This window comes from Sorex fumeus, unplaced genomic scaffold, assembly GCF_029834395.1.
Source record: "Sorex fumeus unplaced genomic scaffold, SorFum_2.1 ptg000058l, whole genome shotgun sequence".
In the NCBI taxonomy this organism is placed as follows: Eukaryota; Metazoa; Chordata; class Mammalia; order Eulipotyphla; family Soricidae; genus Sorex; species Sorex fumeus.
The window spans coordinates 8,281,795-8,561,888 of NW_026606115.1; the positions used below are offsets into that span (position 1 = coordinate 8,281,795).

Here is a 280,094-nt window from a genome sequence, read left to right on the forward strand (position 1 = left end):
CATCCACAAGAACAAAAGCAACCGGTGCTGGCGCGGATGTGGCGAGAAAGGGACCCTCCTTCACTGCTGGTGGGAATGCCGGCTGGTCCAACCCTTTTGGAAAACAGTATGGACGACTCTCAAAAAATTAGAATTTGATCTGCCATTTGACCCAGCTATAGCACTCCTGGGAATATATCCCAGAGAGGCAAAAAGGTATAGTCGAAGTGACATCTGCAATTGTTTGTTCATTGCAGCACTCTTTACAATAGCCAGAATCTGGAAAAAACCTGAGTGCCCAAGAACAGATGACTGGTTAAAGAAACTTTGGTACATTTACACAATGGAGTACTATGTAGCTGTTAGAAAAGATGAAGTTATGAAATTTACATACAAGTGATACTACATGGAAAGTATCATGTTAAGCGAAATGAGTCAGAAAGAGCGGGATAGACACAGAAAGATTGCATTCATCTGGGGAACATAAAGCAACAAAAAGGGAGAGTGACACACAGGAATGGCTGAGATTAGTACCAGGAATTTTGCTCCATGAATGAAGGCCAGCCACAGACTCTAGGTGAAAAGGAAGCTCAGATAGAGAAGAGAGTACCAAATGAAGGGTGTTGTGAGGGCCCTCCCAGGGTGGGAGAAGCATGCTGAAGGTAGTCGATAGACCAAACATGATTGCCACTCAAAGCCTCTCTTGCAAAACACAGTACCCAAAAGAAGAGAGAGAGAACAGGGGGGAATACCCTGCCACAGAGGCAGGATGGGACGGGGCGGGGGGAATGAGGGTGGGGGGGATGCTGGGACCCATGGGGATGGATGACGGGCACTGGTGGAGGGATGGGGACTTGATCATTGTATAACTGAAACCCAAGCACAAAATTTGTAAGCCTATAACTGTACCTCATGGTTTTTCACTAATAAAAAAAGAAAAAAAAATTAAAAAAAAAAACCTCCAAATCTGTTTTACTTCACTGCTCTTCCACTCCTAAAATTCTTTCCTGTGGGACAAGAACCTCGAGGCCCTGGGTAAGTCCTGTGACTGGATTCTCCTTTCCTGCGAAGAACAAATTTTTGCTCCAACCTGATTCCATGACTCCCTGAGAAATCGGGTGGTGGGGATCAACTCCTGTGCCCAGAAGACCAAGTGGATGTCAGGTGTAGCTTGATGGCTACCTGGTGGAGCTGGTGGGGCTCAGACCGTGCCAGCTGGGTCTTATGGCTGACACTATCAGTCTTGGTCTTCTCAGCGGCTCCTGGAGTGGCAGAGGGGGATTGGGGAGAAAGTGACTGTCTCTTTCTCCTCCCCACCTCACATAACTCACCCTTGGGGCCCATTGACATCAGTTATATGCCACAACTTCTTGATCCATTCATTCATATTTGGGCATTTGTTTTGTTTTTATATATTCTCTATTGTACTGAGCTAAGGGTTCCTGACATAAGGGACTCCATCTTTATTCCTCTCTTAGCCTGTCAGCAGGAAGGGACTGCGTCTGCACTATTTCAAAGGGTCAAGTGTAACCTGTACAGCCCATAAACAAACTGTTCACCTCCCATAATCACAAGTTAATCACCCCATAGAGATTGTCCCCCATAATTGTTCTCTGTGACTGAAAACCTGCTTAACCACTAACTAGTTTATTTTGCTTCTGTAGCTTGGTTTGCTGATCATAGCTCTTGTTGCCCTTACCCGTTATATCCATTGTCTGACTAGGTTGTGAATTTTGCCTTTATAAACTCATCCCTGAATGTCCTTGGGGGCAGTATTCTTTGGGATGGTAGTATACACGTGGTCACCACCTCTGCAATAAAGACTCCTAATTTGGCATCTCTAAGTGGCAGCATTCATCTGTGCCCTGTGAATCTCCCTTACTCAGTGTGGCAATGAACATAGGTGTGGATTGCAATTTTTAGTTGCACTGTAACACATTCTTGTTACAGTAACACATTCTTGTTACAGTGCTTGCCAGGAAATCACTGTCCACACAGGTGCTTTCCAAGGGTTCCACTGCCTGGCCATGGTGTTCCGTGGAGGGAGGTCACATCCTTTTAACTATTGTGCTCCATTTGAAAACAGCCGGTGGCACCGAGGATCACAAATAGCAGCGTTGTCTAGACTCAAACACCAGGATTACATTCAGTGTTTATGGTAGAACAGTAGCACTGTCGTCCCGTTGTTCATCGATTTGCTCAAGCGGGCACGTAACGTTTCCATTGTGAGACTTGTTGTTACTGTTTTTGGCGTATCAAATACGCCACGGGGAGCTTGCCAGGCTCTGCTGTGCAGGCGAGATACTTTCGGTAGTTTGCCAGTCTCTCCTAGAGGGACCAAGGAATCAAACTTTGGTAGGCCGCGTGCAAGGCAAATGCCCTACCTGCTGTGTTATCACTCCAGTCCAGTGTATATGGTACTGTGAGAAGGTCACGGTCATGGTCCTCCCATTATTCATCGATTTGCTCGAGTGGGCCCAGTAACATCTCCATCATGAGACTTGTTACTGTGTTTGGCATATTGAACACATCACGGGGAGCTTGCCAGGCTTTGCCATGTGGGCGAGATACTCTCGGTAGCTTGTAGAACTTTTAAATTTACACTAGTGAAAAAGCGTTCCAAGAAACTAAGCTATCCCCTTGGTCACCATTTTAACATTTTTTTAGAAGAATAATTGTCATAATAAACACATCTCTATTGGAAGTGTACAGTTTGATGCTTTTACATATGTGAACTCCCATGTAAACATCACCATGATTAAGATAGTGAACTTACCTGCTTTATTGACATCATAAAAGTTTCCTTGTCTTTCGGAGTGTCTCCCAAGCTGTGTTCAGGGGGCCCAGGGGCCACTCCCTGGGCAGTTTCAAAGCAAGGGCCTAAGTATGTGATACTGTTCTGGCCCTACAATGCCAGGGCTTAACTGGGCCATCCCAAGGATATTTGGAGGTACTCCAGGGTCACCTCTAGAAATGCTCCAGTGATCATGCAGTGCCATAGATAAAACTGAGGTTGACTATATAAGAGTGCATACTCTCACCCATGTGTTATCTCTCTGTCCCACCTTATCTGCATTTATTGTTTCTTCTCTACATTAACATCCCCTCAATTCACTCTCCCTTGAAATTTATTTTCGTCTTTATAGTTTGAAGTGTTTTGAATGTATGGAGAGACAGAGAGATAGTATAGGGGTCAAGGCATTTGCTTTGCATATGGATGATCCCATTCCCTTTCTTGGCACATTATAATATCTTCAGAGCATACAAAGGAGTAATCCCTGTACACAGAGCCAGAAGTCATCCCTGAACACCAGTAAGTGTTGCCCAAACATTCTCCCCCCACCCCTTTTATGTAAGGAGACAATGTCACTGTCACTGTTCTCCTGTTGTTCATTGATTTGCTTGAGCGGTCCCAGTAATATCTCCATTTTTTGATACTTGTTGTTAGTGTGCTTGGCATATTGAATAAGTCACGGGTAGCTTGCCAGGCTTTGCCATACAGCCGAGACACTCTCGGTAGCTTGCTGGGCTCTCCAAGAGGGGCAGAGGAATCGAACCTGTCTCGGCAGGGCTGGCCGCGCACAAGGCAAACAAGGTAAGGAGATACATATACCATATTATTTGTCTGACTTCCTTCTCTTGGAATATTCATAATGAAATTCATCCACACTATTATGCAGTATGAACAGTTCATTACTTTTATTACTGAAAGTGTTTTCATTGTATCCAGGTAACCCTCTTTGTTTGTCCAGTCTCCTATTGAAGAACATTCCAGTTGTTTTTAGTTTATGACTCTTCCAAATAAATGCTCTGTTAACATTCATGTGTAAGTTTTATATGTAGATGAGCTTTTCTTTTTCTTGAGTGAAGTGGAGTAGCAAGGTGATATGGTGGGTGTATGTTGAAAATTTTAAGAATTTGCCATATTAGTTCCCAAAGTAGTCTTAACTGCAAGTGCCCTACCTGCTGTACTATTTACTGCCCCATGATGAGCACTTTTTATGTCCCTATTGTCCATCTGTCTACTTATTTTCTCTCCTCATTTTTGCGTAGGGTTTGGATTTTTGTTGACATCTGTATCTTATTTATCGCATATATCAACCCTTTATCTTATTTGTTGAGTGCAAATATTTTCTCCCATTCAGCTGGGTGTCTTAGATTTAGCTATGTGTCTTGTGTCATGCAGAAACATGTGTCATAGTGTAATTCCAATTTTTAAATTTTATTCTGTTGTCCTTGTCATTGTAATCATATCAAATCATTGAAAACATCTCTGTGATTCAAATCTTGAAGCATTCCGTCCATATTTCCTTCAGTGTCTTTTATAGATTCTAGTCTTACCTCAAGGTCTTTGCTCCACTTTCAATTTAATTTTGTGTAAGGTGTGAGATATGGTTCCAGCTTTTGTTAAACAAGTGGTTATTCAGTTTTCTGAACATTATTTGTTGAAGAGGCTATCTTTTTTTTGAAAATCATTATGCTACTGTTTTTAAATTTTTTTATTGAATCACCATGAGACAGTTTACAAAACTTCTCATAACTGGGTTTTCAGTCATACAATATTCCAATTCCATCTGTATTACAAACCATAGTGCCTAAAAGGGGAGGTGGAGAAAGAGAGAGAGAGAGAGAGAGAGAGAGAGAGAGAGAGAGAGAGAAGTGCCTGCCATAGATGGAGGCTGAGGGGAGGGTGTTAGTGGTAGGGGAAACTGGGGACATAGGTGCTGGGAAATGTAACCCTCCAAAGGCTATTTTTACAGCATTTTGTTTATCCATTCTTTGTTTGAAATTATTTGACCATAGATATGGGGATTTGTATTTTGGTACTCGATTCTCATGCATGGGTCAAAGAGCCTATCCATGGCCTAATACTATGCTGTTTTGATCACAATATCATTATAGTATAGTTTCAAGTTTGATAATGAGATACCTCCCATTTTCTTTTTCTTAATATGGCTTTGGATCTTAGGGGTACTTTATGATTCTATACATACTTTATTACTGACTTTGTCCTAAATCTTTGGAAAATATTGTCTGAATTTGGATGGAGATTGCCAAAAATCTGCATTATAATTTGGGCAGAAAATTTCATGTGCAATAGAGAAGAGTGTATATTCACCTCTTGAATGATGGGGGACCCCGTATTGTACATTAATCGCAGTTCTTCTAACTCTTCATTTAGGGTTCTTTACCTTTCCTGATATTCTGTTGGGTTAATCTGAATGGCTGCAAGACAGAAGTGTTGAAGTCGTCCAGCAATTTTTTGTTTCTGTTGATGTGGTTCTTTAAGTTTGTGAGCAGATTCTTTATAAAAATTTTCTGCTCCTTCATTTGGTGAACAGATTTATGTTTATCACACTTAGTGCTAATCTTTTCTTCCCTTAACTAATAAGTGGTGGCCATTCGAATTATTTTTTGTTTTTGTAGATGTCTATCTAGTTTTTTCAGCATGATTTGTTGGAGTATTTCCTTTCTCCATTTCTTTACCCAACCTCCAATATCATATATTAATGTTGTATATATCTGAGAGTTCATCTCTAAGATTTTAATTACATTGCCTCTAAGTCTATGTTTAATCCATTATCTATCACACAGTTTTGATCACCACATATTTTTGATATTTAAAATTATGAAGTGCAATATATCCCAATATAATTTTTCTCAGAATTATTTTGACTATTTGGAGATTTTGTATACCATACAAACTTTTGTAGAATTTATTCTAAGTCCTTAAGTAATGGCATCAGAATTTTGATGGGAATTTCATTGAATCGGCATAATGCTTTAGATAAGATAGTCATTTTGACAATGCTAATTCTTTAAACTCGTTATATTTTTCCATCTAAAAATTTTTTTTATTTTACAATTTAGTTCACAATATTTGATTACATTTTATATTCAAACACAAACCCCACCACCAAATCCGGTATGTTTCCATCCCAAGTCCCAATCCCTGTCCCAAAACGTAACCGAAATAATATGTTTTATATTGTCTGTTATGAAGAACTGTTGAACATGCTTACAAAAATGTGTTCATACAGGAAACAGTGTGAAGATTGTCTTATTCTGGCAGGAGCCATTAAGACATTCTATAGGAGATCACTAACATATTGTTAAAGGTTGGGTAATGTAAACTTTGGTATATATATATCTGAAAAAAATATATGCATATATATATTTCCCTCTAAGATTTGTTTGCCACTATCTGGAACCAATAAAATATTGTGTGGTAATTATGGAGAATGGGTAGGGAGTGTCTTATGATGTGTTGCACGGCCGCAAAAGTGGCTGTATGGTTTAGGAATATATTCACTCATATGTGAGGCTAGGCCCAAGCATGTGGGGAGTGACCTTGGGTGTGGCAGCATTTGGGTTGTGAAGGTTTTCAGCTGCTGGAACTGGGTCCCTTGGGGCGGGGAGGATTCTCACCCGCACCCCCTCTGGGATGCCCCGAGTGAAACAGCCTGGAATGGAGTCCAGTGGCAAGGCTATGGGGGCCTCATTTTATGCTCTAATTTTCCATTTCTTAATGTCTTGTATTTGACTCAAAAGTGATTTAGACAATGGAGTACTATGAGGCTCTTAGAAAAGATGAAGTCATGAACTTTACATACAAGTGGTACAATATGGAAAGTATCATGCTAAGCGAAATGAGTCAGAAAGAGAGGGATAGACATAGAAAGATTGCATTCATCTGGGGGATATAAAGTAACAAAGTATGAGATTAATACCCAAGAATAGCTGAGATCAGCACCAGGAGGATTACTCCATAACTTAGAGGCCAGCCGGGTATCCTAGAGGAAAGGGCAGTTCAGATAGAGAAGGGAGCACCAAATAAAGGATGTTTGGAGGATCCTCCCAGGAGGGGAGATGCATGTCAAAAGTAGACTATGGACTGAACATGTTTGCCACTCAATGCCTCTTTTGCAGACCACAACACCCAAAAGGAGAGAGAGAACACAGGGGATTGCCCTGCCACAGAGACGGGGGGATGGGGGGATGGGGGTGGGAGGGATATTATCCATGGTGGTGGATAATGGGCACTGGTGGAGGGATGGGTATCTGATCATTGTATAATTGAAACCAAAGCACAAAAAATTGTAAATCTACAACTTAAAAAAAAATAAAATAAAATAAAGGGGGAAAAAAAAAGAAAGATTGCATTCATCTGGGGGATATAAAGTAACAAAATATGAGATTAATACCCAAGAATAGCTGAGATCAGCACCAGGAGAATTACTCCATAACTTAGAGGCCAGCCGGGTATTCTAGGGGAAAGGACAATTCAGATAGAAAGGGGAACACCAAGTGGAGGGTGTTTGGAGGATCCTCCCAGGAGGGGAGATGCAGGTTGAAAGTAGACTGGACTGAACATGTTCGCCACTCAATGCCTCTTTTGCTGATCACAACACCCAAAAGGAGAGAGAGAACAAAAGGGAATGCCCTGCCACAGTGGCGGGGGTGGGGGGGGTGGGGGGATGGGGGGGAGGGATATTATCCTGGTGGTGGAAAATGGGCACTGGTGGAGGGATGGGCATTTGATCGTGGTATGACCGAGATCCAAGCACAAAAATTTGTAAATCTACAACTGTACCTCATGGTGTTTCACTAATAATAAAAAAAAATCAAGGGAAAAAAAAGTGATTTAGAGTTTGCCACGTTAAAATATTGTATCCCCTTTGTCAGGTTGACTTCTTGGTACTTGATGGTTTTTAACACTATTTTAAGTAGTGTCCAAAAAGAGCTCTTTTTCTTTCCTTCTTTTATAATCCATTATTTGCTTATATAGGAATACAAGATATATTTGAGTATTCACTTTTCAACCTGCTATTTCTTAAAGTGGGCCATTTTTAGTGGATTCTTCAGGGTTTTCCATGCATGTTACATGCCATCTAAAAATAGTGACAGATAACTTCTTTTTCCTTTGATTAATTTTTCTTGCTCTGTTACTGTGGTGAGGGCTTCCAAAAATATATTAGAGAAAGTAGATACCATTGCCTTGTGCTTCATCTTAAAGAGAAGTCTGAAGTTTTTTGTTGTTAAGTATATTGGATGTTCGACAAGGGGTTGATATCAAGGATATACAAGGTACTGGTTAAACTCCACAAGAAGAAATCACCCAACCCCATCAAAAAATGGGGTGAGGAAATGAACAGAAACTTTCGCAAAGAAGAAATTCGAATGGCAAAAAGGCACATGAGAAAATGCTCTACATCACTAATCATCAGAGAGATGCAGATCAAAACCACAATGAGATATCATTTCACACCACAGAGACTGGCCCACATCCACAAGAACAAAAGCAACCGGTGCTGGCGCGGATGTGGCGAGAAAGGGACCCTCCTTCACTGCTGGTGGGAATGCCGGCTGGTCCAACCCTTTTGGAAAACAGTATGGACGACTCTCAAAAAATTAGAATTTGATCTGCCATTTGACCCAGCTATAGCACTCCTGTGAATTTATCCCAGAGAGGCAAAAAGGTATAGTCGAAGTGACATCTGCAATTGTTTGTTCATTGCAGCACTCTTTACAATAGCCAGAATCTGGAAAAAACCTGAGTGCCCAAGAACAGATGACTGGTTAAAGAAACTTTGGTACATTTACACAATGGAGCACTATGTAGCTGTTAGAAAAGATGAAGTTATGAAATTTACATACAAGTGGTACTACATGGAAAGTATCATGTTAAGCGAAATGAGTCAGAAAGAGCGGGATAGACACAGAAAGATTGCATTCATCTGGGGAACATAAAGCAACAAAAAGGGAAATTAACACCCAGGAATGGCTGAGATTAGTACCAGGAATTTTGCTCCATGAATGGAAGGCCAGCCACACGTTCTAGGTGAAAAGAAGCTCAGATAGAGAAGAGAGCACCAAATGAAGGGTGTTGTGAGGACCCTCCCAGGGTGGGAGAAGCATGCTAAAAGTAGTCTATAGACCAAACATGATTGCCACTCAAAGCCTCTCTTGCAAAACACAGTACCCAAAAGAAGAGAGAGAGAACAAGGGGGAATACCCTGCCACAGAGGCAGGATGGGACGGGGGGATGGGGGATGGGGGGAATGCTGGGACCCGTGGTGATGGATGACGGGCACTGGTGGAGGGATGGGCACTTGATCATTGTATAACTGAAACCCAAGCACAAAATTTGTAAGCCTATAACTGTACCTCATGGTGTTTCACTAATAAAAAAAGAAAAAAAAAGATTTCTACAGAAGGAATCTAGGTGCCCCTGCCCCCAACTAATGCTAGATTTAATTACTGCATATTTGAAATGTTGCATTGAACTTGGTAACTAAACAGAAATTTTCTGAATAAATTTACTCTCTAAACATGTAGCATAATACATTTTTTTGCCAAGCTGCACAATGTAAAAAAAAAAGTATATTGGATGTGAATTGTTTTAAATGGTCATTATTATCTTGAGTATGTTCCTTTTATTCATATATTCTTGAGAGTTTTATCATAAATGAATGTTGAATCTTGTCAAAGGTTTTATTTTTGTATGTTGATATAATATCACTGTATCACTGTATCACTGTCATCCAGTTATTCATCAATTTGCTTGAGCAGCACCAGTAATGTCTGCATTTGTCCTAGCCTTAAGATTTTCGCAGCCTCTCCTTTACTTGTCCTTCCCAACGGTGCCACATTGGAGGCTCTTTCAGGTTCAGGGGAATGAGACACATCATTGATACTGTTTTTGGTATATCAAATACACCACAGGAGCTTACAAGGTACTGCTGTGTGAGCAGGATACTCTCGGTATCTTTCTGGGTATTCCAAGACGAGAACTAGAATATAAGAGGTCGCAGAGCCACAATAGTCTCTGGATCTTGGCCGTTGATGGGATTTCATGGCAACGGGTACAGTTTGTGGGTATGATTGCCTAGGTACTGGAAAATGGGGGATCTGGGTAGAGGAGGCCCAGTCTCAATCTGAGCAGGCTTGGTGATCTCAGCCCCGGGACACACACACCTGGGTTATTCTGTCAGTTCCTTCATTCCTGAGGCTCATCTGAGCGTTTGGAAAGTGGCCTTGAACATGGCTGTGGCTGGGTTCTGTAGGTCATCGGCTGCCTGAGATTTGCTTGGGGCGGGAAGGGAATCTCAACTCACCCGCTCCAAGGGGCCCCGGTGAAGACAGCCTGGCACGCTGGCAGGAGACTTGATATAATATGATTTTTATATTTCTTTTTTGTTAATAAGGCATGTTACATGAACTGTTTTGCATATATTGAACAATCTTTGCAACCCTGGGTCTAACACCACTTGATAATGGTGTATGATCTTTTTGACATATTGTTGGATTCAGTTTCTAAGATTTTGCTTAGGATCTTTGTAACAATGTAGATCGGTGATAGTGGATTGAAACCTTTTTAAGTAACATATCTCTCTGCCTTTGGAATTAGATTAATGTCTTCATGGAGTCTATTGAAAAGTATTCCTTTTTCTTTAATTTTTTTAATTATTTTTTTTATTAGTGAGACATATGAGGTACAGTTGTAGACTTACAAATTTTTGTGCTTGGGTTTCAATTACACAATGATCAAACGCCCATCCCTCCACCAGTTCCCACTTCCCACCACCACGGATCCCAGCATCCCTCCCATCCCCCAACCCCCCATCCCACCCTGCCTCTGTGTCAGGGCATTCCGTTTTGTTCTCTCTTATTGGGTGTTGTGGTTTTCAAAAGAGGCAATGGGTGACAATAATGTTTGGTCTATAGTCTACTTTCAGCATGCTTGTCCCTTCCTGGGAGGATACTCCCAACACCTTTATTTTGTGTTCCCTTCTCTATCTGAGCTGCCTTTTTCCCTAACATGTGTGGTTGGCCTCCGAGCCATGGAGTAAAATTCCTGGTACTAATCTCGGCCATTCTTGAGTATTAGTCTCCTATTTTGTTAATTTATGTTGCCCATTTGAATGCAATCTTTCTATGTCTATCCCTTTCTTTCTGAGTCATTTCGCTTATCATACTTTCCATGTAGTACCACTTGTATGTAAATTTCGTGACTTCATCTTTTCTAACAGCTACATAGTACTCCATTGTGTAGATGTACAAAAGTTTCTTTAACCAGTCGTCTGTTCTCGGGCACTCAGGTTTTTTACAGATTCTGGCTGTTGTAAAGAGTGCTGCAATGAACAAACAATTGCAGATGTCACTTCGACTATACTTTTTTGCCTCTCTGGGATAAATTCCCAGGAGTGGCATTGCTGGGTCAAATGGGAGCTCAATTTCTAATTTTTGGAGAATCGTCCATACTGTTTTCCAAAAGAGCTGAACCAGTCGGCATTCTCACCAACAGTGAAGGAGGGTCCCTTTCTCACCACATCCACGCCAGCACAGGTTGCTTTTGTTCTTGTGGATATGGGCCAGTCTCTGTGGTGTGAAAGGATATCTCATTGTGGTTTTGATCTGCATCTCCCTGATGATTAATGATGTGGAGCATTTTCTCATGTGCCTTTTAGCCATTCGGATTTCTTATTTATGAAAGTTTCTATTCATTTCATCTCCCCATTTTTTGATGGGGTTGAATGTTTTCTTTTTGTGGAGTTCAATCAGTACTTTCCATATCCTTGATATCAACCCTTTGTCAGATGTGTATTTGGCAAATATCCTTTCCCATTCTGTAGACTGTCTTTGTATTTTGGTCACTGTTTCTTTGGAGGTGCAGAAGCTTCTTAGTTTAAGATAGTCCCATTTGTCTATCTCTGTTTTCACTTGCTTGGCCAGTGTCGTGACATCTTTGAAGATACCATTAGCTTCGATGTCATGGAGGGGTTTGCCAACTTTTTCCTCAATATACCTTATGGATTCCGGTCTGATGTTGAGGTCTTTAATCCACTTTGATCTTTCTTCTGTAAATGGAGTTAGGCAAAGATCTGAGCCCACTTTTTTGCATGTAGCCGTCCAGTTTTTCCAGCACATTTTGTTAAAGAGGCTTTCCCTGCTCCAGTTCACTTTTCTTGCCCCCTTATCGAAGATTAGATGCTCGTATGCTTGGGGGGAGATATCAGTATATTCAACCCTGTTCCATTGGTCTACAGCTCTGCCTTTGTTCCAGTACCATGCTGTTTTAATTACTACTGCTTTGTAGTAGAGCTTGAAGTTAGGCAGGTTGATTCCTCCCATTTTCTTTTTCCCAAGAATTGCTTTAGCTATTCGTGGGGGCTTATTGTTCCATATAAATTTCAGGAGTGTTTGCTCCATTTCTTTGAAGAATATCATGGGTATCCTAATAGGGATCACATTGCATTCATACAGTGCTTTGGGAAGTATTGCCATTTTGACAATATTAATTCTCCCAATTCATGGACAGGGGATATTTTTTCCATTTCCTCATATCCTCTTTTATTTTCTGAAGTAGCATTTTGTAGTATTCTTTGTACAGATCCTTTACTTCCTTAGTTAAGCTGATTCCTAGGTACTTGATTTTCTGGGGCACAGTTGTAAACGGGATTGTTTTCTTCGTGTCATTTCTTTAATTTTTTGTACAAGTATTACTATTTATTCAGCCATTCATTAGGCTGATTGAATTGGGCATGAACTCCACCTTACTTTTTTTTTCGTTGTTTATAATTTTATTTATAGAATCACCGTGAGAGCAGTTACAAAGCTTTTGGGTTTAAGTCTCAGTCATACAATGAAACACACATCCCTTCACCAATGCCCATTTTCCACCACCAAAAACACCAGCATACCCCCCATCCCAATCCCTCCCCCTACCTGTAAGGCAGATGATTTACACATTACTCTCTTTCTACTTTTATTACATTCAATATTTGACACCAGACTCACCATTATTATTTGGGATTTTTACCTAACACTCAGATCTGCCAAAAAGGCAACTGTAGACAATTGTTTTCTATTGCTGGCTATGAATAACATGATGTCGGACGGCTACAGTAGTGGCTGCGCGATTTTGGAATTCCAAAATTATAACAATTAAATCTGGAGGGATTTCTGCCAAAACCTGCTGGGTTCTGAGATTTGTTTTTGAGTCCCTTGGATTATGACTGTTAAGCAGCTTGATCCAGAGCCAGAGAGGCCATTGTGGGTGGTGACTCGGGGTCTTGTTGGGAAGGGGAGAAAAGGGCCGGCTCCACCCTCATCCCGTGTGGTCCCGCATGTCTCGTCACTGTGGGCCCAAACTTGACCGTCCAATGGCTTCTGGAGGATGACAGCCACCAAGCCTCCAGGGGGAACAGGCCATAGCACGAAAACTAATCCCACCTGGGTTGGCCCGGAGCCAACATACTGTGGGGACTGGACTCATTTCTGCCAAAAGCCACTGGGTTTTGAGATTTGTCTGAGTCTCTGGGATCATGGCCGTTAAGCAGCTTGATCAGGAGCTAGAGAGGCCATTCGTAGGCAGCAACTCGAGGTCTCATTTGGGTGGGGAGGAAAGGGCGGGCTCCACCCCCATTCCATGAGGTGCCGTGTGTTTCGTCACTGCGGGCCCAAACCTGACTGTCCAGTGGCCTCTGGAAGATGGTGGCCACCGAGCTGCCAAGGGGGAGCCGGCGGAGGGACAGCACCCTTTCCCCCCCTGGGTGGTCCGGTGCTAGTAGCTCATTGCAGGGACCGGATACATCTCTGCCAAAAGCTGCTAGGTTCTGAGATTTGTCTCTGAGTCTCTGGGATCATGGCTCTTAAGCAGTTTGATCAGAGATTGCTAGCCTCCAATTATATAGCTGAGCCCGAGGTGGTTTGTGGGTGTGTCTCCCACACATCTAACTTTTGGCAGTTTACTTTCTTTGTAAACTTTCCCCAAGTTTTAGGGGTCTGGCCAAAGGCACAGCAGCAATTTTGGGGTATCTGGAAGTCTAAAAGTGCCATCAGGCTTCTGATGAACTCGACTCACAGGTACAGATTGACCTGCTGGCAGCACTATGACCCCTTCTTTAATATTTTTATAGCTTGAATAATATAATGCCTTCTTTCAAGTTTTGGTAGTACTTGCTAGTGAACATATCTGGACTTGGTTTTAGTTCTTGGAATATTTTAAAATACTTATTTAATTTCTTTGCTTGTGATTGACCTGTTTATGTTTTCTGCACAGCGGTAGGGCATTTGCCTTGCATGCAGCCAACATGGCCGACCCGAGTTTGATTCCTCCGCCCCTCTCGGAGATCCCAGCAAGTTACCAAGAGTATCTCGTCCGCACGGAAGAGCCTGGCAAACTACCTGTGACGTATTCAATATGCCAAACACAGTAACAAGAAGTCTCATGATGGAGATGTTACTGGGCACTCTCGAGCAAATCGTTGAACAATGGGAGGACCGTGATCGAAGTCTTTGGATGTTGTATGATCATAAGAATTTATTTGTTTCTTGAACCCAGAGGAATCTTGAATGAGATAGACACAATGAAAAAGGCAACAGAATCAAAAATAAACAAATGAGACTACATAAAATTTGAAAACTTGTATACAGTGAAGTCAAACTCTAATAAAAAGATACCTTGCTGAATGGGAAAGAATGTTTTCACACAATACTTTAGATAAAGTGTTGATATCCGATATCCATAAAGCACTCTCAAAATAAAAAAAAGTAAAAAGTTCCAATCCACAAATGGGAAGAGATGAACAGGCACTTCTCTAAAGAAGATATACAGATGGCCAACACGTATATGAACAAGTGCTCATCATCATGTATATTTAGGGAATTGCATGTCAAAAGCTCAATGAGATATCATCTCACACTTGTAAGAATGCACCTATCAAAATGTCTGGAAACCGCAAGTGTTGTTAAATTTGTGGTGAGAAAGGATCCCTCACCAGTCTTTGGTGGTAGTGTTGTCTGTTTTAGCCTTTGTGGGAAGCAAACTATAGGAAGAGAACTACCATATGAACTAGAGATACCACTTCTTGGCATCTATACCCCAAACACAGAAACATTAATTTGAAATTATATGTGCACTGCTACATTCACTACAATAGCCAAGAAATGAAAACAACCCAAATGCCCAGTTACAGATAAGATTAGATTAAGAAGTTGTGATTATATCTACACAATGAAATACTATATAGCTCCAAGAAGAGCACAATCATACAATTTGCAGCAACATTGTTGTTACTAGAGGTTATGATGCCTAGTCAAGTCAGTCACAAGGAAAGGGACAAGCATAGAATGATCTTTCATATTTGGGACTTAAAGAAACACAGAAAGTTCCAAAGGAAATATAATGGGAAAACTGATCCACAGAATTAAGTTGGAGTGGGTGGGATTTGAGAGGGTGGAATGTTAAGGTCATTGGGAGAGGGAGGAGAGGTACACTGGTGATGCTTTAATTATTTGCAAGGAAATCATTATTAATAGTATTGTAAACCGCAAAATCTCAATCAATCACACTTTTTAAAAATAGTCATATGTTTCTTCCAGGTTCTCCAGCTTCGTGGTATACGATGCTTTTTAAAATAACCGTTTTATTTTTGTTTCTTATTAGTTTTGGGGGTGTGCTACACCCAGAATTGCTCAGTGCTTACTCCTGGCAGGCTCTGTGCTCAGGAATCACTCCTTGTGGGCTCGGGGAAAAATATCTCTCTGGTAACTATCCTATTATCTTTTCTGTGGGGGGGCTCACACCTGGCGATGCACAGGGGTTACTCCTGGCTCTGCACTCAGGAATTACTCCTGGCAGTGCTCAGGGGACCATATGGGATGCTGGGAATCGAACCCGGGTCGGCCGCGTGCAAGGCAAACGCCCTACCCACTGTGCTATTGCTCCAGCCCCTACTCTTATCTTTTGTACTTTAAAAGTGTCGGTTACAAATTCTCTTCTTTCATCTCTAATCTCATTTATTCGTGATGTGTTTCTGGTTTGTTCTTATGAGTTTAGCATTGTTGATATTGTTTGTTCTTTAGAAAAACCAACTCCTTGTTCATTGAGACTTTTAAAAAATTCTGTGTCATAGATTGCCATTATGATATTTAGTATTTACTTCCTAATATATTAAGACTCATTTTTTGTTCTTTGTCTAGTTTCTTAATCTATTAAGAATTGAACTTTCTCTTCTTTGCAAATATAAGTATTGCTTGTGCTATGTCCCTAGATTCTGAAAATTTCTGTTTTCATTTTATTCATTTTGAGGAGTATTTTATTTCTTCTTTAACTTCCTCTTTCCTTATTTAAAAGCATGTTTTTTAATGTTAAATATTATAGATTTTTTATGTTCATGTTATTGTTGTCTGAAATATACATATAATTTCTATTTTGTGACTTTTTGGATACTTATATTGTGTGCCAGAATGTGACCTATCCTGGAGAATTTTCCATGTGCACTGGAGAAGAATGTATATTAAACATTTAAAAGGTAGACGGCCCTATAAATATTTTTCATTCCCAATATTTTCAATTTCTTATTTAAAGATATTCTTTCCTTTTTGATGTTCTGCTTGGTCCAATGATACAAGTTCTGTATTAAAGTCACCCACTATTTTTGTGTTGCTGTCAATGTATCTCCTCAGATCTGATAGCAGTTTGCTTTATAAACTTTCCTGATACTTCATTTGGTGCACTTATAAGAGTTAATGACATTTTATCTATTGATCCTTTAATTAGTATCTAATAGATGTCCCTATTTCTTTTAATCAGTATGTAATGGAGGCATCTATTACTTTTCTTAGCTTAAAGGCTATATGTCTGATACAAAGATGTCATTCCTAATTTTTTTAAGTCAACCATTACATTGCTTGATTTTTTTCCATCTTTCAATTGGAGCCTATGCTTACCATGAGGGTTAAAACATGTCACTTGTAAATATCAAAAACCTAGATTTTACGTTTGATCTAGCCTGCCAGCCACTCTGGGCTTTTTATCAGAAAGTTAGGTCCATTGACATTTAGAGAAATTATTGATATGAAGGAATTTGTTGTCATTTAGCTATATGAATTTTGGCTACTTTAACCTTTTGTCCTGTGATTTATATATGAGAGCATTCAGTATTCAGAGCAGAGATGTTTTATTTATTTTTAAATTTTATTTTAGGCACTTTGGTTTACAATATTGATAATGGGAGGCTTTAATATCAAAAACATTTCAACACCACACCCTGACCAGAGTATCAGCTTACTTCCACTCCCCCTCCTTTCCTCTCATCTCCCCTCCAGTGATATGGTTCCTATTAAAGTCTCATTCTCAGATTCTGTTGCCTTTGAGTATTTGTTGTTTCTTTAGTATGTTACTTTATATACCATGTATGAATGAGATCATTCTGTATCTGTTCCTCTTCTCACTAATTTTGCTCAGTGTGATACTCTCCAGATCCATACACACAGCTGCAAATTGCATGTGTCAATTAAATAGATCAAATAAGATCAAATTGCATTCATTTTTTCTTATACATGAATAGTATTCTCAAATAAAATTCTATTCTCAAATAAAATTCTATACATACCACATTTTTATTTATCCAGTCATGTGTTCTTGAACACTTAGCCTATTTCCAGATTTTAGCTGTTTTGAATAGTGCTAGAAATGCCTATTACTAAGAAAGGCCTACTACTAAATAGAGTTTTTTGGTCCTGGGAGGTAATGCCAAAAATTGGAATTGCTGGGTCATATGAAAGATCAATTTCTAGTTATTTTTGAATAATGTCCATATTGTTTTGCAAAAAGGCTGGAACAGTTAACATTCCCACCAGCAATGTATGAGGGTCCTTTTTACGCATATACCTGACAATACTGGTTGATTTAATCCTTGTGATGTGTACCAATATCACTGGTGTGAAGTGATATCTCATTGTTGTTTTGAGCAGCTTTAGGTACAAGATATGCCTTTGAATATTGTTTTTCTGAGTATTTTAATCAATTTTTTAAATCCGAAATCTTGCAGGGCAGAAGATTCCTCTATAAATGTTCCTTTCAATCATAACATTGGATATATCACTCCATTATCTTCCTCATGTTTTTGTTTTATGGGCCATACCCAGCAATGCTCAGGGTTTACACCCGTCTCTGCACTCAAAAATTACTCCTGGCAGTCCTTGGGACAACACATTGGATGCCAGGAATCAAATGTAGGTCACCTGAATGCAAGCAGGCACCCTACTTACTGTGCTATTGCTCTAGCCCCCCATTCTCTCCTTGTTTGTAGAATTTTATTTGAGAAATCTGATGTGAATCATATGATATTCCTCTTTGTATGTGAGATTTTAAGTATGAAAACTTCTCTTTTGCAGCTTTAAAGAGTCTTTTTGTTGATTCTCGGCATTTTAAATATAGTTTTCCCTATTATTGTTCTGTTGGGTTTATGTTAACTGACACTCTTTGGGATGCCGGGATCAGTATAAGAGTATATCTCCTCAACTCTGAGAAATTATTGATTATTATTTCCTCAATAAGCTGTTTTGTTTTTTCAGCTTTCCTCTCCTTCAGGGATTTCCATGTCTCTGAGGTCATTCCCCACCTCTGGTGTTATCAGCAATATCTCTTAAATTCTCCTCTCTTTTACTATTTCTTCTTTATTGATGGACTTGTGTATCTTTTCTTTGAGGTCACTGATGTTCAGTCATATTCATTATGTTTCTGAGACTTCCAACAGCATTCTTCTCATTCTTCATTTCTATTTGAGTGCGTTCTTTCATTTTGGCCCTTCAGACTCTCTTCAAGTATGTTGAACGTTTTGGGTTTAATTTCTTTGATATGATTAAATATTGAGAGGAATTTTGTCTGAATTCTTCCTTAGGCAGGTTTACAGATATCTAATTTAGGTGGAAAATCTTGCTGGACTTTTGTCCCCATTCATTGATTATTCCATTCCTTCATTGTTCTTGGTTGTACATCATCTGCAGAAGTAATGCTCTGACTTCTTGTGTCTCCAGGGATTCATTTCCCATAGATGGTCCTTGGCTCTCTTACATTTATAAGGTGTTGGAGAGCCCTTCAGGGATACCTACAAGTCTTCAGATTGGGGTTCTAGCTTCTCTTGACTTTAGGGGCCATCTTTCTTCTGAAACTTATCTTTGTACAGGTGGACCCAATATTAATGGGAGTAGCAGGTTTGCTTGCAACTTCTTTGGGGATGGTCCAGCTCACCACTGTATTCAGTATTCTATGAGAGTGGACCATTTTGTTAATTATTATCATTATTATTTAGTTTATTCAAAAAAGAATGAAAAGGTATGAAAAAGAGGACCCATTTATTGAGCACTTGGTGCTATACTGTTATTACTATTACTAAAAATAGCTCCTGACACAGTGTAATCACATAATAAATATTTAGACAACTGAAAAAAGTCAGTTATTATGTCACTATCCATATGTGATCATACTTATTATTTTAATAGTTCCATGAGATATATACTATTTTCCTCAACCATAAAATGGAAATATTATAATACCAATTTTCACAGACTTGTTTCAAGCATTAAATGATCTAATATGTGTAAATCAAAAGAAAAGTTGGAAATAGTAAGCAATATCTAAATATGATTCATAACATTTGTTATTTTCCAGTGTTAGTGTTACCTATGGAGAAATTAAATACATATATTCATAGTCATATTTCTAAGTCTCACATGGGCAGTAAATGGCTTGAAATATTTTAAAAATCTTTATCATTGGTATATAATACTATAGGATTTAAGGAGTATGGTTTAACAGCTCTGTGTATGGGATTCAAACTCTTTGCTACTAAAGTTCCCCTGGCACTCTAACCCCCAAATTCCATCATTTTCTATTTATTACCCCCATCCTCATTTTCTTCTAGTAACCACCATAATTTCACTCAGTCTAGGAGTTACTGTGTTGTATTTTGGTTTTGCTAGATTTTTTTCCTTTATTCATATCCTATCTCTCGGAGAGCCTGGCAAGCTACCGAGAGTATTCGATATGCCAGACACAGTAACAACAAAGTCTCCAATGGAGATGTTACTGGGCCCGCTCGAGCAAATCGACGATCAATGGGAGGGCCTTTTTTTTTTTTCATATCCTACATATGACTGAAACTATCTAACTTTTTTTCTATTTATTTTTGGTTTAGAAGCAACACCTGTGGTTCTTAGGGTTTATTCCTGTGTCTGTACTCAGGGACCACTGTTTATATTGCTCAGAGGACCTTATTCAGTGCCTGGAATTGAATTGGTGTTGACTGCATTCCAGGTAAGCACATTACCTCTTGTACTATTTCTTTAGCTCCTCCCCTCCTTATTAATTTCACTTAAAGTTATCTGGTTTTGTACCAAAGGAATGAATGCATATTTTTCATGGTTATTTGGTATTTAATTTAGCCTATATAGCACAAATTCTTTATCTAGTCATTCATCATAGCATTTAGATAGATTCCAGTTAGGTATTGGCTATTGTGGACACTGCCACTATGAACACTGGGGTGTGTGCATCTTCTCCTTTAGAACTAGTGTTTTCATTTTCTTCATGAAGTGCCTAGGAGTGGTGTGGATGGATCATCTGGAATTTCCTTTTTGTTGTTATATCATTTTCCATAGAGACTGCACCAATTTGTATTCTCACCAACAGTATAACTAAATTTCTGTCTTTCTCTATGTCTTTTGCTAAAAATTTTTGTCAACCTTTTCCACATAGACCATTTTCACCAGTTTCTGATAATAGCTTGTGGTTTTAGATACATTTCCTTAATAATGAATGATGTTGAGAATATTTTTCCTCATTTGTCTGTGGGCAATCTATTGTCTTTGGAGAAGTGACTTTTCACATCCTTTGCCCACATGCTGATTGAGTTACTTGTCTTTTCTTGTTTAGTTGTTTGAATTCTATTAATACAATTGGTAAATCTATTTCTTGTCAGATGCATGATGTGCAAATATCTTCTCCTAATTTCTAGGTTTATTTTATGGGTTTTTTGTGGGGGGTAGTTTCCTTATCCTTATTAAAGCTTTTTAATGTAATTTAGTTTCATTTCTTGGATCTTGCTTGTTGTTACCTGTGAGTTTACAAAGAAAAAGAGGCATGGTATGGCACGGGAGGAACTCATGTGTTCAGTGGCTGAGAGTCATTCCCCTGGCCGGCCCTTGGTGACAGATGGATGGTTGGGGTAACAGAGAAACAGAGACTGGGCCCCAGGCAGCCAGTAGTTAGTTTATTTCTCTCTCTTCCCTAGCATAGTCCAATCTCTCCCCCTATTTTACAATTGTAGTCACAATTTTGGTCATAGTCCCAGTCATCATAGTTCCAACATCCTAGTCTCCTTGTAGCCCTCAAAGTCCTCTCTTTTGTTATATCTTCTCCCTCTTTTGTCTTAGTCTCAAGACCTCTACTTCCAGTCATCATCATCATCATCATCTATTCCTCCTTCTAGTCATTATAGACCCTCAAGTCCTCAAAGACCTCAAAGTCCCAAAGTCTTTCCCCTATAATTGTGCTGTAGCATAATTATATAGCAATCATGAAGAGTGGGGTACACATAGTTGGGATTAAACATTATCATAACAACAAACAAGGGTAAAGCCACACCTACAGGGGAAATTCTAGGAGATTAACTCAAGGACAAAATCTCATCTAAGGGTTCAGCACTCCAGATTACTAGGAGATCCTCTCAAGCGAGGGATTCCATCCAGGGTGTATTGCTTTCTCCTTTCTTCAGCTAGTAATCCACTTAAATAGTCATAGTAAATTTACTTCTTATAATATTTCTAGTCATTTTGTATGAACACAGTAAGAGATATATTAAGTTTAAAGTTTGGCTCTTTCTGGATATATCTTGCTATATATCCCAGACTATAGTTCTTAGGCCTGGTTAGTCTTTCCTAACCCCAGCAAGGTTACTTCATTTTGGGTCATGACAGAGTTTGTTCCATGACTGTGTTCTTTCTTATTATACTTATGGAGCCTAGCTTGTCTCCTTTCGGTGCCAGGGCATCTTATATCTTGCCCTGGGTCCACTCAGTACCTTCTTCGGGCCCCTGATCTTGGAGTGCTAGGAACTAAGGGCAACTGAGGCTTAAGTCAAGTAAATATGGATGCCCAGGAGTAAATAATATTTTAGAGTCAATTAACTCCCATGTTACAAAGCATAGCATGAACTGTCTTCCTGTGTCTATACAAAAAGAACATTGCTAAATTAACCATGCAACTGACATAAAGGAAAGAGGAAAGCAATATAGGGTTATTAGTGCTTGATGGAATTGGGTGTGCCTCAGAGGCACTATTTTGGGAGTAACTCAATAAACCTAAGCTCCCTGTGGGAGGACCAAGGACAACCCAATGTTATCCAACAGTTACCCTTCTCACTGAAATCGAGTCTCCAAATAAACTTTTGATGTGTTCTTAGAGTGTTTACCTATGCCTTCTTCTACAAATTTTATGATTTTGAGTCCAACACTGAATTTTAAGTTATATTTTGCATAAGTTTTTCCAAAAGTAATTAAATAGTGATCAAGTTTTAATTTTTGCCTTACTGGGGTCCAGTAACTCCAGAACTCTTTGCTGAAAATGCTTCCTTTACTCCACTGTATGCTTTTGACTCCTTTATCATATATTAGATGTACGTATACATATGATCTTATTTATGGGCATTCTATTCCATTCTAGTCCTTTGATCTGTGGTCTTCTTTTTAATTGCAATAATGTACTAATTTAATTGCAGTTGCTTTGTAACATAGTTGAAATCAGGGTCCATGATAACTACATTTTTCCTTCTTTTTCCTGACTTACACCCAGGAGTGACCATGTGCTGGGGACCAAACCTTTGGCTTCCACATGTAAAGCATGAGCTTCATTCTTTGAGCAATCTACCTTTCTTATTTTTTCCCTCAGAGTTGCTTTGGTTATTTTTTGTCCTTAGTGATACCATCACTGTACCATTGTATCACTCTCATCCTGCTGTTCATCGATTTCCTCAAGCAGACACCAGTAACGTCTCCATTCATCCTAGCCCTGAGATTTTAGCAAGTGCTACATTGGAGGCTCTTTCAGGGTCAAAAGAATGAGACCCATCATTGTTACTGGGTTTTGGCATATCAAATATGCCACGGGAAGCTTGCCAGACTCTTCCGTGTGGGCAGGATACTCTCAGTAGCCTGCCGGGTTCTCTGAGAACGAGAACTAGACAATAAAAGGTCCCCAACCAAGAATGCACCAGGGCAGTTGGTTGGTGTAACTCCTAGCTACTGAAAGATGGGGTAATCTGAGTAGAGGAGGCCCAGTCCTGATCTGAGCAGGCTTGGAGATCTCAGCCAGCGGTCCCGCAATGCCTGGGTTCTTCTGCTGTTTCCTTCATGTGTGAGCTTGTTCGAGTGTGTGGAGAGTGGTCTTAATCATGGCTGTGGCTGGGTTTCTGAGGTCTTCAGCTGCTGGGGCTTTGCTCAGGGTGTGGAGGGAAACTCAACCTCCCTCCCTCCAAGGGGCTCCGGTAGGGACAGGCAGGTGCAGTGCAGGAGACTCTGTGTTGTTCTCTTCCGGGACCTTGGTTTTAAAGTCTCTGGGTCTTGGCTTAAAACCACTCTCCACCTGCTCGTATGAGCCTCACGCATGAAGGAATTGGCAGAGGAACCCAGGTGTGTGGGACCCGGGGTTGAGATCTCCAAGCCTGCTCTGATCGGGACTGGGCCTCCTCCAACCAGATCTCCCATCTTCCAGTAGCTAGTCGTTACACCTACCAACTGCCCCTGTGCCATATAATCCCTTCAACAGCCAAGACCCAGCATGATTGCATAAAATTTTAAAATTTGTTTTCTTGAAGAATGCCATTGAATTTTCTTTTGTGGGAAAGCATAGTCTGTGGTGCTCAGGGCTCACTCCTGGCTCAGAGCTCACTCCTGTATATCCTCAGGGAATATATGGGAGTCAGCCACATGCAAGGGACGTGTCTGGACCTCTTTACTCCATTTTATCAACCACTGGGATTTTGTTAGGGCCTGTGTCAAATATTTAGATTGTTTTAGATAAGATGGCCATTTTATCATGTTTATGCTTTGATCATGTTATTTTTGATCATACTTCTTCCACTCCATCAATATAGAATATTTTTCCAGTTCTTTGCATCTCCTTTTTATTCTTTTGTTTTCAATGTAGGAGTACTGCTATTTATTCAGCCATTGATTAAGCTGATTGAATTGGGCATGAACTACACATTACTTTTTTAAAAAAAATTTGTTTGGATATCCGTGAGATAGATCACTACAAAGCTGTTCAAAATTATGTGTCAGTCATATAATGATCCAGCACCCATCTCTCCACCAGTGTAAATTTCTCACTACTAATGTCTCCTGTTTCACCACCATCACCCCCAAGCCCCCACCCACCATCCTCAACCTCCCTTCATGGGAGATACTTTTCTTCTTGCACTGTGTTCCTTTTACTTTAGTGCATTATGGTTTGTAACACAGTTGCTAAGAGGTCATTGTGTTTGCTCAGGGCATTCTGTATTTTTATCAGGGCTGTAAGGCTGGAGCCTGGAGTCCAAGGTCTCAGATAGTTCAGCTTATCTTGTTCTGTGGGTCTCCAGTCGTGCGTGAGTCTCGGCCGGAGCTGACACGTGGGTCCGGAAAGCGGACTAAATACCCATCTTCCGGAATTTCCGTACCATATTAGATAGGGTTCAAATATGGTAACGCCTATGAGGGCGATTAGAGGTCACCCCAAAAGCCTCTATCCCTCTCAGAAAGACTGGCAAGCTACCGAGAGTATTCTGCCCGCACAGAAGAGCCTGGCAAGCTATCCGTTGTGTATTCAATATGCCAAAACCAGTAACTACAACTGGTCTCATTCACCTGACCCTGAAGGCTTCACTGACATGGCAGCACTGAGAAGGATGAAAAAGGAGAGGCCGATAAAATCTCAAGGCCGAACTAGGCTGCCACAACGAAGGAAGACAAAAATGATTGTCTATACTTTCAATGCATGTACGCTAGCATCAGATGCATCCATCGAGGACCTGATGGTACAAGCGCGAATGATCAAGTACGACATCATTGGTCTGAGCGAGACAAGAAGGCACGAATCTCACCATGCCATTTTCGACACTGGAGAAGAATTGTTCCTCGGAACATGCGATAAAAGAGGTGTCAGAGGCGTCGGTGTCCTTGTCAACACAAACTTGACCATGAGCATTGATTCATTCGAATGCCTAAGGAACCCAAATCGGACATTTACATTTGAATAGATGTGACACACTGCCGGCAGTTTCTATCTTCGTTGTCTACGCACCAACATCTAATTATGATGAAGGAGAAATTGAGAAGCTCTAAATGGAGCTGGAGAAGTTCTATAAAGAAGACCACACCTTCTACAAGATCATTGTGGGTGATTTTAATGCCAAGATAGGACCGAGAAGATCAGCTGAAGAACTTCACATCGGGACCCATGGCCTAGAATGGAACGAACAGGGTGAGAGACTGTCTGAGTTCATCATGTCGACCAAGACCATCCATGGTAACTCACAGTTCCAGAAGGTAGAATCTAAACGTTGGACATGGGAGTCTCCTGGTGGACGATTCCACAACGAAATAGACCACATCATATACTCAACGGTTTTACCTTACCGATGTCGCTGTTGTCCCAAAATTCCGAATGGGATTGAACTACCTTCTCCTTCGTGCAAAATTCTACTTCACAGAGCGGGGAGAAAGGGATGCAAAGTTTAAAAAGAGAACTCCCAGAACGACCACCAACTGGGAGCTCTTTGGCACTATTGCGGCAACATGGGAAGATGCCATTGTTGACAACATTGACAAGGAATACGATCGACTGGTTCAGCACCTCCATGATTGTGCGAGGAACGCCAAGAGAGAGATAGCCACAAAAAAACGGCTGTCTTCGAAAACTCTTGAGCTTAGTCGCCAACGTGGTTTGGCGCATGCCTCAGGCAACCGCAAGCTAACATCCGAGCTCGCAAAGCAGTGCAGAGATGCGATCAAGGAAGACCTCAAAGAGAGAAGAACAGAAGTGCTGGTAGATGTGGCAGAAGCCGGGAAAAGTATTCGTAACGCCCACCTGTCCTTCATCAACTATAAGACCAAGATGACTGCCCTCCGACGTCCTGATGGATCCATCACATCCTCCAGAATAGCAATGGAGAAGATTATCCATGACTTCTACTCAAATCTCTTCGATAGCCATGTCCACTTGCCGACATACCAAATTCCACAGGATGGATATGTCGTTCCCAACGTTCTCCCTTCCGAAATCCAACACGCCATTTCGTCGGTAAAGAAACAAACAGCAACCGGCCCAGACAAGGTCAGACCTGAACACCTGAAGAACCTGCTGTCTGTACTCATCAATACACTGGCTCGGCTCTTCACACGCTACCTGTCTGAATGCAAGTTTTCGTCCCAATGGAAAACCAGCAGGACCGTACTACTGTTCAAGAAGGGAGACATCCATGACATTGGCAACTATCGCCCAATCTGCCTATTGTCTGTCATCTACAAGTTGTTCACTTGAGTCATCCTAAATCGGATTGGCAGAACACTAGATGAAGGACAACCATGGGAGCAAGCCAGGTTCTGCAAAGGATTCAGCACCATCGACCATATCCACAAGATAACCAAGCTCATTGAGGTTTCTCGGGAGTTCAAGATGCCGCTCTGTTTAACGTTCATTGATTTAAAGAAGGCCTTTGATTCTGTTGAGACAGAAGCGGTCATTGAAGCCCTAGCCAATCAGCACATTCAAGCCCAATACATCAAGATCCTCCGTGAGCTGTACTGCGGATTCACTACCAGGATCTCACCATTCTACAAAGAAGTAATCATTGATGTCAAGAGAGGGGTTCGGCAGGGTGATACCATTTCACTGAAACTCGTCAGTGCCACCCTCGAGAACATCATGTGATGACTGGAATGGGAAGGAATGGGAGTGAAGATAGATGGTCGTCAACTACACCACCTCTGCTTTTTTGATGACATTGTTTTAATAACACAAAACATCAGCCAAGCAGCACAAATGCTGGCCGACTTTGATCGTGAGTGTGGAAAGGTAGGACTACAGTGGAATCTTATGTAGACAATGTTTATGAGAAACAGCCTCGTTCCTGATGCCCCATTTGCTCTCAACAGAACGACCATCTCCGAATGCAACAGCTATGTGTACCTAGGTCGAGAAGTCAACATGACAAATGACCTGGCACCCGAGCTGCGCGGGAGGAAGAGAGCGGCTTGGAACCCCTTCAAGAATGTCAAAGAAATAGCTAAGAGGACGAAGAACCTCCGGCTCTGGGCACATCTCTTTGATTCCACTGTTTGAGACCTGGGCCCTATGTAAACAGGATGAGAATGCTATTCGGGTCTCCCATAGAGTATTTGAGAGAGCTGTGCTTGGAATATCACGTTTCGCTCAAATGAGAGAAAGAATCTGGAGTTCCGATATCTGTCGACAATCAAGAATCAGGGACGCTGTCTTGTTTGCCAAGGTGTTAAAAATCAGATGGGCTGGTCACGTAATGCGATTTAAAGATGACCGCTGGACTAAAGCTATTACTGACTGGATCCCACAGGATGTCAAAAGACCGCGTGGCCGCCCACCTACCAGATGGTCAGACTTCTTCATCAAGATCATGAACGATCGGTTCGAGGCTCTTCATGTTCCCAGAGCGAACAGATGCCATTGGGCTACACTAACACACGACAGGGACAAATGGAGACGTTACTGGCGCCCGCTCGAGCAAATTGACGACTAACGGGAAGTTAAGTGATAAGTGAAGTAAGGCTGGAGTAGCTTTTTAGTTGGGTGGCAGCTTTGGGATGCGGATGTGAGTGCCGAGGCCTTTGGAAATACAGGGAAGTGGGGGGAAGGTAGTCCATCCTGACCCCGAGCAAATCTGGAGATTTCAGTTACAAAATGCGCATACGAGAATTTTCAGCAGATTATATCTTGGTGAGGTTCGTCCTGTGAGGATGGAGTCAGGCTGGACGGGATTATGATGGCTATTTTTGATTGTGGAAGCAAGCAGCTGCCAGGGACTCTGCTTGGGCAGGCCATCAGGCTGGTTGTCCCCCTCCTATTTACCCTGGTCTGTTCAGCCATGCACAGGTCTGAGATCAACTGTGGCTTTTGATATATTTTGAGTTTTATCTAAGGGTCTCTGGAATAAGGCCAATAAATGAGCTTGGACAGCTGAACTTGAGGTGGTTTGTGGGCATGGCTCCCGCACACTTAACTTTTGGCTGTTTAATTTCTTCTTGAACTTGATCCCAAATTGTTTCGGTCCAGCCAGAGAGGTACAGAGATAATTTTGGGGTATCAGGAAGCCTGAAGGCACCATCAATCTGCTGATGCACTCGCCCTGCATGTACAGGTTGACCTGCTGGCAGCACCCTACCCCTTCCTTTTCTTTCTTTCGTAATATCTTATAATTTTCATCGTATATAGTTTTTTCATCAATTTTTAGGTTTATACCTAGGTATTTTCCCCCTTCCCCTACTCTTCTTCCTGTTGATGTTGTGATGAAGGGGGTTGCACACATGCTTGGTTGCGGTGCTCATCTATTTAGCTGTGGTGCTCACCAGCAATCTTAAATGAGGTTGATACACTTGCTGAGGCTGCACTCTTTAGTTTTAGTGCTTGCTAGGGTTTCTGCTGTGGCCATATAATATTCAATTGACTACAGTCAAACTCTTAACGACAGTACTCGCACATTTTTCAGTTGTGTTACTTGCTGAGAGGTTGTGCCCTTTGATTTTGGTGCTCACACACATGCAACTGTGATATGGTCACAAATTATTGTGGTGTGTGGGCCAAGAACAGCAGTTTTTTTTGGAACAAACATCAGATCTGTCACGATTATACTTGGCACATATGAGGACACTGGGGAACAAACACATTGCAAGCCATGTGTTCTAGTTAGTGAGCTATATCCCAGACCCTATTTTACCGTACTTTAAAAAAATTAGAATGATGTTTCAAATGGGATTGTTTTCTTAACTTCTCTTACCCCCAACTTACTGTTTGCAATTGATAGGAATGCAAAAGCATATTGATTTTAGATCCTGTTACTTTACTGAACTCAGCAAATACTTTTTCACATTTTCTGTGAAATTTTTAGGTTTCTCTCTGTATATAATCATGTCATGTACCTATTTTTAAACTTTTTCCCAATTATTTACATCTTTTTTTTTGCCTAATTTCTCTGGCAAGGACTTCCAAAACTGTTGAAAAGTAGGTGAGGGATGGACCTTCTTGTGCTGTTGAGCAATTTTTTAAATTTCATGCTTTTATTCTAAGCCTTTATTTCCTGTTAGAGTAACTGAATGAGATTGTTCTACTGGGTGGATCCGGGTGACTTATGTAATGAACCAAAATCTACACTTATCTCCGCCTTAGGTTACTGAATCGAAATGCTAAGGACAAATACTCACAAAAAGTTAAATTGATTTTAATCAATAGAAAATCCTAAATTTCCTTTCTTTGATTTTTCTGTATTTGTGCATGTGGAACTCTCAGAATCATTTCCAGTTGGTGCCCAAATCCAACAGATAAAGGCTCAAATCAGCTTGCAAATTTTAATATACCATATTAAAATTAAAACCCATATTTGATATACCATATAAAATTTTTAATGAGGGAAATATATTTTAACACTTCTCATAGCCTTGCCGTTCTTTAAAAAAACTCTAGAGAGAGGAGATAAACAGAGAAGGGGGTGAGAGAGAGTGAGAGAGGAAAAATATCTGCCATAACATCAGTCTGTTGGGGGTTGAGCAGGAGGGAAACTAGGGACATTGGCAGGAAATGTGCACTGGTGAAGAGTTGGGTCTTAGAATATTGTGTGACTAAAACTTAATCATGAAAAACTGTTACTGCGTATTTCATGGCAATTCAATTGAATATTTTTTATGAAAACTTTAGAATATGTTACTCTCCCAGAGTCTCATACTTACCCCACTTTGTAGAATTCCCATCTTTCACTTTTAGAAAATTTTCGAATTCTTCTAAAGATTACTTTTATTTTTAAATTTGGTTCTACTTGGTCTTTTTCACTTGGCAGTGTCGTTTGAGGACATATTTTCCTTGAAGTCATTTAAATAATCATAAAAGTTTGTATTGGATAATTGTTAAAATAATTTCTTTCCAAATATTTTCTTCCATAAATCTAGTTTCCCTTCTTACCCACTTAATTCTGGAAGCTGTTACTTAACACTTGCTAGAGCGGGTACCAGTAACGTCTCAACAAATTGTGAGACCTGTTACAGTTTTTGGCATATCGAATAAGTAAGGTGTAGCTTTCCAGGCTTTGCCTTGTGGGCAAGATACTCTCGGTAGCCTGCCAGGCTCTCTGAGAGGGTCCGAGGAATCTAACTTGAGTTGGCCATGTTGGCTGTGTTGCAAGGCGACGCCCTACCCGCTGTGCTATCGTGCTATGGCTCCAGCCCCTTAACACTTCATTCATTCATTCATTCATCATCCTGTTATTCGTCGATTGCCTCGAGCAGGCCCCAGTAACGTCTCTTTCATCCTATCCCTGAGATTATATTCAAGGTTCTTTCATCCTAGCCCTGAGATTATATTCAAGGCTCTTTAGGAGAATGAGACCCATCATTGTTACTGGTATTTGGCATATTTGGTACGCCACGGGGAGTTTGCCAGACTCTGCCCTGTGGGCAGGCTACATTCGATAGCCTGCAAGTTTGTCCAAAGTAGGAATGAGATAATAAGATGTCATAAAAAGATGTCCTGATAAGACATTCGTGGCCGCGCGGTTCCGGGAGCTGGATTTTATACACTTAATCATCTCAATTTACGGTATAAGGGAGATACAAAGTACATTCCTTTTTGACACCAGTGCTTTAAAATAATTTCATTTCACTTGCTAATTCAGAGTATGGAGTGTGATTCTCGGTTCAATTCTTTCTATAGGTCATGTATGTGGTAAATGTAGTATCTTGTTAATTAAACAGTATGATTACAAAGCAATAGAGACAAGTTGTGTTTGTTTTTGGAATCATTATTTTCTTTTTCAGAGTAGTCTATGGACGATGATAAGTTTTTATTAAGATCTCTCTAAGAACAGTTTCGTTAAATTGAAGTAGATGTAAAAGAGATAGGTAGGATATTCAAATTAATGATAAAGGGATATACCCAAGCATCTGTATAGTTTTATTTTGCAAAGTGTACAGACTAGTGAAAAATATTTCAGTAAGTCTCACTGTGGTAGTGGTGGTGGTGGTGATAGGGAGGGAGGGGTGGCAGTGCATGGGGACTTGAATTCAGGTCCTCAGAATGAACTCTTATTATCGAGATTGATTACTTGCATTTGTTCAGTTGTGAACCTTCAGAATGCCACCTAACGCCCAAGCTTGTATTTCAAAAATAAACTTTAAGGTTGTTTTATGATCAAAGTGATTTGCATAAGCCATACTGACAGGATGAGAAGAATCTCCAGATATTTTGAAGATCTTGGCCCCACTTCAAAAGTGACAGAACAGAATGCAGATAATTTTTCCACGTTTTGGAAGACAGCCGTTTGGCCGAGACACAGAGACCCCCTAGGCTTCCTTGCAAACGTCTCAAAACACCTTTTTCATTCTGGAACTCCACATTTCAGCCACATTTATTATTCCTCAAACTCTGCACCACCATTCCTCACAAACGATCTCGCGACATTTCTTTCGTCTTAAAAGGTCCTTGAAGCATTTGTAGTAAGCGTTTCAAGGAGCTTGGTAGCCCTCCGATAGACACGTGTTTTTAACATATTCAGGAGAAGAATAACTATTTCATCCCCAGGTAATACAGTTTCCTTTGTGTTTGCAGAGAGGACGGAGAAGATGAAACAACTTCAATCTGGGGAACCTCTCATCAAGTGACCTAGAGTGAACACGGCTTCGCTTCGAACGATTTGTTTGGTACCCAAAGCCGTGGAACGGGGAGTTAGCATCCTTCCTTTGATCCGATGTTTCTGAAAGGCGGCGTTTTCGCGCATCGGAACATGGTCTCCCAGCCTCACAACACCTCCTCCCAGCCCGCCCCGATTCCTTCCCACCCGCTACCTCGTCCCCCCTCCCACCCCCGCCTGCGCATGCGTCCTAAGAAGCCCCTACCCTCGCGGCCCCGGCAGCGAGTATTGTCGGGGGCTATTCTCTCTCCCACCAACATGGCGGCGAGTCAGGGAGGTGGTGGGAACAGTGGGGGCGGCGGGGGCGGCGGAGGTGGAAATAGTAGCGGTGGCGGCGCGGCTGGAGGAGGGAGTGGCGGCGCTGGCGCCGCCGCCGGCGGCGGCGGGGGGGGCCCCGTGGTGGTGCCCATCCCCGTGCCGACGCTTTTCGGCCAGCCGTTCCCCACCGGGCCGCAGTGGCACCCAGCGAGCCTGCAGCCTCAGCACACCGTGAGGAGCCTGGACCGGGCCTTGGAGGAGGCCGGCAACTCTGGCATCCTGAGCCTCAGCGGTAGGAAACTCCGAGACTTCCCGGGTAGCGGCTACGACCTGACGGACACCACTCAAGCAGGTGACAGGACGCGTGGGGGGAGGGTGAGGCGAGGGGGAGGGGAAGCGGGCCGAGGGGGGGGGGGGGCGTTCGGGGGTCGTCGCGCGGCGCCGTGGCTGCGGGCTCCGACGCGGAGGGTCCGGGCGGGGAGCGTGGGGGCGGGGGCGGCGACGCAGGCCCAGTTGCGTGCTCGCTGCGGGGGCCGACGGAGCGCCGTGGTGGGCTGCAAAGCCTGCCGAAGGATGTGTGCAAACTGGGCGGCTTGGGAGGGGGTGATGTGCATTGTTGACCCAGTCTGTTGCCCCGGTCCAGAGGGGCTGTGGAGGGAGGCACCGAGGTCTTCCTTCATCTAGGTCTTCCAATTCCAGCTGCACACATCTGGAATGGGGGTGATGGGGGTGGGGGCAGAAGAGACAATGCATAAAATCTCTATCTCTACATATTCCTTAAAGGCTTGTGTGCTTGCTCGGGGGTGGAGGGGGTGGGGTAGAGACAATACAGAAAACCAGCCTCTGTGCATATTCTCTTTTAAAGGCATATGTACTTGCAAAAAATGGCACAGCCCTCGACTTCAGCAGCAGCCTGGCCGCGGTTTTTCTGAGCTCTTAACGGTGTGTGTGTGTGTGTGTGTGTGTGTGTGTGTGTGTGTGTGTCCCTGTGTCCCGGCGAAGGTAGTGGTAACGGGGTGTGTGTGTGTGTGTGTCCGTGTCCCTGTGTCCCGGCGAAGGTAGTGGTGGCTGAGCTCTTAACGGTGTGTGTGTGTGTGTGTGTGTGTGTGTGTGTGTGTGTGTGTGTGTCCCTGTGTCCCGGCGAAGGTAGTGGTGGCTGAATAAGTATTTGTTGCAGAAGCCAATTAAGGCTTCAGTCACGTGTCTGGTTCAAGAAGGGGGAGACGAATCCTTGTTTGGAGTTCTGTAGGAGCCCTGATTTTTATGACTGACATAGCCACATTTTTAAAGAGCATTTTTAAGAAACAAGAACAACTCCATTTTTTGGAGTTGTAGGCTAATGGCCTATCCTTGTGAATAAAAAAAATGCCTGCTGCAGTGATCTTCATATATTTCGTACTCTTTGTTGTTGATGACATTTTTTTGTTTAGTTTTGTTTTGAATACACTTGCTTTCCCTTCTGTCTTAGAGACCAATGCTGACTATTTGTGGTATATTTTGGTGTGATGGAAAGAAGTTTTTGTTTGCCTTTCGTAGTCTTCAAATTTTTGTGTCTGATTTCTTCTGCTATTCTGCAAGAAATGATGGCTGAAATTATTTTAATATACATAATTTTGAAGAAATGCAGTGAGTTGATTCATTTATAGTGGGAAGTAATACAAGACCTTTATTTTTAATATAGCATTGTTTCATTGTATTCAGTTTTGGATATTTAGGTTTATATTTGGGGAAGGGTTTATGAACAGATTTTATGAAGTCTTATGAACAAATTTCATAAACAATATGTTGGTATGTCCGTGACTAAATTGGCATGATATTATACTACTTGGTGTGTTCTTCAAAGGAAGGCTTCAAGAAAAACGGTGTCAGAGTGCATCATTAAGGAGATACGTTGTTTTTTTATTTTTCCTTATAACCTGTAAACTGTCCCTTTATTGAGGACAGAATTTTAGAACTCTCTGTTCCAATGAGGTCCACACTCTTCGATATTGTAGTTGTTTCTGCTCTTCTTTGTAAAAGGTCATCCGTATATTTGAGATTTTCTTTTTTCCACCTATTTTATTCAAGTTGCAGCTTTTCCATTGAAGCAGTTGGTCCCCAACTCCCTTTGGGGTCTACAGCAGTCTTGTTTCTTTGAATTCTCATGGTACTTAACTGTCTTTATCACCAGTGCTGATTTTATTTTCTTTGTATGTTTGTATCATGTCCCTGAGAAGGTGAGATCTTCTTAAAGTAAGAAATCATATACTTATTGGGTTTTCTCTTTTTATATTGATCATAATGTACTTGGTTATGTATTTTCATAAATATGAATATGCATGTACATATAATAATCTTGGTTTTTAACCCTTGAGTATGTTTTCCCAGGCACACTTTATTTTTTTTATTTTTTTATTTTTTAAAATTTTTTTATTAGTGAAACACCATGAGGTACAGTTATAGACTTACAAATTTTTGTGCTTGGGTTTCAGTTATACAATGATCAAGTACCCATCCCTCCACCAGTGCCCATCATGCACCACCACGGGTCCCAGCATCCCCCCCTCCCCCTCCCCCTGCCTCTGTGGCAGGGTATTCCCCCTTGTTCTCTCTCTCTTCTTTTGGGTACTGTGTTTTGCAAGAGAGGCATTGAGTGGCAATCATGTTTGCTCTATAGACTACTTTTAGCATGCTTCTCCCACCCTGGGAGGGTCCTCACAACACCCTTTATTTGGTGCTCTCTTCTCTATCTGAGCTTGCCCAGGCACACTTTAACAGATACCAGAGCACACATATTCTTGATAAACATTCATCATAAACGTTATGATTTCCTACAGTGATATGGGAATTTTTGAGATAATTTTACCTTTTATTTTCAGTTGAATGCATGTTTTCTGGGAAAACACTAAAATGTAAATGAAAAGTACATGGGTGACCCAGTGACCGTTCGTTTGTTTTTGGAAAAAATTCAGCCATGAACACTTTAGAAGTATTATTTTGTATGTAAAGACATGAGTATATATTATGTATAAATTAGAGACACTGTTATTGAAGAAAATAGAGCATGGCTGAGGCTATTCATATAGATAGCATTAACATAAATATATGTAAATACACCATATGTCCTCTTATGAAAAGTTGTTTGCTGATATTATATTAGAAATGGCTTCAGTGGGGGGTTCCAGAACCGAACAGATCAGACAAGCATAACAAGGTTTATTGTAATGGGAAGAGATTGGAGGAAGGAAAACTAGATAGGAATCCAGAAAGCTATTCTGTTAATCCAGGTGTGAGGCTTTGAGAATATTGATTGAAGTAAAATTGCATAAGAAGGGGGAATTGATAAATTTCAAAGGAAAAGGGAGACTTTTAAAATTATTCTGCTATTGTGTGTGTGTCTAAGTGCAACATCAAAAAAGACCAGTAGCTTTATTTCACTTTAAATCATAAGGGAAGAGAGGCCAGAGTAGGGTAGCCCTACTTTGCCTTCCCCACAGCTGAACCTGGTTCCATCCCTGGCATCCTATAAGATCCACTGAGCCAGCCAGGAGTGATTTCTGAGCTCATATCCAGGAATAATACCTGAGTGCTGCCAGGTGTGACCCCAAAACAAATAAAAAAAATTAACAAGTGTAGGGATGGAGCCATAGAACAGTATGGCTCTTGTCTTTACTCAGAGAGTCTCCTGACACTCCATAAGTTCCCCCAAACCCTGCCATAAGTGATCCCTGAGTGCAGAGCCAGGAGAGTAAGCCCTGAGACACCTCTGGGTATGACCCCAAATTAAATAATAATAATAATAATAATAATAATAATAAATCACAGTGAAAGTTTGAAACAAAAGACTCAGACCTTACCCTAATCCAGACCAATTAAATCATACCATTTTTTGCCTTTTTTGTTTCACATCCAGTGATACTCAGGTGTTACTGCTGGCTCTGTATTCTGGAATTAATCCTGGCAGTGAGTGTGCAATCTTATGGGATGCTGGTGATCATGCCCTGATCAGCCCTGTGCAAGGAAAATGCCCTCCCCGCTGTACTCTCTCTCTGGCTGGACCAATTAAAAAATAAATCAGGGGCCAGGATACTTAAAAAAGGTTCTCAGGTAATTTTGTTGTATAGTTAGGACTGATAAACCACACTACCTCATTTTCAAAGACTCAGGAAATAATTATTGTTTTGAGAGAATGAAAACATTGATAAAAATTCAGTGACTGAGTGAGTGAAAAAATTAAAAGAGAGTCAAAACCAAAACTAGGGACAAAATCTTCCAGTTTTCGTTTAGTAATCTTTTTTTAGATAGCTTTGTGTGAAGTCAGTATTTTTTTTAATTCTTCATCATATTATGTGATAGTGATTTGATTTCTCATAAAATTTCAAATCAAAGTTTGATTTGAACTTTACTAGGAGGCAAGGAGACTTTCTGTTTTTATATTATAGTTTATGTAAGATGGTTAAAGTTTATGGTTTGATGTATAAAGTCACTGTACCCGACCACTACAAAAGTGAAGGGACCCACCACAGTGTCAGACAATGTCACCTTTATTCTGAACTCTATTGCTATCCTTCCTGCTTCCCATTCCACACTGCTTAGTAATCTTTTTCTAAAAATCTAGGCCTAGGGATTATCATTGTTCCATACTTTTTATTCCCTTGTCCTGTCTCTGTTCGTCAGATGAGTGAGATTATCCAGTATTTATTCTTCTGACTTATTTTGCTTAGCATGACACTCTCCAGTTCCATTTATGTTTTTTTCTTTTTTGAGGGGGAGGGGCACACCTGGTGCTGCTCAAGGCAAACTCCTGGCTCTGCACTCAGTAATCACTCTTGGTGGTACTCAGAGGACCATATAAGATACTGGGGATCAAATCCAGTTTGGCCACATGGAAGGCAAGTGCCTTACCCATTATCTCTCCAACCCTCAGTTCCATACATGTTGCGGAGATACTTTATTTTGCTACATTGCATAACTCTTGGTTACATTCAGTAATGTTCAGTAAGTTTGCACTTAAAAAACAGTGCCCTTAGAATATGTAGTAGCAAATTCATGTGTTAGTATTGTTATGGGAGGCGGTGGGGGGATAGTAGATAGGGAGCTGTTGGCAAATTTTATCAATTTATTTTATCATTTATCTTTGTATTTCTGGATTGGAGATTTTTGGGAGGGAGATTTTTTAAAATTTATTTTAGTTTTTTAAAAATTTTATTGAAACACTGTGAGATATTTACCAGCTTTCATGTTTGTGTGACAATCACGCAATGATCAAACACCCTCCCTCCACCAGTGCACATTACCCACCACCAATATCCCCGATATACCCCCCGCTTTTCCCACCCTCCCCTTGCCTCTATGGCAGACAATATTCCTCATACTCTCTCTCTAATTTTGGGCATTACGGTTTGCAATACAGACACTGAGAGGTTATTGTGTTTGGCTTTTTATTTAGTTTCTGCACACATTTTCTATCCCGACTGGTTCTTCAAGCATTCATTTTCTTAGTGATCCCTTCTCTATTCCAGCTGCCTTCTCCCCTTTGCTCATGAGGCAGGCTTCCAGCTATGAAGCAATGGAAGGAGATTTTTGAACCATACTCAGTGGTGTTCAGGGTTTGCTTACTCTTGGCTCTGTGCTGTTCACTCTGTTCACTTTGTTCACTCTTGGTGGCATTTGTGTGGCTCTATATGGTCCTAAGGATCAAATCTGTGTCAACTGCATGCAAGGCAAGTACCCTAACTCCTGTACTATCTCTTTGGTACCATATTTGTGTTTCTGGTGTCTTTCTCCTGCCTTTTTCACTGTTTGTCCTCCCTCCTGCTCCTATCTTGCAATCCTCTTGTTCATTTTTTTTCTTTTTATTCTCCATATTTTGCTGGAATAGGGCTTAATACTTTTAAAAATTTAAAAGGTAGTTTTCTGGTTTACTTGAATGTCCAATTCAAGTGGTTTGTGCTCATGAAATCCTCACCCATATAAAAACAAAAAATGACCATAAAGTTGATAAATCATTTAGGAAAACATATACCCCTTGTTATCTTGTCTTTATGGTGTGTAGTTAGACTTGACAAGAGAAAGGAAAATTGCATATAATTTTTTGAGTTTTTATTTTTGGCCTGCACTTATAGCACAGCAGGTAGGGCGTTCGCCTTACAAGCGGCCAACATGGCCGACCCGAGTTTGCTTCCTCCGCCCCTCTCGGAGAGCCCGGCAAGCTTCCGAGAGTATTCGATATGCCAGACACAGTAACAACAAAGTCTCCAATGGAGACGTTACTGGGCCCGCTCGAGCAAATCGACGATCAACGGGAGGGCCTTTACCTTTACCTTTACCTTACCTGTGTTCAGGAGCTACTCCTGGCTTTATCAGATTGTTTCTGGTAGTACTCAGTGTACTATATGTAGCACTAGGAATAGAACTGTGTTGGCCTCTTACAAGGCAAGTGAGTATAACTTTTTGGATATTATGGTAATTTGCTAACCTTAAGAGAGATTGAAAATGATTGTATTGGTAACTTAAACAAATTCTGAAAGTTTTTATATTAGACTGTCACTAGTACTATAAGTCCAATTCTACATGCAACTGCCCCCTTTGCTTCTTTATACCTCTTTGTGTCTATAAGCAACATGTCTGTGAAACAGATTTGGAAATATTTATATACATCGGATCATGTAGTTTTGATTACTCACAGGCTTTCCTGTAAACCCTGAGTTGATGCTCGTATTTCCTACATGTGCTGGATCACCTCTTCACCGTAGGGCATGGTGTTTAATATCAGGTTGTAAAACGGAGCCAAATAAACTTTCCAGAGTCTGATTTTGTTATATAGATGAAGACACTATCAGTACATTCAAAGTAATGATTTTGTGATACTAATTGGCCTGATTCAAATAATTGCCTTGATTTATGTAATAAATGTCTCCCGAAAAATTGAGTTTGACAGCTAAGTCATTATAATTTCTTTAGATTGAATTTGTGTTACTGAACTTTAAGTGATTTATTTTATCGAGTGAAGAACTCTGTGGCATAATTACCCCTTAATTTTGTTAACTAGTTCACATTAAAAGAAAATATTATCTAAACTTAGAGGTTATGCTCATAATGGAAAATATTACTATTCTACAGTTCTTTATTAATTTTGAAGCACTTTCATACATATTTTATCCTAATAATCTATAAGTTTGATAGAGTACATAGTAATTACCCTTTGTTGTTCAGAGAGATTACGTGATTTGCCCACAAATTAAATGGCTAGTATTAAGCAGAACATTAGGTTTTCAAACTCTGGTATCATTCCACTGTTATTTCCATTGTAACACATTTCTTGTTGTTCATAAAATAAAAGCTATGATATATATGGTGTTTACTCTGAAAAAATGAATGCTTATTTAGCTCCATAGGTTATATATTTTTTGTCTATGGTGCAATGTGTTTCTGAGTGGTTCCTTTGTGTGGTTTTTCAAGGCACTCAGTAAAAGTTTTCTTGAGGAATCTAACTTTGGAAACATGATTATGACCTGTAGAAAAGAGGCGTGGTTGTTATCCTTGAAGGGTTCATGAAATAGTTCAATAAGTATGGGACATATCTCTTTTTACATATGCATTCCCAATAAGAAAACAGTTATGTATAATCATATTCAAAATTTTATACTCTAGTATACTGTATATACAGCAGATGTGCAATTGTGTTATAAGGCTTTAATTTTTTAATTTATTGCTGCGAATGCTTTCTTAAGGTTAGGTATGTGCTTGGTCATGAGATAACTAGTCTGCATGGATTAAGTTATGAGGCTGGAGGAACAGTTGCAAAATTGCAGGATGAAATTGTATTAAAATGGAATTGAAAATGGTATTGTGTGTTAAGGGCATATGTTAACTGAAGGTTTGCTCTGTATTTCTACAAACCTGGGTAGAGGCTCAGAGGACAAAATCTGTGAGTTTAATACTAATGCAAGGGGAAAAGTGACCTTCAGTTGAGGGAAGAGGAAGCAAGGACAGTGGACAGCTGTTAACAGTGCAAAGGAGTATTAACTTTTGTTAAGGAGAAGGTAGAAGTATATTTAACAGGGCATTAATGTCTTATTTTAATGTTAAAGAAGTCAATGCCAAAAAAAAAAAGAAGTCAATGCCACATCATAAGGGAAAGCATATAGCTAAACAGAGACAATCGTATTTAACATAGTCAAGAAGGGAATAAGGGTTTAGAATGATCTGTATTAGTTGCTTTTGGAAAGCATACAATTGCCTGTTTTCCAAAAAAATACATGTGTTGCTCAACAGATAAAAAACAGAAGTGGTTGACTGGAATATTTTAGAATTGAGGTTATAGGGATACTGATTATAGTTTAAAATTTAATGTTTTGATTTAGGTTATTTGTAATGTAAACTGTGAAAGATTTATTTGTTGTTAAACACATTCAGTGGACAATATCCAGAACCTTACTGAGATGATGGGCTGGAGTGATAGCACAGCGATAGGGCGTTTGCCTTGCACGCAGCCAACATGGCCGACCCGAGTTTGATTCCTCCGCCCCTCTCGGAGAGCCTGGCAAGCTACCGTGAGTATCTCGCCTGCAAGGCAGAGCCTGGCAAGCTCCCCGTGACGTATTTGATATGCCAAACACAGTAACAACAAAGTCTCCAATGGAGACGTTACTGGGCCTGCTCGAGCAAATCGATGATCAACGGGAGGGCCTTTACTTTACTGAGATGATGCTAGGGACACATTTCAAAAACAAAAGTAATGGAAGACTTAAAACATGTTGAATTCTTGGGATGTAGTATTTGTTTATGTTCCAAGACATGCAGTAAAACTTGATGAAAGGGCTACCCATTCCAGCAGCCCACTCTCAGGGATGATTAAACTGTGTTGCCAACCACCATGCTCTTGAGTATATTCAAGTACATCTTGCAGCATTGTAATTGACTTGTAATTTGTCCTTTGAAAAGTTTAAGAAAGTTTTGCCTGCTTTCCTTTTTTTGAACAAGGGTACCTTACACACCAGGGAACCATTTAATGTTGAAAACAATAAGTCCATTTTATAATAACGACTTAAGTTTGTACTAAGTCTCACTTAAGTTTCTCCTGAGTCTTCTAAAGATCAGACTTTGACTTGGAACTATATGCAGTGCTGGGGATCGAACCTGAGTCAGCCATGTTAAAGGAAAGTACTTTTCTGCTGTACTCTTTCTAGCCTCTTTATGTCTTGACTATTAATAATTTTTTAAGCTGAGGATTGAACCCTTATTGGTCACATGCCAGGCAAAAGCCCTACCTCCTGCACTATCACTTCGACCCCCAAAGGTCTATCTGTAGTTCTTGGCTTCATTTTGCTTCTTCATAGTCTCAAGTTTTCTTTCCTTTTTTTACTCCTTTTCTTCCTGTTTCTCCTTTTAATTTTGTTTCTCTTTTTTTTGTGGTCACACCTAGCAAAGCTGAGAGGCTATTCCCTGTTCAGTGCTCAAAGGTCACTCGCAGTGGTTCTCAAGGGATTGGTACTGGGAATGGAATCCAAGCATCCCACATACAAAGTATGTGTACTAGCTTTTTCAGCTATTTTTTATGGACCCAGTTTTTTCTTTTTATTTATGAAATATTTCTTGGTACTTTTAAAATAATTGCTCATTCCAATATTAAGTACCTATTCATTTTAAAAATTGGGTGGTAGTGGAGAGATAGTATACACTTGCCTTGGATGGGGCTAAAACCTGTTTGATCCCCAGCACCATATATGGTCCCCTGAGCACTTCCAGGGATCACTCCTGAGTAAAGCCAAAAAGAATCACTTCTTGTGGCTTAAAACCAAAAAGAAAGAAAACTTTTTAGCTGTTTTATGGTTCATTTAAATGCTGTTTCCCCCGATTTTCTAATTTACATTTATTGGGAGGTGAGCTTAGTTTGAATATGTAAGCAACGATATTTAAGGGCTTTCAGATATTTAAAGGGCTCAGATGCAAATGCAATTAAATCTTACATTGTCTCTAAAGAACTAGGAATTATAGGTAAAAGTCATGAAAATGATAGAAAGGTTCATTTACATGGTTTGTGTTTTTCTACCGTCTGAAATTTTGGTAAAAGTTACGTGATAAGGCTATAACATTTGTCTTCTGAAAAGAGAAATATTTTTAAAGAACCATTTATTGAATAATCGTATATTGATCAGAAGTGCCAAGTTTACAGTACAATAAATTTTATAAGGATTGGAGTGTAGGGCCATTCTTAGACAGTACTTTGATGTTTGAATGTCATTGTAGTGTCCATTAGGGTTTTTTTTTTTTGGTGAAACGGAAACACTTCATAAAATTTCCTATAGACAACTGCTTATAGAGCTTCCCCCACCTTCTTTTGTAACTTTTGTTTGTAAGTTTCTGCTTTCCAGGTGGCTTAATGCTTGTATTACTCATAGTCTTTTTCTCACAGAGCATGCATGTAATCTTCCCTCTGGTTAACAGCTGTGGTGTCTCTTTGCAGCATCTGTTTTTGTTTGCCCCCTCGCTTCTCAAAGTGCTTATGTTTAAAAAGAACCTTCCATTATTAGTCGCTGTAGGTCAGTGAGGTCTACTTGTTTCTGATAAATATTGGTTTAAAGGCATTTTTCTTCATTTTGTGAATGTTTCTTTATACTTTCCCCTCACCATTGTACTACAATTAGTATTTCAGATCCTCACAAAGTAGGTCAGAAATTTTGTGACCTTTATATCTTGCTCAGTCAGTAAGTCTTCAGTGTTTCATGCTTTTAAGTATCTCATCCTGAATGACAGCACTATACCCTTCTAGGGAATACTGAATCAAGAAATCACCTGTTTTTGTAGAGGGCATCTGTTGAAAGCAGATTCCAGAGCATGGAGTTGTCATTTCCCATCAGGCTCCAACATCAGATTCTCTAATACTTCAAAGATACCCCTCATTCCTGCATCGACAGACAGCTGTGGTGCCTCTTGTGTTCTTGTTGCTTTTGTTTCTAGAAATGAGATTTATTTCAGATGGGAAATTAGATATTGAAGTATTAATATTTGAGAACATTTAATGGTATTTTATATTTCATAAGTGTTTACTTTTGAATAGTATGTTACTAAAAAAATCACTGAAACTTATTTTTCAAAATTTTCAAATTATAAAATAAGATTTTGAGTTGGTTAGTTTCATGTACTCCTAAAGATATATATCCCTGGTATATATTTTTCATGTCTTAACTACTAAAAGTTGTCATTTTTCATAATTTTATTTTGTATCCTTATGAAAATTATAATTATAATTAATTTTGTGCAAGTTGATATTTTTCTTATTGTTTCTTTTGCTTCTTAATTGAACATTAATTTGTATAATTCATTTCCAATAATTCCAAAATAGAGAGGAATAGTAATTGATTTCTGGCAATGTTTTGTAGGTAGTATTCAGTGGAATCAGTACTATTCAGATCCAGTCTAGTACTCATCTGCTGAATAACAGTTATTCTTTTTAAGTCTGTTTGACTTCTGTGGATCTTAGCTATAACTCAAAGGTGAATTGTTTTTCTTAAAATAGAAGTAATGTTTGCTTGTAGAAAAATTGAGAAAATAAAAGCATACAGAACAAATATATAGACAATCTCACATTTTATTAGGCTTGCCAGTATTATTCTGGCTACAATAGATTTGTGAAAGTTAGAAAATAGAATGTTATGTCACTGTCACTGTCACTGTCCTCCCATTATTCATAGATTTGCTCGAGCGGGCCCAGTAACATCTCCATTGTAACAATTGTTACTGTGTTTGCCATACAGAATACGCCCAGGCTTTGCCGTGCAGGCAAGATACTCTCGGTAGCTTGCCGGGCTCTCCGAGAGGGGCGGAGGAATCGAACTCGGGTCAGCCATGTTGGCCGCTTGCAAGGCGAATGCCCTACCCACTGTGCTATCGCTTCAGCCCAGAATGTTATGTAGTTAATATAAATATTAAATTATTGACATAGGTAGAATTAACTGAGAGGGTTTTTTTTCACATAATTTCTTTCACCGAACTTTTGTTATTAAAAAAAATTGTATTTGGGGTTTGCTCTTCAAGCCTGTGTTCTTCCTAGAACATATATCTCTCTTGCTTGTCTCTGTGTTTCTTTGCTTATTTATTTCCATTTTGGAGAAGCCTGTATTCTTTTTCGAACACATACTTCTTTCTCTCCCCTCACATCTTTCTAAATAAGTTTTAATAGAACTATCTTCCTTCATCAGAAAAAATAAGAAAATTATATTTGGTGCCTGAAAGGAGCAGTTACTATGTTTAAGGATTGGTGTCTGACCTGGCGTTTTATCTGTCATAACACCTAGTGTCCAATTCATGGTCCTTCACAGAATTTTGTTTAAATGAATGGCTCAGACTGTGAATTAAGTTAGGATGAGTCCTGGGAAATGAGAATGAGGCTTGGATAATATAGATATAGATCATGATTTTCCTGCAATCATCCCAGACTCTTGAAGTGTAGCACTATGCACAATTTGATACTTAAGTTATTTAATTATTTTACCTGTAATTTATCTTTGGGAAGGTTCCAACTTTTTTTTTTCCTTTTTTGGGGGGGGTCACACCTGGCGATGCAAGGGGTTACTCCTGGCTCTGCACTCAGGAGTTACTCCTGGCGGTGCTCAGGGGACCATATGGGATGCTGGGAATTGAACCCGGGTCGGCCGCGTGCAAGGCAAACGGCCTACCTGCTGTGCTATCTCTCTAGCCCGGGAAGGTTCCAACTTTTAATCTTGATCATAAGGTGTCCATGATATGATTGAGAGCTAATTTTCATGATTCTCATGTTTCAGCACACTTTGTGAGAGATGTGAGTAAACTGCCCTTTTATTCAGGACTGTCTTTGAAAGAATGAGATTACTTTTCTCTCCAGAGCAAAGGACAGTTGTGCTTATAAACAGTCGTCCGGTAGAGATTATGTTTTCCTTCCAATAAGTGTGAGCATGGTTAATGTCTATTATAAAACATTCATTCACATAATTCATCTTCAATAGTGTAATATGTGAGCACGCATTCATCTGTGCCTGTCTGTGTCATCCCTATAAAGATTTGGGGGCAAAAGGGCAAATACGTGGCTCATGCCATTGGTGCATTATGAATAATAAAGTCCTTTGTCTCTCACACATAAGACTCATACCTTCTATGCAAGCATCCATATGAGTATGTTAGACTAACTTACCAACTTAGAATTAGGTCTAAAATCTCAAATTCTGAGGGTTTTCTTAGGTGTATGTATTTGCTTGTGGTCACACCTAGCTGTCCTCAGGGCTTACTCCCTGTTCTGTACTCAGTAATAACTCCTGGCAGTCTCAGTGAACAATATGGGTTCTGGGAATTGGACCCACATAAGACATATATAAGGCAAGTGCCCTACTTGTTGGGCCCCTCTCTAGTTCCCCAAATTCAGGTATTTAGCAGATTGATTTTGTCTGTAAGATGGTAATACCCTTTTGAAATTTTTTTTTTCATTTTCTTTAGTTTTGTTGAATTGGTTAAATTCTTGAAAAACTAACAAGTTTTTGTTATTTTTCACCTTACTAGACTATGGAGATCTGGCGTGTTCAGGGTGGGGCTGGAGCTATAGCACAGTGGGTAGGGCGTTTGCCTTGCAAGCGGCTGACACGGGTGGCCGATCCGAGTTCAATCCCTCCTCCCCTCTCGGAGAGCCCAGCAAAGCCTGGCAAGCTATTCGTGATGTATTCGATATGCCAAAAACAGTAACAAGAAGTCTCACAATTTGTTGTGAGACATTACTGGTACCTGCTCAAGCAAATCGATGAACAACGGGAAGACAGTGCAGTGCAGTGTTACTAGACTATGGGCAGTGGGACATTGAGGATTACCTGGGAGTACACAACACAGGAATTAAACTCACAGCCTTATGTTTTCATTAGATGCTTCCTAAGCAAGGGAAAGTTCTTTCAGCATCCGAGTCAATATTCTGGATCCTTCTTGCTAGATATCATACACAGTGGAACTGTCCTGATCACTTTAGTGCATGTGGCAGTGACATTGGAGTCTGAAATCATGACCTTGTACTTGTCAGGTGCTTAAAGCCATCAGGCTATATTCTAGACCCCAGTAAGAGTAAATTTTTGTTTCTTTTGGGAGGCCTTCTGGTAACTCACAGTTCCAGAAGCCAGAATCTAAACGATGGACATGGGAGTCTCCCGGTGGATGATTCCACAACGAAATAGACCACATCATATTCAGTCGATGGTTTTGCCTGACTGATGTCGCTGTTGTCCCAAAATTTCGAACAGGATTGGACCACCATCTCCTCCGTGCAAAATTCTACTTCACAGAGCGAGGAGAAAGGGCTGCAAAGTTCAAAAAGAGAACTCCCAGAAAGACCACCAACTGGAAACTCTTTGGTACTATTGCGGCAATATGGGAAGATGCCATTGTTGACAACATTGACGAGGAATATGATCGACTGGTTCAGCACCTCCATGAATGTGCGAGGAGGTGCGAGGAACGCGAAGAGAGAGATAGCCACAAAAAATCGCCTATCTTCGAAAACTCTTGAGCTAATTCGCCAGCGTGGTTTGGCGCATGCCTCAGGCAACCGCAAGCTAATGTCCGAGCTCGCAAAGCAGTGCAGAGATGTGATCAAGGAAGACCTCAAAGAGAGAAGAGCAGAAGTACTGGTAGATGCGGCAGAAGCCGGGAAAAGTATTCGTAACTCCCGCCTGTCCTTCGCCAACTATAAGACCAAGATGACTGCCCTCCGACATCCTGATGGATCCATCACATCCTCCAGAACGGCAATGGAGAAGATTATCCATGACTTCTACTCAAATCTCTTCGATAGCCATGTCCACTTGCCGACATACCAAATTCCACAGGATGGATATATCATTCCCAACATTCTCCCTTCTGAAATCCGACACGCCATTTCGTCGGTAAAGAAACAAACAGCACCCGGCCCAGACAAGGTCAGACCTGAACACCTGAAGAACCTGCCATCAGTACTCATCAATACACTGGCTCGGCTCTTCACACGCTACCTGTCTGAATGCAAGGTTCCATCCCAGTGGAAAACCAGCAGGACCGTACTACTGTTAAAGAAGGGAGACATCCATGACATTGGCAACTATCGCCCGATCTGCCTATTGTCTGTCATTTACAAGTTGTTCACTCGAGTCATCCTAAATAGGATTGGCAGAACACTAGATGAAGGACAACCATGCGAGCAAGCAGGGTTCCGCAAAGGATTCAGCACCATCGACCATATCCACACAATAACCAAGCTCATTGAGGTTTCTCGGGAGTTCAAGATGCCGCTCTGTTTAACGTTCATTGATTTAAAGAAGGCCTTTGATTCTGTTGAGACGAAAGCGGTCATCGAAGTCCTAGCCAATCAGGGCATTCAAGCCCAATACATCAGGATCCTCCGTGAGCTGTATTGCGGATTCACTACCAGGATCTCACCATTCTACAAAGAAGTGATCATTGATGTCAAGAGAGGGGTGTGGCAGGGTCATACCATTTCACCGAAACTCTTCAGTGCCACCCTCGAGAACATCATGCGACGACTGGAATGGGAAGGAATGGGAGTGAAGATAGATGGTTGGCAACTACACCACCTCCGCTTTGCTGATGACATTGTTTTAATAACACCAAACATCAGCCAAGCGGCACAATTGCTGGCTGACTTTGACCGTGAGTGTGGAAAGGTAGGACTACAGCTGAATCTTACGAAGATAATGTTTATGAGAAACAGCCTTGTTCCTGACGCCCCATTTGCTCTCAATGGAATGACCATCTCCGAATGCAACAGCTATGTGTACCTAGGTCGAAAGGTCAACATGACAAATGACCTGGCACCCGAGCTGTGCAGGAGGAAGAGAGTGGCTTGGAACGCCTTCATGAACGTCGAAGAAATAGCTAAGAGGACGAAGAACCTCCGGCTCCGGGCACATCTCTTTGATTCCACTGTTCTTCCTGCATTAACATATGCCTCAGAGACCTGGGCCCTACGCAAACAAGATGAGAACGCTATTCAGGTCTCCCAAAGAAGAATAGAAAGAGCTATGCTTGGAATATCACGTTTCACTCAAATGAGAGAAAGAATCCGGAGTTCTGACATCCGTCGACGATCAAGAATCAGGGACGCTGTCTCATTTGCCAAGGTGTCGAAAATCAGATGGGCTGGTCACGTAATGAGATTTAAAGACGACCGCTGGACTAGAGCTGTTATATCGACTGGATTCCACGGGATGTCAGAAGACCGCGTGGTCGCCCACCTTCCAGATGGTCAGACTTCTTCGTCAAGATCATGAACGATCGGTTTGAGGCCCTTCATGTTCCCGGAGCAAACAGATGCCATTGGGCTACACTAGCACGCGACAGGTACAGTTGGAGACGTTACTTGCGCCCGCTCGAGCAAATCGATGACTAATGGGAAGTTAAGTGATTAAGTGAAGTGATTGGGAGGCCAGTGGACAAACCTAACTCACGCAAGGGATGTGCTCTGCTGCTGATCCACAACCTTGGTGCAGTGAGGATACAATCTTTAAAAAACCTAGATAGCTATGTAGAAACTCAGACAAAACAGCTCTGAATTTAGAAATTAAGAACAGTTGAGAACGTTGTAGTGGTAGACATTTTTATTACAGTGTTTTGAGACCACACTCAGCCATATTCTGTGTCTATCCCTGGACCCATATAATCAGGGATTACTCCTGATGATGGTTTGGAGACTATGCATAGTGTTAGGGATGGAATAACTGGGTTTGACCACTTGCAAGGTAAGCACCTTAACCCCTGTACTATCTGCATGGTCCGGTTTTCATTTCATTTCCCTCCACCCTTCCTCTCTCCCTTCCTTCTTTTTTGCCTTTTGTCTCTGAAGAAATTTTTTTGTTAATTGATTTTTTTTCAATTTTTCCTTTTATTAAAGTATAGAGTATTACAAAGCCATTCGTAGCTAGGTTTTTGGCATTCAATGTTCCATCACCAGTCCTGCCACCAGTCTCAACTTCCCTCCACCAGTGTTTCTAAATTCCCTATCCAAACCACCACCCTTACCCTCTCTTCTTCCAGCCTGCCTTCTTGACAGGCACCTTTTAAATTTGCTTATTAAAGTTTGGGACTCACAGTTTCAATATTTTTGACTTAGGTTGGATTTTTAACTCTATCATGCTTTAACACCACCAGTGTATCTGAGTCCCCTTGACCCTTGCCCATCTAGTATTTATTATTTTCTTAAGCAAAAATCTTGAAAAATATATGTTCTTACTATAACAGGAATCAATGTAGGGTGTGAATATCGTTTGATTTAGGTTTCAGAACAGGGTTCTATGCCCGGCACCCCATGTGTTTCCTTCCCCAAGCCTACCAGAAGTGAGACCTGCTTGGAAAGCCAGAAGTAAGACCTGAGCACAACCAGGTGTGACACAAAAACACAAACAAAAAATTGGTTTAGAATTTCTCTACCCAGGGGATGGAGCGATAGCTAGTACAGTAGGTAGGGCATTTGTCTTGCATGTGGCCAACGTAGATTCCATCTCCAGCATTCCATATGGTCCTCCGAGACCAACAGGAGGAATTTCTGAGTGCAGAGCTAGGAGTAACCCATGAACACTGCAAGGTGTGGCCTAAAAGACAAAACCAAAACAAACAAAAATTTCTCTGCCTCTGTTTTGTGGTTCAGCAAATAGAATATTTGGAACTTTTGATAGGAGGTTACAATACCATACTCGGGCCTTATAGAACATGGCCTTTTTCTTTTTCCTTTTTTTATTATTATTTTTATTAGTGAAACACCATGTGGTACAGTTGTAGATTTACAATTTTTTTGTGCTTAGGTTTCAGTTATACAGTGATTGAGTACCCATCCCTACACCAGTGCCCATTCTCTGACTCCAGTGCTCCTAGTATCCCTCCCATACACCCATCCCCCCCATCCCTGCATCCCACCCTGTCTCTGTTGCAGGGCATTCCCTTTTGTTTTCTCACTCCTTTTGGGTGCTGTGGTTTGCAAAAGAGGCATTGAGTGGCAATCATGTTTGGTCTATAGTCTACTTCCAGCATGCATCTCTCATCCTGGGAGGATCCTCCTAACACCCTTTATTTGGTGTTCCTTTCTCTATCTGAGCTGCCTTTTCCCCAAACGTGTGCGGCCGGCCTCCAAGCCATGGAGTAAAACTCCTGGTACTTATCTCTGCTATTCTTGCGTGTTAGTCTCCTATTTTGTTACTTTATATTCCCCAGTTGAATGCGGTCTTTCTATGTCTGTCCCTCTCTTTCTGACTCATTTCACTTAGCATGATACTTTCCATGTAGTACCACTTGTATGTAAATTTCATGACTTCATCTTTTCTAACAGCTGCATAGTACTCCATTGTGTAGATGTACCAAAGTTTCTTTAGCCAGTCATCTGTACTCGGGCACTTGGGTTTTTTCCAGATTTTGGCTATTTTGAATAGTGCAATGAATATAGAAGTGCAGATGTCATTTCAACTGTACTTTTTTTGCCTCTCTGGAATATATTTCCGGAGGTGGTATAGCTGGGTCAAATAGGAGCTCAATTTCTGATTTTTTGAGAATCGTCTATATTGTTTTCTAAAAGGGCTAAACCAATCAGCATTCCCACCAGTAGTGAAGGGGAGTCCCTTTCTCGCCGCGTCCATGGCAAGTCAGGTTGCTTTTGTTCTTTTGGATTTGGGCCAGTCTCTGTGGTGTGAGATGATATCTCATTGTTGTTTTGATCTGCATCTCCCTGATGATTAGTGATGTAGAGCATTTTCTCATGTGTCTTTTATTTATTTATTTTTTGCTTTTTTGGGTTACACCCAGTGATGCACAGAGGTTATTCCTGGCTCTGCACTCAGGAATCACCCCTGGCGGTACTCAGGGGACCATATGGGATGCTGGTAATCAAATCCGGGTTGACCATACGCAAGGCAAAAACCTGCTGTGCTGTTGCTCCAGCCCCTCATGTGTCTATTAGCCATTCGGATTTCTTCTTTGGAAAAGTTTCTGTTCATTTCACCACCCCATTTTTGGATGGGGTTAGATGTTTTCACCTTGTAAAGTTCAACCTGTGCTTTGTATATCCTTGATATCAACCCCTTATCAGATGGGTATTGGGTAAATATCCTTTCCCTTTCTGTAGATTATCTTTGTATTCTGGTCACTGTATCTTTTGAGGTGCAGAAGCTTCTTAATTTAAGATAGTCCCATTTGTTTATCTCTTTTTCCACTTGGTTGATCAGTGGAGTGTCTTCTTTGAAGAAACCATTAGCCTCGATATCGTGGAGGGTTTTGCCGACCTTGTCTTCAATGTACCTTATGGATTCTGGCTTGATGTTGAGATGTTTAATCCATTTTGATTTGACTTTTGTGCATGATGTTAAGTCGAGGTCTAAGCCCATTTTTTCATGTGGTTGTCCAGTTTTGCCAGCATCATTTGTTAAAGAGGCTTTCCTTGCTCCACTTCACATTTCTTGCTCCCTTATCAAAGATTAGATGTTCATACATTTGAGGTTGTGTGTACGGATATTCCACCCTGCTCTATTGGTCTGCAGCCCTGACTTTATTCCAGTACCATGCTGTTTTAATTATTACCACTTTGTAGTAGAGGTTGTAGTTGAGGTTGGGGAGGGTGATGCTTCCCCATGTCTTTTCCCCAAGAATTGCTTTAGCTATTCATGGGCGTTTGTTGTTCCATATGAATTTCAGGAGTGCTTGATCTATTTCTTTGAAGAATTTCGTGGATAACCTTGTAGGGATCACATTGGATCTGTATAATGCTTTCGGGAGTAGTGGCATTTTGACAATGTTAATTCTTCCTATCCATGAGCAGGGGATATGTTTCCATTTCCTCGTGTCCTCTTTTATTTCGTGGAGTAGCGTTTGGTAGTTTTCATTGTAGAGGTCCTTTACCTCTTTAGTTAGGCTGATTCCAAGGTATTTGATTTTCTGGGGCACAGTTGTGAACGGGATTATTTTTTCATGTCACTTTCCTCTCTCTCATTATTTGCGTATAGGAAGGCCTTGGATTTTTGGGCATTAATTTTTATACCCTCGACTTTAATGTACAAGTCTATTGTTTCTATGAGTTTCTTGGTAGAGGATTTAGGATTCTCAAGATATAGTATCATATCATCTGCTATTAGTGAGAGCTTGATTTCTTCCTTTCTTATCTGGATGACTTTAATGTCTTTTTCTTGGAACATGGCCTTTTTCAAGTGACATCTGAGTTGAAACCCCCATGCTTTCAGTAATTAGTTTTTTTTAAACCCTTTGGGCATGCAATTTAATTTTGTCGTATACAATTACTAATAGTGCCCTCACAAGATTATTAGGTTATTATGAGGATTAGATAAAATTATGCAAATGTTTTGGTATTGTAAGCATTCATTTTGGTATTGTAAGCATGCTTGGTATATGTACGTCTTTGTGTGTCTGTGGAATAATTGCCTCAATATCATTAGGTTATGTTGGTTTGAATTAGAGTTCTGATTTTAAATTATTTCTTCATTTAACCTTATGTTTCTTTAAACCAAAAATTTGGTGCTTTCTCTCTTAATAAGGATAGTATGTTCCAGAACACACCTTATTATTAAACATTTTCCCAGGCGTAAAAATGTTTCATATTTTCAAACATTATTTAGGACTTTAAAAAATAGGGTTGACAAAAACCATCTATATTATTAAATATCACCTAAAGAAAACTCAGGTATCTTAGCTTAAGAGTTAACAATTTGTAACAAAAATCGTATGTTCTTTGTAGACTGAAAAAGATAAAATTATAATTTGTATTACTGAGATGTCTATACCCTGAGAAATGCTAACCACTGGGCCAGGAATTGTATTAGTTAGTAGATGGAACAGTTTGTGGCTGTGTGATGACAGCTTGGAGTCACAGCGTGCAGATTTCTATTCATCTAACTATTCTCCTTTCTTTTCTTATTTTCCTTGACTTTTCAAGTGTGTATCTCAAGTATGATACAGAGTGTATTTATATCTGATTATCTGTTAATGTCTCTAAAATGCTCCCAGAAATTTTACACTTAGTGTTTGAAGGTAGGAAATGGTACACGGCAGTCTGTCTGCTGTTCATTGCTAATATTGGTTGATAATGATGTTGAGAAACAAGAGAAAAATAACCTAGTGACTGTAAAGGTACTTATTCTCAAGGATGCTGCGCAAGGAAGTATCAGTTTACTCTCTAAGGGAAAAACACAGCTATTAATTTTTTAAAGTTCACAGATATTTTACTTTTAAAATTGATAAACTATTTTTGAAAATGTGTTACTTTCCTGTGGTGCTGCAGGACATTATTACATATTTGGTAATTTAAGACAACAAAAATATAGTTTGTTACCGTTCTGGAGAGGACTCAGAAATGTGTCTTGTGGGGCTTCATGAAAGTGAAGGTTTCCTCTGCATCACATAGTTTTTTTAGACACTAAGTGTGGAGCTGGCCACTTGCCTGGTTCTTTTTGGTGACTGCTAGCATTCGCTGAACAAATCCCTGGTATTTACATCCATCTTTACCATGGTATCCTCCTTAGTTTCTCTACGGACACTCTTGCCTTCCTTTCCTTAGGTTAAGTGTGATGGCATATAGGGCCTGTCTGAAACATTCACGAATATTTCTTCATTGCAAGATTCCTAATTGCACCTATAAAAATCTTACCATGTACAAGAACATTCACAGTTTCCAGGAATTGGGCCCTGTTATTTTTATCAAAGATAATGAATGGAACATAGTTCCTGAAGTCTGTTCACCAAGGAAGATAAGGAACACATTTCATTTTTTAAAATTCAGTAAGAAAGGTGAAAGATCCTTATTTGTGTATATGTATGTGTGTGTGTTTGTTTGTTGGGCCTATGTGTATTTGTTTATTGGGCCATACCTGGCAGTACTGGATGCTGGCTTAGTGGTTGCTCTCGGCAGTGCTTAAAGAATAATGTGTTACCAAGGATCCAACCCAGGCTCCTTCATGAAAAACATGCACTCCAGCTCAGAGAGCTCTCTCTCTGGTGCCTAAAATTATGTTTTTTTTTCACATCTTACATTCACCCCTAAGGACTCATGCTTTGAATCTCTTGTGAAATTAATCTACTCATAAGGAATGAATTTACGGTGTATTTATCCATGTTTATGGAACTATATTAAATAAAATACCAGTTTTGCATCAATTTCTCATATCTGTGCTAGTTTGTTCATTAAGATGATGTTCAGTTTTATAAAACACCCGGTAACATGAAACTTACTGAATGAGTTAATTTTATCACATATATGTGTAAAAGTTATTTTTCAGGGTTTTTTTTAAGTAAAAACGTTTATTCAGGAAGTAAAGGGAGGGAATGAAAGACGTGTATAAAGACGGTAGCTTAGGAGATAATAATAGGCTTCTCCAGTGAAAAAAACAATTTTCACGTTTTTTTTCTTTTTTTGGGGGAGATTTATTTTATTTTTTTTCCAGTTTTTTTAAAAATTTTTTTATTAGTGAAACACAAACAGGTAGTTATAGACTTACAAATTTTTGTGCTTGGGTTTAAGTTATACAATGATCAAGTACCCATCCCTCCACCAGCGCCCATCCTCCAACACCACGGGTCCCAGCATCCCTCCCACCACCCATCCCCCCATCCCACCCTGCCTCTGTGGCAGGGCATTCCCCCTTGTTCTCTCTTCTTTTGGGTCCTGTGTTTTGCAAGAGTGGCATTGAGTGGCAATCATGTTTGGTCTATAGTCTACTTTCAGCATGCTTCTCCCACCCTGGGAGGATCCTTACAACACCCTTTATTTGGTGCTCTCTTCTCTATTTGAGCTTCCTTTTCCCCTAGCACGTGTGGTTGGCCTCCAAGTCATGGAGCAAAATTCCTGGTAATAATCTCAGCCACTCCTGGGTGTTAGTCTCCCATGTTGCTTTATGTTCCCCAGATGAATGCAATCTTTCTGTGTCTATCCCGCTCTTTCTGACTCATTTCGCTTAACATGATACATTCCATGTAGTACCACTTGTATGTAAATTTCATGACTTCATCTTTTCTAACAGCTACATAGTAGTCTATTGTGTAAATGTACCAAAGTTTCTTTAACCAGTCACCTGTTCTTGAACACTCAGGTTTTTTCCAGATTGTGGCTATTGTAAAGAGTGCTGCAATGAACAAACAATTGCAGATGTCACTTCGACTATACTTTTTTGCCTCTCTGGGATATATTCCCAGGAGTGGTATTGCTGGGTCAAATGGAAGATCAAATTCTAATTTTTTGAGAATTGTCCATACTGTTTTCCCAAAGGGTTGGACCAGTCGGCATTGCCACCAGCAGTGAAGGATGTTCCCTTTCTTGCCACATCCACTCCAGCACCGGTTGCTTTTGTTATTGTGGATGTGGGCCAGTCTCTGTGGTATGAAATGATATCTCATTGTTGTTTTGATCTGCATCTCTCTGATGATTAGTGATATAGAGCATTTTCTCATGTTCCTTTTTGCCATTCAGATTTCTTCTTTGCGAAAGTTTCTGTTTATTTCTTCGCCTCATTTTTTGATGGGGTTTGGTGCTTTCTTCTTGTGGAGTTAAACCAGTACCTTGTATATCCTTGATATCAACCCCTTGTCGGATGTGTATTTGGTAAATGTCCTTACCCATTCTGTAGACTGTCTTTGTATTTTGGTCACTGTTTCTTTTGAAGTGCAGAAGCTTCTTAGTTTTAGATAGTCCCATTTGTCTATCTCTGTTTTCACTTGCTTGGCCAGTGCTGTGACATCTTTGAAGATACCATTAGCTTCAATATCATGGAGGGATTTGCCAACTTTGTCTTCAATGAACTTTATGGATTCCGGTCTGATGTTGAGGTCATAAATCCATTTTAATCTTACTTTTGTGCATGGCATTAGGAAGAGATCTTAGCCCACATTTTTGCATGTAGCTGTCCAGTTTTGCCAGCACAATTTATTCAAGAGGCTTTCTCTGCTCCATTTCACTTTTTTTACCCCCTTATCGAAGATTAGATGATCATATGCTTGGGAGGAGATGTCAGTATATTCAACTCTGTTCCATTGGTCTGCAGCTCTGTCTTTGTTCCAGTACCATGCTGTTTTAATTATTACTGCTTTGTAGTAGAGCTTAAAGTTAGGCAGGTTGATTCCTTCCATTTTCTTTTTCCCAAGAATTGCTTTAGCTATTCGTGGGGGCTTATTGTTCCATATAAATTTCAGGAGTGTTTGCTCCATTTCTTTGAAGAATGTCATGGGTATCCTTACAGGGATCGCATTGAATTTGTACAGTGCTTTGGGAAGTATTGCCATTCTGACAATGTTCATTCTCCCCATCCATGAGCAGGGGATATTTTTCCATTTCCTTGTGTCCTCTTTTATTTCCTGAAGTAGCCTTTTGTAGTTTTCTTTGTACAGGTCCTTTACTTCCTTAGTTAAGCTGATTCCCAGGTACTTGATTTTCTGGGGCACAATTGTGAGTGGGATTGTTTTCTTCATGTCACTTTCTTCTCTTTCACTATTTGCCTATAGGAAAGCCATGGATTTTTGGGTATTGATTTTATACTCTGCCACTTTACTATACAAGTCTATTGTTTCTAGGAGTTTTTTGGTGGAGGTTATTGGGTTCTCTAAGTATAGTATCATATCATCTGTGCATAGTGAGAGCTTGATTTTTTCCTTCCCTACCTGGATGCCCTTAATATGTTTTTCTTGCCTAATTGCTATAGCAAGTACTTCCAGTACTATATTGAGCAGTAGTGGAGAGAGTGGGCATCCTTGTCTCGTCCCTGATCTTAGGGGGAAGGCTCTGAGTTTTTCCCCATTGAGGATGATGTTGCTTTAGGTTTGTGTTAGATGGCTTTAACTATATTGAGTAAAGTCCTCCTCTATCCCCATTTTGGCGAGGGTTTTCATCATAAATGGGTGCTGGATCTTGTCAAATGCTTTCTCTGCATCTGTTGACATGATGATATGATTTTTATCTTTTCTTTTATTGATATGATGGATTATGTTGATTGATTTTCGAATGTTGAACCATCCTTGCAGCCCCGGGATGAATCCCACTTGGTCATGATGTATGATCTTTTTGATTAGTTGTTGAATTCTATTTGCTAGTATTTTGTTGAGAATCTTTGCATCCGTGTTCATCAGGGATATTGGCCTGTAGTTTTCTTTTCTTGTGGTGTCTTTGTTTCCCTTTGGTATTAGAGAGATATGGGCTTCATAGAAACTCTTTGGGAGAGTTTTTGTTTTTTTAATTTCCTGGAAAAGCTTGAGAAGAACTGGCAATAGGTCCTCTTTAAATGTTTGGAAAAATTCGCTAGTGAATCCATCTGGACCTGGGCTTTTCTTTTTGGGCAGACTTTTGTTTACAGTTTCAATTTCCTTGATGTGAATAGGTCTATTCAGGTACTCTGTATCTTCTTGATTCAGCTTTGGGAGATGATAGGAATCCAGGAATTTATCCATTTCTTCTAGGTTCTCTTGTTGAATGGCATACAGACTTTCAAAGTAGTCTCTGATGATCTTTTGAATTTCTTTGGTTTCTGTTGTGATATCCCCGTTCTTATTTCTGATTTGATTTATTAGGGTTCTCTCTCTCTGTTTCTCTGAGTGTTGCTAGTGGTTTATCTATCTTATTTATTTTCTCGAAGAACCAGCTCTTGGTTTCCTTGATCTTTCGGATTGTTTCTTTGTTTTCCATGTCATTGATTTCTGCTCTAAGTTTTATGATCTCTTTCCTTCTGCCCAATTTGGGCTCTTTCTGTTGTTCCTTTTCTAAGATCTTGAGCTGTGAAGTCAAGTTGTTTATGTGCATCTTTTCTTCTGTCCTGAGATGTGCTTGCAGAGTTATAAATTTTCCCCTTAAAACGGCCTTCGCTGCATCCTGTAAGTTCTGTTAGCTCGTGTCTTCATTCTCATTTGTTTCCAAGTAACTTTTGATTTCGTCCTTGACTTCCTTCCTGATACACTCGTTGTTAAGCATTGAGTTGTTTAATTTCCAGGTTTTTGATTTGGTTCTTCGTGTCTGTGTGTGATTCACTTCTATTCTCAGTGCACCATGGTCTGAAAAGATTGTTGATACTATTTCTATCCACTGTTTGTCTAGAAAATAGTGTACCGTTCCTTCGATTTTGAGTGAGAGTTTAGCTGGATAGAGTATTCTTGGTGAAGTATTCATTTCAGTGAGTTTTTTTACTGTATCTCGCCACTGCCTTCGGGCTTGGAGGGTTTCCTCCGATAGATCTGCTGTGATTCTAAGGAGTGCTCCTTTGTATGTGATTTCCTTCTTTGCCCTTGCTGCTTGCAGTATCTCTATCGGCAGCATCAATAATTCTAACTATGATATGTCTTGGAGTGTTTTTGTTAGGGTTTATTTTAGCTAGCACCCTTCGGACTTCTTGAACCTGAATGGCTGCATTGTGGAGCTCTGGGAATTTTTCAGCAATGATTTGTTTCACTGTGGTTTTTTTTCCGTTTGGATTGTTTCCCTGAGCTTCTGGTAGTCCAATGATTCTAATGCTGTTCTTCTTGGAATCATCTGCTAGGACTCTGATTCTCTGTAGTGCTATTTTGAGGTCCCTGGCCACTGTTTGTTGTTGCCTGTTGGCTTGGTGCAGCTGATCTTCCAGCTCACTGATTCTCTCTTCAGCTGCGGTCATTCTGTTGTTAAGAGAAGAGACTGAGTTTTTCATTTCATCTACGGAATCTTTTAATTGTGACATATCTGCTCTCATTTCTTCGCGTAATTTGTCGATTTTTTCTGTCGTGTTACTGGCTGTCTGTCTGACTGTTTCATTGAGTTGATTTAACATCTTAATGACTTTGTATCTGAATTCTATGTCAGAGAGGTCCTTTAGGTGAGCAAGATCGACAGAGTCTTCTAGATTGTTTTCGTTGTCCTTCCCTTGTGGTGGGGATTTGCGTTGTTTCTTCATATTGCTGTGTAGGTTTGGGACTAGATTCCTTGGGGACTAGGTTCCTTAGTATGGCTAAACTACCTATGGCTGGGTAAGCTTTGGCCCGCAGAAAAATTGGCCACCCTCACTTCTACAGAAGCCACGCCCACTTGTGAAGAGGCCACGCCCCTACAAAAACCTGGGTTTGGGAGGAGAGCAGCGCAGCGTGAGGAGTGAAGAGGGGAGGGCAGACGCTCAGAACTGCTTTTCTCCAGGCGTCTGGGGGGACGCCTGGGGTCTTGAAGGGAGAGATCCAAGTCCCGGGTTCAAGAACCAGCGGATGAACTGACCTGGGTTTGGGACCAGAGCAGCGCAGCGTGAAGAGTGAAGAGGGGAGGGCAGACGCTCAGAACTGCTTTTCTCCAGGTGTCTGGGGGGACGCCTGGGGTCTTGAAGGGAGAGATCCAAGTCCCGGGTTCAAGAACTGGCGGGTGAACTGACCTGGGTTTGGGACGAGAGCAGCGCAGCGTGAGGAGTAAAGAGGGGAGGGCAGACGCTCAGAACTCAGGTTTTTTTTTTCCAAGGTCAGTGTGAGATGCTTTTAGTGTGAGTTCAAAAAAAAATCTGGAATAAAACTTATTCTGTGTAATGTTCTAAGTTTTCTTCCATGGTTGTGTTTTCCTTTTGGCGCTGTTTTACTGTTTCCCCAGTTCTTAGAAAGTTTGTTTATATAGATATAAAATCTGTAAAACATTAGGACAATTCCCTTAATTAGAGTATTTTTAATAGCTTGTGTTTTAATTTTGACTTAATTATACCTTACTTAATTTAAATCAATTAAAATAGAATAATTGTTAATTGTAATTTTAAGAGGTGTTTAGTAAGTGTATTAAATCAACCAGAAAATAGTTTATGAATGCAAATTTAAGTTCCCTAAGGGAACTCACATTATTACTTTGTAATTTGATTAGGGATGATCTTTTTATGGAAAGAGAAAGAATATGAAGCAACACACAATAACATGTAAGTTACAATAGTAACAATATTTTCACAACACCCAGTTTTATATATCTATGTCAGATCTCACCTCCAAGATACAGAAACATTTGTATCTTGTAACTGTATACTTGCAACTGCTCATTTAATATCTCTCTAATTTGGCCGGAGTCAGTTGTCTTTATATGCACATAAAACTGAACTTGTGATTCTAATCCCCCAGAGTACAAAACAAAATTTTTTCAAGTAATCAGTACCTATAACTGCTATAGAATACTTTAACAATCTTCTAAATTAGCACTGCACTGTAGCACTGTCCTCCTGTTGTTCATCGATTTGCTCGAGCGGGCACCAGTAACGTCTCACAACAAATTGTGAGACTTGTTTTATTTTTGGCATATTGAATACATCACGGATAGCTTGTCAGGCTTTGCTGCGTGGGCAAGATACTCTCAGTAGCTTGCTGGGCTCTCCGAGAGGGGAACAGGGATTGAACTTGGGTCGGCAGTATCGGCCGCTTGCCAGGCAAACGCCCTACCCACTGTGCTATCGCTCCAGCCCAATGATTATAGTATAATATGATTTTATTTTTTAACTACTTAAATGAATGAAACTATTCCAAGTGTATAGTTGTAATAATTGAGAGGAATGAATCAAGGGTGGCTACCAGATTTCTTGAACAACTCAACTAGAGGAAGAAGACGACATTTTCTGAGTTGAGACATGGATATATAGATGATCAGTTTAGTTTTTCATGTCCAGGGAAGAGAATGTTTCTAGGTGGTTATTGATACAGAAGCTGTTTGTGACCTTGTTGAGCATTACAGTGAACAGAAACCATATTACATTGGATTGAGGAGTTCATTGGTGAGTTAGACATTTGGGGATTTATGTAACTTTGGCTAAGAAGGAGGAAGAGGTCAATTGGGGGCCATGTGCAATTACAGCTAGAACTTCTTTTAAGATCAGAGAAAATTCCTCATCTGAATTTTTGAATTTTATTCAGTGATTTAAAAAATTATTTTCCTCCTTTACCTGTATTGTTGTTGATGATGGTATTGTTGTGATGACTAGGGATTACACAGGCGCCTCCCTATGGTACTTGCATGTTTTTAGCTTTGTTGTTTTCTGGGTGGGTCACACAACGGATTGTGATCCTTTACACTCAGCCACAGAGCTTGCAGCTTTAAGATCCTTTTGTTGCAAAGGTTGCATGCATGCTTTCCTGGGATCACACGCTGCAGTTGAGGCATGTGCGTTCTGACACAGTGTGGGTCACTGTAGTGCTCACACATGTTCATTAAGGTTTGTACTTCCTGACTGTTGCTTACACATCTCTCACTGGTATTTTAAAAAATAAATGGCTATTTGGATTATAAAGTTAGTAAGGCTCATTAAGTATAATTTGTTACTAAGTAGACTTTCTGAGAGCGTATTTCTTAACGTTTTGCCTTCAGGGTTAAAGTAGATGATATGTAAATTGTCTTAATTGCTTGGATTCTAAGTGAGCAAGTATGAAAATATGTTGATTACCATAGATGTGGTTACACTCTAGCATTACTTTTGTTTTTCAGATCTTTCAAGAAATCGGTTTACAGAAATTCCTTCTGATGTCTGGTTATTTGCACCTCTTGAAACATTGAATTTGTATCATAATTGCATCAAAACCATTCCTGAAGCCATTAAAAACCTACAGATGCTAACGTACCTTAATATTAGGTAAGGAAACATTTTTCTTGTAAATTTTGATCATTACAATTCTAATCCGTTTTAGTAGTAATGAAAAGTAGTGAGTTTGGTTACATACTCTGTATGTCTATTTACCTCACTAGAATCTTTTTTTTCCTATTCTCACAAATTCTATTGAACTAGATATATTTTATTTTTAATTTTATTTATTTAATTAGTGAGACATATGAGGTACATTTACTTATTGGTTTTTGGTTTTGAATTGAAAGAAGTGCTTCTCGTGTATCAGCAGCCTGATGACACCTTCAGACTTCCAGATACCCCAAAATTGCTGCTGTGACTTTGGCCAGACCCCAAAAACTTGGGGCAAAGTTTAGCAAAGAAAGTAAAAGGCCAAAAGTTAGGTTTATGGGAGACACACCCACAAACCCCCTCCAGCTCAGCTTTATAATTGGAGGCATGGTCTCTGATTGAACTGCTTAACGGCCATGATCCCAACGACTCAGAAACAAATCTTGAAACCCAGTGGCTTTTGGCAGAAATGCATCCAGTCCCTGCAGTAAGTTACAGGCACTGGGCCACCCCAGGTGGGAATAGGTTTCGTGCCTTGGCCTGTTCCCCCTGGTGGCCCGGTGGCCTTCATCCTCCAGAGGCCACTGGACAATCAGGTTTGGGCCCACAGTGATGAGACACGTGGGGCCTCACGGGATGGGGGTGGAGCCGGCCCTTTCCTCCCTGTCCCAACGAGACCCAAGTCGCCACCCATGAATGGCCTCTCTGGCTCCTGACCAAGCTGCTTAATGGCCATGATCCCAGAGACTCAGAAACAAATCTTGAAACCCAGCAGCTTTTGGCAGAAATGCATCCAGTCCGCGTAGTAGGTTACTGTAGCAGGACCACCCCAGGGGGGGAAGGGTGTTGTCCCTCCGCCTGCTCCCCCTTGGTGGCTTGGTGGCCACCATCCATCAGAGGCCATTGGACAGTAAGGTGGGCCCCCAGTGATGAGACACGTGGGGCCTCAAGGGTTGGGGGTAGAGCTGGCCCTTTCCCCCCTACCCCAATGAGACACCGAGTTGCTGCCCATGAACGGCCTCTCCGGTTTCTGATCAAGCCGTTAAATGGCTATGAACCCAGAGACTCAGAAACAAGTCACGGAACCCAGGGGCTTTGAGCAGAAATGCGTCCAGTCCCTGCAGTAGGTTACTGGCGCTGGGCCACCCCAGGTGGGAATAGGTTTCCTGCTCCCCCTGGCGGCCCGGTGGCCACCATTCTTCAGAGGCCACTAGACAGTCAGATTTCGGCCCGCAGTGATGAGACACATGGGGCCTCATGGGATGGGGGTGGAGCCGGCCCTTTCCTTCCCGTCCCAACAAGACCCTGAGTCGTTGCCCATGAACAGCTTCTCTGGTTCCTCTTCAAGCTGCTTAACGGCCATGATCCCAGAAACTTAGAAACAAAATCTTGAAACCCAGCGGCTCTTGGCAGAAATGCATCTGGATTGCGCAGTAGGTTACTGTTGCCAGGCCACCCCAGGGGCGAAAAGGTGCTGTCCCTCCACCTGCTCCCCCTTGGTGGCTCAGTGGCTGCCATCTGCCAGAGGCCATTGGACAGTCAGGTTTGGGCCCGTGGTCACAAGACATGAGGGGCCTCAAGGGATGGGGGTGGAGCCAGCCCTTTCCTCCCCACCCCAATGAGACCCCGAGACACCGCCCAAGAATGGCCTCTCTGGCTCTTGATCAAGCTGCTTAATGGCCATGATCCCAGAGACTCAGAAACAAATCTCGGAACCCAGTGGCTTTTGGCAGAAATGCGTCCATTCCCCACAGTAGGTTACTGGCCCCGGGCCAACTCAGATGGGAAGGGGTGCTGTCCCTCCTCCTGCTCCCCATAGGTGGCTAGGTGGCCGCCATCCTCCAGAGGCCATTGGACAGTCAGGTTTGGGCCCACAGTGATGAGACACGTGGGACCTCATGGGATGGGGTTGGAGCCGGCCCTTTCCTCCTCGTCCCAACAAGACCCCGAATTGCCACCCACTAACGGCCTTTTTGGCTCCTGATCAAGCTGCTTAACGACCATGATCAGTCTCATGATCCAAGAGACTCTGGAAGAAATCTTGGAACCCAGCAGTTTTTTTTTTTTGCAGAAATCCCTCCCAATTTAATTGTTTAAATTTCAGAATTTCAAATTCGCGCAGCCACTACTGCAGCCACGCGAAATCATATGTTATTCATAACCAGGAATAGAAAGCAGATTGTCTACTGCTGCCTTTTCTGCAGATCTGAGTGTTGGGCTAAAATCCCAAATCATAACGGTGGGTCTGCTGTCAAAATATTGAATGGAATCAAGGAGGGGAGAGAGAGAGAGAGAGAGAGAGAGAGAGAGAGAGAGAGAGAGAGAGAGAGAGAGAGAGAGAGAGAGAGAGAAACGGGGAAATCATCTGCCGCACAGGTAGGGGGAGGGTGTGGGATGGGGGTATACTGGTGTTTCTGGTGGTGGAGAATGGGCACTAGTGAAGGTATGGGTTTTTTAGTGTATGACCGAGACTTAGACCTGAAAGCTATGTAACTGCTCTCACAGTGATTCAATAAATAAAACTGTAAAAAGTGAAAAAAAAGTAAGGGAGTTAATGCCCAATTCAGTCAGTTAATCAGTGTCTGAATAAATAGCAGTACTCCTATATTAAAAAAAAGTGCTTCCCAAACTTTAGTCTGCACGGGAATAATCTATAAATTAAGTGTAGATTCTGGAAACTGAAGGTATACCTTAGTGGTGGAGCATGGACCTCATGTGTAAAATCCTGAGTTCACTCCTTGACACCACAAAAATAAGTATATGGATAAACAAACACAATAAAATGCAGATTCCTGTTCTTTATTTTGAAAAGCCTCCTGGTAATACCATGCCTGAACGCCCTGATATCATACTGAGTAACAAAGCTTTGGATCAAAAATACTTTATTGAAATTATAACAAGATATTACAGATATTTATATATGTATCCTTAGTTAAACTGAAACACTATATAGAAACAGTTGTTGAACTGTATTTTTCACACTGTTGTGAGGAGTTGCTATCTCAAGAATGTATTCCAGTGCAAATGTTTCAGAAATAGGATGACTATATTAATATTTAAGTGCTCAATGTATGCTTAGTTGTGTTCCTACTTTACCACATACCACACAAGTATAGAAACAAAATATTTCATTTCTTTTTTTGCAACAGTATTTTGAGATATCTGCTACTACTATCGCTGAAATAGAGATGAGGACACTGAAGCACAGAGAGATTAAATATTTACCCTAAATTTTACATAGAGAGGGGGTGTGGTGCCGCCAGTAGGTCAGTCTGTACCTGTGAGGTGAGTGCATCAGCAGTCAGATGGCACTGTCAGACTTTCAGATACCCCTAAATTACTTCTGTGCCTTTGGCCAGACCCCAAAAACTTGGGGCAAAGTTCACCAAGAAAGTAAATGGCCGAAAGTTGGGTATGTGGGTGACACACCCACAAACCACCTCCGGCCCAGCTGTATAATTGGAGGCATGGTTTCTCTGGTTCCTGATTGAACTGCTTAATAGCCATGATCCCAGAGACTCAGAAAGTAATCTCAGAACCCAGTGGTTTTTGGCAGAAAGCATTCTGTTCCTGCAGTAGGGTACTGGTGCTGGGCCACTCAAGGTGGGAATAGATTTCGTGCCTTGGCCTATTCCCCCTGGTGGCCCGGTGTCCGCCATCCTCCAGAGGCCACTGCACAGGCAGGTTTGGGCCTGCAGTGACGAGACACGTGGGGCCTCACCAGATGGGGGTGGAATAGGCCCTTTCCTCCCCATCCCAACGAGACCCCGAGTCACCGCCTACAAATGGAGTCTCTGGCTCCTCAAGCTTTTTCATGGCCATGATCCCAGAGACTCAGAAACAAATCTCGAAACCCAGCGGCTTTTGGCAGAAATGCATCTGGACCGCATACAAGGTGGCTGCCGCCTCAGAGCTTATTGTAAAGCCAGGTATGGCTGGCGGTGACGGGGCAACTGCAGTCTCATGGGAAGGGGAGTGGTACTGGCTCGTCCTTCACGCCTTACTGAGGTCACGAGTTGCACCCCACGAGCACCTCTCTGGCATGGCCATGGATCCAGAGGCATAAGGACTTAGGCCAGAGTCTGGCAGCTTGTGGCAGAAAAGTGAATGGACCATGCGTTAAACTACGGCACCATGCCTCCCTGGGATGGGAAAGGGTGTTGCTCCCTCCCTTCCACTTTTACCCCACCTCACCCCACCCCCTCCCCCGGCAGCAAGGTGGCTGCCGACTCAGAGTTCATTGGAAAGCCAGGTATGAGCCGGGGGTGACGGGGCAGCTGCACTCTCATGGGAAGTGGGTCGGTACCGGCTCATCCTTCATGCCCTATTGAGGTCACGAGTTGCCCCCCATGAGTGACTCTCTGGCACAGCCATAACATGAGACGCACAGAAACCAATCTCATAATTATCTGGATCTTTGCCTTACTGAGGTCACGAGTTGCACCCCACGAGCACCTCTCTGGCATGGCCATGGATCCAGAGGCATAAGGACTTAGGCCAGAGTCTGGCAGCTTGTGGCAGAAAAGTGAATGGACCATGCGTTAAACTACGGCACCATGCCTCCCTGGGATGGGAAAGGGTGTTGCTCCCTCCCTTCCACTTTTACCCCACCTCACCCCACCCCCTCCCCCGGCAGCAAGGTGGCTGCCGACTCAGAGTTCATTGGAAAGCCAGGTATGAGCCGGGGGTGACGGGGCAGCTGCACTCTCATGGGAAGTGGGTCGGTACCGGCTCATCCTTCATGCCCTATTGAGGTCACGAGTTGCCCCCCATGAGTGACTCTCTGGCACAGCCATAACATGAGACGCACAGAAACCAATCTCATAATTATCTGGATCTTTGCAGAAATAAAAATCATTATATGATCCTCATAACCAACTATAGAAAACAAAGTATTTCACAATGCCTTTTCAGCAATTCTGATTGTTGGGGTGGACATTCTGAACAATAATGGTGCATCTTTTTTTGAAATAATGTAATCAATGTAGAGAAGAGTTAAGTAGAAATCATCTGCCTCACAGGCATTGAGAGGGGTGGGAGTGGGGTATATTGGGGTTCTTGGTGGTGAAAAATGAATACTGGTGAAGGGAGAGGTGTTTGATCATTGTATGACCAAGTCTTAAACCTGAAAGCTTTGTAACTTTTCCCACAGTCATTCAATAGATAAATATAAGAAGAAAAAATAAAATTATGAAAAGCAAAAAAAAGTAAGGTGGAGTTCATGCCCAATTCAATCAGCCAATCAGTTGCTGAATAAATAGTAATACTCCTACATTTAAAAAAATTTTTCACAGAGAGGTACACATAGTGAATAAGTATATATGAGCACATGTGTAAATGGTGTGCCAAGTTTAAATCAAAGAAATATAACTATAATATGCTGTCTTAGCTATATCCCTATCTTTGTTACCAAGTGAACATGAAATAAGTATGAGAGAAATATTAACCTGCAAATGGATGCCGTCGAATGGAAGAAAGCTGGCATACTATAATAATTTTACAATAATTTCTTTGGAGTATTTTTTAAGTTATAAAGGATGACTTCTTATAATAGATTTACTTATTTAAATTTACACGTAGGGAAATAATAAGTTATATATATATATATATATATATATATATACAGTAAATGCTAATGTATTGCTGTGATGTTGATTCTTATGTCTCCCCCACTGGTATCACTTGACAATGTGTATTACTTTAGTTGAAAGCACCTGTTCTTTAAAATATATGAATGTGTGAAAGGGGTTTCCTTCCATGTATAAATACTTTGGGTCACTTTTTTCTCCCTTGATACATGTCTCCTTGATATGGTTTTGGAGATCTTTTAAGAAAGTGAGGCATATTTAAGCTCTTTGTTTTTGTTTTATTTTGTTCCTTTGTGAAAAATTTACACTTAATGTATTAAACATGCATTGTATATCATTGAATAGTTTTTACAAATACTCTATAAATCAGGGGAAGCAGGCAGAGGATCTCTGCTGCCTGCTTCCTCCAATCTCCAGGGACCAAGAGGTCACATCCATAAGCTACTACCTGCCTGCGCCAGATAATCTGCTCATGGACCAATCTCCAGAACCAACCAACACCACGATCAAGGCCGCTTTCCAGACCGCACGGCTGTGAGGCGGCCGTGGGACACATCATAAGACACTTTCCTACCCATTTTCCATAATTACCACACAATATTTGATGGGGCTCAAATATGATGTGAGCCATATGGTTCATCACCTCATTGTGGTGGGAGGTGGCAACAGTGCTGACCTGTGAAGAGTGAACGAACAGGTGCTGCAGTTCGTTACAACATGCCAGTCAACCAAAAGCTTGCATTCGGTAGACTGGGAGCACCTGCATGGGCGATTAGAGGCTGCCCACAAAGCCTTCATCCCACTTGGAGAGCCTGGCAAGCTACCAAGAGTATCCTGCTGCAAGACAGAGTCTAGCAGGCTACCCATGGTGTACTCGAAATGCCAAAACCAGTAACAATAATGGGCCTCATTCCCATGATACTGAAAGAGTCCCCAACAGGACAGAGTTAAGAAGAACAACCAAGGAGAGGCTGATAAATTCTCAGGGCTGAACTAGGCTGCCAAAACGAAGGACTAAAATGACTATCTGTATTTTCAACACGCATGTGCTTGCTTCAGATGCATCCATCAAGGACCTGATGGTGCAAGCACGGAAGATCAAGTACGACATCATTGGTCTGATGGAGATGAGAAGGCATTGATCTCATCATGCCACTTTTGTCACTGGAGAAGAACTGTTCCTTGGAACATGCGACAACAGAGGCATGAGTTGTATCAGTGTCCTTCTCTCAATATGAACTTGGCCATGAGCATTGATTCATTCAAATGCATAACAACACGAATTGGACGCTTATGCTTGAATAGATGTGGCTCATCGCTGGCAGTCTCTTTCTTCACCGTCTATGCACCAACATCCAACTACAATGAAGAGGAAATTGAGAATTTCTACATGGAGCTGGAGAAATTCTATAAAAAAGACCACACCTTCTACAAGATCATTGTCGGTGATTTTAATGCCAAGATAGGACTGAAAAGGTCGCCCGAAGAACTCCACATCTGGACTCATGGCCTAAAATGGAACGAACAGGTTGAGAGACTGATTTCATCATGTCAACGAAGACCATTCATGGCAACTTACAGTTCCAGATGGCCAAATCTAAATGTTGGACATGGGAGTCACCCGGTGGACAGTTCCACAATGAAATTCACCACATCATATTCAATCGACAGTTTTTCCTGACTAATGTAGCTGTTGTCCCAAAATTCCAAACGAGATTGGACCAACGTCTCCTTCATGCGAAATTCTACTTCATGGAGTGGGGAGAAAGGGCTGCAAAGTTTAAGAAGAGAACTACCAAAATGACCACCAACTGGGAGCTCTCTGGAACTAATTGGCAATATGGGAAGATGGCTCCATTGAAAACATCGACGAGGAATATGATTGACTGGTTCAGCACCTCCGTGACTGTGTGAGATTGCCTAGAGTGGGAAAGCCACAAACCGACGCCTCTCTTTGGAAACTCTCGAGCTCATTCGCCAACATGGTTTGGCATGAGCCTCAGACATCAAAAGTGAATGTCTGAGCTCGCAGAGCTGTGCAGAGAAGTGATAAAGGAAGACCTCAAAGAGAGAAAAGCAGCAGTGTTGACTGATGGCGGAAGCCGGGAAAAGTAATCGCAAAGCCCGCCTGTCCTTCTCCAACTAGAAGACCAAAATGACTACCCTCCCATGTCCTGATGGATCTATCACATCTTCCAGAAGGGCAATGGAGAAGATTATCCACAACTTCTACTCGGATCTCTTTGCTAGCAACGTTCACCTGCCCACATACCAAATTCTGCAGGATGAGTATGTTGTTCCCAACGCTCTTCCTTTCGAAATCAGACATGACATTTTGTTGGTAAAGAAATGTACAGCACCCGATCCAGACAAGGTCAGACCTGAAAACCTGAAGAATCTGCTACCCATACTCATCAATACACTCCTCGGCTCTTCACACACTACCTGTCTGTATGCAAGGTTCTGTCCCAATGGAAAATCAGCAGAACTGTTCTGTTGTATGAGAAGGGAGACATCCATGACATTGGCAACAATGTCTGACCAATCTGTCTGTTGTCTGTCGTTTACAAGTTGTTCACTCAAGTCATCCTGAATAGAATAGGCAAAACACTGGACGAAGAAAACCATGCGAGCAGCTTGGGTTCTGAAAAGGATTCAGCACAATCGACCATATCCACACAGTGACCAAGCTCATTGAGGTTTCTCAAGAGTTCAAGATGCCACTCTGTCTAGCGTTCATCATTTTAAAGAAGGCCTTTGATTCTGTTGAGACTAAAGCGGTCATTGAAACCTTAGCCAAACAGGGTGTTCAAACTCAGCACATCAGGATCCTCTGTGAGCTATATTACGGATTCACCACCAGGATCTCAGCATTCTACAAACAAGTGATCATGTCAAGAGAGGGGTTTGGTAGGTTGATACCATTTCACCAAAACTCTTCAGTGCCACCCTCAAGAACCTCATGTGATGACTGGAATGGGAAGAAATGGGAGTGAAGATAGATGGTCGGCAACTACACCACCTCCGCTTTGCTGATGATATCATACTAATAACACCAAAAATCAGCCAAGTGGCATGAATGCTGGCCGACTTCAACTGTGAGTGTGGAAAGTTCGGACTGCAGCAAAATCTTACAAAGACACTGTTCATGTGAAACAGACTAGTTCCTAACGTTCCATTTGCTCTCAACAGAACGAACATCTCCGAATGCAGCAGTTATGTGTACCTAGGTCAAGAACTCAACATGACAAACGACCTGGCACATGAACTGCGCAGGAGGTAGAGAGCAGCGTGGAATGCCTTCGAGAGTGTTGAAGACATGGTTAAGAATATGAAAAACCTCAGGCTCCAGGCACATTTTTTTAACTCCACCATTCTCCCTTCACCAACATACGCCTCAGAGAACTGGGTCCTACGAAAACAGGATGAGAATGCTATTCAGATCACTCAAAGAGGAATTGAAAGAGCTATGCTTGGAGAATCACACTTCATTATAGTGAGAGAAGGAATCTGAATTTCTGATCTTCATCAATGATCAAAGATCATGGACGCTGTCTTGTTTGCCAAGGCGTCGAAAATCAGATGGGTTGGACACATAATGTGATTTGGAGATGACCACTGAACTAGAGCTGTTACCGACTGGATTGCACAGGATGTCAAAAGAACACCTGGCCACCTACGTATGCGTTGGTCGGACTTCTTCTTCAAGACCCTGAACAAATGGTTTGATGTCCTTCGTGTTCCTGGAGTGAGCAGACCCTACTGGGCTACATTAGCTCAAGACAGAGTCAAATGGAGGCGTTAGTGGTGCCCACTCGAGCAAATCAAAGAACAGTGGGATGACAAGTGACAAGTGACCTTATAAATCTTTCCTGTTTTAGTTTTTATTTTTTTTCCATTTTTATTAATGAAACACCATGAGGTACAGTTGTAGACTTACAAATTTTTGTGCTTGGATTTCAATTATACAATGATCAAATACCCATGATCAAATACCCATCCCTCCACCAGTGTCCTTTTCCACCATCACGGGTCCCAGTATCTCTCTCACCCCCCATCCCCCCATCCCACCCTGCCTCTGTGGCAGGGCATTCCCTTTTATTCTCTCTCCTTTTGGGTGTTGTGATTTGCAAAAGAGGCATTGGACTTTTGACTTATGTTGATAGTCAACAAAATTTTTAAATATAAAGGTAAAGGCCCTCCTGTTGTTCGTCGGTTTGCTCGAGCGGGCCCAGTAACATCTCCATTGGAGACTTTGTTGTTACTGTGTTTGGCATATTGAATACATCACGGGGAGCTTGCCAGGCTCTGCCGTGCTGGCGAGATACTCTCGGTAGCTTGCCGGGCTATCCGAGAGGGGCGGAGGAGGAATCGAACTCGGGTCGGCCATGTTGGCTGCGTGCAAGGCAAACGCCCTACCGCTGTGCTATCGCTCCGGCGATTTTAAATATACTATAGTTAAAAAATATTTGTTTAGTAACTATGTTTTTGACATCTCAAAAAGTTTTGACAAAAATGAATTGTAAAGATTATTAGCTATGTTTGAAGAAACCAGGTAGTGGGGAAAGCCAACTGCCTACTCAATGTACCTGCTTATTAAAAGGAAAAAGGTGAATTTTAAAATCAATTTGGTCTGAAGAAATTTAAATTGCTTTTATATGTTTGGTTTTCATTCTCTACGTCTTTACACTTACTCCCCTTTACAGTAGAATCCTTCAAGAAGAGCCTTTGGTGTTCCAGAAAGGACATTTTCCTAAGGCTTCTGCTTTTTTCTGAAAGTATCAAGGGTTGTGACAGGCCATTAGCATATTTGACATTCCAGTAGCCTCACCAGAATCACTGGTCTACAGCATTGTCTTTTTTTTTTTCTTGGTTTATGCCATTTGATTAAGCCAAAGTTTTTTAGACATTCTCTGCAGCCATAAAATAGAGTGAAAAGACTTGAATTACAGGAACATTAGATTTTCTGCTTGAATATCATGCAAATTAATAGATAAGTCATTCTGAGAAAAGAAAAACAGCTTATTGGTTTTGAATCCTTGATTGTCTAAAGCCAGTAGGATTTGCACCTATGACAGGGATGGGTCTGTTGGAGAGAAAGAGACAAACAAACAAGGGCTCTCGAAGCTTTTAGGGTCCCCTGAGCAGCCATCAGTATGCTCACAGGTCAGTCATTTATGTAATACCATATTGCTCCTTGACCCTGCTTCTTAACACAGGAGTATTATTTAAGTTGACCGAGACATTAAGGATAGTCAGTAAATCATAATTCAGTGGGTACTTTAAGATCAGAGACTGGGGTGTTTTACATAGTCAGCAGGCACCCTTCCTATTCTGTTTTTTGCATATCTTGCCCTATACATCTAAAAGACTCTATATTATTACTTTTTAATTTTGTTAAAAAAATTTTAACATTTTTAATTTGGTTTAATTTATTTTTAATATTTGATATTTTAATACGGCTGGAGCAATAACACAGTGGCTAGGGTGTTTGCCTTGCAAGTGGCTGACCTGGGTTCGATTATTCCATCCCTCTCAGATAGCCCGGCAAGCTACCGAGAGTATCCCGCCCGCACGGCAGAGCCTGGCAAGCTCCTCGATATGGAGTATTTGATATGCCAAAAACAGTAACAACAAATCTCACAATGGAGACATTACTGATGACTGCTTGAGCAAATCGATGAACAATGGGAGGACAGTGCTACAGTGCTATTTTAATAATGTAGGAGTATTGCTATTTATTCAGCTATTGATTAAGCTGATTGAATTGGGCATGAACAACACATTAGGTTTTTTTTATTCTATTCTGAATGTTAATTTATTTTATTATTTTATTATTCCATTCTCCCTTTTTTTTGATTCACTGTGAGATACAGTTACAAAGATTTCATGTTTGAGCTTTAGTCATATAGTCATCGAACACCCATCCCCTCACCAGTGCACATTTTCCACTACCAAAATCCCCAGTACTCCCCCCGCCCCCACTTGCGTTCCAACACTTCCACTACCTGTGTGGCAGACAATTTTCCCCATACTCTCTGCTTTGGTTACATTCAATATTTCGACACCAGTCTCACCACCACTCATACCTGCTGAATTGTCTAGCAATGCTAGACAATTTGTTTTGTATTGCTTGTTGTGGATTGAACATAATGTCCAGGAAATTCTATGTTGTTCTCTTCCTGGAGCTTTAGTTTTATAGTCTCTGGGTCTTGGCCATTGATGAAATTACATGGCACTGGGGACAGTTTGTGGGTGTGACTGCCAAGCTTCTGGAAAACTGGGGATCTGGGGGGAGGAGACCCAGTCCCGATCCAAGCGGGCTTGGAGATCTCAGTCACGGGTTCCTGCATACCTGGGTTTTTCTGCCGGTCCGCTCTTGGGTAAGGTTCATCCCATCTCGGGTGAGGCTCGTCTGAGTGTGTCGAGAGTGGGTGAGCAGGCACACCCTGCAGAGCATATTCCAAGTTTATTTCTTTGAAAAAGATGGACACAAGGACCATGATCCAAAGACACACAAAAGAGTATCCAGCCCAAGCAGTTTGCTGCAGATATGCCTCTGAATTTCAGGCCAGGCCAACTTCACTGGGGTATCTCAGACGGGGACAGGCGTCATCCCTCCACCTGTCCCCTAAAACCCCAGTGGCCACCAACTTGCAGAACCCAATGAAAAGTGCAGGTAGACGGGTTCAGTGATGACAGACTCCAGGCCTCAAGGATAGTGAATGGACTGGTCCCTCTCACCTCCTCCCGCCTCCCCCCCCCCCCCCCCACCCAACCCCTTGGGACTCTGGAAGTCATGCCCACAAACTGCCTCTGGCTGCTACTTAAGCTCATTAACAGCCATGATCCAGAGACACACAGAAGAATCTCTCAACTGAGCAGCTCACTGCAGATAAGCCTCCGGACTTTAAGCCAGGCCAAATTCATCAGGGTGCCTCAAACAGGGGCAATACAGAAACACTTCCAGTTTCATCCCTCCGCTTGTCTCCTATAAATCTCAGCAGCTGCCAGCTTCCAGAACCCAATGAGAAGTGCATGTTGTCTTCATTGGGGCACCTGGGAGGGGGGCAGTTTGAGTTTCCCTCCCTGTCCCAAGTAGAACCCTGGCAGTCAAAAACCTCCTTGCTGAACTTTAGTTAGTCTATTGAGAGGTGACAAAAGGGTGTTGAAATCTCCAGCTACTATTGTGTTGCTATATCAGTGTCTTTCTTCAGTTTAATAGCAGTTGTTTTAAGTATTTTGCTGGTTCCTCCTTAGGTGCATATACATTTAGGAATGTGAATTCTTCGTGATATACATACCCCTTGATCATTAAGAACTGGACTTCACTCTCTTTTCTAACACTTTACTACCTGAATTCTATGTCATCTACTACTAGTATGGCCACCCCAGCCTTTTTGAGTGGTTGTTTACTTGAAGAAGTCTTTCAACCTTTGACATTGATTTTGTGTTTGCTCTGACTGTTCAGATGTGTTTCTTGCAGGCAGCAGAGTGTTGGTGTTAATTTTCTAATCCATCCTGCTACCCTGTGTCAGTACTTTTGGCTTTTCTTTTTGGTCACACCTGGCAATGATCAGAAGTTACTCCTTGCTTTGCACTGAGGAATTATTTCTGGCAGTGCTCTGGGGACCATATGGAATGATGGGATAGAACACCAGTCGGCCACATGCAAGGCAAACACCCTACCTGCTGTATTGTTGTTTTGGCCCCTCTCTGTCTCTTAATAGGTGTATTTAGCTCATTGACATTGAGAGAGATTTTTGTTACGGAATTTTGTGCCATCTTTCTTCAGGAGTTTGGCATTTCTGTGTGGTCTGTCTTGTCTTACAGTAGCCCATTTAGTTCTTCTTGTAATGGTGTTTTTGAATCTCTTAAGTTCTTGAGTTGTTTATCAGTTAAGTTGTGTATTGTTCTTTCAAATCTGAATGAGAGTCTGACTGGACAAAGTACTTTTGGTGAGGCTATAATTTCATTTAGCTTTTATATTATATCACACCACTCACTGTCTTCGGGTGGGCCTGGAAGGTTTCATCTGATAAGTTTATCTGATAAGTCTGCTGTAAATCTTTTTTTTTGTTGTTTTTTTTTGGATCACACCCAATGATGCACAGGGGTGACTCATGGCTCTGCACTCAGGAATTATTCCTCATGGTGATCAGGCTGGAAATCGAACCTGGGTTGGCCGTGTGCAAAGCAACGACCCTACCTGCTGTGCTATATAATTTTCTTTTTTGATCTTGCTATTATCAGTATTCTCTATCTGTGGTTTCATGATTCTGATTAGGATAAGTCTCGGAGTACTTTTATTTGGATTTCTTTTAGTTGGGGTTCCCTTTAGGCCTGGATTTGGGTGCAGACACTCTTCAGCTCTGGAACCTTTTCAGCAATGATGCCTTTGACTGCTAACCCTTAACTAGGATCATCTTCCTGCGCCTCTCTGATCCTGATGATTCTTATGTTGTTCTTCTATAATTCACCCCAACGTTCTCTTGTCATCTGTTGTTTTATTTTGAGGCCTTTTTCCCTCTTCAGTTGTTATGTGGAGATTTTTTTTGCAACTCATCTTGGAGTTCACTGTTTTTGTTCAGCAGCTATTATACTGCTTCTGAGGGCTTCCAATGAGTTTTTCATTTCACTTACCAAGTTTTCAGATCTGTCATTTCTATTGTAGTTCTCTCATTTCTGCTCTCATATACTCTTGTGTTTTTGGTAGCCTGTTCCATTATTTCTTTGAATGTCTTATACCTCCTCAGTAATTCCTCTGTAAATGTCTTATAGAAGAGGTTAGATATCTTAGTGTTAAACGTGTGTCCTCTGGGCTAGCATATTCACTGACTAAACCTGGTGAGATTCTGCTTTGCTTTACCATTGTGGCCTTTGCAGTTTGGAATTGTTTTTTGTGCTTTGTTATATAGTAAGGTGCCTATATTACTAAGTCTTTGTATATTAATGGTGAGTAGTGGAGAGGTGAAGAAATATGTGCCTGTGGAGAGTAGCGGAGTTGGGGTGGAGATTTTGACCAAGGGGGCAAAATGCAGATACTGAGTAAAAAGCATGGTCCTGCTAGAGATTCCTCAGTTTCCTAGGACCGGGGCTGGGCTTACATGTAGAACCTTGGGCTTGTGGAGCTGGAACCTAGACATGGGGTTCAAAATGGTGATCCTGAGTAAAGAGCAGGGTGCCTCTACACTGCTGAGCTCACTGTGTTTCTTGAGAATGGGGCTCACCATATTTTGTTTTATTCTATTTTTTCCCTGGGCCTGTTTTCGCTTGCACTGTATTCTACTCCTTCATGGATGCATTTTTGCTTGTGGATCATATTCAAAAATTTAGACCTAAAGTCTTTGCCTAGGGGACTATTTCAACCTTGGTATTATTGTTAGGGGTACAGTTTCCTACACTTGATAGTGAAATAGGTGGGCCCCCATGGGTGGGTTATGTGAGGTGGAGAGGAAAGAGATGGTCACTTTCTTCTGATCCACCGTTTTCACCCCAGGACCAGCTGGGAAGGCTGGGACTGATAAAGTCTGCTGATGAGCTCCTGTGTGGCGTGGGTCAGAACCCTGCCAAACCCACTAGTTGGCCACTAAGCAATACCTGACTTCCACTTGACCTTCTTGGCATGGAAGTTAATCCCCACCATCTGATATCTTGGGGAGCCATGTACTCAGACTAGAGCTAGGAATTGCTCTTTGCAGGAAGGGCAAGCTGGTCCTAGTGTTGTGCTGGCACAAGCCACGAATAAACGTAGACAGCTCAGGATAAGATAGTGAGTTTATTAGAGGTTCAGTGTTGAGGACTCCAAGTTGAAAGAGAAAGTGACCTGGAACCCCATTTGCTGAAAGGGTCTTTATTTTATTCTCTAAGAGTGAGCTATAATCTACAAAAGAAAAAAAAGCATCTTTCCCAGGCTTCAGGTGCCCCCCAAAAAGTCTGTGTCAGTATCTCTTTCCCATTTGGTGTGGCCTTCATGTATCACCTCCTGTGCACCCCCATAATTCAGGCGGGCCCAGTGCTTTCCCATATATCCTGTGGTCCCTTATCCCAGCTGATTAAGGTCATACAAAGGAAAAACTCTTATGCCCTTCTCTAGTTAACCTTGAGGTCAGTTTCAGTTTCCCAGTACCCTTTACATTTTCTTAGTTCTCATTACAGTTTCATAATTCTCGTTACAGTTTCTTACTTGCAGTTTCTTATTTGTCATTCCCCCTTTCTCCTTGTAACTTAGGTAGGTCATCAGACCTCTTCACCTAGGTCATCCGTTCTGTCTAGAATTTCATAGTGCTACCTTACCACCATCAATTTTATGATGTCGATACTTTCATACACAAAAGCAACGAGGTGGTTAAAAATACACAGCCCTATCAACAGGAGGAAGAAGATGGTTGCTAAGGGTCCCAACAAAGGTAGTAAATAGGGCATCAAGGCCCCTAACCCCAACCAGAAAAATCTTTCCCCATTCTCCAGCTGCCTCTGTCTCTGTTCCAGTCCCTCCTGTAACTGCCGGACTTTATTTTTAACTATTCTAGACTTGTTAGCTAAAAAACAGCATTCTTCTTGAAGAACATATACTCCACTCTCATTGACAGTGAGCAATCTTAGTCCACTCCTATTTTGTAAGACCACGTCCACCAGAGAGTCTATTTGGGCCTATATACCCAAGGTGGTATCAGCCAACTGCTGCATGTTTGCAAGGACTGACAGCTCCTGATAGAAATGGACGGATGTTCTGAGACCTACTGCTCCTGTGCCTGTGCCCATTGAAATTCCGAGGCTCAAAAGTAGTGGCGAGATGATGGTCCTCTTCTTCTGGCTCAAATCAGTGGTGGGAGCAGCACAATTAAGGCACAGGAGCTGCTCCAATTTTGGGGGAGAAAGAAATAAGCAGTGTCTCCACACAGAAAACCAGTGTAATTCACCGGCAGGCAAATATGAGATTACCCTGATGGCATTCCTCCTATAGGGATTTGCTTGTTACAAGTGGCCGGCTCACTTTCTCCTACTCCCAGCCTGCCCACTCGGGTAATGCAAGTGACTCTTGGAGGGGAGTTCAGAACTTCCAATCGCTCAAACATGCCAGGGAGTGGGTATCCCCTGGGAAGTGTTAATTCTTGTTCCACCTCATAATTGACAGGGAAAGCTGAGAATATCTTAATGCACAACCAACAGTCTTCAGCTAACCAGTATTTAGAAACCCAACAATTTTCAGGGAATCAAAAAGGTAGGATGGGCCAGCCAAAAGTGGGACTGCTCACTTCGGCCTGGCAAAGGTAAACTGAGACCTCCTCTTTCATCCCCCTGTCAGGGATGAAACCCTGACGGCAGTTAGGAAAATGAGGTGTCAGTTCTCGCTGGCTACTTTGTGCTGAGCTTGTGCATCGCTCACATTGGGACCCTGTGCAGTCAGGGAGTCTTAGAAGAGGGATACCTGGAGGTACGCAATACCAGGGTTCAGTTGACTGCATCCGTGGTTCTGCATTAATCATTATCTGTAGTGTGATGGACTTAGCCTAGAGGAAATAAACTTGACACAAAATTTATAAGGCCAGGTGCTGTCAGCTATGACAAGCAGAGGTCTGCCACAGGACTAATAAGACCGGAACCCAAGTGAGCCAAGACCAAGTATTTTCCAAGAAAACTACTTTTGAGAAGCCTGCTCCCATATTCAAAGGCTTTCTCATAGCTTAACAATAGATCTGTATTTATCTAGACTTATTCATAAAGTTGCAGTGTTCCCTTCCAAGCACAGTACACATAGGATAGATTGAAATGACCTCATGTCTAGGGAATGTAATATTTTGAGGTCAAAGGCTAACTGTATCCTCAGTATAGAGGGTCCTTTTAGGGTCTGGAGCTGAAACACATTACTATAGGGGAGAGAATGCTGAGATGATTATCTTCTGGTGTCGTCATATAGATTTTCTGGCTGAGCCTAGGTCATCCAGGTTACCAAGCCCAACATTTCATACTGATGATTCTCTCTCCTAAGGGCTATTTTCTGAGCTTGCCCTGCCTGTTTTCCATGTCTGGTTGCTTAGAGAGTGGGACAAGGATGTGGATATCTTTTAGGAAAAAAAAGAGACAGCAAGAGACTGAAGGCTATTATAGGTTATTCTTGTTCTTTTGAGGGAGTCTTTCTGGTAAAGCAATTACAGATTAGTAAGACCCCGATTTAAATAACTTTGAAAAGAGATCAAGTTCCTAAAGCCAAACCTATTGTGTGCCTTAAAGAGTGTGGCTGATTTTACTCTGAATTTTAACTGTACGTTTTATTATCCCTCCATAGACCAAGAATATGGCTTGTACCCAAAATAATGTCCCTGAAATGAAGCACAGCTTTCTCTCCAGCTTTACAATTTAATCTGCCAGATGACTTAATAAACTGGACTTATTATTTTTACATAAACACAGCAATCTTGGAGAACTCTCCATTTGGGGTACCCCATTATTTACTGAGAAGTCCTGGGAATTGGCTAAGACAGAACAGGAAGCACCAATAAAGGCATTTATATTTTAATTGTCATGCTAGGGCTACCCCAGGCTCAGCTGATTATAAAGATTGATCAGGTCCCACGACTGGCTTGAGGTGGCCTCAGGTCTGTAGGTGGCCGTGCACTTCTCACTTTACTTAGGAGTGTCCTGGCAGAAAGAATCCATCCCATACCTTTTCAGGGCTGGGAGTGAGATCCTGGTTTCCAGTTTTTTTTTGATGCTGAGAGCAGGGCCCAGGCTGAGTCAATTATTGCAGATCTGCAGATTCCTTATTTTTCATAGCAGAGCGGATTTCCTGTGTTTTCTTGATCTGGCCTGCCCCTAGGGTCTACCTGAGGTTTATAAGGTACTTGAAGTAGTATCTGTTATATACCTGTTCCTGTCACTTAGATCATGACTCTCTTTCTCTGGAAAAGGGCTTTGGGGTCTCATAGCTGTTTCCTGTCTGCATGAGGAAACCTATTGCAGCATGGAAACACTTATTATCTGGATTTATGCAAACCAACATGCTGCCATGAAGCATCAAAAACATACTGATGGTACAAAGGAGAGAAGCATAAATTTCACTTTACTCACAATGAGATACCCATTTGTTGTGGGTCCTAGTCAAAAGAAGCATCAGGATCTGTAGAGCTAAAGCATACAATTTCTCACTCATTTAGGACCATGTTGAAAATCTTTATTTCCAGTTATCTGATAGCACTTTAACAGCAGTCTGGATCATCTGGCTAATAACTCTTCTATAAATCTTGCCAAAAAGATACTAGAACAATTCTGCAGATATAAGGAAATATTTAAATAACAATCCAGTCTTATCAGTTCCTTTTCTTAAATCACAGCCTCAAAATTTCTGCACATTTATTTACATTCATTCTGTCTTGTCAGCAGGATTCCCTTCCTTTTTGCCATTGATGATATCTCAATCCATTATCTTTCATACTTAAAATATACATCTATAATCCTTCCTTATAATCACATATCATAGGTTTAACCTCTTTATTTTTCTGAGCTTAATACAGCCTGATTTCCCAAGAAATTTGGAAGCAAGTTGCTAATCATTATCTCATTTAGCATGACAAAGCTGTGCTCTGCAGTATCCTTTCAAAAACATTACATCAGTTCTTTAGATACCCAAAAGGATTACTGTGCTCACAATTAAAGATCTTATAACATATTACTCTTAGCAGAAATTCATTTCACATTAGGAATTAATCAGAGCATACTGAAGGTTTCATCTTTAGAATTCTGATTTCTAGGATAACAGATATAAGATAATTAAAACACTCACAGAATACCATGAAACAAAACACTCACAGATTACCATGAAACAGTAAGGATCTCATACTTGTAGATAAAGGTCTCTTAAGGTTAAGAATAGGTTGAAACCTGGTGACAAAACTTACATGAAACAAAGTTATCCTAACAATAGTATGCATTTTCATGTACTGGGCAGGTTAGTAACACCATCTGAAAAAGACTAATTGCTGCAATTTTCCACATTTTCACTCAATTCTCCAAACTCAGAAACCACTAAAGCTCTCCCTAGCATGTTGAATGTAAAGTGGCTCACTTTTTTTTCTTTAGTAAGAAGTTCTGAAGCTGGTATGGAATTCTTGCAGGAAAGCCTAATATCTTTAAATTTTTTACCAAGGCACAATGCTATGGCTTCAAACTATCAGCCTGAGGTCTGAGATTATCCCATTATTAACTCTGCTAATTAGCTCTAGAAATTTAAGTTACCAAAAGTCTCAGATCAGATAAAACACTGGTAGGATAAAAGTTTTGCAAACAATTTTATAACTCTAGAAACTCATGTTTTAAACTAACCATTACATGTTGAACCTGTTTTTATGTGCCACAATTATTTCAACTCAGAAGATTCTCTGGGTCAGACATTCTAATAATATGATGCAGATACAAAAAGTGTGCACATTTAGACATACCAGCATAAGAAAATCTTCTCTGGCTTAATATTAATAGTTCTTGTACCTTAGTTATTTCAAATCACGAGCTTTCTACACCAGATACTTTAACAGTTACACATAGAACAAATACAAATATGCTTCTAAACACTGGAAAAGGACCTTGGTCTTACCAAACTTTTAGAAATCAGCATAAGAAAACTCTTGAACTGCCAGAGTTTATGAAAACACGAGAAAACTTTCTTCGATTTAATTTTGATGGCTTCTGTACTATTGTTAGTAAAACAACCTAATTTCTCGTTGAAGTTACCTCTGTACTGTCTCACAAAGCTCTTATCTTCTGCTTTTGTCTCTAGCTTTTCCTAAACGGTATAGGTTCTGAAGCTGAGAGAATTTCAGGGATCAGAAACTCTTTAACCTTTTATAATAAGATCTAGATTGACAATTTTAATTTCTCCTCATTTCAATATTCAGTTTAGAGGCCTTTTGGTTTAATCCTGTCTAACAAGGTCCAAAACCATGAAAACCTTTTAAATTGTTGAGTTGCATATCTTTCTGACCTCTCTTGGTGATGCAGCTTGCCCAGGTTTAAAGGATTTCTACTTCTCATTTCAACCTGGCTCTAAAACTCGAGTGTTCCACACTCAGACAGACAAATTGACTACAAACATCATATATATGTGCACACATATACAGTTGATCGATTGATCTGACATTTCAAGAATGGTAGGGATAAAACTGATGGACTGAGAAAGGAAGGGACAGTCCTAAGGGCAAAATTAGCACTGGGTGTTTGATCATTGTATGATTTTAACCCAAACATGAAGGCTTGTAACTATTTCATGGTGATTCAATAAAATTTAAAAACATAGCAAAATGAAACAAAACCAACAAAATTAGCACTGTTGGTCAGTTGGGAACTTTGCCCACCATTTTTCAGCCTGAATGATCTGTTTCCTGCTTGTTAAAATGGGTCAAGAAAGCATTTTTGTTAACATAAAATCAGCAAACTATGACAAAGTTGTTATAAGCCTAAGGTTACAGAGATTACTGTTCTTGGCTTTCCTAGTTCTGAGGCAGTGTTAGAATTTTCTTTTTAGACATAGAGATAGGCCGTCTTAGGGACACACAGTTAATCATGTGATCCTGCATTTTCTTGCCTCCTCTGGTTTGATAATCCTATTCTTTTGTTTCCTGCACAAAGATATAACTGCAAAAATGATCTGATAATGCAAGCTGCCATTCACTGGCCACCTTTCCCCATGCTTTATACTCAGGCCACACTGTGTTACAGAGAGTAGCAAGATGTTCCTTATTTGAACTTTCTCATTAAACTATCTTCCAATGTTTTAATATGCTTATTAAGGGGAATCTTTGGGTATAGATATAGAATTGGCTGTATTTCCTGAGTGCCAGAAATAACCTAAGAAAAAGAGAAGACAACCTAAACAGGATGCTTCCTTGGCAAAACTTTTCTTCAGATCTCTCACCTTTGCCTCTCCAGAGGGGAGTCAAACCCCTCATATATTGATCCCTCACCTTGGCCTCTCTCCACTCCCAGTGAGAAAAATGCCCAGGGCATAGCAAGGACTGTGAATGAGGCCCTGTGGAATGCCCTAGAGCTCTCTTGCTATCCAAACAGGAGGCTAATCAGTGAGTGCAACAGGGCCTAGGGCCCTGAGTTGCCTCAAAGCAGGGAGGAGCCAGCAAACTAGCAGCAGCTTCTAGGCAGAAGCACTGCAGGATGCTGGGCCACCTCAAAGGGAGGCAGAACCGGTACTTCTGTAAGGCTAGGACTGGCAGCTGCAGTTCTCAGAGCAAACAGATCTAAGTCTGCCCCCAAATGTCTTCCTGTCTTTCTCATGCATTCCAGTAATCAACCATGGCGCTTTGCAGTGTGGCATTCTTGGATGTCCAGTTGCCCATAGTTGACCTGGTGGAAGACCTCTCACTGTGCAAGAGAATGACAGTTAGGCAGCCAAGGAAAATACAAGGAACAGAGAAATAGAGGGCATTGGCCTTTGGGAACCGAAAGCCCAAAATACCCAGAGGATTTCACAGATGACTCTGGGAACTTATGCTGTGTCCAGCGATCCTGTTTTTAGGTCCCAAAATAATAGACGAGATCTCCCAGAATTTTCAAACCATATCTTTACCTGAGTAATCCTGATCCAGAACTGGGATATCTGTTGCTCGGTGGGGCCCAAGGAGAAGAAAGAATTAGCTTTTATAGAAGACTGAACAGAATGGGTCAGAGAGGGGGTGGGGTGGGCAAGTACCTTGTGCTTGCCCGACCCGACCCCTCGTGGGATCTTTAGGTTCCCTTGGCAGTTGGAGCACAGGTATGATTCCCTTACCAGGTTGCTCCCTTGCAGGGGCAAGTCTCCTTCAGCCGTTATAGGATCCACGAAATCTCAGATTGGAGCCCACTCAGACTCCGTAGCCAAAGCCATGAGGCCTTATTCAGTCACTCTTCAGTCACTCACTTACATGTTCAGAATTCACACCAAAGTAAAAGGAAAAGAGGCTATACTCTTTTTACCCCCTCCATGGGACCCTGAAATGTGGTGGCAGCTCGGCAAATGGATGGAGAGAGAGAGAGAGAGAGAGAGAGAAGAGAGAGAGAAGATATTGTATTGAGTTTATAATGATTGAACACCCATCCCTTCACCAGTGTACATTTCTCATCACCAATGACTGAAACTCAATCATGAAAGCTTTGTAACTATCTCACAGTGATTCAATTGAAAGAAATTAGTAAGTTTATTAGAGGACCCCAAGTTGAAAGAGAAAGTGACTTTGGGGCTCTGTTTGCTGAGAAGGTCTTTTATTCTCTAAGAGTGAGCTATAATCTACAAAAGAAAAAAACACCAGCCTTCAGGTGCCCCCCCAAAAGTCTGTGTCAGTATCCCTTGCCCATTTGGTGTGGCCTTCATGTGTTGCCTCTTGTGCACTCCCATAAGACTGGCGGGCCTAGTGCTCTTCCATATATCTCGTAGTCCCTTATCCCAGCTGATGGATCATACAAAGGAAAAACTCTTTTTACCTTTTCTGGTTAACCTTGGGGTCAGTTTCACTTTCCCAGTCCACATTACATTTTCTTAGTTCTCATTATGTTTTCATAATTCTCATTATATTTCTTATTTCTTACAGTTTCTTATTTGCAATTTCTTATTTGTCATTACACTGGGCCTCACTCAGGTCTTACAGGTCTTTTGTCTTCACATGAGAGAATGTCAGGAGGAGATGAGCAGTTAATTAAAAACAGATTTTATTTGTAGGCTTTGAGGCAGGTGAATAGGGAGAGAGAAAGAAGCTCAAGAGAGAACATGCTCACAAGAGAACGCAAACTTCTCCAAAGGTGGAGAGAGCCCTAGTACACATCTCAAGAGGGATTATGTGGGGTCACATGTGCTCAGGCACCACCGATGCTTCGCTGTGTGGACACAAACAGCACATTGGCTGAGGCACTTCATTTGTTCAAGTTGGTTTTTACTGACTTTTCCCCAAGCTGCCCCACATGGAGCTTCTAGCAAGGTAAGAGTCCGTTGCTAGGGTGGTTGCCAAGTGGGTAGAGTTGGAAATGGTTGATTATCTTCTTTGAAATTCCTTTCCATGGCCTTTGTTCTTGCTGGAAGCTCATTTGCTCTGGGGTCCAGCCTTCTCTGGATCTATTGGCACCCAGGTGAACTCTTTTTTTTTTCTTTTTATTAGTGAAACACCATGAGGTACAGTTGTAGATTTACAGTTTTTTGTGCTTGGGTTTCGATTATACAATGATCAAATACCCATCCCTCCATCAGTGCCCACTTTCCACCACCATGGATAATATCCCTCTCTCCCCCCCCCCCCATCCCACCCTGTCTCTGTGGCAGGGCATTCCCTTTTGTTCTCTATCTCCTTTTGGGTGTTGTGGTCTGCAAAAGAGGCATTGAGTGGCAAACATGTTCAGTCCATAGTCTACTTTCAACATGCATCTCCCCTCCTGGGAGGATCCTTCAAATACCCTTTATTTGGTGCTCCCTTCTCTATCTGAGCTGCCCTTTCCCCTAGAATGCCCGGCTGGCCTCTAAGCTATGGAGTAATCCTCCTGGTGCTGATCTCAGCTATTCTTGGGTATTAATCTCTTATTTTGTTACTTTATATCCCCCAGATGAATGCAATCTTTCTATGTCTATCCCTCTCTTTCTGACTCATTACGCTTAGCATGATACTTTCCATGTTGTACCACTTGTATGTAAATTTTATGACTTCATCTTTTCTAACAGCTACATAGTACTCCATTGTGTAGATGTACCAAAGTTTCTTTAACCAGTCATCTGTTCTTGGGCATTCAGGTTTCTTCCAGCCAGGTGAACTCTTATTAGGCTCCTGAGCTCACAAGATGGGCTCTTTATAGCTTTGGAGCTATCGGTTTTATTCCTTCCTAGGAATTTTATTTTTGAGGGGACCCTTCCCAATCTCTCTGCTTACATCAATAGTATGAAACTTTAACGATATAATTTATGGTTTTGTTAGTGAGATAGTTTTAGGCTCTTCAGGCTGTTATAATGCCATAGACTAGGTGACTTAAAAAGAACAACAGTTTTCTTTTAAGCAACACTCAATCACAGTTATAATTTCTTATTCAATGTTTGTAATTCCCATCTGACTATAAACTCCATGATGACAGGAACTATTTTTGCCTTGTTTTCCACCTTGACCCTAGTGCTTAGTACAGTGCCTAACACATGGGTTATTGACAAGGCAATTGCACATCCAGGATCATGCCAGTTTTGAACTGCTGTTTGAAGCAACTAATATTGTCTCTTGCCTCCCTGGTTTGCGTAATAAATTATATGAACACCCTAAAAAAACAGCAATTTAAAGAGTATTGGAGGCTAGAAAATCTAGAATCTGATGAAATTTGGTGTCTGTTGAGAGCCCACTTCTTAATTCATATTTGGCTGTTTTTTTCTCTGTTCTCACTGGTAGAAGGGAGAAGAAATCTTTTGGATCTTTGAGGGGTCTCTTTTATGAGGGCACTAATACCATTTTTGAGAGCTGTGCCCCTATGACCTTATTTGCTCTTAGATGTTTATCTGTGGACACCATTACATTAATAATTAGGTCTCAACATATGATCTTTGGCAAAGTATGGGTGAATAAAATCATTTAGTTTGTAACAGAATCTGTGGTTCAGTTTGAATTAACATTTAAATTTGACTGTAGAAGTTTAAGGGCAAATGCCCCAGATGTGTATTGCCTGGGATCATTGGCAGTGGCCTGGATTTGAATTCTGGCTCTCCCACTTAAAAACTTTGTGAGTGTGAGTTTACTCTGTTTCTTTTGACCTTTCGTTTGTAAAATGGGAATTATTATAGTACTTATCCTCTAAAACTAGGCTGTTAATAGGGTTAGTGGAGTTAATTCAGAGAAGGTGCTCTGAATTTGGCACTTAACTACTCAATAAATCTTCACCCTTCTGTTGTAATCATAAAGTTAGGAATGCTTATTAACTCTAAGATGAGATACAGTTGTTAGTAGGCTGTTCTACCATAAACTAGTAGATTACTGCATGGTTTTGAAGCTGTGATTTGATTCATTATTTTGTAAATTTGAATATAGCGCATGTGAATTAATTTTTGATGCTGTTTCCTAGTTTAAGGCATGGCAGTATTGAAGATAGTAACATTATATCAGATGTTAAATGATTATCTAGCTCAGAAGAATGATTATGAGTTAGAATTAGCGATATCATAGATAACAACACAGACTGTACTTAGCTGTACCTGGGCAAATCATTTAACCAGATTTTTGTTTGTTCATTTGTTTCACTTTTGGGCCACATCCAACACTGTTCAGGACTTCTCTTGGCTCTGAGCTCAAGAATCTCTATTGGTGGGTCTCAGGGTAGAGATATGGTGCCAGGGATTGAACCTGGCTTGGCCATGTGCAAGGCAAATGCCCTACATACTCTACTCTAGTTTAGTCCCCACTTTGCCAATTTTAACTTTTGCTTTTGCATCAGTATAGCAGAGGTAATGCCACCTATCTTGTGGGGTTAAATGTGAGGAAGAGATGAGCTGGTGCATGTAAGGATTTTAATAATACACGTTTATGTATTATGAGATTGTTATTATTTAGTTAAATCTGTCTTTTTGCAGTGATTTGTTCTTTTCAAGCTTAGAAACACTTGTTATACGTTTTTTTTATTCATTTCAGCCGAAATCTTCTATCAACATTGCCAAAATACCTATTTGATCTTCCCCTTAAAGTTTTGGTGGTCAGTAATAATAAACTGGTATCTATTCCAGAAGAAATTGGGAAGCTAAAAGATTTAATGGAATTGGTAAGTAAAGTAGTTTTATTGACTGTGTATGGTCTTCATAATATGTACCTTTATATTTGGAGATATTGCTAATGTCTCTATTGAACTTCTCTGTAATTTATATATATATATATACACATATGTGTGTATGTGTGTGTGTGCATGTGTGTGTGTGTAATTGATTTTGTAACTATTTTGGGACCAAGATAAATGGAAATTTGCCTTAGCATATAGTGATTTGAGAAATATTAGAATAATACTTTTAATATTTATTATTTTTTATTTGGATCATATCTGGCACTGCTCACAGATCTCTTCCTGTGGTACTCAGGGACCGTGTGATGTGAGGAATAGAGCACAGTCCCTGCATGCTAGCCATGCACTCTAGCTTGTTGAGTTATCTCTCCTGCTCTGAATATAATATTTTAAGTATAAAATTGAGAGAAATGTGATCAGGTCCTCAAAACATTCAACCATTTCCTTATTTATTTATAGAGATTCTTCTCAGCAGAACTCTGCCGACATCACATTTGGTTGCTGGGCTGGTGGTTACGGGGGGTATGCACATTTGGTATTGCTGTAGAACACCAGAGCCATATACAATAGTGCTTGGGGCTCATGAACATCCAGTACAGTGCTGAGGATGAATTCAGGATCAGTAACATACTAGGCAGGTGTTGAGCACTTGAGCTACTTCACTGCAGAACAGCATTTAACTGTCATTATTTTCTTTTTTTTTACTTTAGTAATCCTTTCCCAGTACAAATTTTATTTTTAAATTTTTAATGAATCACTGTGAGATACAGTCACAAAGTTGTTTGTGATTGAGTTTCAGTCATACAATGTTTGAACACCCTTGCCCCTTGTCCTCCTCCTTCTCCTTCTCCTCCACCTCCTCCTCCTCCCCCCTCCTCCTCTTCCTCCTCTTCCTTTTCTTCCTCCAATTCCTCTTCCTCCTACTTGTCCTCCTCTTTCTCATTCTTTCTCTTCCTCTCTCTCTTTCCTTTTGGCATTATGGTTTGCACTACAGGTACTGAAAAGTCACTATGTTTGTCCCTTTACCTCTTTTCAGCACTCAGTTCTAGTCTAGAGTGATCATTTTCAACTATCATTGTCATAGTGGTCCCTTCTCTATTCTAACTGCCCCCCTGTTCCCCCTCCCCGCACCACTTGTGGCCAGCTTCCAGCTGTGGACCAATCCTCCTGGCCCTTGTTTCAACTGTCCTTGGATATTAGTCTCATACTGTAGAAGGGTGATCTGGCTGTGATGTCTGTCATCCTATTTATCACCAGAGTTGATTTGACTGATCTGGCTTGGTAGGTGAGTGTCCCCTTCCTCCCTCACCAGTCCATGTAAGTCCCACCTGAAGCTGTGCTCTCGGTCAAAGAGGAATGCCTTCCTCAATGGAGACAGACCATTTTTTGGTTGAGGGTACACAGGTAGCTGTGCTCCCCTGCTAGAACCTCCAAACAGCCCTCAAAGGCAAATACATAGGTGTGTGTATATATATATAATTTTTATTAGTGAGACACCATGAGGTACAGTTGTAGACTTACAAATTTTTGTGCTTGTATTTCAATCATACAATGATCAAATATCCATCCCTCCACCAGTGCCCATTTTTCACCACAAAATGGGCACTGGTGGAGGGATGGGTATTTGATCATTGTATTATTGAAACACCAGTGCCCATTTTCCACCACCACGGGTGCTGGACAGTGCTACAGTGCTACAGCGCTACATTGTCATATACACAATTACATAGTTGTTCATCATTGGGTTTCAGGCATACAATTTTCCAACACCTGTCCCTTCACTAGTGTACATTTAGTGTACATTTAGTTTCCCACCACCAAGGTCCAAGTTGAACTCTATCCACTATATAAAATCTTTAAGGGTATCCAGCGGAGCCCTGAAGGCTCTCCCCCTCGCCACCTCCATTCGGGGGGTGGGGCACTCACCCAGCCGTAGTGGCCTGGGCCATGGGGTAGACAGTGGACAAAATGAGAGCCAAGCTGGTTGATTAATCAGATGTTCTTCATTCCATTCTCCCCACGCACCTGCCCCAGTCTCTCTGAGCCTCCCATTCTAGTCTCTCACTGTCTCTCATTCCTGTCTCATTCTGTCTCTCCCGCTCATCTCTCCCCGCTCCATCTAGCAGCCTGGGTTCTCTCTCTCTCCTCTCTCTCTCTCTCTCTCTCTCTCTCTCTCTCTCTCTCTCTCTCTCTCTCTCTCTCTCTCCACGTGCTTGCTCCTGTATTCTTCTACATTCTCCCTCTGTCCCCCTTGCTAGCCTCTCCTTGGTTCATCATGCTGCCCTGCCTCTCTCTCTCCATCTCTCTTCTCTCCAACTCCCCAGCACTCTGGGCTGACACTTCACCCAGTCAGGTAGCAAAATCAACATAAGAAAGCCCTTCCTGAGGGCCCACCTAAAAGGTATTCTAAAGCCCTTTCTGTCTGCCCAAGGGCAAAATACCTCCTAAGGTGTTTTTCTCCTTCCCTCAGTCCAATAACTCTACCAACATCTTAATACCAGTAATTTTTGTATGGACACAGTAAGAGATACCATTGAGGCTTGTAGGGCAGCTCTCCTGGGAACACCTTGCCACAGACTCAGACTACAGTGCTCAGGCCAGATTGATCATTCCTAACCCTAGCAGGGTCCAAATCTAGTTATTACTTTTTGGATCATGACAGCATTTGTCCATGACCAAGCTCTTAACTTATAGTTAAGCATTATGGTGCTTTGGCTAGGCCCATCTCGATGCCAGTGTAGCACATAGCTTACCGCTTGCCCTGGTTTCATCCAGTCCCTTTGTCGGGACCCTGCTTTTGGGGGTGCTAGGAAGTAAAGGCAGCTGAAGCTTAATTGAGAGAACAGATGCCCAGGAGGGAAATATCACTGAGAGTCACATTACAGAATCATAGCATATACTGTCTTCTTGTGTCCATACAAAAAGGACATTTCTCTGAATAAACTATGCAAAGGACTTAGGGAGAAGAGAAAAACAATATTTACAAGTCAACAGAGCACAAAGAAAGAAGTTACAAATAAACACAGAGGAAAGGGAGCACTGTGATGGGAGCAACCCAATAAACCTAAACTATCTGAGGCTATGCAAGAAAGACAAAACAATCCACCCTTTCCCCTCACCCAGCCTGCATATGTTTCAGGTACTTTCCTTCCCTGTCTCTGTCTCTGTCTCTGCCTCTGTCCCTCTCCTTTTGGGCATTATGGTTTTCAATAATTTTGAACTTAGTTATATGTCCTATTACTTATCCATCAAACTTTGTACTACTATTGTAGAAGTATAGGTGATGTAGGAATATAGATAATAATAATATCCATTCAGGTAGCTCTAAAATATTGAGTCTTCTCTCCATTTTATCAAACAACAACCCCCTCCTAATAAATACTAATTATTTTGAATGTAGTTTTTAGCCCTTTTCACTAATTATAAACTAATTAAGTGTGCACTTCTCCTTTTTTCCCAAAATTAATAGTGGTTTCTCTGTATATTGGAAATTGGAGGTGAGTACAGTAGAATATGAGTTTCATTTGCAGGATTTCTAGAATTGACTGCTAAGAACTTGGTTCAGGTTTTTTTTTTATGTGTGTGCTTATGAGGTAGGGGAAAGGGAAGCAATTGCAGTTAGTGGTATTTTTTATTCTCTTATTTAAATGTATTATTTACCTTTAAAACAGCTTTATTTATTTTAATTTTTGCATTTTATTTTTAACATTTTTAATTGAATTACAGTGATAAACACATGTAAAATGTTGTTCATGATTGGATTTTAGTCATTTAATGTTTCAACACCCATCGCTTCATCAGTATGTTTTTCCCACCACCAATTGTCCCAGTTTCCCTCTGCCCTCAGTCCCACTGCCTGCCACTATGGCAGGCACTCTTCTTCTCTCTCTCTCTTTCTCTTTCTCTTTTCTGTCTCTCGCTCTTTCGCTCTTCTGTGTCTCTCTCTTCTCTTTCCCTCTCTCTTTCTTTCATTTTTGGCCTTATGGTTTGCAGTACAGATAACGAAAGTTTATCAGGTGTATCCCTTTACCTGTGCTCTTCACCCCTCTCCCCCAACCATACACACACTTGTGGCAAGAGCTTTAATTTTTTAAAATTGAATTACAGAGTTACAAAGTTATTTATGACTAAGTTTCAGGTGCACAATATTCCAGCACCAATATTTTCACCAGTGTACACTTTCCTCCACCAGTCTCCCCAGTTTGCTTTCTGCCACCAAGCTTGCCTCTATGACAGGCACTTATTCCTTTTTATTTTTACTGTTAGGCATGGTGGTTTATAATACTGTTACCAATAGGGAATTATGCATATCACTTTACCTCCATTCAGCAACCAGTCCTTGTCCAGAGTGACTAATTCTTTCTATTATTGTCCTAGTTGTCCTTCCCCTCATAATGGCAAGCATTCTACTAAAGATCAATTTTCCTACTTTTCATTTTTATTGCTATTTTGCATTAGGTATTCCCCTATTATGTTCCTTTATATCCTGCATTTGAGTGTCTGAGTGTCCTTATAGGTACTGCATTCAATCTGTATAATGCTTTGGTAGTGTTGCCATTTTGATGATATTAATCCTCCCAATTTATGAGCATGGGATGTACTTACATTTCCTCATGTCCTCTTTTATTTAAGTACTCTTTTGTGATTATGTTTGTGTAAGTCTATCATCAACTTCTTTAGTTTAGCCAATTCATAGTTTCTTGATTTTCTGAGTCACAATTGTGAACTGGATTGTATTTTTTTATATAGTTCTTCTGTTTCATTATTTGCATATAGGAAAGTCATGGATTTTTGTACATTAATTTTGTAGCCTGTCACTTTACTATACAAATCTATTTCTAGGAGCTTTTTTGCAGTTTTCTAAATATAGTAACATTATCTATAGTGAAAGCTTGACTTCCTTTCCTGTCTGATGTCCTTAAAATCTTTTTCTTGTATAATTTATCTGGCAAGTTTTTCCAGTACTACAATGAATAAAAACGATGAGAGTGGGAAACCTTGTCTTGTGCATGATTTTGGAGACATGGTTTTCAGTTTTCTCCATTGAGTATAATGTTTACTGTGGGATTGTGGTAACTTACATTGACGATGTTGATGAAAGTTCCTCCAATTCCCATTTTACTGAGAGGGATTTTTTTATAATCATGAAATATGTGCTGGATCTTGTCAAATGCTTTCTCTGCAGTTATTGATATATCATATGATTTTTATTTTTTATTTTATTAATATGATAGATTATGTTGATTGACTTCCTTATGTTAAACCACCCTTGTATCCGTGGTATAAATCCTATTTGGTCATGGTGCATGGTCTTTTTCATGAGATGTTGGATTCAATTTGCTAGTATTTTGTTAAAGATATATGCATCTATGTTCATTAGGGATATCAATCTGTACATCTGTTTTTATGTTGTCTCTCTGCTTTCAGTATCAGGGTTATGTTTACTTCATAGAAATTGGAAGTGTTTCTGTTTCTTCAATTTCCTGAAAGATGCAAAAAAATTGGCAATAACATTTTATTTTTTGCTTTTTGGGTCACACCCAGCGATACACAGAAGTTACTCCTGTCTCATGCACTCAGGAATTACTCCTGGTGGTACTCAGGAGACCATATCGGATGCTGGGACTCAAATTGGGTTGGCTGTGTGCAAGGCAAACGCCCTAGCCGCTGTACTATCGTTCCAGTCCCAGTAACTCTCTTTAAAACTTTAAAAGAACTCACTGGTGCATGCATTTGGGCCTGGGCTTTTGATTTGGGGAAACTTTTGATTATGATTTCTATTTCCTAAATAGTGGTAGGTCTGTTCAGGTATGCCATATATTCTTGGCTCAGCCTTGGGGGTGGTAATATGAGTCCAAGAATTTATATATTTATTTTTGTTTCATGGGCTGGAGCGATGGCACAGTGAGGTAGGGTGTTTGCCTTGCATGTGGCCAACCTGGCCGACCCAGGTTCGATTCCTCTGTCCCTCTCAGAGAGCCCGGCAAGCTAGTGAGAGTATGGCAGAGCCTGGGAAGCTACCCGTGATGTATTTGATATGCCAAACACAGTAAAAAGTGTCACAATGGAGACGTTATTGGGCTCGCTCAAGCAAATCAATGAACAACGGAAAGACAGTGACAGTGATTTTTGTTTCATGGCATAAAGATTTTCAAAGTAATCCCTGATGATCTGTTGAATTTCTGTGGTATTTGTTGTGGCATACCCCCTTTCATTTCTGGTCTGGTTATTTAGGGTTCTCTTTCTTTCTGAGTCTTGCTATTGGTTTATCTATGTTGATTATTTTTCAAAGAACCAGCTCTTGGTTTCATGAATCTTTTGGATTCCAGTTCATTAATTTCTGCACTAAGATTTATTATTTCCTTCCTTTAGGCTGCTTTTATCGGATGTTTTCCAGTGTCTTAAGTTGTGTGGTTTAGTTATTTATATGGTCCCTCCCTTCCTTCCTGATGCTTGCATGTGTAAGCTATGAACTTTTCTCTTAATACTGTATTTGCTGTGTCCCATAAGTTCTGGTAGTATGTGTTTTCATTCTTGTTTGCTGCCAGCAATCTTTTTTTTCCTCTCTTGTCTCTTCCCTGATCCTCTAGTGTTCAGTACCGAGCTACTTAATTTTCAGGTGTTTGAATTTTTTCTTTGTTTCTGTATGTGATTAACTTCTATTTTAAGTGGATCCTGTTCAGAGAAGATAGTTGCTATGGAAGTATGTTTTGTGGCCCAGCTTGTGGCATATCCTGGAGAATGTCTCATGTGCATTGGAGAAAAATGTGTACTTGGTTTTGAGGATGAAAAGCCACCTTTCTCTATCATTTTTTCCTTCAAAGACAATATTTCTTTGCTGACTTTTAGTCTAGTTGATGTTATGAGAGGTGACAGAGCAGTATTGGGGTCTCTAACTGTGACTAATTGTGTTACTAGCAGTGTCTTCCATCAAGTTTATTAACAGTTGTTCTAACTGTTTTTGCTGATCCCTCATTAGGTACATAAATGTTTAGGAGAGTGACTTCCTCCTGATGTACCTATCTCTTGATCATTAAGAAATGATCCTCTCTGTTTCTTATAACATTTTAAGCCTTAAGTCTTTGTTATCTGATACAAGTATGGCCACCCCAACCTTTTTTGTTATGGGTGAAAGATATATAGGATCTGAAGAGAAACCAGAGTATAACCCCTAGCCTTTTTGTGGCCATTGTAAAACAGAGCTTGAATTTTAACTTAACTGTGATTTATTTATCAGAGCTCCTAGAATGTCTTTGGGTTAGAATGACAACCCTGAAATGTACAGCTTTTGATTATTCATATTTTGTATCCCTTGGTAGAGAAAAAGTTACTTTAATACTGACCCTGAGTATTTGGTTGTCTAGTTCATATAAATGACTATTATAATGGACAAGATTATCATAATGATTTATACTTACCTTCTATTTCTATCTTTTAATGAAAAGTTACTGAAGCATATAGGTTTTAGTTGATGACAGTTGGACTTCTGTTGAGTTTTTCATAGTGCTGTTTTATATAGTAGTGTCATAGCCTCAATATTTTGCATAGAAAACTTCATCTACTATGTTGGATTGACTTTATGTAGTTATGTAGATGGAGATGTACCATCTTGAGGAAAGTGATATTTAAGATAATTTTTGTAAGCTATTTGCCATCTACTTCAATAAAAAATGTATGTGTGGTTTTCAGTTCTTTTGCTATAATTTTGTTTCTTTTAGGATATTAGCTGCAATGAGATTCAGGTCCTTCCCCAGCAGATGGGAAAATTGCATTCACTTAGAGAGCTTAATATAAGAAGAAATAATCTTCATGTGTTGCCAGATGGTAAGATGCTCACCAGTTTTTACTGAAATTAATAAGAGAGTCAACTGTGTAAAGCATAATTAATTACCTTTTTTTAATTAACAGAATTAGGAGATCTTCCTTTAGTCAAGTTGGATTTCTCTTGTAATAAAGTGACCGAAATTCCAGTTTGTTATAGGAAACTACATCATTTACAAGTAATAATTTTGGATAACAACCCACTACAAGTACCACCAGCACAGGTTTGTAATAGAAAATATACTTATTTTTTGTTCATGCTTATATTTCTTTATTCCTAATAAAATTAAAGCATTGAAATTATGAGCTAATTTGTTCTTTAGGTATTATTGTCTAAAGGAGTTTTTTGAGAAGTTACTTTATGACATTGGTCAGGGTTTTAGGTTAGCTTTTAGAGAATAGGTTTTCGGAAAACCCAGATTTCATCTATCTGCTAATAACTGGCTTATAAACTGGTAAGTCTGCTTATCTATATTATTATAAAATGAAGTACTGTGTAGTCTGTAGGAAAGAAAAGTAATTTTTCATCTAAATTTGTATTTTCTTGACTAGAGACATCCTCCATAATAAAAGATGGACACAAGAGAAGCAAACAAGTTTAACATCATGCATAGCTCCTGTGGTTATGGTCTGGGTAGAACAACTGATTAACTTCCAAAATGGCACACAACACTGCCTTAAATACCATTTTTAGCTAAAGACAAAATATAGTGGGAAGAAGAACAAGTTAAGAAAGGTTATTTAACAAATCACAGCAATGATGATATAGTTGTTATACAGATTTAAGTGACTTTTATTCTTCATTGATTGGAGTTTCTGTAGATCTGTTTATCATCCGCATCCTGTTAAAAAGAGGGAGGAGACATCCTTATAAAAGAAATACGTTTTACAAAACATAAGTTCTTTGTGGTCTTTAGAGTTTTTACTATGTGTGCTTTCACTTAATAGGCAGCCTAAAATGATCCTTATGCCAGAGATATATCTGTATTTTGGACCTTCCAAGCAGTGCTCCAGGGTCTAGGGGGTACTCCTGACCGCACTTTGTCAACCAGACTGGCAGTTCAGTATTAGGTTCTTGGGTTAGGGTGCAGCTTGGGCCCTGTAATGCCAGGGTTTACCAGGCCCACACCTGGTAATACTCAGTGGCCTCCAGAGTTACACTAAAGGCATGCTTAGGAGACCATTCTGGGTGATTGGATCTAGGTCAGTTGCATGCCTTGCATGTGCCCTTACCTCTGTACTAAAACCCTGGACTCTAAAAGAAATATTTTAAGGTAACAACTTTTACTCACCTTCAAGTCTCTCTACTTCTCAGGTATATATTTACTACTTATTTTTTGTGTGATTGAAGAACATTCTTAGCACTGACAGCTGGCATTATAATAGAAAGAACAAAATGTAATTTGCAAAGTCTTTATCCAGACTTTTAGTTTTAGGATTAAATACATGTCTAATTTGCTAAAACGACAGTAAAGGAGCATACCAAGAATTCAGTTCATTAAGGATGAAGAGGATGCAAGGAAGCCAACAGGGGAGATATGTAAGCATAATTTTATAAAATAAAAAATAGGTGGAATAGTGGTCACTGGAGTCAGCTTGCACTGCATAGGAATGTTTGACTAGGAACCACAGGACTCTAAAGTTCCTGCCTGCATTCAACACCCAGCTATGTTCCCTGATTCAGGGTTTGTTTACATCTAGAGGAAGGATCACCCTTTTCTTCTTTCAAAGTTATATTGCACTCATTTCAAAAGGGTTGTCGTTTCTAACTCCAATAAAAACTGTTGTAGTTGCTGCATTAGCAGAATGTGAAAAGGTGACACTAGCTTCCTCTGTGGGAGAAGGCAAATGACAAGTTGTTTTACTGTATTATACTAGGGAACTGATTAGTATTAAAGGAAATGTAACTCTGAATATAATGATAAGATAGTGCTGTCCCATAGAACTTTCAGAACAGTGACAATGTTCTAGAAACTGTTCCTCCAATAACCACTTGCCACATTTGACTGTTAAGTGTTTAAAGGATAGCTAGGGTGATTAAGGAAACATTTTTAAAATTTAGTTTTATTTTTATAAATTTAAGTAGTTACAATCACAACCATCCTGTTATTTGTCGATTGCCTCAAGCAGGCCCCAGTAACGTCTCCTTCGTCCTAGCCCTGAGAATTTTAAGAAAAGTGCCATATTCAAGGCTCTTTCAGAGTTAGGAGAATGAGACCCTTCATTGTTACTGGTATTTGGCATATTGGGTACACCATGGGGAGTTTGCCAGACTCTGCCATGTGGGCAGGTTACATTCGGTAGCCTGCTAGTTTTTCCAAAGTAGGAATGAGATGATAAGATGGCGCTTCCGGGAGCTGAGTGTGATAATCTCTGGATCCTGGCCGTTGTTGGGGTTACACGGCAGTTGGTGGGTGTAACTGTCTAGCTATTGACAGGTCCAGTCCCAAACCGTGCAGGCTTGGAGATCTCAGCCCTGGGTCCCACACACCTGGGTTCCTCTGCCAGTTCTTTTATGTGTGAGGCTCATCCAAGTCTGTGGAGAGTGGTCGCAGCATGGCCTTGGCTGGGGCCCAGAGGTCTTCAGCTGTTGGGCCCTGGTGGGGACAGTCAGGCACAGGTAGTTACATGGTCCTAGTGAACATAGTGGCTGCATAGCACTTAAAATAAAATCGTGTGGCTGAAGAATGCAATTTTTAGCTTTAGTTTGTTCTGGGGCCGCACCCAGTGATGCTCAGGGCTTATTCCTGACTCTGAGCTAAGGGATCATTTCTGGTGGGACTCAGAGGACAACTAGGGGGTATTGAACCCATTTGGCCACATACAGGCTGAGTACTCTGCCTGCTGTTTTCTCTTGGACCCTCCAAAGTTTAGTTTTTTAAAAGTTTAATTATTTAAGTTAGTTGATTGAATTAATACGCATGAGTATCTGCTCGAGCTCGAGCAGGCCCAGTAACATCTCCATTGGAGACTTTGTTGTTACTGTGTCTGGCATATCAAATACTCTCGGTAGCTTGCCGGGCTCTCCGAGAGGGGCGGAGGAATCGAACTCGGGTTGGCCATGTTGGCTGCGTGCAAGGCAGATGCCCTACCCGCTGTGCTATCGAGTATCTGCTATATTGGGCAGTACAGTTGTAGAGAGAGTGAATCAGAGTCAGAAACTCTACATATAGCTATAAAGAGGAGTGAGACTCCCCATACTGAAAACAGTGTATTGCTTATGTACTGAATATTGAGACTTTCTTGATTTTTTTGCCAGAATGCTTCCAAAGCCAGTCATATATCTCAAGCAGTATTCATAGATCGCTCCCTTAGCAAACTCATTGATAAATTTGGAGAAAATTATATGCATATATGTAATTTCTAGGGATTTTGTTATCTGTTCTATATATGTACATATAATTTATGTGAGAGATATGCATATATGAAACACATGCATATATCTGTGTATACACACACATATAATTGGGAGGGCCTCTGAAAATGACTGAATAGACTCACCATTAATAAAGTTCTCTCACTAATTTAGAACTTCCATTTCATTTTTTATTGTTTCACTCTGGTAAATGAACAGACAGCCAAGAGTCACTAAGCATTAGTGACAACCGAAAGGCTTCCACTGAAACAAAATAGTATATAGAGTGATTTTTAGCAACAGTATGGAAACTCAAAGGTACAAGAATGATGCCTTAAAAGACTGAGGGGCTTTGTCCAGCATTCTGGACTCAACCATAAAATTATATGTGAGGGGGTAAATATAGCTTCAAACATGTAAGGTCTCAGACAAAAAACTTATGAAAGGAATTCAGTTTTATCTATATTAGAGGAATACAATTTAATATGACACTGAGAGACCACTGTAGAAACACTAGTTTGTCAAAGCCTTTTTTGTCCTTTTAGGGAGAAAAAATATTATTGTACTTTAAATATATTTTATGGACTATTTGACCCTTGGTTTTGTATAAAAATTTAAAATTTTACTTTCACATAGGGTAACTATTTTCAGTATTATTCTGCTCTGTCTTCTTAGTTTTAGGACATTATGTTTTTAAAATATTTGTTAATATATTGTGTAAAATATTTGTTATGTCATTTCCAACAAAAGAAATGATGAAATTTTTTCCGTCTCATGCTGTAATATATTTTGTTCAAAATATAATACCCTCCATAGTCCAACAAATAGCTTTTTATTTGTTAGCCAACTGTTTAGCACATTTTAATTATAATATTTTGGTTCAACATAAGATACTATTTTCATATTTTTAAAATATTCCAGTAAAACAAGTTTATTAGTGAAATGAATGGAAGGAAGGAGAGAGGTAAATAAAGATACATGCTCAAAAGAGTGACTTTTCCAGAGTGGAAAAAAGCACAAAGTATACATCTCAAGCAGGTATGTGCGGACCTTTTCACAATTCTGCAGAAATGTACCCTAAAGTAAGAAAGGACATATCTGAGGCAGATGCAGGCCGAATAGTCAAGGCTTCTATTTTCATACTTATATAAAATTAAAAATATTTTGGAATGAAAAAATATACCTTATAAAACAAAATAATATAGTTTTATAATACTCGAGCGGGCCCAGTAACGTCTCCATTGGAGACTTTGTTGTTACTGTGTCTGGCATATCGAATACTCTCGGTAGCTTGCCGGGCTCTCCGAGAGGGGCGGAGGAATCGAACTCGGGTCAGCCATGTTGGCCACTTGTAAGGCGAACGCCCTACCGCTGTGCTATCGCTCCAGAGAAATCAAGATGTTGGGCCGGAGTAATAGCACAGTGGGTAGGGAGTTTGCCTTGCATGCGGCTGACTTGGGTTCGATTCCTAGCATCCGATATGGTCCCCCGAGCACTGCCAGGAGTTATTTCTGAGGGCATGAGCCAGGATTATCCCCTGTGCATCACTGGGTGTGACCCAAAAAGCAAAAAAAAAAATCAAGATGTTTCTATTAAAATCAAGCTTTTCTGGAATATATTCAATTGGATTTTTTCCTAGAGCTGTATCTAAAGCATAAAGATTAATAAACTATGAAAACCATATGTCAGCCTAAAACATGCCAGAAGAAGTTCACACAGAATGTGAATATTAACGTATCACTGTTGTAATAGAATTACTGTATTTAAAATTTTATATGTACTTTTAAATATTTTAGAATCATTTTAAACAATTTGTTTATATGGATGAGTATACTCATTCATCATATTTGCACATTTCTTCATATTTTTGTATATAGAAAATATTTCAATTTACGGGTTTCCAAAACTTTAACTCTCATCAACCTTTTATTAGGAAGGTTACAGAAGTGCTTTATTAAAATGAGGATATGAATTAGGAAAGAGTAATTCTTTATGTCTAAGATTGACAGTATGCAAGGACCTAAGAAGCAGTCAGTTTTTAGTGGAGTGATATAAGAAATCTTAAATGCTCATTTTCATTAGTAAGTCCTCAATGAATAAAAGCTTATAATTAAAAAATAACAGACTGTGTTACTTACTAATATGAAAGTAAATGGTAAAACATTTAAAAGAACTGAATATGGGGACTGGGTCTTAGAGGTTGAAAGGTGTAAAATGGAAAATTAGATTTTGTTATCAATCTTGATTACGATAAATTATATTTTTATTTTCAGTGTTGATAATCTCTCTACCTGTATGAATTGGTATGATAATATTTAAATTTACAGAGTGGAAAGATGGTAATGTTTGTCTTGCAGGCATTCAACCCATGCTGGTGAGGCTCTGGGGGATCAGATGGGATGCTGAGGATCTAAGCTGGGTTGGCGGCTTAGGGCAAAAGCCCCTAACTACAATATTTGCTATGCTATCTGCCCATAGAATTCTTTTTGTCACAGTGTTTTATCTTTCATTATTCTTTCTCCACTAAGTAACTTTTTAGTATATTCTTTAGGATTGACAAATATTTTATGTGTTTTTTTTCTCACTGTCATAACTTTCTATTATTCAACAGATTCAATTTTCTTACATTTGCATTTCCTTGATTTTAGCTTTCTTCTTGTGTTTACTATATATATTAACTAACCTAATGGTTATAATGAACTTTAAAGATTTAATATGGATAGCTGCAGAGATAGTACAGGAGTTAAGCACTTGGGGAGATAGTACATGGATTAAGGAGATAGTACATGGATTACTTGCCTTGTACGTGACTGACCCTGGTTCAATACCTCATGTGGCCTCCCAAGCACTGCCGGAATAATTTCTGGGTCACTCCCAGCCAAGCTCAGGGGTTACTTCTGGCTCTGCACTTAGGAATTACTTCTGGTGGTGTTCTGGGGACCATTTGGGATGCTGGGGATTGAACCCGGTCGGTCTCTTGCAAGGCAAACCACCCTATCCTATGTACTAATTGCTCTGGCCCCAGGATCATTCTTGAGCACAGAGCAAGGAATAGCCCATGGGTACCTCTGGGTGTGCCCAACACCTCCATCCCGAAAGAAAAAGTTACATGGGTTATTCTTTTCTGCTCTCACAACTACAATAAATGAATATCTTTTATTTTTCTAATAAAGATAGCTTTCCTGAATTATATGTTCTGTAGCATTTTCTATGTTGTGCTTTTAACAGGAAAACGTGTAAAATGCAGTAAAAATTAATTTCTTCTAATAAGAATGGTGAAGGGAGTAAAATTTTAGTTTATTGTATAAATTCTTTAGGGGAGTCCGGGGGAGGGGGGGCCGGTGGCTCTTCCCTAGCCGCCCGCATTCTGGGTGGGCCCGGGCCGCTCCCCCAGCAAGGGCAGCCCAGGTGGAGGAAACGAGGAAACAAGGGCCAAGCCGGTTGCTTGATCAGTTGCCATTTATTCCATTCTCCCCATGCGCCTGCCCCAGTCTCTCTGAGCCTCCCATTCTAGTCTCACACTGCACCACAGTCCGGTCTCCTCCTGTCTCTCCCGAGCATCTCTCCACGCTCCATCTAGCAGCCTGGGATCTCTCTCTCCACATGCTTGCTCCTATATTCTACTTCTACATTCTTCTCCCTCTGTCCCCCTTGCTAGTATCTCCGCACTCCATTTCACAGCCCTGCTCTTTCACTCTCTCCCCTGTCTCTCCAACTCTCCAGCACTCTGGGATGACACTGCACTCAGTCTGGTAGACAAATCAACATAAAAAAAAAAACCCTTCCTGAGGGCCCACCAAGTTCAAAAGAAACACCACCTAAAAGTTATTCCAAAGCCCTTCCTGACAGCCCAAGGGCAAAATACCTCCTAAGGTGTTTTTCTCCTTCCCTCAGTCCAATAACTCTACCAGCATCTTAATACCAGTAATTTTTGTATGGACACAGTAAGAGATACCATTGAGGCTTGTAGGGCAGCTCTCCTGGGAACACCTTGCCACAGACTCAGACTACAGTGCTCAGGCCAGATTAATCATTCCTAGCTCTAGCAGGGTCCAAATCTAGTTATTACTTTTTGGATCATGACAGCATTTGTCCATGACCAAGCTCTTAACTTATAGTTAAGCATTATGGTGCGTTGGCCAGGCCCATCTCGATGCCAGTGTAGCACATAGCTTACCGCTTGCCCTGGTTTCATCCAGTCCCTTTGTCGGGACCCTGCTTTTGGGGGTGCTAGGAAGTAAAGGCAGCTGAAGCTTAATTGAGAGAACAGATGCCCAGGAGGGAAATATCACTGAGAGTCACATTACAAAAGCATAGCATATACTGTCTTCTTGTGTCCATACAAAAAGGACATTTCTCTGAATATTTCTCTGAATGCAAAGGACTTAGGGAGAAGAGAAAAACAATATTTACAAGTCAACAGAGCACAAAGAAAGAAGTTACAAATAAACACAGAGGAAAGGGAGCACTGTGATGGGAGCAACCCAATAAACCTAAACTACCTGAGGCTATGCAGGAAGGACAAAAACATTGTTATCCTACAGTTTGTGTTCATTTTAACATATTTTTCCATCTAATATGAGAAGTGTGCATATACATATTAATATATTTGAGTACACAAAATGTAGTGATTGTAATGTTCCCAAATAATGTGAGATTATGAAAATTATAAAAATATTATTACATATAATTCATATTTGGTCCTATACAATTAAATCTTCTAATTATTTGTTGACAGATATGTTTAAAGGGTAAAGTACACATATTTAAATATTTAAATATACAAGCATGTTGCAGAATGGACAAGAAACCAGATTCATTGGATCTTCCATCATTAAGTAAACGAATGCCATCCCAACCTCTCACAGACAGGTAATGCCTTGTTTCATGATGGACTGGTGTCCTCTAAGAGTTAATCAATATTTGGTGTATTGTATATACTTAGACTGATTGGCCAGTGTGTTGAATTCAGTATTTGACTGAGTATTTGAAATCAGTGTTTGATATTTAAACTATCATCACTAACTAAACTCTTGGGATATTAGAATAAATTGTGAATATTTTTTTCAAAAAACATGAACACTTTAGTAGATTAGAGACCATTTGCCATTATAATGCAGAAACACTAATTTCTTGGCACTTGCAATTGAATTTACTCATGTGATCCCTTTATCGTCTATTTATAATTTGAATTTGTCATTGACTAACATTGAAAAAGAAAGACCACTCTTCCCTTATTTGTATTCTTTATACTTTTCTAATGTCTTTTGGTTCAAGATGATGTGTCATTGATGTTTTACCCCACATGAAATTTTGAAATAGTACGTCATATTGTTTTAAATACATGCTTTCTAGATGCATATTAGTCTGAAATATCTTATAAAAACATTTATCCACTAATATGTAAAATAATTTGACTGAGGTGAGAGTACCGAAAGCGAGAATATGGCCCTGCCTAAAATATTGAAAGATACGTCATACTTATAAAAAAGTTTATACTACTTACATGGTAGTATAGTTTGTGCTATACTACCACACTATGCTGCTCACACTATATTGTTCACTTTATTGCAGTGAAAATTCTTGAATTTCCAAAACAGACATTTTCTTGAATATTTTAGTTTCCCAATAATATGTGGATTATTTTGTTTAATATTATGAATTATAGTGGAATCAAGCAATTTTACAAAAAGTAAGAATGAATTAGTATTCTAGTCTCTATCAGTCTGCTTTGCCTCTTTGTATATGAAACTATATTAGTATCATTTACAGTATGAACCATTTGTTTACTTCATAAATACAGTTGAGTGTTTTCTGATCTATTTGGAGTGTTTATTGAATGATGCACTCATTGTTCTTGGCTGCCATGTAACTTAGCTAGTGAAAGAGGAGTCCGGACTGAACAATTTCAAGTTCGGTGAGCCCTGTGAAGGAAAGGGATATTTTTTCAAAAGGGTAGTTTAGAGAATAGCTCTTTTGAAATATGAAGCTTCAAGTTTAGACCAGCAAAGAAAAATGAGTTGTTCTAATATAGATTGGGTGAAGAGTATTTCAGGCAGGTGTGGATTGTGGAAAGCCTTAAGTTTACAAAAGTGGTTTTAATAAAAATTGAAAGGAAACTAGTAATGTTTGAGCAAAGTAGCTGAATGGTAGAATGGTCTAAATTGGTTTTGCATACGTAGGGCTCAAGGAATGTTGGAGGGATGAGTTGGGAGACTGTAAAGTTTACATTGGGAAATTATTGAATAGTTTGAAATAGGTGAATAATGTCTAATTTGTGTTTTAAGAACTTATTTTGATTCTGAAGGAAAGCAGATTAAAAGAAAACAAAAATTGCAGTGCTGCTGAGATAAAGGGTCATGAATAGGGTTATTGCAACAGAGATGAGAAGTAGTGGGCAGAATATATTTCTGTGGTGGTCTTCTAGCAGTGTTCTCCAAAATATATGTAATGTAAGTACACATGTAGTTTAAACACTTTTGCAAACAATTAAAAAGCAAATTTATGATTTAATTTTATGTTATTACAATGAAGTTATTTTTACTATTAAAAAGTAAAATTAATAATTAAAAAGTAAAGCACTGTAGCACTGCCCTCCCATTGTTCATTGATTTGCTTGAGCGGGCACCAGTAACATCACCATTGTGAGACTTGTTGTTACTGTTTTTTGGCAAACTGAATACGCCACGCGGAGCTTGCCAGGCTCTGCCGTGTGGGTGGGATACTCTCGGTAGCTTGCCAGGCTCTCTGAGAGGGACAGAGGAATCTAACCCCGGTCAGCTGTGTGTAAGACAAACGACCTACCCACTGTGCTATAACTCTATAAAACATAATTTTACTTTTTAAAAAGTAAAATTGTCTTTTATATTATATTTTTAGTTTTATATTATTTATACCAATGTATCTAAAATCTTGTAAGAACCTGAAATTTCAAAAATTAAGAGTTTCATATGTTTTCCTTTTTTAAACCTTTGAAATCTGGTGTACAGTTTACATTCCCAACTTGTTTCATTTCGACTAGGCACTTTTTAATTGCTTAATATAGCTAAATGGCCTTTTGTATTAGGCAGTACAAATCAATAGTGTACTTTCAAGGATTGTCTTTAAACTAGTTAGTAGTCTTTAAAATACTTAGCCCAGTTTCTGATGCATATGTAGTGAAGGTATAGTCTATGCAAAATTTGCAAATAAAGTAAAAATACTTTGCAACCTGATGGCATATTGAAATTCATAAATTTGCAAGTTCAAATCAATCTTCACAGAAAAAATAAATTCAGAGCTTTGCATATATTTTTGTGTTCTTTTCACAGTTACTAGATGAATATTATTTATAAGGCCAAATTGTATTTTAGTGCTAAGAATGAAGAAACTGCTAATTAAAATTTAAAAGTATTTCAAAGTCCTATGATGACATTTGCCAAACCAGTAAGGAAAAGAGAAGTGTCTTGTATCATGATAATAATTAAGATTTTGCTTTAGATTTTTTAAAAAAAATTTATTAGTGAAACACCATGAGGTACAGTTGTACACTTACAGATTTTTGTGCTTGGGTTTCAGTTATAGAATGATTGAGTACCCATCCCTCCACCAGTGCTCATTCTCCACCACCACATATCCCAGTATCCCTCCCACCCCCACACCCCCATTCCACCCTGCCTCTGTGGCAGGGCATTCCCTTTTGTTTTCTCTCCTTTTGGGTGCTGTGGTTTGCAAAAGAGGCATTGAATGGCAATCAAGTTTGGTCAATAATCTCATTTCAGCATGCATCTCCCATCCTGGGAGGATCCTCCCAACACCCTTTATTTGGTGCTCCCTTCTCTATATTAGCTGCCTTTTCCCCTAATGTGTGCGGCTGGCCTCCAAACCATGGAGTAAACTCATGGTACTTATCTCGGCTCTTCTTGGGTGTTAGTCTCCTATTTTGTTACTTTATGTTCCCCAGATGAATGCAGTCTTTCTATGTCTATCCCTCTTTTTCTGACTCATTTCACTTAGCATGATACTTTCCATGTAGTACCACTGGTATGTAAATTTTATGAATTCATCTTTTCTTTTCTTTTCTCCTCTTTCTTTCTTTCTTTCTTTCTTTCTTTCTTTCTTTCTTTCTTTCTTTCTCTTTCTTTCTTTCTTGAATCACCATGAGAACAGTCACAAAGCCTTTCAGTTCAAGTCTCGGTCGGACATACAATGATCAAACACCCCTCCATTTTCCAGTGCACATTTCCCACCACCAAGAGCCCCAGTATAACCCCCTCCCACCCACTCCCAGCTGTGTGCTAGATTTCTATTTTATTCTCTATGTTGATTACATTCAATATTATGACAAAAGACCCAACATTGTTACTTGGAATTTTCCCCTACATTTAGACCTGCCACAAAGACATCATTAAAAAATTTGTTTTCTATTGCTGATTATGAAGAACATATGATGTTGTGTGGCCACAATAGCAGCCACGTGAATTTGGATTTCTGATATTTTAATAATAAACCTAGAGGGATTACTGCCAGAAGCCCCTCGGTTCCAAGATTGGCATGTGTGCCTCTGGGTTCATGGTCAGTCAGAAGCTGGAGGAGGTGTTTGAGGGTGGCAACCTGGAGCATTGTCATGGCAGGGACCAGGGCTGATCCCACCCCCTATCCCACGAAGCCCCAAGTGCCTCGTTAATGCAGTCTCATACCTGGCTATTAATTAGGCTCTAAAAGATGCAGGCTATCATGTCGCCGCCACAAAGCAGGACAGGTGGAGGGACAGACATCCTTCCCCTCCCAGGACAGCATAGCGCCATAGTTAAATACACAGTCCAGATGTATTTTGGTTGGGCATTATCTTTTGCTCAGATTTTCCCACCACCATTCAAGCCTGATTTTCAGGACAAATGCTAGATCATTTACTTTCCATAGATCACTTTTCATAGTAGGAAACATTTGGAAAATAGCCCTGGTACCCGCATGCCAAAGCCATGCTTGTAGAGGCTCATGGTCACTGGGATTCCATTTGGAGAAGGTGGGGAGATAGCAGCTACCCCATCTGGGATCTTCCGGTGTTCTTGGCTCTGTATGGGGACTGGAGAATTTTCCGGGAGCTGTGGGGCCTTCCAGCTGGCTTTCTTCTTCACTTCTGTGTACTGTAAGATGGCGATGGGGGCAGGTTGTGGGCATGACTTCAGGAATCAGAGGTTGCCTTGGAGTCGGGGCGGCCCCATTGTGGTTCAGAAAATAGTTATGGTAACCACATGTCAGAGCCATGCTTGTAGAAGCTCATGGTCACTGAGATTTCATCTGGAGAAGGCGGGTAGACAGCACCTACCCCATCTGGGACCTCCCAGTGATATCGGCTCTGTATGGGACCCGAAGAATTCTCCGGGAGGTGTGGGGCCCTTCAGCCGATTTTTTTTTGCTGCTGTGTGTCGACTTCATCTTTTCTAACAGCTACATAGTACTCCATTTTGTATGAAGATTTTGCTTTAGATTTTTAAAATTCATGTAGCATCAAATATAACATTATGCAAGTTTCAAGTATGCACCACTAAAAATCAACTTACTACATGAAGATAACCACTAAAATTGTCCTTCACTGTACAGTAGATTCTTCATAACCATTTTGCTTTTCCATTCCCCCTTCCTTTTGGGTAAAAACCATTAATTGGCTTTAGATCACCATTCTAGTGCAAAGGTTTATTTTTAATTTTTTTTAGTTCATCTGCTTATTTTCTCCATATACAACACATGAGTGAAAATATATATTTTTTGTCTTTCTCCATCTTCTTTGCTAAGTATAATGCCCTCTAGGTCCATCCATATTGATGTAAATAGTAATATTTTATCTTGTTAATAGCTGAATAGCATTCCGTTGTGTATACATGCCACATCTTCTTCTCCTAGCTGTTTGTTAATAAGCATGTTGGTTGATTCCAGTTCTTGACTATTTTAAATGCTGCTTCATCAAACATGGGGGTGCACGTATTGCGATTATGATTTCTACTAGAACTATTTGCTTTTCTGAGTTTTTCAGAAGTAATGGGCTTTTGTTGACAATTGTCACTTTACAATAGAATTTATGAAAGAAAAAATAATGTGTGGGAAATACAAAGTTTTGTAGGAAAATTTCTATTTTCTTTCTTGTATTCTTAAAGATCTTAGCCATCACAAGCAATTTTGTTTTTGTCATTTTTTTTGTGAATTGTACACAGCTATCTTAGCCCTTACTACTGACTCTGTGGCCAGGGGTCACTCCTGGTGGTGATCATGGGATCATAGGGGGTGATAATGATTGAACCAGAGTCAGTTGCATGAAAGACAAGCACCAAAACCTCTGTACTATCTCTCTAGCCCACAAGTATTTTTAAAGTATATATTTTGTTCTATCTAGGAAAGTTTATGCCAAGCCTATTATTTAAGAAGAAAATCCTAATTACCACTAGATTTTCTATTTCCATAGTATGGAAGATTTTTATCCAAATAAAAATCATGGTCCTGACTCTGGCATTGGAAGTGATAATGGAGAGAAGCGACTATCTACAACAGAAGTGAGTATTTTTATTGATGACCTGTTCGATTTTGAAATTGTGATGTACTTTAAAAGAGATATTTGCCCACATGTTAGGTTTCTGGATTGCCCAAAAATGTGCTCATTATTGCATTTTATGGAAGAAAGAGCATGTACATTTTAAAAGCAAATCAGTGAACTTTAATATTAATTTTTGGTGTGAAAACCTGGAATGTAAAACAGATATTCTATATGTCACAAGTGAAAGTAAATCAACTTAACCCTTATCATATTAAAAATGCCTGTTTTGTACTTTTTCCTTTTAGCCATCAGATGATGACACAATCAGCCTTCACTCTCAAGTCTCAGAATCAAATAGAGAGCAGACATTAAGAAATGACAGTCATGCTACAGGAAGTAAACCGGATTTTCATAAAGGTAATTTATGTTCTATATATTTTATGTATATAGTCCTCATTAAAATGGAATTTGTAATTAAAGTTTGTTTTTAAAATTTTGATTTTTTTGGCAAAGCAAGAAAGTTTTTATTGAAACTTATAAGAAAGATCTCGTGAGGGGAGTGAGGGAGAAGTACATGTTCAAAATAGAACACAGGCTTTTCCAGGGTGGAAATAAGAAAGCAAAGAAACAAAGAGACAAGCAAGAGAAATACATGTTCGAGGGAGAACATGAGTTTAAAGAGAAAGTCGAAAAATTCTGATTTATTTGGGCAGCTTTTATAATGAGAAATATATACTTCTGTTCTAAGCACTGCATGTCAGAGCACAGTTTGCTATTTATATATTCTAATAAATTATCTATACTTAGACCAGGAGGTGTATGATTTTATTGACCACACTACAGAAGATGTAGCAGTTCCTGAACCAGGAGATTCACATATGGGATCCTTTGTCTCTTTTTTTAAGGTAAAGTAAACATTCAACAAGTAATACTCATGTTTTCCTTGATTTCACAAAAGTGGAGTGTAACATTTAAAACTATAACTTTTTTTTGTATAAGGGAAAAGAAAAAGTTCCTGAAAAATTCCAGAAATCTGAAGAGTTGACAGATGAAAAGAGGTTAGTATACATAATTTATCAAATGTAAATATTACTTACAAAAATTGAAAGTACTTGAGAAAAATTATCTTTATCATTTACCCATTGTGTTTTATTTATTAATGCTTCTTTCTGTAATCTTCAAATTGAAAATTCTACCAAGCATTTATTTATTTATATGCTGTTTTAATTATTACCACTTTGTAATAGAATTTGAGGTTGGGGAGGGTGATGCCTCCCCACGTATTTTTCCCAAGAATTGATTTAGCTGTTTGTGGGCGTTTGTTGTTCCATATGAATTTCAGGAGTGCTTGATCTATTTCTTTGAAGAATTTCATGAGTATCTTATAGGGATCGTGTTGAATCTGTATAATGCTTTGGGGAGTATTGTCATTTTGATGATGTTAATTCTTCCTATCCATGAGCAGGGGATATGTTTCCATTTCCTCGTGTCCTCTTTAATTTCATGGAGTAGCTTTTTGTAGTTTTCATTGTAGAGATACTTTGCCTCTTTAGTTAGGCTGATTTCAAGGTATTTGATTTTCCTGGGCACAGTTGTGAACGGGATTATTTTTTTCATGTCACTTTCCTCTCTCTGATTATTTGCATATAGGAAGGCCATGGATTTGGGGGCTGTGATTTTATAGCCTGGACTTTACTGTACAAGACTATTGTTTCTAGGAGTTTCTTAGTAGAGGATTTAGGATTCTTGAGATACAGTATCATATCATCTGTGATTAGTGTGAGCTTGATTTCTTCCTTTCCTATCTGGATTCCTTTAATGTCTTTTTCTTGCCTAATCACTATTGCAGGTGCTTCCAGTACTATGTTAAACAGAAGTGGTGATAGTGAGAATCCTTATCTTGTCCCTGATCTTAGAGGAAAGGCCCTTAGTTTTTCCCCAGTGAAGATAATGCTTGCCATGGGTTTGTCATAGATGGCTTTGATTATCTTGAGGAAAGTTTCTTCAAAACTCATTTTGGTGAGAGTTTTCATCATAAACGGGTGCTAGCTCTTGTCAAAAGCTTTCTCTGTGTCTATTGATATGATCATATGGTTTTTATCTTTACTTTTGTTGATATGATGAATTATGTTGATTTCCAAATGTTAAACCATCCTTGCATCCTGGGAATGAATCCCACTTGGTTATGGTATATGATCTATTTGATGAGTTGTTGGATTCTATTGGCTAATATTTTGTTGAGGATATTTGCATCCGTGTTTATCAGGGATATTGGCTTATAGTTTTCTTTGTTGGTAGTGTCTTTGTTTGCTTTGGGTATTAGGAAGTTATGTGCCTCATAGAAGCAGTTTGGGAGAGTTCCTGTTTTTTCCATTTTCTGGAAAAGCTTGAGGAGAACTGGACAAAGGTCTTCTTTAAATGTTGGAATAAATCACTAGTGAACCTGTCTGATTCACGAGGAACGCCAAGAGAGAGATAGCCAGAAAAAATCGCCTATCTTCGAAAACTCTTGAGCTAATTCGCCAGCGTGGTTTGGCGCATGACTCAGGCAACCGCAAGTTAACGTCCGAGCTCGCAAAGCAGTGCAGAGATGCGATCAAGGAAGACCTCAAAGAGAGAAGAGCAAAAGTACTGGTAGATGCGGCAAAATCCGGGAAAAGTATTCGTAACGCTTGCCTGTCCTTTGCCAACTACAAGACCAAGATGACTGCCCTCCGACGTCCTGATGGATCCATCACATCCTCCAGAACGGCAATGGAGAAGATTATCCATGACTTCTACTCAAATCTCTTCGATAGCCATGTCCACTTGCCGACATACCAAATTCCACAGGATGGATATGTCGTTCCCAACGTTCTCCCTTTGGAAATCCGACATGCCGTTTCGTCGGTAAAGAAACAAACAGCACCCTGCCCAGACAGGTCAGACCTGAACACCTGAAGAACCTGCCATCAGTACTCATCAATACACTGGCTCGGCTCTTCACTCGCTACCTGTCTGAATGCAAGGTTCCGTCCCAATGGAAAACCAGCAGGACCGTACTACTGTTCAAGAAGGGAGACATCCATGACATTGGCAACTATCGCCCTACAAGTTGTTCACTCGAGTCATCCAAAATAGGATTGGCAGAACACTAGATGAAGGACAACCATGCGAGCAAGCCGGGTTCCGCAAAGGATTCAGCACCATCGACCATATCCACACGATAACCAAGCTCATTGAGGTTTCTCGGGAGTTCAAGATGCCGCTCTGTTTAACGTTCATTGATTTAAAGAAGTCCTTTGATTCTGTTGAGATGGAAGCAGTCATTGAAGCCCTAGCCAATCAGGGCATTCAAGCCCAATACATCAGGATCCTCCGTGAGCTGTACTGTGGATTCACTACCAGGATCTCACCATTCTACAAAGAAGTGATCATTGATGTCAAGAGAGGGGTTCGGCACGGTGATACCATTTCACTGAAACTCTTCAGTGCCACCCTCGAGAACATCATGCGACGACTAGAATGGGAAGGAATGGGAGTGAAGATAGATGGTCGGCAACTACACCATCTCCGCTTTGCTGATGACATTGTTTTAATAACACCAAATATCAGCCAAGCGGCATAAATGCTGTCCGACTTTGACCGTGAGTGTGGAAAGGTAGGACTGCAGCTGAATCTTGCGAAGACAATGTTTATGAGAAACAGCCTCGTTCCTGATGCCCCATTCGCTCTCAACAGAACGACCATCTCAGAATGCAACAGCTATGTGTACCTAGGTCGAGAGGTCAACATGACAAATGACCTGGCACCCGAGCTGTGCAGGAGGAAGAGAGCGGCTTGGAACGCTTTCAAGAACGTCGAAGAAATATCTAAGAGGACGAAGAGCCTCCGGCTCTGGGCACATCTCTTTGATTCCACTGTTCTTCCTGCATTAACATATGCCTCAGAGACCTGGGCCCTAAGCAAACAAGATGAGAACGCTATTCAGGTCTCCCAAAGAAGAATAGAAAGAGCTATGCTTGGAATATCACGTTTCACTCAAATGAGAGAAAGAATCCGGAGTTCTGACATCCGTCGACGATCAAGAATCAGGGACGCTGTCTCATTTGCCAAGGTGTCGAAAATCAGATGGGTTGGTCACGTAATGAGATTTAAAGACGACCACTGGACTAGAGCTGTTACCGACTGGATTCCACGGGATGTCAAAAGACCACGTGGCCGCCCACCTACCAGATGGTCAGACTTCTTCGTCAAGATCATGAACGATCGGTTTGACGCCCTTCATGTTCCCGGAGCGAACAGATGTCATTGGGCTACACTAGTACGCGACAGGGCAAATGGAGATGTTACTGGCGCCCACTCGAGCAAATCGACGACTAACGGGAAGTTAAGTGAGTAAGTGATTAAGTGAACCTGTCTAGGCCTTGGCTTTTGTTTTTGGGAAGACTTTTGATTACCACTTCAATTTCCTTGATATGAATGGGTCTATTCAGGTATCCCAAGTCTTTCTGGTTTAACCTTGGGAGATTATAGGAATCCAGGAATTTATCCATTTCTGCTTGGTTCTCTAGTTTTGTGCCATACAGACTCTCTAAATAGTCTCTGATGATCTTTTGGATTTCATTGGTTTCTGTTGTGATGTCCCATTTTTCATTTCTGATTCGTTTTTTAGGGTTCTCTCTCTTTGTGAGTCTTGCTAGTGGTTTATCAATCTCATTTATTTGCTCAAAGTACCAGCTCTTGGTTTTTTGACCTTTCGAATTGTTTTGTTGTTTTTTTTTTTGGGGGGGGGGGTTTCCATGTCGTTAATTTCTGTTCTAAGTTTTATTATTTCTTTCCTTTGGCCAATTTTGGGTTCGTTTTCTTGGTCTTTTTCTAAAATCTTGAGCTGTGTGGTTAGGCTATCTATGTAGGCCCTTTCTTCTTTCCTTGGGAATGCTTCCTACACTATAAATTTTCCTCTTAGCACGGCTTTAGCTGCGTCCCGTAGGTTCTGGTAGCTCGTGTCATCATTCTTGTTTGTTTCCAGGTATCATTTGATTTTGTCTTTGACTTCCTTCTTGATCCACTCAGTGTTCAACATTGAGTTGTTTCATTTCCAAGTGTTTGATTTTTTTTGATGTCTTTGTGTTATTCGCTTCTATCTTCAACACATCGTGCTCTGAAAAGATTGTTGATACTACTTCTATCTTCCTGATTCTACTGAGGTATGTTTTGTGGCCTAACACGTGGTCTATTTTGGAAAATGGTGCCTGTGCACTGGAGAAGAATGTGTATTCTTTCTTTATGGGGTATAAAGCCCTGTATAGGTCTATAATTTTTTTTCTGTTTGTTTTTATTTATTTATTTTTAAATTCAGAACATTTTATTAATCTTTAATTGTCTCTTTTTTATTTAGATTTTTATTAGTGAAACACCATGAGGTACAGTTGTAGATTTACAAATTTTTTGTATAAGTCTATTAGCCCACTTTCTTCTATTTCTTCCTTCAAAGCCATGTTTCCTTGTTGAGTTTTGTTCTTGTTGATCTATCCAGAGTTGATAAGGCGATGTCGAAGTCTCCAACTACTATTGTGTTGATAGCAATGTCGTCCTTAAAATCTTTTAGCAGTTGTTTTAAGTATTTAGCTGGTCCCCCATTAGGTGTGTATACATTTAAGAGTGTTGTTTCTTCCTGTTGTCCGTATCCCTTGATAAATAGAAATGGCCTTGGCTGTCCCTTCTAATCTTTTTCAACCTGAAATTTATGTTGTTGGACAATTATATGGCCACCCCAGATTTTTTGAGGGAGTGGTTTGCTTGCAGGTTTGTTTTTCATCCGTTAACTTTGAGTCTGTGTTTGCTCTGATTGTTCAGATGGATTTCTTTTAGACAACAGAATGTTGGCTTCTATTTCTGGATCCATTTTGCCACTCTGTCTCTCTTCATTGGTGCATTTAGAATATTGACATTGAGAGAGATTATTGTCATGGGGTTTTGTGCCATGTTTCTGTACGGGTTGGTTGTGTTTATAAGTGTTTTCCTTCTTATCTTACAGGAGCCCCTTTAATCCTTCTTTTAGATTTGGTTTCGAGTCTCTGAAGTTCCTGAGCTGTTGTTTATATACAAAATGGTGTATAGTTCCATCGAGTTTGCGTGAGAGTTTAGCTGGATAAAGTATTGTTGGTGAGACGTTCATGTCATTGATTTTTTTTTTCACTATATCCCACCGTTGCCTTTGGTCTTGGAGGTTTTCCTCTGATTGGTCTCTGTAAATTTAAGGGGAGATTCTTTGTATGTGATTTCCTTCTTTGACCTTGCTTCTTCTAGTATTGTGTCTCTGTCCACAGCATCCATCGTTCTGACTATGATATGCCTTGGAGTGTTTTTATTAGGGTCTCTTTTTGCTGGTACCCTTCTGGCTCCTTGGATCTGGATGTCTGCATTCTTCAACTCTGGGAACTTTTCAGTGATGATTTCTTTGACTGTGGCCTTTTCATTGGGGTTGCCTCCCTGTCCTTCTGGCACTTCGATGATTCTAATATTGTTGTTCCTCTTGGCCTAATCTCCTAGGTGTCTGATTTTCCTTAGAGTTATTTTGAGGTCTTTTCCCATTGCTTGTTGTTCCCTGTGCGATTTCTGTTGCTCATCTTCAAGCTCACTGATCCTGTCTTCAGCAGTATTCATCCTACAGCTAATGGCACCTACTGAGTTTTTAATTTCATCTACTAAATCCTAGCACAACAGGTAGGGCGTTTGCCTTTCACGCAGCCGACCCAGGTTCAATTCTTCCGCCCCTCTCTGAGAGCCCGGCAGCCACTGAGAGTGTCTTGCCCGCATGGCAAATCTTGGCAAGCTACCCGTGACGTATTTGATATGCCAAACACAGTAACAACAAGTCTCACATTGGAGATGTTACTGGTGCCCACTCGAGCAAATCTATGAACAACGGGAGGGTAGTGCTACAGTCCTACAGTGCTACTGAATCCTTTATATGTGACACTACTCCTCATTTCCGTCTCCTCCTGTCTCTCCCGCATTCCATCTCGCAGCCTGAGCTTGCTCTCTCCACGTGCCTGCTCATATATTCTTCTACATTCTCTCTCTGTGCCTCTTTTTAGTTTCTCCAAGTTCCATCTTGCCACCCTGCTCTCTCTCTCATCTTTCCAATTCTCTTCCCTGCACTCTCAGCTGACAGACACCCATTCAGGTAGCCAAATCAACATAAGAAAGCCCTTCCAGATTGGCAGGCTCAAGGGCAGAAACATCACCTAGGGGTATTCCAAAGCCCTTCTTGACTTCCCAGGGGCAAAATACCTCTTAAGGTATTTTTCTCCTTTCCTCAGTCCAATAACTCCATCAACATCTTAATACTAGTTATTTTTGTATGGACACAGTACGAGATAATATTGAGGCTTAAAGGGCAGTTCTCCTGGGAACATCTTGCCACAGACTCAGTGCTCAGTTCTCAGGCCAGATTAATCATTCCTAACTGTAGCAGGGTCCAAATCTAGTTATTACTTTTTGGATCATGACAGTATTTGTCCATGACCAAGCTCTTAACTTATAGTTAAGCATTATGGCACTTTGGCCAGGCCCACCTTGATGCCATGGTAGCACATGGCTTACTGCTTGACCTGATTCCATCCAGTCCCTTTGTCAGGACCCTGCTTTTTGGGGGTGCTAGAAAGTAAGGGCAGCTGAGGCTTAGGTCTAGAGAACAGATGCCCCGGAAGAAAATACCACTGAGAATCAATAAACTCCCAGGTTACAAAAGCATAGCATATACTGTCTTCTTGTGTCCATACAAAAAGAAAATTGCTCTGAATAACTATGCAAAGGACTTTAGGGAGAAGAGAAAAACAATATTTACAAGTCAACAGAGCACAAAGAAAGAAGTTACAAATAAACACAGAGGAATGGGAGCACTGTGATGGGAGTAACCCAATAAACCTAAACTACCTAAGTCTATGCAGGAAGGACAAAAACAGTATTATCCTACATCGAATCTTATCTGGTTGGTCTGTATGCAAGGCAGATTTCCTATCCACTGTACTATCACTCCTCTTCCAGGAGCATTTGTTTCTTAGCTACCATGTTCCATGACTATTCATGCATTCTCATGTTTCTTATTTAATTTTCACTAAATCCCACATGGTAAATTTTGTCCTGTTAGGGACAAATAAAGAAGGTGAAGGACAAATAGAAAGACTCAAATATTTTCCCAGAATCACTAAGCTAGTATCTAGGATCCTAGAATCTAGAATTTAATCCCTGAGCATTTGTATTCTCTACATTGTGCTTCTTTCAAATGACTTCACTGGTAACATTTGTTAGCAATCAGTTATTAATCATCTCTGGCATCCCCTAAGTGGGTATATTTCCTTGTCTTGTACTCTTTACATTTCATTCTTTTCTTTCTCATGTTATCTCAAGAGAACAGTTGCCTAAACTTTATAGTTGATCACTGGTGGTATGTACAGTATAACAGAGGTCAGAGCCTTAAAGTTTACTACTGTTTTTTCTTGTGAGAATGCCAGGATGGAATCCATGGGCCTTGTATATGAGAGTTGTGGACTCTACCCTTGATATTCTTACTACTTTTATACTCTTTTTGGTGCCTGAGGGCCATGTAGGATCAAGGATCAAACTCACACTCTCACATCCAAAGCATGTACTCCAGTCTTTGGAATCATTTCCCTGACTCCTTGACATTTTTATTTATCTTAGATTTATTATTACAGGTTAGGTAACTATGTTACAGTATTCTTAACCTTTATGGTTTAATGTACAGAGTTGCTGCACCCTTCTACCACCACATGCCCAAGATACACCACACCACCTTTGGCTGCTTCAAGGCCACCTCTATATTCTTTCATCTTCTTTTCTTCCACTGCTTGGCAATATCTTTAAAGTATATATATTTTGAAAGTATACCCATAGAATAAAATTACTGAATTGTAGAAAACTTACTTTAAAATTAATTTTTCTTCTGAGAAAATTATATAGTTTAGTTAATATATTTTGGGAGGAATTGCCAATCTTATCCACACTAATTTTACATTTCCTCTATCAAAACATTTTAATATAATGATTTTATTTATTTAAAAATTATCCACTGCCCCATTATATTTCCACTGTGGATGGTGTTATTCTCACATCATCATGTTTGGTGGTGGTGCTGGCACATTTGTTTGTGATAGGTGCCAGGGATCACACTTTTTTTTGCTTTTTGGGTTACACCCAGCGATGCTTAGGGGTTACTCCTGGCTCTGCACTGAGGAATTATTCCTGGCACTGCTTGGGGGAACATATGGGATGCTGGGGACTGAACCCAGGTTGGCCACGTGCTAGGCAAACGCTCTCCCCACTTTATATCACTCCAGCCCCGATGACATTTTTTAGCTGCAGTATTTTCACATATGCTTATCAGGGGCTTGCTTTCCTGACCTTGGTTATGTTTTTTAGTTGTGAGACTTGCCAAGAGTAAGACCCTTTGGTTGTGGTACTCTCTGCACATATGTGGCTCCACTTGTCCAAAAATCACATACCTCTGGGAGTCAGACAGCAAAGCTGCCAAGCACTAACAGCAGAACTGTCAGAACTGTGCTTGGTACATGCAGCTGCACTGGAGATTAAACACTGGACCTACTGCTTGCAAGGCAGATATTTTATTCACCAAGCCATCTCTCAGTTCCCATGTGTAGAAATTTAAAAAATCATAAAGAATAAAGTGACAAGAGCATGGTGTTTAGTAAAATTGGAAAATTTGGTGCAGGCCTCCTAGTGATATTCAGGGGCCTGGGGCCACTCTTAGTGATACTCAGCTCTGCATTGTGGACCTGACTGTTCAGTGCTAGGGCCCAGCAATGTGTTGCTGCTTGGCCTCATTAAAATGAGAAATTTGACATTAAACACATATTTGTGAAGCCAGGAACACTGCAACTCTTACAATATACAATACTGGGAACTGAATTTTAAGTTACATAATGATCATATATAATTATGATAATATATTTTAGAAATTACAAAATGTTACTATAGTTCACTTTGTTATTCAGTTGTTACAGTAATATAAATGGCATGGATCAATTTCTGTTGATTAAATAGGATAGATGTTTTCTTAACCCTTAAATATTTATTTTAGAGGCTGGAGTGGGTTAGTGGTGTTTGCCTTGCACGCGGGTGACCTGGGTTAGATTCCCAGTATCCCATATGGTCCCCCAAGCACCACCAGGAGTAATTCCTGAGTACCTGAGCCAGGAGCAACCCCTGTGCATTGCAAGGTGTGACACTAAAAGCAAAAAATAAAATAAAAATAAAATAAAATTCTGAACAATTTTAATCTCAGAATCTTAATACTTAATGAAAATATTGTTCAGAAATGAAGATGAAATGAAGATACTGATTTCTTCATCACAGAAGAAGGAAAACCAGAGAAGTTGTCACCATTAAATCAAGATCAAAAGACTAATGAAAATGCACAAAAGAGGGAGGGTGTACATCAAAGCAAAAGAAATTCCAGAACATTAGGAAAGATGAGAGAACAATAGAAACAAAAATATGGGAACATAAAATCCTTTCTTTTCTTGAGTTTTCTAAATTACCTTTGATAATAAAGCCATAATTATAACACAGTTTGATGTGTTTCTAAATGTATATAGAAGACGTATATAATAATTCCACTATAAATGAGAGAGGGAAAGAATATGGAAAGAAGTAAGGGCTGGAGCAGTAGCACAGAGGGTTGGAGCGATAGAGTGGGTAGGGCGTTTGCCACGCATGCGGCTGACCCGGGTTCGATTCCTCGGTCCCTCTTGGAGAGCCTGGAAAGGTACCGAGAGTATCTCACTTGCACAGTAAAGGCTGACAAGCTACCAGTGACACATTTGACATGCCAAAAACAGTAACAGCAAGTCTCACAATGGAGGCATTGCTGTTGCCCGTTGGAAGAAAATCAATGAACAACAGGAGGACAGTGCTACAGGACTATACTTTAATTCTAACCAGTGAATAAATAACATAGACTGCTTACGTCTTGTGTTTAGAATGTAGCATTCAGAGAAACCACTGAAAATGCAAAGAAATTATTTGAAAAAACTTTAATCAAAATGCATTTTAAAAATATGAAATAACCACAGAAAGGCAGTAAAATAAAATTAGATATGAAAAATGACAGAATCAGCAGGAAAATCAATGTCAAGGCCTATAAAGAAATGTGGTTCAATAGTGGATTACCTGTCTTACATGTGTGAGGCCATGAATTTGTTTCCCAGCATTTCTCCACATCAAGTATAATCCCTGTTGGCACTGCGAGTGTGATCCCAAGTGCCACAACCAGTATACAGCCCCTGATACACTACAACCAAGAATGTTCGAACAGCAAAACCAAGTTTGTAACACCTGGACAATGCACGAATAACAACAGAAGGAAGAGGAAAATTCATATTTTAAAAATTAGGGCACAGCGGTAGGGTATTTGCCTTGCACGCAGCCAACTTGGCCGAGCCAGCTTCGATTCCTCTGCCCCTCTCCGAGAGCCCAGCAAGTTACCTAGAGTATCTTGCCCACACGGCAAAGCCTGCCAAGCTACCCGTGACATATTCGATATGCCAAACACAGTAACAACAAGTCTCAAAATGGAGACGTTACTGGGCGCGCTGGAGCAAATCAATGAACAACGGGAGGACAGTGCTATAGTGCTACAGTTCTGTATTTAAAAAATTAATCATCAAGGTTTAGCTCTAATATATCAATAATGATATGAATGCAAATATTCTAAGTTTGACAAATAAGAGACTGTTGAGATTACCTGGGTAGATTAAAAATAAAGTCAGGGTCAGAGAGCTAATACAGAAAATAAAATGCTTTTATTTCAATTGATCCTGGTTAGGTCTCTGGCACTGCATATTGTCCTCCAGGTGCATATGCTATTGCCAGGGTTCATTCTAAATAGCTAACGATCACCAGATAAGGGTATACATAGCTAAAAGAAATTTATTTAAAATATAAAGATAAACCAGTATGAAATTGAAATAATTTAGAATAGTTCAATGGGCCAATCACAAATTTTGCATGTAGGTAGCTCAGATTTGATCCCCGGTATGGTCACCCAAGCGTGGACCATGTGGTTCACCAATCACCTCCAAGAGCAACTCCCAATCCCTGTGCATCACTGGGTGTGACCCAAAAAGCACAACAAAAATATTTATTTTAATATTTTTTATTAGTGAAACACCATGAGGTACAGTTGTAGATTTACAAATTTTTGTGCTTGGGTTTCGTTATACCACGGTCAAATACCCATCCCTCCACCAGTGCCCATTTTCCACCACCATGGATAATATCCCCCCCCATCCCCCCATCCCACCCTGCCTCTGTGGCAGGGCATACCTTTTTGTTCTCTCTCTCCTTTTGGGTGTTGTGGTCTGCAAAAGAGGCATTGAGTGGCAAACATGCTCAGTCCATAGTCTACTTTCAACATGCATCTCCCCTCCTGGGAGGATCCTCCAAACACCCTTTATTTGGTGCTCCCTTCTCTATCTGAACTGCCCTTTCCCTTAGAATACCTGGCTGGCCTCTAAGCTATGGAGTAATCCTCCTGGTGTTGATCTCAGCTATTCTTGGGTATTAATCTCATATTTTGTTATTTTTATATCCCCCAGATGAATATAATCTTTCTATGTCTATCCCTCTCTTCCTGACTCATTTCGCTTAGCATGATACTTTCCATATTGTACCACTTGTATGTAAATTTCATGACTTCATCTTTTCTAAGAGCTACATAGTACTCCATTGTGTAGATGTACCAAAGGTTCTTTAACCAGTCATCTGTTCTTGGGCACTCAGGTTTCTTCCAGTTTCTGGCTATGGTAAAGAGTGCTGCAATGAAGAAACAAGTGCAGATATCACTTCGACTATACATTTTTGCCTCTCTGGGATATATTCCCAGGAGTGGTATTGCTGGGTCAAATGGGAGCTCAATTTCTAATTTTTTGAGAAACGTCCATACTGTTTTCCAAAAGGGCTGAACCAGTCGACATTCCCACCAGCAGTGAAGGCATGTCCCTTTCTCGCCACATCCGTGCCAGCATTGGTTGCTTTTGTTCTTTTGAATGTGGGCCAGTCTCAGAGGTGTGACATGGTATCTCATTGTGGTTTTGATCTGCATCTCCCTGATGATTAATGATTTGAACATTTTCTCATGTGCTTTTTTGCCATTCTGATTTCTTCTTTGAGAAAGTTTCTGTTCATTTCATTGCCCCATTTTTTGATGGGGTTGGATGTTTTCTTTTTGTGGAGTTCAACCAGTACTTTGTATATCCTGGATATCAACCCCTTGTCAGATGTGTATTCGGCGAATATCCTTTCCCATTCTGTAGACTGTCTTTGTATTTTGGTCACTGTTTCCTTGGAGGTGCAGAAGCTTCTTAGTTTAAGATAGTCCCATTTATCTATCTCTGTTTTCACTTGCTCGGCCAGTGTCGTGGCATCTTTGAAAATACCAGTAGCCTCAATGTCATGGAGGGTTTTGCCAACTTTGTCTTCAATGTACCTTGTGGTTTCTGGTCTGATGTTGAGGTTTTTAATCCATTTTGATCTTACTTTGGTACATGGTGTTAGGCAGAGTTCTGAGCCCAATTTTTTGCATGTAGCCGTGCAGTGATGCTGACTTTCCTTACTCCACTTCACATTTCTTGCACCTTTATCAAAGATTAGATGATCATATGATTGAGGGGAGATATCAGCATATTCAACCCTGTTCCATTGGTCTGCTGTTCTGCCTTTGTTCCAGTACCATGCTGTTTTGATTATTTCTGATTTGTAGTAAAGTTTGAAGTTAGGGAGGTTGATTCCTCCCATTTTCTTTTTCCTAAGAATTGCTTTAGCTATTCGTGGGGGCTTATTGTTCCATGTAAATTTCAGGAGTGTTTGCTCCATTTCTTTGAAGAATGTCATGGGTATCCTTACAGGGATTGCATTGAATTTATACAATGCTTTCGGTAGTATTGCCATTTTGACAATGTTAAGTCTCCCGACCCATGAGCAGGGGATATCTTTCCATTTCCTCATGTCCTCTTTTATTTCCTGAAGTAGCGTTTTGTAGTTTTCTTTGTACAGTTCCTTTACTTCCTTAGTTAAACTGATTCCTAAGTACTCGATTTTCTGGGGCACAATTGTGAACGGGATTGTTTTTTTCATGTAGCTTTCCTCTCTCTCACTGTTGGCGTATAGGAAAGCCATGAACTTTTGGGTATTGATTTTATAGCCTGCAACCTTACTATACAAGTGTATTGTTTCTAAGAGTTTTTTGGTGGAGGTTATTGGGTTCTCTAAGTATAGTATCATATCATCTGCGAATAGTGAGCGTTTGATTTTTTCCTTTCCTACCTGAATGCCCTTAATATATTTTTCTTGCCTAATCGCTATTGCAAGTACTGGAAGTACTATATTGAACAGTAGTGGAGAGAGTGGGCATCCTTGTCTCGTCCCTGATCTTAGAGGGAAGGCTCTCAGTTTTTCCCCATTGAGGATGATGCTTGCTGCAGCCTTGTGGTAGATGGCTTTAACTATGTTGAGGAAAGTCCCCTGTATACCCATTTTGGCTAGGGTTTTCATCACAAAGGGGTGCTGGATCTTGTCAAATGCTTTCTCTGCATCTATTGATATGATCATACGCTTTTTATCTTTTCTTTTGTTGATATGATGGATTATGTTGATTGATTTCCGAATGGTAAACCATCCTTGCATCCCTGGGATGAATCCTACTTGGTCATGGTGTATGATCTTTTTGATGAGTAGTTGGATTCTATTTGCTTGTAGTTTGTTGAGGATCTTTGCATCTGTGTTCATCAGGGATATCGGCCTGTAATTCTCTTTCTTTGTGGTATCTCTGTCTGCTTTTGATATCAGTATGATATTTGCTTCATAGAAACTGTTTGGAATAAAATTGATATTTCAATTTCTTGGAAAACCTTAAAGAGGATTGGGAGTAAGTCCTCTTTAAACGTTTGAAAGAATTCACTAGTGAATCCATCCGGACCAGTACTTTTGTGCTTGAGGAGACTTTTTATTACCATTTCAATTTCCTTGGTGGTGATAGGTCTGTTCAGGTATTCCAGGTCTTCTTGGTTCAGCCTTGGAGTCTATAGGAGTCTAGGAATTTATCCATTTCCTAGAGGTTTTGATGTTCCGTGGCACAAAGCTTCTCAAAGTACTCCCTGAGGATCCTTTGAATTTCTGTAGTTTCTGTTGTAATGACCCCCTTTTCATTTCTGATTCGATTTATTAGGGTTTTCTCTCTCCCTTTCTTTGTGAGTTTTGCTAGATGCTTATTGATCTTGTTTATTTTCTCGAAGAACCAGCTCTTGATTTCATTGATCTTTCAGATTGTTTTTTTGGTTTCCATCTTGTTAATCTCTGCTCTGAGTTTTATTATTTCTTACCTCCTGTTCGGGTTGTGCTACTTTTGTTGTTCCTTCTCCAAGCTCTTAAGCTGTGAGGTTAGTTTATTTATGTGGGCTCGCTCCTCCTTTCTGAGGAATGCTTGTAGAGCTATAAGCTTCCCTCTTAAGACAGCTTTGGCTGTGTCCCATAAGTTTTGGTAACTCGTGTCCTCATTTTCATTCGTTTCTAGGAATCTTTTGATTTCCTCTTTGATTTCCTTTCTAAGCCACTCATTGTTTAATAGTGCACTGTTTAATTTCCAGGTGTTTGATTTAGTTTTCTGTTTTTGTGTGTGATTTACTTCTAATTTCAGCGCATTGTGGTCTGAGAAGATTGTTGATACAATCTCTATCTTCTTAATTTTATGGAGGTATGTTTTGTGGCTCAGCATGTGGTCTATCTTGGAGAATGTTCCATGTACGCTTGAGAAGAATGTGTATTCAGCTTTTTGTGGATGAAGTGTCCTGTATATATCTACTAAGTCCCTTTCTTCCATTGTTTCCCTCAGATGAAGTATGTCCTTGCTAAGGTTGAGTCTGGTTGATCTATCAAGAGGTGACAAAGCAGTGTTGAAGTCTCCCACTAGTATTGTGTTGCTATTGATATCTTTTTCCAATTCTATGACTAGTTGTTTTAAGTACTTTGCTGGTCTCTCATTCGGTGCATATACATTTATTATTGTAAGTTCTTCCTGTTGTGCAGATCATTTGATCAATAAGAAATGGTCTTCAATGTCTCTTATGACCTTCTTCACTCTGAAGTCGATGTGGTCTGATATTAGGATGGCTACCCCAGCTTTTTTATGGGAGCTGTTTACCTGTAGGATTGTTTTCCAGCCTTTGAGTCTGAGTCTGTGTTTGCTTTGACTATTGAGATGTGTTTCTTGCAGGCAGCAGAATGTTGGGTTCAATTTTCTAATTCATCTTGCCATTCTATGTCTTTTAATTGGTGCGTTTAGCCCATTGACATTGAGAGAGATTATTGTTATGGGGTTTTGTCCCTTTGTTCTGTTGAAATTAGGTATATTTGAGGAGCCTGTCTTGCCTTAAAGTAGCCCATTTAGTTGTTCTTGTAACCATGGTTTTGAGTCTATGAAGTTCCTGAGCTGTTTGTCTGTGAAACTGTGTGTTGTTCCTTCTATTATGAATGAGAGTCTTGCTGGGTAAAGTATTTTTGGAGAGGCATTTATTTCATTGAGTTTTTTCACTATGTCCCACCACTGTTTTCTGGCCATGAGGGTTTCATCAGAAAAATCAGCTGTGAATTTTAAGGCTCCGTTGTAAGAGAAGAAGGCCACGCCCACTTTTGGGAGGCCACGCCTCTAGCCCGTCCCAGGCCACTCCCTCCCAGGATCCTGGAATGGAGATGGGTGGTGGACAGTCTCCCCGCTGGGCTTCAGCGGGAATCGTCGGCGTGCGGCTGGGCTCCCCCTACCCACCTGGAGTGGAGGGGCCGATGGACTGCTAGGCAGGTCCCATGCAGCTGGACGCGCGGCGGGGTCTCCCCGCTGGACTTCGGCGGGATCTGTGGCACGTGGCTGGGATCCTTTAATATTTTTTAAACACAAGAACATTTCACTTTTAAATTTCACTGTATCACTGTGATCCCATTGATTGTTTAATTACTTCAGTGGCTGCCAGTAACGTCTCTCTCTATTCCTCCCAGCCCTGAGATTTTAGCAGCCTCTTCTTTCTCGTCTTTATCCAATGATTGGAGGCTCTTTCAGGATCAGGGGACTGAGACCTGCTGTTGCTACTGTATTTGGCATATCAAATATACCATGGGGAGCTTGCCAGGCTCGGTAGCTTGCCGGGTTCTCCCAGAGGCATATATTTATGTTTTTCTCTATGATTTGTTACCAACTGTCTCAACCCCATCAGATATAGTGTAGTTATGGGTAGTAATAGTGGAAAATGGGTAGGAAGTGTCTTATAATGTGTCAAGTGGCCACTTTGAGGACATGCGGTGCGGAAAGTGGCCTGGATTGTGGTGGTGTTTGGATACTGGAGGTTGGCTGCTGGGGCTGGGTCCCTTGGGGTGGGGAGGGCTCTCTCCCGCCCTACATTGTTGCGTGGAGTCCAGTGGCATGATTCTGAGAGCCTCATTTCATACTCCCGTCTGGGAAGACCATCCTGAGTTCTAGAGGGTAGCTGATGATGTGATTATCTGGTGCTGGCAGGGTGTAACTTATGGGTGTGATCATTGGATCTCTGGAGACTGGGGGAAACAGGCGAGGATCTCTGTTCCAGGGTGCCATCTAGTCCACAGTCCAAGGTCACAAAGTTCTGCATTATCTGGGTTCCGTGGAATTTCATTCTTGCATGAGGTTTGGCCTGAGCACCTAGAAATTTCACATAGTATTAAAAACAAAAAGATTTATGTTTCTGGATTCTGGCATAAAAGATTTGTTTTTCTTTTTTAGATAACTGTTTATATTATCTTTCGATAACTGTTTATATTATCTTTCAGGCTTGGAAAAGAACAGTTTCTTGCAGTTGAAGAGGATGATGACTTGAAGGAAGTGACTGACTTGAGGAAAATTGCAGCTCAGTTATTACAGCAAGAACAGAAGAACAGGTATTTTTTTCAGTAATGAATTACTTATTTATTTATTTATTTTTAATTTTTATTAGTGAAACACCATGAGGTACAGTTGTAGACTTACAAATTTTCGTGCTTGGATTTCAATTATATAATGATCAAATACCCATGCCTCCACCAGTGCCCGTTTTCCACCACCACGGGTCCCAGTATCCCTCCCACCGCCTCATCCCCTCCATCCCACCCTTCCTCTGTGTCAGGGCATTCCCTTTTGTTCTCTCTCTCCTTTTGGGTGTTGTGGTTTGCAAAAGAGGCATTGAGTGACAATCATGTTTGGTCTGTAGTCTACTTTCAGCATCAGTCATGAATTTTAAAAAGAAAAATATTATAATCATTAAACCTGATTATTAGATTATCAAATAACATATAGGAAATATTCAGTAAAGAGTAGGATCGTTCTATTTTTAAAATTTTGTGGTTATGCCTGGCATTGCTCAGGGCTTTCTTCTGGCTCTGCACTCAGTGATAACTCCTGGCATGGCTGAGGGAACATGTAGGATACTGAAGATCAAATCTAGGTAAGCTGTGTGCAAAGCAAGCACCCTACCCACTGTACTTAAATACTCATGGTACCCATAATCCTTGAGCACAGAGCCAGGGTAAGCCCTGAGCACAGCTGATTGTGTTCCAAAAAAGCAAGTAAACAGAATACCCCCAAATTTAAAGCTTATGAATATACGATCCTTATAGATTATTAATATGTATTGATATCTCGCCCTCACGGCAGAGCCTGGCAAGCTCCCCGTGACATATTCGATATGCCAAACACAGTAACAACAAATCTCACGATGGAGACACTACTGGGTCCGCTTGAACAAATCGATGAACAACAGGAGGACCGTGACCGTGACTGATACTAATATTGTAAATATGTTTAATTTTTATTTGGGTGAAGCAAAATAGTTTCTATTGAAATAAATTTACTTAGAAAAATGTCAGAGGAGAGAAAGAGATGAAAACTTGTTCAAGAGAGAACACAGGCTTCTCCAGAGTGGGAGTGGGAAAATCCCTATGTTTAATTTTCAAAGGCACTAAAATATTTAAGATAATCTAGTGCTAGGAGGAACGTTTCTCCTCTACCCTTAAATGTTCTTTATATATTTCCCTTTCCAGAAAAGATTTTACTTAAGAGAAGTGAAAGGAATGAAAAGGAAAATAGGGAGGCACCTGTAATATGGGAGGGATCTCTAAGCAGGATTCATCCTTTACATACTTTTTAGAAAAAGAAACAATAAGTTTTTCATGAACTAAGAGGATAAAGACATTGTATGTTTGAGCAAGAATTTAGTGATTTTATGAAGACAATGGCCAGAGTATCACTCTTGCACTGGCTGATTGTCAAGTAATTTTAATTGAATATCATTTTGAATTTTAATTGAATATCAGTTTGAGCGTCTTGGGGCTATTTTGTTATGACCTTCAAAGTTAGTCAGAAAAAAAAGGAGTACATTTTTCTTTAACAAATTATAGTATATAGATAGTTTCAATTTGATTCTTTGCCAGTTTTATGACTGAATTTAAACTTATCTCAGAACTTATTTCAAATGGGACTGCACCAGTGGTTGAGTTTCTAGGGTCTTTCATGTATTAGACTTTTGCTGTGCCACTTGAGACACATTCTGCCTCTCATCTCAGAATTCATTATTCAGAATCTAATGTCATTCTTCATTAACTGATCTTTTTTTTAAACATCAAGTTGCTATTGCTTACACTCTAGGAAATTAGCTGTAGGAAATTTTTTAAATTTATTTTTAAAATGTTTGGATTTGAGTGAGTTTAAAATCTCAAAAATAATTGTAAACCAAAAAATAATTGTAAACCAAAGACAAATTAGTTAGTTTTTAAAAGCTCAAAAGTAATCTTATATAAAGACTTACTTCTAAGAATATACCTTCTGATTGTAGATATTCCATTTTACAATGAATTATTATTTCATGATTCTAATTTTTTGCTTATTTTTGGGTCTCATCTGATGGTGTTCAGAGCTTACTCCTGGCTTTGTGCTCAGGAATCACTCCTAGCAGGGCTCGGGGACTGTATGTTGTGCTGGGGATCGAACCTGGGTCGACCATATGCAATGCAATCTGCTGTACTGTTTTATTTTTCTGGCAATATCCCAACTTTCTTAATGAAGAATCTGAAATGCTAATGAAAATTGCAGATCAACTCATTGTTGTAACATTTTAGGTGTTAAGCTATGTAATTGTGATATTTTTGTTTTTAGCCTTATTTTACAGTAATTTATCTAGCACTGTAGCACTGTCCTCTCGTTGCTCATCAATTTGCTCCAGTGGGCCCAGTAACGTCTCCATTGTGAGACTTGTTTTTACTGTGTTTGGCATATCGAATATGACATGGGTAGCTTTCTAGACTTTGGCGTGCAGGTGAATTACTCTTGTTAGCTTGCCGGGCTCTCTGAGTGGGGCGGAGGAATCAAACCTGGCTCCGCCGGGCCGGCGGCTTGCAAGGCAAATTTATCTAGAGTAACATTTTTGTTTGTTTGTTTTTGGGGCACATCTAGAGGTGCTCAGGGACACCTTACCCTCAGGGTACTTAATCTATACACTGTCCACTGTACTAACTCTTGGGCATATAATGTCATCTTTGTATATCAAACATTACTACTTCTTATTCTTGTGTTGTCACTACATACCATTCGAAGGCAAATACTATCTTTGCTTTCAGGTAAAACATAGTGCCATGACTGTTCAAACTAGATGTAATTAAAACCTGCTGTGTTGAATTTGGTGATACTTTTATTTTACTTTTATTTTATCCTTGTTTTGTTTTTATGGGCCACACCAACTTGTGCTCAGGACTTACTCCTGACTCTGCATTCAGGGATCACTCCTGGCAGGACTCAGGAACCATATGGGGTGCTGGGGGTTGAACTCATGTTAGCATATGTAAGGCAAGTGCCGTACCTGCTACTCAAGTCTTAGGTAATGATTTTCTCAGAACAGCTTTGCAGCTTATTTATATCATACTTTTAAAAATACTTTTCATTCTTTTAGAAAGTTTACACTAATAAGTTTTTAGTATAATACTGATACATTTAGATAAAAATGTCCTAGGAAAGTAACATTGACTATATCGCACAGAAATAATCAAAAGAGTGGAAAGAAATCAAACTATCAAGTAGGTATCTCATAGCTAATAAAAATTTGGAGCCCAGACTGCTCCCTATTTCTCTAAGTAAAATTCTTAGATTAAGCTATTTTGTACTACCGTTTATTGCTAAATTTTTAAAAACTAATTTTCATTCTTCATTTCAAAATATTGGATTACTATTTCTGCTTGTCTTCAAATGAATTTAAATCAGCATGAACCACTGATCTTCTCTATAGTAAAATAGCTTTTTGACAAGTCATAACTCACTATAATTTATAAAATTTAAATAACTACATTGACTAATCATAAAAATATTTTCTGAATCCTTTAAGTTCATTCTTCAAATTTCTCCCATATCTAATCATATATGTTAGTAGTAGAGATGTGGTTACTGCTCTTATTAAGAAAAATAAACTTCGGGCTGGAGAGATAGTACAGTGAGCACTGGGCAGGACATTTGCCTCAGATACCACATATTATTGACTTGGTTTAGTACCTAGCTCCGCATATGGTATACTCCAGTGTGTAGAACCATGAATAATCCTTGAGTACAACCAGCCTGGACTAAAAACAACAACCAGAACAACAACAATAGAAAACACACAAAAAGTTGGGTTTTCCAATTGAAGAAAGGGACTTAGTAGATATATATACAGGACACTTCATCCTCAAAAAGCTGAACATATTCTTCTCAAGCATGCATGGAACATTCTCTAAGATGGACCACATGCTGAGCCACAAAACATACCTCCATAAAATTAAGAAGATAGAGATTGTATCAAAAATCGTCTCAGACCATAATGCGCTGAAATTAGAAGTAAATCACACATGAAAACAGAAAATTAAATCAAACACCTGGAAATTCAACAGTGCACTATTGGACAGCAAGTGCTTTAGAAAGGAAATCAAAGAGGAAATCAAAAGATTCCTAGAAACGAATGAAAATGAGGACACGAGTTACCAAAACTTATGGGACACAGCCAAAGCTCTGTTAAGAGGAAAGTTTATAGCTCTATAAGCATTCCTTAGGAAGGAGGAGTGAGCCCACATAAGTAACCTAACCTCACAGATTAAGAGCTTGGGGAAAGACCAACACAAGGAGCCCAACCCAAACCGGAGGAAGGAAATAATAAAACTCAGAGCAGAGATTAACGAGATGGAAACCCAAAAAACAATCTGAAAGATCAATGAAACCAAGAGCTGGTTCTTCGAGAAAATAAACAAGATCAATAAGCATCTAGCAAAACTCACAAAGAAAGGGAGAGAGAAAACCCTAATAAACCGAATCACAAATGAAAAGGGGTCATTACAACAGAAACTACAGAAATTCAAAGGATCCTCAGGGAGTACTTTGAGAAGCTTTGTGCCACGGAACATGAAAACCTCTAGGAAATGGATAAATTCCTAGACTCCTACAGACTCCCAAGGCTGAACAAAGAAGACCTGAACACCTGAACAGAACTATTACCATCAATGAAATTGAAATGGTAATAAAAAGTCTCCCCAAGCACAAAAGTCCCGGCCCAGATGGATTCACTAGTGAATTCTTCGAAATCTTTAAAGAGGACTTACTCCCAATTCTCTTTGAGCTTTGCCACGAAATTGAAATATCAAAAACACTTCCAAACAGTTTCTACAAAGCCAATATCACCCTGATACAAAAGCAGACAGAGGTACCACAAAGAGAGAGAATTACAGGCTGATATCCCTGATGAACAACAGACACAAAGATCCTCAACAAATTATTAGCAAAGAAAATCCAAAGACTCATCAAAAATGATCATATACCATGACCAAGTAGGATTCATCCCAGGATACAAGGATGGTTTAACATTCAGAAATCGATCAAAATTATCCATCATATCAACAAAAGAAAAGATAAAAACCATGTGATCATATGAATAGATGCAGAGAAAGCATTTGACAAGATCCAGCACCCATTTGTGATGACAACCTTTGCTAAAATAGGTATAGAGGGGACTTTCCTCAATATAGTTAAAGCCATCTACCAAAAGCCTAGAGCAAGCATCATCCTCAATGGGGAAAATCTGAGAGCCTTCCCTCTAAGATCAGGGACGAGACAAGGATGTCCACTGTCTCCACTGCTGTTCAATAGAGTACTGGAAGTACTTGCAGTAGCGATTAGGCAAGAAAAAGACATTACGGATATTCAGGTAGGAAAGGAAGAAATCAAGCTCTCACTATTCACAGATGATATGATACTATATATAGAGAACCCTCTAACCTCCACCAAGAAACTCCTAGAAAAAATAGACTTGTATAGTAAAGTTGCAGGCTATAAAATCAATACCCAAAGGTCCATGGCTTTCCTATATGCAAATAGAGAGAAAAAAAGTGACATGAAAAAAAATCCCATTCACAATTGTGCTCCAGAAAATCGAGTACCTAGGAATCAGCTTAACTAAGGGAGTAAAGGACTTGTACAAAGAAAACTACAAAACACTTCTTTAAGAAATAAAACAGGATACGAGGAAATGGAAAGATATCCCCTGTTCATGGATCAGGAGAACTAACATTTCAAAATGGCAATACTTCCCAAAGTATTGTACAAATTCAATGCGATTCCTATAAGGATACCCATGACATTCTTCAAAGAGATGGAGCAAACACTCCTGAAATTCATATGGAACAATAAGCCCCGACAGATAGCTAACGCAATTCTTGGCAAAAAGAAAATGGGAGGAATCAACCTCCCTAACTCTACTACAAAGCAGTAATAATTAAAACAGCATGGTACTGGAACAAAGGCAGAGCTGCAGACCAATGGAACAGGGTTGAATATACTGACATCTCCCCTCAAACATATGATCATTTAATCTTTAATAAAGGAGCAAGAAATGTGAAGTGGAGTAAGGAAAGCCTCTTTAACAAATTGTGCTGGCAAAACTGGATGGCTACATCCAAAAAAATCGGCTCTGCCTAACAGCATATACAAAAGTAAGATCAAAATGGATTAAAGACCTCAACATCAGACCAGAAACCATAAGGTACATTGAAGACAAAGTTGCAAAACCCTCCATGTCATTGAAGCTAATGGTATCTTCCAAGATGTCACGCCCTGGCCGAGCAAGTGAAAACAGAGATAGACAAATGGGACTATCTTAAACTAAGAAGCTTCTGCACCTCCAAAGAAACAGTGACCAAAATACAAAGACAGTCTACAGAATGGGAAAGGGTATTCGCCAAATACACATCTGACAAGGGGTTGATATCAAGGATTTACAAGGTACCGGTTGAACTCCACAAGAAGAAAACACTCAACCCCATCAAAAAATGGGACGAGGAAATGAACAGAAACTTTCACAAAGAAGAAATTCGATTGGCTAAAAGGCACATGAGAAAATGCTCCACATCATTAATCATCAGGGAGATGCAGATCAAACCCACAATGAGATATCATCCCTCACCACAGAGACTGGCCAACATCCAAAAGAACAAAATCAACTGTTGCTGTTGTGGATGTGGTGAGAAAAGGACCCTCCTTCACTGCTGGTGGGAATGCCGACTGGTTCAGCCCTTTTGGCAAACAATATGGACAATTCTAAAAAATTAAAATTTGAGCTTCCATTTGACCCAGCAATACCACTCCTGGGAATATATCCCAGAGAGCAAAAAAAGTATAATCCAAGTGACATCTCCACTTGTTTGTTCATTGCAGCACTGTTTACATACAATAGCCAGAATTTGGAAAAAAACCTGAGTGCCCGAGGACAGGTGACTGGTTAAAGAAACTTTGGTACATCTACACAATGGAGTACTATGTAGCTGTTAGAAAAGATGAAGTCATGAAATTTACATACAAGTGGTACTACATGGAAAGTATCATGCTAAGCTAAATGAGTCAGAGAGGGATAGACATAGAAAGATTGCATTCATCTGGGGAATATAAAGTAACAAAATAGGAGACTTAACACCCAATAATAGCCGAGATTAGTACCAGGAGCTTTACTCCATGGCTTGGAGACCAGCCACACATGCTAGGGGAAAAGGCAGCTCAGATAGAGAAGGGAGCACCAAATAAAGTGTGTTGGGAGGATCCTCAGAGGATGGGAGAAGCATGCTGAAAGTAGACTATGGACCAAACATGATTGCCACTCAATGCCTCTTTTGCAAACCACAATACCCAATAGGAGAGAGAGAACAAAAGGGAATGCCCTGCCACAGAGGCAGCGTGGGATATGGGGGATTTGGTTGGGAAGGATATTGGGATCTTTGATGGTGGAAAAATGGGCACTGGTGGAGGGATAAGTATTTGATCATTGTATAACTGAAACCCAAGCACAAAAATTTGTAAGTCTACAACTGTACCTTATGGTTTTTTACTAATAAAATTTTTTTTTAAAAGTTGGGATTTCTAATTATGTGCCTTATAAGTAGGTGTTTAGCTGATATAAATTTTTGTTATGCTACAGGATTTAAATATATGTTGGCATTTATAATGAGGCTACCTTCATTTTCACTGGGTTCCCCATTAAATGTTCATTTTTATTAACCTACTGTCTAGTATTTCCTCTTTCAGCTTCATTTTAATAGTAATCATATTTCATTTTTTAGTTAAAATTTTTTAAAACATTCAGCCCGGAGTGATAGTACAACAGGTAAGGCGTTTTGCCTTGCATGTGGCTGACCTGGGTTCAATCTCTGACATCCCATATGGTCCCCCAAGCACTACCAGGAGTAATTTCTGAGAGCAGAGCTAGGAGTAACCTTTGAGCATCGCTGGGTGTGACCCAAAAAGCAAAATAAAAAAGTTTTGAACAATTTATTTTAATATAGACAAAAGTCAAACCTGTTGATAAACTTAATAAAATTGAAATTGATTATATAATAAAGATCCAATGTTAAATTCTATAAGCATAAAAATCCTTTATGGGTGAAAATTGTTATATCGCATCACGGTGTTATTATCCTTGTCTAAGAATTTTATTAACCTGTTTGTTGTTCATTATGCCCTCTTTGTTATTGATTTTTTTCTTGAGTTCACTTGGTGTTTATGTTATTTTCCCATCATCTAATTTGGTGTGTTCCTATTGGACTTTCCAGTATTGAGAAAATTGGTTGTCCAGAGACTTCAGTATATATTGTCTGATTTGATGTGGTGGAATTTGTGGAAGGTGGATATGGCTGCTGGGGCTTTGAGGAGTAGGGCAAAGGTGTCGGGGAAATGCTGCCCACCCCACTCCAAGAAAACTCCAGAGTTCTTAGCTTGGGCACTGGGGTACCTAAAGTTACTCGCAGTTTGGTGTTTCTGAGGAGAATATTCATAAAGGTGTGGAGTTGAGCCCTTGGCATGGCTTTCAGCGCTTCAGCAGGGTGGGTACTTTGCCCATCCGCTTCCTGAGGGCACCCCAGAGTTTTCAGCTGTGGGCACCAGTGTGTTAATAACTTTTTTCTGCTTTGCTTGCCTCTCCTTGTAGATTTAGTCAGAAATTTGTAGAGCAGGGCTGGTGGGTGTGTCAACATGGCAGTGGCTTTGTCTGTATTTTATATGTATAAAATTGTATAAAATTCCCAAGCTGTTATTTATCCATGAAATAGTGTATTGGTCAAGCTGAGTGAGAGACTAGCCAGATAAAGTATTGTTGATGAGGGGTTCATTTCTTTAATTTTTTTCTGTATATCCCACCACTGTCTTTGGTCTTGGATGGTTTCCTCTGATAATTCTGCTGTAAATCTAAGAGGTGCTCCTTTGTATGTGATTTCCTTCTTTGATGTTGCTACTTGCAGTATTATGTCTCTATTTGTGGTATTTGTCCTTTTGATTATAATATGTCTTAGATTCTTTTTTATTAGGGTCTCTTTTAGCTGGTACCCTTTGACCTTCTTGAATCTGGATGTCTGCATTCTCCGGCTCTGGGAACTACTCAGCAATGATATCTTTAACTGTTAGTTCTTCATTGGGTTGCCTCCCTTTTCTTCTGGTACTCTGATGATTCATATGTTGTTCGTCTTGAATTCATCCTGTAGTTCTCTTATTTGCCCTTGGGCTTTTTTTGAGGTCTTTTTCTATTGTATTTTGTTGCCTGTATGCTTTCTGCAGCTCATTTTCAAACTCACTGATTCTGTCTTTGGTTGTTGTCATTCTGCAGCTCATTTTCAAACTCACTGATTCTGTCTTTGGTTGTTGTCATTCTGTTTTTGAGGTCACCCACTAAGTTTTTAATTTCATCTACCGAATCCTTAGTGACACTTCTGTTTGTAGCATTTTTATTTCTGCTTTCATTTCTTCCTGTATTTTATTGGCTGTGTTCCACTGTTTCTCTCATAACCTCCTTTAATTCACTGAATATATTTTCTAACTTTTCTTTGAGCTCATTGAACATCCTCAACATTTCATCTCTGAATTCTTTATCGGAGTGGTTGTATTTTGGGAATTCCTACTGATGCTTCTGGGCTTTGTTCTTCATCCACTTCTCATGGTGGGGATCTGCTCCATTTCTTCATGTTGCTGTAATAGCATGAAGGTGGATCCCTCCAGTATACTATCAGTGTCCCTCCTTGCTGTGAGGGAAGATTCTGGATGAGCTCGGTCTATGGTGGTCTCCTTTTACCACTTCAAGAATACTAACTTCCTCTTTGGTACTCCTCTGTGACTTAAGTGGGGCCTCTAGTGCAGCTTTAGGAGATGTGTTCCTTCACATTAGACTTTTTCAAATTCTTATGTTCACTGTTATTTCGGTGAGTTTGGGGAGTATTTTGATTAGAGTAAACTAGTGGATTATTGGCCTAATATGTTTCGGATACCCAGGCTGTGAGGTAGTGACTCTGTGTTGGTGTCAGTTCTCTATTAGAGTTCTATTTCTGACACACTTCTAAAACTGCAGGGGTCTCCTCTGACAAGGGTGTTAGTTATTTTAATATTTATGATAAGACTAGCCTCTGTTAAAGATATTCCCACATGTAGGATTTCACTGAATAAATGGTGCAGATTTAATATAATTAGTATAATTTCAAGAGGGAATGCATTAGAGTACAGCTATTTTTTTGAGTTTGAGGAGGCCATGCCTGGTAGTGCTCAGGGCTTACCCCTGGCTCTGCACTCAGATATTACTCCTCACAATGCTTGGTTGACTTGTATGATATGCCAGGGATCAAACTCAGGACGACTACATACAAAGCAAATACCCTACCCACTGTAATATTGTTCCAGCCATGTAGAGTGCAGCAAGTGTAATATTACTTTTGTTGGGGCTAGAGCAATGGTATAGTGGGTATGGTACTTGCCCGTGGCCTACACAAGATAGATATCCAACATGACATATGTTTCCCCAAACACAGCATGCGTGATCCCAGAGCAGAGAGCCACATGTAAGCCCTGAGTATCAGTAGTTGTGCCACTTCCCCCAAAACCCTAAAATTGATTTTAATATGTACAAAGAAAAATTCTGATTTTTATCATTTTTATTATAACTACATTAGTTTTGATAATGGAATCATTTTTCCTTTCATAATTTAGCAAACATTTATTCTAATACTATTGCTGCATTGTGTTCATTATTGTATTATTATTTACTTTTAAATTTCTTTTAAAAAGAGTTTTTAAATTTCTCATATGAGTAGATGATCTCAGTCCACATACTTTAACTCCAGAGAATTAGAAGCCTGTGTCTTTAGCGGTTTAAAAACTTGCATGTAACACTCAACTCCGGAATCATTTCTATTGGCAGGTAAATGTCCAGCCTAGAGAGTAGGCAAAAATGTATGCACTGGATATGACTGTCCTCCCATTGTTCATAGATTTGCTCAAGCAGGCAACAGTAACGTCTCACAACAAATTGTGAGACTTGTTGTTACTGTTTTTGGCATATTGAATACATCACAGGGAGCTTGTCAGGCTTTGCCATTTGGGTAAGATACTCTCGGTAGCTTGCTGGGCTCTCCAAGAGAGGCGGGGGAATTGAACCCGGGTTGTCCACGTGCAAGGCATATGCCCTACCCACTGTGCTATCATTCTAGCCCTTAAATTGCCATACCATAATAACCGCAGTGCTCTCTCTATATATTTGTTTGTTTGGGGGCCACACCATACAGTGTCTAGGGGTTACACCTGGCTCTGCACTTGGATTACTCCTGGCAGGCTAGGAGGACCATTTGGGATGCTGGAGGTGGAACTTGGGTCAGTGACATGCAAGGCAAACACTCTACCTGCTGGACTATCTCTCCAGCCTGTGTTTTAAATATATTATCTTATTTAATGATTGTAATAACTCAGATAATATTACTGGTGATTTTTCCATTTTTTTATTGCGGAAACTCAGGCCTAGAAATAACCACATTTTTCTCAAGGTCATACAGCTAGTGAGGAATAAGTTTTAGGTGGTCTGCCTTCAGAACTCCAAGTCTTAACATATACTTAACAGAAATACTTTGCTTTCTCCACGTCTACACATCTGACTGAATTCTTTACTTTTCTAGATAATACACACATAAACTGAGTTTATTTTCCTCCAGAACTTTGTCTGCTTTTACATCATTTGACTAAGTGAATTTGCTTCCTCCCAATGCTTAATTTGGGCTATTTTCCCCCAGAAATTTGTCTGCTTTTAGAACATTTGACTAAGGGAATATCTTTCTCTTTCTCTGTCTCTCTTTCAAGGTCTAAGATGACCTTATTTTTCTCCAGAACTTTGTCCCTTTGTCTTCTTTTCTCTACTTTGACTAAGGTAAACACACTGTCTCTCTAATATATAAACACACATGTATGCAAACATATAAAAATGTGAATGTGGATGTGCCTATATATATAAATCCACTTGATCTCAGAAAGTATCTATTTTTATCATCACTTACATTTCCTCCAGTATTTCTATTCCTGTTGAAATTGTGATTTAATATTCTGTAGTTTCCATCGGGATTTCTGCAGTAGTCCTCAGTCATATCTCCTTCCTATAGTTTTATCTACATTTAAATCTGTTCTCAAGACTGTTATAATGATGGTGGTTTAAAACACAAATCGGTGTGGCACCCATTTGTTAATTTTTTACTTGATCGACAACTTTATTGAAGAGGGCTGGGGAATGGAAGCCTCATTTTCCCTGTTGTCCCAGCAGTGTAGTCTCAGGTATTGGGATTCTGGGGTGTCCTGTGGCCCAAAGAGGAGAAATCTGAAGTTTCCAGCTGTGCTTGCATGGTAGGGCCTAGCTTTCACCTCCCCAGACTGAAGAGTAGGTAGTGAGCTGAGGCCATACTGATTCTGGGCACTGAACTTCACCCAACTCCATGGCCAGAGATATGGGTGATTTTCAGCTGATCTGGGATATCTATTTGGTTCTTTATAACTTACAGAATAAAGCTTAAAATGTTTGAATTTACCCAGAAGATCAAAGTGAGTCTGCCTGCTTCAATATGTTCATCACCTTTTGTAGTTAGGAACTCTGTTCCTTTATTTGAGCATGGTGTTACATCTCTGTGTTCAGTACCCTCAATATCAGTATTTCCTTTTCTTTTGTCCTTGCTTTGGGCTTTCAGAATAAAAACTCAGTCATAAAATGACTGTTCATAGCTATTGTAGAAACTTTCATCTGTCTCAGATTTCATATAATTTGAATTACCCATTCTCCCATTTTGAATATTGATTCTGTTATCTTACATATTTTCCCTCCTTAAAGTTTTTGTTTCTGCCTTTCCCCTCACTTAGTCTCATTTGCATTTTTCCTTCCTCCCAACTGCCTAATATTCCTAATATTCTTTTTTTTTTTTTTGCTTTTTTGGGTCAGGCCCAGCAATGCATAGGGGTTACTCATGGCTCTAAACTCAGGAGTTACTCCTGGTGGTGCTCAGGGGACCATATGAGATGCTGGGAATCGAACCCGGGTCGACTGCATGCAAGGCAAATGCCCTACCCGCTGTGCTATCTCTCCAGCCCCTAATATTCTTTTGACAGTGCCTCAGTTACCTCTTTTTTCCTTTCTTTTAAAATAATTTTTTATTGAATCACTGTGAGATACACAGTTACAAAGCTTTCATGATCAGGTTTCAGTCATACACTGTTCCAGCACCCATCTGTCCACCAGTGTACATTTCCCAATACCATTGTCCCCAGTATCCTTCCTGCCACCCCACACCACCTCCACCTTCCCTCCCCTGACTCTTTGGCAGGCACTTTTTGTCTTACTCTCTCTCACTCTACTTTGGGACATTGTAGTTTGCAATAAGATATAAGATACTGAGAGGTCACATGCTGAAGGAAAAGGCAGCTGGGATAGAGAAAGGACCACTAAGTGAATGATGCTTGGAGGGCTCTCTCAGGATGGGAGATGCGTGCTGAAAGTAGATTATAGACCAAACATGATGGCCACTTACTACATGTATTGCAAACTGTAACACCCTAAAGGAAAGAGAGTGCAAAAGGGAATGCCCTTCTACAGAGGTGGGGCGGTGTGTGTGTGGGGGATGGGGGGCTACTGGGTTCATTGGTGGTGGAGAATCGGCACTGATGGAGGGATGGGTACTCGAACATTGTATGACTGTAATGTAATCACGAAAGTTTGTAAGTCCGTAACTATATCTCATAGTGATTCATTAAAAATATTTAAAAAAAGCAAGCAAAACAAACAAAAAGTTAAAAGAAAAAGATACTGAGAGGCTGGAGCGATAGCACAGCGGGTAGGGCGTTCGCCTTACAAGCGGCCAACATGACCGACCCGAGTTCAATTCCTCCGCCCCTCTCGGAGAGCCCGGCAAGCTACCGAGAGTATCTCGCCTGCACGGCAGAGCCTGGCAAGCTCCCCGTGACGTATTCGATATGCCAAACACAGTAACAACAAAGTCTCCAATGGAGACGTTACTGGGCCCGCTCGAGCAAATCGACGATCAATGGGAGGGCCTTTACCTTTACCTTTACCTTTTACTGAGAGGCAATCATATTTGGTCCTTTACCCACTTTTAGCAGACATGTCCTATCCAGAGCAACCCCTCCAACCGTCATTGTCATAGTGGTCCCTGATTCTTTCTTTAAAAGCAAAAATGTCTTTGGTTGGAGAGATAGTACAGGGGCTAAATCACTTACTACCCTTGTGGCTGACCCCAGTTCATATCCTGTACCACATATTGTCCCCCTAAGTACCACCTGTAGTGATCCCTGTAAACAGACCCAGGAGTAAGCCCTACACACCACAGGAATGTTCCCCAGAACAAAAAGAAACAGCCCTACCCTCAAAAAACACAAACTAACATTTTTCCCTTTTTCTAATAAAAATAACATAGCTGTAGGGCATGAGAGGTAGTACAGAGGTTAAAACCCTTATCTTGCATGCAACCCACACAACTTGATTCCTGGCATCACATGTGATCCCCTGAGCACTGCCAGGAGTGATCCCTGGTTACAGAGCCAGAAGTAATCCTTAGTATAGTGGGGTGTGATCTAAAAACACTCCCCCAAATAAAAGTAATATAACTATTGTTGAAAAATTACAGAATTTCACAAACACCAAAAGAAAAATAAATATTTTTCATTGTACAATTCCTTACAGATTTCAAATGGTAGTATTTTGTTAGTTTTCTCATTAGACATATTTTATACCTGTGTATGAAAACTTTTCAAGTGCATGTTTCATAACATCTACATGTGTACTGCTGAGTATCACTGAATACTTTGTATCGAGTACTGCCTAACTAGTTCTTCTACTTGAATATATTATAGCATCCAGAGTATCACTGAATACTTTGTATCGAGTACTGCCTAACTAGTTCTTCTACTTGAATATATTATAGCATCCAGAAATTTCTTTTCTAAAGCCATGCTATGATTCTGCTTCCTTGCTCTCTAAATATGTTTTGTTTTTTCTCATTTCAAAACAAAATATTTATTTTATCGTAGATGCTCAACTTGAAAACCCCAGAGTCTTTAGTTTTTTTAAATTGTTGCTTTTTCATGTTCCATAACTACTCCATTATAGCAAAACCTTACCCCCATCGCATTTACCACTATAAACCTAGACATTTCTTTCATTATTAGAATAGATCCCTAACAGCTTTTCTTTCTATCCTTGCTTTTCTTTAGTCTGTTTTCCAAAAAGCATCAGTTTGATAGATATTTGTGACTCCAGGAATTGATCCCAGAGCTTCATACATGCAGGGCACATGTGCAGCCACTGAACTACAACCCCAGCCCCCATATTGGTATTTTTTAAATGTAAGTCAAATTATGTTTTTCTCTAAATCATTTCCCATCTTATAAAAACAACTCCTATACGGGCTTATAAACATATGTATTCTTTGTCTGCCTCTCTTTCTAGTTGCTTTTCTAGTTATATTATTTTCCTTGCTGAATTCCAATATCCCAAGCATGTCTTACTCCCCCATAATCCCCTCCCAAGTCTATTTCCTGTGTCTGAAATGATTTACACCCAGATAAGCATGTGAAATAGTTCCATGACTTTCAGTTTCTGCTCAGAAATACTCTGTTAGCAAGGGGTTCCCTGAACAATGTACATAAAAAAATGCCGCCCCCTTTCTTAGTATATATGCTGACAAAATAATCACATCCTCCCTCATTCTTTTGTAACGTTTTCCCTGCTTTGCTTTATTTTTCTCCACAGAACCTAATGTTGTCTGGCATTTTTATGTGTAATTAAAAATATATGACATTCTAAATATCACTATCTTATTTTTTGTATTATTTTTCATCACCACCCCCACAAAATCCTGGTAACATTATACCAGTTTTATCTGTTAAGAGAAGGCTTTTGAAGTCTCCAGCACTAATTGTGCACGTGCATTTTTCCTTAAATATATTTTTTCTTTCATGTGTTCTGAAGCTTTTATTAGATGCATAAATTTTTTAGGGTTCCGAATAGCCTCTTAGTGAATTAATACATTTATATTTAGAATTTTCCTTCTTTATATCCCTGATAATATTTTTTCAGAACTTATTTTTCTAATGTAATGTAGTAACCCTTGATGTTTTTTATTAATGTTAGTATATATATTCCTATTATTTAAAATTTAGCCTATTAGTGTCAGTTTGAAGAAAAACAAGTTTTCGCTGGAGCAAAATCAATAAACAATGGGAGGACCGTGATAACCGTGATACATAGCATATTTCTTTTTTGGTCTTGGTAGAATCTGACCATGACTTTAAATTGCAGTGTTAAGATTGTCTGTATTTAATAGCATTATTAGTGCTAATGTATTTAAATCAATTGTCTTGTTACATTATTTTTTTATTTTTTCTTGTCAGATTGTAATTTGGTAACATGGTTACAAAAGTGTGTTAATTTTTATGGTCTTGATGTACATAATTACAGTACCTTCAACCATTATACTGATTAAGTCCTTTCATCACTAACCTGTGTCACTTCTGGTTTGCATCTTCCTCCCTAGCCACTCACCTTCCACTACTTGGTAACCTGTGTTCTAGAATCAGAGACCAAGACTTTATTATTGTTCAGTACTGACTATTCCCTTGCTTTGTTTCTCTATATAATTACAGTAAATGAAACTCCAAAATTTTACCTACTTCCAACTTATTTCTCTTAATATGGTGCCCTCCAGTTCCATCCAAGTTGTGGGAAACTGCAAGGTTTCATCTTTTCTTACAACTGAGTAGGATTTCAGTAGCATTTCATTGTGTGTGTATCGTGTGTGTGTTTGTGTGTGTGAATTTGTGTGTTTGTGGATGCCCAAAAGTGGAATCTCTGGGTCATGTGCAAGCTTTATTATTAGATTTTTGAGAAGTTTCCATCCTGGTTTTCCATGGGGGCTGAGCCAGACAATATCCCCACCAACAGTGAAAGAAGGTTCCTTCTTTTATAAAACCATATCCCCACCACCACAGGTGGTTTCTAATCTTTTATGTTTATGTTATTCTCAGTGGAGTGAGGTCATACTTATTGTTTTCATTTGCATTTCCCTGATAATTAGTAATGATAAACATGTTTTCATATGACTACTTGCCAATTTTATGTTCTCTTCCAGAAAGTGTTCATCCTTTCTCCCCAGATTTTAATGGGGTTATTGTGGTTTTTTGTTGTTGTCGTTGTTGTTGAGCTTAGGGAGTGCTTTAGAAATCTTGGATATAGATAATTTTTCTGCTAAATAGTATGAAAAGATTTTCTCCCATTAAATAGGGTGTCTTTTTAGTATTTTTTTTATTTAGGGTGTCTTTTGAGTTTCTTTTTCCATGCAAAACCTTCTTTAGTTTGAGTTCCATTTATTTGTTTGTTGATGTTGCTAAATTATTAGGACTCTTTTGAGCTCTTTATCCTGAAGAATTTTGCCAATGTGTTTTGCTCATTGTATTTTGTGGATTCTCATATAATCTGAGGTTTTTACTCTGCATTGAATTAACTTTTGTGTGTGGTATGAGATATGGATTCAGTTTCTTTTTTTTTTTTGCATTGTTTCATGCATTTTGTAGTATCTAGTTTTTGTTGTAATATTTTCTTTTTCTACAGGTTTTTAAATTTGATTTGAAGACCCCTTAGGGGCTGGAGAAATAGTATAGTAGATAGGGCACTTGCCTTGCATATAGCTGACACATTTTTGATCCTCTACATTTTTTGTGGGCCCCCATGTACTCGTTGAAGTAATTCCTTATTGGAGAGTCAAGAATAACCCCTGAGCACCACTGAGTGTGCCCCTGACCCAAACCTCCTAATTATCCCACTGTAAGCTTATTAGCTCTAAGTTTTTCTTATGTTAGTGGTTGTGTTAGGGTTTAACTAATCAGGTATAAGATGAAATATTGCCTTTTGCTATAATTTGGATGAAGTTATAGGGCGTCATGTTAAGTGATTTAAGTAAGGGGGAAAAGTACAAATGTTGGATGATCTTATATATGCATGGTATATAAAATAACAAAGCAAGGGAATGGACAGTGTTCAATGTAAACAAACTGTTAGGCTTTGTCTACAAAACTGAGCTTACCAAGTGGATGGGGAAGGAAGGTGGGAAGGGATGGGACCTACTGAATGGGACCTAGAGATACTAGTGTCCAGTTTTTGCCAATTTTTTGATGTGGTACTTTGTACACCAAAGGCATAAAAATATTAACAATGTTATAAACCGTTTTGCTTAAGTAATAAAATTAAACTGAAAAATAAATAATATTTATGTGGACTGGAGTGATAGCACAGTGGTTAGGGTGTTTGGCTTGTGAAATGGCTGTGACATGGCCGACCTGAATTCCATTCCTCTGCCCCTCTCGGAGAGCCTGGCAAGCTACCAAGAATATCTCGCCCACACAGCAAAGCCTGGCAAGCTACCTGTGACATATTCCATATGCCAAACACAGTAACAAGTCTTACAATGTTACTGGACTCCCTTAAGCAAATTTATAAACAACGGGAGGACAGTGACAGTGAATCTTTATACCTACATTTAAGTGATAATATCACTTATTTGTCATATATGGGCCTTAAACAGTATATTTGTATGTGCCCTGCCTTTGTGATAAAATTTCTATACTTCTACATATGGTTTAATTACACAGAATATTATTATTTTTATTTTGAACAATTACACTTTAAAGATATTTAAATAATCTGAATAAATTATCTTTTATTTACTAGTTGTCATTCCATTCCCCTTTATTCCCTTGTATGCCCCTGTATATAATTTTCCTTCTACCTGATATACATTACTTTTATCTCTTATCTATTGGTAGTGAATCTTTTAATAATGTGTATATATATGAAGAAACTTTATTTTAAAGTATTTTAAAAATTAATTTTCTTATTGAATAGTTAAGTGCAATGATTACAATACTGTTGATAATCAAGCCTACAGTGTTCTAGTTCCTCACTCACCATCAGTGTCAGCAGCCCACCCCCAATGTCTCAATGTCCTCTGCCACCCTCCCAAGCTAACCCCTTTTGGCAAAATAATTTTAAATTGCCTTAGTTTGGGTCACATGTTTGCAATAATGTTAAAGGCTAATGGTTTTGATGGACACAGTCAACTCATCTTAAAACCTGCATGATTCTCAAGACCCTTAATCAATGTCCTTATGTTACATCCAATTCACCTCATTCTTCTCCCACCTCTACTCCCCAATAAGCATTTGCAGATCTGTAAGCAAGGGTTTGCCATCATTTAATCCTTCAATTCCCTTGTCCTCTTTCTCTATTTACCACAGATAGATGAAGTCAGTGCTGTAGGCTTCTGTCAGACTGACTTCATTTAACATGATACCCTACAGCTCTATTCAAGTTGCAGTGAAATGCATGATTTCATCATTTGCTTTTTTTAAAGATATCTATACTATTATAATATTCTAGGTTAGCTTTTGTTTTTGTTTTTGTTTTTGGGGGGGTTCACACCCAGCGATGCTTAGGGATTACTCCTGATGGTGATTGGGGAACCATATGGGATGCCGAAGATTGAACCCTGGTCAACCCTGTGCAAGTTGACCTATACTATTGCTCTGGCCAAAACGTTTTGTATTTCAGTACCTCAAAGCAGTTTTTCCAGTGTCTCCTGGATTATGTTTATTCTTATGCGAACTTTTATCAAATTTTATCAAATTTTTCAGTTATTTATTTCCACTTTTTTTAACATTTGGTCTTTATCATTTGTAACTTAATGTAGTTTTCTTCATTTATCTTTCACTTATAGTTAATTAAGTATCTTTAATTTGTCAGTTAATTTGTCCAATAATTTGGGGCTCTTATTTCTTTAAAAGTTTTCTCTATCTCCTGATTTATTCATCTGGATTTCCACTTACAGATAAATTAGGGCACTAGAAGTTTCCCAAATATTACTGATAATCTGCATATTTTTCTTTTTTTAAAATTTTTATTAGTGAAACACCATGAGGTACAGTTGTAGACTTTAAATTTTGTGCTTGGGTTTCAGTTATACAATGATCAAGTACCCATCCCTCTACCAGTGACCATTCTCCACCAGCAATGATCCCAGTATCCCTCCCACGCCCGCATCTCCCCATCCGATCCCACCTCTCTGGCAAGGCAATCCCTTTTGTTCTCTCTCTCCTTTTGGGTGCTACAGTTTGCAAAAGAGACATTGAGTGGCAATAATGTTCTTTCTATAGTCTACTTTTAGCATGCATCTCCCATCCTGGGAGGATCCTCCCAACACTCTTTACTTGGTGCTCCCCTCTCTGTCTGAGCTGCCTTTTCCCCAGCATGTGCAGCTGGCATTCAAGCCATGGAGTGAACCTCCTGGTACTTATCTCGGCTATTCTTGGGTGTTAGTCTACTATTTTGTTACTTTATATTCCCCAGATTAATGCAATCTTTCTATGTCTGTCCCTCTCTTTCTAATTCATTTCACTTAGCATGATACTTTCCATGTAGTACCACTTGTATGTAAATTTCATGACATAATCTTTTCTAACAGGTGCATAGTACTCCATTGTGTAGATGTATCAAAGTTTCTTTAACCAGTCATCTCTTCTCAGGCACTGGGTTTTTTTTTCAAGATTTTGGCTATTGTAAACAGTGCAGCAATGAACATAAAAGTACAGATGTCATTTCGACTATACACTTTTGCCTGTCCAGGATATATTCCCAGGAGTGGTATTGTTGAGTAAAGTGGGAACTCAATTTCTAATTTTTTGAGAATTGTTTATGCTGTTTTCCAAAAGGGCTGAACAAGTTGGCATTCCCACCAATAGTGAAGGAGAGTCCCTTTCTCCCCACATCCATGCCAGCACCGGTAGCTTTTGTTATTTTGGATGTGGGCCAGTCTCTGTGGTTTGAGATGATATCTCATTTTTGTTTTGATCTGCATCTCCCTGATGATTAATAATGTAGAGCATTTTCTCATGTGCCTTTTAGCCATAGGGATTTCTTCTTTGAGAAAGTTTCTGTTCATTTCATTACCCCATGTTTTGTTGGGGTTGGATGTTTTCTTCTTGTGGAGTTCAACCAGTGATTTATATATCTTTGATATCAACCCCTTATCAGATGGATATTGGGTGAACATCCTTACCAATTCTGTACATTGTCTTTGTATTCTGGTCACTATATCTTTTGAGGTGCAGAATCTTCTTAATTTAAGATAGTCCCATTTGTTTATCTCTTTTTCCACTTGGTTGGTCAGTGGAGTATCATCTTTGAAGAAACCATTAGCGTCAATATTGTGGAGGGTTTTGCCGACCTTGTCTTCAATGTACTTTATAGATTTTGGCCTGATGTTGAGATCTTTAATCCATTTTGATCTGACTTTTGTGCATGGTGTTAGGTTGAGCATATTTTTTGCATGTGGTTGTCTAGTTCCAGCACAATTTGTTGAAGAGGCTTTTCTTGCTCCGCTTCACATTTCCTTCTCCCTTAGCAAAGATTAGATGTTCATAAATTTGGGGTTGTGTGTAGGGATATTCCATCCTGTTCCATTGGTGTGCAGACCTGACTTTGTTCCAGTACCATGTTGTTAAATTATTACCACTTTGTAGTAGAGTTTGAGGTTGGGAAGGGTGATGCCTCCCCACGTCTTTTTTTCCCAAGAATTGCTTAGCTATTCATGGGCATTTGTTGTTCCATGTGAATTTCAGGAGTGCTTGATCTATTTCTTTGAAGAATTTCATGGGTGTTCTTATAGGGATCTTGTTGAGTCTGTATAATGCTTTGGGGTGTATTACCATTTTGACAATGTTAATTCTTCCTATCCATGAGCAGGGTATATGTTTCCATTTCCTCGTGTACCCTTTTATTTCGTGGAGTAGTGTCTCTTTAGTTTTCCTTGTAGAGGTTCTTAACCTTTTTAATTAGGCTGATTCCAAGGTATTTTATTTCCTGGGGAATGATTGTGAACAGGATTGCTTTTTTTTTATGTCACTTTCCTGTGCCTCATTATTTGCATATAGGAAGGCCATGGATCTTTGGACATTAATTTTATAGCCTGCAACTTTACTGTACAAGTCTATTTTCTAGGAGTTTCTTGGTAGAGGCTTTAGGATTCTCTAAGTATAGTATCATATCATCTGCAAATATTGAGAGCTTGATTTCTTCCTTTTCTATCTGGATGCTTTTAATGTCTTTTTCTTGCCTAATCACTATTGAAATTACTTCCAGTACTATATTGAGCAGAAGTGTTGATAGTGTGTATCCTTGTTTTGTCCGTGATCTTAGAGGAAAGGCCCTTAGGTTTTCCCCAGTGAAGATAATGCTTGCCAAAGGTTTGTTGTAGATGGCTTTGACTATCTTGAGGAAAGTTCCTTCAAAACCCATTTTCGTGAGAGTTTTCATCATATACGGGTGCTGGATCTTGTCAAAAGCATTCTCTGCATCTATTGATATGATCGTATGGTTTTTAGATTTACTTTCTTTGATATTATGTATCATGTTGTTTGATTTCTGAATGTTAAACCAGCCTTGCATACCTGGGATGAATCACACTTGTTAGTGGTATATGATATTATTGATGAGTTGTTGGATTCTATTTGCTGATATTTTGTTGAGGATCTTCGCATCCTTGTTCATCAGGGTTATTGGCTTATAGTTTTCTTTGTTGGTTGTGTCTTTGCTTTTGGTATTAGGGAGATATGTGCCTCATAGAAGTTATTTGGGAGAGTTCCTGTTTTTTCTATTTTCTGGAAAAGCTTGAGGAGAACTGGCAACAGTTCTTTAAATGTTTGGAAGAATTCACTAGTGAATCCCTCTGGGCCTCGGCTTTTGTTTGGGGGAAGCCTTTTGATTATAGTTTATATTTCCTCGATATGAATGGGTCTATTCAGGTATCCCAGGTTTTCCTGGTTCAATCTTGGAAGATTATAGGAATCCAGGTATTTATCCATTTCTTCTAGGTTCTTTTGTTTCGTGCCATAAAGACTTTCAAAGTAGTCTCTTCTCTGCTGAATTTTTGAATTTCAGTGGTTTCTGTTGTGATGTCCCATTTTTCATTTCTGATTTGGTTTATTAATGTTCTCTCTCTTTCTTTCTTTGTGAGTTTTGCTAGTGGTTTATCAATCTTGTTTATTTTCTCAAAGAATAAGCTCTTGGTTTCATTGACATTTCTCATTGTTCTTTGGGTTTCCATGTCGTCAATTTCTGCTCTAAGTTGTATTGTTTCTTTCCTTTGGCCAGTTTTGGGTTCCTTTTGTTGGTTTTTTTTAAGATCTTGAGCTGTGAGGTCGGTTATCTATGTAGGCCCTTTCTTACTTCCTGAGGAATGCTTGCAAAGCTATAAATTTTCCTTTTAACACTGCTTTAGCTGCGTCCCATAGGTTATTGTAGCTCGTGTCTTCATTCTCATTTGTTTCCAGGTATCTTTTGATTTTTTTTCCTTGACCTCCTTCCTAACCCACACATTGTTCAACATTGAGTTGTTTAATTTCCAGGTGTTTGATTTGTTTTTCAGTGTCTTTCTGTGATTTGCTTCTATCGTCAGTGCATTGTGGTCTCAAAAGATTGTTGATACTATTTGTATATTCCTGATTATAATTGAGGTATCTTTTTTGGACTAGCACGTGGTCTATTTTGGAAAATTTTTCCTTGTGCACTGGAGAAGAATGTATATTTTTTTTTCAGTTGTAAAGCTCTGTATAGGTCTATTGGCATTCTATGTTCTATTTCTTCCTTCAAATCCAATGTTTCCTTGCTGAGTTTTGTTCTTGTTGATCTATCCAGAAGTGTTAAGGTGATGTTGAAGTCTCCAATTACTATTGTGTTGCTATTAATGTCATCCTTAAAATCTGTTAGCATTTGTTTTAAATATATAGGTGGTCCCTCATTAGGTGCGTATATACATTTAAGAGTGTGATTTCTTCCTGTTGTATGTATCCCTTGATAAATAGAAAATGGCCTTTGCTGTCCCTTCTAACCTTTTTCAACCTGAAGTCTATGTTGTCGGATAGTGTATGGCCACCCAGCTTTTTTAAGGGAGCTGTTTGCTTGCAGGATTGTTATCCATCCTTTAACTTTGAGTCTGTGTTTGCTCTAACTGTTCAGATGAGTTTCTTGCAGACAGCAGTATGTTGGTTTCAGTTTCTGGCTCCATTTTGCAACTCTGTGTCTCTTGATATGTGCACTTAGACCATTGACATTGAGAGAGATTATTGTCATGGGATTTTGTGCCATCTTTTTGTAGGGGTTGGTTGTGCTTATAAGTGTTTTCTTTCTTATCTTACAGGAGCCTCTTAATCCTTCTTTTAGATTTGTTTTTGAGTCTATGAAGTTTCTGAGCTGTTTTTTTAATCTATAGAATGGTGTCTTGTTCCATTGAGTTTGTGCGAGAGTTTAGCTAGATGAAGAATTCTTGGTGAGGTGTTCATTTCATTGAATTTTTTCACTAGATCTCACCAGTGTATTCGGGCTTGGAGGGTTTCCTCTGCTCGGTCTGCTTTAAATTTATTGGGTGCTCCTTTGTATGTGATTTCCTTCTCTGACCTTGCTGCTTGCAGTATTGTGTCTCTATCCATGCCATCCATCATTCTATGATATGCCTTGGGGTGTTTTTATTCAGGTCTCTTTTAGCTGGCACTCTTTTGGCTAATTGCATCTGGATGTCTGCATTCTTTAACTCTGGGAACTTTTCAGCCATGTTTTCTTTGACTGGCTTTTTCACTGGGGTTGCCTCCCTGTCCTTCTGGTACTCTTATGATTCTAATGTTGTTCCTCTTGGTGTCATCTCCTATGTCTCTGATTCTCCTTAGAGTTAGTTTGAGTTCTTTTCCCATTGTTTGTTGTTCTCTATGCAATATCTGTTGCTTATCTTCAAGCTCACCGATCCTTTCTTCAGCTGTATTCATCCTATTGCTGAGGGCACCTACTGAGTTTTTAATTTCATCTACAGAATCTTTTATTTGTGAAAATTCCCTTTGTAGCTTTTTTATTTCTGCTCTCATTTCTTCCTGTATTTTCTCGACTATCTGTTCTACTGTTTCTTTTATTTCTTCCTTTAGTTTTCTGTATATCTCCTCCATTGATTCTTTGAGTAGTACCTTGAATATCCTCTGCATTTCGTCTTGGAATTCTTTATCAGATAGATCATATTTGTGGGTAACCCCTGTTGAGGGTTTGAGACTCTTTTCTTCATCTCCTCATAGTGGATTGCGCTATTTCTTCATGCTGTTGTGGTTGTTAGAGGTAAAACCTTGGTATTCACTATAATGTTCCCTCTTATCATGGGAAAGGATTCTGAATAAGGTTTGTCGATGGTGGTCACCCTTCTCCCATTCTAGAATCTGTCCTTCCTCTCAAACACTATCCCGTCACTTATGACGGGCATCTAGTGAAGCGTTGAAGGAGGTGCTCTTTTATATTGGGCTTGTACAGCCTTTTGAGTACTGGTCTTTTGTTAGAATTTGAGTAGGTTAGTGGATTATTGTTATATTGTAGTTGAGGTGTCCAGGACTTTTTTTTTTTCACAGAATTAGGTGATAAAGGTTGGGATGTGAGTCGAGAGTGCTGTGAATGGTAAATATACTGAAGTTCTGTGAGCTGCAGCTGGCCTCAGAGAAGGCCACGTTCACTTGTGAGGAGGCCATGCCCTTACTTGGAAGCCATGCCTCTAGCGGGTACCAGGGATATGCTTACCTTGGAACCTGCAGAGTATGGTGGCACCCTGGCGAGGGGGGCAGGCAGTCCAGCGGCACTTTGGTAGGTGTTCCCCAAAGTCTCATCAGGCTACCTGGCGGTGGGTGCCTAGCCCAGGGTAAGGGCACTCACGTGGGGCACGGGAAAGTAATGCGCTCCCTGGCTTTCTGAGGAATGTGCTGAGGAGGGCGGTGCCAGTCTCTCATTTTCCTTCAATGTTTTTCTGTTAGCGTTTTTTTTCCCTTTGTGTCAGTATTCATCTCCTATGAATTGTACAACATATTTCCGTTTATTTTCCACCTTATCTGTTGTATGTCTCTTAACATGTCTTTGAAATCTATTATCATTTTTCATAATCTTGTATTTACCGAGTTCATTCATTTTCTCTAACTTCCTAAACATTTCCTGGTTGAGGTTTTTATTTTATTTATTTTTATTTTTTACATCATATGCAGCAGTGCACAGGGGTTATTCCTTACTCTGCACTCAGGAATTACTCCTGGCGGTGCTCAGGGGACCATATGGGATGCTGGGAATCGAACCCAGTTGGCCTTGTGCAAGGCAAATGCCCCTACCCACTGTGCTATCTCTCCAGCCCCAAGTTTAGTTTTTTATTAAATGCAAGGCATTGTGAAATGTATGTCTTTGGTGCTATATACTGTAACATAATAAGTATTCTTGAATGTGTTTCTTGGATGTAGTTGAACTACATGGAATCAAATTGATATTTTGGGATGTTGGTTTTGTGGTGTGATGAGATATCATTATGACATTTAGAATGGAACAAAATTGGTCATACTAGTGCAACAAGACCTTTAATAATGCTTATGGTGCCCCAAGAACAGTTAGTTTTCTAATCTGAATAGTGAAAACTTGCACTGCATAGTGAGATGTGAGTTTGAGAATTGTTCTTTTGGTTTTTTTAAAATTTTTTTTTGATTTTTGGGTCACACCCGGCGATGCTTAGGGGTTAATCCTGGCTCATGCACTCAGGAATTGCTCCTGGCGGTGATCAGGGGACCGACCACATGCAGTGCTGCGAATCGAACCTGTGTTGGCCATGTTGGCTGCGTGCAAGGCAAACGCCCTACTCGCTGTGCTATCGCTCCAGCCCCTCTTTTTGTTTCTTAGGTGATTTATTCTGTCAACTAGACTAGTTTCCTTATATGTATGATTAGTAATCTGTACTTTCCTGGAACATGAAGAATACCTTTCCTTGTATATCACTGTTGTCTTTGTTATTTTGTCCTGTTAACTCCATCTGTCTTTTTCTCTGTGGACCCCAAGATCTGTTTCCTTAATTCAAGAAGCCTCCTGGACTCTGCCTTGGGTTTACAGCTTGTACCTTCTCTCTGTAGTAACCTGACTCAGCCATTGGTTTTAGCTTGCTTAATATGTATTTCTGGACTGAAGCGATAGCACAGCGGGTAGGGTATTTGCCTTGCAGGCGGCCACTCTGTTTCAATTCCTCTATCCCTCTAGGAGAGCCAGGCAAGCTACCGAGAGTATCCCGCCCACATGGCAGAGCCTGGCAAGCTCCCCTGTGGTGTATTTGATATGCCAAAAACTGTAACAAGAAGTTTCACAATGGAGACGTTACTGGTGCCCGCTGAAGCAAATCTACGAACAACAGGACGGTTCTACCGTGCTACTATATATTGCTAAAGAATAAAATAGTTTTATTCCCGGAAGCGCACAGCCACGAGCGGGACATCTTATTATCTTGTTGTTACTTTGGACAACCTGGCAGGCTACCAAATGTATCCTGCCCACATGGCAGAGTCTGGCAAACTCCGCATGGCGTATCCAATATGTCAAACACCAGGAAGAATGATGGGTCTCATTCTCCTAACCCTGAAAGAGCCTTGAATAGGGCACTTTTTAAAATCTCAGGGCTAGGACAAAGGAGACGTTACTGTTGCCTGCTCGAGGCAATCGAGGAACAATAGGATTATCGTGATCGTGATCATGAAAATAGTTTTGTGCCTTTAAGTCAATGTCTTGAAAAGCATATATTTTATATGTTTTATCTATCTTAAGTTTTTTTTTTTACTTAGGATATAACTCCACCAGGTACTATTAGAGGCAAAGTCTTATTTTTGCTTTCTGTTGTACTTAGTCAATGCTTAATTCTGATTGTGTCTTACATGCGCCCTCTCCCTCAAAAATAAAACATCTATTTCAGGTACTTACGTGATTTCACCTTTCCTCATATGTAAACCTTTCAATTCATTATCTTTTGCATTTGTTAAGAGGTAAATAATCTGATTTCCCCTTTATTTCTCTCCTTTTCTCACTCTGCCTTTATTTCTATTTTTCTTTTTTTCCTCTGTGTACTAACCAGCTGTAATGTAATGGTGTGTTGTCTCAACCCTGTTATGTATCTTTCATTTCCACAGTGATTATAAATTTCATTTTTATTAGTTGTTATATTTGTGATCCTATTGCACCCTTCTGTTGAAAAATAGATAACTTTTGGAGATAGTTCTGTTTAACTATTGTAACCTATATATAAAATTTTCTAATTACATATTATCAAATTTTCTTGTAGGGAAGCACATATCTGTTCTGGTTTTGATTATCTGTTCTTCCAAATTAACTTTGAAACATCAAATTTCTAGACCTCAAAAGTCTTTCTTGGGTTTTTATAGAAAATTTCATTTTTATTGTTATCCCTATAGTATTTAGTTTCACTATACAAGGTCATTCCAGTTATTCAAGTTGCTTGATAGACTTCTTTGGTTTTGTTTCATGTGTGTTTTATGACTAGTTTTCTTCTTTTTATTTATTTTTTTGTTTTAGGGCCAGAGCTGTTGGTGCTCAGGGGTTACTCCTGGCTCTGTGCCCAGGAATCAATCCTTGCAGGCTTGGTAGACCATATGGAATGCCAGGGATAGAACCACGGTTGGTCAAGTGCAAATCAAGTGCCCCACCCACTGCTCTATCACTCTGACTCCAGTTCTTTTTATTTTCCTTTTTGTGTCACACCCAGTGATACTATGGGTAACTACTGGCTTTTCACCCAGGAATGACTCCTGGCAGTGCTCAGGAGACCACATGGGATGCTGGGAATCAAACCCAGGTCGGCCACATGCAAGGCAAACACCCTACCCACTGTGCTCTCGCTCCAGCCTGCCCCAAGTTAAGGTCTTCGTAAATGTAATTTTCCTTATATATTTTATAACTTGATGTGTTAGAAAGCTATTGCCTTTTAAACATTTTTTTTCTTTAGCTGGTAACCTTATGTCTCTTAATAACCACTTGATATCCCGTTATTCATCAATTTTCTCAAGTGGGCGCCAATAATGTCTCCATTTGTCCCTGTCATGTGCTAATGTAGCCCAATGGCATCTGCTCACACTATAAGGACACGAAGAGCCTCAAACCGTTTGTTCAGGGTCTTGACAAAGAAGTCTGACCATCTCATAGGTGGGCGGCTATGCATTCTTTTGATGTCCCGTGGAATCCAGTCGGTAACAGCTCTAGTCTAGCGGTCATCTTCAAATCGAATTACATGTCCAGCCTATCTGATTTTTGATGCCTTGTCGACAGAGGTCGGAACTCCGGATTCCTTCTCTCACTTGAGTAAAGCATGATAGCTCTTTTGATTCCTCTTTGGGTGAACCGAATAGTGTTCTCATTCTGTTTTTGTAGGGCCAGGTCTCTGAGGCATATGTTAGTGAAGAGAGAACAGTGGAGTCGAAGAGATGTGCCCGGAGCCATAGGTTCTTCATCCTCTTAGCTATTTCTTTGATGCTCTTGAAGGCATTACACACTGATATCTTCCTCCTGCACAGCTCAGTGCCAGGTCATTCGTCATGCTGATTTCTCGACATAGGTACACATAACTGCTGCATTCAGAGATGAGCAAATGGAATGTCAGGAACTAGTCCGTTTTTCATAAACACTGTCTTTGTGAGATTCAGCTGCAGTCCGATCTTTCCACACTTATGGTCGAAGTTGGCCAGCATTTGTGCGCTTGACTAATGTTTGGTGTTACTAGAATGATGTCATTATCAAAGTGGAGGTGGTTTAGTTGCCAGCGTCTATCTTCACTCCCATTCCTTCCCATTCCAGTCATCACATGACATTCTCGAGGGTGGCACTGAAGAGTTTTGCTGAAATAGTATCACCCTGCCCAACACCTCTCCTTATGTCGATTATCACTTCCTTGTAGAATGGTGAGATCCTGGTGGTGAATCCTTAATACAGCTCGCCGAGAATCCTGATGTACTAAGTTTGAATGCCCTGTTTGGCTAGGGCTTTGATGACCGCTTCAATCTCAACAGAATCAAAGGCATTCTGTTGAACGTCATTGAACGTTAGACAGAGCGGCATCTTGATCTCCTGAGAAACCTCAATGAGCTTGGTCACTGTGTGGATATGGTCGATCGTGCTAATTCCTTTTCGGAACCCAGCTTGCTCGCATGGTTGTCCTTCACCTAGTTTTCTGTCAATCCTATTCAGGATGACTTGAGTGAACAGCTTGTAGACAACAGACAATAGGCAGATCGAGTGATAGTTGCCAGTGTCGTGGATATCTCCCTTCTTGTACAATAAAATGGTCCTGCTGGTATTCTATTGGGACAGAACCTTGTATTTAGACAGGTAGCATGTGAAGAGCCGAGCCAGTGTATTAATGAGTACTGACAGCACATTCTTCAGGTGTTTGCATCTGACTCTGTCTAGGCCGGATGCTGTTCGCTTCTATACTAATGAAATGGCATGTCAGATTTTGGAAGGTAGAACATTGGAAGTGACATATCATCCTGTGGAATTTGGTGTATGGGCAGTTGGACGTGGATATCCAAGAAATCTGAGTAGAAGTCTTGGATAATCTTCTCCATTGCCCTTCTGGAAGATTTGATAGATCCATCAGGATGTTGGAGGGCAATCATTTTGGTTTTGTAGTTTGCGAAGTACAGGCGGGCATTGTGAATACTTTTCCCGGCTTCTGCCACATTGGCCAGCACTGTTGCTCTTCTCTCTTTGAGGTCTTCCTGTATTGCTTCTCTGCACTGCTTTGCGAGCTCAGACATTAGCTTGTGGTTTCCTGAGGCTTGTGCCAAGCCACATTGGCGAATGAACTGGAGAGTTTTGAAGACAGGTGTCTTTTTGTGTCTTTCTCTCAGCATTCCTTGCACAATCTTGCAAGTGTTGAACCTGTTGATTGTATTTCTCATCAATGTCATCAATGATGGCATCTTCCCATGTTGTCGCAATAGTACCAAAGAGCTCCCAGTTGGTGGTCGTTCTGGGAGTTCCCTTCTTAAACTTTGCAGTCTTTTCTCCCTGGTCTGTGAAGTAGAATTTTGCAGGAAGGAGAAAGTGGTCTGATCCCGTTTGGAATTTTGGGGTAGGTCAGGCAAAACCGTAGGTTGAATATGATGTGGTCAATTTTGTCGTGGAACTGTCCAATGGGAGACTCCCTTGTCCAACGTTTAGATTTGGCCTTCTGGAACTGTGAGTAACCATGGATGATTTTGGTTAGCATGATGAACTCAGTCTCTCACCCAGTTTGTTCCATTCTAGACCATGGGTCCCAATGTGGAGTTCTTTGGGAAAGCGTGCAAGGGAGTGTGAGAGTGCGTGAGTGTGGGTGTGAGGCGGTGTGCAGGGGTGGGTGGAGATGCTATCCAGCCATGGTCAAGTGCCCGTTGAGGAGCATGGGAACAGGCTAGAGCTACCCGGGCCCCCCAGCCCCTTCCCCGGGATCCGTGGCCCCCGTCCCAGGAGAGGGGCTTGTCCCCCTTCCCAGATGGACATGGGATCCTGAAGTTGCACCGAAGCTGGTCCTGAAAGAGGCCTGACACGTAATTAAATGTGTGTCTTGTGTACCTGGGCTTGACTGGAATGGTCAAGGTTCCTAAAGATCAGTATATAGCTTCCTTCTTTTGACCTCACTAAGAGAAGATGGTAAAGGTCAGCATAACGAGAGATCTTATCCATAGGCAGATCAAGTAACAGGGTGCCCTGAGCTTTGAACGGCGCTACCATGTCACTGGACCCCTTTATCCAGTGGCTGGGACTAGAAGCAGAACTGCAGGGTCTCAAGTTGTGTCAACTGTCTGGAGTGAAATGCAAAAGGATGCTAGCTGTCCTCTGGCTCTCATGACCAGCACACAATTGTGTGGGACCCACTGCACCACAAGAAGCTACTCTCCATGCACATGGGCCACACTGCAAATATCTTCTCTGTCAAGTTCCTGCCTCACACTGGGTACTGAATCTTGATCATGGGGGCAGCTGACTCCGAGGTGCATGTCCACGATCTGACTGTAAATGATCCATTCACATGTTTGGAGACCACACAGACTGAGGAAAGTGTACTTCCATGGTGCCTATGTGGCCCAGTATGTTCTGGAGTGCTGCTGAGGATGGGCTTATCTGCCAGTATGACTTTCAGGAGAACAGCAAGTACTCGGAGTTGCTGATTGACAAGACAGAGTACTGTGTCCAGTTGGTGGAGGCCAAGTGCCTCACTGTCAACCCCCAGGACAACAACTGCCTGGCAGTAGGGGCCAGTGGGCTCTTCGTGAAGCTGTACAACATTCGCAAGATCCAAAACCACAGGAAGAACATGAAGCATATTCCTTCGCCCAGCATGCACACCTTGTGTCACTGGCATAAGCCCCGTCCAGATGGTGCAGCCCAGTATTACGTAGCAGGGCACTTGCCAGTGAAGATGCCTGACTATAACAACTGTCTTCGAGTGCTGGTGGCCACCTATGTGACCACCAGCCCCAAAGGCACAGAGCTTCTGGTCAGCATGGGTGGGGAGCAGGTCTATTTGTTTGACCTGACTTAAAAGCAGTGGCCGTATATCTTCCTCTTGCCCAGAAAATGCCATTCCTCAGGGGAAGTTCAGAATGACAAGATGGCCACCAATGGCGTCTCCAATAGTGTCTCCAACGGCTTGTACAATGATCAAATATCCATCCCTCCATCAGTGCCCACTTTTCACCACCATGGATAATATCCCTCTCCCCCCATCCCCCCCATCCCACCCTGCCTCTGTGGCAGGGCATTCCCTTTTGTTCTCTCTCTTCTTTTGGGTGTTGTGGTCTGCAAAAGAGGCATTGAGTGGCAAACATGTTCAGTCCATAGTCTACTTTCAACATGCATCTCCCCTCCTGGGAGGTTCCTCCAAACACCCTTTATTTGGTGCTCCCTTCTCTATCTGAGCTGCCCTTTCCCCTAGAATACCCGGCTGGCCTCTAAGCTATGAGGTAATCCTCCTGGTGTTGATCTCAGCTATTCTTGGGTATTAATCTCATTTTGTTATTTTATATCCCCCAGATGAATGTAATCTTTCTTTGTCTATCCCTCTCTTTCTGACTCATTTCGCTTAGCATGATACTTTCCATGTTGTACCACTTGTATGTAAATTTCATGACTTCATCTTTTCTAACAGCTACATAGTACTCCATTGTGTAGATGTACCAAAGTTTCTTTAACCAGTCATCTGTTCTTGGGCACTCAGGTTTCTTCCAGTTTCTGGCTATTGTAAAGATTGCTGCAGTGAACAAACAAGTGCAGATGTCACTTCGACTATACATTTTTGCCTCTCTGGGATATATTCCCAGGAGTGGTATTGCTGACATCCTCCTTGTTTTTAAGTTTTGCCATTTTAATCATTATGTTTCTTGCTCTGGGTCTTTGTGGTTTCATTTTGTTTAAAACCCTTTGACGTTTCTGGATCTCTGTTTCATTTTTCAGGTTAGGGTGTTTTCAGTTATTATTTCTTTAAATAAGATTTCTTCCCTTTTCCAATTTCCCTCTGGGATCCCAATAATACCAGTGTTATATGTCACTTAAATGACATTAGTTTTTAAAAATTAATTTTCATATTTGGACTGGAGCGATAGCACAGCGGGTAGGACGTTTGCCTTGCACGCAGCCAACATGGCCGACCCGAGTTTGATTCCTCCGCCCCTCTCGGAGAGCCCGGCAAGCTACCGAGAGTATTCGATATGCCAGACACAGTAACAACAAAGTCTCCAATGGAGACGTTACTGGGCCCGCTCGAGCAAATCGATGATCAACGGGAGGGCCTTTACCTTTACCTTTTACCTTTACCATATTTGCTAGTTCTTGAGATACCTTCCATTGATCATACTTACAGTTCTCTAATTTTATCTGCTGCTTTATCTAGTGTGCTATTGAACTAATTTATTGAATCATTTGTAGCTATTATGTTTTTCAGCTTCATGCTTACTGTTTGGGAATTTTTCATATATTCTCTTTTGTTTTTGTTCATCGATTTGCTGGAGCAGGCCCAGTAATGTCTCCATTTTGAGACTTGTTGTTACTGTGTTTGGCATAATGAATAGCTTGCCAGGCTTTGCCGCGCAGGTGAGATACTCTCAGCTTGCTGGGCTCTCCGAGAGGGGCAGAGGAATCGAACCCGGCTCGACCAGGCTCACTGCGCACAAGGCAAAGCCTGGCAAGCTACCTGTGATGTATTTCATATGCCAAGCACAGTAACAACAAGTTTCAAAATGGAGACGTTACTGAGCCTGCTCGAGCAAATCAGTGAACAATGGGAGGACAGTGACAGTGACTAAAATTTGGGTGTGAGGGAGTCATTGCCACATGGAGCTTAACCTCTTTTGTTATAATTCTTAGTCATCCATTTATGTCTTAAGTTCAGTGAACATCTTTATTACTAGTATTGCTTCAAAATCTTCTTTGGATTGTTTACTTATTTTTGTTTTATCAGGTTTGGGGACGGGGTATCTGATTTTATTGTTTGGAGCATATTCCTTTGTCTTCTTATTTTGCTTGATTCTGTTTCTTTCTGTATTAATCTGAACAGCTTTCTTTCCCAGTCTTGAATTATTGGTATTGTGTTAGAAATGAAGGTTCAAAGGTGTTAACCTGAGATTCTGGGATGACAGTAATTATGGTGACTGAAACCTTGGCTGCAAAATCTGTTTATAAAATGGAGTGAGGGCTTGCATCCTGGTGAGCTCTGTGAACATTGTAGGAAGATGGGTAATAATGGAAACTGTTGGAGAAAGCTGCTTCAGGAGCTATAGATGTGAATTACTGACTGCTGGTTGGCATGAGCTTGTGTAAACACACAAAAAAGGGCGGGCAAGGGGGCAGCAGTGGTAGATCTCTCCGGCCTCTTGTGTTCAGTAGTCTCAGGCGGTTTCCCCACTCCAGGGAGGTTGATGGGGATGGTCAGGGGAAGGAAGGAAACAAGGGCCAGCCTGGTTGGTCTTAGCAGCAGTTTATTACATGGAAGAGATGTATGTCGTGGAGGCCCCAGGATCTCTCAAGCAAGTGCGCCTTTGTTCTCTCAGCTTCTGTCCTCAGCCCCATCTTCCCAAGTTCTCTGAGCATGTGTCCCCCCAGAGAGCCCTGAAATCTCCCTTATATAAATCGTAGTACCTCTAAAGGGTACAATATAGTGATGTCATCAAAAGGAGTTACAGAAAGAATATTGAGGCAGCAAACCATACATTTTTTCTTTACATCTGCAGGCCAGTAACCCTGGCCTCACCTTTTACAAGTTACAAGCACTTGGATTAGCATATCAAAGACTAGTCTGCTAGAGCTTGGAATCTACATCTCCAAGATCAGCCTGCCTGGAGCCAGGCATTTACATCTCAAAGATCAGGCCTGGCTTAGCACCTAGGATCTGCATACCTAAAACCAGCTAGATTCCTGTGAGATAAGGGAAACTGCCTCAATATACTGAAATCATTTACTGAAGGCAGTTTGAAGGGGAGAAAGTTTCAGTCTCATCCAAGCTAGTCAAGACACACAGAAAAACTACTTCTAGGACAGATTCTCATTTAGCAGATCAACCCACCCTAGAACAGATTTCCCTGGATGTGTTTCTCCTCTCCTTGTCCGACCAACATATAAGCATACATAATATAAATCATTTTGTATGGATACAGTAAGAAATACTTTGAGCTTATAGAATTGCTCTCCTAGGGCCATCTCGATCTCAGACTGCAGTGCTCAGGCCAGATATCTTTCCTATTCCTAGCAGCAGGGTCCTAGTCTCTTCATTACTTTTGGATCATGACGGCATTTGCCTATGATCAAACTCTTAACCTATAGTTAAGAATCGTGGCACCTTCGCGATTTTAGGGTAGCACATAACTTACCGGCTTGCCCTGGTTCCATCCAGTCCCACGTCGGGACCCTGCCCTTGGGGTGCTAGGAAGTGAGGGCAACTGAGGCTTAAGTAGAAAAAGCAGATGCTGGAGAGTGAATAATATCCAAAGCCAATCAAATCCTAAGAATAATGTTTACGGTCTTCCTGTATCTATACCAAAAGGACATTGCATTAAAGTAAACTATTCAAAAGACATAAGGAGAGGAGAAAGGCAATATTAACTTGCAGTACAAGTTCAGTGACCTAGAAGGATGAGACCTTACAATTGGTTGGGGAAGAGAGCACAAAGAAGTGGTTACAGACAAACAAAGTAATGGGAGAGACTCGGGAGCACTGTGATGGGTGCAACCTGATAAACCTAAGCTCCTTGTACTCCAACATGAGCTATTTTGGAATTTCAAGTGTGAGTCAAGGGAGAGACTGTGGAATTGCCTGGGGAGCTGTGGGTACAAGCTGTTTTCAGTTTCTATGGATTCAAGCTGTACTAAGAGTAGAAGGTGTGAGTTGTTTGAGGAACCTATAGATGTAATCTATCTTAGGGACAGATGTCATGGATGAGTGTTGTGTTGCTGGCCATGAGAGCTTCCCTGAGAACCACAAAAGATGTGGGGTTAGGAGATGAAGCATTTTAGTTTAGACCACTATTGTTTTAAATGAATCTTGCAAGTAGAACATCTGCCAGCATTAGCACTAGATGGATAAAGTGGGTAATTATAGATGGCAATCATGAGACTTTCCTTTCATAAGGAAATTGCTACTTTTCTTATGCATTTGACTGATGTTTTAAATTAAACAAATGTAAATCTTTTACATATGCTCTAGGCACTCATCAAATTGCTTTTTTTACACTGAGTCCCAGGATAGATGGGACTTTGTTTAGCCCTTAATTTTGATATCTCTGTTCCCAACATTTCTATTGTTTTTAATGAAAGCCTCAATGTTTTCCACAGCTTGATGTGTGACTTTGCCTCTTAGTTGCAGATCTTAGTTGCTGGGGGCACCTAATGTAGAACACAAGCCTTTCATTCTCTAGGGAGAAGCTCTCTGTTTATATGAGGCACTGCTCAGGGGGTGGTATATATGACCATACTCTCTCCAGTCTGGTCTCCACCTTTGTTAGCCTATTCTATGAGGGGTGGTCTTTCACATTTTTAGTGTAGATATTTATCACTAATCCTAATTTCTGTTTCAAGGAGTATTTCTCTGTATCTAGTTAGAGATTTGTTGTGTCAGTGGAAAATGAATGAGCCCAGAATATTCCTCTTCTCCTATCTTCAGCAACTTCTTGAACCTTTTTGCCTTCCTTCATTGTTCTTGGGATGCCTGAGTTTTCACAATTTGTTGTAGTAATCAGATGGTTGTGGTGCGCAGCAGGGGTTAAATGCTTTGTTATGTTACTGGGACTCCTGATTGTGGTTCTGCTGGGATCTCATTTAGCATGTGGGGTAGTGGTGTAGATCAAACTTGCAACCCCAGGCTTAGAAAGCAGGTGCTTTAATACTAAGTCACATCCCCTAATCCCTTTTATTTTAATTCTATTATTGCACTATAAAGAAATTCCACAATAGTGTTGAATAATAATAACATTAGCCAGCATTCTCTTTGTATAAATTTTCAGTGATATTAATTATATACTATGTCCTCTAATAGCAGTATGTGTGATCTATATTACTCTACTTACCCAAAAGGACAAAACCAGAAAAAAATTTCAACTCTAGAACAAATTCAACTAGATAAAAAGGGAGCTCAGATAGAGAAGGGAACACCAAATAAAGGGTGTTGGGAGGATCCTCCCAGGATGGGAGAAGCATGCTGAAAGTAGACTGTAGACCAAACATGATTGTCACCCATTGCCTCTTTTGCAAACCACAACACCCAGTAAGAGAGAGAGAGAACAAAAGGGAATGCCCTGCCACAGAGGCAGGGTGGGATGGGGGTGATGGGGGTATGGGAGGGATACTGGGATCCATGGTGATGGGAAATGGGCACTGGTGGAGGGATTGATGTCGGTGGGCCCCACGGGTGACTTATGTGAAGTGGGGAGGAGAAAGACGGCCACTTTCTCCCCACCCGCCTCTGCCACCCGGAACCCTGGGTAGGCTAGGACCGGTAAAGTCTGCAGTGAGCACCTGCTCGGCACGGGCCTAAGCCCCGCCAGCCCCACAAGGTGGCCGACAAGCCACACCTGAACTCCGCTTGATCTTCTCGGCACGGGAGTTAATTCCCGCCACCCGATTGCTCGGGGAGCCACGGACTCAAGCTGGGGCGAGAATTTGCTCTTTGCAGGAAAGGAGAGACCAGTCCCAAGCCTTACCCGAGGTTTCTGGGGTTCTTGTCTCGCTTGCAGAAAAGAATTTCAGGAGTAGACGAGCAGTGAAGTAACAGGTTTTATTTGGAGGCTTTTGGAGAGGGAGAGAAAGGGATAAGCAGATAAGCGGGGGAATGGAGAGTAAGAGAGAGAGAGTAACGCGTCCAGAGGGAACGCGGGCTTCTCCGAGGGTGGAGAGAACGCCAAGTGCGCTCTCGAGCTGGTTCTTATAGATCCTTCTGACTCGGAATGTTCTGGAATCTCCTTGGGGCTGTGTTGCTGGAGTCAACCAGATTGAAAGGGGGTTCGAGAATCATCTGACTTGGAATGTCCTGGAATCTCCTTGGGGCTGGGTCGCTGGAGTCAACCGGATTGAAAGGGGGGTTCTTGGAAAGGAGGAATTTCATGGGGAGGAGGCCCATATCTTCAGGGTCTGGGAATGGTCTTATCAAGTCCTTATTCTCTGTCTCCACAGGGTGGGTCAGTCCTAGAATTCTTCTTCTATGAGACTTTGTTTCATTGCAGAGAGCCTTTCCCTATCTACCTGCCTACATCAGGATGGGTATTTGATCATTGTATAATTGAAACCCAAGCACAAAAATTTGTAAGTCTACAACTGTACCTCAAGATGTCTCACTAATAAAAATTTTAAAAAATTTTAAAAAAGTAGATGACACTGAACTTGATCACTTGATCATTTGACATCCTGTTGCTCATCGATTTGCTCGAGCAGGCGCCAGCAGTGTCTCCATTCATCCCTGTCGTGCGCCAGTGTAGCCCAATGGCGTCTGCATGTTCTAGGAACACGAACAGCCTCAAACCGATTGTTCAGGGTCTTGACGAAGAAGTCTGACCATATCCTAGGAGGGCAGCCACGTGATCTTTTGATGTCCTGTGGAATCCAGTAGGTAACGGCTCTTGTCCAGTGGTTGTCTCCAAATCTCATTATGTGTCCAGCCCATATGATTTTCAATGCCTTGGCAAATGAGACAGCATCCCTGATTCTTGATCATCGATGGAGGTCGGAACTCTGGATTCTTTCTCTCATTTGACTGAAGTTTGATACTCCAAGCATAGGTCTTTCAATTCCTCTTTGGGAGACCCAAGTAGCGTTCTCATCCTGTTTTCGTAGGGCCCAGGTCTCTGAGGCATATGGTAATGCAGGAAGAACAGTGGAATCAAAGAGATGTGCCCAGAGCCAGAGTTTCTTCGTCCACTTAGCTGTTTCTTTGACCCTCTTGAAGGCATTCCAAGCCTCTCTCTTCCTCCTGCCCAACTCAGGTGCCAGGTCATTCGTCATGTTGACTTTTCGACCTAGGTACACATAAGTGTGCATTCAGAGATGTTCGTCCATTGAGAGTGAATGGAACGTCAGGAACGAGACTGTTTCTCATAAACATTGTCTCCATGAGATTTAGCTGTAGTCCCACCTTTCCACACCCATGGTCGAAGTTGACCAGCATTGGTGCTGCTTGGCTGATGTTTGGTGTTATCAGAACGATGTTATCAGCAAAGTGGAGGAGGTGTAGTTGCTGACCGTCTATCTTCACTCCCATTCCTTCCCATTCCAGTTCTCTCATGATGTTCTCAAGGGTTGCACTGAAGAGCTTCGGTGAAATGGTATCACCCTGCCGAACCCCTCTCGATGTCAGTAATCACCTTCCTGTAGAATAGTGAGATCCTGGTAGTGAATCTGAAGTACAGCTCACGTATGATCCTGATGTATTGAGTTTGAACGCCCTGTTTTGCTAGGACTTCAATGACTGCTTCAATCTCAATAGAATCAGAGGCCTTCTTTAAATCAATGAATATTAGACAGAGTGGCATCTTGAACTCCTGAGAAACCTCAATGAGCTTGGTTATCATGTGGATATGGTCGATTGTGCTCAATCCTTTTCAGAACCCGGCTTGCTCACATGGTTGTCTGTCATTAGTGTTTTGCCAATCCTGTTCAGGATGACTCGAGTGAACAGCTTGTAGACGACAGACAACAGGCAGATCGGGTGATAGTTGCCAATGTCATGGATGTCTACCTTCTTGTACAGTAGTATAGTCCTGCTGGTTTTCCATTGGGGCGGAACCTTGCATTCAGACAGGTAGCGTGTGAAGAACTGAGCCAGTGTATTGATGAGTACTTATGGCAGGTTCTTCAGGTGTTCGAACACCTGAAGTACCTGCTGAACACTAGATAAAACTAAATTAAAATATTTAACTCTAGACCAGTTCAACTTAGATTGACTGTATGAGAATTAGTGGGCAACAATTGTTCTCCTGGGCTGGAGCAATAGTACAGTGGGTGGGGCATTGCCTTTCACGCAGCCAACCTGTGTTCGATATCCAGCATCCCATATGGTCCCCTGAGCACCGCCAGGAGTTATTCCTGAGTGCAAAGCTAGGAAAAACCCCCATGCATTTCCGGGTATGACCCAAAAAGCCAAAAAAATTGTTTTCCTAAGCTCTTTGATAGTTAAACAAAAGAACTCTAATGAAAGAAACATTATGTGATATTTGCTTCTTAGTAATTTTCTACTTTAGCACTGTTAGCTCTCTCCTCCCATTGTTCATCAATTTTGCTCGAGCAGGCACGAGTAATATCTCCATTGTGAGACTTATTGTTACTGTTTTTGGCATATCGAATATGCCACGGGTATCTTGCCAGGCTCTGCTGTGTGGGTGGGATTCTCTCAGTAGCTTGCAGGGCTCTTTCAGTGGGACGGAGGAATCAAACCCGGGTCTGCCTTGTGCAAGGCAAATGCCCTACCTGCTGTGCTATTGCTCCAGCCCATCAAAATACATTAACTGAAAAAAAGGTATGATTATTACTATTTGTTCATTAAAAATGAAAAAATATGCGGTACATGTGTGTATTTATTTACTAGGTGTATGATAAACTATTTATGTTTATTTTTAAAACATACTGTAATTAAAAATTAAAGCACTTTTAATTTTTAAAACATTTGGCATTATTTATATTTTCTAGGTCTACATGATTTTTGTATTGTTTTGTTCTGAGACCACACCTGGAAGTTCTTAGGACTTACTCTTGGCTCTGTGTTCAGTTATTATTCCTGGTAGGGCTCAGGGGAAGGTATGGGTGAGTGCAAAAAATTAAACCCAGGTTAGTCAGGTGCAAGGCAAGCACTCTACTACCAACAATACTATTTCTCCAGCCTCTGGGTGTACATGACTTTAAAAAACAATTAAAGAGATGATCTATTTCCTGTGATTATAACTTTTTTCATATCCCTTTCAATGAAGACAGCATTTCACACATTATATGTCACCACAGCATAATAATGAGAAACGTAGTTGGTGTTCAAGGAATATTTATGGACCTAAATTGGACTAAAGTTGTTATTTATTTGAGTTTCTTCCATCCCAATGTATTGGCTAAGGGTCAGGAGAGATAAGGCACTTGCTATTGCAGCTGTAGCTGCGACCATGGCTACTACTTTAATATTATAAATATTTGTTCTACTATTTCTATATATATATAATTAACTTTGAACTCAAAAAAGTTACTAGATTAGTGGTGTGCATTAGATGATATTAGATAAACAAATTTTGATGTTTTTAAAGAACATAAGTTATTTGGAACTTAAATATGTTTTTATCAGATTTTTTTTTTAGTTTAAAGTGTAGGAATGGATAAATTCCTTAGATTTCTGGTATAAAAATAGATGATATTATGATATAAATTAATTTGTATTTAAGGGTAATTAAGATATTTTGATTTATTAAGGTATCTTTTAATTTTTTAGTATCTCAACAGAAGAAATTAATTCACCATTATCACCCCTCACATGGCAGGTAAGAAGAAATTAAATTGCTGTTTTATCTAAGATTTTGTTTTCATTTGTTTTGCTAAAAGAATTTTTTTGTCACAGTCCTTAGAAAGCCAGAAGGATCAAATTGATGAACAACGGTGGCCAGAATCTCACCCTATAATCTGGCAGAGTGAAGAAAGGAGGCGGAGCAAACAGATTAGAAAAGAGTATTTCAAGGTGCTTTATTAAATCTTAAATTTTACTTTGTGATTATTTGGATTTTGTCAGTTTTTATATTAATGTGGTAGACTATAACTTACTACCTACATATTGTAAATTTGTTATTTTCTTCATTTTCCACATTTAGATTATATATTATATATTATATAATTATCATTTATCCAATTATGTACATAAATATTGTTTATTTAAATGCTAGGAATGTGGCTAAGTGGCAGAGTGCATGTTTTGCATGTCTGAGGGACTGGGTTAGACCCTGACACTATTTCCCAGCCAAAAATAATAGTAACAGTGAATAAATTATTTAAATTATGATTTATGGGACTTAAAGATAAATATTTGCTACACATATATGCAGTTATTTGAGTTGTAATGTTTTAAAAGATTGACCCAAAAAGATTTTTATCAGATATATTTCAGTGAATAGTTGGCATTTATTTGCGACTAGTATCAGTGGTTTCTGTTTGAGTAAATGATTATTTATATGTTTTTAAGATGATTGAAAATTACTAACTCCATTTTCTTTTCTTCTTACTGTAGTAAATTTCAGTCTTTTATCTTAGTTTATTTAAAATCTCAGACTGTCTAAAGTATCCAAAATCATTATTTGGCTTAGTTTTAATGGAACTTTTATGTGTACACTGTTATAAATATTGTAATATGTTTCTAATGTATACTATATAATACAAATAATTGGCATTGGAATGATAATTAATACTCATCAAAATCTTTTATTGCATTTTCTGATTCAAATGTGCAGCACAAACATTCTCTATGAATAGCAGATTCTGTTATTTTTTTTCTTTTCTATTTCACAAAACTTAATTTTTTTAAATTAGTGAAACACCATGAGGTACAGTTGTAGACTTACAAACTTCTGTGCTTGGGTTTCAGTTCTACAATGATCGAGTACCCATCCCTCCACCAGTGCCCATTCTCTACCACCAATGAAACCAGTAGTTCTCCTACCCCTCTGTGGTAGGGCATTCACTTTTGCTTCCTCTTTCCTTTAGGGTGTTATGGTTTGCAATAGAGATATTGAGAGGCCATCGTGTTTGGTCTATAGTGTTTGCTTTCAGCACGCATCTCGCATCCCGAGCGAGTACTCCAAACACCCTTTTACTTGATGTTTCCTTCTCTATCTGAGCTGCCTTTTTACCCCAGCATGTGATGCCGGTTCAAGTACTTATCTCAACTATTCTTTGGTGTTCGTCTCCCCTTCTGTTACTTTATATTCCCCAGATGATTCAGTCTTTCTATGTCTGTCCCTCTCTTTCTGACTCATTTCACTTAGCATAATACTTTCCATATAGAACCATTTATTTATAAATTTCATGACTTCATCATTTCTAACAGCAGCATAGTATTCCATTGTGTAGATGTACCAAAGTTTCTTTAACCAGTCATCTGTTCTCAGGCACCCGGGTTTTTTTCCAGATTTTGGCTATTGTGAACAGTGCAGCAAAGAACATACAACTGCAGATGTAATTTCGACTGTACTTTTTTGTCTCTCCAGGATATATTGCCAGGAGTTGCCAGGAGTGGTATTGTTGGGTCAAGTGGGAGCTCAATTTCTAATTTTTTGAGAATCGTCCATACTGATTTCCAAAAGGGCTGAAACAGTCAGCATTCCCGCCAGCCAGTGAAGGAGAGTCCCTTTCTCCCCACATCCATGCCAACACCTGTTGCTTTTGTTCTTTTGGGTGTGGGCCAGTCTCTGTGGTGTGAGAAGATACCTCATTGTTGTTTTGATCTGCATCTCCCTGATGATTAGTGATGTAGAGCATTTTCTCATGTGCCTTTTAGCCATCCGGATTTCCTGGAGAAAGTTTCTTTTTTTTTTTTTTGGTTTTTTTTTTTTTGCTTTTTGACTCACGCCCTGCAATGCACAGGGGTTACTCTTGGCTCTGCACTCAGGAATTATCCCTAGCGGTGCTCAGGGGACCATATGGGATGCTGGGAATTGAACCCTGGTGGGCTGCATGCAAGGCAAACGCCCTACCCGTTGTGCTGTCACTCTTTGAGAAAGTTTCTGTTTCTTTATCATTCCATTTTTTGATGTTGTTGGATGTTTTCTTCTTGTGGAGTTCAATCAGTGCTTTGTATATCCTTGATATCAACCCCTTATCAGATGGGTATTGGGTGAACATCCTTTTTCATTCTGTTGTTTGTCTTTGTATAATGGTCATTTTATCTTTTGAGATGCAGAAGCTTCTTAATTTAAGATAGACCCATTTGTTTATCTGTGTTTCCACTTTGTTGGTAGGTGGAATGTTGTCTTTGAAGATACCGTTAGCCTCAATATTGTGGAGGGTTTTGCCGGCCTTGTGTTCAATGTAATTTATGGATTTTGGCCTGATGTTGAGATCTTTAATCCATTTTGATTTTACTTTTGTGTATGGTGTTAGGTCGAGCCCATTTTTTTTCATGTAGTTGTCCAGTTATGACCGTGCCATTTGTTGAAGAGGCTTTCCTTGCTCCACTTCACATTTCTTGCTCCCTTATCAAAGATTAGCTGTTCATACTTTTGGGGTTTTGTGTAGGGATAGTCCACCCTGTTCCATTGGTGTGCGGCTCTGCATTTGTTCCAGTACCATACTGTTTCTGTTGCTACCACTTTGCAGTAGAGTTTGAGGTTGGAGAGGGTATTGCTTACCCCAAGAATTGATTTAGCTATTTGTGAGCATTTGTTGTTCCAAATGAATTTTAGGAGTGCCTGATCCATTTCTTTGAAGAATTTCATAGAGATCGCATTGAATCTGTACAGTGCCTTGGGGAATATTGCCATTTTTACAATGTTAATTCTTCCTATCCATAAGCATGGGATATGTTTCCATTTCCTCATGTCCTCTTTTATTTTGTGCAATAGGGTCTTTTTTAGCTGTCATCCTCCTGACTCCTTGGATCTGGATGTCTGCATTTGTTAAGTCTGGGAACTTTTCAGTAATGATTTCTTTCACTGTGGCTTTTTCATTGGGGTTGCCTCCCTGCCCTTCGGCTACTCTGATGATTCTAATGTTGTTCTTCTTGGAGTCATCCCCTAGTTCTCTGATTCGCCTTAGAGCTATTTTGAAGTCTTTTCCCATTGTTTGTTGTTTCCTATAAGATGTCTGTTGCTCATTTTCAAGATCACTAATTCTGTCTTCAGCTGTAGTCATTCTACTGTTGTGGGCACCCACTGAGTTTTTAAGTACATCTACTGAATCCTTTTACTTTTACCTTTTTACTTTTTACTTTTTAACTTTTACTTTTTACTTCTCTTTGTAGCTTTCTTATTTCTGCTCTCATTTCTTCCTGTATTTTCTCGGACATCCCTTCCACTGTTTCTTTCATTTCTTCCTTTAATATTCTGGATGTCTGCTCCATTGATTCTTAGAGTTCCTTGAATATTCTCAGAATTTCATCTCAGAATTCTTTATCAGAGAGATCGTATTTAACCCCTGTTGAGGGTTCAGGACTCTTTTCCTCGTCTTCTCCTCATAGTGGAGATTTGCGCTTTTTCCTCATGCTGTTGTGGTTGTATAGAGGTAAAACCTTCAAGTTCACTAGCACTGTCCCTCTTATTGTGGGAAAGGATTCTGAATAAGGTCGGTTGATGTTGGTCACCCTTTTCCACTTCTAGAATATGTCTTTCCTCTCAGACATTATTCTGTGGCTTATGATAGGCATCTAGTGAAGCATTGGGGTAGGTGCTCTTTTATATTGGGCTTGTACAGCTTCTTGTGTTGGTCTTTTGTTGGAATTGAAGTAGGCCAGTGGATTATTGTCATATTGTGTTTGAGGTGGCCAGAATTTTTTCACTGAATTAGGTGATAAAAGTTGGGATGTGATTCAATATTTATTTTTATATATTAAAATTCCTTCAATAATATAAATAACTGCATTTTTGTGGTGACTAAAATTTTTTAAAATAATATTGGTATTTTATAAGATGTAAAGGGACATATGAGATCATTGCAGTGTTTATTTTATAATCCTTATTCAACAAGTACTAATTTCTCTTACAGTTAAAATGAAGATAAGCTTCAGTCACTGTGAAATATTTTAAGGAGATACGTAGTTCTGCAAAGTAGTCAGAAGATGTCAGTGTTGGTTTACTGCAAGTAAATGGAAAGATACCAAATTTTTCCTACAATGTGAAAATAAGTTATAAAATTGAGATGACTCTTGAGTCAGAAGTATAATTCATAATTTTCATTATTTTCATGATTAAAGGATTTCTTATTTTTAATAATGTAAGAATACTGCTATTTTTTCAGCCATTGATTAAGCTGATTGAATTGGGAATGAACTCCACATTGCTTTTTTTTTAATTGTATCACTGTGAGATAGAGTTACAAAGCTTTCATGTTTGATATTCAGCCATACAATGATGAAACACCCATCCCTCCACCAGTGCACATTTTCCACCACTCACAGCCCACTCCTCATCCTGCCTCTATGGCAGACAGTTTCCCAATACTCTTTCTAATTTTGGGCATTATGTTTTGCTCAAAATTTCCCACCACCATTCAAGCCTACCTGCCGTGGGCAGATACTAGATAATTTATTTTCCATTGTTCATTTTGAGTATCATGAGAGCTCACACAGCCGCGATTGTAAATGTAAATTTCTAGATTGTAAATGGTTGGGTTCCAGAAACATCTCTGTATGGCGCTAATCAATTTTGGGATTCAACTGGTAGTCTCTGGGCCAGGGCTGTTGTTGTTCTAAGATGGCACATGGAGGCAAATTGTAGGTGTGGCAGCCTGTCTACTGGGTGAGCGGGGGAACCTGTGGTGGGACAGCTTGGATGCTCTGCCACCATGCAGCCTGGAGATTCAGCCCTGGAACCCGCATACCTGGGCCTTGCTTGTTGAAGCTGTTGGTCACCCAGATTCCATCTGGAGTAGGTGGGGAGACTGCACCTGCTCCATCTGGGGTGCCCCAGTGAAATTGGCTCTGTATGGAACCTGGAGAGATCTCCAGCACTGTGGTGTGTTCCGCGACTTGCTGCTGTGTCTCTGGGTCAGGTCTGTTGGTGCACTAAGATCCACATTACACAATTTTCAGCAGATTATATCTCGGTGAGGTCCATTCTGAGACAATGGAGTCATGGTGGGGTTATGGCGGTGATTTTGGATTGTGAAAGCAAATGGCTTCTGGGGGTTCTACTTGGGCGGACAGAGGTCAACCCGCCCCCCCTCAAATTTACCTCAGTCTGTTTATCCATTCCTGGTTCATAGAAAAGCACAGGTCTGAGCTTTTCTGTGGCTTTTGATCTCTTTTGAGATTTATTTAGGGGTCTCTGAAGCAAGGCTGGCAGTAGAGCCTCAGTGTGGCAGAGTACTTGGTTCATAGAAGCCTGAAGGCACCATCAGGTTGCTGATGCACTGCCAGTGCTTCCATTTGTATTGGGAAGTGATGGGACGTAGCTCACCCCAACTCTGAGAAAGCTTGGAGATTTCAGTCACAAAACCTGCATACCAGAATTTTCAGCAATTATATTTTGGTGAAGTCTGTCCTGAGACAGTGGAGTCAGGCCGGGGATATGGCGGCAATTTTGGATTGTGGAAGCAAGTGGCTGCTGGGGCTCTGCTTGGGCAGGCCACCAGGCCCACCTGCCCCACTCTGATTTACATCAGTCTGTTCAGCCTTGTGTCGTCTGAGAGTAACTGTGGCTTTGGATCTCTTTCAAGATATATCTATGGGTTTCTGAAATAAGGCCAATAAATGAGCTTGTATAGCTGAGCTGGAGGTGGTTTGTGGGTGTGGCTCCCACATATCTAACCTTTGGCCATTTAATTTCTTGGTAAACCTGATCCCAAGTTGTTGGTTTGGCCATAGGCACAGTGGCAATTTTGAGGTGTCAGAAGCCTGAAGGCACCATCAGGTTGCTGATGCACTTGCCCCGCAGATACAATTTGACCTGCTGGATGCACTATACCACAATTAAAGGATTTCTATGAAATGTTTTTATTTTATATAAATTATGTATTTTAAATTACATGTATTTTATATGTAGAAAATATACATATATACTTCAATAAAATGTCTGGGTATTTTTTGTTTTGTTTTTGTTTTTTGGGTCACACCTGGCGATGCTCAGGGGTGCACTCAGGAATTACTCCTGGTGGTGCTCAGGGGACCATATGGGATGCTGGGAATCAAACCCGGGTGAGCTGCATGCAAGGCAAACGCCCTACCCGCTATGCTATCACTCCAGCCCTGAAATGTCTGTGTTTCAAAAGTTTACTGTCCTGATGATCAAAAGGGTTATTCTTAGAATATAGTATTGAGTGTAGATTTATGCTAGTTTATTAATCATTGAAATTTGGTACTCTAGAGCTTTATGTAAAATTTTTATACTGTGAGGTCACACACAGCGTGCGTTGTGTGATTCAGCTCTCCGTTATTGCTTTAGTTACCAAGACTAATTGTTACCAGCATATTATGTATGTAACCCCTTGAAACATTGAGTAAGCAGAAAAAATGATCAGATAATATAAGAAAATAAATCACTAAGGGAGAAGTCTGTGAACTCATTTAGACTGCCAGACCACAATTGCAACCATTATTAAAATTTAGAATTCTTGTGGCCAAAATAATACCTGTGTTTATCAAAGTAATTTTCAAGAAACGATTTAATGTATTTCAAAAACTTTAGAAGAATATGTTAATGACATTTAAATAACATGTACAAAAGTATGACAATTTAGCCATTTGAAAAATGTGTATATAAATTAATAGGTTTGATATAAGAATGTTATTCTTATAATGTAATTCTCAATGGCTTTGATTTCTAAATAAAATAGTTAAATCACTTGGAATAATTATATCAAGTTAGATTTAAGCAATATTTAGTATATTAAATGTTTATATTTGTCTTCAACTGTGCCCCATTGCTATTGTGATAAGATTCTTAAAGTTTATACCAGATTTTATTTAATGCAATATTTAATTGAAAGGGTAATTCCAGGGAAATATTTTGTATATTTTCTATTATCTTGGTTTATATCATATAGAAATAAGGAACCAAACTGAGCTCATGAAGTTAACTAATTTCTTCAAAGTTTGTTCACAAGTTAGTGTCTGTGCTGCTGTAAAATTAATAGAATCTTTAGAGATTAAGTCATTTCCCCCCTCTGGTTTGTATATAGACTTTTATGTTAGTAGTTGAATTTAGCTATGATAAAAGATAACTAATTGATACTAATATTAATTGGGAACAACTGAGCCAAATTAGTAAATAGGTGAACTTACAAAATATTTTCTTATTAAAATATATATTAGGTTTTGGGTTTTAGGATATTTAAATGTGCATAGACATTCAAACTGTGTGATACTTTAATGAGATCTGTACTTAATTTTATTAGTTTTATTAGCTGCCATAGCTTACTATTCTCTCTTGCTACTCTGAACTAATCTTTATTTTCTCCATAGACTGGGATATAATTTTTTTAAATCTTGTTTTGCCTTCCTTCTTTATGAATTCCCATTAATCTTTTCATTGTGGCAGATTCCTACTACTCATTCAAACTTTAGAGATGAGAGTATAGCATAGTTAAAGAGTTAAGAAAGTATAGTTAAAAAGAGCTTAGGCTTCTGGAATCACTGTATGACTTCGACCAAATCTTGCTGATCTTAATTTTTCAAACTTTAAGAAATGATTAAATACATAAATCATTAAAGATTTCTTAAAGTTTTTTAAATATTGAAATATTTTATGATGTGACCTGCTTATAATAACCCTTGCAAATGTTCTTTTTTTTTTGTTTTCTGGGTTTCATTGGGTTATTTTGTTTGTTTTGGTACTAGTCATCTTTCATTGGGTGTTTATTTTCAATTAAAGATATTAAAGGATGCAACGATAGAGGTCAAAGAGGGTTTTAACCAGAGGTACAGACTATGCCCTACATGCTGGATCCTCTTTAGTGATATTTATGTAGCTGCTTATGTTTGAATTCCTTGTAAGAAAGCTTCAAGTTTATGTAAGCAGTCAACACCACAGAAACTTCAGTAATGTGCTCTTTCTTCACATTGGTGTACTTTAGTACTGGCAGTAATCTCTTTTAAATATTCTGTCAGTGTCATCAGGGTGAAATCTTTAATCACTATCCAGCTTTGTAGCTCCTATATTTTTTTCCTTTTTCGGTCACACCCAACAACACTCAGGGGTTCCTTCTGGCTCTGCACTCGGGAATTACTCCTGTCAGTACTGAGGGTGGGCAGGGTGTGGGGATTGGGGAGACCATATGCGATGCTGGGGATTGAACCCATGTCAGCCATATGTAAGGAAACATCCTACCCGCTGTACTATTGCTCCGGTCCCAGTTCCTGTATTTTGACAGCCATGACTTTTGTTTCTCTTCAGTAATATGCTTGGTATCATCTTGGAGTTCTGGTGTCTGCCATCTGAATGTCATTTCTTTGTGAAGTAGAATAGAATCAAGAATAAGTGACATTGGGGCTGGAGCAATAGCACAGCAGGTAGGGCATTTACCTTGCATGCGGCCAACCCAGGTTTGATTCCCAGCATCCCATATGGTCCCCTGAGCACTGCCATGGGTAATTCCTGAGGGCAGAGCCAGGAGTAAACCCTGTGCATTGCCGGGTGTGACCCCCCTAAAAAAAGAATAAGTGACATCAGTGAGCATTATGCCTAGAGATGGAAATAGATTTATTGGCATAACTTCCTATCATGAATGATTGAGGCATTTTTAAAAGCATATTGAGGTTTTATCTGTGATTAGCCATAAAGAGCACCCAGTTAGATAAATAATCATAGGAGATACTGGAAAAATTTCTGATTTTGTATTTGTAATCCTTAATATGCTTAAATCCCAATTTTTGGCTTACCTGTTAGGTATTTTTCCCAAGAGTTTTGAAATATAAAGTTTAAAAGTAAAGGGATTCATAATAGGGCCTTGAATGCCAAAGATATATGAACACAACATGAAAGTTAGATTTTTTGAAAGAAGTATCATGGATTGTAAGCATTACTTTGAAAAGGTTGGTTTGTTACTGGTTTGTAGGATTATATGTAGTGAGGAGGAATACATATTGAGGAGGAAAACATATTAAGAACTTGAGTCATTTTACTGTATTTCCTTCATTCTTAAAACAAGTACATTTTTTATGTACTAGCATTCTAAATCTAAAAATACTAGACATATTACTTCTTTTCCCCAGTACAAATGGAGATGATAGTTTTTACATCAGGGTTATTGGGAAATGTGCTAAATATATCAATTAGTGCCTGGCATGTCATAAGCATTAGTACTATTAGTGATCATCACTACTACTGTGGTTGTGTTGTAAATATGTATGTTTAGTGCAGTGTTCATTTTTTCCTGAAGTCGGTAGGTTTGTTAGCAGGAGAGGAGATTAGAAATTGGATCAATTTGGATCAATTAAGAAAAACATTTGATAGCAAACTTAAATGAATGGAATTTGGATTGACTTATACTAGTGATAGGTAATAAGTAGAATATACTATAATATACTTATTATATAATATGCACTTATACTAATAGAGAATTAGTATGTTCAAGGGAAAATAAAGTCTGTGCTTTAAATATTTTTCAGTATAAATCATCAAGGAAGAGTTCAAGTGGAAACGAAAATGATGAGGTGAGGAAAGAGGGTAACATTATTATTTAAAATACTTTCCATATATAGTTTTCACAGTCAAATGAAATTCATCTTTCAGTTTTTTATTGAATTAGTGAAAGGATGTTCTCCAATAATAAAAACTGAGCATCATCAGAATAATTTATTTAATCATTTGACTTTAATATCCTTTATTTAGAATAGAATTTCTAAGAATTTTAAAGTTTTGGTCACATCTTAAAACTGCAATTTGTGAATTTAGCAATTTCTCCCATTTTTATCTTAATAAATTAGCCTGGTGGTCTGTTGAGACTTTTTAAAGATAATTTTTTAACCAGTCCTGTGTAGTGTTTTTTTTTTAAAACGGGCTGGTCCCAGTAGTGCTAGAGTGCTAGGAACCATTCCTGGCAATACTTGGCCCATATGCGTAGCCCACATGGGTCAGTGCTTAGGACTGGCAGTGCGTAGAGCCACAAGGACAACTCATTGGTGTTTGGGGAACCATATAGTGCTAATTATTGAACTTATGGCCTTGCACATGCTCAGTATGTGTACTATAACTTGCACTGTCTCCCATTATAAACTTTTCTACCTCACCATTTTAAGCTGTGCAGCAGATTATCTTTTTCTAAATGTTAGCTGTCACCATATTCATTTAAGGTTAGTTTTATTTTGACTTTGGCACTATGGTTTAACACTTACGTTTCAAGAGTACAATGTCACCACTTCACACCTGCCACCAGAATCCCAGCATATCTCTACCACTGTCTCTCAGTCTTCCAGCCCTACTTACTTCTGTAGACTGAGACTTAGGATTCGCTGTCACTAGATGTTGTTCATTCTTTTACTGTGTTTTTTAATACTTCATAGAGAAGAAAGATCGCTCTGTATTTGTCCTCTGTTTGACTCACTTCACTCAGCATAACACTCTTCAGTTCCATCCAAGCTACAGCAAACTGCAAGATTTTATCTCATAACTATACTATATCCCAAGATTTCTGTGTCCATTTATCTGTTGTTAGATACTTGATTTGTTTCTATACCTTAGGTATTTATTGTGACTAGCACTGTGAACATAGGAGTGCAAATAGTTATATGAATTCATTTTTTGTGTGGTTGAGGTGGATTCCAAGAAGTGAAATTGCTGAGTCATGAAAACTCTGTTCTTAATATTTTGAGAAGTCTTCAAAATCTTTTATATATGGGCTGAACCAGATGACTGTCACACCATATCCCTACAAGCAGGGTTACTTCTGGTCTTTTTTATTTATGCTATTCTCTCTAGCATGAGGTGACATCACATTGTCATTTTGATTTGAATTTCCTTGATGATAAATGCTGAACGATTTTTAATATGCCTGTTGGCCGTCTGTGATCTTTGGTAACCTAGCTGGGTTGTGTGTTCTTATTTGATTACCCTGCATTGTTTATTTGGCCCCTATCTTTCATCTTGGAATTTTTTTTTTGGTGGGGTAAACATATATTTGTTCTTTTTTTCTTTTTTGGGAAATTTGTCTTTCTCTATCATCCCTGCCATCTCCCCATATAGCCCTTATTTGCACATTATAAATGTATCTTCTTTACATCACTGGAGTGAGAGTTTCTTGAGTGACTATTTTGCTAAATTTCAATATTCCTAGAGTCTGGTATAATGTAATCAGTGTCACTAGAGTTGATTATAGTTTATGGAATCATGAGGAGATGTGCTTTGTGGTGTGTACATTCATGTATAATGGAATTTCTTGTATTTTTGGCTTTTACTATTAGAAAATTGGAACCAGCTGATATTTCACACAGTTAAGTTTTATAATCCCACCACCAGTGTTAACTCTCCCCACCAGTGTTAATTTATTACCTACCCACCTCAGCCCCTTTCCCATCTGCCGCCTGTCAACTTGACAGACACATTACAGAGTTTCAGTGGTTGCAGCTTAGATCTCATGTTTTCAGTTTTGTTGAGTCTGTGTTTTGGATATATGGCTCTACCACTCACCCATATCACCAGTATAACTTAAGCCCATACCCCTGTTCACACCGTACCTTGCATTCTCTCCTTCCGCCCTTAATTCCTTTACTTTTCTGTCCTTCTTTCTAAATACTTGGGTCAAGGGTGATCCAGGCAGCCCCTTTACTACAATACATTATATCATCCAGTATTATATACACCACTGTAAACATATGGATATTTTGTAAGAAATACAAAGTGTTCCATCTATGTCCATCTATGATATATCAAAGAAGATACATGCATAGGAAAATAATTTATCTTTGACCTAAAACTTAAAGTGCTTCTAATGTCCCAGCTGATTTTATTGAAATATATACATTCCGGAGTCTGTAGATATAGCTCAACTGGATGGAATGCATGATTTTTATACAGAAGCCTTAGATACAATCCCCAGCATCACATGATCCCCAACCATCACTGAGTTTGACCCTGTGCACAAACCTGAGATTAGTACCAGAGCACCGCCAGGTATTGTCCTTCTTAAGCACACACTGTGTGTGTGTGTGTGTGTGTGTGTGTATTCTCATTCAGAAAATCTTGGGTGGGACCTGTAGTCCTCATTTGTAATGAGGTCCCAGAAGATGCTAAATCTGCTAGATTGCAAGCCATAATTTGAATGGCAAAGCTGTAGATGTTTCTCATTGCAGTTTATCAAAAACAACTTTCAATTTTACTTTTTTATGTCAGAATCACATTCATATTTTAATTTTACTTTTACCTTCTTATTTTTATATTTTAGCAAGGCAGTCATAATGCTAGTATGTCACCACAATCTCCAGTATCATCTGAGGTACAAGTTGTGTTTTTATGTGTTTACATAGATTTCTTCCTTTGTTCTTCTCTTTATACTCATCTTTTATGTCTAGCAGTGTAATTTATTCATCCATGTTTTGAAATCCCTATTAGGCTTATTTGCATTTTCTATCCTATAAAATGGTTTCAACACCATATCTATATAAATATTTATAATAAACACATGTTTTGTTGGAAAATGTCTATAAGTCACAAAAATTTGATTTATAAAGTGTTTTGTTTCATAATTCATTAATGTTTTTATATACTTTATAGTTAAATAGATATTTCAGCATTGTGCAGTGACCTGTGGTTTTTTCTGTAACCATTTAGGTCTAAAAGCAATGCAACAGAAACTTCCTTTTTCCACGAGAAACATCCCTGCAGTGGGTTGTTCTTATCGACAAGAGGGTACACATTTTCTGTCATCTTAGAATCAATTGAGAAGGGGTGGATGAAAATTAGAATTTGTGAGATCTCAAGCAGATAGTCTGATGATTTGAATGTGAGAGTCTTATAATTTAGTTAAACTTATTGCTTTACAACAAGAGATACATTAAAAATTTTAAACAGTATTATTTCTACTTCAAGTTTTCTACTTAGGTCCAGAAAGGTAGTGCAGTAGAGAAGGCTCTTGCTTTGCACGTAGCCGACCTAGCTTCTATCTCTGACATCCCATATGGTCCCTAACCCCTCCAGGAGTGATTCCTAAGGACTAAGCCATTAGTAACTTACCTCTGAGCAATACTGGGTGTGCCCTAACCCCCTTCCCTCAAATGTCTTATTTACTATCCTGAAGGTGTATTTGTATTGGCAAATAAGTGATTATACATTCATTTGGTGAATTTTGGACTTACATGTTTATATGGTACAGATTTACAACATAAATTTGGTTGATTAGTAGTATTTCCTTATATATAGTTGGTGTTCAGCTTTTTAAAAATTTTTGTCTATTGTCTTGGATGAGTTTCATTTTAAAAGTTTTAAATGGGCCTGGAAATTAGTTTTCTAAATGTGCTTTAAAATTATTTATATTTCAAGTAAATGTTATATAGTTTTAAGAAAATAATTTAAATTGCTACACTGAAAAGAAATAGTCTTCTATCACATGATTTTAAAAATCCTTTCTTTTGCATTTAATTTTAACAAGCAGATATGTGATTACTTTCTTAACTACTTTGTGATTTAGTATATATGCTCAGCGGCTTGAGCGATAGCACAGCGGTAGGGCGTTTGCCTTGCATGCAGCCAACATGGCTGACCTGAGTTCGATTCTTTCGCCCCTCTCGGAGAGCCCGGCAAGCTACCAAGAGTATCTTGCCCGCACGGCAGAGCCTGGCAAGATACCCGTGACATATTCGATATGCCAAACACAGTAACAACAAAGTCTCCAATGGAGATGTTACTGTGCCCACTCGAGCAAATCGATGAACAACGGGAGGACAGTGACAGATGTGACAGTGATCTATGCTCACAGAAGAGTATTGGTACCAGTTTTTATATATAACACACTGTTTGAATATGGATAAGTGAATTCTTTGTCTTAGAAGCATAGCATTTTAACTAAAAATGGTGACAAACTTAACATTTATAGAGGATAATTACATTTTGCTAGTTCAATACATGTTCAAGTTGAACTACTTATCACGTATAAATGAACAGAAGGTTCAAGTATATATAATTGTTCTGATTGCTTCTGTTTTACTCTCAGAGGGAAATGGTTGAAATAATTGAATTGCTTCCTATTTTAAAGTAATCACCTGTACATTTGAACCTGAATAGTCCTGTGACCTGTGTATTATTCTCATTTGATACTGAAGACGTAGATGACTTTCCAAAAGACCCCAGTCCATAAATAATAGTAAGGTAAGGTAAGGTAAAGGCCCTCCCGTTGATCGTCGATTTGCTCGAGCGGGCCCGGTAACGTCTCCATTGGAGACTTTGTTGTTACTGTGTTTGGCATATCGAATACTCTCGGTAGCTTGCCGGGCTCTCCGAGAGGGGCAGAGGAATCGAACTCAGGTCGGCCATGTTGGCCGCTTGTAAGGCGAACGCCCTACCCGCTGTGCTATAATAATAGTAAAATTAGTAAAGCCCAGACTCTAGAGAATAAAGCCCAGACGCTAGTTACTGTACATATTAAATAACATGTTTCTAAAATTGCAATACTGTACCACTGAACAACATACAAAATACTTCCTTGTAGATTATTTGAATTAATCTTCACATCTCTATTTTAAAGAATTAGTAACCAGAGAGGTATTAAGTACTTTGTATAAGACTTAGTCTAAACTTGATGACTCCAAATTAAATTTTTTACTATACCTCATTTCTTTGCCATTACTATTTGAAAGCACTTTTAAACATTTTACATTCAAGTAAAAGAGTAAATTTTCTAATAGTCTGTTGCCCTTATTCATATAAGTGTATAAAGTTGGCTCAGAGTTTGCGCTAGTGTCAAGTTTATAGTAGAAATGAGTAGATTTTGCTAATTTTGTTTACCTTTTTATTAAAGCTTACTTTATTTGTGGGGATACTTTAAATCTGGTTTATCTTTCAAAATATTACCAATTTTTACATTAATTTTCTTTTTTGTACTATGAAAAATACCTAAAGACTTAAGTCTGTTGGTACTTACTTATAGATCTTGATTTATTAGTTTTAATTGAAATGCAGCTTACCTTTCTCTAGTCTATTATTTCTGGAGAGAAAGAAATGCTTCTGAAAATTGGAATGTATGTGAGTATGGTCTTTTGTATTTTGGAAAAAAAGATTTTTTTTGTTTTCTGTTTATAGGAGTATGATAGAATGGATGTTTTTTCACATGGCCCTTTTGGATTGAAGCCTAGATCAGGTAAATATATATTCTACAAATAAATAAGACATATTGACTATATAAGACACTAGAGTTTCCCAACTTAACTGGATTTATTCCATAGTTTTAAGTACACATAGATTCTTTCCCCTCTCATAAAAGTAATTTTCTCTTAACCTTATTTGTCTTTCCAATTCCCATTCCCCATTTCTTTCTTCCTCTTTACCTTCAAGCTCCTGAAACCTCAGCTTTTTGCCTTAGATATACTGCAGTCTTATTTCTACTCTTCTGTGACTGCTATTAGAATGACCACTCTGCCAGCAGAACCAAACACTGTTTGAAATTATAGCACACCATTATATTGTGGTTTTATAAAGGGATCTTTTCGCATTTGGCAAGCCCAAAAGAAAATGGATCCATGTTACTTGGCAAGGTATTGAATTATAGTTTTTATTCCTGAATAACTGTATAGACCTTCAAGTATAATTTTGTTTACTTTAAAGTCTTATTTATATTCAAAAATAAATTTAAATCTGAAACATAAATTTCTAATTGCATGTGTTTAAAATAAAAACATGCATAGGTGGCACACTTGTTTTCCCTGTTGTTTTCAAATGCAGATAGGGAGATTTCAATTATATTATGTAAAAAAGTATTTAGAATTTTTTAATAAGTAATACTGTTGTACCTAGTATTATCCGATTCCTTTTATCTTTTTGCCTTTTTCCCACTGATGGTTGATCCTTCCTTTTAGCTTTCTAATAAGCTAGAAAATTTCTGTTTTTATAGCATTTAGCCGTTCATCTCGCCAGGAATATGGGGCAGCAGATCCTGGATTTACAATGAGAAGAAAGATGGAACATTTACGTGAAGAACGAGAGCAAATACGACAACTTCGTAATGTTAGTCAGATTGACATTCCATATATTCTTTGTAGAAATGGGTCTAATTTGAAAAATTGACAAGGTGCATGGGTTTTATTTCCCATCTTCTTTAAAATATGGGATGATATAGCAGTTAGTAAAATAATTTATAACATTTAGAATATCTAAATAATTATACATGTATATTTCTTTATAGAATCTGGAAACCAGGTTAAAAGTAATTTTACCTGATGACATTGGAGCTGCACTGATGGATGGGGTTGTTCTTTGCCATTTAGCCAATCATATAAGGCCACGTTCTGTAGCTAGTATTCATGTACCATCACCAGCAGTGGTAAGTTTTGTCTAAATAGAGAATCTGTTCATTCTCTATTTTAAATTCTTTTGGCTTTTGCAACACACTCAGTGGTGCATGATCAAGATTTGCAGTACACCCAGTGACGCATGATCAGGACCTCAGGCTTCCTGCATGCAAAACATGTGCTCAGCACAGCACACACTCCAGTGCATTTAGCAATCTATTTGAGCTCTAATTTGTTTGTTCTTCAAAAACAGAGAGCTTCTGGAAACTACATTTAAATAATATTCCAAAATAGCTTTAGTTTTAATTTTAATTTTATTTTATTATTTATTTTTGGGGGTCATACCCAGTGATGCTCAGGGGTTACTACTGGCTCTGTACTCAGGAATTACTCCTGGTGGTGTTGGGGAACATATGGATGCCAGGAAGTGCAAAGCAAACACTCTACCTGCTGTACTATCGCTCTGGTCCCTTTAGTTTTCAATTTGATTAATTTCTGTCTACATATTTCTGAAAATGTATCTTTCCCTTACTTTACAGCCTAAATTGAGCATGGCAAAATGTCGAAGAAATGTGGAAAATTTTCTTGATGCTTGTAAAAAGTTGGGTGTGTCACAGGTAATTTTAATTTCTAACAAGGTGATTATTGACATTAATTTATTACAGGCATGCTGGTATTCTTTATAACAGAAATGTATAATGCTTTCTGTACATGAATACTTTCCTCTGGAACCTATACTGAGTTCCGGTTTTAGCTGTCATAGCCATTTAATGGAATTGAGTTGTTATTTGATTTGGGGTATCACAGTTAAGAATTTTCTCAGGGACTGTTCCTGGCTAAGAACTTTGGGTTTACTCCTGGCTGTGTTTGGGGAACCATGCTGTATGGACTATGAACCTGAGCCTCCTGTATGCTTTGCATGTGCTAAGCCTGTTGAGCTATCTCCCTAGCCCTTTAATGGATATTTTAAAGCTATGTTAAAAGTCATTTATGAAACAGCTACATTTATAGGAAAATGTACATACCACACACATTGTTATATAAGTATAACTTAGTGCCTTTCTCACAACTTGATTGTGATGCCATTACTATTCTTATTTTTCTTGTTGAAGGGTTATTTGAACTCTTCTGTTAAGCCATAGATAGATTGTTAGATTTGTATTCGTTGTGAACAATGTTTGTTTTAAACATAATTTAAAATGTCAGATTGTAAAGTATCTTACTCCATAAAAACTTTGTTCAGAATTGGATTTTGTTTTATATAATAATTGCCCTAGTTAATGAAATTAGCTATTAAAATAATACTGAGCATATAATGAAAGTAAGTAATCATAATACTGTAAAAATAATATATTAATTTATATGGCTAACAGTTGAGAGAAAAACCTGGTTAGCTTATCACAGTCTAGATGCACTTTTTCCATTTTTTAATTAAAATGGTTTTATGTTTGTATTTGAGGTATAATTGACATTTAACAGTGTGTAAGTTTGCAGTGAATTGGTTTAATTCATTTATGTACTGAGTTGTGCTTCTTACACTCTCTTTTTCATTGGTGTCACAATAATATGGTCTACAGACTCCACTTAAACCTATTTCCTCAAGTGAGTAAATATAGTTTATATAGAGAATTAGTTACTGTATAATTAGAAAGCTCCATACTATTCCTGTTCTCTCTATGCTTTAAATGATGTCTAAAAATGTTTTATGTTCTTTATTTTTATCTTAACCTCTTAATGAGAAAGAAAAAATAACGGTTATTTTTATGGTTATTATTGCATTTTATAAAATTTCCCAGTTTTCTCCCAAATTTTATTTCATTAAATTACCGTGAATTACAAAGTTATTCATAGTTGGGTTTTTGATATACAATGTTCAATCACCTCAACATTTCTCCACCAGTGTTGCCAGGTTCCCTCTCCTACTCCACCAACTGAAGCCCCAGCCTGCCATCTTAACAGACACCTTTTAAGTATGGTTATTAAAGTATGGATCTCACAATTTCAGTATTGTTAACTCTGGTTTGGATATTTAGCTCTACCATTCCTTAACATCAGTGTATCTGATTCCCCTTGACTACTGCCCCCATTGCTTTTCATCTATCTCTTCTCTCCACCCCCAACTCCCCTACCTTTCACTTTATTTCTTTCCTTCTTGTCCTTATATTCTGGGCCCAAGGTAATCTTGGCATCCCACTTTTAAACTATTGCATTTCCTTATCAGTTATTCTAAATACCATATATAAGAGATATCTTGTGTTTGTCCTTCTGGCTTACTTCATTTAACATTATGTCTTCCAGTTCCATTTATGTTGCAGCAAATTGCATGATTTCATTTTTCCTGACAGCTATGTAGTATTCCATTGTGTATATCTACCACATTTTCATGATCCACTGGTTTATTGTTGGACATCTAGATGATTTGAAATCTTAGCTGTTGCACTGAGTGCTGCAGTGAATAATGGTATATGCATGGTTGCCCAGTTTTTATTTCAGTGATTTTTGAGGGATGTATTCTCAGTACTTAATGAATGGATGCATATTTTACATATGAGATAACTGAGAAACAAGGAGGTTGGGTGACTTTGCAGGGTCACACCATTAATAAATCCTGGACCAAATCTGTTAATCCGGATAATATAAATAAGAACCCACCTCAACTTTGGATGCTTTCTATTTCTATTCTTTTACATGAAAGAAAAGTCAGTACAACATAGTCTAGGTTTCTTAATATTCTGGGAGGATAAGTGAGAGTTTTATGAAAAATACTATTACTCTACTCTTCATTACAGCTTGCTTTTGGAGCTGGGTAGTGCTCCACCAATTTTCACTGTAACAGAAGGACTCTGGAGACACTAGTCATCAATATATTTCATGATAGATTGAATTATACTAATTTATTTTCAGATGGTAGCCACAGATTCTGAGATAAGTCCTATTTTGTCATGATGGGTTTTATTGATATTGTTCTTATTTTTTGTAGTTTATTTCAATTAAATTTTATTTCTACTATTTTGCTTATATGTTCAGGTAAATATTAGCCTTTAGTTTACTGTTAGTAACTGACTTTAGAGTACTTTCTCTGCTTTTATCTTTCTTGAAAATTTATTTCATATAAAATTTCTGTTGTTTCTTTTTTATTTTTTTAATTTTTTTTGCTTTTTGTGTCACACCCAGCCTTGCTCAGGTGTTATTCCTGGCTCTACACTCAGGAATTACTCCTGGCAGTCCTTGGGGGACCATATGTGATGCCAGGGATCGAACCCATGTCAGCCGCGTGCAAGGCAAATGCCCTATCCGCTATGCTTTAGCTCCGGCCCCTGTTGTTTCTTTTTTAAATAGTCAAATTCATTAATGAATTAATCTAGGAAATAGTTTTCAATGTTAGAAGGTTTTCATGGTTTAAGCTCTAATTTTAATTCTTTAGATAGATATAGACTGGTCTGATTTTCACTCGTATTGCATGAACTTTGTAATCTTTCAAAGAATTTGTCCTACAGTTAGTCATATTTTGTCTGTTTCTGGTGGAGTTTGGGATATTTCAAACAGTGTTAGGGGACACTGTAGACTGCTCAAGTGACTGTCTGTATTGTCAAACAATGAACCAGACCTTAACCCCTGTACTATAACTCTAGCACAAGGTGGTGTTCTTAAACTTTTATACAAGGTAATATACAACATGGAATGCTTGTTACAACAGAATCTGCGAGTACTGCTTGAACCCTCAGAGTTTCTGATTAATTATGTCTGGGATGGCAGTTGAAGATCTGCTCTGCAAAAAAGTCCCAAATGATACTGATACTGTTGGTCTGGGGACCATATATAATCACTGCTTGATTAATTTCATTTCATTAAACTTTGTTGAAATTACTATTGTAAACTTTAAAATACCTCCTTTTGGAAATCATTTTAGTATTTCTAGAATCTCCTATGTGTGATATGGTTACTTGTGAGTTTTCCTTTTTATTTGGTTCATTTATCCAGAGGCTTTTGAACTTTTAAGACTGTTAGGCAGCAAAATCAAAATACAAAAATGGGACTACATAAAAGTAAAGAGTTTCTGCATGGCAAAAGGAACATGGTCTAAAACTAAAAGGTAGTTAACTGAATGGGAAATATATTTGCAATCAGCACATCAGATAAAGGGCTGAATCCAGAATATATAAAGTACTCACAAAAATTTTGACATAAAATTTCAAGAACCCTCTAAAAAATTGGGAGAGGAAATGAACAGACACTTCTAAGAGGAATACAGACAGATGTCATATAGGCCTGAAAAGATGCTCAGTATCATCTATCATTAGGTGAATCCAAATCAAGATAACAGTGACATTATCATTTCACACAAGTCAAAATATCAAAAATAGTAGGAATAATCTGTGCTAGGGCTGGAGCGATAACACAGTGGGTAGGGTATTTGCCTTGCACGTAACCAACCAGGCCAACCCAGGTTCGATTCCTCCGCCCCCTCTGAGAGCCCGGCAAGCTACCTAAAGTATCTCGTCCACATGGCAAAGCCTGGCAAGCTACCCATGACATATTCGATATGCTAAACACAGTAACTAGTGTCACGATGGAAACGTTACTGGGCCCACTCAAGCAAAATCAGTGAAAAACGGGAGGACAGTGACAGTGACAGTGAACATGGCTATTCTGTGCTGGCGAGGATGTGGTAAAAAAGCAACTCTCATTCACTACTGGTGGGAATGTTGTCTGGTTCAATCCCTTTGGAAAGCAATATGAAGAATCCTCAGTAAACTTAGAATTGAGCTGACTCTGACCCAGCAATTCCACTTTGGGCATCTACCCCAATTACAGAAAAACATTCTTTTGGAAGGACATATACACATCATTATTTATTGCTGCATTTAGTACAATAGCTAAGATATGGAATCAACTTAGTTGATCAGTAGATATATGGATTATGAATAGCACTTTACCACTGTCCTCCTGTTGTTCATCGATTTGCTTTGAGAGTGCACCATTAACATTTCCATTGTGAGACTTGTTGTTGCTATTTTTGGCATATTGAATACACCACAGGGAGCTTGCTAGTCTCTGCCGTGCAGGCGGTTTACTCTTGGTAGCTTGCCGGGCTCTCTAAGAGGGACAGAGGAATCGAACCTGGGTTGGCCGCGTGCAAGGCAAATGCCTTATCTGCTGTGCTATCCCTCCAGCCCCATGGATTATTAATATGTGATATATATACACAGTGGAATATTATGAAGCTGCAAGGAACATTGAAACCTTGCAATTTGCTGCAACAAGATTGGAACTGGAAGATACCATGTTTAATAAAGTAAGTCAGAAGAAAGACAAACATGGGATGATTTCACTTATCTAAAGTATCTAGACGAGGAAATATAATGTAGTAATGTGGGGGATACCTAGATCACCCTTGATGCCAGAGTTGAGGGAGGAGAACGTAAAAAGAAAGAATGGGGGGAAGAAACAAGGTGATAAAGGGAGGTAATGGAGGAACAGTGGTCAGGGCTTTGGTTATACTGGTGATGTAAGAGAGTAGTAAAGCACACATTTAACAACACTGAAATGATGAGATTTAAGCTACAGTCATCTAATTTTGTGATGTGCCTTTCAAGGTAACAGGTGGGGTGGGTGTATGTTGGGGGGAGTTGGACTGGGAACACTGGTGGAGGGATGTTGACACTAGTGGTGGGATTGATACTGGAATATTGTATGCCTAATTCTCAACTGTCAATAACTTTGTAGATCATGGCTCTTTAATTGAAAATTTTTTAGAGAAAGAATCTTCTCAAGGTGCTAGATAGTACAGCGCCAGGTAGGGCGCTTGCCTTGCACGTGGCCTACCTGGGTTCAATCTCTGGCATTCCATATAGTCCCCTCAGCACCTCCAGGAGCCAAGAGTTGCCCCTCAGCATCACTGGGTGTGGCCAAAAAACAAAAGAATCTTAGTAAAATAATATTTTGTTTACCGGATTTTTAAATTTTTTCTTTTCTTTTTCAATTTTGTCACTATTGAATTACAAAGGTCTTCATGATTGTGTTTCAAAGCACAAAATATTTCAACACTAATGTCTTCATCTTTGTCCACTTTTATCCACTATTCCACTGCCTACTGCATTTGCCTCCCTCCCATCGATTTGAATCCTCAAGAGCTCTTTTTTAAAAATTACAAGTTTTTGTACTGTCCTTGTGGTACTGTTGCTAATAGGGTTCCATTTATAAAATAACAGTATTTAGTCCTTTAAATAACCATAACTAAAATACTATACTAAAAAAACCCTGAGGGGAGGTTTGATTTCTAGATTTACCTCCTGTTTTAAATGCCCACTTAAAAAGTCACACAATGCACAAGCAGGGAAAATGCAGCCAACAGAAATTATTCCTGAAGAAGTTTCATGTTTAATACATTGCCCAAAGGCTAGAAAATGGGAAGTATAACTTACTGAAAGAACTAAAGGAAAACATATCTCAAGATATAAAAGATGTAAATCACCAGATATATTGACAGCTAATCTCTGACAAAGCTGGAGGAATGAATTAGAGCAAGGAAAAACTTTTAGCAAATGGAACTGGAAAACTAGCGAGATAAAGGAAAAAATAATAAACTGCATGCCTATCTCACACCTTTTGAATTGTTTCTTTCATTTCCATGTCGTTAATTTCTGCTCTAAGTTTTATTATGTCTTTCCTTCGGCCAATTTTGGGCTCCTTTTGTTTGTCTTTTTCTAAAATCTTGAGCTCTGTGGTTATATTATCTATGTAGGCCCTTCTTTCCTTAGGAATGCTTGCAGCGCTATAAATTTTCCTCTTAGCATGCCTTTAGCTGTGTCCCATAGATTCTGGTAGTTCTATATGGAGCTGGAGAAGTTCTATAAAGAAGAGCACACTTTCTACAAGATCACTGTTGGTGATTTTAATGCCAAGTAAGGATGGAGAAGATCAGCTGAAGAACTCCACATTGGGACCCATGGCATACAATGGAACAAACAGGGCGAGAGACTGTCTGAGTTCATCATGTCGACCAAGACCATCCATGGTAACTCACAGTTCCAAAATTCCAAACGGGATTGGACCACTGTCTTCTTCGTGCAAAATTCTACTTAACGGAGTGGGGAGAAAGGGCAGAAAAGTTTAAAAAGAGAAATCCCAGAATGATCACCAACTTTGGCACTATTGCGGCAACATGGAACAATGCCATCGTTGACAACATTGATGAGGAATACGATCGACTGGTTCAGCACCTCCATGATTGTACGAAGAACACCAAGAGAGAGATAGCCAGAAAAAGATGCCTGTCTTTGAAAACTCTTTTTTTAAAAATTTTTATTAGTGAGACACCCTGAGGTACAGTTGTAGACTTACAAATTTTTGTGCTTGGGTTTCAATTATACAATGATCAAATACCCATCCCTCCACCAGTGCCCATTTCCCACCACCACAGATCCCAGTATCCCTCCCACCCCCCATCCCTCCCTTCCCACCCTGCCTCTGTGGCAGGGCATTCCCTTTTGTTCTCTCTCCTATTGGGTTTTGTGGTGAAAACTCTTGAGCTTATTCGCCAATGTGGCTTGGCGCAAGCCTCAGGCAACTGCAAGCAAACATCTGAGCTCACAGAGCAGTGCAGAGAAGCGATAAAGAAAGACCTCAAAGAGAGAAGAGCAGCAGTGCTGGCAGATGTGGCAGAAGCCTTTGCAATGCCCGCCTGTCCTTTGCAAAGTACAAGACCAACATGACTGCCCTACAATGTCCTGATAGATCTATCACATCTTCCAGAAGGGCAATGGAGAAAATTATTCATGACTCGGATCTCTTTAATAGCCACATCCACCTGCCCACATACCAAATTCTCAGGATGAATATGTTGTTTCCAACATTCTCCCTTCCGAAATCGGACACACCATTTCGACAGTAAAGATGCGAACAGTACCTGGCCCTTACAAGGTCAGATGCGAACACCTTAAGAATCTGCCATCAGTACTCATCAATACACTGGCTCGACTCTTCACATGGTACCTGTCTGAATGCCAAGTTCTGTCCCAATGGAAAACCAGCAGGACTGTACTACTGTACAAGAAGGGAGACATCCACGACATTGGCAACTATCGCCCGATCTGCCTATTGTCTGTCATCTACAAGCTGTTCACTCAAGTCATCCTGAATAGGAATGGCAGAACACTAGGTGAAGGAAAACCATGCGATCAAGCTGGGTTCCACAAAGGATTCAGCACGATCAACCATATCCACATGATAACCAAGCTCATTGAGGTTTCTCAGGAGTTCAAGATGCCACTATGTCTAATGTTCATTGATACAAAGAAGGCCTTTGATTCTGTTGAGACAGAAGCAGTCATCGAAGCCTAGCCAAATAGGGCATTAAAACTCAATACATCAGGATCCTCCGTGAGCTGTACTATGGATTCTCTGCCAGGATCTCACCATTCTACACGGAAGTGATCATAGACGTCAAGTGAGGAGTTTGGCAGGGTGATACCATTTCACCGAAATTCTTCAGTGCTACCCTTGAGAACGTCATGAGATGAATAGAATGGGAAGGAATGGGAGTGAAAATAGAGGGTTGGCAACTACACCACCTCCGCTTTGCTGATGACATCGTTCTAATAACACTAAACATTAGCCAAGTAGTACAAATGCTGTACGACTTCGAACATGAGTGTGGAAAGTCGGACTACAGATGAATCTCATGAAGACAATGTTTATGAGAAACATTTTTGTTCCTGACCTTCCATTTGCTCTCAATGGAATGAATATCTCGAATGTAACAGTTATGTGTACCTAGATCAAAAAATCAACATGACAAATGACCCAGCACCTGACTTGTGCAGGAGGAAGAGAGCGGCTAGGAACACCTTCAAGGGGGTCGAAGAAATAGTTAAGAGGACGAAGAACCTCCAGCTCCAGGCACATCTCTTTGATTCCACTGTTCTTCCTTCATTAACATACGCCTCAGAGACCTGGGCCCTACAAAAACAGGATGAGAACGCTATTCTGGTCTCCCAAAAAGGAACGAAAAGAGCTGTGCTTGGAACATCACACTTCACTCAAATGAGAGAAAGAATCCAGAGTTCCGACCTCTGTCAACTGCCAAGAATCAGGGATGCTGTCTCATTTTCAAAGGTACCCAAAGTCAGATGGGCTGGACATGTAATGAGATTTGGAGATGACCACTGGACTGGAGCTATTACCGACTAGATTCCACAGGATGTCAAAAGATCGTATGACCGCCCACCTATGAGATGGTCAGACTTCTTCGTCAAGACCCTGAAAGATCAATTTGAGGCTTTTCATGTTCCTAGACCGAGCAGATGTCATTAGACTACACTAGCATGCGACAGGGACAAATGGTGACGTTACTGGTGCCCACTCGGCAAATTGATGAGTAACTGGATGTCAAGTTGTCAAGTGATCAAAGCATGAAAACACTCCTAGTATCTGTTGACAAATTTGTACATGCAAATTATTCAACCATTGGAAAGAGGAAATAGTGTTATTTGTGGTGATATGAACTAATTTGGAGAGCATTATGCTAAGCAATAGCCAGACACAGAATGGCAGATACTGTATGTCATCCCTTATATGTGAACTTGTTTTTAAATAACCATAATTAGGATTCAACCCACATACTGGAAGAAAATACTTTCACACCCCTCATCAGATATTTAATATCCAATATGTATAAAGCACTTTTACAACTTGTCAAGAAAAATAATTAAACCCTATCCAAGACTAGGGAGAAGAGACAAACAAGGAACTTGCTTAAGGAAAACTTACATATGGCAAATAGGTATATGAAAAAATGCCCTGCATCACTGATCATCAGGCAAATGAAAACCAAAACACTGAAATATCACATCAGTGAGAGTGTCATACATTAAAAATAGAAAAGTATCAACCATTGTTTCCCTGAATATTAAGGGGAACATCCACTGTTGGGCAATGTAGTCAGTTAAACCTTTTTGGGAAAAATTATAAACACTTCTCAAAAAATTTCCATGTAAAACAGCAACTCTACTTTCTTCATCTACCCGAAGTGCCGAGAAACTATACCTAGAGAGGAAATTTGCACTCTTGTTTTCATTTCATCACTATTAACAATAGCCAAATATGGAAACAGCCCACTTGTTCAAAAACATATGACTGGATAAAGAAATTATATGTAAAAGGAATACTATTCAACTATATATAAGAAAAGATGAATTCATACAGTTTGCTGCCATGTGGGTGGAACTGGATGGTCACATGCTATGTGACATCACTGTCACTGTCCTCCCGTTGTTCATCGATTTGCTCAAGCGGGCCCAGTAACGTCTCCATTGGAGACTTTGTTGTTACTGTGTTTGGCATATTGAATACATCACGGGTAGCTTGCCAGGCTCTGCCATGCGGGCGAGATACTCTTAGTAGCTTACCGGGCTCTCTGAGAGGGGCGGGGGAATCGAACTCGGATCAGCCATGTTGGCTGTGTGCAAGGCAAACGCCCTGCGGCTGTGCTATCGCTCCAGCCATGTGACATCAGCCAGAAGAATAACAGATAAAGAGTGTTCTCTTAGGTGGAATATAAAGAAGCAGAGTAAAGGAATAGTAGCACTACAGCACTGTCCTCCCGTTGTTCATCGATTCGCTTGAGCAGACACCAGTAACGTCTCCATTGTGAGACTTATTGTTACTGTTTTTTTTTTTTTTTTGCATATTGAATATGTCGCGGGTAGCTTGCCAGGCTTTACTGTGCGGGTAGGATACTCTTGGTAGCTTGCCATGCTCTATGAGAGAAGCAAAGAAATCAAACCCGGGTTCGCTGCATGCAAGGCAAATGCCCTACCCTCTGTGCTGTTGCTCTAGCCCAGGAAATGGTACATGCCCAAAATATCAGAATATGAGCTGTTAACTGGTCTATATAGTTGAGCTTACCATGGTGGAGTAATGGGAATGGGGATGTGGAAGTTTGGAAAGGGCTTGAGGGGGGAACCCTGAGGCAGTTGTGAAGGGAAGTGAATACTGTAGTGGAGGGTGTGGTGTTGGAATATTATATGCATGAAACCCTGTCATTTACAGTATTTGAATCATAGTGACCAAAGATTTGTAAATTTATAGGCACAGAGTAGGAAAGTGGTAGTTAAGGAGTGGGGGGTAGGAGGTGGATATAGGAGGAGGTTGATAAGGTACTTCATTTAAGTTATATGTTGAAGTTCTCTAAGCTAATGTATATCATGGTATCATTGCATGATTAAAATAGACTAAGAATAGAACTTTAATATTGTCATAAATAGTAAACATGATGACGTGGGGTGCTTGGTGACCCATTTTCACAATGTTTGTGTGTATCAAAGCATCATAGTGTACACTTTGAATATCTTCCAATAAAAATAGCAGTTATACCTCAGTAAAGATAAAAATGATTTTAATATCTTTTGATAAATGAGAGGTTATCAGTAATATTTGGTAATTGAAATACAAGAGTAAGGAATAGGAGAAAATTATGGTTCCCAGATATACTTTGAGACAGAATGATTAGCGTACTATTGACTGGTATAGATTCAGTAATGCACCATTAGTTTAGTGAGAAGCAGGAGAAACAGTTCTCTTGTAGACACATAGAGTTTGTTTTGTCCATTGGTCCATTTGATTGTTTCCAACTGGCATTTGTGTTTGGAACATAATAGAGAAATCTTGGCAGGATATATATTTGAAAATTATTAGGTGAAGAATATAGTTGTATTTGTGAGAATAGATGTGAACACCTAGGAGGAAATGCAGTATAAAAATAATAGAGCGGTGATAGTACAGCTGGTAGAGCATTTGCCTTGTACAAGACCTACCCAGATTCAATTCCTGCCAACCCATATGGTCCCCCAAGTCCCATCAGGAGTGATCCCTGAATATAGGGCCAGGAATTAGGCATAAACACCATCAGGCATGGCAGAAGAAATGAATTTAAAAAGTAGAATGTAAAGGCAGAGCCTTTAGAAATATTAACGAAGTTAATTATGATCAGTGATAGCTGATGAAGCCTAGTGCAATGTTGCTGTTGGAGAAGCTCAAAATGGTATCATCAAAGGCAATGTGAGGGAAGGTTTCAAGAATGGAATTAATAGTAGTTAAATGACATACAGCATTCAAGACATTCTCAATATGTGGCATTTCATAAGGCTTTGTTGATAATGTCATCTTGACTATCAAGAGGGTGGAGGGAGAGTTTTGTATACATCTGGCTCTCCTCAGGGATTGCTCTTGACTTTGTGTTCAGGATCACTTTTGGTAGGCTCATGGAACTATATAAGGTCCTGGGAACTGAATCCAGGTTGGCCGCATGCAAGACATATGCCCTACCTGTTATATTATTGCTCTGGCCCCAGTACTGGTAATTTTTTACATGAGTAGTTTTAATAGATAGTTGAGGGGATTATTATGTAGGAGTGTTTGAAGATTTAGTGGGAATTGCAGAACTGACAAACTTAATTTAAGAATGTTTGTTGTGGGGCTGGGCTGAAGCGATAGTACAGTGGTAGGGCATTTGCCTTGCATGCAGCCAATATGGCCGACCCGAGTTCGATTCCTCCGCCCTTCTCGGAGAGCCCAGCAAGCTACCGAGAGTATCTCACCCACACAGCAGAGCCTGGCAAGCTACCCGTGACATATTCGATATGCCAAACACAGTAACAACAAGTCTCATGATGGAGACGTTACTGGGCCCGCTCGAGCAAATCGATGAACAATGGGAGGACCGTGACCGTGACCGTTGTGGGGCTGGAGCAATAGCACGGCGGGTAGGGCCTTGCATGAAGCCAACCTGGGTTCAATTCCCAGCATCCCATATGGTCCCCTGAGCACCACTAGGAGTAATTCCTGAGTGCATGAGCCAGTAGTAACCCCTGAGCATCGCCAGGTGTGACCCTAAAAGCAAAAAAAAAAAAAAGGAAGAAAGAATATTTGTTGTGTATGAAAAGTGGTTCAGAGAAAATATTAGGAGGGAGTCATTACAGGCCAGTTCAACCTTTAGAATCCTTAAATATAAATTGAGAAATTTGGCAAATTTACATTTTATTTTCAAAGGAAAAGTTATAGTAGTATATTTGTTTGACTGTACAGAAAACGTTTATAAAATCTAATTATGACTTATTTAGACTTTATGCCTTTTTGAAAAATATTAATTTGTCTTTCATTTTGTTTTTCAGGAAAGACTCTGTTTGCCTCACCATATTTTAGAAGAAAGAGGTCTTGTGAAAGTTGGTGTCACAGTCCAAGCTCTTCTTGAATTACCTACAAACAAGGCATCTCAGCTCTCTACAGCTTGATACAACATTTAAAAATCATGAGTGTATACGTTTAGTTTATTTGAAGTGATTTCAAATATCACTAAATCATAAATAAGAATGGTTAATCAGGGCTTGATCTAATGCATTCTAACAGATCATGTGTTATTCCAAGTGTTATTGTTTTTTAAATTTATGTTAAAACACAAAAATTAAATTTTGAATTGCCCAAACTTATTTTGGGGAAAAACTGGATTAATGAGTTTTTGATAAATTCAAATTCTCTTTTCACTAAGTCAGTTGGTAAACTTTGTTATATTTCAAAAATAAGTGATACTAAATTGAAAATAATTTTTCAATATAATAATCACATTATGTTTAATAGTTTATATAATGTCATACTAGCAAACATCTGGAGACGGTAATAATTTTTACCAACTTAAAAGAAGTATATATTTGAGTTATTTAATACACTTCTATTTCTGGTTTATAAACAAGTTGTTCCATCTTTGGTCTTAGTTTTCTAGAACAAAAAGAAGAAAATCTAGAACTTTGACTTTATATTAAATTCTTTTTAGTATTATAGGTTGGTGCCAAAATATTTTCAGTTTTAATGTAGATTGTTTACATGTGAAGTGCCTGTGTAATTGATGGCTCTTATATAGTCTTAACCATTTTTGAAATTTCTTTTATCTATTAGTGGTATCTATGGAATCTAAAATATTTTAGTAGATTTTTTTTGTATGGTCAGTAATACGTGAGCATTTAAGTGTGCCTCACATTGTGACATTTGTGGGTTTTTTAGTCCATCACAGTTTTCCTTAAATTGGTTATTTCATGTTTAAAAAACAATGTTAATATGCTTAATTTATGCTATTTAATTTTGCAAAACTTAATCATCTTTTAGAATGTATTATTCCAAGAGTATTTTATTTCTGTTTTGAAATGTTACACAAAGCAGTGAACTTTTTTAGAACTAGCAAAGTACTAATTATCAAGATCATTTTGATAAAACTTCAGATGTTTGGGTTTATGTCTTCTCTTTCATAAACATATATCAGCATTTTGCTTCAGTTACATTCAGATAGAACAGCTGAGGTATAGCTTTTATTTGAAATACGGCCATTTGTAGATCCTGTAACCCCTGTGATCCTCAACTGACTTGATGTTGAATTAAGCAGATCATTCTATAAATATTTTCATAAGTATACAAGGTTAAATAAAGTCCTATTAAATTTAGAAATAGCTAAATTTACATTGGTAGCAATGCAAGAAATTTTTAAAAACATTATTGTATCAACTTGGTTTCCTATAGTAAAATCTCAGTATAATTACTTTTGTAGTAGGCAAAAGTAGACAAGCAAATACCATATCTTTAATATGTGATTATTTGCACTTGTTACCTCTTAATATGGATGCAATTTATTACAAGTGTTACTTGGGTCTTTCAAAGGATATATATATATATATAAAAAATAAAACTAGTGTGCCAAATGATGCAGTTATTGTTGATGTAGGAACAACTTCACTATTTTTTGGCTCTAGTATGTGGATGTGTTCTTTACATTCCCCAAGGGTCAAATTGGAAATTTTAAGAGTGAATTCTTACCATTTTAAATGACTATATCATTTAAAATTAGATTTTTAGTAATTTATTACTTTAAATATTGAAATAGTTACTATTTTTCAGTTGGATCTAACAAATTTCTTTGATATCAGCAATCTCCTTGGTGAAAATTTAGGTAATATAGGTAAGAAATGGGAGATAAATACCTTAGTTGTTAGTTTTTAATGTACAAATTTGACATTGTTACACATATTATAAAGTGGCCATTAAAAGTCATAGTGATCATTGACATTGCTTTTCTAGTTACTATGCTATAGAATTACTCTTATTAATCTAGATTTTAATTATTTTAAAATATTTTCTGTCTCATAGCATTGAAATATTAGTGAAATTCTAGCCATTTCCTTATTGTATTTCATTTATCAATTATTACTTCGAAGAGTAAATGCACCAGAACCTCATTATAGCATTCTTTACTGCAAAGCAAATTTTTATTTAATATGGTCCATGTGGAACCATATTGTGGCATTTATTTACTCTAGTGCCAAAAGGCAGTGCCAAGTTGGGCATAATTCTCAAAGATATATTATAACAAGGCTATAGTATGTTTCTTTCATTAGTTTTAAATAAGTATAAAAACTTATTCTAAATGCATTTTGTGGTACTTTATCAGTTATTGAATTAAGACGTTATCCTTTTAGTTGAATTTATTATTTGAAGAAGGTTAACTAATAAAAGTATTTTCATAGGGACAGGGATGCATCTCACTAGTAAAGTTCATATCTTCCATATGTGAGGCCTTTGGTTTGATCACTGGCACCAATTTAAAATTATATGTCCCTAAAAAATTCCGTAGATAACTACTTCTGCTAAATTTTATTACTATATGGCACAAGAAAGAGTTGATGTTGAATTGTTAGAATCAAAGAGTAAAATTAAATTACCATTTGTTTAATAATTATCTTTATAGGATGCTTGTTTAATGACTTTTCTAAATGAATTTTTTCAAGAATTCAGAAATATTTGTATTGGTCACAGATCTATGATCTTGATTGATTTTCTGATGCATTTAAAAATAAATGGAACACTAAATGTACATTGCCGATGGAAACTGTGCATAAAGTTGAATGAAAAACTGTAAGTCTGAGATTTCTTTCTTTCAACCTCCTTTCTCCTTGTGAAATTCATTTCTGTTAGTTTTGGGCAACTTATGTCATCATATATTTTTTTAATAATGTAAGAGTTCTGCTATTTATTCAGCCATTGATTAAGCTGATTGAATTGGACATGAACTCCACATTACTATTCTTTTTTTATTCAGAATGTTAATTTCATTGTATTATTTTATTATTATTTCCCCCACACCCCCTTTTTTATTCACTGTGAGATACAGTTACAAAGCTTTCATGTTTGAGCTTCTGTCATCAGTATGATTATCACTGCCCTCCCATTGTTCATTGATTTGCTCAAGCAGGCCCATTAACGTCTCCATCATGAGACTAGTTGTTACTGTGTTTGGCATATAGAACACATCACGGGGAGCTTGCCAGGCTTTGCCGTGCCGGCAGGATACTCTCGGTAGCTTGCCGGGCTCTCCAAGAGGGGTGGAGGAATCGAACTCGGGTCGGTCATGTTGGCTGTGTGCAAGGCAAATGCCCTACCTGCTGTGCTATTGCTCCAGCCCAAGCTTCCGTCATGCAATCATCAAACACCCATCCCTTCGTCAGTGCACATTTTCCACCACCAAAATCCCCAGTATTCCCTCCCACCCAGCCCCATTCCAACCTTTCCCCTGCTTGTGTAGCAGACAATTTCCCCTATACTCTCTTTCTGCTTTGATTACATTCGATATTTTGACATCAGTCTTACCACCACTCAAACCTGCCAACAAGGTAGTGCTAGACGATTTGTTTTGTATTGCTTGTTATGGATAGAATATAATGTCTAGGAAATTCTGTGTCATTCTCTTCCTGGAGCTTTAGTTTATAGTCTCTGGGTCTTGGCCATTGATGAGATAACATGGTGCCAGGGGCAGTTTGTGGGTGTGACTGCCAAGCTACTGGAAAACTGGGGACCTTGGAGGAGGAGACCCAGTCCTGATCCAAACGGGCCTGGAGATCTCAGTCACAGGTTCCTGCCTACCTCCGTGCTACAGACCCTAATTGTGTCTTTTGATCTCTTTTGAGATTTATGGGTCTCTGAAATAAGGCCAATAAGTGAGCTTACATAGCTGAGCCGGAGGTGGTTTGTGGGTGTGTCTTCCACATACCTAACTTTTGGCCGTTTAATTTCTTGGTAAACTTGGCCCTAAGATGTTGGGTTCTGGCCAAAGGCACAGTAGCAATTTTGGGATATATGGAAGTCTGAAGGCACCATCAGGCTGCTGATGCACTTGCCCCACAGGTACAGGTTGACCTGCTGGTGGCACCATACTCCCATATGTTCTCTTTTGTACAAAAATAGACTCAGAGAATATACTCAATCACTTATTGAGTCCAAATTCTCTTTGTATCATGTTGTTCTTTAAAGACAATGTTTTCTTTAACGAGCAGTAGTTGGGATCTGAGAGATATAACAAGAGGTAAGGCACTTGCTTTACTTGCAGCCATGGTGACACTCACCTAGTTCAGTTGTTGTTGGGCATTTGTTATTCCTTTACAATGTATCTTTAAATTCTACACATCCACATATGAGAAAGATATGTGGATGTGTATTGTTGAAATGATGTATACATAAAACTGTAGCCAAATTTTTGAAACAACCTGAGTGCCCGAGAACAGACGAATGGATAAAGAAATTGGCACATCTACACATTGAAATACTATGCAGTCTTTAGGAAAAATGAGATCTGAAATTTGCCTTTAAATGGATGGAAATGGAGAGTATTATGCTGAGCGAAATGAGTCAGAAGGAGACGGAAAGATACACAATGACTGCATTCATTTGTGGTATATAAAAATATATAGTAGAAGGTTAATATCCATAGCCAGGGAAAAGAGAGGCTAAGAGGACTGGTCAGTGATTGGAAATAACCACAAGTGTGGGTGGGACTGAGGGTAATAAGAGAGAGAAGAGACCAATATGACAGTAATAGCTGGAAATGATCACATTGGACCAGAACTGACTGTTAAAAGTAGGTAAAGAAATATTCCTGATAACTTTTCAGTACCTGTATTGCAAATCACAATGCCACAAACAGCAGAGAGAAACAGAGAAGAAAATTGCTGCCTGCAGGCTAGGGGTTGGGGATGGGGGCTGACGGGAGGGATGGGAAACTGGGGACACTGGTGCTGGAACATGTGCACTAGTGCACTAGTGGAGGGATGGGTGTTGGAACACTGTATTACTGAAACCTAATCACGAGCAGCTTTGTAATGGTCTATCTCAGTGATTCAATTTAAAAAAATGAAAAACAAAAAGAACATGGGTGACCAATAGACACATGAAAAATTGTTCATCACCACTTATTATCAGGGAAATCCAAGTAAGATGACAATGAGCCATCATCTTGTACCAGTGAGCATGGAGTATGTAAAAAAAAAATGGAAACAATCTGTGTTGGCAGGGATGTGGTGGAAAAAGAACTAACCCACTGCTGTTGGTAATGTCGTCTGTTTCAACCACTGTGGGAAACATGATAATGATTTCTCAGAAAAGTAAGAATTGTACTTCCTTGTGACCCAGAAATCTTACTTCCGAGTATTTAAACCCATTTCTACATTCAGGAGACGAAACTCATTCTAAAGGACATCTGCATACTATTATTCATTACAGCATTTAGTATAACAGATATGCTATAAAATCAACCTACGTGCCCATGAAAGATGAGTGGATTATGAAGGCATATCAAACATACACAATGGAATATTATGCAGTTGCAAGGAGCAGTGAAATAATGCAATTCACAAAAACTTGGGTGGAAATGTAGGATATTATGTTAAGTGAAGTGAGTCAGAGAGACAAACACAGGATGATCTCTCTCATCTGTGGTACCTAGAATAATAGGATGTGGGGATGAAGAGTGATAAATAGGGATACCTAGATTACCATTGAACCTGGGTATTGGAAGAAGAAGTATAGGGAAGGGTAGAATTCGAGTGAAGGATGAAGAAGAGGTATATTGAAAATAACCGGGCTATTGAGGATCATTGATAGGAAGAGATATGCTTATATCTATATACTATATAAACTATAGAACCAATAAGACTGAAATGACATTCAAACTACAATAAGGTAAAAGGTAAAGGCCCTCCCGTTGATCGTCGATTTGCTCGAGCGGGCCCAGTAACGTCTCCATTGGAGATTTTGTTGTTACTGTGTCTGGCATATCAAATACTCTCGGTAGCTTGCCGGGCTCTCCGAGAGGGGCGGAGGAATCGAACTCGGGTCGGCCATGTTGGCCGCTTGTAAGGCGAACGCCCTACCCGCTGTGCTATCACTCCAGCCCAGCAATCTTAAAAATGTACCTTTCCAACATGGAAAGTATCATGCTAAGTGAAATGAGTCAGAAAGAGAGGGATAGACATAGAAAGATTGCATTCATCTGGGGAATATAAAGTAACAAAATATGAGATTAATACCCAAGAATAGCTGAGATCAGCACCAGGAGGATTACTCCATAGTTTAGAGGCCAGCCGGGCATTCTACGGGAAAGGGCAGCTCAGATAGAGAAGGGAGCACCAAATAAAGGGTGTTTGGAGGATCCTCCCAGGAGGGGAGATGCATGTTGAAAGTAGACTATGGACTGAACATGTTTGCCACTCAATGCCTCTTTTGCAGACCACAACACCCAAAAGGAGAGAGAGAACACAAGGGATTGTCTTGCCACAGAGGAGGGTGGGATGGGGGGGATGGGGGTGGGAGGGATATTATCCATGGTGGTGGAAAATGGGCACTGGTGGAGGATTGGGTATTTGATCATTGTATAATCGAAACCCAAGCACAAAAAATTGTAAATCTACAACTGTACCTCATGGTGTTTCACTAATAATAATAATTTTAAAAAATGTACCTTTCAGTTAGGCCGACTGGGGCTTTGGATGGAGTCCGGAAGGAAGTTCACACTGGTGATAAGATTGATGTTTCATACCAACACTGTATGCCTGAAATGTAATTATGAATATCTGTAAATCACGATGCTTTAATAAGTGATTTTGTGGTCTTTTTTGTTTGTACCACATTCGGCTGTGCTTGGGGTTTACTCTTGACTCTGCTCTCAGCAGTCACTCCTGGTGGGTTTGGCAAACCATATGGAGTGTCAGAGAATGAACCCGCATCAGCCTTACCCACAGTACTATTTCTCTGCCAAATATCATTTTAAAATTAACTTAAGTGTTACATCACTCTAGAAAATAAAAAACCTTCGTTCTGCTACAACTTAGATGGACTTTAGTCAAGTTAAGAAAAGTCAGGGATAGAAAGTCAGATTCCAGATGATTGCATTAATATATGTACATGTGTAGGGAAAAACGAAAATGAACTGTTTTATGAAAACACATTTTCTTTCTAATAGAAAAACTGATATAAACTGGCACTCAAAGTGAGGTTTTGGAAACGAGAAATGGGGTGGGTGGTGATGGGGGTCTTTGGCAGTTTGTTGCCGGTGGAGGAGGAATACCTTTGAAGATGAAAAATAAAATGAATATTAGCACTATTTTAAACCACTTAATCCCAAAATCTAAAATTAAAAATTTTTGTTGAAATTTACCGTTAATATGACTATGGTAAACATTCTAGGTATTACATCTATAAAATTTTGTCTTAGTTTTGTAAAATGGTGTCATTGATCACAATCTAGGTTTACAATAATATTTAAGAAATTAGTCTATCAATTCTTTGTGCTTACTATGATTTTAGGGAATAAGCAAGCAGATTAATCACTGAGGCTTTATAGATTTTTGTTCTCTATGTGTTTTTTAATTTTTGCTTTTCCTTTAGTATTCTATACAAGCTTTGTAGGCATGGGTCTCTTTATACTCATCTTTGAGTTTTGCTGGCTCCTTTGGCTAGTAATGGCTGTCTTTTAATATAGCAAATTTCTGGTAGAAAAATAAAATAGTTATTTTTTTCTTTTTTTTCCAGGTAAATAACCTGAAGTTAAATTGCTGGATCAGATGGTAATTTATTTAAAATGTTAATTGCTACACTGGAATTCATAGTACTCTCTGTGGTAGTTTCCTGTGTACATCATTCCCAACACCACCAGTGTTCCAGCTTCTCAGGGACCCCTCCCAATTACCCTCCCTACCCTCCCTCTAAGCTCAGTTCTATAGACAAATTCTACAGCTCTGTTTCATTTGGCATTTGTTATTCCATTACTATATTTTTTATATTAGAGACATTTTTCTATAGATGTCTTCTTTTTTGGGGGGAGGGTCCCCCCAGTTATGCTCAGGGATTACTCCTGGCTCTGCACTTAGGAATTACTTCTGACGGTGCTCGGGGTACCATATAGGATGCTGGAGACTGAACCCAGGTCCTCCGCGTGCAGGGCAAATGCCCTCCCCACTGTGCTGTCTCTCTGGCCCCTATAGCTGTTTTCTTTTGACTGATTTTACTCATGGATTTTCCCCTCTAGTTCCCTCAATGTGGCAACACATTCCATGATTAATCTTTTTTATATTTGCGTATAGTATTTCATTGTATATATATTTATGTATAAAGAAACACTGCATTGTAGCACTGTTCTCGCGTTGTTCATTGATTTGCCCAAGCGGGCCCAGTAACGTCTCCATTGTGAGACTTGTTATTACTGTGTTTGGCATATCGAATACATCACGGGGAGCTTGTCAGGCTTTGCCGTGAAGGTGAGATACTGGAGCGATAGCACAGCGGTAGGGCGTTTGCCTTTCACTCAGCCAACATGGCCGACTCTAGTTTGATTCCTCCGCCCTTCTTGGAAAGCCCAGAAAGCTACCGAGAGTATCTCGCCCACATGTATAAAGAAATTGTGAGATATATGTGTGTGTGTGTGTGTGTGTGTGTGTGTGTGTGTGTCAATCACAATTTCTTTATCATCTATTCTTGGGCACGTGTGTTCTTCCCAGATCTTGGCTTTTATAAGTAGTGATAATAGGGGTACAAATATCGGTGGACATAGGGGCACAAATATCTTTCTGATATAGTGTGATATATTTTGCCTTTGGAGTAAATTACAAGAAGTGGGATTTCTGGGTCATATGGAAGATCTTTTTTTTTTTTTGAGAAGTGCTCATATTGTTTTCCAAAGAGTCCTTTATACCAAACATCCACACCAGCACTGACTTTTTTGCTGTTTTTATTTGTGACATTCTGTTGTGAGATCACATCTCATTGCTGAGAGTGAGAAATGGCATGAGAAAAATAAAGGATAATGCGAGAAGAATTTACACCCCTTTTATGTTATTAGCCACGGAAACAAAGAATTGTAACACAAAGACCACATTTCCACCTTCAAAAAATAAAGTTAATTCAGATGTGCAAAGAATAAAAATTTATTCAGGGAATCATTAAAAGAATGAAATTCCTCAAAGAAAATAAGAGTTTTCCTGGGAGCTGGAGAGATAGCACAGTGGGTAGGGCGTTTGCCTTGCACACAGCTACTGACACAGGTTCAATTCCCAGCATCCTATATGGTCCCCCGAGCACTGCCAGGGGAAACTCCTGAGTGCATGAGTTAGGAGTAACCCCTGTGCATCACTGGCTTTGACCCTCCCCCCCCAAAAAAGCAAAGAATTTTCCAAAGGACAAATTCATGGACACAGTATTGTCCAAGTAGTGTAATAATGATTTCTGAAAAAAAAACACATCTTCAAGAGGAAATGATAATACTACCAAAAATATTCAAACATTAATGTTTTTAACAGAAAATTAGCTACAGACTTGGAATACTCCAAGGGGCATTTTGTCTTTAAAAGATGTACTATATCATAGCGAACAAATGAGCACTATAAAGGTTTAACTTGCCTTTCTCCCATCGTTCATTCTTAATTACGTAGCCTTGATAATCAAGCATTTAGGGCCATCTGTAGCTGTAAAAACTGAAGCCAAGCAGATTCAGAAACAGGCAGAACGGATTTGAGTTCCAAAGTAGCTTTGTCCTCAGATAAATGTTATTGTTTGGTCTTTCTGGAAATTCCTTGGAAAATCCCTATTTTGAGAACTGGCCTTTATTTGATCTGACTCATAGCTTACACAGTGAGAAGAACCCTATTCTCAGGATGCTTTTATTTAAAAAATAGAAGAAATTGTATAACATCATGGCTCTAGAAGTGTCCCTAAAAAGGGGTAGAGGACGAACAGCTGGCAGATGCCCCCTCCTCAGAAAAAAAGAAGCCATTTGAAAACTGGGGGAGGAGATTTCCATAAGGGTGTTGGAAAAGCTCTGACTTGTGCCTCAGGATTTATGTGTCAAAGGTCATGGCCTGGCTGGGCATGTACACTCCGGAAGAAAGACCTGAGAAGACCTTACTCTCTTACTTATGGTTGATGTCAAAGCTTTTCAAAAACAGAGGCAGAGGTGTTAAAGCCAGAGTGTTAAAGTCAGTCCACAGCAAACAACACCTTGGCAAAAGAACTGGGAGTCATTTAAGGCAATCTCTGTTCAATCGTAGTTCACCATTTAGTCTCTGAGCAAAGACTTAAGTGGCTTCTTCTAGGTTGCCTTATTGGTTCTGCGATAGTTGTGTTTGATGCATGAACCTTTTTCTCAGGGTCTACTCCTAAGTGGTGCTCAGGAGGCCCAGGAACTTCTGATAGTATCTCTTAGCCAATGTGACTGGTAGTTAAATGTGAGCACAAGAGATCTGAGGCTGCTTGGGTCCAGCGGTGCCAGGGATTATCTGGACCTTCATCCAGTACTCAGGGTCTCTAGATGTGCATCAGGTGATTGTCAGAGGACCATGGCTTGCCAGAGATTGAACCAGGATATGCAATATGCAAGGCATGGGCCTCAACATCTGTAACTCCTTTATGTGACACTTTTTAAATTTGATGCTCCTCCATTTGGTTTTGTTTCCCTTGACATTAGACTTGAGTCCCCAAACACATCTTTGTGTGTGTATAAAATCATTGATTTATGTTTTATTTTATCTAATTTTATCAAATTGTTCATATATATTTGTTTTTATTGAATCCTATAAATCATTACAAAATTGTTCATGATTGTGTTTCAGTCATACAATATTCCAACACCCATCCCTCCACCAATGTAATTTCCCAGCACCAGTGTTCCCAGCTTCCCTCCCACCCCTTCAAGCCACCTTCACCCCAGTCTGCCTCTTTTTCTCTCTTTCTCTCCCTCATTGTAGGAATTATGGTTCGCAATACAGATGCTGAAATGTTATTATGTATATCCTTTTACCTACTTTCAACACTCAGTTCTTGTCCAAAGTGATCATTTCCAACTAGTATTGTCATAATGGACTCTTCTCTATCTTAATTACCCTCCATTCCCCACACCCATGTAATTACCGACCATTGACTAGTTCTCCTGGCCTGTTTTCCCTGGACTTGGTTATTAGTTTCATACTGTTTTTTTTAAATATCCCACAAATAAATGCAATTATTCTATACCTGTCCCTCTCCTTCTGACTCATTTTACTAAGCATGATACTCTCTATGTCCATCTATTTATAGGCAAATTTCATGACCTAATTTTTCCTAGGAGCTGTGAAGATATGTAGATGTAGATGAAGATGTGTAGATGTAGATGTAGATGTGTAGATGTACATAGTTTCTTTATCTATTAGTTTGTTCTTGGGCACTCAGGTTGTTTGCAGATTCTAGCTATGGTAAATAGTGCTACAATTAACATAGGAGTGCAGATGGTGTTTCTGCTGTGTGTTTTTGGGCCCCCAGGGTATGTTCCCAGAAATGGTATTCCTGGGTCAAATGGGAGCTCAATTTCTAGGTTTTTGAGTAATGTCTATGTATTTTTTCCAAAAAGGCTGGACCAGTCAGCATTCCAACCAACAATGAAGGAGAATCCTTTTCTTCCTACATTTGTACAACACCAATAGTTCGTGTTCATTTGGATGTACCCAAACACATCTTTAATGTTGAGGTACTGGTATGTATCACTTATGTATGCTTCTATATATTTTGCTTTTGTGTTTAATATTCAAGTGTTTATATACTGTGAGATGTCAAAATTTGGAATACAAATAATATGAACTAACTGACTAAATAATATTTATTCAGAACCCAGTAGCCAGGATTAATAATTCCCCAAAGAAGATATGATTATACCTTGGTGGCTATAATTCAAGGTTTTTACAAGCAACTAAATGTGTGAGATTCTAAAAGTAGTATGAAATGAGGATTACTTCAATTGATCCTATAACTGTTTTTTAAAATTTTGTTTTCATAAAGTTGTTCACAATAATTGTTTGCATTCAATATTTCAACATCAATCCCACCATCATTACACTTCCCCACTACCATGATTTCAAAGTTTCCCACCACCACCCAAGCCTGCCCTATAGGCAGATGCTAAATTGTTTATTTTGTATTGCTTGTTATGAATAATGAGATGTCACACTACTGGAATTCTAAAATTCTTTAATATTTTGGGTCTGGAGGCATGTCTGCAGTGTGCTGCTCTCTTCTAGGATTCATTTGTGAGTCTCTGAATCATGGCCGTTAATGCACTTAAATGGCTCCCAGTGGCAGTTCGTGGGGTGACTTCCAGGAAATCGGAAGGGTGGAGAGATGGGGGGAGGTCACCCATTCCCAACTATGGAGGCCTGGAGTTTTCAGTCACTAGAGCTGCATACTATTTTTCAGCAGATTCATTCTCTTGCGTCGGGGACTTGGGATGAACGTGTGAAGATCAGCTGTGAGTGTGGAGATGATTGGGTTCTGAAAGTTTTCAGCTTCTGGAGTTCATTTTGGGCAGGTGGAAGGACACACTTGTACCCCTTCCGAGGTGCCTGGCATTGGGTGGGAAGACATCTCTGTGGCATGCTGCTCTCTTCTGAGATAAATTTGTGAGTCATGATCAGATAACTTAATCCAGAGCAAAACTGAATGGTGGAGAAATAGCAATTTCTACTTGATGTCATGAAAAGAGAACTGTTAGCCAGAGATAAACCTGTTTAAATAAATAGAGGTCAGAGAAGAGAGTTACAGTCAATGGGAAACTTAATTTATAGCACAATTTGTTATTTAATAATGAGAGGTATAATGTTAGTGGGAATGTAAGATCAGGTGCAATAAACAATAAATGGATAAAAGACAACAGAATGAATTTATCAAAGATGACAGGGATTTAAAAATTAAATTTCTTGACCATTACTAAATATTGCATATTTATCCAGTTTCTGAGAGAATTTAAGTACTTACTAGATTTCATAGGAAGGGATTCAAGGGGTTTGTTTTAACTTGTAACACAGTTTGTTTAAATATAATGGAGATTTCAAAAGTATACTGTAGAGAACAAAAGGGAATGCCCTGCCATAGGGGTGGGGTGGGATCGGGGGATGAGGGGAGTGGGAAGGATACTGGGATCAGTGGTGGTGGAGAATGGGCACTAGTGGAGGGATGGATACTCAGTCATTGTACAACGGAAACCCAAGCACAAAAATTTGTAAGTCTACAACTGTACCTCATGGTGTTTCACTAATAAAATTTTTTAAAAAAGTATACTGGAGAGGTAAGAGATTAAGCTATCAGTGGTAGAGTCAATCGGGACATAAAAAATAGAGGGAAAATAGAGAGGTGAATAAGCATAACTGATCAAAGATAACATGATTTTGTGGTTTAAACTGTTTGACAGTTTTAAAAGTCTTTTTTACCCATATCTGAGAGAATTTAAGTGTTTTGTGGATTCAGTAGATGGAATAATCCAGTTTGAAATTAAAGGGCTGTGTCTTATAGCTGTAAAGATTAAGAGTAATATGAGGTTGCTTTTATCTCCTTCTTTTTGTTTCATTTAATCTTCTGTAGAGTCCAGACTTGATATTTTGCAGACTGTCTCACATACTGAATTTCTCTCCTTGTGAAATTCAGGTAAAACATATATAATAAAATGGTCGTGTAATTGTGTGTAATTCATTCATCCTCAAGTCATGATTCACATTATATTAAGGCATTTCACTGTGATTTGGGTATGTTTGATTGCCTGGCTAATATGGTGACCCTCAGATCAGTCCATTGTAAGTGATAGGTTCCTCTTTAGTCCAATAAGTCAAAACTTGAGGGTGAAATCAGTGTCATTTGTTATAGACCAGGTGTACATACTCAACAGGGATGTGAGAAAAAGGCAATACACCATGACAAGTATAGCTCATGTATGATATAAACTTTAAATAAGAGAAATTTACATGAGAATATATATGAGGGAGAAGCTATTTCTGTATTTCTTATCTAGGGTCAGTGTTTGTGAAGGAAATGTGAGGAAAACTGTGGACCAATTGTGATATGAGGTCCAAATCTTTAAAGATGAATTAGAGTTCGTAGTGGTTAAAAGTGTGAGAATATGTTAGGCAGATAAAACATGCACAGGAAAACAAAAGAAGAGGCCAGACATTACAAAGATCAGAGTTTTAAGTCAAGTATTTCAGATAACACAACCTATCACTTACAATGAATAAAAACTTAGAATAGTTGAATGGTCATAAATAATGCATGGAAATAAGTTACTGAGAAATAGTGTTTGAAAGGTAAATAAAATTAGACTTTGAAAAGCTCTGAACTTTGTGTTAAGTCTGTATGTAATAATATAATGAAAATGAAGCTATACAAGCAATGCAATATTGACTTTGTTTTTCAGAAAGGCTGTGAGGGACAGTGTGGAGGTAGGACAAGAGGGAAGATTGGAAAGAAGTTTTTAAAAACTAAAATGTTTTTGTTAGAAATGAAAGGACATAGACTAGGTCAATGGGGTAGAAATTTTTAGTTCATAGACCTTGATGAAATACTACATGTGTAATTTGTGTGAGAATTAAATATTATTTTAGGCTTTTGACTTGAGTAATATTTATTCCATCACCAATATAGGAAATGTAGTAGAGAAGTCAATTTGGAAAGTATGTATATCTATATTAACATAAAATTGCCTAAAATGCGATATCCTATTTTGCTTTCCTTCGATAGTTTTCTCTTTTTCTTACATGGATCACAGAGCAAAAAGTGGACTTATAAGAACAACACAAATTCCATAGGGGCATTGCAGAGAGAAAAGTAATATCTTGATAATTTAGATAATCAAGAATCAAGTAGTTATTCCCTGTGCTATACATTTGCAGTCACGTTGTGTTATCTGAAATACTTGACTTAAAACTCTGGGAAGATCTGTACTTTAAGGTTTTCTGTATTTACTCCTTGATATGATATATGAAGTGACATTTGCTTTTTAATTCTCAAATGATAGTCTACAGATAGACACAGAAATTTCCAAGGATTTTTAAATAAAATGCTTTCTCTTTCTTTAGAAGCCAAGGATTTCTTATGCTAATCCAAATACACATAAATCAAGTGCTTTCTTCCCCTTAAATTTTTGTTTTTCTAAAAAAGCTGGATTTTATTAATTATATTCACTTCCATTGAACTCTCCAATATTAGTGGTTGCTAAATATAAATCCTCCAGAAGAGAAAAAATGAATAGAGAGAAAATAAACCAACAATATGACAGGAACTACATGCACAGCTGGCTCTGCACTAGTAACATTTGGGAAGACTGGATTCTTAAGAACTTTTCCCTAAGTATGATTGTGATCTTTGCCTTCTGAGAACAGTACAGTAAGTTCAAAGGTAAAGAAATTTGTTTTATTGTGCATTCCCAAGAAAGAAAACACATGTCGTACAAGCGTGAGACTCTGGCGTTGATACTTAGTACCACATGGTATCGTGGGCATTGCTGTGAGAACAGGCATGTGTACAGTAAAATAATGTTTTAGTTATATTGATAATTCTGAAAATTAAAATTAGTTATAGATTTATGAAATGTTAAATAAAACCTCAAAATTTTTAAGATGCTTAGTATTTTCCGGGGGTGACTGTTGCCACCCTCCTTTAATCCAAAGCAAATTATCTCATGGAAATCTTATTGCTAGATTCCTTTATTTAATTTAGATTTTATTGTGAAATGGGACAGGTTTATAATTTAATTTTAACAGATAAAATTTTAAAATGTTCTTTTTCTGGACTGTCTCCTATTATTTTTTGAGTTAAAAGATTGTCTAATGTGATTTTTCCCCAATATTACTTGAGAAAACAAATTGAGATTGAGGCACTCAGTTGAACAAAGAGAAAGAACAACATTACAAGGTTGAATTTCTATTCATGTATACAACTTCCATTTATATGCAGAAATTTTATGTTGATTCTTTATCTTCCAAACTGTTAAGTCACTTCTGTCTGGATTAGGAACTGAACAACATGTATTAAGAAATGAGGGATAAAATACATCAAAAAATATGCAAGGAAAGCAAAAGGAAGCATGAACCAGAACATCCAGAGATGGACCTAATCAAATTTTTGAGGCAGACAAATTTTTTCATAATTGAATTACCATAAGTTATACTTATAAAGCTTTCATGTTTGAGTTTCAGTAATACAATGATCGAATACCCATCCCTCCACCAGTGCATATTTTCCACCACCGATGTCCCCAGTATCCCTTCCTTCCCCCACATCCCACTCCTCCCCTTGCCTCTATGGCAGACAGTTTCCCTCTTATTCTCTCTCTAGTTATGGGCATTTTGGTTTGCAATACAGATACTGAGAGGCCATCATGTTTAGTCCTTTATCTAATTTCAACACACATCTCCCATCCCTAGTGATCCCTCCAACCATCATTGACTCTCTTAGTGATCATAGTGATCTCTTCTCTATTCCAGCTGCCTTTTCCCCCAGCTCATGAGGCAGGCTTCTAACTATGGAGAATTATTCCTGGTTCTTGTGTCTACTGTACTTGGATGTCAGACTCATATTATGTTATTTTATATTGCACAAATGACCGAAGTCCTTCTATGTATGTCCCTCTCTTTCTGAATCATTTCACATAGCATGATACTCTCCATGTCCATCCACTTATAAGCAAATTTCATGACTTCATCTTTCCTAACAACTGCGTAGTATTCCATTGTGGAGATGTACCAAAGTTTCTTTAACCAGTTGTTTGTTCTCGGGCACTCGGGTTGTTTCCAGATTCTGACTAATTGTAAACAGTGCTGCAATGAACGTACAGGTGCAGATGTCGTTTCTGCTGTGCTTTTTTGCACCCTCAGGATATATTACCAGAAGTGTGTTGCAGCGTCATATGAAAGTTCAATTTCTCATTTTTGAAGGAATGCACATATTGTTTTCCAATGGGTGGACCAGTCAGCATTCCCACCAACAGTAAAAGAGAGTCCGTTTTTCCCCACATCTGCGCCAGGACTGGTTGTTCTTGTTCTTTTTGATGTGTGCCAGTCTCTGGTGTGAGATGATATCTCATTGTTTTGATTTGCATCTCTCTGATGATTAGCAATATGGAGCATTTTTCATGTGCCTTTTGGCCATTTGTATTTCTTTTTTTTTTTCAGCAAGCTTCTGTTTTCCTTCTCCCTATTTTTGATGGGGTTAGCATATTTTTTCTTGTACAATTCTACTAGTGTCTTGTATATCCTGAATATTGACCTCTTATCAGATGGATATTGGGTAAATATTCTTTCTCATTCCATTGGCTCTCTCTGTATTTTGGTCACAGTTTCTTTTGAGGTGCAAAAGCATGTTAGTTTAATTCAACCCGATTTGTTTATGTTTGTTTCCACTTGCTTTGTTAGTGATGTTTCATCCTTAAATGTGCTTTTAGCTTCAATGTCATGGAGGTTTCTGCCTGCATTTTTCTCCATGTACCTTATGGATTCATGGAGACAGACAAATTTTTCTCTAAGTTTTTATTTATTTATTTATTTGTTTGTTTGTTTGTTTGCTTTTTGGGTCACACCCAGCAATGCTCAGGGGTTACTACTGGCTCTACACTCAGGATTACTCCTGGCAGTTCTCGGGGGACCATGATGGGATGCTGGGCAAGGCAAATGCCCAACCCGCTGTGCTATCACTCCAGCCCCCAGTTTTTATTTTCTTTGCTCAGCTGATATTTCCACCTCTGCTAAAGCAAAAGCGGATTTATTCCTGAGCCTGTCGCTTCTTGAGAACTGAATGGAATATTTGCACAAAAAGTTAGATGCTTAAGAAATTAAAGTTTATTTAGAGTATATTCATTGACAAAGTAAATATTCCAGAGTAAGGCATTTTTATATTCAGTTATAGCTTGGTTAAAATAGATCTAAGATATAACCATTTGCAAAAGTTATGCATTTTTTTCTGGACAAGGAAGTAATTCTATTTCTCAACACATCATAAAAATAACATTAAAATATTTACTCCCCATTTTTTCTTCCTTCTACCTTTGTGACTAATTGATGCCTTAGGATAATATATTTGAATTGTGCTTTGAAAAAAAGGAAATTAGTTTATTTTAGTTAAAGTTAATAGTTCTGGGTTCCCTGTGTATGATATCACTTGTCCCGTCTCTCACTCTCTGGTTGCCTCCAGTGTACAACGACCTAGTCTTTGTCCTACACTTTTCTCTATCCAGTATACTCATTCCTGATCTGGAATTTGTAGTTTGGAGCCTGTCATCTGTATATCCTCACTGGAGCTTTCTGCTCTATATCCTGTCTCTTGGCCTCTGTCCAACTGAACCCCAGTAGCTCCCTGTTGCTTAGCTCTATTTAGTCCCTGGCCACTGTCAAGTGTGAATGGCCAATATCACTGTTGTCCAGCCCTCTGGGCATAGATGAAGGGGGCAAAAAGCTAGATTCCTGGCCAGAGGTTTCCTTTTATCTGCAGTTATCTCTCATCCTTAGGTACCCATTATTTTATTTTGATTGGATACTTGTCACAGTCAAGATTTAAAATGCCCAATTAGATGAGTTAGATTAATCAGTTCACCTAGCACTTCACACTTCCATTCTCACTGTATCACTTCCACCATCCAATTACTGAGAAATCCTAATGTATTTTAAAGCTCAGCTGGAAAGTTTGGGGATCTTAACTGGAAACTTAATGATCAGAATACCCAGAGAGTAGTGAAAAACATTTTAAATTGTAGTATTCATTTTTGAAAATCTGATACAGTATTAATTTTTGAATATCTGATACAGTGGTAATGGAAGGAAAGTTGGAGCGCTAGGTGATCACCCACCAATAAGGTGTTCAGTTAAATAAATAATGGATTACAGGGGTGGGGGATAGTAGCAGGAAGAAGTCTCTCTCTCTCTCTCTCTCTCTCTCTCTCTCTCTCTCTCTCTCTCTCTCTCTCTGTGCCCATTTACCTACTCCAAGATTGCAGGACCAGCTCGTATTCTTACACTCAAAACAAATGGCAGGACAACACAGGGATTTCACCCATATACATGTGCCTGAGACTTGAGATTAAGAAAAGCCTGGATGACAAAGAACATCTGGGGTGCTGTGAGAGGCACAGCAAAAATAATTGACTAGGAAAGCATTTGATTAATAGAGAACTGCACCAGTGCCACTCCTTGTCAACTTGTGCCAGCTTGGTTGGTCACTGCCAGTCAGTGCCAACTTGTGTCAGTTGATGCCAACCCATGCCAGCCCTGCAATCCAGTGCTAGTCAGTGCTGGTACATGCCAATCTATGCAAGTACATAACAACCAGCGCCAGCTCTGCCAATAGATGCTAGTAGGTTTTAACCAGTGCCAGTCTATGGCAAGAAGTGCCAGTCTATGCCAGATGCCTACACCAAGCATAGCTATCAATGCCAGCCTATGTCATCCAGTGCAAATTAGTGCCATTCTATGCCAACATGTTCCAATAAGTCAGTGTTAGTACATTACAGTACTGGCTAACCCATTCATTGTGTGCCAGTCCATGCCAGTGCTTGTCACTAGATGCCAAACAGTGCCAGTCTTTGCCAGTACATGGCAGGTAGTCTCAGTCATTACCAATTCCAGCCATCCATCTCAACCATTGTCAACCTATTTCAGTCATTAATGATCCATGGTAACCAGTGCCAGTCAGTGCCATTCAAGCCCTTGTCAAACAGTATTAGTCATTGCCAACCTATACCAATAAATGGCACTCTGTTCCAATTCATGCCAGTCTGTGCCAATTTGTACCAGTCTGTGCTAATATATGTCAGCTGATGCCAGTCTATTATAGAAAGTGCCAGTTTAGGTCAATCAGTGGCAACTTCTTCCAGCCAGTGTCAGTTCCATTCAGCCTTTGTTAACCAGTGCCAGTCAATGCCAACCTGTACCCGTAAATGGCAATCCATGATAACCTGTGCCAGTCTGTGCCAAAATACATCAGCTTCTAGTCTATGATAACAAGTGCCAGTCATTAGTTCATACCACTCAGTGGTATGTCAGTTTATGTCAGTCAGTGCCAGCTTGTGTCAAGCAATGCCAGTCAGTAACTGCTCATGTGAACAAGTACCAGTCTATGTCAGTCTATGCCACTCTATGTCATCATGTGTCAGTCCATTTCAGCATATGCTAGCTGGTTTCATTTCATGCCAGCCAACACCAGTGAATACCAGTACAAACTAGCCCTGCCATCCCATGCCGATTAATATAAGTTAGTACCAGTTAATGCCACCCAGTTTTTCCAACTAATGTTATTTCCAGCCCATGTAAACCAATACCAATTATTTCCAGTTCATCTCAACCAGTGCCAGCCCATGACAATCAGTGACAGACCATGCTAACCAGTTCAGCTGGGTTCCAGTACACCTCAACATATGCCAGTCAATGTCTGCCTACTGGCCTGTGCCATTCTGTGGTAGCCCATACCACTCAGTGCCATTCCATATCAACCTATGCCAGTCAGTGCTATTGTTGTTATTCTATGCCGGCCAGTGCAAATCAGTACCAATTTATATTACACAATGTCAGTCTATGCCAGTCAGTGCCAACAAGTGCCATTAAGTACCTGATTATGCCAACCAATGGTAGTCATTTTCACTTTATGCCCACTTTCTGGGCGGACTAATACAAGCAATGGGGACACATACAAACATAGATACCTAATCTGAGGAAGAAAACGTCTTCAGAGACTCTTATTTTATGAATCAATGGGCTCCTCCTATAAATGTAAGCACGAAAATTTGTAGGTGTGTAACTGTACCCCACAGTGATCCATTAAAATTTTTTTAAAATAAATAAAATACAATAGTATTTACCTTGGGAAAAAAGTCAGCTATGAGACTATAGACTCCTAGAGTCCAGGAAACAGTGCCCAGTTCATAGTACTAGATCTAAAGGATTTAGGTTATTCCTTCTCTTTTTGCATTCCTCTGAATTTTGACTCTTTCTTTTTGCTTTTGAATGGATGGATCATAACTCTACTTGAATGAAGCATAGAAGTACCTGAACTGTCCTTCTTTAGGACATTAGAATAACCTCTCACTTTTTCCAGAAATGAAAGAATTTAGACAGTTAGATCTAAGTAAAGGAGTCATACTCCGACATGTAGATGACATTCTTATTTTCAGTCCAACCCAAGAGACTTCTACTAGACATACCATTCAGAGGTTAAACTTTCTGAGGGAACAAGGATAAAAAAATCCCCTTCTCAGACATCTATTGACAAGCAAATAGTTAAATATTTATGATAAGTACTTAGTCCTGAGGGTTCATCTCTGTCCAAAGACTGCACGGAAGTTATTATTTTTTTAATTTGTTTAGGGTCCACATCCAGCAGTGTTTAGGGCTTACTTTTAGCTCTGCTCTCAAGGATTACTTTTGGCTCTGCTCTTCTGGTGGGACTTGGGAGACTATATGGGATTATGGGAATTGAACCCAGGTTGGCCGCATGCATGTGCCCTACTAACAACTCTTTCCAGTCCTAGGAAGTTATTCTTAAACTCACATTAGTTTGTTTTCTGAGAATTGCGAAGAGTTACAGTTAACATAAAAAGGTATCTTTACATTTGATTTCTACTTTGCCTTAGATAACCAAATTTAAGCACCACCCCCCAGCACTTAAGTGGAGGAAATGCAGTGTAACACTTTAATGAAACCAGGAAGATATGATATCTTGGGAAAAAATTTAGTTTGGCATTACATCTCAGGATTTCTGTAGATAAAGATCCCAGGAACAAGAAAAAAAGTAGTGCATATGTTGTGTGAGGCCCTACTTATCCTATCTGACTGAAATTAAAGTTCACGAGAGATCAAGGTGAGATAGTTAATGATTATGCTCTGATACACCTCTCTGTTTTTCTAAATATTTTTGTACTCTCGTTAGCACCCCACAACAACTTTTTGTTATATCACTTCACAAATCAGCATATAGCTATCTTCACTGTATTTTTATTTTCCTTCTGTTATTCTTTACCCTTACTTCTTTGTTTCATAAATGTGTCCCCTTCATAAGTTTTTATAAATAGTATGTAATTTGTAAATGAGTACACAAATGATGGAGTAAAACTTGTGTACTCTGAATAATGTTTTGAAATAAATAAATGAAAATGCCATCCAATAATCATTAGCAATTAAGTGAATTATACTTTTTAATTTCTATTTTGAATTTAATAATGATTGATACCATTGTTAGTATACCAAACATGTAAGTGCCACAATGATATATTAGCAATAACTTATAAATATTTTTCAATTCATTACTTCTCCTGGAATAAATATAATCATTTAATATCTGTCAGATGTTTTTTAACAACTTGGAATTATCAATAAACAAAACAGAAATACATGTTGCATAGAGCTTATAGTTTAGAGGAGAGAGATAAGCAATAAATTATAAGCATCAACCAATTGTCTACTTAGCTAATTAATGAATATTAGAAGGACACATACTTTGAAAATACATAAATAGTACTGTCAGGGTCCTGGCCAGTCAACCCTGGCACACTGGAGTATGATCCCCAAGCCACCGGACTTACTTCCTATAGGAGAGGGAGTGGCAAGGGGAGAAGCTTCTGCCCTGGCCCTCTGCGAACAGTGGGTCTTTGCCGCCACCAACAAAGAACCTCTCAGGATTGGAGGTGCATGCTGAAAGTAGACTATAGACCAGACATGATTGCCACTCAATGCCTCTTTTGCAAACCACAGCATCCAAAAGGAGAGAGAGAACAAAAGGGAATGCCTTGCCGCAGAGGCGGGGGGCGGGGGGGCGGGATGGGAGGATGGGGAGTGAGAGGAATACTGGGATCAATAGTGGTGGAAAATGGGCACTGGTGGAGGGATGGGTACTTGATCATTGTATAATTGAAACCCAAGCACAAAAACTTGTAAGTCTACAACTGTACTTCATGGTGTTTCACTAATAAAAATTTTTTAAAAAGAAAGAACCACGCAAAGGGGGTAAAGCTGGAGGTCAAGCAGCTCTCTGTTTATTAGTTCTCACACAGGGGTATTTATACATGTATCTCTGAGGGCAATCCACACGCATGTAACGTACAACTCGTACAGGTTCAATACAAATGGTAGTTGATGATTTACACTTCCTGCCTTCAGGGCTGGGCATGTTTAACACGGGCAGATAATAAAGTCTCATCCTACATCCCATTATCTCCTCAACCAGAGTGCCTTCTTGGTAAGAGTGCCAGCACAAGGTCTTGGACTTGAACAGAGCCAGCTCCTGTTTCCAGGGGCAGGGGATTTGGCCAGGGTATCAGGCTGGCTGCTGAAACCCCAACATAGTACATTTGTTTGTGTGTCATGGTAGAGGGTGTGAAATGGTGTACATCACAATTTTAAATAGTGTTGACACAGTATATATCTTTTGTACACTAGAGACACAGCAGTGAGTCCTGGAAGACACCATAGCACCAAAGATCTCTCTGGGCCCTGTACTGAGCCAGTTTCACTATGGCACCCCAGATGGAGCAGGTGCTCTCTCCACACCTACTCCAGATGCAATCCCGGTGACCAAGAGCTTCCACAAGCAAGGTCCAGATACTCAGGTCTTATGACTAAATCTCCAGGCCATATGGCAGCAGAGGAGTCAGGCTGTCACTCCCTGGATCCCCGCCCGCTCAGCAGTCTGGCTGTCATGCCCACAATCTGCCTCCAGCGCCATCTTAGCGCACTAACAGCCCTGGTCCAGAGACTCCCAGTTGAATCCCAAAATGGATTAATGCCCTACAGAGATGTCTCTGGAACCCAACCATTTACAATCTTAGAATTCTAGAGGCACCTATCTTGATATTCAAAATTAGCAATGGAAAATAAATTATCTAGCATCTGCCCCTGGCAGGCAGGCTTGAATGGTGGTGGGAAAATTTGAGCAAAACGTAATTCCCAAAAGTAGAGAGAGAGTATTGGGGAAATTATCTGCAATAGAGGTAGGGTGAGGACTGGGATGGGGAGGGATACTGAGGACACTGGTGGTGGAAAATGTGCACTAGCGGAGGGATAGGTATTCGATCATTGAATGGCTGATCTCAAACATGAAAGCTTTATAACTGTATCTATGGTGATTCAATAAAAATATATATATTTTGTAAACTAGACATTTGAGAACACAAGGAAAAAGTTGCTGCTGAATCAGACAGATCTCTTAAGACCCCTCAAATAACACTACTAGGTATTAACTATTTTACTTATGTGTATCTCTTTTCTTAATTTTAAGCCATTCACATTTAAATTCAAGGGATACCATTTTTTCTAAGATTCTGGTTCAGCAAGACTGAGAGTTTTAAGATATATAGTTCTCATACTGTTGTATTACATATAGAAATATAGTTTTTACATAGGAAATACCTTTATACATTCTAAAAGTTCAAATTTCAGCTATATATATGATCAATAATCCATAAAATATGTTTTCAGAATTTGAGAGATAGTTCAGTGGACTAGAGTACATGCTTTGTATGTAGAAAGCCTGAGTTCAATCCCTGGCACCATATGGTCCCCTGAGCACTGCCAGGTGTGACCCACAAATGCACCTTAAAGATTTACTAGGTAATTCTCCAAAGAAACTTTAGAAATGTGGTCTGGCATTAGCAATGAATATCACCAACTCAGCCAACATATTTCTCTGGTGACACAAGAAAACAGAACGCCAAGAACTCCAGCTTTCTGGCTTCCTCCCAGAAGTCTAAATATTTAGTTCCTGAGAAAAACCACTTGAATAATGTCTTGGCCTCTAGACAGGATATCATAAAACTAAAATTGCATAGCTGTTATTTTATTTTTTTAGCTGAAGTTTGGACTTTTACGTATTTTTGCACTTGTTAAGCAGGCATGTTTTGAATAATCTGGGCAATATTTGCTTATTATTATTCTTGTCGATATAATCTTAAAAAAGCAACAGATTCTATAGAGCTGGTGAAATGTGTCAGTGTAGTTTAGAAAGTTTTAGAGTACAGAATATGAAGAGAGAACCTGAAATCTCGTCAGACCTTGCCAGAATCCTGAAATAAAACCTTAAACTTGAGAAAGTGAGGAATGTTAAAAGAACAGTATTCATTATCAGAGATGAATGGAGATCAAAAGGATAAATTAATTATACAGTTAAAATATTTATGACTCAGATGCAGAGTCCACCACTTAGTTCTTACTATATTAAATAAACTTAAGAAAGCTCTGCAAGATTTTGGTTAGGAGTAAGGAGTATTTTTAGTGTGAAACGCTGGAAATGGTTCCTGTGTAAAGTTATGGACTCTCTCCAGAAAGGTTTGTAAACAGCAGAAAGTCTCACCTATCTGTGATGGTTTGAGGGGAGCTGCAAGGCCTGGAAACCATTAAGTATTCTTCTGTAGTTCTACATTTCGAACATCAGTTTTAAAAAAATCATACTGTGTTTATGTAATGTAAACCTGTACTGGCATGATGTGAGTTTAAATTATGAACTTTATTAGTTTCCTCTCATCTCAAAACAAAGTTGTATCACAGAAGTCTGATTATTATATCTATGTTTCTTTATTGTTAGTAATTATGAGATTGGTGATTATTAATACTACCCCTATTTCTTGGATGGTGGGGCAGTGTAATTTAGGTCTTTTCAACACACATGTGCTCCTACCCCTTAAGCTATCTCTCTGGTCCTCATTAAGCTATCCTTTTACACTGGGTCACTTTTCTAGAAAAAATTTAGGGGAAAAAGATGCTAATTTGCCCTACATAGAAATACAAATAAGTGGTTTGTATCATGGGACTTGTCTCATCAAATATAATTTACAATAATTTTAGTAAAAACTATAATGTGTCATATATTGACCATAACAAAATCCCACCAAATCTTCAAAAAATAATGTTCAGAAATACTGAATTATTTTCTAGGCTGTCTACACTATGTAAGTAGTATATCTGTAGCTTGAAATTAGTCTTTGTGTCATTTGGGTAACAGCAAAATGAGAATTGTCAGGGACTGTGTCTCCCTAAAAGACTCAAGGTAATGTGAAAGGTCAAATATAACTTACAGCCAAATGAAGAAAATAGCAGGTAGCTAATGATTACACACAATTAAGCTACCTTGTATTAAATAAAAATATATGTTTGTCAGGCCCATGTGTATTAATTATGCTTTCCCAAACAATTTATGACATTTCACATTTTCCTTCCTTTTATCTATCCTCTAGTCTCACCATATATGCTCCGAATATTAGATGCAAAGAGCTCAAAAATATATTTTTTAATATTTTGTCTTCCCTCAATAACTTTGTAGTTTACTCAGTCCAGGCTATGAAGGGGAAAAAAGCTAATGATGATGCTGTCTACCAAATACTAGTAGATAGCAGAAAGTTATTATCCTATGACTTTAATTTTTACAGGGATATATAGCATATTTATTTGTCATAGAAAGATTTAAAATATAGGTCAGTTATCCAAAATTAAATGAGTGTGACAATTTATTTTATAGAATATCATGCAGCAGTTATCAACATTTTGAAATAATGCTTCAAAATATAGGTATATATTTACAATATAACATTGAATAAAAAGCAGATAAAAGTTAAGTATAGAAATGTGCTTACATGTATCTAGATATATCCATTTCCATGTGAACATATATTTATAATTCAAAAGTTTATAATCACCTATTAGAATTATAGTTCATTTTCACCTATTAGAATTACAGTACAAAATGTTATCCAAATATTAAGTAATTTCTATGGTCTGAATGGTTGAGCACTCCCCCCATTCCAATTCATCTGTTGAAACTCTAACCTCTTGCTCAAAATTTTGGCATTATAAGGTGGGGCTGGAGAGATAATACAGCAGACAGGGCACTTTTCTTGCATGTGTCCCACAGGTACTCAATCACAGCACACCATCTGGTCCCTATAGGATTGCCCTGAGAATTGATGCCTGAGCACAGAACCAGGAAACAAAGCCCAGAGCCCATCTGGGTGTGGCCCAAACTCCCCCTGCCTATTTTATTATTTTATTTTATTTTTATAAGGTAAAGGCCCTCCCGTTGATCGTCGATTTGCTCGAGCGGGCCCAGTAACGTCTCCATTGGAGACTTTGTTGTTACTGTGTCTGGCATATCGAATACTCTCGGTAGCTTGCCGGGCTCTCCGAGAGGGGCGGAGGAATCGAACTCGGGTCGGCCATGTTGGCCGCTTATAAGGCGAACGCCCTACCCTCTGATAGCACAGCGGTAGGGCGTTCGCCTTACAAGCGGCCAACATGGCCGACCCGAGTTCGATTCCTCTGCCCCTCTCGGAGAGCCCGGCAAGCTACCGAGAGTATTCGATATGCCAGACACAGTAACAACAAAGTCTCCAATGGAGACGTTACTGGGCCCGCTCGAGCAAATCGACGATCAACGGGGGGGCCTTTATTTTAATTAGTGAGATACACAATTACATGGTTGTTCATATTGAGTTTCAGTTGTATGATATTCCAACACCCATCCCTTCATCAGTGTACATTTCTCACTACCACTGTACCCAGTTCCCCACCCCCGACTGTCTGTGGCAGGCATTTTTCTCCTTCTCCTCCTCCTCCTCACTTCTCCCCTCCCTCCTCCTTCTCCTTCCCCTTCCCCTCCTCTTTTTCCTCTTCCTTCTCCACCATCTCCCCTCAACCTTCTCCTCTCTCTCATATGATTTTATGAAAATTCAAGCTATGGGTTCCAGCAAGAGAATATCTGAGTGGAATTTTAAATTATCAGTGCAGTTACATCTGAAAGTACTTCCTAACTGGAAATTTAACCAACATGCTTACCATAATTTTTGCAAGGAGGTGGGATGTCACACTTGGTGGTGCTCAGAGGTTCGTCCTATCTCTGTGATCAGGAGGGATCCCTAGTGATGCTCAGGGATGATATATGGTGCCAGAGACTGAACTTGGGTCAGTCACATTCAAGACAAACTCCATATTTCTTGCACTATCTCTTGAGGCCCCCTACTACACTTTAAGAGAAGATTCTAGTTCAAGACAATGAAGCATAACAATTTCATTGCATATTTAGAAAATATGTCAAATGTTTGATATAAAATTATTGGGGATTTTAGGTTTCCAAATAAAGAAGAATAGTTTTAATTGTGGGATGACTTATATACCATGTATAGTATCTGGTTGTGCCTGAAAAACAGTAGTATACACATAAGTGGTTGACTAATACAGTCCAATCTCTATCTTGATCTTGTAATTGCTAAATGAAGACTAGGTGTAAAGAGGTAGGAAGAAGTGAGGAGCATATTGGCAGAAATTCTGTTAATAAAAAAGGATGGTATGATGAAAATGCTGGTTACCTTTGCAAAGAAAGCGTTTGTGGGGAATAGACAGAGATGAGTAGATTCAAGAGGTAGTTAGTAATAAATATTGATTTGGTACTAGATAGATTGTGATGGATTAAAGAGAAAAATACAGACCGAACATGATTGCCACTCAATGCCTCTTTTCCAGACCACGCACCCAAAAGGAGAGAGAGAACAAAAGAGAATGCCCTGCCACAGAGGCGAGGGGGATGGGGGAATGGGGAGTGGGAGGGATACTGGAATCATTGGTGGTGAAGAATGGGCACTGGTGGAAAGATGGATACTCGATCATTGTAGAACTGAAACCCAAGCACAAAAATTTCTAAGTCTACAACTGTACCTCATGGTGTTTCACTAATAAAAATTTAAAAATAAATGAATAAAAATAAACTTAAAAAATAAAGTAATAGAGAAATGTAAAAAAAACGAAAAATACATGGATTATTTTATCTGATTTAGCTATTGGATATCAGTGCCATTTTCTGAAATTTTTTACACACAAAAAAGACAAGTTCTGTGTGAGGGGGATAAAGATAATGAGTTCATATTAATTCAACGTGGATGTGTCTGTTATCTAGGTAAATATTTCTGGGACTAGGTCGATAGTATAGGTGTTTAGGTGCTTGATTTGCATGAGACTGACCTAGGTTTAATCCCTGGCACTTTATATGGTCCCCTGGCACTGCCCGGAGTGATCCCTGAGCAGAGAGAAATGAGTAGGCATTAAGCACTTCCAGGTGTAGCCCAAAAACAAGCAAACATTTCTGGTAAGCATTTTAATATAATGGTTTGGAGCTTTGAACAGTAAATACTCTTCCTGCTCTATATTTAGACCCATTCTTTACTCTTACTACTTGATTCCATACTATTCTGGACTATTCCTTTATTTGGGGAAGGGTTTTTTTTTGTTTATTAGAGGAAAATATTGCACATCTGTTTGAATGGGCACATCTGTGCCTTATGAATGTTTACCTGACTTATGGGTATGACTAAGGATATTGTAAAGGTTTCCAATGACTTGCATTTCATCACCACATCACTGAGGTCATCACTGAGGACATTTCAGGGAAAATTAATATTCTGTAATTAGTAATGTCTGTAAATGACATTTGTTTTTATAAATATCCTAGCAAAAGTTAGGAATCAAGCTTTTTGCACGTGTGACAAATTTCACTTAAAAGTTTTTTAGGATATTTTACCCCTAATTTAGATTTCCCAATTTCTAGATAGAAGCGGAAATTATTCATGCATATCTGTAGTACCTTCATTATAGTCTTTCATTTTCAAGGTTCCTAGGATTCTACAACCACATTCTCAAAAAGAACTAATAAACTAGGGAAAATATCTTGCTATTATTATTTGATATCTGGTAACTACCAGTGACCCCTGAGTGCAGAACCAGCAGTAAGCCCTGAGCACTACTTGTGTGTGGCCCAAAAAACAAAAGGAAAATTTTCATGAGGCTTAAGGTACAATTGCCAAGTATGGTAATGTGGTTTTGGTGGCTTAACAATTCTTGTTTTACTATCTCTCTCCCTTTCATACTTTTAAAAAATGTGTTTACCTTCTATCTTATAGGGTTTTGAAATGTACATTTATTAATGCTTCCATTGATTCACAGTTTATTTCCTGTATACCAATAAAATTGATCAGTCTTATTCTATGTACTTTACAAATACTAAATATTGAACTGTGTGCAAACTGTGTGCAAACTGTGTGCAAACATGAAATACTTGTCGATTCCTTTTCCAGCAGATTTCTTGAGTACTTTATATATAAAAATCAAGAGAATTTTTAAAAGAAAATCATTTCTTTTTAAATTTTTATTGAATCATCATGAGATACAGTTACAAAGATTTAATGTTTGAGTTTCACACCCATCCCTCCACTATTTTCTACCACAGAGACCCTTTTAGTAAGAGCCTTGCAAACTACATGCCTAAAAGGAGAGGGGAGGATGAAGATAGAGAGAAAGAGATAGATAGATAGATAGATAGATAGATAGATAGATAGATAGATAGAGAATAAAAATATATACCAGAGAGGCAGGCTGGAGGTGGGGGAAGGAAACTGGAAACATTGTTGGCAGGAAATGTACACTGGTGGATGGCTATATGACTGAAACCCAATCATGAACAACTTTATAATTGTATCTCATGGTTAATCAATAAGAAATTCATTTGAACAGATATTTCTTAAGGAAAATGTTCAACTCTAACCTGTCATTTGGCACATGGGCACAAAATTTTTTAAGGGTACCTTATCTACTTTCAACACATATCTCCCATTCCGAACTACCCTCCAACCATCATTGACTTAGTGATCCCTACTAAAAGAAAATAATTTCTGCTTTGGGAGTTTAGATAAGGCCAGTATTGGGATATATGACCAGAGTACATGGCAAGGGCTAAGACCTGGTAAGTACATGGACAGGTGGAAATTAATTTATTTATCCCATGCTTATGCTTCTGATAAAGCCTTCTTTACCTAATCCACCCATGCAGCAACATGGGAAGATAATATTGTTGACAACATTGACGAAGAATTTGATTGACTGGTTGATCACCTCCATGATTGTGCAAGGAATGCCGAGAGAGAAAAGGCCACAAAAAGTTGCCTGTGTTCGGAAACTCTTGGGCTCATTCGCCAATATGGCTTGACACGAGCCTCAGGCAACCACAAGAGAATGTCGTAGCTCACAAAGCAGCGCAGAGAAGCAATAAAGGAAGACCTCAAAGAGAGAAGAGAAGCAGTGCTCACAGATGCGGCAGAGGCCGGGAAAAGCATCAGCAGTGCCCACCTGTCTTTCACCAACTATAAGAACAAGATGACTGCCTCCGGCATCCTGATGGATCTATCACATCTTCCATAAGGGCAATGGAGAAGATTATCCATGACTTCCTGATGGATCTATTACATCTTCCATAAGGGCAATAGAGAAGATTATACATGACTTCTACTTGGATCTCTTCAATAGCCATGTCTACCTGCCCACATACCAAATTCCGCAGGATGGACATGTCGTTCCCAATGCTCTCTCTTCTGAAATCCGACACGCCATTTCATCAGTAAAAAAGTGAACAACACCCAGCCCACACAAGGTCAGACGTGAACACCTGAAAAATCTGCCGTCAGTACTCATCAGTACACTGGCTTGGCTCTTCACACGCTACCTGTCTGAATGTAAGTTTCCATCCCGATGGAAAACCAGCAGGACTGTACTACTGTACAAGAAGGGAGACATCCACGACAGTGGCAACTATTGCCCAATCTGCCTATTGTCTGTCTGTCTGTCATCTACAAGCTGTTCACTCGAGTCATCCTGAATAGGATTGGCAGAACACTAGGTGAAGGACAACCATGCGAGCAAGCCAGGTTCCGAAAAGGATTTAGCACAATCAACCATATCCACACGGTAACCACGCTCATTGAGGTTTCTCAGGAATTCAAGATTCCACTCTGTCTAACGTTTATTGATTTAAAACGGCCTTTGATTCTGTTGAGACTGAAGTAGTCATGAAAGCCCTAGCCAAACAGGGCGTTCAAACTCAATACATCAGGATCCTCTGTGAGATTTATTACGAATTCACTACCAGGATCTCACCGTTCTACAAGGAAGTGATCATTGATGTCAAGAGAGGGGTTTGGCAGGGTAATACCATTTCACCGAAACTCTTCAGTGCCACCCTCGAGAATGTCATGTTACGACTGGAATGGGAAGAAATGGGAGTGTAGTAGACGGTCGGCAACTATACCACCTCCGCTTCACTGATGACATCATTCTAATAACACCAAACATTAGCCACGTGGCACAAATGCTGCCCGATTTCAACCATAAGTGTGGAAATATCAGACTGCAGCTGAATCTCATGAAGACCTTGTTTATGAGAAACGGACTCATTTCTAATGTTCCATTCTCTCTCAACGGAACAAACATCTCCGAATGCAACAGTTATGTGTACCTCGGTCGAGAAGTCAACATGATGAATGACCTTGCACCTGAGTTGCACAGGAGGAAGAGAGCAACATGGAACGTTTCCAAGAGCATCAAAGAAATAGCTTAGAGGACGAAGAACCTCCGGCTCCTGGCACATCTCTTTGATTCCACTGTTCTTCCTGCATTAACATACGCCTCAGATACCTGGGCCCTAGGAAAACAGGATGAGAATACTATTTGGGTCTCCCAAAGAGGAATCAAAAGAGCTATGCTTGGAGTATCACGCTTCACTCAAGTGAGAGAAAGAATCAGGAGTTTCGACTTCCATTGATAATCGAGAATCAGGGATGCTGTCTCATTTGCCAAGGCGTCGAAAATCAGAATGGCTGAACATGTTGTTCCATATGGAGACAACCGCTGGATTAGAGCCATTATTCCACGGGACGTCAAAAGATCGCATGGCTGCCCACCTACCAGATGGTCAGACTTCTTTGTCAAGACCCTGAATGATCGGTTTGAGGCTCCTCATGTTCCTGGAGCGAGCAATCACCATTGGGCTACACTAACACGCGACAGGGACGAATGGAGACATTAGTGATGCCCACTTGAGCAAATCGATGAGTAACAGGATGTTAAGTGATCAAGAACAAAATAAGTTAAGCCACCATAATTTCTTTAATGATATTCAGTTAATTTTTTCCAATCAACGAACATTCATCTTTCTTTAAAGGCAGTCAATTCCGCAGTGTGGTAGATGTACATAATAAAGTCAATCTGATTGGCGCCATCAATCTCCATTCAGCAGAGTGTGTTACAAAGAGTATGACAAATTGGCTTGTACAAGTAACGGGTTAGTCTCAAAAGTGCAGAATAAAGGACTCCTCAGCTTTTTACCAGGTTCAGGCTTCATTTCGCTTCTCCCTCCTCTTATGTACAGTGTAATGAGTTAGAACATAGAACAAAGGATAAACTGTTAGTACAGCTCTGGGCATGGGAGATGTGGGATAGATAAGCAATGGTCTATGGGAAGACACTATTCTTTTTGGCAGGACCCTCCCACCAAGCTGTGTTACTGCCTCTGAAAATCTGTTCAAAGCTGTTGTCTCCCTAGCAGGATCTTCCCTGCTTTGACCGCACTTTCCCTAGCTGAACAGTTCCTGCTTAGGTCTGTATCCAGCAGGGAATTTCCTGCTTAGACCAGTATTTTCACTGGTCTAATTCCTAAATTATAATTTAAAATTAATTATTTTAGATTATTATAATTACTTATTTATAGGGCTGCAGCGATAGCACAGCATATAGGGCGTTTGCCTTGCATGCAGTCAACATGGTTGACCCGAGTTCGATTCCTCCACCCCTCTTGGAGAGCCCGGCAATCTACCAAGAGTGTCTCGCCCACATGGCAAAGCCTGGCAAGCTACCCATGATGTATTTGATATGCCAAACAAACAACAACAAAGTCTCACACTGAAGACGTTACTGGGCCCGCTCGAGAAAATCGATGAACTGGAGGATAGTGATAGTGACAGTGCATTATTTATAATTTATTATAAATTTATAAAAACCTATTTATAATTTATTATATATTTATCATGGGCTGGAGTGATAGCACAGCGGGTAGGGTGTTTGCCTTGCACGCAGCCAACATGGCCGACCCGAGTTCAATTCTTCCACCCCTCTTGGAGAGCCCAGCAAGCTACCAAGAGTATCTAGCCCGCACAGCAAAGCCTGGCAAGCTACCCTTGACATACTCGATATGCCAAACACAGTAACAAGTCTCACAGTGTTACTGGGCCCACTCGAGCAAATCGATGAACAACGGGAGGACAGTGAGAGTGATTTATCATAATTTAATATTTTAAAATAATTATTTTCACTTAATCACTTAACTTCCCGTTAGTCGGTGATTTGCTCGAGCGGGTGCCAGTAACGTCTCCATTTGTCCCTGTCGCGTGCTAGTGTAGCCCAATGGCCTCTGTTCGCTCTGGGAACATGAAGAGCCTCAAACCGATCGTTCATGATCTTGATGAAGAAGTCTGACCATCTGGTAGGTGGGCGGCCACGAAATCTTTTGACATCTCGTGGAATCCAGTCGGTAACAGCTCTAGTCCAGCGGTCGTCTTTAAATCTCATTACGTGACCAGCCCATCTGATTTTTGACACCTTGGCAAATGAGACAGCGTCCCTGATTCTTGATCTTCGACGGATGTCGGAACTCCGGATTCTTTCTCTCATTTGAGTGAAACGTGATATTCCAAGCATAGCTCTTTTTATTCTTCTTTAGGAGACCTGAATAGCGTTCTCATCCTGTTTGCGTAGGGCCCAGGTCTCTGAGGCATATGTTAATGCAGGAAGAACAGTGGAATCAAAGAGAGGTGCCCGTAGCCGGAGGTTCTTTGTCCTCTTAGCTATTTCTTTGACGTTCTTGAAGGCGTTCCAAGCCGCTCTCTTCCTCCTGCGCAGCTTGGGTGCCAGGTCATTTGTCATGTTGACTTCTCGACCTAGGTACACATAGCTGTTGCATTCGGAGATGGTCATTCCGTTGAGAGCGAATGGGGCATCAGGAACGAGGCTGTTTCTCATAAACATTGTCTTCGTAAGATTCAGCTGTAGTCGTACCTTTCCACACTCACGATCAAAGTTGGCCAGCATTTGTGCCGCTTGGCTGATGTTTGGTGTTATTAAAACAATGTCATCAGCAAAGCGGAGGTGGTGTAGTTGCCGACCATCTATCTTCACTCCCATTCCTTCCCATTCTAGTCGTCGCATGATGTTCTCGAGGGTGGCACTGAAGAGTTTTGGTGAAATAGTATCACCCTGCCGCACCCCTCTCTTGACATCAACGATCACTTCTTTGTAGAATGGTGAGATCCTGGTAGTGAATCCGCAATACAGCTCACGGAGGATCTTGATATATTGGGCTTGAATGCCCTGATTGGGTAGGACTTCAATGACCACTTCTGTCTCAACAGAATCAAAGGCCTTCTTTAAATCAATGAACGTTAAACAGAGCGGCATCTTGAACTCCTGAGAAACCTCAATGTGCTTGGTTATCGTGTGGATATGGTCGATGGTGCTGAATCCTTTGCAGAACCCTGCTTGCTCGCATGGTTGTCCTTCATCTAGTGTTCTGCCAATCCTATTTAGGATGACTCGAGTGAACAACTTGTAGATGATAGACAATAGGCAGATCGGGCAATAGTTGCCAATGTCATGGATGTCTCCCTTCTTGAACAGTAGTACGGGCCTGCTGGTTTTCCATTGGGACGGAACCTTGCATTCAGAGAGGTAGCGAGTAAAGAGCTGAGCCAGTGTATTGATGAGTACTGATGGCAGGTTCTTCAGGTGTTCAGGTCTGACCTTCTCTGGGCCGGGTGCTGTTTGTTTCTTTACCGACGAAATGGCCTGTCGGATTTCGGAAGGGAGAACATTGGGAATGACATATCCATCCTGTGGAATTTGGTATGTCGGCAAGTGGACATGGCTATCGAAGAGATTTGAGTAGAAGTCATGGATAATCTTCTCCATTGCCGTTCTGGAGGATGTGATGGATCCATCAGGACATCGGAGGGCAGTCATCTTGGTCTTGTAGTTGGTGAAGGATAGGCGGGCGTTACGAATACTTTTCCCAGCTTCTGCCACATCTACCAGTACTTCTGCTCTTCTCTCTTTGAGGTCTTCCTTGATCGCATCTCTGCACTGCTTTGTGAGCTCGGACGTTAGCTTGCGGTTGCCTGAGGCATGCGCCAAACCATGCTGGCGAATTAGCTCAAGAGTTTTCGAAGACAGGCGATTTTTTGTGGCTATCTCTCTCTTGGCGTTCCTCGCACATTCATGGAGGTGCTGAACCAATCGATCATATTCCTCGTCAATGTTGTCAACAATGGTATCTTCCCATGTTGCCGCAATAGTGCTAAAGAGTTCCCAGTTGGTGGTCGTTCTGGGAGTTCTCTTTTTGAACTTTGCAGCCCTTTCTCCCCGCTCTGTGAAGTAGAATTTTGCACGAAGGAGGCGGTGGTCCAATCCCGTTCGAAATTTTGGGACAACAGTGACATCTGTCAGGCAAAACCATTGATTGAATATGATGTGGTCTATTTTGTTGTGGAATCGTCCACCGGGAGACTCCCATGTCCAACGTTTAGATTCTGCCTTCTGGAACTGTGAGTTACCATGGATGGTCTTGGTCGACATGATGAACTCAGACAGTCTCTCACTCTGTTCGTTCCATTCTAGGCCATGGGTCCCAATGTGAAATTCTTCAGCTGATCTTCTCGGTCCTATCTTGGCATTAAAATCACCCACAATGATCTTGTAGAAGGTGTGGTCTTCTTTATAGAACTTCTCCTGCTCCATGTAGAACTTCTCGATTTCTCTTTCATCATAATGAGATGTTGGTGCGTAGACAACGAAGATAGAAACTGCAGGCAGTGAGCCACATCTATTCAAGTGTAATCATCGGATTCGGGTTGTTAGGCATTCGAATGAATCAATGCTCATGGCCAAGTTTTATTTTAAATTATTTTATTTATTTAAATTATTTTAAATTTCAAATTTAAAAATTGTAATTTTTATAATTTTATTTTATAAATTGTTCACAATATTTCATTACATTTAATATTCAAACACCAATCCCACCACTCTTACATCTTCCCACCACCAGATTTCAAATGTTTCCATCCAGAACCCCAATCCCTGACCAAAGGAAAACTGAAATAATATATTTTGTTTTTTTGTTTGTTATGAAAACAAATGAAAATGCTACAAAAAAGTATTCTTAGAGGAAAGAGGGTGAGGATAGTTGTATTCCACCCAGAAGCCATTAAAGCCTTCTATAAGAGATCACTAACATGACATGTTGTTAGAAGTTGAGCCTTGTGTGTATATATATTATATGTATATATGTATATGCATATATATTACTGTCACTCTCACTGTCCTCCCGTTGTTCATCGATTTTCTCGAGCGAGCCCAGTAACGTCTCCATTGTGAGACTTTGTTGTTACTGTGTTTGGCATATCAAATACGTCACGGGCAGCTTGCCAGGCTTTGCCATGCGGGTGAAATTCTCTAGGTAGCTTGCTGGGCTCTCCGAGAGGGGCGAACGAATCGAACTTGGGTCGGCCATGTTGACTGCGTGCAAGGCAAATGCCCTACACACTATGCTATCGCTCCAGCCCATATATATATATATATATATATATATATATATATATATCTTCCCTTTAAGATTAGTTGCCGCCTACTTTGAACCCCATCAAATGTGGTACGGTATTCTTGGAGTATGGGTAGGGTATCTGGTATGAAGTGTCCAGGAATAGCTTCACTTGTCACTTGTGGGTGAGGTTCGGCCTAAGTGTGTGGAGAGCGGCTGTGAGCCTGGTGGAGGTTGAGTTCTAGAGGTTTTCGTCTGCTGGGACTGGGTCCCTTGGGGCTGGGTGGGCTCTCATTTACCCCTCTGTGGGGTGCCCCAATTGAAACAGCCTAGCACAGGGTCTGGTGGCATGGTTATGGCGATCCCCCTCTTATGCTTATGGCAATTGTCATGTTATGCTCCCTTCCGCGACAGAAGGACATGCTATCTGGATGGTGCCAGATGGCTTACGGATGTGGTTAGAGGATCTCCGTTCCCAGTCCCGCTGAACCTAGAGTTCTCAGTCACAAAGTACCGCATACCTGGGTTTTCCAGGTATTCCCTCATGGGTGAGGCTCACTCTGAGCATGTGGAAAGTGGCTGTGAGCATGGTGGCAGTTGATTTCTGGAAGTTTTCAGCTACCAGAGCTGGGTCCCCTGGGGTGGGGAGAGCTCTCACCCAACCCCTCTGGGGTGCCCCGAGTGAAACAGCCTGCTGCGGGGTCCGGTGGCATGGTTATGGTGAGCTTTCCCTTAAACTTATGATTTTCCTTAAACTTGCCTAACCCCAGATATTGCCCATAGTTTAGATCCTGCATCACAGGTGATCTCACACATTAGAGTTTCTAAGTTTCTAGTTGTAAAACAGTCATTGTGTAAACTTGCTACATAATCCAAGCAAATTAGCATTTAGGAATATCACTTGGTATCAGGTTAAGTACTGTTTATCTACTATTAATTCTCAAATGTTATCTCCAGTGCTTAAACTTACCCCTAAGTGCACGCAATTGTCTCCTCTCTATATCTACTTGAAAGTTCAATGAGTAATTCAAATATGTCATTTCCAAATCTTTATTTTCATTTGCAGTCAAAGCTACTTTTCCTCATTTATCTCCTTTTAAAAATGCCATCATCATTTTATTAATAGCTTAGACTAGGGTCATTGGCTTATATTTTGTTACACTCTTTCTTACATGCCTGACACTCAATTCTTTAGAAAATCACACAAACCCTACCATCAATGATGTATTCAGAATGTCACTTTTCACTGAGTACAAGAGGTCAGAGTCTCTTCACAAGAAAATTACTGGACTTTCCTGACTCATCTCTCAGTCTATTTCATATCCATCCAATTTATTGTGTTCCCTGCATGTTCAGGGTTATCTTTAAAACATAATTCATTTCATATGCTCCTTATCAAAATCTTCCAGTGGCTCTTGATTCCTTAGAACAAAAGCCAAAGTTTAAAATGGCCTACTAGCATCCATAAACGTCACAGTGTACCTGTTTTATATTTCTTCTTTACATTCTATTTCTTGGTTATTCTGCTCCAGAAACTTAAGCTTCTGAGTAACAATCCAGAATTCACTGTTCCTTTCCAGGCCATTACAATTGCTATTCCAATTGCTTAAAACATTTTCTATTGAGTTACTTTCTTGCCTTTCCATCCTTTTATTCCGACTTCAAAGAGCCCATTTCCCTGATCATTTACTCAAAAATGATCTTATTGTATCACTCCTCCTGTTATTGGCATCTGACCCTGATTTTTTAAAAATAAAAGACATTTATTGTTACCTAATATATTTTATCTATTTATTTTGTGTTATTTATCTCCATGAAAGGATTATTCTTTAATTATTGTATAAATGAGTGACTGACTGCATCAGTCACTAAGTGGCAGTACCTTAGAGAGGAAGTAGATCATAGTCTGAAATGGAAAATAAAGTATTTCCTCAAGTATAGATTGGAAGTTTAAAATACAGTTCACAAGATCATCTCAGTATGTGGGTTAAAGATCAAGCTGTTATATTTTCAGCTAATATAGCCACTTTAATGACAGATGCAGTTAATATGTTAATATACAGTTAATAGTTTCCATAATATGTGATTTTTGTCTAAATTAAACATAAAAATTAATAGATGAGATGAGTTTGAAACTCTTTAGTAAACTACTGAAACAATTTAAAAAACATAGTCCATGAATATAATGGCAATTTGAGAACATTAATATGTATTGTAGATCTTTGTTGTTCCTAAAATTATGGTGTATTCTAGCTTTTAGAAATATTCTGCTAGCTGTCCAATTTATAGTTTATACTTAGTTTGCTAATTGTATTAGTGCTCAATCCAAGGACACACATAAGTACAGTATGGTTTCTTGTTAGTAGTTCATTAACAAGTTCATGATGTGCTTCTTCCTGCCCCAGCATTATCAAGAACCACATTGGGAAATAGTACAATGTTACCAAGAAATATCTATATGACTGCTTATATGAATTCGTTTGATAGAACTGTTTGTTTCATAATGCATTTAGAATTAAAGAGAATAAAGGTGGTTATTGTTTTTTAAGTCATATATTTTGGGGAAATTAGGTAGAAAAAATGTTTAAAGACATGAAAATTATGCTTTGTTTTAATGAGCTCAGAGATAGAATTCTTTTTCTTTTGGTTTTGGAGTCATACACAGAAGTTCTTAGAACTTATTCCTGGCTCTGTGCTCAGGCTTTACTCCTAGCTTTGTGCTTGGGGGGAGGGGCATATTTGGTGCCAGGTATTGATTGTGGCTCTGCAATGTGTAAGACAAGTGCGTAATCCTTATACTGTGTCTCCACCTTAGAGATACATCTTTTTACCATATAGGATCCTAATTATTTTCAAAAGTTTAGTGAGTGTTTAATACTAAATTATGGTGTTATATATTAGAAATTGATCTTATGTAAACTCTGTTACTTAATGATTTTCATTATATCATCTATGCTCTTAAGACCTTGGTTTCATCTGAGCTGGTGTTTTCACTTACAAAGCCTGGTGAGTTAAGATCTACTTTCCTGTTATAAGGAATGATATGCTAGAATTTTTAAAAAAATTTTATTAGTGAAACACTATGAGGTACAGTTGCAGACTTAAAATTTTTTGTGCTTGGGTTTCAATTATACCATGTTCAAGAACCCATCCCTCCACCAGTGCCCATTCTCCACCACCACTGATCCCAGTATCCCTCCCACAACGCAATCCCCCATCCCACCCTGCCTCTGTGGCAGGGGATTCCCTTTTGTTCTCTCTCTCCTTTTGGGTGCTGTGGTTTGCAAAAGAGGCATTGAGTGGCAATCATGTTTGGTCTGTCGTCTACTTTCAGCATGCATCTCCCATCCTAGGAGGATCCTCCCAACACCCTTTATTTGTGCTCCCTTCTCTATCTGAGCAGCCTTTTCCCCTGTAAGCTTGAATTTTTAAATATAATCAGACTTCCAGTTTTGAATTTTGTAAAAATTATACTTCCTGATCTTTGAGAGTGAGAATATTAGTTTCCATTAAATATTGTATAATAATTATTGTTGAATGTATTTGATGGATCAATGATATTCATGGCACCATTTCTAAATTTTATGTATATTTTCGTATGCTTATTACAGCATAAAGTCAGGACTTTAACTGATAAATAAAATGCTTAAGATCAAATAATATACTACATTGAAGCACTATCTTGTGAAATATGTTTTTTCTTCAGAAAGTATATGAAAAAAAGCAGTCCCTCTTATGATCACTCCAGAACAGTATTATTTGGTTTTTGGTAACTGTGTCAAGGCTCATAAAAGAGTAAAAAACATCCCAATGTACTTATTTTCAAGGTGAAACTATCCATTGATCAAGAATCTAACAAATAAGTGTATTGTAAGCATGACTCAAATTGTATCAATTCGCAACTCACCACATTTTATTTAGATAGACTTAATTCTGTGAAATTCTTTTTTTATTGAATCACTGTGAGATAGAACATTATAAAATTATTCATGATTGCGTTTCAGTCATGCAATGTTCCAACACCAATCCCTCCACCAGTGTAAATTACCAGCACCAGTGTCCCCAGTTTCCCTCCCACCCCTTCATGCAACCCCCTACCCCAGCCTGCCTCTATGGCAGGCACCTCTCTTTTCTCTTTTTCTCTTTCAATCTCTATCTCTCATTTTAGGCATTAATGGTCTGCAATATAGATGGTGAAATGTATGTGATTTTACTTCCTTTCAAGACTTCTGGTCTGGCCTTGTCCATCCCTCAGGTAAGTCATTATTTGAACCTGGGACTTCTCTCCCCATGTACGTGCCCCAGGCGTCCTCTAGTACTCTGGTCTACACACCATCCCTAATCTCTACCTGTTCATCCCCAACACTGTGCCTGGCCCCTTCTCCATCCCTCAGGTTGTACCCCACCCCCCACAAGCACCAGGTATCTGTAGGAGGCGTTGCCTCTTCACAAGTGGACGTGGTCTATGCAGAAGTGGACATAGTCTACCTTGGGCTGGCAGACACTCACGCAGCCGCATGTAAATTACTCATACCCAGCAATCTCGTGTAACATCTCAGTCTCCATACCACCACACCAACATGAAGAAACAATGCAAATTGCCACCATGAGGAGAGGACAATGAAATCTGAATGGCAAAAAGGCACATGAGAAAACGCTCTACATCACTCTCATCAGGGAGATGCAGATCAAAACAAGAATGAGCTATCATCTCAAAGCACAAAGACTGGCTCACATCCAAAAGAACAAAACCAACCCATGTTGGCGAGGATGTGTCAGGAAAGGTACCCTCCTTCACTGCTGGTGAGAAAGCCGACTGGTTCAACCCTTTTGGAAAACAGTATGAACAATTCTCAAAAAATTAGAAATTGAGCTCCCATTTGACCCAGCAATATCACTCCTGGGAATATATCCCAGGGAGGCAAAAAAGTAGTCGAAATGACATCTGCACTTCTATGTTCATTGCTGCACTGTTCACAATAGCCAAAATTTGGAAAAAAACAAGTGTCCAAAAATGGATGACTGGTTAAAGAAACTTTGGTACATCTACATAATGGGGTACTATGCAGCTGTTAGAAAAGATGAAGTCATGAAATTTACATACAAGTGGTACTACATGGAAAGTATCATGCTAAGTGTGATGAGTCAAAAAGAGAGGGACAGACATAGATTGCATTCATCTGGGGAATATAAAGTAACAAAATAGGAGACCCAAGAATAGCCGAGATAAGTACCAGGAGGTTCACTCCATGGCTTAGATGCCAGCCGCTCATGCTAGGGGAAAAGACAGCTCAGATAGAGAAGGAAGCACCAAGTAAAGGGTGTTGGGAGGATCCTCCTAGGATTGGAAAAGCATGCTGGAATTAGACTATAGACCGAACATGATTTCCACTCAATGCCTCTTCTGCAAATCATAGCACCCAGAAGGAGAGAGAGAACAAAAGGAAATGTCCTGCCACAGAGGCAGGATGGGATGGGGTTATGGGGGTGGGAGGGATACTGGGATCAGTGGTGGTGGAGAATGGGCATTTGTGGAGGGATGGGTTCTTGATCATTGTATAATTGAAACCCAAACACAAAAATTTGTAAGTCTACAACTGTACCTCATGTTGTTTCAGTAATAAAAATGTTAAAAAAAAGAAACTTTGGTACATCTACATAACTAATTACTATACAGCTGTTCAGAAAAGATGAGTCATAAAATTTACAAATGGTTGTACATGGAAAGTATCATGCTAACTGAAATGAGCCAGAAAGAGAATAGAATAGAAAGACTGCATTCATCAGGGGAATATAAGTAATAGAATGGGATTCGAACACACAGGAATTGTTGCGATAAGTACCAAGGCTCTGCTCCAGGGCTTGGAAGCTGGCATCACATGTTGGGGTAAAAGGCAGCTCAAATATAGAAGGGAACAACAAGTAAAGGGTGTTTGGAGGACTCATTCAGGATGTGAGATGCATGGTGAATGTAAACTATAGACTGAACATGATAGCCACTCAATACTTCTATTGCAAACTACAACACCCTATAGGAAAGAGTGATCAAAAGGGAATGCCCTGCCACAGAGGCGGGTTGGATGTGTGTGTGTTGGAGGTAGGGCTACTAGGATCATTGGTGGTGGAGAATGGGTGCTGGTGGAGGGATTTGTACTCGATCATTGTATAACCGAAACCCAAGCACAAAAGTTTGTAAGTCTACAACTGTACCTCATAGTGTTTCGCTAATAAAAAATGAATGGAACAACTTAAAGAGACTTATTTCTTGTCCAGTGTTATCATTTCCAACTAGTATTGTCATAGTGGATCCTCCTCTGCCCTAACTACCATCCATATCCTGCTGAGGAAAGGATCAGTGATCTCCTCAATGAGGTATAGAGCATCTCTAGACTACAGTAGAAGATGGAAAAGTCCCTCAAAATAAACCAACAGACGACAAGAGAAAATCGGAATGCCAAGAAGAGTAACATAAGAATAAGTGGAGTACCAGAGGAGCAGGAAGACAACCCTGATGGAGAAGAAACCATCAAAGCTATCATTTCTGAGAAGTTCCCAGAGCTGAAGAATGCATGCACCCAAATCCAACAGGCCCAAAGAGTATCAGCTTAAAGAAGTCCAAATAAGAATACCCTAAGGCACATCCTAATCAGAATGAAGAAATCCAGAGATAGGGATAGAATATTGAAAGCACCCCTCAAGATGCCCTGGTGAAAAGAGCCTGGTTCCCTCTCCACCCCAAGAAGAACCCTGGGAGCTGAAAACCTCCAAAACCCAACCACAACCATGCTCAAGACCACTCTCCACAAGCTCGGACAAACCTCACCTATGAAAGAACCTTCAGAAAAAAAACAGTTATGTGAGAGCCGTCGCTATGAGCTCCAAACTCACTTGGAAAGGGACTGGTCCTGCTCCCCCCAGCTCCCAGGTTTTCTAGTCATTTAGCAGTCACACCCACAAACTGCCCGCCCCCGGCACCATATAATCTCATCAGCGGCCAGGTTCCAGAGACTATGAAATAAAGTCTTTCCCAGAGGAAAACAACACAGAACGTCTTGTCACAGCATTTGCAGCTGCGTGACCTCTCATTCTCTAGCCCACTGATGTAGCAAAAGTAGCACACATTTGTTTGGTTTTAACATATATGCTTGTAATATCTTACATAAGGGCTAAATGACTCCAGGATGAAATACAACAATCTTCGCATACTTTCCTATTATGGTGGTTGGGGGTGGGGAAGGTATATGGTGTTGGGATTGGTGTTTGATTATTATCTGTAATCAACTATTGTGAACAACTTCATAAAAATAAAATATGTTAAAGAATAATGAAAGCAGCGAGATCAAAGAAGGAAATATTTTATAATGGAGCATCCCTATGATTCACTGTAATTAATTCTTTAGTGCAGGTTATTTCCCTTGTCAATTTATACAGTGCTAGGTCATATGTGGAATATAATGTGTCAGACTAGATTTTAGCCAAGATAAGTGTTTTATGTTAACCACCTGAACTACAAATCCCAATTGAAAACCCTTCTCATTTTATCCTTGGGAACTTAATCTTTTGCAACCTCCGTTATCTTTTCTGTAAAATAGGAATATAAATAATGCCTATATCTTGGGGTTATTTAATGACTAATAAGCCTGAGCAGATATTAAACATGTCTTCTGACAAGTAGTTTAAACCAACTATATCAACCTACTCCATCATTACAATTTTTTTATTTTTCAAATTTTATTTAAACACCATGCTTTACAAAGTTATTCATGATGATTTGTTATAAGCCTTCAATATTCCAACACCAGTCCCACCATCACTGTGACCTTCTCTCAACCATTGTCTTCATTGTCCCAACCAGCCCGCAAGCTTATTTTCATAGCATGCCCACAGTAATTGATTTTATATTGATTTTTACCACTAAATGGATGACAAATGATCAAAAAGTATTTCCATACAAGAGAATTTGTGAAAATTGTTGGATCTCTCCATGGGGACATTAAGTCCTGTCTAAAATTTTACTAAGCTGTTGATACAAGTTGTTTTCTTTTTTTTTATATATAATTTATTTATTTATTGAATCACTGTGGGAAAAGTTACAGAGCTTTCAGGTTTAGGTCTCAATCATGTAAATATCAAACACATTTCCCTTTACCAATACTTATTTTTTACCACAAACCCCAATAGAACCCCACCTCCCACCCCTCCCAATTCCTGTGAGACAGATGAGAGTTCTAGTTAACACTCTATCTACTTTGACTAGATTCATTGTTTCGATAAAAGATGCACCATTATTATTTAGAGTTTACCCCCCCCCCCCCAATCAGACATGCTGAAAAAGCGTTGTGAAATGATTTGCTTTCTACAGCTGGGTTCAAGAATTAAATGTTGTTGCAAGGCCATGATAGCGATAGTGGCTGCACGGTTTTGGATTTCTGCTATTTTACTTATTAACCCTGGAAGTATTTCTACGAAAAGTCAGATAATTAAGAGATTGGTTTCTGTGCTCTGGAGTCATGGCCGTGCTGGAGAGCCGCTCATGGGGGGCAACTGGTGACCTCGGTAGGGCGTGAAGGACGGGCCGGAACGCCCCCCTTCCCATGAAGTTTTGTAGCCATCATTACAATTTTTGTCTTCTATTTCTTTGCAATGTCAACACAGTTGTGTGTGGAACAATTATGAAGGAAAAAACGGGGAAAATATTACTTGTTTGGGTCATGTTCCGTAGAATCTTCCAATAAATATTTATCAACAATTTACTGTGATATAGGAACTGTTTTTTGAAACAATGAAAATTAGGTTTCTGCTATTACAAAATCCACATAAAACAAAGGAAAACAGACATACAGAAGTTTAGAGTCAAGTTAAAGGAGTGACATAATAAGTGACATAATAATAAGGAGCAATAGTATAACTGGCAGGTTGCTTACCTTGCACTAAACCCACCAAGATTTGATCCTTAGCACTGCATATGGTTCCCTGAGCCCAGTCAGGAGTGATCTTTGAGCACAGCGCCAGGAGTAAGCCATGAGAAATGCCAAGTGTGACCCCCAAACTAAACCAAATAAAAAGAGTAAGCAATCACTTCTATTCTGAAATGTTTCTAAGTGAAAAAGTATTATTGCTTAGGAAAATAAAATTGTGTTAAAGTTTTTGGCATCAATACACAAAGTTATAACAACCCTCTGCCATTGTTCCTACGTCATCTCTAGCTTGGTCTTCTTTCCCTTTCTCTTCACTCACCAGTATTTGCTAACAACCCTCGTAATCCAAGGTCAAAAGTCTTCCATTGCTCAGTATTGTGTTTTTCCTTCTTTCTTTATATTCAAAGATTAAGTAAAATCAATCCAGATTTGTCCATCTCCCACTGAATTATTACTCTTTTTTTAAAATTTTTATTAGTGAGACACCATGAGGTACAGTTGTAGACTTACAAATTTTTGTGCTTGGGTTTCAATTATACAATGATAAAATACCCATCCCTCCACCAGTGCCCATTTCCCACCACCACGGGTCCCAGTATCCCTCCCACCCCCCATCCCCTCATTCCACCCTGCCTCTGTGGCAGGGCATTCCCTTGTACTCTCTCTATCCTTTTGGGTGTTATGGTCTGGAAAAGAGGCATTGAGTGGCAATCATGTTTGGTCTATAGTCTACTTTCAGCATGCTTCTCCCATCCTCTGAGGATTCTCCCAACACCCTTTATTTGGTGCTCCTTTCTCTATCTGAGCTCCCTTTTCCCCTAGCATGTGTGGCTGACCTCAAAGCCATGGAGCAAAATTCCTGGTACTAATCTCGGCCATTCTTGAGTTTTTGTCTTCTATTTTGTTACTTTGTGTTCTCCAGATGAATGCAATCTGGTTAAGGAAACTTTGGTACATTTACACAATGGAGTACTATGTAGCTGTTAGAAAAGATGAAGTCATGAAGTCATGAAATTTACATACAAGTGGTACTACATGGAAAGTATCATGTTAAGCAAAATGAGTCAGAAAGAGAGGGATAGACATAGAAAGATTGCATTCATCTGGAGAACTATTACTCTTAACATGACACCCTCCAATTCTGTCCATGTTGCTGAAAACTGTATGATTTAATCTTTTGTTATGGCATGGTGTGTGTGTATGTGCGTGTGTATGCGCACAAGCACGCTCATGAGCTATCCATTCATTTGTTCTCAGACATTTGGGTTGTTTCAATGTTTTGGTTATTGTACTAAGTGCAGCAATAATCATAGTTGTGCATATATCTTTTATAATTACTGTTTTTATATTTGGGAGGTAGATGTCAAGAAGTATAATTATTGAGTCCTATTGGAGTTCTATTCTTACTTTTTAGAGAATATCCATACTGCTTTTCATAGAAGCTGAACTACACCATATTCCCACCAACAGTGAATGAGTATTTTTTTTATTTATTTATTGAATTGCTGTGGGAAAAGTTACAAAGCTTTCAGGTTTAGGTCTCGATCATGCAAATATCAATCACATTTCCCTTTACCAATACTTATTTTTCACCACGAAGGACCCCAATAAACCCCCCACCCCCCGCAATGCCTGTGGGGCAGATGAATTCTAGTTAACACTCTATCTACTTTGACTAGCTTCATTGTTTCGATAAAAGTTGCACCATTATTATTTAGACTTTACCCCCCCCCCCCACCCTGCAAATCATCCATGCTGAAAAAGCATTGTGAAATGATTTGCTTTCTACAGCTGGGTTCAAGAATTAAATGATGTCGCAGTTCTGGATTTCTGCTATTTTATTTATTAACCCTGGAAGTATTTCTACTGAGAGTCAGATAATTAAGAGATTGGTTTCTGTGCTTCTGGGGCTGTGGCCGTGCCGGAGAGCCGCTCGTGGGGGGCAACTGGTGACCTCGGTAGAGCGTGAAGGATGGGAAGGAATGCCCCCCGTCCCATGAAGTTTCAGTTGTGCCCCCACCCCCGGCTCAGACCTGCTGTCCACAAGGCTCCCATGCGACCGCCATCTTTCTTTCCAGAGAGGAGAGGGCGAATGGGGCAACACCCTTTCCCCTCTGGGCAGGCAAAATGGCGTGGATTAATGCATAGTCTATTCGCTTTTCTGCTCCAAGCTGCTGATTTTCTGCACTAAGTCCTTGTGCTTCTGGGGCCGTGGCCGTGCCGGAGAGCCGCTCGTGGGGGGCAACTGGTGACCTCGGTAGGGTGTGAAGGACAGGCCGGAACGCCCCCTGTCCCATGAAGTTTCAGTCGTGCCCCCACCCCCAGCTCAGACCTGCTCTCCACAAGGCTCCCATGAATGAGTATTTTGTTGCATCCCCATCAACACTGAAAGTTTCCAGTCTTTGAAAAATATCATTTTCACTGTTGTGATATATTGCTGTGTGGATTTGCATTTACTAAGAATAAGTCATGATGTCACTTTTTCATATGCCTACTAGTCATCCATATGTCTTCTTTCGGGATGTGTCTGTTCATCTCTTCTTCCCATTTTTGACAGTTATTGGATTTTTTTATTGTTTAACTTTGTGACATCTTTATGAATATTAGCCATTTACCTCATCTATTATGTGCAAATATTTTCTCCCACTTAATAGTGTGTCTATTTTAGCTTGAGTTTCTTTTGCCATACAAAGGCTTTTAAATTGTATATAGTCCTATTTTGTTGTTGTTGTTTTTGTTGTCTTTGCCTTTGGAGTAAAATCCTTGAAAATGGCTCTGAGATCCATTTCCAAAAGTGTTCTGTGTATGTATCCTTCAATGTAGTTTATATATTCTAGCCTAATCTTGAGGTCCTTAATCAAATAATTTGAGTTAACTTTTGTGAATACATTTGAGCTACAGTTCCAGTTTCATTTTTTTCTCATGTTGCTCCCTACCTTTATAACATCATTTATTAAGCAACTTCCCTTGCTCCACTTCATGTACCTAGTTTTTTTGCCCAGAAGTCTGAGAGTTTATCACAGGGATCTCAATTCTCTTCAATTGGTCTTCAAGTCAAACTGTATGCAAATATTGAACTAGAAGACAAAGGAAAAAAAGATCGCCATATTCAAATAGTGTCAAAAACATCAAATACTTTTGTATAAACAATGGATGTAAAATACCTAGACATTAAAAACTTTAAGTCACTATTTTAAAAAATGAAATAGGGCACCCTGAAATGGAAAAATATTCATGTTCATGAATTTGAATAATTAATAATGTCAACATTACACTACTACCAAAAGCATTATACAGATTAAATGAATTATCCCATTAAAATTCCAATGATTTTTCTTAAGGAATTAGAACAAACTCTAGCAAAATGTTATGGAATCATAAAACTTTCCGAATTGTCAAAGTAATTCTAAGAATAAAACTGGAGGTATTATGATTCTCAATTTTAAATGGAATTATCAGTTTTATAATTAAAACTCTGTGGTATTAGAAAAAAAGATGCTGAGATTTAAGTGGAAAGAAAAACAAAATAAAAATAGGAAATCTCTGGTCAGTCACTACTTCTGAAATGCCATAAGTATGCTTTTTTTGTGGACTCCATGAATTCTTTGATTTTTTGATTCCAAGAACATTTAAATAACTTTGGGAAGCATAACACATTAAATAATGCCATCAAGTGTATTTTCTATCCTTCATTCAGTGCATTTTATAATTTCAAGTGTACATTTTTAGTTAACTTTCATAAAATTATTAAATATCTGGTTTCATTCTTTTGTATCAGAAAATTTCTTATGGAACCCTAAAAGGCATTGGTTTTTCTGAAGAAGTAAGCAATAGAAATTATAAATAAACTGACAGTAATCAGTTATTCAGTCTCATATTCTCTACCACCAACTATGTACCCTATGATTTATATGAATTCTATCAATTCTCATAGTTAATAGAAAACTAAAGGGATAGATTTTGTTCCACAAGATTATTCCCCATTTCAGATATCAGTTGTGAATACCAGTAACTCTGACCAATCAGCTATAAATTCAGTTGTAATCATGATGTTTCTTAGGTTTGCTAATTTTCTAAAATAATCCACAGGACTTAGGGAAACTCCCCATACTCTTGCTAGACTTTTTTAAAGGATATAATTTCTGAATAGCAAAGAAAAGAGAGCATAAGAAAAGGCATGGGATATGATGGAGTTATGTGGCAAGGGTACCAACTGTAACTGCTTCTAGAATCCCATTCTCCACCGGGAGACAGGAGAGAGAGATGGAGAGAATTGTTTATCACTTTCCTAGAACTTCAAAAAACATTCACCAGACACAGCAGCAACTCCTGGAAGGCACCACAGTGCCGTAGATTTCTCCAGGCCCCATACCAATCCGATTTCACCGGGTTACCCCAGATGGAGCAAGTGTAGTCTCCCTGCCTGCTCCAGATGGAATCCTGGCGACCAAGAGCTTACACAAGCAAGGCCCAGGTATGCGGATTGGTTCTAGAACTAAGTCTCTAAGCCTCCTGGCAGCAGTGGAGTCGGGCAGTCCCTCCCTGGATCCCTGATGGCACGACCACAACTCGCCTCTGGGTGCCATCTTGGCACACCAACAAACTGGATCCAGAGACTCCAAATTGAATCCCAAAATGGATTAGTTCCCTACATAGATGTCTCTGGAACCCAACCACTTACAATCTTATAATTCCAGGAGCACCTCTCATGATATGCAAAATGAGCAATGGAAAATAAATGATCCAGTGTCTGCTCCTGGGAGGCAGCCTTGAATGGTGGTGGAAAAATTCGAGCAAAATATAATACCCCAAAGTAGAGAGAGAGTATTGGGAAATTGTCTGATCCAACTTTGATCCCCAGCACCCCATATGGTATCCTGAGTCCCACCAGGAGTGATCCCTGAGTACAACCCAGGAGTAATCCCTGAGCCCCCCAAACAACAACAACACCATATGTATGCATGGGTGTATGAGCACACAAATTACATTATAGTTGTTTCTTTTCACTTTTCTGCTTACTGAGTGTCTTTTAGTCTTACAAAGTAAATGACACTTTGGGGTATAAAGTACTACATTTTCTGGTTGCCTCATTTGGTAATATCATAATTCCCATTTCCTATTTTTGATGGTCAGAAGAGTGCAGAGTAAAAAGATTTAAACAATGAAAGAGATAGCTTGATTTCTGTTTATATATTTGGGTCACACCCAGCGATGTACAGGGGTTACTCCTGGCTAATGCACTCAGGAATTACTCCTGGTGGTGCTCAGTGGACCATATGGGATGCTGGGAATCAAACATGGGTCGACCACATGCAAGGCAAATGCCCTACCCGCTGTACTATAGATCCAGCCCCGAGATAGCTTGATTTCTGAAAGTCAACAGTACCTTTGTAACTAAGGAAGGAGAAAGAATTTCCTCAGTAACAGAACTCTGAAGGAAGAACTCTGGACTTGGTGGCAAGTAAAACTACATTTTATTTTTCTTGAAATTTAGACTTGGAAATATCAGTGGAATAATGGATAAAAGTTTTTAAAATAATGAATAAAATTAAGTAATATATGTTCCTTATAGAAAGGCCGGAGACACTCCTTTTGCTCTTAAGAACTATCCTAGCTCCACTTACTAGTATTAGCTTAGGAAATCTCAGTTCTGACATAGCCATGCCTGATGAGAAACATTTTCTTTCATCGGGCCTGGAAATAGCCTAGTGTGTACTACACTTCTGTAATTTATGTGGTCCCTGGGAAGCTTTTAAAGTATCTGTATTTAACTTTCATTTCCTATCCCATAATATGCTGTTGTCACTTGAATTGACTTTGGCTCCACTCTTGAAGCCCAATACTTCTTCTCAGACTCTGCTGAAATTAGGCCCCTTTCCAGGAACTGACTGTTTACTGTTTGCAGATATGTGTATTTTTTGCCAGATCTCCCAGAAAATGACTTGGTCGCACTCTCTTGAAAACATTACTTCACCCTGAGATTTTTTATGTACTCATTTTGTTCTCTGTCCCTTGGGCTGCATCAAATGTAGATTTATATCTTGATTCGATTTTAGTGTAGGCCAATTTTGATCTAAGGAAGGCCACTTTAATTTGTTGTACTATTCTTTCCCTGTACCAATGTTTTCAAATCACTTTTTCCTAACTAGTTTCAACTAGATACCTTGTATCTGAGAAAGATATTAATGAATGTGAAGTCTATTGTATATTATAAAGCAACAATTCAGTGTTTCTTTAAAAGTCATCAAATATTAATATATGTTTTTATGTTTAAAACTTTTTTATTAGTGAAACAGTGAAACATCATGAGGTACAGTTGTAGACTTACACATTTTTTGTGCTTTGGTTTTAATTATACAATGATCAAGTACCCATCCCTCCACCAGTGCCCATTCTCCACCACAAGTGATCCCAATATCCCTCCCAACCCCGATGGCCCCCCCATCCCACCCCCCTCTATGGCAGGGCATTCCCTTTTGTTCTCTCTTCTTTTGGGAGCTGTTGTTTGCAAAAGAGGCATTGAGTGGCAATCATGTTCTATAGTCTATAGACTATTTTCAGTATGCATATCCCATCTTAGGAGGATCCTCCCAAAAGCCTTTACTTGGTGCTCCCTTCTCTATCTTAGCTGCCTTTTCCCCTACCATGTGCAGCTGGCCTTCAAGCCATGGAGCATACATCCTGGTACTTATCTCGACTATTCTTTGGTGTTAGTCTCCTGTTTTGTTACTTTATATTCCACAGAAGTTCTACATGGTGCTGGAAAAGTTCTATAAAGAAGACCACACGTTCTACAAGATCATTGTCGGTTTTTTTAATGCCAAGATAGGACTGAGAAGATCAGATGAAGAACTCCACATTGGGACACATGGCCTTGAATGGAATGAACAGGATGAGAGACTGTTTGAGTTCATCATGTCGAGCAAGATCATCCATGGTAATCCACAGATCCAGAAGGCTGAATCTAAACGTTGGACATAGGAATCTCCTGGTGGATGGTTCCACAACAAAATTGACCACATCATATTCAATTGACGGTTTTGCCAGGCTGATGTCACTGTTATCCCAAAATTCCAAACGGGATCGGATCACCGTCTCCTTTGTGCAAAATTCTACTTCACAGAACAGGGAGAAAGGAATGGAAAGTTTAAGAAGAGAACACCCGATGCCTGCTGAAAGTAGTCTATGGACCGAACATGATTGCCACTCAATATCTCTTCTGCAGATCATAGCACCCAAAAGGAGAGATAGAACAAAAGGGAATGCCCTGCCACAGAGTCAGGGTGGGATGGGGGATGGGGGGTGGGAGGGATACTGGGATTGGTGGGGGTGGAGAATGGGCACTGGTGGTGGGAAGGGTACTCGATCATTGTATAACTGAAACCCAAGCACAAAAACTTGTAAGTCTACACCTGTACCTCATGGTGTTTCACTAATAAAACAAAAAAACAACAAAAAAAGAGAACTCCCAGAACAACCACCAACTGGGAGCTGGGAGCTCTTTGGCTCTTTTGCATCAACATGGGAAGATGCCGTCATTGACAACATTGATGAGGAATATGATTGACCGGTTCAGCACCTCCATGATGGTGCGAGGAATGACAAGAGAGAGATAACCACAAAAAAAAGCCTTTCTTTGAAAACTCTGAGCTTATTCGCCAACATGGATTGGCACATGTCTCAGGCAACCGCAAGCAAACGTCTGAGCTTGCAAAGTAGTGCAGAGGAAGACCTCAAAGAGAGAAGAGCAGCAGTGCTGGTAGATGCGTCAGAAGCCAGAAAAAGCATTTATAACACCCTCCTGTCCTTCAGCAACTACAAGACCAAGATGACTGCCCTCTGACATCCTGATGGATCTATCACATCTTCCAAAAGGGCAATTTGCTCGAGCGGGCCCAGTAATGTCTCCATTGGAGACTTTGTTCTTACTGTGTTTGGCATATCGAATACTCTCAGTAGCTTGCCGGGCTCTCCGAGAGGGGCGGAGGAATCGAACTCGGGTCGGCCATGTTGGCCGCTTGTAAGGCGAACGCCCTACTGCTGTGCTATGACTTCTACTCAGATCTCTTTAATAGCCACGTTCACCTGCCCACATACCAAATTCCACAGGATGGATATGTTGTTCCCAATGATCTCTCTTCTGAAATTCGACATGCCATCTCGTCGGTATAGAAACAAAGAGCACCTGGCCCAGACAAGATCAGACCTGAACAGCTGAAGAACCTACCATCAGTACTCATCAATACACTGGCTTGGCTCTTCACACGCTACCTGTCTGAATGCATGGTTCCATCCCAGTGGAAAACCAGCAGGACTGTACTGTTATACAAGAAGGGAGACATCCACAACATTGGCAACTATCACCCAATCTGCCTATTGTCTGTTATCTACAAGCTGTTCACTCGTGTCATCCTGAATAGGATTGGCAGAACACTAGATGAAGGACAACCATGAGAGCAACCGGGTTCCGCAAAGGATTCAGCATGATCAATCATATCCACACGATAACCAAGCTCATTGAGGTTTCTCGGGAGTTCAAGATGCTGCTCTGTCTAATGTTCATTGATTTAAAGAAGGTCTTTGATTCTGTTGAGATGGAAGTGGTCATCGATGCCCTAGCCAATCAGGGCATTCAAACTCAATACATCAGGATCCTCTGTGAACTGTATTACAGATTCATTACCAGGATCTCACCATTCTACAAAGAAATGATCATTGATGTCAAGAGAGGGGTTCAGCAAGGTGATACTATTTCACCGAAACTCTTTAGTGCCACCCTCAAGAACATCATACAATGACTGGAATGGGAAGGAATGGGAGTGAAGATAGACGGTCGGCAACTACACCACCTGGGCTTTGCTGATGACATCGGTCTAATAACAGGAAACATCAGCCAAGCTGCACAAATGCTGACCAAATTCGACCATGAGTGTGGAAATGTCGGATTACAACTGAATCTCACAAAGACAGTGTTGATGAGAAACAGTCTGTTCCTGACGTTCCATTCACTCTCAACAGAACGTCCATCTCCGAATGCAACAGTTATGTGTACCTAGGTCGAGAAGTCAACATTATGAATGATCTGGCACCTGAGTTGTGCAGGAGGAAGAGAGCGGCTTGGAACACCTTCAAGAGTGTCGAAAATAACTACAAGGATGAAGAACCTCCAGCTCTGAGCACATCTCTTCGATTCCTGTTCTTTCTGCATTAATATACGCCTCAGAGACCTGGGCCCTATGAAGACAGGATGAGAACGCTATTCGGGTCTCTCAAAGAGGAATCAAAAGAGCTGTGCTTGGAGTATCACGTTTCACTCAAATGAGATAAAGAATCTGGAGTTCTGATCTCCATCAACCCTCAAGAATCAGGGACGCTTTCTCGTTTGCCAATGCATCAAAAATCAGATGGGCTGGACATGTGATGAGATTTAGAGATGACTGCTGGACTAGAGCCATTACTGACTGGATTCCTCGGGACGTCATAAGATCGTGTGGCCGCCCACCTACGAGATGGTCAGACTTCTTCGTCAATACCCTAAACGATAGGTTTGAGGCTCTTCGCGTTCCTAGAATGAGCAGATGCCATTGGCCTATGCTAGCATGCAACAGGGATGAATGGAGAAGTTACTGGTGCCCGCTCGAGCAAATCGATGAGTAACGGGATATCAAGTGATCAAGTGATATTCCACAGATGAATGCAATCTTTCTATGTCTGTCCCTCTCTTTCTGACTCATTTCACTTAGCATGATACTTTCCATGTAGTACCACTTGTATGTAAATTTCATGACTTCATCTTTTGTAACAACCACATAGTATAATCTACAGAATGGGAAAGGATATTCACCCAATACCCATCTGATAAGGGGTTGATATCAAGGATATACAAAGCACTGGTGGAACTCCACAAGAAGAAAACCTCCAACCCCATCAAAAAATGGAGTGATGAAATAACAGAAACTTTCTCAAAGAAGAAATCCGAATGGCTAAAAGGCATATGAGAAAATGCTCTACAACATTTATCAGCAGAGAGATGCAGATCAAAACAGCAATGAGATATCATCTCACACCATAGAGACTGGCCCACATCCAAAAGAACAAAAGCAACCGGTGTTGGCATGGATGTGGGTAGAAAGGGACTTCCCTTCACTGCTGTTGGGATTGCCGACTGGTTCAGCCCTTTTGGAAAACAGTATGGACGATTCTCAAAAAATTAGAAATTGAGCTCCCATTTGACCCAGCAATGCCACTCCTGAGAATATATCCCACAGAGGCAAAAAAGTGTAGTCGAAATGACATGTGCACTTCTATGTTCATGGCTGCACTGTTCACAATAGCCAAAATCTGGAAAAAAACCAAGTGCCCCAGAACGGATTACTGGTTAAAGAAACTTTGGTACATCTACAAAATATTAATATATTTGAATATCAAGATCAGAAGATCTCACAGTGGTTTTGATTTATGCAAGTACATAGGGAAGGGCCTCCATGACAATGGAATTCCTTGAACATAATCAAACCTCCTAGCCTTAAGGCCATGAGGGCCAGTCTTGTGAGCACAGAAACTAAGGCCTTATACGCCCCTCACCTGCACCAGTAACAGGCCCAGAGAAAGCTGTACTCCATTCCAAGAGAAGCTCCAGCAGGAACAAAAGACCAGGAAAGGAATTTCAGAGAAGTCTCCTAACTCCTTGGCAACCCCTCTAGCAATGAATTCTAACATAGCTACAAGCGTTACGTGAGGCATCTTGGGAAAGACCCTATAAAAACCACCTTGAACAAAGGAAGTGTGTACATAAGCTGCCCAAACCCATGTGCTCCTCGTGCTCACGTGGCAAAACATACTAACTTTCCTTTCAACATGAGTCCATGGCTTGAGAACTTGGGTGGTGGGTATCAACACCATGGTGAAAAGACCAAGTGAATATAGGCTTATTGGCTACCTTGTGGGACTGGTGGGGCTCTGTCCCCTACCCATGCTGGGGCATGTAACAGACTTTACCAGTCTTCGACTTCCCAGCCAGTCTTGAGGTAGTGGAGGTTGGATTGCGATAAAGTGACTGTCTCTCTCCTCTCTGCCTCACATACACCAACCATGAGGGCCTGCCGACTTCAGTTAGGATTTAAACCAAGTTTGATTCCTAGCACTACGTAGTTCTCCAAGTCCTGCAGACATGAATGTCCCCAGACCACTGCCAGGTTTAACCTTGATGATCACCAGCACTGCACAGAGGACACCAGTAATCTCCAGCATTGCGGGACCTGAGCAGCATCATATCCTCAGGTCCTTTTATTGAACCATTGGCACAGTTTGCCTAGAATTGCTGGCGGGACACCTGGGCCTGTTGAGCACCTCTTTGGAAGACTCCCCCCAAATCATTAAATAGAACTTTTAGAGTATTAAAATAAAAATTTTAAATGGGTCTTCATTACATCGAGAAGCAAAATTTAGTCCATTCTTTCACTGATTAATCTAGGAAATCAGGGTGAAAGCGCATATCAATGAACATTACAACCAACTGAATTTGATTAAACAATTTAACTTATTTTTTCATGTCTACAAAACACATGTACTTTTTAATTTCAAGATATCGTTAAATTTCTATTTCTATGCATTATGCCTCTCCAAACCTTTAAAGAAGACCTACTCCCGATCCTTTTTAGGATCTTTCAGAAAACCAAAGATAAATGAACCCTCCCAAATATTTTCTATGAGGCAAGCATTGCACTGTAGCACTGTCCTCCAGCTCTCCTCCTCAATTTGCTTGTGCGGGCACCAGTAACATCTCACAACAAATTGTGAGAATTGTTACTGTGTTTAGCATATCGAGTATGCCACGGGAAGCTTTCCAGGCTTTGCTGTGTGGGCGAGATACTCTTCATAGCTTGCTGGGCTCTCCGATAGGGGCGGAGAAATCAAACCCGGGTCGGTCATGTGCAAGTCAAACGCCCTACCCACTGTGCTATCACTCCAGCCCCCATTTATACTATGAAGTATAATATAACATTTTAAGGAGAAGGAGATCAGGGGAAAAACAGGAAACTTAAAATATCCAGGAGGGCATTAAATTTTTTTCCACAAATTTTGTTTTATTAAAACACTAAGTTACAAAATTATTCATAGTTGGGTTTTTGACACATAACGTTCCATAACTGATCCATCCACCAGTCTCAATTTCCCTCTATCAGTGTTTCCAGCTTTTCTTTTCTACCCCTGCCACCCAAGCCCCAGCCTACCCATCTCTACACACGTCTTTTATGTTTGGTTATTAAAGTTTCAGAGTCTTGGGGCCAGAGTGGTAGTACAGGGTGTAGGGCATTTGCCTTGCATGTGACTGATGCTGGTTCAATCCCCAGCATCCTATATGACCCCCTGAGCACTTCCAGGAGTAATTCTTCAGTGCATAGTCAGGAGTAACCCCTGATCATCTCTGAGTATGACCCCAAAAGCAAAAATAATATTTGAGTTTAGTGATTTCATTGTTACAACTCTGATATTTGGATATTTAGCTCTATACTTCTTTAGCTCTACTGAAGTATTGAAGTACCTTGATCCATGGGCCCTGTTGCTTCTCATCTGTTTATTCCCACTTCCTCACCTTACTTGTCCCACCTATATTTTGAGGCCAAGGGAGACCTAAGCATCCCCTTCTTCAAACTATTGATTTCCTTATCCAGTTACTCTCAATGCCACATGTTAAAATATCCAGGAGAGCATTAATTTTTTTCCACAAATTTTCCACAAGGATACCATCCTCTTTTAATCTTTCCTGGAGGGTATTTTTTAAGTCTCTAAATGCGTTCATTGAAATTTGAGCTAGAGGAAGGGAAAGATTTTGAATCTAAGTCTTCTTTTTCTTGTCATCAACTTGGAAATTTTGAATATAAAATTTCTCAGGGAAATTTGTTAAGTAATTTCTGACAAAAATATTATGAGGTACTCAAACTAGCTGACATCTTCAAAGTAGATGCCAAACTAATTAATTATGTTTCTGTGTACCTTCCTAACTTCAATTTAAGATGAAGCATTGCAAGTGTTCAAGAACAGATGACTAGAAAAAGAAACGGTGGTACATATGCACATTGGAATACTACTGTTATAAGAAAAGATAAAATCTTCCAGTTTTCTGCTACATGGATGGATCTGGAGAGTAACATGCTGATTGAAGTTAATCAGAAGGAGAGCGAAAGATACAGAATGACCCTCATGTGTGATATGTAAACAAAGGAAACAAATACTCAAAGACAATATAAACTAAGAACTGATATTTAGTAGGATACATATCGCTGTAGGGAGGATGGGAGGGAATGGAACTAGGGAGGACAATAGGGCAATGGTGGACGGAAGCTCACAATCTGGGTGGTGGGTACGGTATTCAAGTCTTTTATGCACAAACCCTTGCATTATCAATATTGCAAATCACACTGCCTAAACTAAAATTTAAAAAGTGAAATGCAGCAGCCATACATTAAATGTTCTATCATTTAATTTAACTGCATTCTGTTTAACCATAATATTTTTAAGGACCATGTTACATATAACCCATAACCTGGAAATTATCTTTTGATGGAGTGTGTGTGGGGGGGGGGGGACTGGAAAAACACCCAGTAGTACTCAAGGCTTACTTTTTGCTCTACACTCAGGGTAACTCCTGTGAGCTAGCATGGCAATATATGGGGTGCTGGGAATCTAACCTATGATTCAAGTTAGGCACATTTAAGGCAAGTGCCTTACCCACTGTATTATCTCTCCAGTACCAGTGATTATGTTTTAATTAGTTTTTTCATATGACTCCTTAGAAAGTTCCTTCCTATGTCATTTGGCCAAAGAACTTTCAGCAGAGTCATTCAAGTTAAAATCATCTTAACTATGACATTAAACATTGTATGAAAAAAGTGAACCATTAGTTTTGCAAAGCATAGAGTAAAAATAGTTTAAAAAAAATCTAAGGGCAAAACATCAGTCGATAGAAGACTGTGTCTGAAGTCCCCTCTTTATTCAGAATCTTTGCATTTTGTTTCTCTGTATGTGTAAGTAGTGTCAAATATATTCTTGATATCTGAAAGAAGTTACCAAGTCTGAACCTGCTTTACAAATCAAGGAATTTACTTTTAATCCATAGGAAAATTAGATGGCATATTAGACTAGATACAATCTTATTTCATTCTCACTTTGGAACTGATATCATCAAATTTAGTTAGAAAAAAATCAAAAGTAACCCGACTTTATGCCTTTGCATGCCTCCTGGACACGGAGATTAAATCAGTGTGAACAAAAACATTGGGTTTTTTTTTTGGGGGGGGGGCGGGTGTACACCCAGCAGTGCTTTGGGTTTACTCGTGGGTCTGCATTCAAGCATTTAGTGGATCACTCCTGGTGGGCTACAGAACTATATATGGTGTGGGAGTCGAATCTGGGGTACTTTCAACCTGGAGTACTATCAACCTGGGGATACTATCACTCTGGTACTAAACCTTGTATTCTGAAGACTGAGGCACAATTTGGTGGTAAATTGAATTCTTTTGTTTAGTTTTACTTGTTTTTACATTTTTAAAAAAAAATCTTCATTGTATATAATATTGGAAGTATTTGACAAATTTTCATGGAAGAAAAGTATATACTTACTGAATTTCTATTACAATACCACGCATTTTAAGAATTCAGAGGAAACAGATAATGCTGATGATCTAATTTTTCCTCACTGCCCATTTTACATATGAAAAGCTGTTTCTTAAGGTAATTTTTCCCGAAATTTTGTTTGAATTTGAAGATCTGACTAGATGGCATTTAAAGTTTTATTCAATGTATTAAAAAATACTGCTCAAGGAGTTTAAGAAAATTGATTGGGGCAAGGAGAGCCTGGGTTCCTTTTCCATTTGTCATTCTTTTAATATGCGAAGCTATTTGAAACTCAGTACAGTAAGTTACTTGGGATAGTACATCAAGGAAACAACACATCCAGCTTATTACATTTGAATTATATTTTAATTATATTTTATTTTACCTTTGAATTATATTCTAATTCTCACTGCACTGAGTCATGTAGTTAAATAATATTGGCCTCCTGAAATGACATATCAGGAACTAATTAAAAAGGGAAAACATAACTCAGTTGAAGTTTTTGGTTTTCCTCTAAAGTTTTGACAACTGTAACTTGAATAGTGACCTGCTTTGAATGCAAGTTTTCTCATGACAGTTGGTAATTTTCATGGATAAAGCAGAGCTCCTCCTACATAAAGAGTTCAGTTCTAAAGTAATTTAAAATCCATTAAGCTAAGAAGCTTCTCATTGAGACAGATTTCAGTGGGATTGCAAAAGAATTTGATTACAACTGGACACATTATTCGCTAAGCATCGTAAGTCTGGAACTAAAATTCAGGGGAGGGAGTGTAGGGATAATAGGTAATTTATTTTGAATACTTTTTTTCACTTTGTTCAACTTTTACAATGAGCTCATAAAATGTGTGACAAAAAGTTTGTTTGATTCTAAAACAGTTACTCAGGAAAAATAATACATTTTTGCATAAAATGAATAGAAGCTGGACAATCACTATGAACAATCTATTACTTTAAATTGTATTGTTTTCTTATTAGTTTTTATTTTCAATAAAAGTTATCTCTAAGTAAATCTAAGTCTTTCAGTATGGAAAGCATAGTGGCAGTTTAAGATTATGTTATCTGAGATTATTTTAATGTTTTCTATAAAAGAGAAACCTTCATTTTGTAGTAAATTCCTTCTTTCAAGCTGATAAATAGCCATAGAACATTCCTGAAATAACTTATCTTTACATGGTGTTTTGATTTAATTTATAGAATATGTTTATCTGGTGTATAAGGCTATTTAATTTATGTGTATATATAAATAGTAAGTTTATTTTTAAAAACATTCCATTTTTATTGCTTCAGCTGTGACATGAGCTAGCTTCTTATATGATTCACACTAACATTACTCTGAAAGAAAATATATTTAACATGTAAATCTAACCATAGCTTTTATATTTGCATTTACTTTAAATACTTTCAGTTAGTTTTCTCTTTTTATAATGTGAAAGAGTACTACATATAAAATTGATAAATACAAAAGCTTTACTAGTTAATTTTTACTAAAATTATATTAAAATATAGAATATTTTTGAAAGTTCAAAACTTAAGTAAATTGCCTGTACTTAATACTAACTGTACTTATTCTAAGTAAAAGAAAACAAACCAATGATTAGTTCAAAATATAGACATGTGACCTGGGTAGAACATACTATCATTCTTAATTTTTATTTCTTCATCTGTGAAGCCACACGACTCTGCCTAGTATTTAAAATGTAATGAAAATGAGAGAATTATTTAGACAAAAATTAGACAAAGAAGAAGCAGAGCATTTATTTAGCTGGTCTCTCATTAGGTGCGTATACATTTAGGAGCGTGATTTCTTCCTGCTGTACCTATCACTTGATTAAAAATAATCACTTGATTCACTTTCCCTTCTTACCTTTTTCAACCTGAAATCTATGTTTTTTGATACTAGTAAGGCCACTCGAGCTTTTGTTGAGGGGGATGTTTGCTTGCAGGTTTGTTTTCCATCCTTTGACTTTGAATCTGTGTTTGTTCTGATTGGTCAGATGTGTTTCTTGTAGGCAGCAGAATGTTGGGTTCTGACTCTGAATCCATTTTTCCACTCTGTGTCCCTTAATTGGTGAATTTAGACCATTGATATTGAGAGAGATTATTGTTATGGGGTTTTGTGTCATCTTTATGTAAGGGTTTCTTGTGCTTGTAGGGGTTTGTCTTGTCTTACAGTAGCCCCTTTAGCCCTTCTTTTAGGTTTGGTTTTGAGTCTATGAAGTTCCTGAGCTGTTGTTTATCCAGAAAATAGTGTACTGTTCCTTTGAGTTTGAGTGAGTTTAGCTGTATAAAGTATTTTTGGTGAAGCCTTCATTTCAGTGAGTTTTTTCAGTATATCCCACCATTGCCTTCGGGCTTGGAGGGTTTCCTCTGATAGGTCTGCTGTGAATCCAAGGGGTGCTCCTTTGTATGTGATTTCCTACTTTGACCTTGCTGCTTGCAGTATTGTGTCTCTATCTGTGGCATCCATCATTCTAACTATAATACGTCTTGGAGTTTTTTGTTAGGGTCTCTTAGCTGGCACCCTTTGGGCTCCTTGAATCTGGATGCCTGCATTGTTCAACTCTGGGAACTTTTCAGCAATGATTTGTTTAGCCGTGGCTTTTTCATTGGGATTATTTCCCTGACCTTCTGGTACTCCAATGATTCTAATTTGTTCCTCTTGGAATCATCCCCCTAGGATTCTGATTCGCTCAAATGCATGAGCATTTGCCGGCCCCCAAAAGGCCACACCCACTTCTGCAGAGGCCAGGCCCACTTCTGCAGAGGCCATGCTCCCTACTGGTACGTGGTGTATGGAGGGGTACAGACCTGGGAGAAGGAGAAAACCGTGTGCGGCGTTAGGGACGAGCAGAAAGGGGCTCGGGGATGGTGGGCAGCCCAGGGCCCAGAGGACGCCATATACAATACACCAGAGAGGCGAATTCCCAGGTACAAATATTGACTGACCTAGGAGAAAGAGAAAACCAGGCGCAGCATTGGGGATGAGCAGGAAGAGGCTCAGGAATGGTGGGTGGCCCAGGGTCCCAGAGAATGAATGCAATCTATGTCTGTCCCTCTCTTTCTGACTCATTTCACTTAACGTGATACTCTCCATGTTGATCCACTTACATGAAAATTTTATGACTTCATCTTTTCTAACAGCTGTGTAGTATTCCAATGTGTAGATGTACCAGAGTGTCTGTACTGTGACACTCGGGTTGTTTTCCAGATTCTGGCTATGTATCTCTCTTAACAGGGTGAATTCCTTTAAAAATCTTTTGCGGGTTCTTATTTGCAATTTTCTACTGCTGGTGATAAAACTAATACCTTCATTGTTTCCTGACTCTCTTTGTCCCTCTGTATGATTTCCTTTACTCTTTCAAAAGTATTAATGACAGCAGAGAAATGAGTGGACTCAATATACTCATAAACTTCATAAGGAATGGTAATTTTCTATTGAGGCTTGTAGGTGTCAGTTCCTCTCCTTTGTCCTGAATTTTCCAGTCCCACTCATCTGTCAGCATTAGGGTGTTACCATTATTGTAATGTGTCTTATGGATCCTTTCATGGTAATCTCATTGCACTCATTCCCATAAGCAATCTCATTGTCTTCCAGACCTCCTTCAAGTTCATCAGACTGGCATATTTTTTTAATTTATTTATTTATTTATTGAATCACCATGGGAAAGGTTACAAAGCTTTCAGGTTTAGGTCTCAGTCATGCAAATATCAAGCACATTTCCCTTTACCAAAACTTATTTTTTACCATGAAGAACCCCAATAAAACCCCACCCCCCACCCCTCCCAGTCCCTGTGGGGCAGATGAATTCTAGTTAACACTTTATCTGCTTTGATTAGATTCATTGTTTCAATAAAAGATTCACCACTATTATTTAGAGTTTACCACCCCCCCCCAAATCAGACATGCTGAAAAAGCATTGTGAAGTGATTTGCTTTCTACAGCTGGGTTCAAGAATTATATATTGGTTATGGATTTCTGCTATTTTACTTATTGACCCTGGAAGTATTTCTACTGAAAGTCAGATAGTTAAGAAATTGGTTTCTGTGCTCTGGAGTCGTGGCCGTGCTGGAGAGCCGCTAGTGGGGGGCAACTGGTGGCCTTGGTAGGGCGTGAAGGGCGGACCGAAACGCCCCCCTTCCCATGAGGTTTTAGTCGCCCCCAGTTCCCCGGCTCATACCTGCTGTCCACAAGGCTCCCATGCAGCCGCCATCTTTCTTCCCAGAGAGGAGAAGGCAACTGGGGCAACACCCTTTCCCCTCCGGACAGAACTGATGGCCTGGATTAACGCATAGTCCGTTCACTTTTCTGCTCCAAGCTGCCGGGTTCTGCATTAAGTCCTTGTGCTTCTGGGGCCGTGGCCGTGCTGGAGAGCCACTCGCGGGGGGCAACTGGTGACCTCGGTAGGGCGTGATGGACGGACCGGAACGCCCCCCTTCCCATGAGGTTTTAGTCGCCCCCACACCCCCGGCTCATACCTGCTGTCCACAAGGCTCCCATGTGTCCGCCATCTTTCTTTCCAGAGAGGAGAGGGCGAATGGGGCAACACCCTTTCCCCTCCGGACAGACCTGATGGCCTGGATTAACGCATAGTCCGTTCACTTTTCTGCTCCAAGCTGCCGGGTTCTGCATTAAGTCCTTGTGCTTCTGGGGCCGTGGCTGTGCTGGAGAGCCGCTCGCGGGGGGCAACTGGTGACCTCGGTAGGGCGTGATGGACGGACCGGAACACCCCCCTTCCCATGAGGTTTTAGTCGCCCCCACACCCTCGGCTCATACCTGCTGTCCACAAGGCTCCCATGCGGCCGCCATCTTTCTTTCCAGAGAGGAGAAGGCAACTGGGGCAACACCCTTTCCCCTCCGGACAGACATGATGGCCGGGATTAACACATAGTCCGTTCACTTTTCTGCTCCAAGCTGCTGGGTTCTGCATTAAGTCCTTGTGCTTCTGGGGCCTTGGCTGTGCTGGAGAGCCGCTCGCGGGGGGCAACTGGTGACCTCGGTAGGGCATGAAGGACGGACCGGAACACCCCCCTTCCCATGAGGTTTTAGTCGCCCCCACACCCTCGGCTCATACCTGCTGTCCACAAGGCTCCCATGTGGCTGCCATCTTTCTTTCCAGAGGGAGGAGGGCGGAAGGGACCAACACCCTTTCCTCTCCGGGCAGACATGATGGCCTGGATTAACGCATAGTCCTTTCACTTTTCTGCTCCAAGCTGCTGGGTTCTGCATTAAGTCCTTGTGCTTCAGACTAGCATATTTACAGAAAAGCTGTTATTCTTATGGACTTAGTCAGTATACCTTTGGGGTAAACCTCTCCTGTTTGGGCATGCCTTGCTAAAGAGTACTTAAAGTATTCTTAGGTATTAAGTATTCTTAATACTTAAACTAATCTTTTTATGCCTTCTTTAAGAAAAAATATTTTTCTTTGTCTTATTTTTATTGAATCACTGTGAGATAGAACATTACAAAGCTTTTCATGATTGTGTTTCAGTCATAAAATGTTCCAACACCCATTCCTTCACCAGAGTATTCTTTCCAAAATCGCTTGAATTCCTCACAGATTTGTAAATCAAAACTGTAATGATCTGAAGACCAAGAGAAATACTGTTTTGGCAAAGTCCTGGTCTGAATATGACACTGGCATTTGTGGTGAGGATCTGAATTATGCAAATAAGAATTTTTGCTCTAAGTTCAATGAGTTTCCCATTGCTTATGGTCTGATTTCTTTCTCACACAGCTACGAATCTTTTTTATTGCGTCACTGTGGGATACAGTTACAAAGCTTTCAGGTTTGAGTCTCAGTCATACAATTGAACATCCATCTCTCCACCAGTGCACATTTTCCAACACCAATATCTCCAGTATCCTCCCACCCTTTTCAACCCTTCCCTGCCTCTATGGCAGACAATTTCCTCCATACTTTATGTCTACTTTTGGGAATTATGATTTGCAATACAGATACTGAGAGGCTATCAAGTTTGGTCCTTTATCTATTTTCAGCAAACATCTCCCATCTAAACGATCCCTCCAACCTTCATTGAGTTAGTAATCCTTTCTCTATTCCAGCTGCTTTCTCCCCCAACTTATGAGGCAGGCTTCCAACTATGGAGTAATATACCTGACCCTTGTCTCCACTGTCCTTGGATGTAAATCTCATATTATGTTATTTTATATTCCACAAATGAGTGCAGTCATTTTTTGTCTATCCCTCTCTTTCTGACTCATTTCAACTAATAGCTATGAATCTTATAGTTTAACTTTGTTAACATGGAATAGTGAGGCAAATCAAATAACAATTCAAACTGAATTCTTATCCATCATCCAAATCTGAAGAGCAATTTTATAGTTGACTGTGACAAAATTAGAGGCATCTTCCTATGATCAGATAATCATGCCAGCATATCCAATTACTACCTATGATATGATCTAAGTCATAATCACCTCTATTGCTTCTATTTTTTCTGTTCTTTTTTTAACATTGTATTGAATCACCGTGAGATAGTTACAAGCTTTCATGTTTGGGTTACAATCACACATTGATCAGACACCCATCCCTCCACCAGTGGACATTTCCCACCACCAATATACCTGGTATACCCCCCTTTCAGACCTTCTCCTGCCTCCATGGCAGAAGTTATTCCCCATAATCTCTCTACTTTTGGGCAGTATGGTTTGCAATACAGACCCTGAGAGGTTATCATGTTCGTGCCTTTATCGACATTCTGCGCACATCTCCCATCCCAACCAATTCCTTCAGCCTTCATTTTCTTAGTGATCCCTTCTCTATTCCAGTTGCCTTCTCTCCTTTGCTCATGAGACAGGCTTCCAGTATGGAGGAATCTATCTGTCCAGTGTATCTACTATCCTTAGGTGTCAGCCTCATGTTATGTTGTTTTTTTTATACTCCACAAATGAGTGCAGTCCTTCTATGTCTGTCCCTTTCTTTCTGACTCATTTCACTTAGCCTCTATTGCTTTTATAATAGATTGTAAATGAATTATTGTAGATGGATTACTGTTTTTACCATTTTCTTCCATATACAATAGCCTTTACAAATGTAATTACATCAGTCACTCTATTCACAATGTTCCAACTGCTTTTCACTTTACTATTAGTAACTGGTTTAATATTATTCATCCTCTGCCTATCTCTGTGAGATCATCTTATGCTTTCCATTTCTTCCCCCACTGGACTTGTTATTCTTTTTATTCTTTATGATCACATCACTTGGTGGTGCTCATGGGACCATGTCGTTCTAGGGATCAAAACCAAGATTCTGAACATGAGTTCTTTGATCTATTTCCAGGTCTTGGGCTTGCCATTTAAAATATTCAATTGATTACCACCTAAGTTCCTTATTACTCTATTATTTTTCCTACTTCTTCTTATATCTTCCTACTTTCTTTTCTTTGTAGAACTTACAATTTTTAATATGTTTATTATCTATCTTCCTCAACAGAAATTTCCATGTGGGAAGAAAATTTGTTCACTGCTGTATCCTTAGTGTCTACAATAGAGCTTCACATATAGTAGATTACAAAAATAATTATTGAATAATTGACGCATGATATAAATATTTGTTTTGTTTACAGGATTTTCCATAACTTATATTGCTAATATATCATATTTCTTTATATTTTTGTGTATAGCTTAGAGTCATGGGAGGTCATACTGGTAGATCAGACTTAAAGTGATATTAATAGGGCATTTTCTATTCTGTTTTTAGTTAGAAATGAGGGAATGAAGTAAAAGATTAGTTTCTTTTGAAGTTATTACATGACGTAAATGTTTTGGGTACATGGTGTTTCCTTGCAAAAAAGTATTTTGGAATATCTGGGGGTGGAGGTGGGTGGAGGTGGGGGATGTGCAGAGAGTTTTTAGCTAATTTGAGAGCAGTGGTGCCTGTCAGATACTGAATTGCTCTACAGTTGAGACTCCATTTGAATACAACATAAAGTATGTATTTATTAATAAATCAATCTATTTTAAGAAATTGAGCATGTAGAGGGATTTGGAGAAAAGAATTGTAAAAGGCTTTTGATCTGTTGGATGAAAATATATATTCATGAAGCTCTGATATGTACATATTGGAGACATAATCTGAAAACTATAAACTCTTCATGACTTAATTCTCTAAGTCTGGAAATTACTATGGTAATTCAAAACCAATTTCTTTAAGTTGGATAGTATACTTCAAGAACATGTTAACCAGGATGAACTCAGAATGCCATAAGGAAATTATCTATAAAAGAATTAGGGAATATAATGACTAACATCTTACATATTTTTGGAATGTATTGTATATATCAGCAAGTAATGTTAGTATAAAATATCACAAGTATAATCACATTAGGTGCTTAAGTAATACTTATTAAAACATTCTTATTATAAAATAATAAAATATTCTGTATTTTGTCTATAGTAATTTTTATAATTCATTCATCATATTAATAACTTCTTTTGTACTTTCATGGGAATTTCATAGCACTCAACATGTGATAAGTATGATGAATCTGTATGATTCACAATCCTTTGTTTTGAAGTACATTGTCATATCTTGAAGTCTTTACAAATGTCTTTGCTATGGGTCATACTATTTGTTAGTTTCTTGTCTAAATTGTACTGACTCACCGTCAGTTCAATGTCTGATTATATTCTTGTTGAGCCATGGTATTAGTTTAAGTATGCTCCCAAGGAATCAAGATCTGGCAAATTTCAGAATAACTTACCGATTATGTTTTAAAATTGGATACAATCCAGAAGTTATGAGTAGACATTTCTTACATTTTAGTTGGTTTCTTTAAAATTTGTCTAACTCTTCAGGAAGCTGGTGTTTCTAAGTCGCATTCTTAAACCATGGATGTACTCACAGCAAATTAACAGATGAAACAGAGTGATGTACATTGTTAACTTGCGTTAGAGAAAATTGAGTTTCAAGTAAGTTAGAATAATTCAAAGACACTATAATATTTAAAAAGAACATATACAGAATCAAATATAAAACACTTTTTTGCTTTAGTTTTATAAACTTGTTGAATTTAAACATTCTGATTGTTAATTCATTTATAGTGTTCATTAATTTATAATAGCACATCAAACATCAAAGTTTGGGAGTCTTTAATGGATTAATCCATAAAAAAGTCTGGACAAAAGCTTGACAATTTAAAACAAATTATACTCTCTTTTATTATTGCCTTGCAAAAATCCCCAGCAAAATTGATGCTAAAACACAGATCTCCTAGTCATATACTTAAAATTTGGTATCACTTAAATTTATCATGTGACACACCGAGGGCCTTTAGGTCTATTTAAGCCTACAATCATACTATGTTTTCCCACTTTTTCAAAAAAAAAAAAAAGAAAAAACAAAGGTGTAGTATTTTCTTGTTGATTTTTTTCTATAAGTTTATTCTAATGTTTTGGAAAATATTTTAGATACTTTAATGATGTGACTTTAGGGTTTTTAACTAAAATATTCCATTTGGAGAAATGTGAATGAGAGAGAGCTGCATTTTTTTTTCAGAGAAAATAGGTTTCTCTAGAGGGGAGAAAGACGAGTACACATGTCAGACTGAGATGTGGGAAGAGATTACATTTTCTAAAAATGGTATTATTACTTCTTAGCGAAAGAGATAGTATGCCCATAATTCTTTTAGTTATTACTTTAGAAGCTACTTTAGTGAAAATTCAAACCGAAGCCCAACAAAATCCTACTTATGGCATCAGAAAGCCAAATGCTATCATATCAACCATTGTAAGAAGGAAAAGGCTTCTATTGCAATCTGTGGAGCAATGAAGGCGGGGAATGGCTCAAAGCTACCTCTCTATCATTTTGTTTCAATCAATATTTATAAAGGTGGGAGAAAGGACTTGAAACATTGAAGGCAAAAGGCAAGAAGGAATAGCATATATATATATATATATATATGTGTGTGTGTGTGTGTGTGTGTGTGTGTGTGTGTGTCTGTGTGTCTGTGTGGGAGTGATTTAGGTGAGTTCTTCTTAACTGAAACATATTTCCTACATAAAAGAATATGAAATTGTTATCATTTTTGTCCATCACAGTCAAGATATGTTTGTTCCTTTAGGACCATGTTTTAAAAACTTCATTTTCTATAACTTATGAATACTATCTGTCCTTTCATCTGCTTTTAGATAAAAAAAAAAAGCAACCTGTTATCTTTCCAGATACTTTAGAAAAATTTGCTGTTGTTGCTGGTCAGGGTAGAGAAAGAATTTTTATAAAAAACAGGGTTTTGTTTTTTGCTTTTCGGGTCCCACCTGGCAATGCACAGGGGTTACTCCTGGCTAATGCACCCAGGAATTATTCCTGGCAGTGCTTGGGGGACCATATGGGATGCTGGGAATCGAACCCATGTTGGCCGCATGCAAGGCAAACACCCTACCAGTTGTGCTATCACTCGAGCCCCAATATACAAAACAGTCTTATGAATGTGATTGCATTAGTAGCACTGCAACATTTTCCTGTCCCTTGTTTTACCTTTTCTTTCAGTATAAATAATGCTAAGCGTGGGATCTTGTGTAGTCATTTATTTAAGCATTTTTATTTTATTTTATTTTATTTGCTTTCTGGGTCACATTCGGAGATGCACAGGTGTTACTCCTGGCTCTGCACTCAGGAATTACTCCCAGTGGTGCTCAGGGGACCATATGGGATGCTGGAAATCGACCTGGGTCAGCCATATGCAAGGCAAATGCCCTACTTGCTGTGCTATCGCTCCTGCCCTGTTAAGCACTTATTTTGTTTTTTTCAAATTTATTTTTAATTGTGGTATCATATTTTACTAAAGCCTTCTTGGAAAACAGTATGGAGAATTCTCAAAACACTATGAACACTTCCATATAGTCCCGCAATTCTACTGCTACCGAGGTATTAAAAGGCATTATGTTATAGTTGCTGAGCACTACACCAATCCCTCCCTCAGTATTTTAAAAAATTCCTCCACCATTATCCCAGGTCTCATCCTTACCTTATACTCCCCGAAATACCAGTTCTTTTTATCATATTTATCATGTTTAGGATTTGTTTCCATTGTTATTTTCCTCTTTGTTTCTCTGTGCTCACCATAGGAAAAAACATCTAATATTTGCCTTAAAAAACACACTTCTCTTAGCATGACACCTTCCAAGTTACTGTAAGCTCCAAAAATGTATCTTTTTGCACAGTCCAACCATATTTAATTGCATATATATGTATATATAAAACAATTAAAAATTACTCCTGTGTCTTCACTCAGGGATTACTCCTGGCAATGACCAGGAGACTATATGAGATGCTGGGGATCAAATCCAAGTCGACCAGATGCAAGGAAATTCCCTTACCTACTATACTAATGCTCTGGCTGAAACTATCACAAATTCTTTTTCCATTCATCTATTGGACACTTGATTTGTTTCCAGATCTTGATTATTGTAAATAGTACTGCGGTGAATAATAGTAGTATGTATATGTCTCTTCAGATGAATGTATTTTTTGTACTTGGAATAGATTCCCAACAGTGGAATTGCAGGTCCTAAGGAAGTCCTGTTCCTAATGTTTTCAGAAGTCTTTGAAATATTTTCCAGAGATGCTGATGCATGAAAACCGTCTCATCAACAGTGGTTAGAGTTCCTTTTGTTCTATCATATAGACTATTCTTCTAAGTCCCAGTTTTACTGATTCAAAGTAATTGATACCACACTTACTACAGTTATGCTAAAATTACTGCATAAATTTTTGTTAACTGTAAAAGTGAAAAAAATTCCAAAAGTTACTGTAATTGATACAAAGCTCAATAAGAGCATATAATAGTTCTTAAATGATGGTAAGAGTTGGAGTTTAATGATAAGTATACAATAGACAAATCAAAAGTGTGGACATTGGAGTATGGTGCCGCCAGCAGGTCAATCTGTATCTGTGAGGCGAGTGCATCAGCAGCCTGATGGTGCCTTCAGACTTCCAGATACCCCAAAATTGCTGCTGTACTTTGGCCAGACCCCAACAACTTGGGGCCAAGTTTACTAAGAAAGTAAACAGCTAAAAGTTAGATATGTGGGAGACACCCACAAACCACCTCCAGGTAAGCTATATAATTGGAGGCAAGGCCTCTCTGGTTCCTGATCAAACTGCTTAACGGCCATGATCCCAGAGACTCAGAAACAAATCTTGGAACCCAGCGACTTTTGGCAGAAGTGCGTCCGGTAACCGCAGTAGGTTACCAGCTCTGGGCCACCCTAGGGGGGAATGGGTGCTCCATCCACTTGCTCCCCCTTGGCAGCTCAGTGGCTGCCATCCTGCAGAGGCCATTGGACAGTCAGCTTTGGGCCTGCAGTGACAAGACATGCAGGACCTCATGGGATGTGGGTAGAACTGGCCCTTTCCTCCCCGCCCCAACGAGACCCTGAGTCGCTGCCTCTCTGGCTCCTGATCAAGCTGCTTAATGGCCATGATCCCAGATTCACAGGAACAAATCTCAGAACACAGCAGGTTTTGGCAGAAATCCCTCCAGATTTAATTGTTAAAATTTCGGAATTTCAAAATTATGTGGCCACTACTATGGCCGTGCAACATCATATGTTATTCATAATCAGCAATAGAAAACAAACTGTCCACAGTTGCTTTTTCAGCAGATTTGAGTATTAGGGTAAAATCTCAAATAATAATGGTGGATCTGGTGTCGAAATATTGAATGTAATCAAAGTAGAGAGAGAGTATTGTGGAAATCATCTCCCCCACAGTACGGGGAGGGTGTGGGATGGGGGGGGTCACGATCACGATCATCCTGTTGTTCGTTGATTGCCTCAAGCAGGCACCATAACTTCTCCTTCCTAGCCCTGAGATTTTTTTTAAATTTTAATTTATTAATTTATTGAATCACTGTGGGAAAAGTTACAAAGCTTTCAGGTTTAAGTCTCGGTCATGCAATCATCAAACATATTTCCCTTCACCAGTATTTATTTTTCACCAAGAAGAACCCCAATATACCTCCCTCCCAACCCTCCCAATGCCTGTGAGGCAGATGAATTCTAGTTAACACTCTATCTACTTTGATTAGAGTAATTGTTTCGACATAAGATGCACTATTATTATGTAGATCTTACACCCCCAAATCAGACCTGTTGAAAAGACATTCTGAAATAATTTGTTTCTATAGCTGGTTACAAGAATCAACTGATGACACGCGGCCGCTATTGGATTTTGGATTTCTCATATTTTACTTATTAAGCCTGGAAGTATTTCTGCCGAGAGTCAGATAATTATGATACTGGTTTCTGTGGGCTGGAGCCATGGCCGTGCCGGAGAGCCGCTCGTGGGGGGCAACTTGTGACCTCGGTAGGGCGTGAAGGACAAGCCTGGAACTCCACCCTTCCCATGAGGTTTCAGTCGCCCCCGTCACGACTGGCTCATACCTGGCTTTCCAAAAAGCTCCGAGGTGGCCGCCATCTTGCTGTCCAGAGGGAAAAAGGCAGAAGAGAGCAACATCCTTTTCCCTCCGTGCAGGCATGGTGGCATGGATTAATGCATAGTCCATTCACTTTACTGCTGCAAGCTGCCGGGTTCTGCATTAGGTCCTTGTGCTTCTGGAGCCATGGCCGTGCCGGAGAGCCACTTGTGGGGGGCAACTCGTGACCTTGGTAGGGCGTGAGGGACGAGCCCGGAACGCCCCCCCTTCTCATGAGGATTCAGTCGCCCCCATCACGACCGGCTCATACCTGGCTTTCCAAAAAGCTCCGAGGCGGCCGTAGCCCTGAGATTTTAAAAGAGCCATATTCAATGCTCTTTCAGGGATAGGAGAATGAGAACTATCATTGTTACTGGTATTTGGCATATTGAGTATGACAAGGGAAGTTTACCAGACTCTGCTGTGCAGGTAGGATACTTTCAGTAGCCTGCTAGGTTCTCCAAATTAAAAACACGATAATAAGATGTCGTGCGGCTGCAAATGCGGCCACACGATTCTGGGAGCTGGGTTTTATAGTTTCTGGGATGTGGCCATTGATGGGACCACCTGGCACTGGCAGCAGCTGGTGGGTATAACGCCTACCTACTGGAAGATGGAGGATCTGGGTGGAGAAGGCCCAGTCCCAATCCGAACAGGCTTGGAGATCTCAGCTCTGGAACCCACATGCCTGGGTTCCTCTGTTGGTTCCTTCATGCATGAGGCTTGTCCGGACATGTGGAGAGTGGTCTCAGCATGGCTGTGGCTGGTTCTGGAGGTCTTCGGCTGCCGGGGCTCTGCTCGAGGCGGGGAGGGAAACTCAACTCACCCCCCCCCCTCCAAGGGGCCCTGGTGAGGACAGCCAAGTGCGGGGACAGGAGAGTCTGTGCTGTTCTCTTCCTGGAGCTGGGTTTTATGGTCTCTGGGTCTTGACCGTTGATGGGACCACCTGGCACCGGCGGCAGCTGGTGGGTGTAGTGCCTACCTACTGGAAGGAAGATGGGGGATCTGGGTGGAGAAGGGGGTAAACTGGGGTTTTTGATGGTGAAAAATGGGCACTGGTGAAGGAACGGGTATTTCATCATTGAAACCCAAAAGCTTTGTAACTGCTCTCACTGTGATTCAATAAATAAATTTATAAAAAAGGAAAAAAAGTAAGGTGGAGTTCATGCCCAATTCAATCAGCCTAATTAATGGCTGAATAAATAGCAATACTCTTATATTAAAAAAAGTGTGGAAAATATCAAACAATAATAATATCATGGATACTAGAAAAATAATGATGGCAGATCTCTCACTGTCCTTCCGTTTTTCGTTGGTTTGCTCGAGTGGGCCCAGTAATATCTCCATTGTGACAATTGTTACTGTGTTTGGCATATCGAATACGTCATGGGTAGCTTGACAGGTTTTTCTGTGCGGGCGAGATACTCTCGGTAGCTTGCCGGGCTCTCTGAGAGGGGCGGAGGAATCAAACTCAATTTATCTAAATCAGTAGGTGCGAATGTATAGAGTGGTGCAACTCATTTTTAAGTTTTTGCTTAGTAGCAAGATATTCAGAAGAAAATTCAAATCGATAGAACAATTTATTATTCTAAAAGCACTATCACATATATAATTTTTAATCTTCAACAGAAATCTACAAGTATTTATATTGACTTCATTTTATAGATGTAAATTGATTCATAATTTGCTTTTTAACATATTCGTGTTGTAGGCAGACCTGGAATTTATTGATACTTACACAAATATATTTTCTAACCACAAGTTGCTTAGCTGCATATTTGTTGACTTACAAAAAAACAGTTACATAAGCCTTTATATTACTATATTTGTGGTTCTAATTTTGCCTTAGATGACTATTATCCCTAATAATAGTCTTTGCTATCTTATGATTTGTAGAGTCTTATCTTGGCACCTTGACAGTTTCAGGAACACCTATCTAATATTTGTCAGTACACTTGATTATCAGAAAGGAAAGGAAGTATCAGAGATTAAAATTAATGTCTCTAGAGTATAGAAGAGGAAGAAAAGACCTATAATAAAAATATTTGAAAAGCCGTATTATCAGTGAATACCTGGAATTTCCCCAATAATAGAACAGCTACCTCAACCATATCACTCTGGTAATGAGAATATCAGTATACCTTCTAAGTGGGGAAACATAAGTTAAAATGAGAAATAGCTTTGACTTGCCATTTCAAATTATATTTCCAGTGAGGACAGACTAAACTATAGTGCTATAGGAAACTCAGTGGGGGAGAAACTGGAAACTGCCTTCCACACTGATCCTTTTTAAAAATAGGACCACTGTGAGATATAGCATTATATAATTGTTAATTATTGTGTTTCAGTCATACAATGTTTTAATATCCATCATTCCACCAGTATAATTTCCTAGTTTCTCTCCCATCCCTTCAAGCCACCCTCCAACCCAGCCTACCTCTATGGCAGGAGCCTCTCTCTCTGTCCCTCTCTCTTTCTCTTTCTCTCTCTCATTTTAGGCCTTATGGTTTGCGATAAAGATGCTGAAAGATTATTATCTATATCCATGTACCTGCTTTCAACACTTAGTTCTTGTACAGAGTGATCGTTTCCAACTAGTATTGTCACTACTCTCCATACCCCACACCCTTGTAATTACCAACCATTGACCAGTCCTCCTGGCCTATTTTCCTTGGGTTTGGATATTAGTTTCATACTGTTTTTTTATTTGTCATAAATTAATGTAGTCAGTCTATCTCTGTCCCTCTCCTTCTGACTTATTTCACTCAGCATGATATTCTCCAAGTCTATCCATCTATAGGCAGATTTCATGACATTATTATTCCTAAAAGCTGTTCATACTGATCTTAGTCATAGAAAATAACTATGGCAGTAGTTATTGATAATAACCATATTGTCAAAAGGTTATTATTAAACTATCTGGAATCAAATAGAAGCTTCACCATTTATGATCTCTGTGACTTGAAGGATGTTGCTTTTTCTTTATCTTATCATCTTAGTCTTTACTAAAATGTGAGTAAAATGGTAAATATAACAGGATGACTGTAAATATTATACGTAATGATGAATATAAAGTACGTTTACAGGGTAGTGCTTGGGATGTTATGAATGGTTAAGAAATAGTACGAGGCATTATTATTATTGTCTTATGTATTAAATTATCTTGAGACGAGTTTTTTTTTTCTTTTTGGGTCACACGCGGCAATGCATAGGAGTCACTCCTGGCTCTGCACTCAGGAATTACCCCTGTCGGTGCTCAGGAGACCATAAGGGATGCTGGGAATCGAACCCAGGTCGGCTGCATGCAAGGGAAATGCCCTACCTGTTGTGCTATTGCTCCAGCCCTGAGACAAGATTTAGTTGAGATAGCATCTGGCAAAAATGGGTGCTGGATGAAATTTATAAAGTTATTACTCAGCCAGCAATTTCATGATGGTAGGATTGATGATTTGGATGATTCTGGTGGGAGGTATCTGGTGAACTATGTACAGGACAGTTTCTTTCTTTTTTTCCTTCTCTTTACGTGCTTCTATTTTCTTTTCTTTTCTTTTTTTAATTTTTTAAAAATTATTATTAGTAAGACACCATAAGGTACAGTTGTGGTGTGTAGCCAGGGCCACGGCTATTGGACATGTTGAGGAGAGGTATCTAGTAAGTAAGTAAAGTAAGTAAAGGCCCTCCCGTTGATCGTCGATTTGCTCGAGCGGGCCCAGTAACGTCTCCATTGGAGACTTTGTTGTTACTGTGTCTGGCATATCGAATACTCTCGGTAGCTTGCCGGGCTCTCCGAAAAGGTAAAGGCCCTCCCATTGATCGTCGATTTGCTCGAGCGGGCCCAGTAACGTCTCCATTGGAGATTTTGTTGTTACTGTGTCTGGCATATCAAATACTCTCGGTAGCTTGCCGGGCTCTCCGAGAGGGGCGGAGGAATCGAACTTGGGTCGGCCATGTTGGCCGCTTGTAAGGCGATTGTAGACTTACAAATTTTTGTGTTTGGGTTTCAATTACACAATGATCAAATACCCATTCCTCTACCAGTGCCCATTTCCCACCACCACGGATCCCAGTATCCCTCCCACCCCCCATCCCCCCATCCCACCCTGTCTCTGTGGCAGGGCATTCCCTTTTGTTCTCTCTCTCCTTTTGGGTGTTGTGGTTTGCAAAAGAGGCATTGAGTGGCAATCATGTTTGGTCTATAGTCTACTTTCAGCATGCTTCTCCCATCCTGGAAGGATCCTCCCAACACCCTTTATTTAGTGTTCCCTTCTCTATCTGAGCTCCCTTTTCCCATAGCATGTGTAGCTGGTCTTCAAGCCATGAAGCAAAATTCCTGGTACTAATCTCGGCCATTCTTGGGTGTTAGTCTCCTATTTTGTTACTTTATGTTCCCCAGATGAATGCAATCTTTCTATGCAGGACAGTTTCTTAATAACAGGATTTTCTTTTGATCAGTAGAAAGAGCTCAAGATTGCTGTTTTTATTCAGTCTTTCTCTGCCATGACAAAGTTGAGGCTTTGAAATATTAATGTTATCTTTTTCTTTTTTAATTTTAACAAAATAAGGACTAAAGATAAACTACGTGAGTAGTTGTTAATTGCAGTGTTAGAATGCGGAAGTATATCAACAACTTAAAATATTCTTACAGGTCTATATTAGTTTCCTGCATCTTCCTCTGTATTAAGGTTGCTTCACTCCTGTAACCGTACACCTGTTATAAGAAGTGTTTTTTAATAGCCACAGTCAAAATTTATTAGCTATAAATAGGAAGAACATGACTTAGAATTTCTGTGTGCATGACACAGGACTAAGACATATTTAATAGCAAAGGATGGACAGACGACTTTGCTAAGATCTAAGAATATTTCATAAAACCTGGTTGTCTTAGTCTATACAAGCGATTTGAAATGATTTAGTTTTTTTAGAACTATTCACTTGTAACCAACAGTAATCCCTATATCCTACAGAAATGAGTTTACCATTGTGGAGGATAGGGTTGAGGATTAGGAGTGGGTGTTTGGGAAGAGACAGTCTGGTGAATGTTGGGTGTTGGAATGTTGTATGCCTGAAATCCAATTATTAACGGTATTAAAAATCATGGTATCAGATATTTTTAAAAAATCAAAAACAAAACCCCAACCAGCGAGAACAGCTCTGCAGGTGTATATTGATAAAATCTATCTGCTATCTACATACAAATACATACAAAATGGGATAAGTCAGGAAGGAGGAGTTGAGGAGAAAGACTGGACTTCAGTAAGAGAAATGGCATACTCTTAAGATCTTATAACTCATGGAATAAAAACAGATAACATCTTGTTAATTCAAACTTACTCTCTAATTGGAGGAAGGCCTGAGTGTTTGAGTTTTAGAGAAAATGTTTTATTATCCAAAGCAAACATGTGGGAATCAGCATATTCAGTGTAATGAATGGGGAGTCATGTGTCTGTACTATTTCCAACACTTACTAATTTGCTGAGTAATCTTGAGCAACTCTGAGTTTTACTTCCTGGTATATATAAAGGAGGATTGTACTAGCATTCCTTCAGTATGCCTGCTGATTCTTACAGTTTGATCCCAAGTCTGTGTTATGTCAGAATTGAAACCAAACAACATTAGAGCATTACAATTGGACCAGGTAGGATGAAAAGGGTGGAGAAAACAAGAGGATCTGTGATTCTTAATTGTCATGCTGGAAAAATTTTAGTTTCTGAATGCTGTGGTAGAGACCTTTAATTATAAGGTTCCTAGGGTTGGTTCTAGGAGTACAGACTAGAAAGGAGTTTAGAAATGGGAGTAGGGTTTTTTTTTCTTTAAAATGAGAATGCATTCTATTGATAAAGTATATGGAGACAAAGATCCTTTAAACTCGTGTTATAAGCCAATGTTCTTCAAGAATGAAATAATTGTGTTTTGTGGCAGTGAAAGTTCTTTTTAGTTTTTTAGAAAGGAGTGAAGTTCAGATCTTTCCTTTAGAAAAGAGTCTTGCTATATTTGGTGTGGAGAATGGTGTGGAGATTAGATAGCTGAATAAGTAGAACTGATAAGGGACATATCTGATGGGAGAGGGAAACTGAGGAAGATTACTAAGTTTTTGCTTTGGGAAGCTAGAGAAATTGTTACAACAGTCATTGAAACAAGAAGTACAGGGAATAGGTAAATTATTATGAGAACAGTTTAATGTTTATGAAGATAACAATATTTTGGGTTATCTGAGACTTTGGTGTAGGTTATGAATTTTATCAGTAATTAGATAACATTAAATAGTTTTTAACCTCAAGTATGAATTTATAGTATATTTTCTTTGTTAATGTGAAAGAGGATACTATGGAGACTAATAATGCAGAACTTCCCTTGTAAACCAATAATATTACTCTGATGAGTCTGGCACAGTACTCAAGCATCTTTTTCTAGCCAGAGTATTTGATTGTTAGTTTGTGTATGTGTTGGTGTGTAGGAGACTTATGGTGGGGAAGGGCGGTCATGGAAAGATATGAAGATTTTCCCC

The 280,094-nt window shown here is 39.6% G+C and overlaps 1 protein-coding gene, 2 non-coding genes and 1 pseudogene across 7 annotated transcripts; 3 read left to right on the forward strand and 1 right to left on the reverse strand.

Moving 5' to 3' along the window:
* Window positions 1-31,991: 31,991 nt before the first annotated feature.
* Window positions 31,992-199,615, forward strand: LRCH2 (leucine rich repeats and calponin homology domain containing 2). 5 transcript variants are annotated; one of them, XM_056125653.1, is made up of 20 exons: window positions 31,992-32,343; window positions 61,396-61,540; window positions 87,792-87,918; window positions 95,652-95,757; window positions 95,842-95,978; window positions 103,848-103,981; window positions 109,548-109,635; window positions 109,922-110,033; window positions 110,424-110,521; window positions 110,616-110,674; window positions 127,494-127,601; window positions 169,404-169,452; window positions 169,530-169,646; window positions 179,217-179,261; window positions 181,988-182,038; window positions 184,837-184,894; window positions 185,645-185,757; window positions 185,936-186,073; window positions 186,581-186,658; window positions 199,214-199,615. In XM_056125653.1, the coding sequence occupies exons 1-20, from the start codon at window positions 31,992-31,994 to the stop codon at window positions 199,331-199,333; spliced, it is 2,235 nt and encodes a 744-aa protein (XP_055981628.1). In that variant the 3' UTR covers window positions 199,334-199,615. The 5 variants fall into 5 exon arrangements, 3 of the variants coding, with proteins under 3 accessions (XP_055981628.1, XP_055981629.1, XP_055981630.1); XR_008794061.1 differs by lacking the exons at window positions 186,581-186,658; window positions 199,214-199,615 and adding an exon at window positions 185,089-185,288 and having other exon boundaries at window positions 185,936-185,953; XM_056125654.1 differs by lacking the exon at window positions 181,988-182,038.
* Window positions 139,883-140,008, reverse strand: LOC130034322 (small nucleolar RNA ACA64). The gene has a single exon (XR_008794093.1). It is a non-coding gene; the product is annotated as a small nucleolar RNA ACA64 (small nucleolar RNA).
* LOC130034285 (WD and tetratricopeptide repeats protein 1-like) lies at window positions 159,110-160,920 on the forward strand (annotated as a pseudogene).
* LOC130034316 (small nucleolar RNA SNORA35) lies at window positions 182,331-182,459 on the forward strand. The gene has a single exon (XR_008794087.1). It is a non-coding gene; the product is annotated as a small nucleolar RNA SNORA35 (small nucleolar RNA).
* Window positions 199,616-280,094: the final 80,479 nt, after the last annotated feature.

What these genes read in the sequence shown, in the direction of transcription:
- LRCH2 (XM_056125653.1), top strand. Translation starts at nt 31,992, where the DNA reads ATGGCGGCGAGTCAGGGAGGTGGTGGGAACAGTGGGGGCGGCGGGGGC. An exon ending in TAAAAGATTTAATGGAATTG is followed by an intron (nt 87,919 to 95,651) that starts GTAAGTAAAGTA and finishes TGTTTCTTTTAG; the next exon opens with GATATTAGCTGCAATGAGAT. An exon ending in GTGGAAACGAAAATGATGAG is followed by an intron (nt 179,262 to 181,987) that starts GTGAGGAAAGAG and finishes TTTATATTTTAG; the next exon opens with CAAGGCAGTCATAATGCTAG.